At 38.9% G+C, this 260,142-nt stretch overlaps 2 protein-coding genes and 1 long non-coding RNA gene across 11 annotated transcripts; 2 read left to right on the top strand and 1 right to left on the bottom strand.

Annotated features, from left to right (window-relative positions):
• Nucleotides 1–19,952: 19,952 nt before the first annotated feature.
• DCBLD2 (discoidin, CUB and LCCL domain containing 2) lies at nucleotides 19,953–126,298 on the top strand. Of its 3 annotated transcripts, XR_004299779.1 has the most exons (17): nucleotides 19,953–20,534; nucleotides 36,540–36,767; nucleotides 66,932–67,069; nucleotides 85,741–85,792; nucleotides 88,264–88,336; nucleotides 88,651–88,784; nucleotides 90,442–90,482; nucleotides 91,321–91,536; nucleotides 92,523–92,647; nucleotides 97,230–97,380; nucleotides 98,149–98,235; nucleotides 98,384–98,509; nucleotides 101,925–102,018; nucleotides 103,935–103,984; nucleotides 107,279–107,416; nucleotides 108,052–108,942; nucleotides 123,122–126,298. XR_004299779.1 is itself a non-coding variant. In XM_032406396.1 (16 exons), exons 1-16 carry the CDS (start codon nucleotides 20,327–20,329, stop codon nucleotides 108,519–108,521), a joined length of 2,331 nt encoding a protein of 776 aa, XP_032262287.1. In that variant the 5' UTR covers nucleotides 19,953–20,326; the 3' UTR covers nucleotides 108,522–111,355. The 3 variants fall into 3 exon arrangements, 2 of the variants coding, with proteins under 2 accessions (XP_032262287.1, XP_032262288.1); XM_032406396.1 differs by lacking the exon at nucleotides 123,122–126,298 and having other exon boundaries at nucleotides 108,052–111,355; XM_032406397.1 differs by lacking the exons at nucleotides 19,953–20,534; nucleotides 36,540–36,767; nucleotides 123,122–126,298 and adding an exon at nucleotides 60,052–60,771 and having other exon boundaries at nucleotides 108,052–111,355.
• On the bottom strand, nucleotides 110,127–173,297 carry ST3GAL6 (ST3 beta-galactoside alpha-2,3-sialyltransferase 6). 7 transcript variants are annotated; one of them, XM_032406401.1, is made up of 12 exons: nucleotides 170,240–173,297; nucleotides 151,134–151,294; nucleotides 150,494–150,544; nucleotides 138,938–139,037; nucleotides 136,349–136,426; nucleotides 134,138–134,241; nucleotides 133,034–133,097; nucleotides 121,465–121,560; nucleotides 118,362–118,548; nucleotides 118,088–118,225; nucleotides 114,720–114,872; nucleotides 110,127–113,336 (listed from the first exon to the last, which is right to left on the bottom strand). In XM_032406401.1, exons 4-12 carry the CDS (start codon nucleotides 139,024–139,026, stop codon nucleotides 113,250–113,252), a joined length of 996 nt encoding a protein of 331 aa, XP_032262292.1. In that variant the 5' UTR covers nucleotides 139,027–139,037; nucleotides 150,494–150,544; nucleotides 151,134–151,294; nucleotides 170,240–173,297; the 3' UTR covers nucleotides 110,127–113,249. The 7 variants fall into 7 exon arrangements, with proteins under 7 accessions (XP_032262292.1, XP_032262290.1, XP_032262289.1 ...); XM_032406399.1 differs by lacking the exon at nucleotides 150,494–150,544 and having other exon boundaries at nucleotides 170,196–173,296; XM_032406398.1 differs by lacking the exon at nucleotides 150,494–150,544 and having other exon boundaries at nucleotides 170,240–173,296.
• Nucleotides 173,298–227,828: 54,531 nt separating this feature from the next.
• Nucleotides 227,829–240,448, top strand: LOC116633768. The gene is made up of 4 exons (XR_004299780.1): nucleotides 227,829–227,917; nucleotides 231,423–231,514; nucleotides 236,952–237,261; nucleotides 240,352–240,448. It is a non-coding gene; the product is annotated as an uncharacterized LOC116633768 (long non-coding RNA).
• The last annotated feature ends 19,694 nt before the right edge of the window (nucleotides 240,449–260,142 follow it).

The raw sequence follows: 260,142 nt of genomic DNA, 5'->3' as shown, positions 1-260,142 counted from the left end.
GAAGGAAGGAAGGAAGGAAGGAAGGAAGGAAGGAAGGAAGGAAGGAAGGAAGGAAGGTGAAGCTTTGACTAATTCAAATTTTCTAGAGTGTCCAGGAGGTCAGGATATCAGAATGAGCAAGAAGACCATGCCAAAGATGAGGCCTTATGTAAAGGCTAGTGTTAAGTTGGTTTTTTGTTTTGTTTTAACTTTGTCTGGAAAGCAGGAATAATAATGCCTAACTTGTTAGAGATCTAACTAGATAACATATGTTGAAAGCCTGGCATAAATTAGAAGCCCAGGATATTAGTTCCCTTCTTCCTCAGTCTCTAAGGAATTCACAGCTCTGAAAAACCCTAGTGTTAAATGAGTGGTAAATGTCACTGGTTCAAGGATGGACTTTGGAACCACAAAACCTGTATTCAGATATCATTAGCTACATGACCATTGGCAAGTTACATAACCTCTCCATGCTTCATTTTTCTTTCTACAAAAGGGTATAACAATACTGCATACCTCCTAGAATTGTTGAAAGGATTAAATGAGCCAATAAATGTAATGTGCTTAGAACACTTCCCGGTACATGGCAGGCACTATAGAACTGCTATTTTATTAGTAGTATGAGAAGACTGATTGGGATTGATGAAAATTTAATTTTTTTAGGGAAACATGAGTTCCAGAGGTAAGGGAGAAGGAAGAGGAGGAGATAGGAGAAAGAAAGGATGGGAAAGGGAGGGAAAAGGGAGAGAGACAGGAAGAGGAGAAGATAAAAATATATTTAGAACATTCTCTTTCTTTTTCTAAGAAGTTGGGAGAGAGAGGAGCAATACTGTATCAGACAGGATGCTTGAAACATGAAATGTCTCTGGTAATAAAATCTTAGAGTATTTTTGTTATTGTTGTTGTTTGGAAGGAAAAAAGCAGGTAATGAGGAAGATCCAGAGGAAAAGGTTTTCACAAGGAGTGAGAATATAGGTAAAATGGACAGCAAATGGAGAGGGATAAGCTGTTATACAGCTGTCATAGGCGTTGTGGATTCTGTTTCAGAGAAGAGAAATCATGAATGATAGATAAACACTTCATTTACTTCTTAGTTCTCTGGAGATAGCCCTTGCTGCAAGAGTATCTTTCAGGGGCTCCTTAGTGACTTTTCCCCTGAATGGATTGATGTCTTTACAGTACAGATTATGAAAATTGGTCTTGCTTGGTCTCCTTAATGCATAACCTTTGGTTTCTTTTTTAATAATTGTTGGCAACTAACTCTGCATGACAGCACTGAACACAAATACCACTGATGATGATAAATGGATGGAGGAATGTGGGATGCACTGTACTGAAAGAGTAAGACATTATGTCTATGTAATTGCTTCATCTCCCTTAGGATAGACACAGTTCAGAGAAATGTGAACATGGATGACTCACAAGACATGTTCTTTGGGGTTACCCAGAATTCATTTCTCTAATTACATGAACCTTTTCTGCCTTCCTCACTCATCACCTGTGCAGTTGGGGGGTACAGGGCATCTTGGCAGGGCAATCAACCACTTCACGTGCATACTTCTATTTATTGCAGCATCTTCCCAAAGCCAGAGCACTTAAAAACATTAAAGTTGCAGGAAAATATCCATTTGAAATTGGGCTTTCAACATTTTTTGCAAAACATACGTAAGTAAATAGTTTAGAAATTTCATCTTAAGTTTCATTCTTTCAAGTTTAATGGCAGTGTTGCCCATTATGATGTGCTAATATGAGTTTAGGGAAGCCTATACTAATTTTATGTCTTTAAATTCACAATTGTTTGAGAAATTTTTTTTTTTTTTTTTTTTTTGGATAAAAACTACCTTTGAAAAGCCAAATTCCTAAAACAACTTTGTTGGAATGGCATTTCAATTAATATCATTTCCCATCAGATGAGATGTTCAACAAAGAGTCATCCAGACACTTCCTCAAACTTCTGTTGCCTGGGAGCTCATTGCATAATAAGGCAGCTCTGACCACTGTGGAAGACTTTGAATATTTCGCTGGTTTCTTCTCAGTCTTAAGCTGAAATATTAACTTCATGACCTCACAGACCATACCTCTTCCTTCTGATGATTCTTGGAATATCTGAAAACTGTTATTACCTGGGCTCTTTGACAAGTTTCTGTCCCATTTCATATGAAGTGGTCACTGGACTGAACATCATTTGACTTATATACTAGACATCTTGAGTCTGATAGTTTATTTGTAAACTCTGGCACTAGACTTAGATGAAAAATTCCAGTGTAATCTATTGGTTAGAGTAATCAGAATACAGTGGAACATTTACCTCCTTTTTGTTCCTCACCTATGAAATAAGAATTAAATGAGCTAATACACATAGAAGAATGGATATAGTAACTACTAGACAAGTATTTGCAGCTATGATTTTATGTTCATCTATTTTTCCCAGCATTGTGTCATCTGTGGACTGATTTCTATTCATTAACCCAAGTGATTGATAAAAATGGAAAGAGGATAGCAGCAAGGACACACCTATAGAATTCCCTCTCAGAATTCATTTTAAGTTTGAGTTCCAAGAGTAAAGTGGACATTTGCCTAGCTTTCTGCCTGGAATATTGGAAAAAACAGCCTCACACAATCATGGGAAGGGCTATAGAGAGAGAGCAGCATGGCAGATCTAGGCAATAGAGGGCCATAAGTTTCCATCTTCATCCTCCCAAGTTGTCCAAGACCTAAAGTGATATAGAGAGCATTTGAAAGTTAATGTGGGCTCTGAGTGGAATGTAGGTTTAGATGAGAGTGCTCTAGAAAGAAAGAAAGATAATGTGCCTAACCAAGGTTCTGCAGTCTAGAGAAGGGGGTGCATATCAGAAAGATGCAGGGTGACTAGTCTACCACTAAAGTTTGGATTAGGACTTAGCTGTGTCTGCAGATTGCAAAGGCAGGGGCAGAGCACAAGCTGGGTTGGTGCCTACAGATCATTCATTTACCAATGAAGTAAGAGTACTTAATCACTCCTGCCAAGTACCAAACCGAAAGAGTTACCTCTGGAGCAAAAGACTAGCAAGAGGTTGATCAAGATCTAAAAGCAGACACCTCCCTCCCCAGTGATGCCTTGAGGCAGTTGTATTATATACCATCCCAATTGCACTTCTTGTGTACCTGAGTTTTTCTGAACTATTGTGATTACATAAAATGTATATACACTATGCAATTAAAGACCTCCCTACACACACTCCCTAAGTTTCCCACCGCCACCTCTTTTTGTATGATAGTGCTCTTTCATCCTTTTACCACTTTAAAGGGTTCAAGGGCACTCCAACAATTGTATTGGAGTGAAAAGCACCTATTGTTTAAGCACTGTGGATGAGGTAGAACACACAAATACATCATGTTGTCCAGTTATACTGAAATGGCTTTACACATTAAACAATTCACTTAAGCATTCCCTATGATTGTTCTCCATTTAATGTAGTATAAACTACTGGCTCTCACACTTTGAGGGTCACTACAGATACAATTGGTTGAAGGTAAGAGAAAACCTCATTTAAGCTCATTTAGATAATAACATTTATTAGTTACAGGAGAGGAAGTTCAGATGTAGGTCAGGCTTCAGGACATTGTTGAACCATTGGCTCAAGAATGTCTTGAGGATTCCAGTTTTCTTCATCTCTCTATTCCTCTACACACAGTGTCAGATTCATCCTGTCATGGCTGTAGGCTGGTTTCCAGGCTGGGCCATGTGCTTCATCAGACATGTGCATTTAGAGGAAGAGCCGCTTTTCTCTCTCAAGAGTCAGAGAAAAAGCTGAGTGATGGCCATATCAGGTTTGTTTCTCAATTCTTTCTAGTATCAAACCAGTTATTGCAAAGGGGCATGGGATTATTCTTAGATCCAGCACACCTCCCTAGAGGAGATATTAATTCCCCAAATTACACCGTTGCTACACAATGAGGGAGCCACAGACTGAATGTTGGGGACTTAACATCCACCACCATTCTTGTTCAATCTGAAGAGAGGAATGGAGTCTGTTCCCAGAAAACACAAATATACACCAAGTTGTTCACACAATTTCAGGGGCCTCACAGGGCCTCCCGAAGCACACTGATAGCTCCTCTAGGAGTCCATGGACATCGGAGCTATGAACTTCTCATCTAAACACTGATATATGGAGTGCAGTCATTGTAACAGTATGCCTTCTTTTTTTATTCTGGGGCCGGAAATTACCACTCTTCTCCCTTTGATCTCCAGAGAAGCAAGGGAATTGTGTATATGCCAGGATTGCCTTTGGTCTCAACCTGACATGGAGTCAATTCCTCCAGGAGTGCCAGCTTCATTCTTTCTCCTTCCTTCATTTTATACTTTTCTTCCAACTCTCCACACACTCCGCAGACCCCCATCTAGTATTCAGGTCACACTGATCCTTCCTTTCTCTTTGCCTTAGGCTCTTCCTTAAAAAATTATCTCCTTGGTTCCTACACTCTGCATCTAACTACCCCAGTGTTTAATATACAAATCTATCAAGCTCTTACTGTGGAGTAGGCATGCTAATCTTTTTATCTACATTAAATTGTAAAATCTTCACAATAACCTCATAGGGAAAGTAATATTTGCCTTGCTCTAAGATGAGGAAGTTGCTGCACAGAGAGATTGGTTAGGAAGGGACAGAGTTGGATTTGAACCCAGATTTTCATTTCATTATAGGTCATATGCTCTTTCTGCAGCCCCATCACATCCCTAGACCTTTTATGTTCCCCTTATGCCTTTCTCAATCTCAGTTCTGGGCATGACAAAAAAGACACTAAATCCCCAAAGAAGTTCTTATTAAAGACCTCTTAGCATTTTAAATATTTCAGATCTCACATTTATATGAAGTCATGAAAATACTGGCTCTTAATCCAGAGCTCACCCTTCAATTCAGAGTTGCTATATGGGAGGGGAAACTTCATCCTGGTTTTTTATTTGGTGCTCTCAAAAAAGGGAGAATTTGTTTCACCAATCACAAAATTAAAATTTTTTTTTCTACTGCTTCTTGAAATGTCTTTTTTTAAATTTTTTATTGTTATGTTAATCACCATACATTACATCATTAGTTTTTGATGTAGTGTTCCATGATTCATTGTTTGTGCATAATACCCAGTGCTCCATGCAGAACGTGCCCTCTTTAATACCCATCACCAGGCTAACCCATCCTCCCACCCCCCTCCTCTCTAGAACCCTCAGTTTGTTTTTCAGAGTCCATCGTCTCTCATGGTTCGTCTCCGCTTCTTGAAATGTCTTAATTTGACCCAGTAATCTGAAATACTTGGCTTGTGATTTTTAAGCAAAAGACACAACTATTTTCTACCCCCTTTTTAAGTCATAATGCTCTTTGACACTCTTCTTTAGTTTTTCTAATCTTACTCATGGAGACCAGTCATCTTCTGCACATTCCAGTCAGAGGAGGCAGTTCACAGAGAGAAGCAATCTTTCTATAATGCTGTTATTATGATGAGAGACAGAGCTCTTCTTTCAAAGCCGTTTGCTTAAAGTAACCATAATCACAATGCGGTTCTATGAAGCTGATAACAAAATCAAATATCTTTCTCTCCTTGAGTCGGAAAAAATATCTTGCTATTTTTGACATGTATATAACTAACGTCCGCAAAACTGAATGTAACACACCTCTATGTAGGGATGAAACGGAAAACTGAAGCTTGGGTATCTTCACAGTATTGGGACTGCACTCTGATGGAATGACAGAGTAAGTAAAAGAAAGAGGGACTTTGTAGATGGATAGGGGAAAGGCTGGGGTAATATTAAGAAGCATTGAGCAAGTGATATGGCACAGCTCCTATTACAGCAGATGCCAACCTTAGGCCTGGGAGAGGGTAGAGGCCTCCAGCCACACCGAGGGTTAGCAGTTTAGATGCTAGAGGGTAGGCAGGTCTGGAGAGTCTTGAGAGAAGTGCCATGAAGTGAGGTGCATTCAGGGACATTAGGACAATGGCTACTTATTTACTGATGTAAATATTCCAAACATATCTTCTCCCTTAAAGGTGTGAGCCTATTGCATATCAACTTAGAGAAAGAGAAGGATAGGTGATCTGACACCCCAGGGTGCCCAGCACAGTCCCAGTTTATACATGTTATTCCAGTTTCATTATCAATATCATCCTTGTATTAGGATGACCATATAATATATCTTAAAGTATCCCTGATTGGACAATATGTGATATAGCCACTCTAATAAGGACACAAAGACAAAATGTGATTCTCTTTAAAGCAAAAAGTCATAAGCAGGGAAAAACTTTGGGATCTGGAAGAAGCAAACAAACAAAAGGTAACAAAGGAAAAAACATCCCCACTAATCATCCGACAAAGACTGTGGATACATGAATGTTAGTTTTTGGGGTAATATAGTGAGTCAAGGACACAGCCAAAGACAGCGCAGGATAACACAGCTGCCAATCAATCCCATTGCCAACGTTCCAGGAAAAGTAAGAGCTGGAGGAAAGGCCAAAAACACGGGCAAACTTGGCAAAGAAACCTCTGCAGTCAGAATAAGCAAAACAAAAAACAACTCAAAGAATGGCCTGGGCTGCCTTGTATGGCCATGGAAGTTGTGCACCACTCAGCAACAAGAGTGCCATCCCGCAGACTGTGATGTGAATGCCACTTTCTAGAATTGACCAGCTCACAGTCTCCATGTGGCCCTCTCAAAGGTAGCATTATTCTGGTTCTTGGTGTCCACACGTTGACCTCATTGACCTAATTTTTTATATATACACTTTTTATTATTTAGATTTCTTTTTTGAAACCCTCACAATCTCTTCAACCATTTGGATGATTTGTTCAGGTTATATGCAAACAATTCCATGGTATTAATTATTTGGGAGCCTTGAAGAAGGGTAATCTCTCCATCCTACCATCAAGAAAGAATGTCATAGACTGCATTTTAAAAATAAGGGAGAGATGGGCTCCTGGGTGGCTCAGATTTTTAAGCGTCTGCCTTCGGCTCAGGTCATGATCCCAGGATCCTGGGATCGAGTCCCGCATTGGGCTCCCTGCTCAGCGGGGAGCCTGCTTCTCCCTCTGCCTCTCTCTCTCTCTCTGTCTCTTATGAATAAATAAATAAAATCTTTAAAAAATAAAAATAAAAATAAAGGAGAGAAAGTGATGATCAAAGATTCATTAGGGATTCTCCCACACTCCAGAACAATTTACAGAGTGCATAGTCTTATCTGTTCACAGGCTGTATCACTTCCTTTGTATAATTTCCTTTTGCTTGACAAGGAGTGCAATTAAAGAGCATCACACATTATACAGTGGGCAAGGATAGTCAAGGAGATTGCATTTATTATAATCCTGATATCATTAAAATAGGCATCTTTCAAATCATCATGGAAAATAAAGATGTATTAGTATATTCCAAGCTCTCTCACAGACAGTGGGTACAAATAAGGGATTCATTTACATTAATACCCTCAAATTGTAATATCTTCAAGTCCCTACTTTCATTGCTAGAACCAAATGGAGAAATAAATTATCAAAGGTGGCTAAATTAAAATGTAAGTGGGGGATCTCAATGATCTAAAATGATATTTTGACAGTTGTCAGGAGCTGAAAAAAATAGCATAGTTTATATGGGGGCTAATAGCTCTTTAGATCACAGCCAACTTCATGCATTTGTACCATTTTATTCTTGATAGTGTCCTAACCTTTCAACCTGATGAGATCCTGTCCATTCTCAAAGGCCTTCGATATGAAGTTTTCCAAATCCCTTCAACAAAATGCAATGTCTCTCTCCATTACATCTACATCTGTTTCATGGTATGCACTGGACTGCACTTTGTATCATATGTATTTGTGCTTATCCAGTCATCTCTAATAAGCTCTAATAGAAGCTTATTAGAGAGCCATTCCTCACTCATATTTATATCTTGCTATAGTATTATGGACAATATCTTAGACATGTTAGAAATGACTTAATATTTATTTAATCAGATTAGGGACTAGGGAATAGCAGGCTCATATAACTCTATACTCAGCATTTATGAAACGACTGTTATATCAATTTAAAACAAAGTCTTTTTCAGTACAAATTCCTCTTAGAAAATGTCCAGTGTGGACCTGCTTTATTTTTGTTTCAGCAGGACAACTTCCCTCCTCCCATACACATGTATCAGTTAGAATCACATTTTGTTGTAAATAACAGAAACCTGAACACATAGACTTAAGTAAATAGAGGTTTATTTTTTATTTTTGTCCTATAACATGGGCCTTAGGACAGAAGCTAGTGGTAAATCCTGGAAAGAAGGGTGATACCTGGCATCTAAACAATAAGAGAATTTTTGAGTCCAAAAGAGTCACAGTCCTTTCATCTATATGTTATTCATTCATCGAACCTTTATCACAAAACTACTGTGGTGCTATCTATTGTCAAGAGACACTAAAATTATGTAAAATCATCCATGCTCTCTAGCAGCAAATAATTCAGTATAAGCATGTATGTAGGATGATTCACAGTTAAGGTAAGCTTGGATTTTAAGAACCCCATGATCTTAAAGGAATGGTCTATGGATTCCTTCACAACAAGATTTACAAAAACAAAAATCCAGTTCCTGGAAGGGATTCTCTAAAACCTTAAGCATATGCTAAGAGAATCCGAAAGTGTAAAGAGAGATTTGTGATTTCCAGCTAACTCTTGGTAGTTTATAGCATGCCATTTGCTCACACTATGGAGAAGTGTGGGTGGACTTCATGCAGTTGTCATAGCAAACAGTGCATAAAGCATGGAGGAGGAAGGGTGGGGGGCAAAGTAGAGATACAAGCATGATTTTTGACACAGGAATTGTCTCTTTTGGAGTTATGGTGTTAAAGGGTTATTCTAAGGTCTGCTGGTGGTTGAAAAGAAATACTATCAGGACTCAGTTAATTTTGTCACAAAATTCCTGTATGTTTCATTAGAAAATTTCATGTTTTCATCTTGCCAAACTGGCTCAGTAGAAATTAGCTTGCCACTTCTCAGGTCAGCTTGGCACCAAGTCAATACATGCTCTTGCCCACTTAGTAAGTAGATGTTAAAATGCAAACAGGGCCCTGAGACACCAGGAATATGGGATGAAAATAACCACTGACCAAGCCTACCATACTGCAACCCATAGCAGGCCTAAGACAAAATTTAAGCAGCATAGACAGTAATGGTATGGAAGAATGTTCCAGAACCTCCATGAAGTTTCAGTACATTCCATTTAATGTTTAGATAACATTGTGGCCTGGTCTTTTGAACTGTGAAAGCCAGATGGTGAAAGAGCACTACAGCCCTTTAGTTCAGTATGAAGACATGTATGTATGTGCTCCCCCAACTCCATTTTCGGCTCTGGTTCTTAAATTCCAGTCCTCTGCCTGATGTTCCCTTGATCTATAAAACTCTAGACTTTGTCCTTATTGATATACCTTCTTAATTCTCCTAATGTCATTTTAACGTCATTTTCAGAGTGGGAGGAGAGAATAAATGTTTGTGGTCAATCCATAATTTTTAACTTGAAATTAATCTCCCAGATTCTCCAAGCCTTTGTGGGACTACACTATGCAAAGACGAGGCATGCCAGTATATTCTCTGAACACTGAATTCAACCAAACAACTCCAGAATCTAAGCTTGCGCACCTCCCAAAATATTCAAGGTTTGAATTTTTTGACAAAATTTCAGAAAACTCAAGAGATAAAATGGACATTTACTAACAGTTTCCACAATAGGCATTTGTATCAGATAACCATTTTGTGACCCAAAAAATAGTGTGCTTTTATTAGGTGTTTTGTTGCCTGCTGGTAGAAGGCTTTGGAAAGAATTTAGGTCACTGAGTGATATAAGCAAAATTCCCAGAATAACTATGGAGGCCGTGTGGTCAAGTGGAAAAAACACAAGCACTCACATTAGACAGGCCTGGAGTCTCAACCCAGCTGAGTCCCAGGCTAATCACTGAATCAGTGTTCCCATGTGTTAATAATTATACTTACTTCACTGAAATGCCACAAGACATCAATAATATCACATGGGTAAAATGCCAAGCAGAGGTAGAGGCTCACTAAACATGAATCCCCTCCCCTTCCTCTTCTGGCCACAGTCCCTGAGCATGGGAGGTGGCCAGCATTAGCGCACATGATTCTTCAGTTGCTACAGCAGAGTACCTCATTCTGGTCACAAACAGCCTTCTGAGGAATCCTGGTGACAGGAAACTGTGTACAACTAATTCCCACCATGAGAAATTATAACCACTGTGACAGGCGACCTGCTTACTCAAGACAGAGGGGCCCATTAAGCAAGCACCACATTTGACCTGTTGCTGAGATTTAGACACTGTCTGCATCTGGGCTTGCTGCCCATTGCTCCTTGTGGCTGTGAATCAACATTGTGACAGAGAGGGCACTGGGTCAACTACATTCCATTAATGGTTCAAAGTGTTTCATTTAGACTCTTACAGCAAAGGAGAAGGAATATGGAAGATATACAGCTTAGGATGGACACAAGCTTGGCGGAAATAGACACATAGGATTTTTAAATGTAAAACTGAAAAAGCCAAAAACCCTAATGAACTCACACAGCCTCGTTGTCAGAATTAAATCTTCTAACCCAGTGGTTCTCATGTTTTTCCTACCATTATTGAAAGGAGGCCATAAGTTTCCAAAAGGGGCTCTCAGAACTTGGAAAGCCCCATCAGGTGATTCTGTTGGTGCTCATCTCAGCAGAGTAGCTCATTTTATTCCATAGTGCATAAAATTATATCATAATTTTTATGCAGCTTGTTTTTAAATCAATTTGGAAACCTGATGGGGAAAAATTAACATTCTTTGGGTAGGGTGTAGAATTCTGAGCTTTGAATTTTTTGAAAGGACATTTTACATTCTCAAAATATCTTCAGATTCTCTTCGAAATATAGTTTTTGTATTGTCTTCCCTGACACACAGTTTTCTTATTGTTTATTAGCTCTATTAAGTCCATAGGAGCAACTTTTTTTAAAAGACTTTATTTACTTATTTGAGAGAGAGAGACAGTGAGAGAACACCAGCAGGCGGGGAAGGGCAGAGGGAGAGGGAGAAGCAAACTCCCCACTGAGCAGGGAGCCCAATGTATTTATTTGTTAGAGGGAGAGAGAGCACAAGCAGGGCGAGTGGCAGGCAGAGGGAGAAGCAGGCTCTCCCTGCTGAGCAAGAAGCCCGATGCAGGACTCTATCCCAGAATCCTGGGATCATGACCTGAGCCAAAGGCAGATGCTTAACTGACTGAGCCACCCAGGTACCCTCATAGGAGCAACTTTTAAAGAAAAATATTTAGAGGCTACTCACTCTACTTTTCATGAATGTTGACTACCTCTTGTATTCATTTAGTTTGGGAAAATTAAAGTGAGGGTTATTTCATATGATAGAATGGAATAAGACATACACTTATGAAAATGATTCTAGGACCAGGAAAACTTGGGTAAAGAAAACAAATTCTCTACATGCCAAATATATAGACATAAATGTTGGGAAGTACCTTTCAGGAGAGAATATATGATTACAGATGGGATTTGAGTATAATATTTTAACCTATCTTCAAACATGGCCCATTTGTTTCATTTTGTTTTCCATTAGGGCACAGATGGTGTTTAAAAATTCATTCTGGGCCATGTCTAACTATAATTTCTTTAAATGGATGGCTGCCATAAGTATGCATGAATGACTGAGTTTGGAGAGAATTTCAATTTAATTATACACACTGTTGTAGTTATTATTAAAACAAAATCTGGGTGCTGATTCAGCATGGCTTTCTGGTGGGGACATTATTTTGTAGGTGATTTGATTAATTCCATACATATGTGGCTGTCTAATGGCATCTAGAGTGGATATATTTCAGTTGTGATAATGAAATACTTTCTCAATATTAGTTATTTATCAATATGAGAATAATAGCAAATGACAAAAATGCTAAAGTGAATCCTGAGTTACCACTTTTACAGTTTCAAATCAAACAGCTAAACAAATAGTTAAATTGTGTCATGAGATGGAGCTGTTACTATCTGAGGGTCTTCCAAATGAGTGCTAAGTAAATAGGAAATCCATGAATTTTTGTTACTACATGACTACTTGTGACTCAGTAATATATGTCTCTTACCAAGGCCTGCCCTCACCCTCCATCAAGTCAGTAATATCAAATACACTGATTACATGCACCAAAAATGAATGCACATTCTTCAGATCTACAAATGGGAACCAAGCATTGATTTAAAGGGATAACCAGTGCTAGATATGTGGTGAGAAAAGTCTTATTCAAAATTCTATGAGCACTAGGCATATACAGTCCTTCAAGGTTTGTTTTGTTTTTAATTAGCTAGGTCAGGGAAATTATATTCTCCTTCATTTCCCTCCAAGGAGTTATCTTGGTCTGCAATGAATCCTTTAGTAAAATCTCTGACATTTTTACTCTTGTGCAATATGTTAACTATGAAGAAATGATCTTATAGATCAGTCAAATGTAAAGTATTGCTTATATTGGCATTAAAGCCTGATTATTAATGCAGAAGCTCATGGAAGGTAAGGTTAATCTGAACAACATATTATTTCCTTTTAGTCCATAATCTGCCATTTTAAAATCATGGTTAATAGAATGCCCACAATAAAAAGATCTGTTTAAAGGAAAATGTAGAATATATTCTGCATCTCATTTATACCTTATTGTGTTGAAAAGCAGGCCAACAACTAGTCTGTGAACGTGATATAAAGAAGATGATATACTTCTTTGTTTCAAAAACCTGAGGTATTCCTTTTAAACACTGCATTTCCAAAGCCTTGCTATTATTTAAAATATTAGTCCCTATTTTATCAACTTATTAAATTTAAAGGATCTAAATTAAAATTTAATTAAAGGATTCAAAGGAAGAGTTGCCTGCATTTAAAAAAAATCCCAATTTCTATTTCCATTCTCTTGGTTCTTAGAAAATAAAAAGTAGAATTATTGTACTATGATTTGCTTATCCTAGTGTAATAAATGTCCGCTGTCTGGATGATTTCAAATCCTCTAGCTTGCTATGGTCACTGTATCCTTTTATATTTAAACAAAATTGTTCAAGGGATATGGGTGGGGGGATGGGTGAAATAGGTGATAGGGATTAAGGAGAGCACTGTGATGAGCACCAGGTGATGTATGGAAGCGTTGAATCACTATATTGTGCACCTGAAACTAATATTACACTGTATTACACTGATTGGAAATAAAAAAAACCAACAAACAGGAAAACCACAAAATTGTTCAAATATCCCTACTTACCTAGGGATGAAAGCCTCTTGTTAAGAGGATGGTGAGCAGCACGAAGGTTTAAGCGTCTCAGAACCTCTGGTTCTAGGAATCTCCTGCTATTTCTGATCTTTTTATCTCTGCTTTCATTTCACCTCCTGAGGACACTGCCCTCTTCCATGAAGAATCAATAAGTTGGACACCAACCTGATTGTCCCCCCTTCACTTGTAAGACCTCCTTCCCCAGAGTTTCATCCAATCAAGCCTTTTAAAAAAATTAAATTAGCCAACATATATAGTACATCATTAGTTTCAGATGTAGTGTTCAATAATTCATCAGTTGCGTATAACACCCAGTGCTCATCACCTCACGTGTTCTCCTTAATGACAATCAAGGCTTAAACTGTAGTAACTTTAAGGGAGAGTTTGGGAGAAAGGCTGGGGGGGGATGTTACAATATAGCACATATAGCAAACAACTAACAATTTTTTATTGGATATCTCTATCTTTCAAACCATCTTTGCATTCTAACCACTGGGGAATATTTACTGTTTTTCACTTCCCTTGAGCTCCAGCTTCCGGCCACATCATGACCAGCGTTATGTCCTCTGACCTCGCTCATCTCCTTCCTGATAAGGTTACCTTCCCCACTCCAAGGTCCTGTTTGCTTCTTTCACTGAACAGAACTGGGGCTCTTTATCCAGCCCCAGTTCATAAAAGCATCATTGGGCCAGGGCTAGGGGGCATGAGGGTTATTTTCCAAACTAAGCTCGCCCTTGCCCTCCTGGTCAGCACAGACAACACTTTCCTAGGGATGAATTCTCCAGTCATTAGCTGGCGTTTCCTATCCCTCCTACATTAGGTAGCTATTTCAGCATTGAGGACTTAGAATTTGGCTGCAAGATGAAAGCAAGCAGGGGGGTGCCTGGGTGGCTCAGTCGTTAAGCGTCTGCCTTCGGCTCAGGTCATGATCCCAGTGTCCTGGGATCGAGCCCCGCATCGGGCTCCCTGCTCAGCGGGAAGCCTGCTTCTCCCTCTCCCACTCCCCCTGCTTGTGTTCCCTCTCTCACTGTGTCTCTCTCTGTCAAATAAATAAATAAAATCTTTTAAAAAAAAGAAAGCAAGCAGGGATGCCTGGGTGGCTCAGTCAGTTAAGCATCTGCCTTCTGCTCAAGTCATGATCCCAGGGTCCTGGAATCAAGTCCCACATCCGGCTCCCTGCTCAGCAGGGAGTCTGCTTCTCCCTCTCCCTCTGCCCCTCCCCCTTGCTCGTACTCTCTCTCTCAAATAAATAAATAAAATCTTTATTAAAAAAAAGATGAAAGCAAGCAGTGGATAATGAGAATTTGGAAGAATTGTCAAACTTTGAACCTATCATAAGGTCCATAAATAAGGCAATTGAGGCCTGGAGAGGTTAGGAGCCTTGCTGGAGGTCATAGAGCACTTTCAAATGGAAGGTGGATACAAGGGTCTGGTCCAGAGCTGTTTCCATGATCTCATGAAACAACTCAATTTTTCAGAAGTCAAATAACATTTCAGCTCTGTGTATTTAATTTTTGACTGTGTTGCCAGCAAAGAGCCCGCAGGAAAGAATCCAGGCATATACCAGGGGAGGCAGGCAGCTACTGCACACCTAAATCATATTATCTCAGATACTCTGGTATGTTCCCTATTCATTTTTTAGTTTTCTGTTGCCATTTACGAATATTCTTTCATTTCTAGGCATGATGTTGATGTTATGGAGGGCAGTTTTCACATGATTTTACTAAAATCTTTGGCTGCCTCTATTAGAGATAAAATACCAAGCTGAAGCCTTCTTGTTCTGATCCACAAGAGAGGATCAGAGTTGGTTAAATTTTTATGTTACTGGTAAAACAAGGGGGTGTTGGTGGGGGTAGAAAGATAAAGAGAGGGATGGTTGTAGTGGAGAAAAAGGGAAAGGGCAAATTATCAAAGTCAGTCATGTTGCTGAAATATGCCAAGAAAAAATATTTAACCATTATCTACTAGCAGAAATTAAATATCTTCTATAATAAATTAGGTTCCTAACAATTCTGTCTTAAATTTGCTGTACTACCTAAATAGTTTACAAATGTTAAGAAAACATGAATAATAAACCTGAGAGTTAGATTTGAATGAAATGATTAACTGAAAGAAGCTACAAGATAAAGAAAAAAAATGTATCCAAACCACTTCTGTTGAGGAAAAGGAAGAATGTCTCCTCAGCAGAATTCAAACATTTAGCAACAACCTTGGTTGCAAACATTTGTCCAAACAGTCAACAGGACAAAGAAAATGCTCCTGTGAGAACAGTAACCAGATCTGAGGGCTCTCGTCTTTGAAGTTTAAAATATTTCCCCAGAACTGCCACATTCTTCTCTCTCTCCTATCCCACTGGAAGATCACAAAAGTAAATTCTCATTTGTTCCCTCTTTCTGTTATCCTGCCAAAAATACACACTCACTGATAAAGCCCACCAGTGATTCATTTCATACCATCATCCCAAGGTTTCCAGTATAAATGTCATATTAAATGAGTCTCTTCTGTTTTATTAATGCCTAACAGACATTTAATAGCAATGATGGTGCCAATGATTCTTACTGGATCATACCATTAAAACCCAGATGTTTCTGTATGAACAGAAGCAAAGGCACCAGCCCCTGGGTTCTTTCTTTCCATTCTCATTTCCTTAGCAGTGGCTGAGCTGGGATTCATTTGGAAGCAGAAATAGCAGGCTGTAAACATTCTTTCCATATTTTCATTTACTCTATAGGTCAATTCATTTTCTGTATTCCTCCACTCATTATTGATTAAGAGAAGAAAAAGAAAGAAAGAAAGAAAAAGAAAAGAACAAGAAAGAGAAGACAAAAAGGGGGGGAAAGTCTGGTTAATTAAAATTTAGGTTAAGACTATCTATATTTAGGGACACCTGGGTGGCTCAGTCTGCTAGGCGTCTGCCTTCAGCTCAGGTCATGATCCCAGGGTCCTGGGGTCCAGTCCCGTGGGCTCCTTGCTCAGCAGGAAGCCTGCTTCTCTCTCTGCTGCTTCCCCTGCTTGTGTGCTCTCTCTCTGACAAATAAATAAATAAGAATGTTTAAAAAAAAAAGACTATATTTATTTTTAAATTTCTTAACATGGAGTAAACAAACATAAATACATCCAAACAATACACATTTTAATTTCCTGGTATTTCATATATAACTGTCCCATGTGTTCCTTTCCTGAAGCCCTAGTCTTCCCCAGAGACTTCATCCAAAGCATTAATTTATTTACCAATGAGTGCAGATGACCATGGCTGCTACTAGTCCTAGCATATGTCAGTAAACTGTTGTGCAATGAAGACACTGCTCAATTTGTGTTTTCTCTGTTGGGCTTGTCCCCAAGGGAAGCTCTAAAACCCATATCTGTTTGAAACTCTGTAGGAAGGAGCTGGGACCTGGGCTTGCCTTGTGGAAGCACTTGAGCTTCTGGGAGCCTCTAACTGTTATGATGATGGCCTCCTCCAGACCTAACCATTTTGGGTCCTGATTAGAATTCCCAGTTCCTACCTAGCCCAGCCATCTGAGCCATGTGGGTAAAATGATTCTGGATAAGTATTGCTCCTATTGCCTCTGCAGATGTTAACCCCCAAACACACCCAAGTCCCAGAGGTAAGGAAGATGACTAAATTGGCTAAAGCAACATGCAGGGAGTGAGTAAGGTAAACCATAATTCTGCGTGATCCAGGCATTGTCCTAGAAATGAATGCCTGTGGTCCCACAAGGAGATTTTCATCATCACAGAGCAATCTTGTCATTGTTTTTGCAACTCAGTAAAGTGACAATGCTCAGGAGTGGGGAGGGAATAGGGACAGAAATAGCATCAACCACCTCCCACATCTGTGTTATACCTATAATTCCCCTAGACATATAGCACTAGGATCTCCAGAGATGTTCTCTAGCCAGACTTCCATACTCTATAGCACCAAAGCAAAACCCAGGAAGCTGAAGCATAGAAATATGGCAATTGTCATAGAGTATCAGTCACCAAGAACTTTTGATTTCACCTCTTTCAATATAACTCCAATTTGCCCCTTCCTCCTTCATCCCTTTCCTGCCACTGACCTCATTCAGGAGCTCTTCACTACTCTATATCCACTTTTAATCACCCTTTAAAATACCAGACAGTCAGTAAAACAGGGATGAAAAAATGTGAGTACTCCTACCTCTTACTTTAGGTATTTATAGTTGGCATCTTTTCATCCTGTGTTATCAAGGAGTAGAGGGGAGTATAGGCCAGGTTTTGCCTGTTCCAACAAGGCTTCTATCGCGCTGAGAGTTCACAGGTGAATCCTCTGGTCTGATGCAGTTCCATGTAGTCAGCAGAATGCCAGCCTGAGATTCACAAGACCTGGCTCTGTCTCCATTTCTGTGGCCTTAAAGTCATCATTCAGTGCCCTACGAAAGGAGTTGTCCAAAAAACAAGATGGGTTGTCTCAGAGAGACTATTACTACAAGTCTTAGTATGTGACTGACCGCTTGCCATGTTAGCACCTCATGTTTGACATGTCCAATACTGAGCTCATGAACTTATCTTCTACTTCCATATCCAACCAGACCAGTTCCCCTTATCATGTTCCCTTGCTGTGTGAAAGGCAATGCTTCTGCCTAGAAACCTGAGCATCTTCCTTGACTCTTCCTTATTCCCCACATCTAATCAGTCACTACATTCATAAATATCCTTCATGTCAGTTTCCCCTGTCTAAGCCCACTGCCCCTGCAGTTCAGGTTCACTGTCACTGCCTTTACAAGTCACTGAACCAGTCTCCAGATGAGCTCTTCCTGGCTTCCAGTTTTGCTCTCTCTCCAATCTATTCCCCACCCTCCTGCCTGGTTATAAAATTTGCCTGAAATAAAAATTTGATAATGTCACTCTTTCTTAGAACCCTTTAGCTGTTTCTCAGTGTTATAAAAATAAAATCCTGACTCCTTAGCCTGTCTTAGATCTTGCCCCTATCAACTTTTCCAGACTAGTTTTCAGCTCCTCCTATCAAACCAGCAGTAGTTAACCCCATCGAGTTCCCTCAACAGGACTGACCCTGGTGCCTGTGAGCTAGCCTACTTTGCCTGTAGCTTCAGACCACTTTGTCTTTTTATTCGAGAGGAAGATCACTTTCCTCACTTTGTCTTTTTATTCAAGACTCAGCTGGAGTTTCATACTCACCATAAAGGGTTCCTTGAACTCCTTCCACTGTGGTACTAGTCTATACCTCCAAAATGGCACTGACAGCAATGATCTTGTTCGCCTCCCCCACAGAATGTAGGCTCCTCCTGTTGAACTTCTTATGTCCATTGCCTACATTAGTCCTATAGCACAGTAGGGTCTAACAGACATCCAATAAATGCTTATTGAATAAATTTGTTAGAAGAGTTTAATGCATGAGGGGTTTATAGTGGAGTTGAACAAGATGACCTTCAGAGTCCTTTCCAACTCTTAGCTTTTCATTTGAAGATACCAGTCCCTTCCATGGTTTTGAATAGCACATCCATTTATTACTCTTACCCATAACTTCAAGGCACTCCTCAACCTGAGCTTTAGACCAAAATGTCCACCTGCCTGTTATAGAACTTCGAATACTGGCTGCTGAGTGAGCATCTCAAATTCACTATGTCCAAAATTAATTCACTTGCCTATACAACCTGATTCACCTTTCCAGTTTTCTGTATTTGTTAACGACACCATCCTCTTCTTGGGGGCCCATATGAAAAACATCCAGGATGGCACCTTTTTCCTAAACCAGTCACTGCCTACTCCTGTGGATTCCCCTTTCCCAAATACCAGTTGTTTTTGTCACTGCATTTACTTACAGTCTCCATCGAATTGCTCGTGACTCTAATTAGCATTTGTTGCACTCTTTCATGATGTATTTCCATCTCTGTACCAACACTAGATCCTGGAAAGATTTCTGTATTATGGCTGTAAATCCCCCAAGTCTCAGCATAACGTTTGCAAACAGATAGCAGGTGGTCAACAAATCGTGGTAGAATGGCTGAATGAACGTTAGGATGTTAGGTTTAAACTGCTTTGGGGCATGGATCTTGTTACATGCTTTTTTTTTTTTTTTTTTGGTCCCGCCCCCAATATAGTAGATATAGTAAAAGGCATAGGAAACAAGAAATACGTATTTTTATTTTTAAAAATTGAACACTGTATTTTTTTATTTTAACTCGGAGTTGCTGCAACAACTGGCTGTAGTTTTAATTAAAAAAAAAAATACGCTCTATTTTTTTGTAAAAGGTTTCTTAGCCTCAGCTCCCAGCTAAAACCATCCAGGATCCTGGCTTCCCACCCTTTCCAGTGGCCTGATGTGAGGCAGGGGAGGAGTAATGAACAAGCTGGGCCTGAGAAGCAAGGAGAGCGGGATGGGGGAAGTCCCGGAAGTCACTGACCAGAGCAAGCGGCTGCCGAAGCGACATCAGCTTCGGCTGCGGTCCCAACAATAACAGGCGCGCGGGCGGGGCGGGGCTGCCGGGGGCCCGAGCTTGGGGGCGGAACCCGGATTGGGGGAGGCGGGTGGGACGCTTTGCTAAGGCTGCAGGGGATTGGAGGAGAGAGATGAGGGGCGGTTGAGCTCAAGGAGTGGGCAGGGGAGCTAACGGGCCGACCGAGGAGAGAGCGTGTTGATTGGGAGGCGCGGAGGGAGAAGGACCGGAGCCAACTGGGGATTGGCCGTGGCGGGCCGAAGAGGCGTGGTCAATGCGCGCCAGAGGGAGCGCGAGGGAGCGGGCGGCTGGTCTGCCTGCCAGCTAACCGGAGTCCCGGGCGTGTGCTGCGAGCCGGGGTCGGGTTGAGGAACGCGGTGCGGGAGGCGCGTCCCCCTAGCTCCTCCGCAGCCGCCCTTCGCGGCTCGAGTACCCCACTTCCTTCCCTCTCTTCTCCTGCGTTCTGGTCTGGGGGTCTCGGGGCAGGGAGCTGAGGGAAGGAACTAAAGAGGAGGAGGCGAAAGCGGAGCGAGGGGCAGAGAGGGTCCCGGCGCGGGGCATAGCGCGCGCTGCCTCTCGCTCTCCCGCCGGAACCGCCACCTCCTCGCCCGGGGCGCCCGCACTATGCAGGCGGACTGCCGGCCACCGCGATGGGGAGCCGGGCGGTGGTGAGAGCCGGGCGCAGCCCTCACCGTCTCCGAGTCCGGGCCGCGGCCGCCGCCCCCGCCCGGGCCGCGCTACCCCTCTCCCGCCCTCTCCCTCCCCGCTCCAACTCCTCCTCCTCCTTCCCCATGCCTCTGTTCCTCCTGCTCCTACTTATCCTGGTCCTGCTGCTCGAGGACGCCGGAGCCCAGCAAGGTGAGTGGTCCCCGGGGAATGCGCGGCGCGCGGAGCCCCAGGGACGGTGGGGGCGCAGGGGGAACCTCTGGGATGTCGGGTCTCCGGGACGTGAGCCGAATCTGCAGATGCGCGGGGGAGGTGCGGTGCGCTTCGGTGCCTGGCCAGACCTGGCCCAGCACTCGCTCGCTGGGTTGAGTTGCAAAGGTGGGCTCCGCCTGTTGTCCCCCGAGTTGGCGCGGCTTTACTTTTTGACAAGGCCTTTGGTTTTTCTGAAAAGAGAGAAGCGAGACCCTGCTATGAAGGCCTCCGTTTTGGTATTGGATTCTTCTGGGGAAAATCTTTGGGAGGAAAAAGAGAAGTTTTGGAGGTGCGACCCCTAAAGTTAGGCTACACTGATGGACAGAGTAGAGAGGCAAGATAATTACATAGCATCTTAAACCAATTAAAGGCAAGTGGCGATAATTGCCTTTTGTGAAAAGTGCTCAAGTTCAAAAACGAATGACATTGATTCTGGTTAGCTTTGAGTCTTGGATTCTGGACATGCCCTTTATGATACCTTACTGTTATTCCTGTTGGTGGTCTGGATTGCCTGGGTCAGACAGTCTGACCTAAGGCAGCGTGCTGTGTTCCCAGATGGAGCATTCCGAGTTGAAAGGGTAAGCCCTTCCAGAAAGTGACAAAACTTTTTTTCCATCCACAGCCCTTGAAATACCTATTTCAGAATTGAGCAAAACTGTTTATTGAATAATCATCATAATGGAAAGAGAATGCAAGGCTGATTCCTCCTCCGCCCTTTAGTACTATTTTCAGGCAGCGAACCGCAATTTTTGAATCAGTTTGGCATCAGTTATTGAACACATTTTTCCATTGCATTTCCTTCTTTATTGCAGTGAGAAGGATATGGGTTGGATTGTTTCTTATTGCTGGGAAGATTTTTATTTTAAGTTGATCTCCATGTTTAAGTCCAGCTGAAATGTTGCTCTCATATGGTTTTCAGTAAAGTGTGGAATCATGGCCATAAGCCTGTCATTATGAAGACGCTGAAACTTTGACAGGCATGTGGAAGTACAATCTAACAATAAAAAATATATATATTTGGCAGACTAATCTCTTTTAGCTCTAGGCACATTTCTACATAGTGTAACTTAAAATTTAGATGCTTGGCATTCAGGTTTTTAGTTAGATCATCATCTTAAATAAATTCTTAAATTTATTTTTAAAGTGTGAAATCCTTCCCCCCATTGAAGTTTTAGACTGTATGCTTGTATTTTCCTTCTAGTAGAGAAACAAAAAATAACAAGAAGGCTTACATACGGCCAGCACTAATTGGGACTGACTTTGTGGCAGGCACATTTCTAAGTGATGTATGTGTATTAAGTCAGTTAATCCTCACCACACCCATCTGAGATAGTGTTATTCCATTTCAAACATAGAGAACTGAGACACAAAACATATAAGGTATCTTGATATGAAAGGAATGTAACTTCATAAGCAGAATACTGTTTTGCTTATTTCTAGACTGAGAGTTTTTGTATCATGTTTTTAAAAAAATCTTTGAACAGTATGGAATCAGTTATATGTCTCCCCACATGAGGCAGTTGCCTTAATTTTCAGAATTTCTCGAACCTGGCCTAATTAACATGCAATATTATCTTATTTTCTTTCAAGGTGTAATTTCAGTTTTTAGCACAGCATTAACAAATATATGGTCTCTTTCACAGTTACATCTTATATAAACAGTGTAGATTAAAACAAATAGAAATGATGGTAATTTAAAAGACCTCTGATTTCTCGTTCATTTAAGTTGATTGGGTAAGTTTTGTTAAGTCATTTAATTTCTTTGTACCTCAGTTTTCTACATCAGTGATATGAGAATACATACCTATTTCGTAGCCTAACAAAAATGAAATGATAGTACATAGGAGTTTTGTAAATGGAAAAGCGTAATATAGCTATAAGTGATTATCATTATTAATTTTTAGTTTATGAGGTTGATAAATAAGAACCAGTTAGGTATATATCACTGGAAACTCAGGAATTGTGTGCGATTTCAATTCCCTAATTTTTAAAAATTACATTTTTTACCCAAAGGACCTTGATGCAGTCTGTAGTGGAATTGCTTTTCAACCAGTCTTAACTGATCTAACAGACATATGCTTCGGGTTCCATTGGTATTCCCTCACCTAAGCTGGAAAGAAGTCTCATTTCAAAATGAGAACCAGTGTTTTAAAACACCTGTAGAATTTTTAATAATGGGAGTGTCTACATATTGTAGTGTTAAGTGACAAACTGGAGTTTTTACTTTATAAGAAGTCTTAGGAAGAAGACTGAAAAGAAATAATAAAATAGTTGTTGTCTTTTGGTGGTAGAGTTATGGGTAATTTCTGTATGCTCTTCCAAATTTTCTGCAGTTAACATATAGTCAAAATATAAGCTGTGAAAAATTTTTTTGTGATATTTAGGTTTTTCTTTCTTTAGCCAGTCTAGGTAGAAATGCATTTAATGTATATGCTAAAGGAGAACTGTGCTTCAGGCATTTTAAAAAATCTTTCAGACATCATTGTGAAGTAGCAGAAGATGTTACTCTCATTCCAGTTACAGTTGACCCTTGAACAACACAGATTTGAACTGTGCTGATCCAGTTGTATGTGCCGATTTTTTTTTCCAATAAATATAATAGAAAATTTTTCGGAGATTTACAACAATTTGAAAAAACTCGCAGAAGAACTGCATAGCCTAGAAATACTTTTATGATATTGAAAAAGTTAGGTATTATTATAAGAATATAGTATATAATACCAGTAACATACAGAATACGTGTTAACTGACTGTTACCTGTAAAGCTGGTCAGTTTTCTGGTCAGCAGTAAGCTACCAGGAAAGTTTTGGGAGAGTCAAATGTTATAGATGGATTATTGACTATGCACGCGGAGTCAGCTCCCTTAACCCGTGCATTGTTCAAGGGTCAGCTATAATGCTATATACATAGCTATTCCTGAGCAGATTTTCTGCTGACAGAGTGATTTTTCTTTTCATTTGGCTCAGAATAAAATTTATCATTGGTCTGAAAATTTGTCAGCCTTTCATAACAGAGATGTATTTTAACCAATATTGTTTCATTTACTTATAAATAGATTGTATTTCCTCACATTTAATTGTACTATGATGGTGTTTTAGATACAGCTTACATTTTTATATTTTTAAGTTCTAAGTTTGATGTTGAGTTCATCTTCAAAATCTTTTTATTGTTGAAAGCATTTTTTTTTCTGTAACACGTCTGAAAAACTTAAGTTGGTCAAATTTATCATGCTGATTGTATGTTTGCTACTGTAATAAATGTATTTAATAGGAAGTTGAGAGTCTACTACGAACGATTCTGTGTCCCCGATTTACATGTTGACTAGAAATTTGTGTCCCTTCATCTCAGGAGCTCAGCTTCCTAGTTCATGTCCTGGAGGGCTTGGCTGCCTTCTGGGTTACATTATTATGTGAATGTGGTAAAATATCGGGGAATTAATTTTTACAATTTATTTTTTAAGATTTTATTTATTTGTTTGACAGAGTGAGAGAGAGAGCACAAGCAGGGGGAGTGGAAGAGGGAGAAACAAGCTCCCTGCTGAGCAGGGATTCTGATGTGGGGTTCAATCCCAGGACGCTGGGATCATGACCTTAGCCAAAGGCAGTCACTTAACCAACTGAGCCACCCAGGCACCCCAATTTTTACAGTTTATTAAGACTGACTTGTTTATGCCTATTAATATGAAATACTTGTGAAGGTATTGATTTTTATTTGCTAATAAATCTATGAAACCAGTCAAGTTCATTCTTAATCATTCAATTTCACAATGGTGTCAGAACTGATGTGTGGGGAAAACTTGTTTTCTGTCAAATAATGCCTTTATTTGGTTGTGATGCAGGTAAATAGTTTTTCAATAATATTTGTGAATTGTCAGAAATGGACACATCTCCCTTATGAACATTTGTAATTATTTTTAATATCAACATTAGGTTAATTTAGAATTTTCAGTTGTTTTTTCTTGGTCCGATAAAACATTAGGCCTCTTACATGTAGTTTTGTTCAGAGGCAAAAATCAAAGCATCCTTTTTCTGCTATATTTCTGATTAATTTTTCCCAGTGAAAATTAGAAATACAACATAAATTCCACATGTGCTAATGATTAGGTTTAAAATCCACATTTTTAAAACTTGTAAATGAAAAGTTAATTGTAAAATTATAGGTCATTGATTTTAGGTATATTTCCGCGAAGCGAAGAGGAAATATTATTTCCCACTGGAGATGGTTAATAATTCTGTCTGAACATCTCAGCTTCATTCTAGAAGACCAACATAAAAACAAAACAAAACAAAAAAAAAACCTTAAGATCGTGAAATTGGTATAAGTGAAAGTACCAGTGCTGCCATGAAAATGACAAATGAATTAATTTCCAAAAAGAAATTATGAGATTATAGTATGATGAGGAAAGGCTACATGTATATAGAGACGGTTTTAAGTTTAGGATTATACTTTACAAAATGAACCTAGGATGTGAAAGCTCAGATGGTAATATTGCGCGTTAATTGAATGCATGCAGATAGTTTCCATTTGAAGTTCTTGATTAGTTGGAAGGATGTAGAATGATGACATAAAATTATTGGGATTAGGAAAAGCTTCATAGAGATAGTGAAATGTGATTGTTGAAATAAGAAGTGAGACAACTTGGCAGTTTTTCTTGTGTGGCTCATGGATTCAGTTTACAACCTTACCACGGCCTTGCCACTTTATTTTTTAAATATTGTACAGATAATTATAGTTGTTCAAAACCAAAAACTTAATTGATAATTACCCACAGTTCTACCCCCTAGTCTATCAACTTACGATTTTTATGTTTCTTCCTATTCCATATTCACACACCTACATAAAAATCTTAACATGGTTATAATTTTAGTCGTTTGTGTTTCTGTAGACATACTGTGTTGAAATTAATTGTGTAGGCTAATTTAAGACACACAGCATACTTAAAAATACAGCAAAAAAATTCAAAATGTAAAAATTCATCATAAGACATTATTTATGAAGTAATTATTGTTTGGAATTGCTATTACAGTATTTTCTTTAGTCCATTTGATTAAATTCTTCATTTAGGGTGGGATCTTTAAGAAGGTATTTCAGTTCAAAATAATAGCTTAGAAACCTACATAATGTTAATTTCCCAGATCATTATGTGGATTAAATCAATATAATCCACGAGGACAGAAAATACAGATATCAAATAAACTAGTATTTAATGGATGCCAGTTTCCACTGAAGCAAATGGGATAGTGGGGTGATCTTAAAAGTTTGCTAAAATATTACCTACTCGATTAGCCTGCACTCTGAAGGATATGTAGTTGGAAGAAAAATGTTGATTAGCTAATTGAATTATGGGGAAGACCGCCAAAGTGCAGCCTCCCTCAGCTGCTTTCTCAGAGTGGGCCAAGTTTCTTGCGAGGCTTTTGTTGAGCTGGTTGCATGCAAGTGTGCAGTCAAAACTGAATTGCTTGGTTGATCAAAGAAAAGATGCTGGTACTGTTTATCATCCTCTCGTTAAGAACTTGCAGCATAAAGTACCAGCTCTGAGCTGCCAGGCATGTGTGCGCATGTCAGTACAGTCCTGAGACATCTAGAGTAAAACATTGTAATTGTTTATAGAGAACCTACAGTCTAGTTGGGGAAATAATTATCTTCAAGTTGAATTATAGATAAAAATAAGCAAGGGAGGTTGCTTATTGCTGTGGGTTTGAAGGGAAGAAGAGCCCACAGGAAGTAGGAGAAGCCTTGCTGATAAAGTGATTTTGACTGAGTGAGCTTTAAAGGATTGATAGGTTTGTAGTCCACAGGGAAGACAGACATTTGAGAAGTGAAGATCACAGCATCAGAACAGCAAGGAGTCAGGAAAGCATGGGAGTGTAAAAGCCTGTCCTGGTGCAATGAGTAGCAAGACTCCAAGCCCCTGGTCTTGGCTTCCTGCTTCCTTCTTGAGCCCCATGCCTTGCTCCTGCCTAATAATTGGGAGCAGATATTGGCTGGTTGGTTACTGCTGGCCATGGTTCTTAAGTACTGGGGTCCTGCCTTCCTGGACCCGTGTGGCTGGCAGCCTCTTGATCACCTGTACGATACAATCCTAATTCCTTTGCATATTATACATGTGATTTTTTTCACAGTCTGGTCTCTCCCTTCCTCTCAATCTCATACCAGCATCCCTCAACTTTTATCTGTAGTTCATGTGTAAGACTGAGCTACTTTTTATTGCTCTAAAGTATAATTTCATGTGGGTTTGTGTGTGTGTGTGTGTGTGTGTGTGTGTGTGTGGTTTGTTGTTGTTTTTTTTTTTTTTCCTTGTTCCCTATACTGACTTCTTTACATATGCTATTTTCTCTACTTAAAGAGAAAGGGCTCTTTCTTTCTTTGCATGGTAAATTCCTAATCTTCCTTCAAAACCCATCTTGGGTATTATCCCTGAGAAGAGTTCTTTAACCATCATCACACACTCATCTCCAGACGGGACTTTTCAGTTACTTCTTTTCATTCATTAATCACACTGAATATAAGATATTTATTTGTCTTGGCAGAGAGTTTACTCATTTTCTTATTTCTAATACTTAGCATGATGTCGGTCATTCAAAAAATGTGAATCAAGAACCCATTTCTGGAGGGAAGGTGCTGCTCCAGCTACATGATTTGATGTTAGTCTCTGGGCATCTGCACACGCTTCGTGCTGTTGTCGGTTGTCTCCTCCTCACAGTGAGCAGTCCAGGCTGGGCTTCTCAGTGTCATGGGAGTAGAGCCCCCTCTTGAACCTTACTACCTACTTGCTCAGGGCCTAACATCCTGCCCAGTGTTTCCCAGCTGCCCTCTGGGAGGTAGACTGCTTTGCTCCCTCAGTGAGAGGAGTCCTTCCACTAGAACTCTGCACATGGCCATGGTTTCTTCTTAGAAAACACTGCTGTGCCCTTCTTGTCAGATAGGTCATCTTTAAGAACAGTAACAGCTTAAATCAGTGTCAGCAAGTTGGGTGTGCTCCTTTGCTCTTTTAAACTCTGATTTAGATGGCCACCTCTGGTATTACCAGAGTTCCCCCAGTTGTGGTTCTGGTAGTTGCCTGCCTCCTTTTTCTTTGACAGCTCCAATTCCTGGAGAATGATCAGGTAGTTTCAGTCATCTGGTGTCAGAGGAAGCTAATGGGAAATGAAGGCTGGAAAGATCATTGGGAACGCGATTCTGGAGGACTTTCTGTTGGGGGGCAGACAGAAGTTTGTACCTGAAGTATTAGCAAGACATCATCTTAGGTTCCTCTGCCTTCACCCAGTGCATTTGTCTACCTCTGGACACTTTCTCATCCCAGCCTCCCAGGTCCCTCATCTCTTTGATGCTCTTCCCCTTGCCCTTGACAGATCCCAAATGTGGCTCATGTGCCAGTCCCCCCTGTCTTCTCTGATTCTGGATAGCTCAAGGTTACTGGAGACAGTCATGTGGCCATTGTGCCTAAATCTACACAAATGAGGTCTACTAATCAGATCTCCAGTGGGGCTTACCACTCAGCAGGAGCACTGTGACTGCCCCACTTTGTAGAGCTGAACGCCTGCCCTGCTTTGCATCCCTGCACAGTGGAGCTGCCGCCTGCCTCCTTTCCTTCTTCCTAAAACCAGCTCTTCCACTTGTCCAGAACTCTGCTTCATCAGGGAATGTAAGTTAGGTTTAGTATAATTTAAATTTGAGTGGTGTTTTTGGCTCCGTACCTGGAGTCATGCTCAAAATACCACTGGCTCCTGTGCATCGTTCTTCTCAGCTGTCTGCTTTCTAGTACCTTATATCTCTGCTTTTTTCAGTGATGAACTTTACAACAAGTCGACTACATCTGTGCTGTTCCTTTTCTTGGTGTCTGGCACACAGCGAATACTTGTTAAATGCTGATTTCCTTGCAGCCTGGTCTCTGCTCCAGTGAAAGTATCATTTAAACTGTCAGATTTTTTTCCTTTTTGGTTTTGGCTTGTGTTTACTCTGAAAAACTGGAGCGCTTTCTTTGTCTTCACTATTTTATACTTTGGTGGACTATGCAAGTACGGAGACTTTGGAGTCTGACACACCTAGATTTAAATATTAGGCAAGGATATCTCCTAATAGAACTCACCTCTCTTTCTAGAATGTGTGAGGGCTGGGATCAAATCTGTTTGGGTAGTCAGTAAATTTTTGGTGAGTGAATCAGTATGAACAGAGGTGGTTAATATATAAGTAGATGACAGGTTTGAGGATTAGGAGAAAGGTTGGAGACTTTGTGGTAACTAAAGTCGGAGTAGGGAGATATCCCTGGTAGAATACACAGGATGGGGGAAGACCTGAACAGCAGCATCAGCAGTCAGTATTAAGAAGGTAAGTCCATGAAGATGCAGGAGAAGTTGCAATTAGTTCAAAGAACTGAGCCAGGGAAGAAGAATTTTAAGGAGGGAGGGAAGATACAAAGAAAGGAAGGAAGGAAGATGGGAGGGAAGGAAGGGTCAGCAAAGCCAGATAATATGGAAAGATCACAAATGATAAGGGTGGAAAAGTATCCATGGACTTTTGGCAGCTTGGAAACTGGCTGCCCTAGTGAATAGTTTCATTGGTGAGGTAGGTCTGCGTTTCCTAGGGCTGCCATAACAAATTGCCACAAATCTAGGTGGCTTAAAGCGATAGAACTTTACTGTCATATAGTTCTGGAGGCTAGAATTCTGAAATTGGGGTATCAGCAGGGCCATGCTCTCCATCTGAAGATGCTGGGGGAGGATCTTTCCTTGTCTCTTCCTAGCTTCTGGCAATTTTAATCTTCAGAGTTCCTTTGCATCATTCCAACCTCTGCCTCTGTAACATAGTGTCCTTCCTGTGTCTGTGTTCAGATTTTCCTCTTTTTATAAGGACATCAGTCATTGGATTAGGGTGCACCTTAATTCAGTATGACCTCATTTTAACTTGATGACATGTGCTAAGACCTTGTTTCCAAATAAGGTTATATTCATTGGTACCAGAAATTAGGACTTAAACATAACTCTTTGGAAGGGACACAATCCAACCCATAGCAGTTTGGAAGCTGAATTGCAGTGCATTGAAACTTGTGAGCACTGGCTGTTATACGCAACTAATGAATCATTGAACACTACATCAAAAACTAATGATATACTACACAGTGGCTAACTGAACATAATAAAAAAAGAAACTTAGAACAGGAGGCAAAGAAGTAAGACATCAATTACGGAGGCTAGAAGAAATTTCTCTTAAAAGAAAGGAAAAGTGAGCAAGAAGATGGTAGTTACTGGGGGACACTGGTGGAAAGAGTTTTTTGTGGTATTTTGTGATTGCTGTTATTGTTAGCGTTTTATGATTTGTTAAAGAGCAAAACCTAGGCAGCACTATAGAGCTGTTTTACTGGTTATAATTTGCAAAAGAGGCAAAATTACACCTGCCTTGCAAATATAAAATGAACACATGTCAAAGATTTTATTCATTCATTAATGAGGGAACCAGTAAGATGTTAAATCCTGTCCAGAGAATATTTGAGAAACTAGGTTTTTATAATCTTAGGATATGATTGCTAGATTAGATGGCTAAATCTCGTTAATGGGCCAATAGGGTCATAAACAGTAACCTTTGGAATTATCTTTTCAACTGTACAGAAGTGATCTACATTTCTACCAGACAACAATCTATACATTAACATGTAACCGAAACTGGGACTGTTCAACAGTGATAAATAGCAAGTCCAACTAACTACCTTGCTCTATAATCCTTTGGCAGCTTTTGGCTTCTGTGACATTTAAAAGATGTGCTGCTCACCTTTTCTTTTTTTTAACCGATTTCCAAATATAAGATGGTTTTTCTGACATATTTATCAGAATCTGTGGAGATAGAGAGGGGGACCTGAGAACCTTTAATTAGCCCTTAGGTGATTCTAATGTTGACAAAATCTGAGAACCACCGAGTAAAAGAATACTGAGTGGCTTTGGGTGCCCATCTGAGACTGGCACCTATCCCCCTGGACTTTGTGATTTTTTTTTTTTTCCTCAGTAGTGCTCAGCTCTTTGGCAAAGAGAGATCATATGATCCAGGATTGAGGGTTTGGCAGGCAGATACTCAGGAAGGGCACAGTGGCTAGGAAGTAAGGTATCCGGAAGAGATAGTTAATACTGGACATGAGGTCCAGGCTGGGTAGGGAAAAACATAAGGCCAGGACAAGATTAGCAGATGGGGAGAAAAGAAAGAAGTCAAGTTCACAGAAAGTATGTGGGTATAAGAGCACTGAAAGGTCAGGAGACTGACCAGCAGAATGAGACTTTAAAGTTTTTGAGTTTTCACAGGTGGATGGGAGTGTTTCTAACAATGGCAAAAAATAAAGTCCAGGTTGTGCTCCTGAGAGAGTTACTGAAAGTAGAGGTCATCAGGGAGAAGATGAATGACAATTACTTTCTCATAGATTTATACTTTTCACAAGACACTGCGCTTGAAACTTTAAAGCTGATGTAAATTTCCACTGGACCATTGTTCTGTTACTTTAGGTTGTGGCCAAATGCCCTGTGTCTACATGTGATGGGCAAAAGCCTTTCTGGTCTTTTAGGACTGTACTAGTACCCTCAAACAAAGCGTCTTTATTGAGCGCATTATTCTAGGTTAGGCCCTCAATACTAGGTGTTTTCATACAATATCTCATTTAATTTTTACCCTATGTGTTTGAATTGTTAGTATCCCCATTGTACAGAGCTGCGGTTTAGCAGCAATAAATAACTTCTTGAAGGTCACAGTGAATGGTGGATAGGGCATTTAAATTCATTCTCTTAACTCCAGAGCTCATTTGCTTAACCACTATGTTCTAAGTAGGGTGTGTGCTTGGTGGGGGTTAAAGAGGATTTATACATCTCACATTCCTTCATGTAATTCAATTTTGTAAATTACCACACATGCAGAGAATAGTTTGAGCTTAAAAAAGAATGAAGCTGGGAGCTATTTCTTTTTCTAAAAATTGCCACAGTGACCTTCTTTAGGCTTGCAGAGCATATCCATCTTATGTAGTATTTAAAATAAAAAATGAGTGAAATTAAAGTAGTCTGAATTATTTATTTGAGATTTGTAGTGATGCAACTTTAAAAATCTTATAAGACTGATAATGGTACTTCAGTCCAAAAATTCACAGTGCTAAACATGGCATTAAAAATCTTCATTGTAGGGGCGCCTGGGTGGCTCAGCCGTTAAGCGTCTGCCTTCGGCTCAGGTCATGGTCCCAGGGTCCTGGGATCGAGCCCCGCATCGGGCTCCCTGCTCCGCGGGAAGCCTGCTTCTCCCTCTCCCACTCCCCCTACTTGTGTTCCCTCTCTCGCTATGTCTCTCTCTGTCAAATAAATAAAAAAAAAATCTTTAAAAAAAAAAAATCTTCATTGTAGCCAGATGAAATAGGATGTATTAATTCTTGCAAGTTATTCCTTTGAGTGCCTTTCTACTCTAAAATACTTTTTTTTTCAGTTGATTTATTATAAGATCTCACAGATGCAGTATAAGATGTGACAGAAATGACACTTATTTAGAGGAAGTATAGTCAGACTCACCTGTTGACAGTGATAAAAAAAAAAATCCTTGAAAGCTCACTGGAAAAATATAAACTGTTCAGAGTTTATAATGATTGTAATGAAAGTTACATTGCTCTGCATTTGTGGCATATTTGTGCATTCGTGTTTGGTATTGTTAAAGTATTTTTAGAAGTCACGCAGTGTTTAGAGTAATACAATTCAATCATTAAGATAATTTATATTACATATTAGTAATGTGACTAAAATATGGGGGTGGCTGCGGGGTCACATGTAATCAATATCACGAGCATGTATTTATTTAAAAAAAAAAAAAAAAACAATTGAAGTTTAGAGCAGCCTAAAATAAGAATGTGTTCTTTGTTGTATTAATTCATTGTTATTTAAATGTTTAATGTTCTGTTTTCTCTAGGGTTAAGTAGTTTAAAAAAATATTGTTATTTTCCTGGAAAAATACCAAAATTTGTATCTGGCTTAACATATCTGACCTTAGCCTCTTCAGAGGAAGTGAACACATGTTCTATGAGTAATCCCCTAGATAAATCAGCAGCCAAACAAAGGAGCAGTAAGATCAAATTCCAGTGTTTCTTCGCCACTGAAATAAAACTGAAATTCAAAAATTACATTAACAGGCTTCTGTCTTTTATGGTCAGTTATACTTTGGTGGAGACCATCTAGAGGAGGAGGAGGAGGAGGAGGAGGAGAAGCTGACAGTGATGATGGTGTTGATGGTGTTGGAGAAGGAGAAAGATTTGGTGATGTTGGAGTTACTGGTGAGGGCGCATGGATTGGTCCTAGGATAACCATTGTGAAAGTTATTTTTCCTGTCATAGTTATGCTGTCTTTGTCAATTCTGCCTTGTGAAAATGAATAATGGTAGGTGGTGTTGCCTGGTCACAGGTCATTATTTTTTCCAAAGCATACAAAGATAAGCAGAAAATTTGGAGACTTAACTCCTGACTTTATTAGCACCCTTTTTCAAACCCTAATTTTAAGAGCTGTTGACCCAGAAAAAAAATTACTCCAGGGCTGTAGACTAATAAAAAGGACCTTTTCTTTCCTTTAACTTCCATTTACTTGTTTTAAAAATTGGGAAGTGAGACTCAAACTCTTTAGTATAACTGCTGACCGTGGGAGGAAAGTATTCCTTAGGCTGTACCCTAAGTGGACAGAACAGCATTATTCTTCAGGCCAAAGGAAACCCGGCCAAGAACTCACTCAGGTCTTCTGTCTGAGATGTCCTGGCCTTTACTGTAGGTCAGCCTTCTCAACCTCAGTACTACTGACGTTTAAGATCGATCATTCTTTATTCTGGGGGTGCTGTCCTGTGCACAATGTAGGATGTTTAGTAGCATTCCTGGCTTCCATCCACCAGATGCCAGTAGTAGCCCACCCCCTCAATTGTGACAACCAACCAAATCTATCTCCAGACATTGCCAAATGGGACGTAAAATTGCTCCCATGGGAGCTTCCGCATCTCCCACATTTGAGTACCACTGTCTAAGTGTATTAGGTGATTAGCTGATAAAGAATTTTCTCCAGATTTTAGTTTTACTTTTAGATACTTTGTCATTTTAAGCATTGGTACAGACAGGATTTGCTTTTAAGAACTGAAAAACTGGAAGCACATTTTCTAATTTAAGGGTAAAAGTGAGGACAAGGTCTTCTTTGAGAGTTCAACATTATGACCTTTGGATGCCTAGTACAGTGTTTTCCAGAGTGCTGGTGGGGACCCTTTAGTGGGTCGGGATTATACATGCAGCAGTGTATGGGATCACAGTGTAAAATGTATTTCTTACTTTGGAATAACTGAGAAAAACATTTGAAAACTGCTGGCCTAGTGATGATGTATAAGCCCAGCCTCCCCTTTCAAACTGTAATATTCTAAACATATTCTTCATAGCAGTAGGTGTTTATCCAGGCCAGCTAATCTATTTATCTTGTCAGGTTAAGCTTATCAAATAGTCTTGGAAGTATGAAACATTCAAACTTGTTCATTGTAGTAGTAGATTTGAGACTTTCTTTTAACTTCGGTTTCTGGTGCATACCATCTTTTTTGCTAGGGGGAGGAAGCTCTGAGCTCCATCACATATTTTAGAACATTCTTGGCACGTTACTTGTGGACTGTTCATGCCCTCCCCCTACACAAGATGCTGAAAAAAGACAGCTCCATTTTAATTGTTTTCTTCATCAGCATGCATGCAAAGGTCCTGTTTTTCATCAGTTAGTATTTATTTTGTTAACTTGTAGAAATTATGCTTTATGGAGGAAAGGGCAAGAAACATTTGTGTATTTATTGACAGTCAAATATGAGCATAAAGACGTCTAAAAATTACTCCTAACACTGCTTGTACTCTTTTTGTAAAATTCATTTTAAAATGGCAACCTTAAGTTAAGTAGTGGCCCGTGGGGACTATATTAGATGGGACAGTCTGCCATTACTAAGTCATGAATTCAGCTGTTAATGGGAAATTCTTGGCTTCCTAAAATCTATCAGCACTTCCAGCCACTTAAAAAGCTGCTTTAGTTTCTATTCACTAAAGAAAATACATTTATATTTTGAGTTATTTTATTTCTTCAGTGGCTACTTTTCAAAGACTTAAACATTCCAGAAAGCACATTTTCATCTTTTTAATAGTAAGAGAACATTTCAGACTAGTTTCATAATGTTAGAAGTTTTGTCTTAGGGGATAGTATTTTTCTCTAAGGAAAAATTTTAATGATTATTCAAAAGTTATTTTTATTACAATTCATTTGTGTTCACAGTGAAGGCTTTTATATCCCTGTGTTTCTAATTTAGATGATATTCAGTAGAGATATTCAAGGTATTTTCATCATAGTTTCAGGGAAAATTTGAGTGTTTTTTTTTTTTTCTTCTGAGTTGTATAACACTTAAGTTTTATATTTGCAGATCAGTGGGTGTATCACAAAAACTCACATGTTTATTTCATGGTGCCTTTATATATTATTGAGTGACTATGCCTAATTTCTATGTGTAGAATGAAAGCAGGTGTAGAGATAGCAATGTTGCTCAAAAGCTGAACTTTATAGATGTTTGTTTAGGAAGCTAGATTGCTAGTATTGACCTTTAAAAGTGGGCCAACAATACTAGTAGGGATTTGAGAATAAAATTTCTTGATCAGAAAAGGATATGAAGTATTGTCATCATAAGGTAGGTAAGTAGTTTTTCCTTTATTAAAGTGAGTTTTGAGACTGGTTTGAAATTACTTTTTCATTGGTTCATGTACAGTTCCTTATACATCCAATTAGTAACTATTTTGCAAATACTTTCTAGATTATTAACTTCTTATTCACAGGCTTTTAAAGCTTTCATTCATCTGTTCTAGTAAATGGTATCAGCACTGAACTGTTCTTAAAAATAATAATATAATAGAAAATCCTTTTACAGCTGTCTGTATCCATATTGACTTTAAAACTCAGCACTGTCACTTTTGATAGTTTTTTTGTGTAAGTACTGAACTATTCCAGAGGTGATTATAAATGGCTGTCTTGAAGGAAAAAAATACTATCATTTTAGTACAGTGTCGTCTTCCTTTTAGAAAGAGATTCATTTGAATCCCATCATTAAGGAATGTTACATGGTACGGTTGGAGCAGCAGCTGAAACTTCTCAACACTGCATCCTCTTCTAGGTGCTCAAACACCAGATTTAATGATAAAAGGAGGATGCAAACAATACTATGTTAAGTTCCCTGAGTTCCCACAGTGAAAGAATTCTGGAACAGATAATGCTGCTACCAAGATATGAAAGTTATTTTTCCTAATCTTTACCAAGTCATTAAACTGTTATTTTTTTTCCTCGTCATTCTGTAGGGAAAAAATGAGGTTTTTGGAGAAGGACTACTAAAAAGTCAAATTTCAATAGAATGTAAAATTAGTAAAATTAAATTTCATTAAATATGGCTTTAATGCCTTCAAGAATGAATGCCTTGAAATACTGTAATATGGTCAGTAATCTGTGCAACGTGTAAAGTGTTTTTAGATATCCTCCTACTTCTCACAGATTTTAGAAGGGTTTGTGATAAATGGATGAAGCTGATCACATACTTTTATTTTTATAGTTTACATTTACTTTGAACAATTACTATGAACTGACACTCTTTTAAAGATTGGATTTATTATGCTATGTATATAAATTTATTGCTAAGCTATGTTTACCTCTGTTTATTGAGGTGGAAAGCTCTTTGAACTCATAAGGGCAATCATTGATTATTTTGAGCGTACCTGGTTTCTTTTGGTTCCTATGAGCAGATATACTAAGAACTCTGCCTTCCTTTCTATCTTGTGTAAGGAAAGTGTTGGTGGTATAAAACATCTGTCATACATATTTTAAAATTTTCACCAAAAAAATCCTGATTATTTATAATGTTAAAGATGTAATAATAATTTATCATTCTTTTAACTTTTTTTTTTTTTTTAAGGTGACGGATGTGGACATACTGTACTAGGCCCTGAAAGTGGAACCCTCACGTCCATAAACTACCCACAGACCTATCCCAACAGCACCGTTTGCGAATGGGAGATCCGTGTAAAGATGGGGGAGAGAGTGCGCATCAAATTTGGTGACTTTGACATTGAAGATTCTGACTCTTGTCACTTTAATTACTTGAGAATTTATAATGGCATTGGAGTTAGCAGAACTGAAATAGGTAGGAAATTTTCTTGTAAATGTACATGTAATACATCACTGCCCTGAGTTTTAAAACTAAAACAATTTTTGATACTTACATTAAATAACTAGGCTATATAGGATGATAGGTAGGAAATTATTTTGTGGATTATGTGTGGAAATCTCAAATTTGAATCTTTTGGGAAGAGAAGATTCTTATCTGTCCAAAGAAGCTTGTTGGTACTTTTGCAACAAGATGCCACTCTACTGCTTCTAAGAAGGAGGATGTTAAGTATCTCATTTTTTTTGTTTTTTTATAATCATTTTATTTGCAATTAAAGAATATAATTCATACTCAGGAGGCAGTATATCATGGTGATTAAAAGCATAGGTTTTGGATACAAAGTGCCTGGTATCAAATCCTCACTCCGCTCTTAGCTTATGTGTGATTTTGGGCAAGTTACCCGACCTGTTTTTTCACTTGTAAGATAGGGAATGAACTAATAACATGTAAAGTGCTTAGAACAGTCCATAACACATAATATGTGCTTACTAATACTGGCTGCTATTGTTGTTATTCTTAGCTAAGATTAGTGGTTCTCAGTTATGGCTGCATATTAGAGTCACCTGGAAAGATTTTTAATAATACTATATACTAAATAATACTGTATCCCCATCCTAGACCAGTTGAATCAGAATTGATTGGGTGGGACCCACGCCTCTGGAATTTAAAGGCTTCCCAGGGGAATCTGCTTTGTAGTCATGTTGAGAATCTTTGGCTTAGAGATCAGTCCCTTAGGCTTAAAGGTGGAAAATGTCTAAGACTGTTTGGGTGAACTAACATCATACAGTAAATCTTGAATTCTCCATGAGTTAATTTGGAAACATTTATTGGTACTAGTGTATAAAATATCTTTTAGAACTATAAGTGGAACCCAGTATCTTTTCTGTAAGCATGATGTTCATCCTCTGGCGGCCTCCTCTCCATATCAAGTCAAATGCTTCATCTTGTCTCTACGTTTTGGCCTCTTACCTATGAGAGAAAGAATTCCTGGCCAGCTTCTCTTACTGCCGATTGATAACCTCTGTTGTCTCTCAGTCAACTCTTAATTAACCTGGTAGCTTGATCACTGTGTGTATATTGCCATGAATATATGGCCTCAGATAAGCTTTTAGGAACTCAGATTGCCTGAGGATCTAGAAACCACTATAACACTAATAGAGGGCAACTGTATTAAACGGGTGATGCAGTAGGGAGTAAACAGTACCACCTAAGCAGTCTTGTAACAGCAGTGAAAAAAGGTGAGCCACAGTCCCATCAAGCCCTTAGCAGTTTACAGGAAATAAAGGAGCTAGAGAAACACGTTTTATCAACCATAAAGACCATCTGTCAATAGCATTTTTTAAAAAAGGAGAGAAGTAGAGGGAATTGTCATACTTTTAGGAGTTACATCTTCCAAAAATAATGTGTGGACCTTGTTTTGATCTTGATTCAAGCTGCAGGAAGACATGTTAAGATAATCCAGAGAAATTTTAAGAGGAATCGGGCGTTCAGTGCTAGCAAGAGTGATTGTTTTTGGTGTGTGAATGTTATAATTATTTTTCTTTAAAAATTTTATTTATTTGTCAGAGAGAGATCACAAGTAGGCAGGGAGGCAGGCAGAGGGAGAGGGAGAAGCAGGCTCCCTGCTGAGCAGGGAGCCCGATGCGGGGCTCGATCCCAGGACCCTGAGATCATGACCTGAGGCGAAGGCAGACGCTTAACTGACTGAGCCACCCAGGTGCCCCTATAATTATTTTTTTTTAAGATCTGGTTTGTTAGAGACATTCTGAAGTTCAAATCTAATATACTGTTGATATTCTTTTGTACTTTGCTTTTCCCTTACCTAAGAAGGAAGTCATTCCAACAACAGTGCATAGACATAGCCCTTAATTCTTTTTACAGCTGCAGAGAACTCCACAGTATGGAGGTACTGCAGTTTATTTAACCACTCTTTTGTGTACAGGTACTTCCAGTATCGTGCAGTTACAAACGGTGCTGCAACAAATAACTTTATGCAGATGTATTTTTGTATTCTTGGAGGTGTAGCTTCAGAACAAATTCCTGAAATGCAACTATTGGTTCAAAAGATAAATGTATATATAGCTTTGTTAGATATTACCAGATTCCCCTCTACAAGGGTTATGCCAACTTGCATTTCCATTCAGCAGTGCATAAAAATGCCTGTTTCCCCACAGCGTTACCAGGGTGTGCATCATCATGCTTTTTAAGTTTTGCCAACTGATAGGTGAGAAATGGTATCGCAGTATACCTGTAATTTGCATTTCTCTTAGTATGAGTGATGTTGAACATATTTTTTTGTATGTCAAAGGTTCATTTTTTTTTAAACAACTTTTTGTGTCATTTGCTCATTTTTCTGTCATGTTTTTTTGGTCTTTGTTTTTCTCCGGTCCTAGGAATACTGTTACTATCTTTTAGTGATAGTAGCCTCTATGTGATACATACTGCAGACAGTTTCTCCTTGTTTGACTTTGTTTATGGAACTTTTTTTTTTTAAGATTTTATTTATTTGAGAGAGAGCGAGAGAGAGGGAGGGAGCATGAGCAGGGTGAGGGGCAGAGGGAGGAGCAGACTCCCCACTGAGCAGGGCTCGATCCCAAACCCCAGGACTCCGGATCATGACCTGAGCCAAAGGCAGACGCTCAACCACCCAGGTGCGCCCCTATGGAACTTGTTTATCTGGTTTTGTTGCCATGCAGGTTTTTTTCAATGCAGCAAATTTATCACTTGTTTGCATCTGGATTCTGAATCCTAATTGGAAAGCCTCTCCTTACATCCCAGTTAAATATAAATTTACCCATGTTTTCTTCTAGTACATGTATGTGGTTTCATTTATTTTATATTTAGATTCCTGGTCCATTTGGGGATATTCTTTTGTATGATACAAAGTGTAGATCTAATTGTATCTTTTCCAGATGACTAGTCACTTGTCCTAACACTATGCATTTAAAGGTCTGCCTTTGCCTCAGTGATTTGAGATACTGACTTTATCATATACTACTCAAGTTCTCTACACACTTGGGTTTATTTCTGGGTTTTCTGTTGTGTTCCACTGGTCAATACTCACATAACCAAAACGTCAGTTTTAATGATAGAGGCTATATAATGTGTTTTAATGCCTAGTCTCTCTTTAAGGATGTTTATTTTTAGTGTTTTCTTGGCTATTCTTGCCTGTTTATTGATCCATATGAAGTTTAGTTATCAATGTGTCCAACTTCATAAAAATGTTTGTTGGTATTTTTTATTGTGATTCATAATTTGTCTTTGTTATGTTGAGTCATCCTATTCAAGAACAAGAGCTGCTTTTTTTCTATTCAAATCTAATTTTGTTGTTTTCAAGGGTGTTTTGAACTTTCTCATGTAAATTTTACACATTTTTTTTGTTGAAGTTGTTCCTAAATATCTTCCCTGTTGCTATTGTAAGTGGAAATGTTTTGGTTTTGTTTGTTTTGCCATTGTATCCTCTTACTGGTCACTAATTTTATCAAGACTATTGATTTCTATATGATGATTTTATATCCTATTTTACTGGGTTTTTTTTTTTTTTTAAAGATTTTATTTATTTATTTGAGAGAGGGAGAATGAGAGACAGAGAGCATGAGAGGGAGGAGGATCAGAGGGAGAAGCAGACTCCCTGCTGAGCAGGGAGCCCGATGTGGGACTCGATCCCGGGACTCCAGGATCACGACCTGAGCCGAAGGCAGTCGCTTAACCAACTGAGCCACCCAGGCGCCCTTTACTGGGTTTTTTTAATTCAGTTTTATCATTCACTTTCTAGGGATTTCTAGGTACACAGTCACATCTGCAAATAGAGATAGTTTTACTTCTTTTCCAGTTCTTGTGCCTGTGATTGATTTATCTAATTGCATTGGCTAATATTACCAGTCATTGCTATGTTAATCCATAGTGTAGATGGTGGGCATCTCTTTCTTGTTCCTGATCTTATGGAGGTGTTAGCTCAGGCTGCAATACCATATACTGGATAGCTTAAACAACAGAAACTTATTTTCTCACAGCTTAGAGTCTGGAAGTCTGAAATCAGGGTGTCAGATTCAGTTGCTGCTGAGAATTCTCTTCCTGGCTTTATAGACAGCTACTTTATTTCTGTGTCCACACATAGCAGAGAGAGAGAAGGGGTGAGTTCTCTGGTCTATTCTTACAAGGACACTAATCCTCTTGGATTAGGAGTTTATCATTATGACTTAATTTAACCTTAATTACCTACATTAAGGCCATATCCCTAAATATGTTCACATGGAGTGGAAGGGGTTTCAACAAATTAATTTTGGGGGATACATAACAGGAAGTATTCCTTGATTTCTATTTTCTTGAGTGTTTTTCATTAGGAAAGAATTGGATTATGATAGAAAGCTTCTTTAGCATCTGTGGAGATGATTATATGTTTTTCTTCTGAAATCTATTTGTATGGTGGATTATATTAATGGATTCCCTAACAGTGAACCAACTTTACATTCCTGGAATGAATATCCCTTTGTTGCATCATTCTATTAATGTGGCATTGGATTCTGTTTCCTAATAATCTATTTAGTATTTTTATATAAATATTGATAAGCAAAAATTAGTGTATAATTTATTTTGCATTGTCCTTATAAGGTTTAGGTATTGATGTTACATATATAAGTGCAAAGATTTCAGAAGTTTTCCTTCATTGCTCTGGAAAAATGTAAGAGAGTTTTTGAACAAGTTGGTATTTGAAGGTTTCACTCTGTGAAAAACCATCCAGACCTGATGCTTTTTTTGGTAGGATAGGTCCTATTATTTTCTTTTTCTTTTTTTTTTTTTTTTAAAGATTTTATTTATTTGACAGAGAGAGACACAGCAAGAGAGGGAACACAAGCAGGGGGAGTGGGAGAGGGAGAAGCAGGCTCCCTGCGGAGCAGGGAGCCCGATGCAGGGCTCGATCCCAAGACCCTGGGATCACGACCTGAGCCGAAGGCAGACGCTTAACAGACTGAGCCACCCAGGCGCCCCTCTTTATTTTTTCTTAGGAGATTGATCTCGTTCAGATTTTATCTTTAAGTAGTTCAGTTTTAGTAAGCTCTTTGCCTAATAAATTACCCAGTTCACCTGGGTCTTCAAGTTTATTTGTAGTGATGTCTGAAAAATAGAATTGTATGGTTTTTTTTCCTAACGGTTATTTCAGTGGTTTTTTCAATGGTTATTTCCTTCATATCATTTTTGTTTTGTTTTGTTCATTTGTGCTTTCCCCTTTTTTCCCTTGATTGTCAGCAAGTGGTTTGCCTATTTTGTTAATTTTTTTCAAAAAATAAATCAGAAATGATTTATTATATTTAGATCTATTCTATTTTCTCTACCCTATTAATTTCTGTTTCTAGTTCTGTTATTTCATTTTCTTCATTATGCTTGCTTTGGGCTTATTTTGTTATTTGTTTCCTAGCTTTTAGCAAAGAATTTTAATTCATTTGTATTTATTCTATCATTGTTATTGATAAATGTGTCTAATGCTTTGAGGTTTACTTTGAGTACATCTTTAAGACTGATATACCACAGATTGATTTATTGTATCGGTGTTTTTTTTGGAAGTCTAATTTTGTTTTGTATTTCCCTTTTACTCGGTACATGTTTATTATTGGGTATATAGTACATAAATAGATTTGCAGTTGGAATACCTTTCTTTGCTAGTGTTAATAATTTTTACTTTTATTGCGTTGTGGTCATAAATATCTCTATGGAGCTTTCTAATATTTTCTGCATAACCTAACACAACCTTTATTATGAATGTCCCATGTATGCTTGAGAAGGTTTGTTCTCTAATATCAAGATGTTCTCTAATATCAAGATGTAAAGTTTGATAGTCATTCAGATCTTATTTACTGATTAGATTTGCTATATCTTTATTCTTAACTACTTGATCTCTTATTGGTATGTCTCTTTTTTTTCCCCCTTGTTTTTCTTTAGGTTTTTGCTTTTATAAAGGTGTTCTTAGCTGTAATATCTTTATTTTAAATTGTGACTTCCAGGGGCGCCTGGGTGGCTCAGTCGGTTAAGCGTCTGCCTTCGGCTCAGGTCATGATCCCAGGGTCCTGGGATCGAGCCCCGCATCAGGCTCCCTGCTCGACTGGGAGCCTGCTTCTCCCTCTCCCTCTGCCCACCGCACCCCCCCCCCCCTGTAATCCCCCTCTCTCTCCCAAAAAAATAAATCTTTTAAAAAAAAAAAAAAAAAAATTGTGACTTCCAGCATTAAAAAGTTCCTCCTTTGTCATGTCTAATACTTTGAGTTTGAATTCTCTTTTTGTCTGACAGTATCATCTGCACATCCTCCTCCATATCTCTTATTGTCTTCATTTGCCTGGTATACCTGCCTTTGCTCCCCCTTTATTTTCAGCTTTTGTAGATCATTTTGTTTTGGGTGTGTTTTTTGTATGTAGCACATTTTTGGGTCTTACTCTGTGAACCCAGTTGAAAATCTTTTTTATTTTAAATAGCTGAGTTAAGCCCATTTGTACTTATTTATAAAACTGAAATGTTTTGTCTCAACTCTGTGTATTTTAAGTTACAATTATATGTATTTGTTGTGCTTATTTCTTTACATTGTTTTCTTTCCTTCTATTTTTAAATTTATTTAAAATTAAATTTATTTAAGCTTTTGGAGCTTAATAAGTCTTATAATTTTGTTCTAAGTGTTATCTTTCAATTTTTACTTTTTTAAATGCCTGTGATCCCCTGTTGTCTTAATCTTTACTGTCTGATTTGTCTATTTTTAATGGTGTTAAATCCCACCAATTGTCTGTAACTCCTACCTATTATATAACATTCAACGAACTGTTTTACTTTCCTCTTTTCTTCTCCCTTCTCTCCCTATTTTTACTGTTAGAACATAAATTCATAACATGTAGCCTACATCATATAACATCTTATTCTTCAGCCCATCCCTAACTTTCCTAGATCTGTATTTAAAAATATTAAATGTTCACACTCTGTCTTTTTGCCCAAGTTCTCCAGTCATAATGTGAGTGGATGAAGTTCATCTTGGAATAGACTGATTCCTTAAGCAGGACTTATGGGTACAGAATTTCTTGCATGCTTAAAACTGCTTATTTTAAAAGTTTTATTATGTGGAGACTTGAGGGACAGCTTGATTATATATAAATATGTCCTTTTTGATTGACCTATTCTTTCTTTGAGTTTTTGTTTTTAAATACTCTTCCATTATTGCCTGGCTTTTTATATTGTTTTTCGAGAAGTTTATTTACCTTTAAAGTCTTAATAGTGTTATAAGGATATGTGTTGAAGGTGATCATTTTGGATTGGTTTTCACTGGTATCCAATAAGCTCTTTCAATACATAGATTCAGATCTTTTATTTCTGGAAAGTTTTGTGGGATGATACTTTTAATATTATTTCTGTTCCATTCTCTTGTGCATCTTTTTTAGATACATTTTTAAGTCTAAGAAACTTGGGTCTTCCTTGCCATTTAAACCACATTCTCACCAGTGCTTTTAGTTTTTTATTTCCTTTTCATTCTATTTCGTTCTTTTTTTCTTTTTTTTTTAACATTCATTATCATGTTTCATTAGAATCCATTATTCCTTGTGCACCTTGTAATATGGTCTTCATTTTTTATATAATTTTGTCATTTTTTTTTTTACATTTTGTGAAATCAACTCTTAGTTCTTTCTGGATATTGTCCATTTCTATTTTTAGCTTTTGAGTTTCTGTTTCAAGGGGTTTTATCATGTCCCCAGTTGCTTGAGGACATTTAATTAAGTCTGGAGTGTTCCAGTTTCCTTCTGTTTTATCATTGTTTTTTAGCGGGGGGGAGGGGGTTTCCATAAACTGAGTTGTTGGGATTCTTATTTTTTGTTTTATTTTATATATATATATGTATATATATATACACACATATATATATAAAATTGTTTTTTGTTTTATACTATATAATGTGTATAATATATAATCTCTATAACATATTATATAGTATATATAAGTTTTATATATTACTAATAAATAAAGATTTATTTGAGAGAGCGAGAGAGAGTGAGAGAGAGTGAGAGCAAGAGAGCTGGGTGGGGGGAGTGTAGAGGGAGAGAGAGAATCCCAAGCAGACTCCCTGGTGAGCACAGAGCCTGATGCAGGGCTCCATCCCATGATCCTGAGATCATGACCTGAGCTGAAATCAAGAGTCAGACGCTTAACCAGCTGAGCCACCCAAGTTCACCCCCTCCTTTTTTTTTTTAAAGTAGGCTCCACGCCCAGCATGGAGCCCAGTGCAGGGCATGAACTCATAACCCTGAGATCAAGACCTGAGCTGAGATCAAGAGTCGTACACCTAAATGACTGAGCTACCCAGGGTCCCCTTACACTATATATTTTTTAAGTAGTTAAAGACTGTGTCTAGGTATTTGTGGGTATAGAGGTGTGGTTTGCAGTGGTTTACTTTATAGTTTGTGACAGGTTCATGATAGTCCTCTTCTGTCAGTGTAGTAGATATTTTCTTTTTTGGAGAAGAGGTGGTAGTGGGGGAGGAATTGTATCTTTTTTTTATTTTTTATTTGTCTTGCAGGACCCTAAATTTCCCCCTCTTGCTTTGTTTCTTCTCCCCTTTACAGTGCAGTGTCCAAAGTATTCCTCTCTATTACTTTTTTTTTTTTATTTGACAGAGAGAACGCACAAACAGGGGTAGAAGCAAAGGGAGAAGCGGGCTCCCTACTGAGCAGGGAGTCCAATGTGGGGCTCCATCCCAGGACCCTGGAATCATGACCTGAGCCGAAGGCAGATGCTTAACTGACTGAGCCACCCAGGTGCCCCTCTCTCTATTACTTTTAACCTACTTCTCCCCCTGAAGTGTTTTCTTTCCAAAATTGCGCTCTTAAGTTCCCTCCCTGAAGTCAGTACTCTCATCTGCCAATGGACTTTTTTTTTTTCTTGTATTTTATGTCTGTGCATGGGATACCTTGATCATCTTTGTCTCCCCCAATGAGTCTTTCATTAACTTTTACCACTTAGGTTATTCGTAGACTCTATGAGATCTGTTGCTATGCTTTAGGGGTCCATGATCTTAATAAAAGTAGAATACTTCTTCTTTGAGTTTCTTCCTGTTTCTTTTCTTTTTTTTTTTTTTTTAAAGATTTTATTTATTTATTTGAGACAGAATGAGAGAGAGAGAGAGAGAGAGCACATGAGAGGGGGGAGGGTCAGAGGGAGAAGCAGACTCCCTGCCGAGTAGGGAGCCCGATGCGGGACTCGATCCAGGGACTCCAGGATCATGACCTGAGCCGAAGGCAGTCGCTTAACCAACTGAGCCACCCAGGCGCCCCTCTTCCTGTTTCTTTTAAAGCTGTCTTTGTAAAAAATAATTATTTTATATCAAATTAAAGTGATAAGTACTGTTTCATTTGAAAGAATTAAAGGTATTATAATACTATCATCTTCGTTAACATTTTTCATTTAGAATAGTTTTCCATAGCCAAGAATTGAAGAAGTGATACATAATCTTAATGATTATAGGTTTCTTGAATGATAGATATAAGAGCCACAGAGTTTTATGTGTGATAAAGTCCTAGCCTACAAAAACATGTAGTCAAGGCTAAAGGCACCTTATCTGTTCATCATGAAAATACATTGTTCGACTGTGGATGGTTTTCGTGAGAAGGCTTGATGGGAACTTAAATTTAACTTGGATTTGTCCCTATGAGAAAGTATCATATGAGGTTGTTTGTTGCATTGCAAAGTACAGAAGTCCTATACAATTCAAAAGACTTTAGTGAATCTTTGTACCCAGGAATGGTCAAGCTGCTTTGTGGCCTAGAACAGAAAATAAATACTGAAGCTTTGTCTCTATAAATGATGTCATCACTTCAAACTATTTCCTCTAATGTTTTGAGGCAGGTCAATGAGGAATTGACAACTGTCTCATTTTTCAACAGCATTCAGCTGGATAAAACTTAATCTCTGCAGTCCTACCCAAGAATTCCTATTTGTGGGCCTTTACAGGAAATATTAATAAGCATTGACATTTCCTAAGTGGTGAAAGTTTATTTTTCTAAAAAAGCTTTGAAAGAAATTTCATGGTATGCTGTGTATGTCTCACCTGTGATGCTTGACAGTACATCTGGTTTTATTGACATTTAAACATTGTTGTGACTCACTGCTTTTTACATTCGTATACTTGGTATGAGAAATTCTGCCAGCTATCAAGAAAGAAGCTGTCAATTTAATAGAAGCCAAAGCCTTGAGTCACTTCCTTTTCAAAAGTTTTTATTAAGAAATAAAAGCAGAATAATGACGTTCTCTTCTGTCCAGAAGTTTGCTGGTGTTCCAGAAGATAAGTCTTAAAACCCTAGAAGCATAAGTTTCATAAGAGAGAAGGGAGGCCCACTAAGAAAAATTTGATGGGGAAGATTGGTATTGCTCTGTGGATATTTTGGTCCACATGAATACTATAAAATTTTCCATCAAGGCCCTTTGGCTACCATCATGGATACTAATAAAAAGTTGTGTGCTCTTTTGTCCAACCTGCCATTCTGGAAGAGATTATTGGAGGAGGCAGCTGTGCTTATAATCAAAGAAATGCAAATTTTTAATTTTTTAATTTTTATTTTTTTTAAAGACTTTATTTATTTTGACAGAGAGAGAGAGACAGCGAGAGAGGGAACACAAGCAGGGGGAGTGGGAGAAGCAGGCTTCCCTCGGAGCAGGGAGCCCGATGTGGGGCTCAATTTCAGGACCCTGAGATCATCACCCGAGCCGAAGGCAGACGCTTAATGACTGAGCCACCCAGGCGCCCCAGAAATGCAGATTTTTTAAAACTAAGTATATTCCCTCCTTGAATTTTGAATTAGTAAAAAAAAATATGTTGACATGGGTGTAGTGAAATTGGTACTTTTTTTTATTGAGGCTCTCTTAGTTGATATAGCTTACTTACCTAGCAGTCTGGAAGTATATATTAAGAATCATTCTTAAGGAAATATTTCAAAAATAAAAGTTGTGTTAGGAAGATGTCTATTCCTACATTATTCACTATTAGAAAAATTGGAAGCAATCTAAATTTCTAACAGTAAGGAAATTAAGGTATATCTACCATATAACCAGTTCTTAGCTATCACTGTTTGCTGTGAGCATTTTCTCACCTGTCTTTTGGTGAATGCAGATGTACAATTCTACATCTAGAAGAGGAGTTGCTGGGTGTGCATGTGTTCAGCTTTAGTAGATACTGACAAATGCATTCGTGGCTGTACCAGTTTATACCCACCACAAGGGTATGAGAGTTTCAGTTACTTGTCTCTACTTTTGCCATTTTAACCATTCGTGTGTGTGTGTGTGTGTGTGTGTGTGTGTGTGTGTGTGTGTGTACTGATACCACACTGTAGCTCTGCTTTGCATTTCCCTGATGCCTAATGATATTGTTCTCTTTTCCTATGTTAGCCATTTGAATATCTTTTATGAGAAGTGTTGAATTTTTTTATGCATTTGGGTGATCATTTTCTTATTTGTAGGAATTCTTTCTATGTTCTGGTATGGGTTCTTTGGGGTATATGTATTAAAATATATATTCTCCCTTTCTTTGGCTTTTCTTTCTACCTCCCTTATTGGTACCTTTTGATAGACATTAATTTTAACTTAATTTTAATGTTCACAATTATTAATTTTTTTTCCAATTAGGATTACCATTTTTTGTGTCCTTTTAAAATCTTTGCCAACTCATAGGTCATGAAGTTGTTCCCAAGGTTTTCCTCTAAAAGCTTTATTGTTTTCCTTTCCACACATATTTTCAGTCAATCCATAATTAATTTTTGTGTATGAGGTGGGAAGTAGGAGTAAAAGTGTCAAAAGTACATTTCCCACATGAACTTTATTTTTAAATGTACAAATACTGCATGTGTCATTTATTCATGAAAATAAAACAACAGTGAAGTAGCCATATTCCCCTGAAATCAAAATCCATAATGACTTTATGAAGTAGAAAAATACACTTTTTAAAGTAGTCACCACTGTCTTTCAGAAGGAAAGACAAATCCATTATTGGTGATACTGCTATTCCTTTTATTTATTTATTTTATTTTTTAATTTGAAAAAAATTTTTTAAAGATTTTAGTTGAGAGAGAGTGTGTGCACATGCACGAGCTGGGGGGAAAGGGCAGAGGCAGGGGGGAAAGCAGACTCCTCGCTGAGCAGAGCCCTTCATCCCAGGACCTTGAGATCATGACCTGAGCCGAAGGTGGATGCTTAACCATCTGAGCCACCCAGGTGCCCCACTGCTACTCCTTTTAAAGATGGTAAATATTTGTTATTTGTTCTTTTAAGTATATACTCAGTTGCCTAATTGTTTATTTATTTTTTTTTTTAAAGATTTTTATTTATTTATTTGACAGAGAGAGAGAGAGACAGCGAGAGAGGGAACACAAGCAGGGGGAGTGGGAGAGGGAGAAGCAGGCTTCCCGCCGAGCAGGGAGCCCGATGCGGGGCTCGATCCCAGGACCCTGAGATCATGACCTGAGCTGAAGGCAGTCGCTTAACCGACTGAGCCACCCAGGCGCCCTTAATTGTTTATTTTTATTTTTTATTTTTTATTTATGATGGGTACCTTTTTTTTTTTGGTATAATCATAATTATTTTTATTTTTAATTTAAATTTTAGGTAGTTAGCATACAGGGCAATATTGGTTTCTGGAGTAGAATTCAGTGATTGATCACTTACATACAACACCCAGTGCTCATCATAGCAAGTGCCCTGCTTTATAGCCTAATTGTTTAAAAGGAAATTATATCTGTACCCTCCATGATTATCCTATGCAGGTAAGTTTTTGTTGAAGCAGTTAAAAGTAATGCTAAATTCAGCCAAAAACAATGTATTGTTAGTCACAATATAAGCAAGATCATTATGGGAGGGTATCTTAGTCATTCAAAAAGAGAATGTGAAATCACTGTAAGACAGAGGGCTGATTTTACAACTCCATCTCACTCTTGAAGCCTGACTCTTAAAGAAACTGTATTGATGGACATTACTTAATGATGGTATCTTCTCTAAACATTTTCTGGGTGTTAAAATGGCCTCTTCTGTATTTTAGGGGCTTCAACTGTGTGTTTGCCCTGTCCTGCTACACTAAGCTTTCCAAGGGCAACAGTGTGCCAGTCTAGTTTCATCACTGAATTCCTGCTGCATACCTCTTTCAGTGCCTGGATATTCAGGGGCTCACTTTATTGATTAATTACTTTGAAGGTTCCAAATTTGGAATTTTGTTTTTGCAATTAGAAGTGCTTCTGTACATAGGCACTAAAAAGCCATACCTAAATCTGTTTGTTTGTAAATTAAGAGTGATCTTCCCTAAGCAAACTCCATTTCCATCTGTTGTATCTATTGGAGGTGGACACAGTTGATGTGCTTTTTGCTCTAGCAAATAACTCCCCACCCCCATCTTCTCTTTTTAAGTTGTGAGTTTGTAAGAGGAGTGTTGTTCGGTGGCAGATCTCTCCATAGGCTAAATGATCTTCCATTTAGTTGAGAACATAAATCAGATTCCTTAAGTTTTGTGGCGGTATTAACACCACCTCTAATCTATTTCAAATCAGAGGGATTTCTTCTCTCTTCTGAATACAAAATATTTTCATTTAACAACTTCCAGGGTTTGTTGCTGTTCATCTACCAAAAGTATGGTTAATATAGACTTTGAAAAACACATGATAACCTTAATACCTCTAAGCTCTAGGCAAGAGGATACAAACTCACTGCCAGCAGATGATACACACACAAAATAAATGAGTGAAATGGACTGAGTATAGTAACAGCATTGCCCTGACAAATGATAACTGAGCTTCAGGATCAGAGACTTTAGGGAGTGGTGGAGACTAGCAAACTGGAGTATGACTCTCTTTTTAAAGGGGACAGCCATTACTTAGGTACAACCATTTGGAGAACTGGCCCAGGTTTCCCTACTTTTTTTACTTGTGATTTTTCAAGAAAAGACAGAAATTCAGAATTCATGCAAAGTTTAAAGATTTTTAAATCTTGGCAAATAATTGAATCATTTTTGAAATAGTGTAGACCCCAAGTCATATAGGCCAAGAGGCCAAGTAAAATACATGTGATTCAGGCTCAAGCCATAGGTAGATTCTACCTTGTGTACTTTACTTCCCCGGATTTGATCATCTGAGAGTAGGAGGGTGTTACTGTACAGCATACCTCAGAGGTATGGTGGGTTCAGTTCTGTACTGCTGCCGGAAAGCAGGTATTGGAATAAACTGAGTCAAATGAATTTTTTGGTTTCCCAGTGCATATAAAAGTTACATTTACACTATACTATAGTCTAAAGTGTGCAGTAGTGTTACATCTAAAAAAAAATGTACATGCCTTAATTTAAAAATATTGATTGCTAAAAAATGCTAACCATCATCTGCGCTTTCAATCTTTCGAGTTAGTTTTTTTGCTGGTGGAGGATCTTGTGTCAGTGTTGATGGCTGCTGACTGACCAGGGTGGGGGTTGCTGAAGGCTGGCGTGGCTGTGGCAATTTCTTAAAATAAGGCAACAGTGAAATTTGCTGAGATTGACTCTTCCTCTCATAAAAGATTTCTCTATAGCCTGACGCTATTTGATAGCATTTTACCCACAGCAGAACTTATTTCAAAGTTGGAGTTAATCCTCTCAAACCCTGCCACTGCTTTGTCAACTAAGTTTATAAACTTTTCTAAATCCTTTGTTGTCATTTCAATAATCTTCACGGCATCTTCACCAGGAGTAGTTTCCATCTCAAGAAACCACTTTCTTTGCTCATCCATAAGAAGCAAATCCCCATACATTCAAGTTTCATCATGAGATTGCGTCAGTTCAGTCCCATCTTTAGGCCCCACTTCTCATTCTAGTTCTCTTGCCATTTCCACCACATCTGCAACTACTTCCTCCATGGAAGTCTTGAACCCCTCCAAGTCCCCTAGGAGGGTTGGAATCAACTCCTTCCAAACTCATTAATATTGATAATTTGACCTTATCCCATGAATCATGAATGTTCTTAATGGCATCTAGAATGGTAGATCCTTTCCAGAAGGTTTTCAGTTTACTTTGCCCAGATGCATCAGAGAATCACTGTCTATGGCACCTGTAGCTTTATGAAATGTATTTCTTAAATAATAAGACTTGAAAGTCAAAACACTTCTTGATCCATGGGCTGCAGAATCAGTGTTCTGTTAGCAGACATGAAAACAACATTCATCTCATTGTACATCTCCATCAGGGCTCTTGAGTGACCAAGTGCAGTGTCAGTGAACAGTCATATTTTGAAAGGAATCTTTTTTTCTGAGCAGTAGGTCTTAACAGTGGACTTAAAATGTTCAACAAACCATGTCGCATACAGATGTTCTATCATCCAAGCTTTGTTGTTCCATTTCTAGCGAACAGGCAGGATAGACTTAGCATCCTTCTTTTTTTTTTTTAATTTTGTTTTATTATGTTATGTTAATCACCATACATTACATCATTAGTTTTTGATGTAGTGTTCCATGATTCATTGTTTGCGTGTAACAACCAGTGCTCCATTCAGTACGTGCCCTCTTTAATACCCATCACCAGGCTAACCCATCCCCCCCCACCCTCCCCTCTAGAACCCTCAGTTTGTTTCTCAGAGTCCGTAGTCTCACATAGTTCATCTCCCCCTCCGATTTCCCCCTCTTCATTTTTCCCTTCTTACTTTTTTTTTTTTTTTTAAACATATAATGTATTATTTGTTTCAGAGGTACAGGTCTATAATTTCAGAGGTACAGGTCTGAAACTTAGCATCCTTCTCAAGGGCCCTAGGATTTTGGGAATGATGAAATGAGCAATGGCGTCAGCTTAAAGTCACCAGCTGCCTTAGCCCCTAATTAGGAGAGGTAGTGTATTCTTTGAAGCTTGAAGCCAGGCATTTTTTCTCCTCTCTAACTATGAAAGTCCTAGATGGCATCTTCTTCTTCTTCTTTTTTTTTTTTTTAATTTTTTTATTGTTATGTTAATCCCCATACATTACATCATTGGTTTTAGATATAGTGTTCCATGATTCATTGTTTGTGCCTAGATGGCATCTTCTTCTAATAGGAGGCTGTTTTGTCTACACTGAAAATCTGTTGTTTAGTGTAGCCACCTTCTTAAGTGATCTGAGCTAGATCTTCTGCACAACTTGCTGCAGCTTCTACGTCAGCATTTGCTGCTTCACCTGGCACTTTTTTGGTCTAGAGATGGTTTCTTAAAACTTATCACCAGTTTCTGCTAGCTTCCCACTTTTCTTGTGCGGCCTCCTCACCTCTCTCTGCCTTCACAGGTTTAAAGAGAGTTAAGCTCTGGCTTAAGGGGATGTTGTGGCTGGTTTGATCTTTTCTTCAGAACACTGAAACTTTCTCCACATCCATAAGAAGGCTGTTCCACTTTCTTATCATTTACATGTTCACTGGAATAACACTTTTAATTTCCTTCAGGAACTTTTCCTTTGTGTTCACAGTTTGGCTATTTGGCGTAAGAGGCCTTTCAACGTATCTCCGCTTTTGACATGCATTCTTACTAAGCTTAGTCATTTCTAGCTGTTGATTTAAAGTGAGAGAGATGTGACTTTTTCACTTGAATGCTTAGAGGCCATTGAAGGGTTATTAATGGGACTAATTTCAATATTGTTGTATCTCAGGGTAAAGGGAGGCCTGAGGAGAAGGAGAGAGATGGGCAATGGCTGGTTAGTGGAGCAGCCAGAATGCACAAAGCATGTATTAAGTCTGCCAGTCACGTGGGTTTCATGGCACCTCAGAATAATTATGATAGTGACGTCAGATCACAGATTACCATAACAAATGTTAACAATAATGAGAAAGCTTGAAAAATTGCAAGAATTACTAAGACGTGACACAGAGACACAACGTGAGTAGTGGTTGTTGAAAAAATGGTGCCGACAGACTTGCTAGATGCAGGATTGTCACAAACCTTCAGCCGGTGAGAAAAAAGGCAGTATCTGCAAAGCACAATAAAATGACATGTGCTGGTACACCAAAGTAAATTTCTGGCCGTATTAGCTTTCTATTGTTTTATAATATTACCACAAAGCCAGCAGCTTAAAATAGCATAATTTATTATCTCAGTTTCTGTAGACTAGAGGTCTGGATTTGGCATGACTGGATTGTCTGTTCTTGCCTGCCCGGCCGGAATCAAGGTAGTCAGCTGGGGATGTGGTTCCTATCTGACACCGCGGGTTCTCTTCAAGCTCACTGACTGTTGACAGAATCTACTACTACTGTCTTATACTTGTAAAACTGGTGTCCCCATTTTCTTGCTGCCTATTGCCCAGAGACTGTTTTCAGTTTCTAGAGGCCACGTGGAGTGTTCACCATTCTCTCTTAATTTCCAGTTATGTGACTAACCTGAGAAAGCACTCTGCTTTTAAAGCGCCTAACTGATTAGGTCAGGCCAACCCAGGAAAATCTCCCTCTTACCATATACTGCAATATACAGATAGTTAAAAAAATTTTTAAAGGCAGGGATTCTGGTAAGAAAATATTCTAGAAGCATAAGAGTATCACATACCAGAGGAAATTTTAAACTAAGCACACATTGGAAAAGTTCACCTTCACTAATGAAGAAAACAACAGATTACAGTTTCTTTTATCTCTAATACTGCTGGGCAGGGTGGGGAGAATAAATTGATACAGCCTTTCTGAAAAGCGGTTTAGTATGAATAGTTCATGTTAAAGTCACAGAGAAACAGTGCATGAATGGATGAATGAAGAGCTAGGTAATACAATGCTTGTGCATATGTGTATGCACCCTATATACACATTTATGTTCATTTAATGGTGACTATATCCCTAGAAGATAAACACTATTGTTTTTATTTAACAGATGGAGAGACCTGGGCAGAGAGGTATCCTCCCAAGTGGTATTAGCTATTATCTTGGTATAATAGGATTATGTGAGAATGACTATTGTTTTTTATTGTTTTCTTTTTACATTATTCTAAATTTTTGTAAAGTTTACAGATTGTTTAAAAGCACTTATAAACTGGAAAAAAGTGATATAAGGGCTGCCTTGAAATAAACACCCTATATCGATGGTAGGAGTATAAGTTAGTTTAACTTTTGGAAAGCAACATGATCCTGTAATTTCATTTCAAAAAATCTGGCCTTGGTAATTATTTTAAGTATGGAACAAGTTGTACCTGTAAACAAATCTGTTACATCATTATCTAAAATATGGAAAAATTGGAAACCTAAATTTCCATGGTAGAGGAAATAGTCACATATCCTATGGCTTATCCACTTGGAAAGAATTATTTCAGAGATCATTGGTTCTAGCCCCTACCACGTTTTCCTGAGGCCCTTACCTCCATTTCCTGTGGAGCACACTTGGAGTGCTTAGCCACTTTCTGCTCCAAGGCTTCCTTACACCCTGCTGTGGTTTACATTTCCCAGGGGGTTGACAACCCTGCACCCAAACCCTCTCCAGCACCCAGGACTCCACACAGATGACCCACTTATATCTTGTACTTCTTCCCATTAAGTTACATCCTTTCCTTCTCCCAAAAGACAAGAGACACTTCTCTTTTTCAGCAGACTCCAAATAGATCTCAATTCTCAAAATTCCTTCTGTTTCCAAAAGGTTACGTTGTTCTTTCTTTCAGATTTATCACCGCCTCTCTTGTTTGTAATTTTTAGCTACTATGAATAATGCTGCTCTGAACTATCATTTAGAAGTTTTTTTATGGACCTATGTTGCATTTCTCTTGCGTATATGCCTGGGAGTACAGTTGCTAGGTCACATGGTAACTCCATGTGTAACCGTTTGAAGGACTGCCAGACTATTCCAAAGCAACTGCACTGCACCATTTACTAGCAGTGTAGTAGGATTTCAGTTTTTCCAGATCCTTGTTCTTTCTTCACATTGTAGTGGGTATGAAGTGGTATTTCATTGGGGTTTGATTTGCATTCTTTGATGGCTAATGGTGTGTGTGTCTGTGTGGGTGTTACGCATTCTTTAAGTTTGAAAAATGTGTGACTTATATCCATCATTGTGGTATTTTCACTACTCTAAAGCCCTCTGTGCTCTACCTTTTCATCCGTCTTCCTCCAATGCCTGACAACCACTGATCTTTTTATTGTCTTCTGTAAATAGATCTTTTTATTGTTTTGTTTTTCCAGAAGGTGATATAATTGCAATTAAACAATATGCAGTCTTTTCAGACTCTCTTCTTTCAATTAGTAATGTGCATTTAAAGTTCCTTTATGTCTGTTCATGGCTTGATAGCTCATTTCTTTTTAGTATCAAATAACATTTCATCGTCTGGATATATCCATTCACCTACTAAAGGACATCCTGGTTACTTCCAGACTTTACCAGTTTATGAATAAAGTTGCTATAGACATCTGTGTATAGGTTTCTCCATGGACATAAATTTTCAATTCCTTCGAGTAGGTATCCAAGAATGTGATTGCTGGATTGTATGGTGGGACTTTTTAGTTTTGTAAGAAATCCCAAAAAGAATCCCCCATTTTGTTTTCCCAACAAAGAATGAGAGTTTCTCTTTCTCTACATTTTCATCAGCATTTAGTGTTGTCAGTGTTCTGGATTTTGACCATTCTAAATTCCAGTAGGTATGTAGTGATATTTCATTGTTTTAATTACATTTCCCTGATAACATATAATGTAGTGAATCTTTTTAGATGCTTTTTATCTGTATATTTTTGGTGAGGTGTCTGTCAGGGTCTTTGACCTATTTTTATTTCAGGTTGTTTTCTTATTATTGAGTGTTAAGAGTTTTTTGTATATTTTAGATAAGAGTCCTTTATCAGATGTGTCCTTTATCACCTGTGTATTTTGTAAGTATTTTCTCCCAGTTTGTGGCTTGTCTTCTCATTCTTTTTACATTGTCTTTCCAGAGCAGAAGTTTTTAATTTTAATGAAGTCTACCTTATCAGTTATTTCTTTCATGGATTGTGCCTTTTGGAGTACTATCTAAAAAGTCATCATCCTACTCAAGGTCATCCAGATTTTTTCCTCTGTTATCTTCTAGGAGTTTTACAGTTTTGCAGTTTACTATTAGGTTTGTAATCCTTTTTGAGTTAATTTTTGTGAGGGGTATAAGGTCTGTGTCTAGATTCATTTTTTTGCATATGGCTGTCCAGTTGTGCCAGCACCATTTGTTGAAAATACTATCTTTGCTCCATTGTATTGCCTTTAGTCCTTGTCAGAGATCAGTTGGCCATATTTATGTGGATTTATTTCTGGACTCTCTTCTTTTTCACTGATCTATTTATCTATGCTTTCACCAATATCACACTGTCTTGATTACTGTAGCATTATAGTAAGTATTGAAGATGGGTAGTGTCATTCCTCCAACTTTGTTTTTCTTCAATATTATATTTGCTATTCTGGGTCTTTTGTCCCTCCATAAATTCTTTAGAATCATTTTGTTGATAGCCAAAAAATAACTCACTGGGATTTGTTTTCCATTTTTATTGAGAAATAATTCACATACATCACTATATAAATTTAAGCTATATAGGATGACAGTTTCATTTACATATATTGTAAAATGATTACTACAATAGGTTCAGCTAACATCCATCATTTCCTATTCCCCCTACCCCCACCCAGAGGTGCATCTGCCTCTGGTACCCATAAGCTTGATATTGTTTTCTGTCAGTTTGGTGGGGGGTTTTTAGATTACACATATGAGTGAGATCATACAGTATTTGTCTTTCTCTGACTTACTTCATGTAGCATAATGCCTTTAAGGTTCATCATTGTTGTCGCAAATGGTAAGATTTCCTCATATTTTATGGCCAAATGATACTTTGTTGTATAATATTTGTTGCATGTATATGTATCCATTCATCCATGGATGGACACTTAAGTGGTTTCCATATCTTGGCTATTATAAATAATGCTGCTATGAATGTGGGAGTGCAGATACCTTTTTGAGTTAGTGTTTTTATTTGCTTTGGATAAATTACCAAAAATAGAATCCTGGATCATATGGTAGTTCTAATTTTTTTTTTTTTTTTTTTTTTGAGTATCCTCCATACTGTTTTCTGTAGTGACTGTTCTAGTTTACAATCCCACAAACAGTGTACAGGGTTCTCTTTTCTCCAGATCCACACCAGCATTTGTTGTCTCTTACCTTTTTGATGATGACCATTCTAACAGACATGAGGTGATATCTTATTGTGTTTTTCATTTACGTTTCCCTAATGACTAGTGACGTTGGGCATCTTTTCAGGTACCCGTTGGCCTTTCATATATTATCTTTGGAGAAATGTGCCTGTTCAGGTCTTTTGCCCATTTTTTAATTGGGTTTTGTTGTTGTTGCAGTTGTTGTTTGCTTTGAGTCATATAAGTTCTTTATATATTTTGGATATTAACCCTTTAACAAATAAATGGTTAGCCAATATTTTTGTCTCCATTCCATAGATTGTCTTTGCACTTTGTTGATGGTTTCTTTTCCTGTACAGCTTTTTAGTTTGATATAGTCCCTCTTACTTACTTTTTATTTTGTTGCTTGTGCTTTAGGTGTCATATTTAAAAAATCATTACCAAGACCCATGTCAAGGAACTTTATTCCTATATTTTCTTCTAGAAGTTTCGTGGTTTCAGATTTTACATTTAAGTCTTTAATCCATTTTGAGTTAATTTTTGTGAGTGGTATGAGATAGGAGTCCAATTTCATTCTTTTACATGCAAATATCCAATTATCCCAACTTGTTAGGATTTTGATTTGGATTGCTTTCAATCTATAAAGTTGGCAAGAACTGACATCTTGACAATATTTAGTCTTCCTCTCCATGAACATGGAACATCTCTCCATTTATTTCACTCTTGGAATTTTGAAGTTTTCCTCACATAGTTCTTGCACATATTTTATTAGACTTACCCCTGTTTCATTTTGGGGGTGCTAATATAAATGGTATTGTGTTTTTAATTTCAAATTCCAGTTTTTTATTGTTGGTATATAGGAAAGCAATTGACTTTTATCCATTAATCTTGTATTCTGTCTGCAACCTTGTATAATTGCTAAATAGAGGAGTTTTTTGTTCAATTCTTTGGATTTTCTACACAGATAATCCTATCATTTGTGAACAGTTTTATTTCTTCCTTTACAATCTGGTACTTTTTCCCCCCTTGTCTTACTGTGTTAACTAATACTTCTAGTACGATGTAAAAGAGGAGTGGTAAGAGGGGACATTCTTGCCTTGTTTCTGATCTTACTGGAAAAGCTCTGAATTTCTCACTATATTAAGTATGATATTAGCTTAGGTTTTTTGTAAATACCTCTTTATTAAACTAAGGAAGTTCCCCTCTATTCCTAGTTCACTGAGAGTTTATATCATGAATGGATGTTGGGTTTTGTCAAATGCTTTTTCTGCATCTATTGATTTGATCACAATACTTTTCTTTTTTGCATGTTGATGTGATGGATTTCATTATTTTAAAATGTTGAACCTAGCTTGCAAACTTGGGATAAATCACACTTGATCATGGTATGTAATTCTTTTTAATACATTGTTGGATTTGATTTCTTAATATTTTTAAAAGATTTTTATTTTTAAGTCATCTCTACACCCACTGTGGGGCTCGAACTCACAACCCCGAGATTAAGAGTTTCATACTCTTCCGACTGAGCCAACCAGGCACCCCTGATTTCTTAGTATTTCGTTATGAATTTTTATGTCTTATTCCATGAGAAATAATGACCTGTAGTTTTCATTTTACGTAGTATGTTTGATTTTGGTTTTATGGTAGGGCTAGCCTTATAGAATGAGTTAGGAAGTATTCCCCTGCTTCTGCCCTCTGAAAGAGATTGTAGAGAATTGGTATAACCTTTCCTTAAATGTTTGGTAAAAATCATCTCTGAACCCATTTGTGCCCGGTTCTTTCTCTTTTGAAAGATTATTAATTATTGATTAAATTTCTTAAATAGAAATTAAATAAAAACTCAGATTGTCTATTTCTTCTTATTTGAGTTTTGGCAAATTGTGTGTTTCAAGGAACATGTTCCTTTCATCTAGGTTAACAAATTGTGGACATAGATTTGTTCATAGTATTCCTTTATTATCTTTTCATGACCGTTGGGTCTGTAGTGGTGTCTACACTTGCATTTCTGATGTTAGTGATTTGTGTCCTCTTTTTTTCTTAATTAGCCTTATTAGAAGCTTATTGACTTTTGTTTCAAAGAACCAGCTTTTGGCTTTATTAATTTTCTCTGTTGATTTCCTGTTTTCAATTTCACTGGTTTCTGCTCTAATCCTTATCTTTTCTTCTTACTCTGGATTTAATTTGTTTATCTAGTTTCCTAAGGGTAATGATTTTTTAAACATTTTTATTTGCCTGGATCTTGGATTCTTTTAGACTAAAACCAGTGTTTCATAGGTCTTATGGTGATTAAAATACTTGATTAACTTTTTTATTTATAATTTTGTGTATATATCCATATACTATTTTTTGAAATTCTTATTTTGTCCATGAGAAACTTCTAGAGATGTTGGCGGGGTTTGAGAGCCATCAGTAGAACCTATAATTGTTAACAATTAAATGATTTATGTTGATTTAGGAGTACCTTTGAATGGCCAAACTAGGAAAATGGAATTGAAGAAATAACTAGTACATTGCCCAGATTAAGATATATTGCCCGGATTAGGAATGAATTTTCTTCTTCCTTTCCCAGAGTATTTTGCTAAGTGCTTGCATTACTTGTATAATGGGTAAAACCTTTGATCAAAGGACAACCAAGTGAGGAGAGAGACATTCATTTTGGCTGGGAATAAGATGTGAAGGAGATGTTTATCTGGTATATATTGAATTCACTTAAGCACCTACAAAGTCAGCCACTGCATTCTTCTTTTTTTCTTTTTTTTTTTTTAAATTGAGATTGTCTGTTCTTTAGCACTTACTGCCTTTTGAGTTTCACTGAAGGGTAGTTTTTTAAAAAGTTTTATTTCTACCACAGATTGAATATATTCACATTTCAGAGGACAAGGTAACTCCAAATGACTGAAGAAACAGGAGGTAAAGCTGTAGTGCTAATAGGAAATACCTTTATTATTCTGTCCATATTGAAAGGGTTGGAAAAACTTTTTTAAACATTGTTTTATTTCAAGGATATATTTTTGTCAGTTTTTTAAATTTTTTAGAGCACTTCCAAGTTCAATCTAATAATTTGGGATTTCCTAGTATTAGTATACATGATAAATTTTTTATAAAGACACCTTTGCATGGCATGATAATATTCTTTAAGTAGAAACTTTTTCATTTGTACCTAAGAGTATCTGAAAAGTCATTATTTGTACCTCATGAGGTCCTTAATCAGCCTTGTAATAAAATCACACATATACATAGATCCTTAAGTGACAAAGAACAGCTAGTGCTGCCCAGATGAAACTTCTTCATGTTTACAAGTGTTAACTGACTTACATAGAGATTCTAGTTCTCTTACCTTTACCAATTCCCATTTGGCCTTTAAGATTTAATGTGATGGGCACTGGCTCGCACACATTTGGCTTTGCTAACAAATTATATAGCTTCAGATATTTTTAATATTTAAGATAAGATGTAGAATAACATCAATTTTATATTATTGTTTTTAATGTTAGGTCATTATTTGAAAATATTTAGTATTTAAAAATAATACAGTATTTAATATTTATTCTATTTACCAGTCTATTTTTGAGTTATTTAGTATTGAAAAAGTCTGAAGATTTAATCTTCTTTTGGTAGATGCAGATAGTAACTGTTATAGGACTTTTTGAATGTTATTTTGCTTAAATGTTAAAATTTTTGATATTTTTATTTATAAAGTTAATATTTTTATTTAAATTGCATGTCATATTTAGGACTAGAAAGCCTTTTCTTTTCCACAGTAGGTGTTTTTATTTATTTATTTAATTAATTTATTTATTTTTTCCACAGTAGGTGTTTTTAAAGAAATAAAGGATGAGCAAAAACATATATTGAACACCCTGTTACCTAAGACAAAGTGTGTGTGCTCATGCACATGCCTTGATGTTTGGTATTTATTTATTAAATGCTAAGTGAGTCAAGAAGTTATAGACTGAATGTTCTTGGCTTTCAATTAAGTGGGTTTTTTTAAATTTTATAAATGTAGCATATTCCTTGTTATTTTTAGATTAGTTCTTTTGGTGGTGGTTTTTTGTTTGCAACCTTTTTCTAAAAGTTCTATATAATGACGGAAGAGCCATACTGTCACTTTAAAACCATTTATGCTGGGGGGCACCGGAGTGGCTCCAGCGGTTAAGCGTCGACACTTGGTCTGCTCAGGTCATGATCTCAGAGTTGGGGCTCTGGCTCAACGTGGAGTCTGCTTGAGATTCTGTCTCTCCCTCTCCCACTGCCCCTCTCCCCTCTCAAGAGTGTGTGTGCACGCACTCCCCCCTCCTCTAAAATAAATAAATAAATCTTTCAAAAAAAATACAGATGCTAAGGTTATGGATGTAGTTCACTGTAACACTAAGATTATGGCTGTAGTTCACTGTAAGACATAATAGCATGTTTTCTGTGCCTCAAGGGGAGAAAATTTGTTTGAGGGCCTTTTTTTTTTTTGAGGGCCTTTTCTTTGTCAGTTTATGTCTGGCAAATCTGACTGCAGGACAGAAAAATTGAACTTACCTTTCCAAGTTGAGGGGAAAAAATAATCTAAAACACAATGATACATAGAATGAAATATGATTTCTATGTCTTATATGTTATTCTATTCACATGTGGGCTGAAATTATTCTTAGAACAAACTAATTTCTCTGCTCATCCTTAAAGTTTTTATACAATTATAACATACATAAGCTAATTTTCTTAATTCAGAAATTGTAAAGCTTTGGAGAATTATGTCTTGAAAGAAAAGTTCTATGTATAAAATCTATAGACAGTGCTAGATGTTTTAGAATTTGGGGTTTTTAACTGACGACTGTCAATATGGCTTTAGGGTTAAATCATTTCCATTTTCTGGAAAAAAAGAATTACCTGGTTTTAGATCTAACACATAAAATACAAAATTATGAAATGTATTTAAAACAATTATAGTACTTTTTCATTGGCAGGGGAAAAAACAGTTGTAAAGAATAACTCATTTGGGGGCACCTGGGTGGCTCAGTTGATTGGGTGTCTGACTTCGACTCAGGTCATGATCTCAGGGTCCTGGGATCGAGCCCTGCACGTTGGCCTCCATACTCAGCAAGGAGTCTGTGTCTCCCTTTTCCTCTGCTCTTCCCCTCACTTACTCTCTCTCTCTCAAATAAATAAATATAATCTTTAAAAAAAAAAAAGAATTCATTTTTAAGAATACGACTGAATGTCACAATTCTGCTTGTATATGATCTTTTGGAAACATTGATTCAATAAAAAATGGTTTTAGAGTAAAATGGAAAGAGTAGTCTCTTTCTCAGCAATTTTCTCAAAATGAAGGTGGCATAGATTTAAATAATTCAGTTAAGGGCAAAAGTATTATGAGATGATAGTTTATACAAAAAGACAAGCTGAAGCATTTACTAATTTAGTTAAGGAATGAGACTGTTGCTGGATGATGAGGGAAAAGAACACAAGGGTGTTGTTGCTGTGGGTGGAAAGGAGACAGCAGCTAGACCACTGCAGACACTGTGGAGGTCCGCAAGTGTACCCCAAATCACTTACCAGGGAGGTCATGCTGTTGTTAAAGGCTTCTCCTTGCAGCCCTAGGGAAAGTGTCAACCCCGTTACTGGGAAGTAGTGTGTGGAAGAACAAAGCATCAGAAAAAATGGAGGACCCAGATTCTGTACCGATTTCACCTCTAACAAGTAGTGTTATTTTGGACAATCCACCCATGTATTTGATTTTCAGTTTTTTCAGCTGTCAGCAGCTTGGAATAGATCTCTGAAGGCCTTTTTCTGCTGTGTCTGACTCTGAACTTTTTTTTTTTTTTTTTTTGCATGAAACACTTGATGGTTTCTGACAATACACATTGTTTCAATGTTTCTTATGAAATTTCTTTTGAAATCCTTATTATTGAGCTGTAATTCCATACCATAAAATTTTGTATTTCTTTTGAAATCCTTATTATTGAGCTATAATTTCATACCATAAAATTCACCTATTTTAAATGCATAGTTTGATGAGTTGCAACATCACTAAAATCCAGATTAAGAAATTTCTGTCACACCAAAAAGTTCCCTTGTGCCTATGTGTAGTCAGTTCCCACTTTACCCCCAGTCCCAGGTAGCCACTTCTGTTATTTCTAATTTTTTTTTTGTCTTTTCTAGAAATATCATAAATTGTTTCTTCTATTTAGCATAATGTTTTTGAGGTTCATCCATGTTGCTGCATGTATCATTAGTTCGTTTCTGTCTTTTGGTGAGTAATAGTTCTTTGTATGAATATATACCACATTTTTTTTTTCCATTAGTTAGTTGATGAACAATTAAGTTGTTTTCGTTTGGGGCAAATGTGAGAAATGATGCTGTGACCATTTGAATAGCCCTTCTGTGGACATGTGGTTTCTTTCCTCTTGGGTAGATAATAGAAATGGAATTGCTGAATTGTGTGAGATATATATACATATCTATATTTATATTTAACATTTTAAGAAACTGCCAAATTGCTTCCTGAAAATGGCTATGTCATTTTACAGTTCTACCATCAATGTTTGAAGGTATCAGTTTCTCCACATCCTCACCAATATTTGGTATTGTCAGTCTTTTTTGATTATAGCCATTTTAGTGAGAGTGTCATGATATCTCGTAGTTTTAATAGTCATTTCCGTAATGGCTAATGCTCTTGAGCTTCTTCTCATGTGCCTATTTGCCATTTGGTAGGTCTTCTTTATAGATGTGGCTATTTGGGGCACCTGGGTGGCTTAGTCAGTTAAGCATCTGCCTTCAGTTCATGCCATGATCCCAGGGTCCTGGACTCGAGCCCTGCATTGAGCTCCCTGCTCAGTGGGGAGTCTGGTTCTCCCTCTCCTTCTGCCTCTGCCCGTGGTCATGCTTTCTCTCTCTCTCTCAAAATAAATAAATAAAATCTTACAGATGTGGCTATTGAAATCTTTTGCCCATTTTACAGGATGAGATTGAGTTGTAAAAATTCTTTACACATTTCAGATATGAGTTCTTTATCAGATTAATGTTGCGTAAATATTTTCTCCCAGTCTGTGTTTTGTCTTTTCATTTTCTTAATGGTGTCTTTTGAAGAGGAAACATTTTAAATTTTGATTAAGTGCAAATTACTCATTTTTTTTCTTTAATGGACTTTCCTTTTGGTGTTGGATTTAAGAAATCTTTGCCTAGCCCAAAGTCATAAAGATTTCTCCTGTGTTTTCTTATAAGAGTTCTAGAAGTTTAGCTCTTATAATTAGGTCTGTGATCCATTTTGACTTGAAGTAAAGTTCTAACTTCATTTGTTTTTGCATATTGATATCTACTTGGTTTAGTATATTTGTTGAAAGAGTTATCCTTTCTCTATTGAATTACCTTCATTTCATGCCTTTGTCAGAAACAAGTTGACCACATATGTGGGTTTATTTCTGAACTCTGTTCTGCTCCACTGAAATATCTATAGATATAGGTGTAGACATAGATATAAAGATTTAGATATATCTATATTTGCCGTTACAGTGTATCACACTGTCTTGATTACTGTAGTATTATAGTAAGTTTAAAATCAGGTTATAGTAGTCTTTCAACTGTCTTTTTCACTACATTGTCCTGGCTATTCTGTGTCCTTTGCATTTCCATATACATTTTAGCCTCAACTTGTTCATTTCTAAAAAAGAAAAAAAAAGCAACAACACTAGGATTTTGATAGGGATTGCATTGAATCAATAGATGAGTGTTGGGAGAATGGACATCTTAACAATATTGAGTCTTCCAGTTCATGAACTTGGTCTGTCTCCCATTTTATTTAGTTTTCCTTTAATTTTTCTCAGCAGTGTTTTCTATTTTTTAGTATACTGGTTTGGTTTTTTTTGTTGTTGTTGAGTGCCAGGAGCATGGAGGTTGGGGCAGAGAGAAAGAATCTTAAGCAGGTTCTACACCCAATGCAGAGCCCAATAAGGGGCTTGATCCTACAACCCTGAGATCATGACCTTGAGCCAAAATCAAGAGTCAGATACTTAACTGACTGAGCCACCCAGGAACCCTTTGAATTTTCTTTTTTAAATATTTATCCCTAAATATTTCAATATTTTTGATGCTGTTATGAAGTTTTAAAAATTTCACTTCAGATTATTTGTGACTAGTATGTGGAAATATAATTGATTTTTGTATATTGATCCTGTGACATTGTTAAACTCCCTTACCAGTTCTGTTGGGGTTTTCTTGATTCCTTAAGATAGTTTACTCAAAAAATCATAAGTAGTCCGTAAAAATGGTGTTTGTGGAAGTACCCATTACTCTTATTCTAGAATGATGTTGCCACAACCTAAAACATTTTTGGAATGTTATTCTTTATTTAGAATTTGTTAGGTTACCAAGCACATAAGAAAATGCATTTTTGTTAGTTATTGGTGGATATTTTGCTCTAATTTTTTTCTTTTTCCCTTTTATTAATCTGTATTGAGGGTATGTTATTTTTATATGTCTATTAGACATTAAAGGATAAAAGTTGGCAGTTGGATATATACACCTAAACTTCAAGAGAAAAGGTCTGGGTAGAGGTGTATGTGAATTGTCAGAGCATAGTTAAAGCTGTAGGACTGGGCGTGATTACCTAAGGGATTGACTAAAAGTTCAACAATCCTTGGAAGAAAAATTGAGGGGAGTTTGAAAAAGGTTTAAGGGGTGCCCTAAGCCCAGGAATCTAGGGGCACCTTGTGGGGAGTATGTTAAGAATATTACTGATTAACTATACATTTGTTTATGAGCCACCTGCATGCATGAAATGCTTTAAGATATTTTTTTTAATTCCTCACAACTATTATAAAGAGTATACAAGAAATGTCTTTCACAAGAAACTGAATCTTTGTAAGATCACTGATGCCTATACCATTTTTTTCCCTTTAAATTATTTAGTTATTACTTGGCATTTTTTTTCTTCAGAGTAATGTGATTTTTAATCACTAAACATTCTAGTCCTCATTTTCTCTTTAATGTCCAGTTTAGTATATTATTCTGATGCTCTTACCTACATTGTAAATATTACTGACTTTATGAGAGTCTTAACAAATACCTTTTTTTTCCTCATTCCTAGGCAAATACTGTGGTCTGGGATTGCAGATGAATCATTCAATTGAATCAAAAAGCAATGAAATTACAGTGCTGTTCATGAGTGGAATCCATGTTTCTGGACGAGGATTTTTGGCCTCATACTCAGTTATAGAAAAACAAGGTAATTTTCAACTTTATACTACAACTTCCACATTTTACAGTTTCTAAATATAAAAATGAAGTGTTTCTTCTAGTATTTGTTATCTGAGATTAGAATAGAGTAGAAAGACTGAACAGTTAATAACACATATATAAATTTTACAAATAAAATTAGTTCAGTTTCAGAATTCTAAAAATTAGAATATATTAAATTTATATAAATTCCATATACTAACATTTATATAAATTCCATACACTTCCCTTTCCATGGTAGAGGAAATAACTGATTTTTCACTTTTATAAGATTGGAACACAAATGACAATAACTTTTTAAAAATCTATCAGTTACTGAAATGTGTCATACAAATTTAAAGCTTTGTTATCCACAGCTTACCATTTCATAGTACTCTCTTAAAGACCACATTACCATTCTTCTCAAAAGAATAGATTCTCTATCCACCAGGAGTATGCTTGGGAGTGCTGAGACGCTACAAAATAAACCTGAGATATTTGCTAGATTGTTAGTGTGGATAGTCTCAAGGGGGGAAATTAAAAGCAAGGCTATTGAGTGGAATAGAATGCAAAATTTACTTGAATTTCTAAAATAAATGCAGGACTTGAACAAAATCTCTCGTGAGTTTTGGCTACTGTGGCATGGATTTGTTTCCTCTGCTCTTAGGAGCACTGTGGTAGGAAAGTTTTAAGAAGTGCTACTAATGGAAGGATATGTCAAACAAAGCAATCATTTAAATTAGAAAATAGATTATTATTTTGATACTGAACAATGATTTAACTAAGAACGTCCTAGGTGTGCAAATGTTGGGCACTGAGAATGACTGAGGGCAATGCAAGCTGCTCCTTCTCAGCTCTGGTGGGCTTGGGGTAAACACCATAGGTCTCATTAACAGTTCCATTTAGAATGTGGTAGAGAAGCAGCTGTTGTGTGGGAAGAAAGATTTACTTTTTCCTGATTTCTGAGCTATGGAACAAAGTGGGAAGCTTAATAAAATTGCTCTGAGAGAGTGAGAAAGAAGACTCATCTGGATGGAATAATGGAAAGGAAAAAAACTGGAAACATTACACTAAATGACCAATATTTCCCACGGAACCAGGGCAAGTAGGGCAGCGTGGTGGTGTGGGAGGAGCACCCCTGCCCCTGCCACATGCTCACCAGGTGATTGCTGGCCAGTCATTTCACTTCTGTAATCTCCATGGGTTGGTTACGAAGATGGACTCTAACACATGTGTAGCATCTGTAAGCACGTGACACAGGCATGAAACAGATGTCAGTTTCCTCCTTTCACCACTGTATACACACACACACACACACACACACACACACACACACACACACTCATTCCCCACCATCAGAAGAGTAAGGTAAAAAACACTGAGGGAGATGATGGTAGATTCTCATCCTTTCAGTTTTATTTCTTGGAAGTCTTGAGTTGATAGATAAGAGGATAGAAAATATACAATTCATGTGCTTCTTATTCTCCTTGAGTTTCCTCCTCTTGGTATCAGCTTAAATTGTTAATTTTTTTCTTCTTCATATTTTCCCCTTACTCTCTTCATTATTTATTGAGTTGAAGGTTTCTTTTTTTAAAGATTTATTTATTTTAGAGAGAGAGAGTGCACGTGCACACACGTACACACACAAGTAGGGGGAGGGTCAGAGGGAGAGAGAGAATCCTCAGGCAGACTCCCCACTTAGGGTGGAGCCCGACATGGAGCTGGATCCCAGGACCCCGAGACCATGAGCTGAGCCGAAATCAAGAGTCAGCTGCTTAACCAACTGAGCCACCCAGGTGCCCCTTGTTAAGGTTTCTTGAAAATAAATATCCCTTCATTTAAAAAAAATTTTTTTACATTAGGTATTTAAATTATGGAGCTTTTTATTCTACAGAAACCTAAATGTCCTCTATTAAAGTTTAAGAGTTGACAGTGATCTCAGATAACAGAATCAGTAGGTTGTAGACTTACATATGTCTGCCAGATTTCAAATGGTTATATCACTAATTTAGATGAATCTTAGATGCCACAGTTTTTTGAAATATCTACCATCATCAGGAACTTCTTTATAGTAAGGGCATAATCATGGGAAATCCTTATTTCACAGGTCTCTCCTGAGTTTTTACTTACGTTTCTGCATATCCTTGCCTCTATGAAGCATATTTGAAGTTGTAAGTGAATTAGCTAAATCCAAGAGAACCCTGGTTGAATTTCTTACCATTTCTTCTTGGGTGGCCTTTCAGACACAATTTCTTTTAATGACTCATTCATTTGAATGCTGATTGGCTTTGGTTGAGAGCCTCAGTTTGTTTCCATCCAGGAAACTTTGCTGTCACACTGAATTCTGTGAATATTTTCAAGGAACATCACTACATGTTCCCAACTTAGCAGCCTAATTGGAAATTTAGAGTATTTGGGAATGAAAAGATTGCGAAAAATTTTGGTTCAACAGCTTCTTCGTTAAACTCTCACAAACACTTGTTAATGTTATACTATGTATTGTTGATAGAGTCATGATTTTTTGTGAAGTAGACTAATTTTCATGCCTTTATGCAAGAGCACATAGCAAAATTATATTTCCTTCAGTGCCTTATTTCCTGCAATATGCCCGGCACTGGGAAAACAGCAGTAAATAAGACACAATTATTCCTTCATGGGGCTTACAGTACAGGGTTGGGAAAAGACATTAAATACATGGTAGCTCAATTGCAGTTATGACAAGTATGATGAAGGTAAAGTTCCAACAATAGGAGGCCAGAAGGATGGGAGGAGTGGGAGATTATAAAGAGCCTAATTCTTACAGGAAGTCACTTTTAAGCAGAGAACCGAAGGATCAATTGGGAGGTTCTAGACAGACAAAGAAGAAAAAGAAAAACATTCTAGGGAAGAGAACAAAAGATGCAAAGGCCCTGTGGTGGGAAGGAGCTTTGGAGGAGCCAGAAAAGAAGCTGGCACAGCTAAGGTGGAATTGACTGTGTGGTGAGTACGTCACGTTATTCAGGGACTTGTAGAAAGTGTCAGGGTTGGAGCTTATTCCAAAGAGTGTGTGGAAGCTGTTAGAGCTGAGTAGTGATATGACTGGATTTGTGTTTTTGTTTATTCTTACGATCTTCCCTGCTCTGTGAAGAGTCGGTTGAAGACAGTGAGGATTAATAGTAGGGAGTCCAGTGAAGAGGCTATTAGAGGACACTGGGTCAGAAATGATTGAATTAAGAGGTCTTATTTTAAATACAACTCTAGAATTAAGCCAGATTCTAATCTGTCTAAAGACTTGAGAAACAGACATATCTTCTACAAGAAAACATTTTAAAGAATTAGGATTCTTCCTATATGAGTTTCAGTTGTAGTAAGAGGCTTTGGACACAAAGAAGCCCTTTTGTATGAATCGGAACTCCTTTAATACCCAGGTTGTGTCTAGGGCACTTTACTTGGTGTCCTCTTCGCTTTTGTGTCCAGTTTTCATAAATTTCATGGTTCTATTCCTTTCAGTTAGGTTTAATGATCTTTGAACAGTAGTATACAGTCTTTTCCATTACCAGTTATCTCTTTTAATTTTTACCTGTAAACCTCAATTTTGAAAGATTATATCTACCAGTGAAAAGAAGTTTTTCTGTTTCCCCATTGGATAGCAAGGAAAGACAAATTAAAACAACTATTAGCACATGCAGTAATTATTAGAGGACTGGTATTTCTACTCTGAGTTGGTATAATTACATCAGATTCCAACTAGACTTTCTGAAATTGAAATTTTGTTTAAAGATTTATTCATTTATTTTTTAATATATTTTTTTATTTAAATTCAATTCATTAACATATAGTATATTATTAGTTTCAGAGGTAGAGGTCAGTGATTCATAAGTCTTATATAACACCCAGTACTCATTACATCACATGCCCTCCTTGATGTCCAGCACCAGTTACCCCATCTCCTACCCCCCTCCTCTCAGTTTGTTTCCTATGATTAAGAGTCTCTTATGGATTGTCTCCCTTTCTGATTTCATCTGGTTTTATTTTTCCCTTCCTTCCCCTGTGGTCCTCTGTTTCGTTTCTTAGATTCCACATGAATCAGATCATATAATTGTCTTTCTCTGATTGACTTATTGCACTTAGCATAATACCCTCTATTTCCATTCACATTGTTTCAAATGGCAAGATTTCATTTTTTTGATGGCTGAGTAACATTCTATTGTACATATATACTACATCTTCTTTATCCATTCATGTGTTGATGGACTTCTGGGCTCTTAACATAGTTTGGCTATTGTGGACATTGCTGCTATAAACATTGGGGTGCACGTGCCCTTTCGGATCACTACATTTGTATCTTTGGGGTAGATACCTAGTAGTGCAATTGCTGGGTCATAGGGTAGCTCTATTTTCAACTTTTTGAGGAACCTCCATACTGTTTTCCAGAGTGCTTGCACCAGCTTGCATTCCCACCAACCGTGTAAGAGGGTTCCCCTGTCTCCCCATCCTTGACAACATCTGTCATTTCCTGACTTGTTAATTTTAGTCATTCTGACTGGTGTGATGTGGTATCTCATTGAGGTTTTGATTTGTATTTCCCTGATGCCAAGTGATGTGGAGCATTTTTTCATGTGTCTGTTGGCCATCTGTATCTCTTCTTTGGAGAATGTCTTCTGCCCATTTCTTGATTAGATTATTCTTTGGGTGTTAAGTTTGATAAGTTCTTTATAGATTTTGGATAGTAGCCTTTTATTTGATAAGACATTTGTAGATATTTTCTCCCATTCTGTCGATTGTCTTTTGGTTTTGTTGACTGTTTCCTTTGCTGTGCAAAAGTTTTTTATTTTGATAAAGTCCCAATAGATCATTTTTGCCTTTGTCTAACAAGAAGTTGCTGTGGCCAAATTCATAGAGGTTGCTGCCTGTGCTTTCCTCAAGGATTTTGATGGATTCCTGTCTCACATTTAGGTCTTTCATCCATTTTGAGTCTATTTTTGTGTATAGTGTCAGAAAATGGTCCAGTTTCATTCTTCTGCATGTGGCTGTCCAATTTTCCCAACACCATTTGTTGAAGAGACTGTCTTCTTTTCCATTGGATATTCTTTCCTGCTTTGTCAAAGATTAGTTGACCATGGAGTTGAGGGTCCATTTCTGGATTCTCTATTCTGTTCCATTGATCTATGTGTCTGTTTTTGTGCCAGTACCATACTGTCTTGATGATTACAACTTTGTAATAGAACTTAAAGTCTGGGACTGTGATGCCACCAGCTTTGGTTTTCTTTCTCAACATTCCTTTGGCTATTCGAGGTCTTTTCTGGTTCCATACAAATTTTAGGATTATTTGTTCCAGCTCTGTGAAAAAAGTCAATGGTATTTTGATAGGGATTGCATTGAATGTATAGATTGCTCTATGTAGCATTGACATATTAGCAGTATTTGTTCTTCCAATCCATGAGCATGGATTGTTTTTCCATTTCTTTGTGTCTTCCTCAATTTCTTTCATGAGTGTTCTGTAGTTTTCTGAGTACAAATCCTTTGTCTCTTTGGTTAGGTTTATTGCTAGGTATTTTATTGTTTCTGGTGTAATTGTAAATGGGATCAACTCCTTAATTTCTCTTTCTTTTCTCTCATTATTAGTGTATAGAAATGCATCTGATTTCTGTGCATTGATTTTATATCCTGCCACTTTGCTGAATTCCTGTATGAGTTCTAGCAATTTTGAGATGGAGTCTTTCGGATTATCCACATAGAGTATCATGAACTGGAGTTCAGAATAACAATTATAAAGATACTAGCTGGACTTGGAAAAAAAGCATAGAAGACACTAGAGAATCCCTTTCTGGAGAAATAAAAGAACTAAAATCTAATCAAGTTGAAATAAAGGCTATTAATGAAGTATAATAAAAAATGGAGGCTCTTAACTCCTAGGATAAATGAGGCAGAAGAGAGAATTAGTGATACAGAAGACAAAATGATGGAGAATAAGGAAGCTGAGAAAAAGATAAACAACTACTGGATCATGAGGGTAGAATTCAAGAGATAAGTGATACCATAAGAGAAAAACAATATTAGAATAATTGGGATCCCAGGAAAAAGAGGAAAGGGGGGGCAGAAGGTCTATTGGAGCAAATTATAGCTTAGAACTTCCATAATCTGAGGAAGGAAACAGGCATTCAAGTCCAGGGGCACAGAGAACCCCCCCTCAAAATCCATAAAAAGAGATCAACACCCCAACATATAATAGTGAAGCTTGCAAATTTCAGAGACAAAAAGAAAATCCTGAATCAACTAGGGACAAAAGGTCCCTAACCTACAAGGATAGAAGCATTAGATTGGCAGCAGACCTATCCACAGAGACCTGGCAGGCCAGAAAGGACTGGCATGATATATTCAAGATGCTAAATGAGAAAAATAGGCAGCCAAGAATACCTTATCCATCAAGTCTGTCATTCAGAATAGAAGTAGAGTTAAAAAGCTTCCAGGACAAACAGAAACTGAAAGAATTTGTGATCATTAAACCAGCCCTACAAGAAATATTAAAGGGGATCCCTTCAGCGAAGAGAGAGCCTAAAAGTTAACATAGGCCAGAAAGGAACAGAGACTTTACAGATAATATAATGGCACTAAGTTCATTTCTTTCAGTAGTTATTCTGAATGTAAATGGGCTAAATGCCCCAATCAAAAGACACAGGGTATCAAATTGGATAAAAAAGCAAGACCCGTTGAGAAGCTGTCTGCAAGAGACTCATTTTAGACCCAAAGACACCTCCAGATTGAAAGTGAGGGGTGGAAAACCATTTATCATGCTAATGGACAATCAAAAGAAAGCTGGAGTAGCAATCCTTATTTCAGACAAATTAGATTTTAAACCAAAGAATGTAATAATAGATGAGGAAGGACACTATATCATAATTAAAGTGTCTATCTAACAAGAAGATCTAACAATTGTAAACTTACACCATACACAAAGATAAACTCAAAATGGGTAAAAGACCTCAATGTGAGACTGGAATCCATCAAAATCCTAGAGGAGAACATAGGCAGTAACCTCTTCACATCAGCCACAGCAACTTCTTTCAAGATACATCTCCAAAGGCAAGTGAAACAAAAAGGAAAATGAACTTTTGGGACTTCATCAAGATAAAAAGCTTCTGCCCAGCAAAGGAGACAGTCAACAAAACAAAGAGGCAACCCACAGAAAGGAAGAAGATATTTGCAAATGACACTACAGACAAAGGGCTGGTATCCAAGATCTATAAAGAACTTCTCAAACTCAACACCCAAAAAACAAATAAGTCAAAAAATGGGCAGAAAACATGAAAAGACACTTCTCTGAAGAAGATATACAAATGGCTAACAGACACATGAAAAAATGTTCATCATCATTAGCCATCAGGGAAATCCAAATCAAAACCACATTGAGATACCACCTTACACCAGTTAGAATGGCAAAAATGGACAGGGAAAGAAACAACAAATGTTGGAGAGGTTGTGGAGAAAGTGGAACCCTTTTACACTGTTGGTGGGAATGCAAGTTGGTACAGCCACTTTGGAAAACAGTGTGGAGGTGCCTCAGAAAATTAAAAATAGAGCTACCTTATGACCCAGCAATTGCACTCCTGGGTATTTACCCCAAAGACAAAAATGTAGTGAAAAGAAGGGCCATATGCACCCCAATGTTCATAGCAGCAGTGTCTGCAATAGCCAAACTGTGGAAAGAGCCAAGATGCCCTTCAACAGATGAATGGATAAAGAAGATGTGGTCCATATATACAATGGAATATTACTCAGCCATCAGAAAGGATGAATACTTTTACATCAACATGGATGGGACTGGAGGAGATTATGGTAAGTGAAATAAGTCAAGTAGAGAAAGTCAGTTATCATATGGTTTCACTTATTTGTGGAACATAAGGAATAGCATGGAGGACATTAGGAGAAGGAAGGGAAAAATGAAGAGGGGGAAATCGGTGGGAGAAATGGACCATGAGAGACTACGGACTCTGAGAAACAAACTGAGGGTGTTAGAGGGGAGCGGGGTGGGAGGATGGGTTATCCTGGTGATGGGTATTAAGGAGGGCAGGTACTGCCTGGAGCACTGGGTGTTATACGAAAACAATGAAGCATGGATCACTACATCAAAAGCTAATGATGTATGGTAACTAACATAACATAATAAAATTAAAAAATATATATTTATGCCCCTAGCCAGGGGGCAGCCTATTAGATAAACCAATTAACAACAAAATGAAAGAAACACATTGATAATAATATAATAATAGTAGGGGTCTTTAACACCCACTCACTGCAATGGACAGATCATCGAAGCAGATCACAGCAGGGAAACAAGGGCTTTGAATGACACACTGACCAGATGGACCTCACAGGTATATTCAGAACATTCCATCCTAAAGCAACAGAATACACTTTATTCTCAAGTGCGCGTGGAACATTCTCCAGAATAGATCACATAGTGGGTCACAAACCAGGTCTCAACTGGTACCAAAAGATTGGCATCATTTTCTGCATATTTTCAGACTGCAGTGCTTCGATATTTGAACTTAATCACAAGAGGAAATTTGGAAAGATCTCAAATACATGAAGGTTAAAGAGCATCCTACTAAAAATGAATGGGTCAACCAGGAAATTAAAGAAGAATTTAAAAATTCATGAAAATGAGAACACAACTGTTCAAACTCTTTGAGATGCACCAAAGATGGTCCTAAGAGGGAAGTATATAGCAATACAAGCCTTTCTCAAGAAACAAGAAAGTTCTCAAATGCACAACCTAGCCTTACACCTAAAGGAGCTGGAGAAAGAACAGCAAATAAAGCCTATACCTAGCTGGAGAAGAGAATTAATAAAGATTAGAGCAGAAATCAATGAAATAGAAACCAAAGGAACAGAAGAACAAATCAACAAAACTAGGAGCGGGTTCTTTGAAAGAATTAATGAGATCGATAAGCCTCTAGCCAGATTTATCAGAAAGAATATAAAATCATGAGTGGAAGAGAGATCACAACCAACACTGAAGAAATACAAACCATCATAAGAACATATTAGAAGCAACTATATGCCAACAAATTAGGCAATCTGGAAGAAATGAATTCATTCCTAGAAACGTACAAACTACCAAAACTGAAACAGGAAGAAATAGGAAATCTTAACAGACTCATAACCAGCAAGGAAATTGAAGCAGTAATCAAAAACCTCCCAATCAATAAGAGTCCAGGGCCAGGAATTCAGGGAATTCTCCCAAACAATTGAAGAATTAATACCTATTCTTCTCAAGCAGTTTCAAAAAATAGAAATGGAAGAAAAACTTCGAAACTCTTTCTATGAGGCCAGCATTACCTTGATCCTAAAACCAGACAAAGACCCTACCAAAAAGGAGAATTACAGACCAATATCCCTGATCAACATGGATGCAAAAATTCTCACCAAGACACTAGCCAATAGGATCCAACAGTATATCAAAAGGATTATTCACCACGACCCAGTGAGATTTATTCCTGGGCTGCAGGGTGGTTCAACATCTGCAAATCAATCCATGTGATACACTACATAAGTAAAAGAAAAGACAAGAACCATATGATCCTCTCAAAAGATGCAGAAAAAGCATCCTTGAAATTGAAATTTTTATTTGAGAATTGAATGTAGACCCTAGAGACATCCTAGACATCATATTACAACCACTGGTGAGAAGGTCTATTGAGAGAAACTCCTAAGTTACTGCTGGTCTTACTTAGAGAAGCAAAACCAGTTACTCAGAGGTCCAGAGTCAGTAAGTCAGATATTTTTATCTAGTATAGTAATAAAGTAGACTGACATTTTCATTCTAAAATGTTAAATTAAAAACAACATTTACCACTGGACTTGAAAAATAAATTTTATAGGTGTGATCCAAATACCTGGTTTTGAATCTGTTCACCATTAGCCAGTTTCTAGGGAAAACACAACATTTGTAGGATGACTCTGGGAATAATGTTTAAGTTATTTTAGTTATAGAACAATGAGCTCAGAAGACCTATCTGTATTTGCATTGAAAGCTTCAAATCCTTTAAGGCAGCCTCTATTTGTTATGTGCCATAAATTGGTGGGAGCGGATGTACGTGTCTGAGTGTACACATGCAGCTGAGAAGTGATAGTCAATACTTCTTTTGTAGAACATGACATCATCACTTAAAAATTAATGTTAAACCTCTTTATTTCCGATTTTACCAGTCCAGAATCTTGTAGGGGTCATGCTTTTGTATGTTTGTGCTTTTTTAGTCAGAAAAATAGTAAATAGTTTAAAATTTCATATGAAATAAAATGAGCCAGGTAAAAATTAATGAGCTTTCTAATTGGAATTCACAGACACTTGTTTATTCATTGCCTGCTGACCCCTTAGAATCTGAGAACCATCTGCTTACAAATTACGAACAGCTGAGCCTGGGAACTATTCCTATTTGACAGGATTGTTTTTGATGTATATTAAGTTATTTATTATTATTATTATTATGTTCAATTAGCCAACATATAGTACATCATTAGTTTTTGATGTAGAAAGGAAACAGCAAAACTAAGAGGCAACCCATGGAATGGGAGAAGATATTTGCAAATGACATTACAGATAAAGGGCTGGTATCCAAGATCTATAAAGAACTTATCAAACTCAACACCCAAAAAACAAATAATCAAGTCAAAAAATGGGCAGAAGACATGAACAGACACTTCTCCAAAGAAGACATACAGATGGCTAACAGATGAAAAAATGTTCAATATCACTAGCTATCAGGGAAATATAAATCAAAGCCACAATGAGATACCACCTTACACCAGTTAGAATGACTAAAATTAACAAGTCAGGAAACAACAGTTGTTGATGAGGATGCAGAGAAAGGGGGACCCTCTTACACTGTTGGTGGGAATGCAAGCTGGTACAGCCACTCCAGAAAACAGTATGGAGGTTCCTCAGGACGTTAAAAATAGAGCTACCGTACGACCCAGTAATTGCACTACTAGGTATTTACCCCAAAGATACAGATGTAGTGAAAAGAAGGGGCACATGCACCCCAATGTTCATAGAAGCAATGTCCACAATAGCCAAACTGTGTTAGGTTATTTTTAGAATTAACACCAGTAGTTTAAAAGTGTTCTGATTGCTACCTTCTTTAACAACATTTTTTTGCCAAATACTTTCCATTTTTAACATCTTACATTAGATTAAATCAACTTGTAAATGAAACGGCAGAATATAGAACTACTTTCTAATAGAGTCCAGATTTCTGTAACTGGTTGTTTTGATTTTTTGTTTTGTTTTGTTGGTTGTTTTTTTTTCATGGGATGCTTTTGGTTTTAAAAATAGAGCATGAGTTACTTAAGATTGTTTGCTACCTTTATACAGTAATTTTATAGAAATCTTTTTGTTTTGAGTACTACATTTAGCTAGGTTTCTATTTTTAGTGTTTCTATTGTGTCCCTAATTTTTCTTGTTGTTATTGTCAAACATTTTAAACTCTTAAACTATTAAGTAAGATTTTATTAATGAAGTCTCAGCTTACATGCATATTTTTAGATTTGTTTTTATTTACACACAAATGAGTATGTATTATGTTTGTGTAATATACATACAGAAAAATATGGTTTTTGGTGTCAATTTGTAGAAGAAAGGTGCTGACCAATGAAGTATTAACAATTTTGCAGAAAAAGAGCACTTAAAAACAATCTGTTAAGAGAGTGTTAACCCAAAGAGGTGATTCAGTTTGTGGTTTAGAATTTATTGCAAGTGACAGATAACCTGAAGGGCTTTAACAATTTTAGTGTTTTGTATGTGTTTCATTTTTTAGTGAGTTAAGAATGCTGTGAGGGGACTGAGTTCGCATTTGTGTAGTGTTTTATGTTATCCAGTGACCTGTTCTTTCACTGCTGCTCTTACTAATGTATTCATTAGTGCCCTAGATACTATGTAGGTCACAGAAGAATATTAATGTTTTATAATCTTTTAATATTCTTAATATCTTATATATTTTATATAAAATCTTAGATTTTAATGTCTTATACTGACTTTTAATATTCTTGTATTTGTTTTTTAATGTACATATACAGGAACTTAGGTATGAAGAGGGTTTGATTCATCATATGTCCCTTATAGCCTGACTACATTGTTAGGCAACTGAGTCATGCCTGCATCATCCATAAGAAAGCATTGACTGTTTTCATCTGAGATCCTCCTGTAGACTCAACTTCCATAGATGGCATTGTAATATTTCTAAGAGAAACTTAAAATTTAATCTCTACTCTCAGTATGTAAAAGGAGAGAAGATATAAAATGCCTCTTATGGTATCTGTCACTGAGTAAATGTTACTTAACTCTGAATCACAATAAATTATGTTCTATTACATATGTAAATTTCCTTCACTAAATGGCAGATGGTACAAATAAATACCAGGTTCCTATTATGGAAACAAGGAATTATGCCCAAGGTCACATGGTAATACTGGCTGGAGCAACAAGATGAATCTTGTCCTGCATCCTCTAGCACTTGAACAAAGTAGCTATCACACATTTTCAGTGCAAGGTTGCTGACAAAGTGTGAATTAGGAAGGCATGACTTCATATTCCTTCAGGCTCTGGGAAATTTGTTAAAGAATATTAGAGTAAATAAAGGAGAAGAATATGCATCGTCTTCATTTATTTTCTTCTTGGGTTAAATAAATATAGTAACTTATTGTACTTCATGCTTTCTTGAATTAGAATAAATATAGGCACTCGGGCTTCCTCCTTTAGAAGTAAATGGCTTCAACTGGATAAAAATTATATCCAGCAGCTAATATAGTCAGTGCTAACATTGCTGAGAGTTTTTTTTAATTCATTCAGTAACACAAAACAGAGTATTGGGGGAAAATCAAAATCTATTTCAAAATTCTGTAGTCTCAGAAATAGCCAGTGCTATCAATCAAAAATTTCTGAGATAGTAACCAATATGCTATTTTTTAATTGATTTGTGAACTTATAAAATATTTATCATACTTCTGTGATGTTATGATGGGTTAACATTAGATGTCATGTTTAAATAAATATTTCATGGGGCAATTATAAAGTTTCCCAGCCTATGCAGTTATTATGTATTAGAAAAATGTTTACTTGTACTTAAATTAAAAAAAAACTTGTGCATAGGATACCAATTATGGCTGATAGTAATATTACTAAGTTGGGAGCTATCTTAGAATATCTGATGTTGGTGTTTTCATTAAGAAAACCTTGAAATCTTTCATCCTGTTGTTGACTATTGGTTTGCCTTTGTTTTTGTATTTTCTCATATTCGTTGTCACAATTACGTTATTCTGCCTTCACAACCCCACCTGAAGCCTGCCTCATCTAGAAAGCTTTGTAGGGTTAAGGAAGGCAGCAGATATTAGGGAGGCTCTTAGAGAAATTATAATTACACTCACTTTGGGTTAGACTGTACTGCTAAGACTCGTCTAGAATCTACACTATAGATGCCAGTTCTCCTTCGTGCTGCACAAGGAAAAGAATAGAACGCCAGTCAGCTTCAGCAGAACCCCTGAGGGCATTCTGCATCCTACTGCTGCTACTCTCTATGGCCCAGAGCACCCCAATGAAGTACACTGTATATTTAGTGTTTTGTGTAGTAATATATTTGTTATAAATACTCTTTTTTTATGTATAATATTTGATTAAGAAAATTTTTTAAATCCCATACAGACGCTCTTAGTTGAGAAGGGAGTAAATTATATACTGCCTTGCACTTTGAACATATCACTGATTTTCTGGCGTTACAGGACATCTTACAGTGGGTCCAGCGTGACAATTCACTTGACAATGAGTACTTTATCATTACTTACTATTATAATCACTGCCTAAGCACTTTACATAAAATAAGTTCATCTTTTAATTTGCTGTGGCCAGAAACCTTAGCATTGTCTTTGAGTCTCTCCAACTTTATATCCATTAGCCACTTCTCAGAGTCTGTATGTACATATATCAGCTTCTGACCACATCTCAACACCTCCGCTACTGCCACTCCCATTCGCGTTACCATCTACTCCTACCTCAGTTATGGCAAGAGATTTTTTTGCTGACCTTTCTTTCTGTCCTTTCTCCCCTTCAACCTACTCTCAACCCAGTGGTGAGTATGATCCTATTAAAATGAAGGTCTCATCTCACTTTGTTCAATGTCCTTACCTCCAGGATCCTATAGGAGATGGCTTCTCATTCCTCGTCTGACTTCTCTTAATTGTCTTTCCCTTGTTTCCTGTGGCAGCAAACATGCTAAGTGTGCTTCCTCTGCCTATTCTGTGTTATCCTCACACATACCTCACTCCCTCACCTATTTTAGAGTTTTATTTACCCGCCACCTTCTCAGTAAGGTCTGTCCTGACCATGTTACTTAAAATTGCAACCCCTGAACTTTTCCTACCTGTCTTTCCTTATTTTTTCTAATGTATTTATCACCTGCTAACAATATGTCTGTTTCTTATTCATACTGTTTTCTCTTATCCCTCACATAGGGTACACTTCCTATATGCAGAGATTTTTGTCTGAGTGTTCTTTGCTTTATCTCTAGTACCTAGAACAACACCTGGTCATAATACATACTAAGTATTTGTTGAGTGAATGAATGAACAAATGAATAAACAAGCAAACTGCCAATCCCAGCCCTTTTTCTAGGCTTTATTTTTCCCTCAATGCACATGTGCTCTCTATAAAGGAAGGGTGTTACTACTTTTATGATAGCTTCTTTTTCTTCATTTTTAAAGTTTTTATTACAGTTTTATTATACCGTACATTTCACCTACTTAAAATATACAGTTCATTGATTTTCAGTATGTTCGCAGTTGTGCAGTCATCACCATAGTCAATTTTAGAACATTTTCATCACCCCAAAAGAAGCTCCGTAGTCACTAGTGGTCATTCCCCATTCCCTACCCCTTAAATCTCTCCCTCTCCAGTCCTAGGTAACCACTAATCTACTTTATTCTCTATAGATTTACCTATTTTGGATATTACATATAAATGGAGTCATACAATGTGTGGTCTTTCGTGGCTGGCTTCTTTTTACTTAGCATGTTTTCAGAGGTCATGTTGTAGCATGTATGAGTACTTCATTCTTTTTTGTGGCTGAGTAATATTCCATTGTATGGATATACCACATTGATCCATTCATTAATTGATAAACATTTGTGTACAGGTGTTTGTATGGATATATATTTTCATTTTTCTTGGGTATATTCTAGTAGTGGAATTGCTAGGTCATATGGTATCTCTGTGTTTACCCTTTTTTAATTAATTAATTATTTATTTATTTTTAAAGATTTTTATTTGAGAGAGAGAGAGAGTAGAGCGAGAGACAGAGATTGAAAGCATGAGTGGGAGTGAGGGGCAGAGGAAGAAGGAGAAGCAGACTCTCTGCTGAGCAGGGAGTCCAACGTGGAGCTCGATCCCAGGACCCTGAGATCATGACTTAAGCTGAAGGCAGACACTTTGACTGAGCCACCCAGGCATGCTTACCCTTTTTTAAGAAACTACTAAACTGTTTTCTAAAGCAGCTACACCATTTAAAAATCCCTCAAAAAGTGCATGTGGGTTCCAATTTCTTTTCTCCACGTCCTTTTGATTCTGGACATCCCAGTGCGTATAACGTGTTATCTCATTGTGACTTTGATTTGCATTTCCCTGATACTTAGTTATGTTGAGAATCTTTTCATGTGCTTATTGGCCATTTGTATATCTCCTTTGGAGTAGTCTATTCAGATCCTTTGCTCATTTTTAAGTTGGGTTGTCTTTTTAAAATCAAGTTGGAATAATTCTTTATTGGGTACTAGATCCTTATCAGATTATATGACTTGCAAATATTTTCTCCCATTGTGCAGATTATCTTTCTCTTTCATGATAGCATTCTTTGAAGCACAAAAGTTTTTAATTTTGATGAGATTCAATTTATGTATTTTTATGTGGCTACTTACGTTTTTTTGGTATCATAGCTAAGAAAACTGCTTAATCCAAGGTCAAGATTTATACCTACAGTTTCTTCTAAGAGTGTTATAGTTTTGGCTCTTAAATTTAGATCCCCTTTAATTTTTGTATGGGATCACAGGTAGGGGTCCAGTTTTATTCTTTTGCATGTGGATATCCTCTTGTCCCAGCACCATTTGTTAAAAAGACTTATTCTTCCTTCCCACTGAATTGTTTTGGCATCCTTACCAAAATCAGTTGGCTTTAAATTTAGAATTTATTTCTGGACTCTCACTTCTGTTCCATTCATTTTAACTTTTTATACATTGCTATCAGAAGGCTCTGAGGCAGATGGTTTCTTTTGAGCTGTATTCATCCTGCCTAAGCTGTGTTATTAGCTGGGAGCCTTGTAGTAATAATGGTTTTCTGGAAGGCTGTTTACTTGGGAAAAGCTTTCAGGAAAGACATGTTTTAAAGCATCTTAATTGCAGGCTTGAGGTTTTCCTTGCCTCTGTGGAATTATAAAGCTCAGTATTTGTAATCATGATTTTCTCTTTAGTCTTCTTGGCTTTCCTCATAGCTGTCCATTTTGAATTCCTATTTTTCTCCTAGGGACCTCTTTTGAGCCCCCATGGAATTTGAAAGCAGTGGTCAAGTGAGTTGCATACATTTGCATGGACTTAGAATAAAACACTGTCCTGATCAAGTATATCTGTAGTTGACCAGCATTCCGGCATGTGGCCTGAAAATAATGGGGCCAGCTGGCAGTCGTCTTGTGGTTTTGAGGCCACGTTGGACCACACAGGTACCTTTGCATCCCAGGCTATTAGATTGCCAGGAATAACCAGGGTATAGGTAATTTAGTGTGTCTGCTTTTCTCAGTCATTCAGCCAGGCAGTCATGAACCCCTATCCAGGCATGTATTCTCTTAAACTCCTAAAACACAGATTTAATCATCATTCAAGGGCCTATGGTGTATTAATCCATTAATCATGTAATTGCTCTCAAAATATCACTTTCCTGTTGGTCTAACAGTTGTGCTGAGTTCTTCCAAGATACATTTCATTTGGGTGATAATCATGTAATTTCTTCAGAATTATAGAATAATCCATTATCTATGCTTGCTGTGGTGGCCATTAATTTAATGAATATTTGCAAGGTGCCTGGGTGACTCAGTCGGTTAAGCATCTGCCTTCAGCTCAGGTCATGATCCCAGGGTCCTGGGATCAAGTCCTGCATCGGGCTCCTTGCTCAGCAGGGAGCCTGTTTCTCCTTCCGCCTGCCATTCCACCTGCTTGTGCTCTCTCTCTCTTTCTGACCAAAAGAAAAAAAAAATTAACGACTATTTGCATGCCATCAGTGTGCTAGGATCCTGTGGGGTATTATCTCCTCAGTGTATTGTCACCCTCAGCACACTTGTTCGGCCAGGCATTTATATGTGAAATCACTTACCTTTGGGATTGCCTTATTAGGGCCTTCTAGGTTTACCTCCATACAAGTTAGTCCATGATTGTACTTAGCCAAACATGCTAACAGTCACAAACTGTTATTCATCCATTTATTCAATAAATGTTGAATGAAAGCCTCCTGTTATGCCAAATGCTGTGATTGCTGCTGACCAAACAAAGGTGAGGACTGACAGCCTTCTCTGTCCCTAGACCAGGCATCATAAAATGATGTTGTTTAGAATCCTACAACTGCATTAGTGGATTTTTCTTACATAACACTTGGTACTTTGAGAACACATAATAGTCACCTACTCATTAAAACAACCAAAAAAATCTTAGGTGCCTACTATGTGCTAAAGGTGTTTGACTTGTGAAGATGAGGAACAGCTTCTGTGAGGAAGCGACAGTTAAGCCAGCAAGGCTAAGGGACAGTGGAAAATCATTCCATAATCGAGAGGGCAGCATGTGCCAGAGGGACCAAAGAAGGCTAGTATGGCAGGAAACCAGCACAGGTACGAAACAAGACTTAGACAGGACCAGGCCGCCACTGTTACCCAGCTTACGAACTAAGTCTTAATGAAACAGGTTAGCTCTTATTCAGATTTGATTTCTAGATAGAAATGTTAAATTTTAAAGTTCCTTCTTATTTAGATCATTGTTTCTTCAACTTTACTGTGCTTAAGAATTACCTAAAGGACTTGTTAAAGCAGATTTTTGGGTCTCCACTCCCAGAGATTCTGTAAGTCTGGATGGTGTTGAAGAATTTGAATTTCTATTAAGTTTACAGAAGTTACTGGTGCTGCTGGTCCTGGCCTTCCCATTTTTACTTAGAAATATATTCCTAGATTTTCAGTATCCTTTCAGTTCCTTAGAGTAACAAAATTAATTCATCTGTCTTGTCATTGTTTTCCTTATGTATAACTAGTAAAGGATCATTTTTTAGTTATATAATTATTTTTCTTTTTTCAGGAGCTGTATTTTATAGAAGTTATTTTAAGTCTATACATTTATACTTATCTGTGTACCTTATGTATGTGTATATATGTATATATGTACACACAGGACTCTATGAGGTGATGTGGTAACAAACTGTATTGGAGAGGCATAGCCCCAGAAATCAAGATACTTAAAATCAAAAAGAAATCGTGACTAACAAAAACTTGTAAGAAGTTACTAGTCCTACCTTGACAGCTGTTGAGATTTAAAATTTAGAACAGTATCATTTGGGATTTGGAAAGAGTTGGTGTTTCAGTAAGAGTAAACCTATGTATTACTGAATCCGTTTTTTTATTTTTGTTTTTCTAGATCTAATTACTTGTTTAGACACTGCATCCAGTTTTTTGGAACCTGAGTTCAGGTATGACCATATTTGTGACTTTTTTTCCCCTTAAATGTTACTCTTCACTATTCCATCATTATTCTTATACACTTAGGTTTAATGTACATTAATATATGTGTCACAGGTGTGACAGATAATCATTGTTTTAAGACGTCAATAAATTAGAGATTATTTAAAGCCATTGAGTTACCATATTTAAATTTTGCTTTAATTGTAGCATTTGGATCTTCTCTGTAACGAAAGTATAATTTCAGTATACTTCAAAAGTAGAACTAGTTGCTTTTCAAAATCTGGCAAAACTGCTAATGAAGTTAGAGGAGCTAACTTTTTTTTTTCCTCAAAAAAGGGAAAAGAACGATTTAGGCTATGACAGAATTCTTCGGTGTTCTTGCCCAAGCAGCATTTCTACTACTATTTGCCTGCTTTATGTCCTTGTCTCTTGTCTGGACTGGGATTCCCTTCTATTTGATTTTCCATTTCTAACCTTTGCTGGCTTTTATTCTGCCACTCACATTGCTGCCAAGTTTCATTCTAAAATAAATGACTGATCATTCCCCTACTTTAAAATCTTCAGGAGCTCCTTATTATTAAGACAAAATGCCATCCAGATTTCTTAGCCTAGGTTTCAGGATCCTTCCCAGGTAGTCCTTGGACCATTTTTCCAGTCTCATCTTATGTACTTATGGATTTTTTTTTTTAAGATTTATTTATTTATTTATTTATTTATTTGAGAGAGAGAGGGAGAGAGTGAGCCTAAGACGGGGGGAGGGTCAGAGGGAGAAGCAGACTCCCCACTGAGCAGGGAGCCCAATGCGGGACTCAATCCCAGGACTCCAGGATCATGACCTGAGCCAAAGGCAGATGCTTAACCAACTGAGCCACCCAGGTGCCCCTGTACTTATGGATTCTTGACACTGCTCTGAGCTCTCAGAACTTTTACCCGGAATTGCTTTACTCCTCTCTGCTTGGCAGCTTTATTCTCATCTTCTAAGACTGGTCTCACTAACCTCCCCCCAACTTGCTACCATTCCTCGAAGAGCAACCTTTATTTTGTCTTCAAGGATAGTTCTCTGTCTGTGGGATGGGTGTGCTCGTCAGCACTTACGGAGGATCCCGGTGAGCAGAGGTGACTCTGGCATCAGTGTCTGGCACACAGCCCTGCCACCGGGTCTTGGAGCCTCTGCTCTCAGCTCCAGCATCCCCACCCCCAGGCAAGCTGCCATTTGCTCTTGCCTGGACCGCTGCACCGCCAGCCCACTGAGGTCTCAGCTTCTCCTCAGGGTTCCTTCCAGTCTCTTTCTTCTCAGGAGCCAGAATAATCTTTTTCAGAAATGTGTGTATAAGCCTTACAATCCTTTATTGACTTCCCATTTTTACTTAGAAATATATTCCAGACTCTTCGCCCTAGCTCACAAGGCTTCTGCACGATCTGACTCCTGCCCACCTCTTCAACCATCTCTCAAACTACTGTTACCTTTTAATTTTACAGTATCACTGTACTCTGCCTGCACTGGTCATCCCAGTTGAAGACACACACAGGCCACCTCACCTCATGGGCACACTGTTCTGTCCATTAGGGTGCATTTCCCTCCCTTCACTGAGGCTTTGCTTCCTCAGAGCCCCATTTCCTGACTTTGGCAGTGCAGAGCCCTGTGTAAGAGCATCGACGCTGGAGCCCATATGCCACTTACCAGTTATGGGACCTGGGCACGCTGTTTCTCAGTTCCCTCATCTGTAAAATGAAGATAATACTAATACCTACCATTAGGGTTCTTGTGTGGGTTCCTGAGGTACTCAGAAGGCCGCCTGGCGCATAGTAAATTTGCTGAATGTTTGTGTTACTTTTATTAAGCTTGCTTCCTCTGGGTTATTTCATGGAGTGTCTTTTCTTCATAGCAGAATCATAATCTGATTAATGACTCATTTAAGTATTAGTTTAATGTCTTCCCCCTGACCTCTGGAGTGTAAACCCAGGGAAGACTGGGCCATATTTATTTGGTTGATGTTTGTAAACCCAATACCTAGCACAGCCCAGCACTCAACAGACAACATACTAGACATTTGGGTAAATGTGTTGAGTGGGTGGGTGGGTGAGTGAGTGAATAAATGAATGAATGCCAAACATTTTTAAGTCACATTTGATCAGTAGTGGGTTGGTGAAATAAATTGTGGTTTATCAAAATAGAATAGCAGGTAGCTGTTAAATATGAATAGGTCTTATAGTAAAAATATGTCTGCCATTCATTATGAAGTAAAATAAAGCAGTATGTAGAATATGACACAATATTTTAAATATGTGGGTGAAGATGTTTTATATGGATGGATGGAATAAAGTGTGAAAGGGCTTTTTAGAAGTAGTGCTTCTCAGGGTAGTGAGATTATAGTATTTGAATGAACTGAAAAATGAGTATGTGATTTTTTTTTTTTGTTCTTTTCCCCCAGTAAGTACAGAACTATTTTATACCCTTTAACTTGTTTTTATTTCACAGTAAGTACTGCCCAGCTGGTTGTCTGCTTCCTTTTGCTGAGATATCTGGAACAATCCCTCATGGATATAGAGATGTAAGTCTAAGCAACATAGACTTGTGTTCAAGTTGTGATAGAACTTTTTTTTTTAACTCCAGAATATGTTGATGTACCTTGTGTATATCTTTAATCTTGATTTATTTTCTAGGAATTATTTCTTTTTATTATGGATGTGATGTTTTATTCTTTTTCTTGTGCTACAAGTCTGTACTGTGTTACCACATCGGTAATCCTGTGTTTATTGAGAAAACTGCCCCAGTCAACTCATTTCTTGAGGAAGCCTAAGTGTCTTGTTCATAAATTATCAAAAGAAAATTAAATACTAATCTTTTGTTTTTCCTTTCCTCAAGTCCTCGCCCTTGTGCATGGCTGGTGTGCACGCAGGAGTAGTGTCAAACGTTTTGGGTGGCCAGATCAGTGTTGTAATTAGTAAAGGTATCCCATACTATGAGAGTTCTTTGGCCAACAACGTCACGTCTGTGGTGTAAGTATATACGTTATTGGTCATATAAGGAAGGGTGTGGGGCAGGGGTGGGACAGCAGCTAGTTAGACCTCAGCAACATCACTGTTAACAGTGTTCATGAAATAACATTTGTGTGATGAGCCCTCCCATTTTTGTGTGCTCCTTGTCCGCATGTACTGAAGAGGACAGGCAGGGTCGCACCAGGAGTCATTTAGAAGGATGATTTGTTCTTTTCTGAGTGTTGAAAATGTCTAGAGTAACGGTCTAAAAGTCTGTGGCCAAATTTTTACTTCATTTTAAAGATTAGAAGGCATAACTACTCTGTTTCTTACAGCCAGTGTGACCTAGGATGGATTGAGGATAACTGAAATACTCTTGAATATAAATTAAATTTTGACGTAAATCAGAGGTAGTCGTATTATGAATCCTCCTCTCCTCCAAAGAGAATATTTGAAGAGTGTATTTTTATAGTCACTACAGTGATCTGTTTTATGAAACATAGACTAGGCATCCAAAGCAGGAAAAGTTGAAACATTAAATAGAAATGTAATACTTGGAATCTGTTTTAGTAAATCTTGCCTGTCACATGGGCTCAGTCCTGTAGACAATACTAAGCCTAACTGAAACCAGCTTCTCTTCAGAGGTTCTAGGCCAGTTTTCATTCAGAAGATGAGAGCATGATCCATATCCATGACTGTGATAAAACAGGAGTCACCGAACTTTTCCTGTAAAGGACCAGCTAACAAATATGTTAGGCTTTACGGGCCACCCGTCCCTGTCACTTATTCTCTCTTGGTTTATATAAGACTCTTTAAATGTGTAGAAACCATTCTGCGCTCACTGGCCATACAAAACAGGCCATCCATGAGCGAGCTATCATTTGCCCATCCCTGGTATAGAGTTAGCAACCTTTCCTTCTCTTGGTTTCTTCTAGATGATTTTATGCAGACCTTATCATTCCTTTCCCCTCTTCTGCCTTTAGAAATAATTTTTTTTGTCAGTTCTTTCTTTCATACTTTAAGAAAAAAATAAGGACAGGTTGCATCCACTTATAATAATGCTTTGAATGTTGTGGGGAAGCAGGAGCAGACACTGATGATTTTATCCCCCCAGGTTCTTTAGAGTCCTTGGTAAACTGGTCATGTGTCCCACGGCTCCATTCTCCCCAACTGCATTTACTTGCCTGTTACTTTGAAATCCAGATGCATGCTGCATTGTAACACTGAAACTTGTTCTTAGCTGTTTATATCCTATAACAGATGCAGTCTCTCCTGTGTTTGTAGCCAGCTTTTTTTCCCTTTACCCCCAGGAAACTTAAGCCTCATTCTCTGGGAATTACAGTGTACTTGCAACAAAAGCAAATGATGCAAAAGAGTTTGAGGAATGAAAGATAAATAAGTACATATTAAAGGTTACGTGGGCATACTTGCACACTTCATGTATGAAACAGGCACTAGATACTTGTAGAGAAAATTGTTTCTGCTGATTTCAGAAGTTGTTCTGCTTTGAAATGAGACTTTTTTTAGCTAAGAACAGCATCAGTTGTCAAATATGTGGCTATAGAATATCCTTAGTTCTTTATACAGTAAAACAAAAACAGAAGAAAAAGTTTTACTAAGACAAATATGGGGAAGTCAATATATGAGTGTCACCAAGAACAACTTTTCTGTCTTTCAGGGGACACTTATCTACAAGTCTTTTTACATTTAAGACAAGTGGTAAGCCTCTCATGGACTTTATAACTTATTATAATTTGTGTAATAGTTAATATTTTATAAACTATCATGCAATATGCCAATTGCTGTTTTGTTTTGTTTTGTTTTTTTGCACCTTCCTATATGTCACAATAATATAATGGGTGGAATAACTGGAGGTTTTATATTAATAGGGAAATGATCATGTAAGCAAGGAAAGTTACTTAGGAAAGTTGATTTTTTAATATGTCTGAAGAAGTAATTAATTCAACAGAAAATACTTATTGAGTGCCTTTGATTTGTCAGGCACAGTGCTGGTGCTAGTGAAACAAAAGTGAGCAGAAATAAACAAAATCCTCCTTTCTTGGAGCTTAAATACTGGTATTGAGAGATTGACAGTAAACAGTGGATAAATAAATTACTACATATGATATACTCTTTATAATATTATAGAAGATGTAGAAAAATAAGGAAAGAGGATAGGCAATGCAGGAGGGACTGGTCTGGAGTTTTAAGTGGGGTCACAGTAGGCCTCATGGAGAATGTGACATCTGAGCAAACACCTAATGGCAATAGGGAGTGAGTCATTCACTGGTCTGGAGATAATGTCCCAGGGAGAGGATAATGTATTGCCATTAAATTGATGGTTATTGCTTGTGAATAAATATGTATGTACATTGCCTGATGAGACACAAAGACATGGACCCAAGAAACATTTGCCTACTTTTGAAATTCCTCTATTACAGTATATTATTCGCATAGTGTATGTTAATTGCATGTACAATAGAAAGTTTCCATTGAGCAAATAATACAGATTGTGAATTTTTATCTGGAAACCAAATTACTGTCTTTTTTCTTCCAGGTTGTTACGGAACACTGGGGATGGAATCTGGCGTGATTGCCGATCCTCAGATAACAGCATCATCTGTGCTGGAGTGGACTGACCACACAGGCCAAGAGAACAGCTGGAAACCCGAAAAGGCCAGGCTGAAGAGACCTGGGCCTCCTTGGGCTGCTTTTGCCACTGATGAGTATCAGTGGTTACAAATAGATCTGAATAAAGAAAAGAAGATAACAGGTTAAGAGACATAATTTTCTAGAATGATTTATAGTTCTGATTTTGTTTGGAAACCTGATGACATCTAAGATTTTCATAGAAAATTAGGTCACCACAGATTTAATTGTATGGTTTTAAGTTCTCTTTACTGGTGTTAAATATTCCTGAAGGTGGCTTTATAAAACGTGGCCGAGGAAAGAAGTTGGTATTTGATTTTTATTAGCTTTTCTTTTTCATTGTAATAAGATTCTTTAAAGGTAGTGTTTCAATTAAGTGATCTTGACATTTGAAATAACCATCTCTTAGAGTCATTAAAAGAAATTTATATTCAAGGAGTTCATTTTAAGTGCTATAAATAATATTCTTCATGTGCTGAATACAAATTTATTTGGAGCAGTTTATCAAATGGTCAGAATAATTTATTAGAATTGGGTTAGGTAATTTTGTTAAAGATTTATTTTGATATGGTACTGGAAAAAATAATTGTTTTAATCCATTCATTCCCAGGGAGTCATTGTTACTTGGTAGGTGAGATATATTTTACAGTGATATGAACACAAGCTGTCAAAATAGAATAGTCCTTTCCTTATGTGCACCCATCCATAATTTTTGGCATTTTTTTTTTTTTTAAATATTTTATTTTTTGAGAGAGAGAACGAACAGTGGGAAGGGACGGGGTGGGGGGGAGAGAGAGAGAGAGAAGCAGGCTCCCCGCTGAGCAGGGAGCCCAGTGTGGGACTCGATCCCAGGACCTTGGGATCATGACCTGAGCCAAAGGCAGACGCTTAACTGACTGAGCCACCCAGGCGCCCTAATTCTTGCATCTTTACAAGGGAAGAAAATCAAGGATTTAGTTGCTGTTATAATGAAACCTTGCACTTAGAGATGGTAACATGCTTTTGGCAAAAATGTTTTAACAGTGTACTTTAGGTGTTTGTGCTTCAATGCTGAACAGACTTTAAGGATCAGACCATGTGCACTAATGAAGGCAACTTTCCATTCCCCAGGCATTGTAACCACTGGCTCCACCATGGTGGAACACAATTACTATGTGTCAGCTTACAAAATTCTATACAGTGATGATGGACAGAGATGGACTGTCTACAGAGAACCTGGTGTGGAGCAGGATAAGGTAAAATGATTGCCAGGGTATTATAAAAAATGGGCCTTTGCCAAGAATCACAGAAGCTCTCCTGTGTGATGTTCAAGTTAGCTATCATTTGGTCTTTGTGCTCTTCTGGTTATTTTAGGCTGTGTTGGTTATTAGCCTTACTCGTCTAACTATAGTTAGGAAATTCTCAGTGGTTCTAGGTCCCTTTTGATAATTGTTAACATTTTTAACTCAATTGTTTAGGTACTTTATTAAAAAATTCTAAAAAGGAGGGGTACCTTGCTGGCTCAGCTGGTATAGCATGGGACTCTTGATCATGAGTAATGATCAGGGTCATGAGTTCAAACCCCACGTTGAGTGTAGAGTCTACATGAATGAATGAATGAATGAATGAATGACTAATTTTCAGTAAGTGGTGATAACTTACTAAAAAAAAAAATTCTAGAAAGGAACTTGTAATTTCTTGTCTTAAGTTTTTCTTGTTAATCCACAGAATGATGGAGAGCCTAATTTGTTCCCAGATTTCTTCTATGTAGACAAGGGGGACAAAAGACAAAAGCTAAAGGCAAAAGTGCATTATAGTGTTGGATATAGACTTGAAAGGTCATTTCAAGATCACCTTACCAAATTTTGTCTTAGAAAACTTCTGTTTTTTCCTACCTGAAGAATTTCCTTAACTTCTGTGTTAATTATCAAATTGTTGTTTTAGTTAGGAGACAGTGATAATGCAGGAATGCTCCAGAGCAGATGATAAGGGGTGGGGAGTAGGGAGAAGTGGCTGTCCTCTAAATATCACTTTCACCCAGGCTCCTGGCCCATGATCCACTGCAAGACCTTATAACTGGGGGAGTCCTTGTCCTCGAGGAAGGTAGATTTCTTCTTATCTAGAATTGAAATTATAAGCACAAATTTTTTTAATGAAACTTCCCTGAGTTTTGTTTCAATTATATGATACTATCTGTTCTCTATCATATATACGATTTGCTAATATATCTTCAATTACCACTTTTCTTATCTCTCTATTCAGAAAACTCCAGGGGCTCCTTATAATCTGTCATATGGATCTAAACTCTTCCGTTGTTATTCAAGGCCTTCTTCCCTCTCTTCTGCCTGATATCACATGACCTTCATCTGTGGTGAGGCTCTACCCATTGAAGTAAATAACAGTATTGTCTTTATACCTATCTTCCTTCTGCTTAATAACCCCAAACTTGGCTGCTTTTTACTCTGGGCACATCCATACTTATTTATAGAATATTTATTATACTTGTGGAATATAGTTAATTTTTTAAAATTATAAGAATTATTCATGCTTATATTATAAAAACACCTAGCACCATTGAATTATGTTTCTGAAAAAGACTTTCTCTTTTGCTTCATTTTTTGAAAGATAATTTCGTAAGGTATAAAATTCTAGGTTGATGTTTTTCCCTCCACACTTTAAATATGCTGTTCCACTGTTTTCTGGTTTGCATTTTTCCAGTGAGAATTCTATCTTTCATACCTTTGTTCTTCAATATGTAATGTGTCTTTTTATTCCTTAGCTGTTGTTAAGATTTTCTTTTTATCATCTGTTTTAAGCAGTTTGATTATGATGTGCTTTTGTGTAGTTGTCTTCGTGTTTCTTCTGCTTGGGTTTCTTTGAGCTTCTTGGATCTGTTGGTTACAATTTGCTTCAAATTTGGAAAATTGTAGGCTATGTTTTCTCAAATTTGTTGCCTCCCTAATTCTAATTACATGAATATTATGACTCTTAAAGATGTCTCACAGTTTACTGATGCCCTGTTCATTTTTTTTTTTTTTTTAAATCTCTCTCCATGTTCTAGTTTGGAAAATTTTATTGTTTTGCCTTCAAGTTCACTAATCTGTTCTGTAACATCTAATCTATTAATTCTATCCAGTGTACTTTTATCTTCAGTGTTGTACTTTTACTTCTAGATTTTCAGTTTTGGGCTTTTAAAATTTTTTCCAAGTTTCTACTGATCATGTTTATGCTTTTTTCTGCCCCTAAAACATATGGAATATATAGTACCTCTTTTGATGCCTTTATCTGCTGATTCTGTCTACTTATGTGTGACATGTGGGTCTTTTCATGTTGATGGATAATATGGGTCATATTTTACATACCTGGTAATTTTTTATTGGTTGCCAAACATTATGAACTTTTACATTGTTTGGTGCTAGGTTTTCTATTATTATTTATCTAATTTTGAGTTTTATTCTGGGACACGGGTTACCTGGAATAATTGGAATTATTTGATCTTTTTAAGGTCTGCATTTTAGCTTTCTTAGGCAGGACCTGAGCAACTTTTAGTTCTAATTTTTTTTCTACTGTTAGTACTGTTCCAAGTACTCAACCCAAAGTCTCATGTATTATGAGTTTTCTCCACGATATCTGTCGGTAATGTGAACTGTTCCCAACCCTACCTAGCTCTGAGAATTGTTCTGCTGGCTCCTTTCCAGCAGTTCTTTTCCCATCCACAGATTGTTTCTTTACATGCAACTGAAGATTTAAGGGGAAACCCCCCTACAGATCCCAGAAGTCTCTTTTTCTCTCTCTGTGCAGCTGTCTTCTCTCCTATACTCTATCTTACAAATTCTAGCTATCTTGGCCTCTCCATCTCTGAGCTCAGTGTCCTCATTTTGGTGAGACCACCAAGGCTCTCTCCGGACAATATTGGGAAAATAGAAAGGCTCACCTCATGTGTTTCTCTTCTCTCGGGGATTAAAGCCCTATGCTGCCTATTGTCCAGTGTTGAAAAACCCTTGTTTCATATATTATATCTGATTTTCAGATGTTTAAGGCAAAGGGTAAACTTAGTCCCTATTAGTCTGTCCTTGATAGAAGTGGAAGTCCTTACACTGAATTATACAGAATACCAGTCTCTTGCCTCACATTAGCCCATCTGCTCCCTCATCTGCCTCCAACTCAAGAGTAATTGGTGTATTCATTTTCACACCCTTTCTAAGCATGCACACATGCATAAGCACATAGACTGAGACAGCTTTTGGGTTTGTTTTCAGAAGATAGGAATGAATATACAACTTGCTTCATAATATATTGCTTTTTAATAGCGTGCCATATCTGTGTGTGGTAATATCCTGTAAAATTTAAGTTCCTTGAGAATGGGAACTTGGACTTCCATTTCCATCTTTATCCTCATGACTCCTTGCAGACCTTGCTACACACAGGGGCTTATAATAAATGCTCATAGATTATAGCAGATCTTTTTTACTTAGTTTATATAAAATCCTTTTCTTTTAAGGTTTTTTTATAAAAATGAAACTGCGGTGTGGAGTAAGACCTCAGGGATAGTTTTCATGTCCTAAAGTGATTATTGTTCCTGTACCACTAATGTAATAGACTGCAAATATTTGCCTTCATTTTATTTCAGAGTAATAGCTGAGGAAATAATGGGAGTTTACTAGTTTGGAAATTATTATAACTTCAAAACAAACCTTGTAGAAAATGAAGGCTATTAACACATCTTAGAAGTTTACAATCTAATGCTTTGTGAATCAGCCAAAAGAAAATAGCTACATTTGGACATGACTTAATGGAAGAGTTAAACATTTACTTGCTCTCACATTAACTGATAAAATACAAACCACTTTGATTTTAGGCAGGTATCTATTTATTAGTAGCCTTTAGAAACTAGCCGGTGATTTGGCCTAAAGGAACAAGGAGGACTTTTCACTTAGTGGAGCCCTAGAGTTAAGTCAGGAGACTCAGACTCAAGTCACTGCTCGGTCATTGACTGGTTATGCAGTCCGTTTACATTCTGGAGCTGCACTTTTCTGGGTTCTGCCTACTTCATGGGGTTGTCATGGAGAACAGCTGAGTTACTTATATGAAAATGCTTTTGTAAATAAGAGCTCTTGCAGTGTTACATACTATCATTATTTGCTTGAAATGGTTGAGGGGATGAGGTAGTCACTTGAAATCGTATTCGTATAATACATATATATAATGCATCCGTTGCTGTTTACTTAGGATCATTAAAATTAGGCAGGCAACAGTGTTTCAGAATCGCTTGTGTAGTTTAGATAGCAGCAGAGATTGAAAATGGATAATACAGGAACTGTCTTTATGTAGTTTCTCCAGTAGGTGGAGGTATATTGCTGTTATGCATTCCTTAGTGTATGTTCACTTTCTGTCTCTTTTCTGAGAGAAAAAGTATGAGAAGTACACAGTAAAGCATTTCCTCTAAGACCTTGTATGTTCAATTATGCTTTACTTTGAAAATTAATATTTTTAAATAGCTGGTAGTGCCGCAGGACTAGAATTACTCATTTACTACAAGAATTACACTGTCTCACTGCAGCTGAAACATTCTTCTCAAATTGCCAAATTAGCATTTTTGGTATGTTTCAATCATTTTAAAATCATTTTTGTATTCAGTACTCTTAGTTTTTGATGAAGAATGTGCAGCTGCTTAATAGTCCAAATTATGATTAATTTATTTTCTGAGAAATTAATTCTTACTGTCATACTTTACAGATCTCATTTAAGGCCCAAAGCAAAAACCAAAAATATGTTTCAGTGAAACAGTTTAGCCCTGACCTCTGTTGACATAAAGTACCAATTTTTTGTTTTTTAAAGATATTTCAAGGAAACAAAGATTATCACCAGGATGTGCGTAATAACTTTTTGCCACCAATTATTGCACGTTTTATTAGAGTGAATCCTACGCAATGGCAGCAGAAAATTGCCATGAAAATGGAACTGCTTGGATGTCAGTTTATTCCTAAAGGTAAAGCAACAGTATGTAATTTAATTTAAAATGGCTTTGCTATTCTCAGAGAAAATAAGTAGTGATAATATGAGTGTTCGGCTTTTAAGTACAATATCTTCTTAAAGAGGATTTTTAAAAGAAATAGTTATCCTATTAAAAAGTCAGTTACCAGAGTGTTTTCCAAGGTTACAAGTGGAAGAAGAGAGCATCGTCAATGAGATAATGAAATGAGATTGCTTTTCAGATGTAGTCTCAATCTTAATTTTTAATCAGGTCCCATGAAGCATAATATTGTACCATTAACACCGATGATTATAACAGTAACCCTAGTCTAAGTGCCTTTTCCTTTGAAAAAATTAAAAGTGGAAGTAACTTCCCTCAGTATTCTAGAATATTTTAATACTTTATTTACTGTTTTATCTCCAGAACCTTCCACAATGCCCCCCACGTAGTGGGCCCTCCACAAACAGTTATTAAATGATTGAATGAGTAGTATGTCAAGCTGTGATGATACTTCTGTAGCTTTAGAGTTTAATGTCATCCACCTCCTCCGTGTTCTACGAAAATTATTTTAAAACAATTTAATTTTATAAAAAGTGAGAAATCCCAGTAAGTTTGTATGTTTAATGCATAGTATATTTATCCTTCTGGCATATTGTTGTCCAAGATTTAAAATTACTGGGCAGAAATAAGTCCTCTAGGATATGTTGAAGATATTTAAATTACTGTTTTTAGCTATAACTCTTATAAGCAAAATGTATAAACTTTTCTAAACCATTTTTCAAGGTCGTCCACCAAAACTTACTCAACCTCCACCTCCTCGGAACAGCAATGACCTCAAAAACACTACAGCCCCTCCAAAAATAGCCAAAGGTATGCCTCCTTTAAGTGTGAGAATTTGGTATTCCCTGGATTTGTGGTATAATTTTCCATAAATGTATTAAAAGCATCATAAAATAACTTTGTTTTAATCAAATTGATGTAGATAAAAGAATAAAGAGTTATTAAAACTTTTTCCAAGGTCGAGCCCCAAAATTTACTCAACCACTACAACCTCGCAGTAACAATGAGTTTCCTGCACAGACGGAGCAAACAACAGCCACTCCTGATATCAAAAATACTACCGTGACTCCAAGTGTCACCAAAGGTATGCAAATCCAGAAATTAACACCTGTTACATAGTAGCATTTTATATTGTTTGTAACTTAATTTTCAGGAGCATTTCCAGCTTTTAAACCCTCAGTTTCTTTTCCTCTTAACTGTATTTCTTAAGAACAGAAAAAACTTGGGCACCTGGGTGGCTCAGTTGGTTAAGTGACTGCCTTCGGCTCAGGTCATGATCCTGGAGTCCTGGGATCGAGTCCCGCATCGGGCTCCCTGCTCAGCAGGGAGTCTGCTTCTCCCTCTGACCCTCCCCCCCTCTCATGTGCTCTCTCTTACTCTCTCTCATCTCTCTCTCTTTCAAATAAATAAATAAATAAATCTTTAAAAAAAAAAAAGAACAAAAAACTTTTATTATTCTCCTTGGAAAAGAAACTGATTACATTGCTCTGATTTCTCTTCTCTGGTGTCATTGTAGAATTGTTCTTTAAATATTTAGAGATGGCTGCTGTATTCTGGGTCTCCTCTTGTGATCTTTTTTTTCCCACCACAGCTAAACACAAGGAGTCTATTTCTAGAAATAACTAAAACCATACCAGGAAACAAACTTTTTTTTTCCCCCTCTGGTTATATATTAATTTGTTGGATAGGAAATTTGGTGGCAAAAAGGGAAGAAGGGGGAAAAAAACCAGTTTGGGTGAAAACTGACACTTTTTAAAAAATACTGTGAGTTAATATATTCATTAAAAAACTTCAGTCTCTATTTTGAAAATGTTTACGATCGTAATTTTTTCATATTATAAATGTGGTAGAATTTACTTTCAAATTTTATTACCGATAAATAAGGTATTAACACATACGGAACATAATACTTTGATTGTACTAGTTGTTGAAAAACAAAATTCCAGGGGCGCCTGGGTGGCTCAGTCGTTAAGCGTCTGCCTTCAGCTCAGGTCATGATCCCAGGGTCCTGGGATCGAGCCCCGCATCCGGCTCCCTGCTCCGAGGGAAGCCTGCTTCTCCCTCTCCCACTCCTCCTGCTTGTGTTCCCTCTCTCACTGTGTCTCTCTCTGTCAAATAAATAAAATCTTTAAAAAAAAAAAAAAAAAAAAGAAAAACAAAATTCCAGTTGAATTCGGAAGAAACCATCAGTGTCATAGAGGAATTAATTTCAGTGTTGGCAGATAAAGCATTTTCAGGACAGTGCAGAGAAGAGAAAGCAATTCATTCCGAGTAACTTGTGCCACACAGAACTTTATTCATTCTCATTTTCTGAAAATTTGCCTGATTTCAGGTAACTCTCTCCAACTTTCCATATATCACTTTTTTTCCCATCTTCTAAGGTATTTTCTAAACAGACCACTTTCTCATGCTGCTGGAAAAGCTAAAGAGAAGCAAGACTTCCTAGAGACAAGAGATCTCAGTGTCCCACAGAACTTCTTACCATTTTGCAGAAGACGTCTGTTTGGGCAGAATCCCAGACCTCATGTCTGGATGGAAGAACAGTCATTTGAAAGTATTGCTCATCTTAAAGTCTGATTATAGAATCTTAAAATCTCAAGGCTAAAACTGTCCTTAAATTGTTTTCTTCCAGAGCTAGCATTCCTGTAAGCTTCAGAAGAATAACAAAGAATGTACAGGTCTTTTCAGTTAAAGACCTCTTGTCTCCTTTTCTCTGGGATGGTGGTATATAGACTTTTTATTCTTTTTTGAACCTAAGCAGATTTTTTGAAACCTCTGATTAAATTGAACTGTATCTACCTGAACCTGATTATTCTCTCTCCAGTTTCACAAATTTTAGGGATAAAGCACATTTACCCTTCTGACTTCTTAGTGCTTTCTAGCCCTGAGTCATGATCTCTGTTTTATGCACTTCTCCTTTTCCGTTTTTACATCCAGGCTGAGAGCGATGCTAGAGAAAATCATATCATGGTCACATTTGTGCCACTGTAGCTTCCTGAATCCTCTCCAGATGGGGCCCTCAGCACCAGCCAGGGGTCTTTCTCTTTCTCCAGTTAGCTCTTCTGTCTCTTCTCAGCAGTCACTTCTCCATGTTTTTCAAACCCTTGACTCAGAGATTCTTTACTCACTCTCAGTTACCACTTCAACTTTTCAAAGAAAGTAAAAGCAAGTAGAAGGACACTCCCTGTTTGTGGGGCCTGTAAACTCACCTGTACCCTCTGTCCACTGCGTGGAAGGAGGGAGTTCCTTGTACTGTCCAAGGCTGATCCACCTGTGCCCTTGTTGCCATCCATCCACCTTCTCAGAGGCCTCAGGTTATTGATTATCCTCTCCCTCTCCCGCATCGGCAGCCTCTTTCTCTCTCTTGGATACAATCATAAGGGTACCTAAGACGCTGTGGGTGAGGCCCCACAGTGTCTGGCGCTTAGCCCCCAGCAGGGATCAGCGGTGGCTGTGGCTGTCCTCATTGCCAGGATGGGGGGGTGGGGGGGGGGCAAACTAGGGAAGAAGCTGATGTCTCAAGCGACCTTAGGCAGACCATTTGCTGTATCTGGGCCTGGGCTTCCTTATCTGTGGAGGGAGATAAGAGGATTAAATGATCTCCTAATCCCTGCAGGCTCAAGCATTGTCCTTTTCTGCCCTGTTGATACAATTGGCTTTTTCACACTTAACACTGTGTTGTTATCTTCCCATATCTATAAATATTTCCCCCATCCCCCTAATACACACATTTCCAATTGCTGGATATTTTACTACGAGAAAGATATTATGATATATTTATTCCCTTTCGTTTTTGGGCATTTGGATTATTTCCAGTTTTTCACTCTTGAAGATACAGAAGCCACTTTAAAGATGCATCTTTGAATGCTATCTTAATTTTTTTCTAAGAATAAATTCTAGACATGGAATTGCCAAGTAATCAATTTTTATACATATTGCCCCAAAATGATACAGAAAGTATCCATTTAAAGTCCCATAAAAATAACTGTTTCTTGATATCCTTTCTAACAATTATTCTTTTAAATACTTGCCAATTCGATGAGCAGAAATAGCATCTTATTCTTGTTTTAACTTCTGTTTCTGTGATTACTAGTGAAGCTAACATGTTGAATACTCACATTTTTTAATTGTATTGCTCATTCATCTCTGCTGATTTTTCTATTGATTGGTTTTGACGTGTAAATTCTGTCATATATAGATGACAGTAACCCTTTATCAGATACTCAGAAATATATTTTCCAAGTTTTTCATTGATCTTTCAGTTTGTCTTGGTGATTTTAAAAAGCTACTATGAAAAGTTTTAAGTGTATACAAAGCTGAAGCAAGTAGTATGACAGACTTCCACGTTATCTGTGAAAGCTTCTGCCATTACTCACACACGCCCATTCTCGTTTCATGAACAATGTGTGTGGCAGTTTTTGAGATAGAAAAGCTTTGAAGGATGATATGGGTAACCTTCCCACCTTATCTTCATGACTCTGCCTTTGGTGTGTTTTCAGATGTAGCCTTGGCTGCAGTCCTAGTCCCGGTGCTCGTCATGGTGCTCACCACCCTCATCCTCGTAGTAGTGTGTGCTTGGCATTGGAGAAACAGGTGAGTCCCTAACCAGCTCACCTGCTTGGTCCTAGAAGGGGTGTTTCCAAGTGTGAAATAAAAACTAAATATACAAGGTGAAGTACCATTCACCTTTTTGAGAAGGGGAGAGTTAAGGTAGTTATTAAAGTCAAAATACATTAGTTTCTCCTTTCCATAAAAAATGAGTATGTTCAATAGCATAGTCAGTCACTGAGTGCCTTTACTGTATCAAAATCTGCTTTACGTGCTGGAATATACACATTAATAAGAACGACAGTCTGACACATAATAGTTGCTTAGTAATATTTCCTGAAAGAACGAGACACAACTCCTATCTCCCAGGTGTTTGGCAGGGTTGATTGACAAGACACGGAACTGTAATATGGCTGGAGGAGTTCTTTTTGAAGTGCCAGGGAGCACAGATGTGAGAACCATGAGAGTTATCTGAAACCTTTTCTGCAGGAAAGAGTAATCCTCAACTTTGTTTCTCCTTAACGAGAACGTTGGATTTGCCTAGATGGAGGAAGGTAGAGAACAGCCCAGACTCTGTGCTTGAGCGAAGGCACAGAGACGTGGAGTGCAGGCAGGGCAGTGAGTGCTCACGCGCGGGCAGGGAACGGGAGAGCGCAGAGGAAGGACTATGCAGGCGCAGCCTGGGCCTGGGTCCGGGAGGGCTTCGGGGACAGAGGGATTCAGGTTTCATTCGGTAGGTGGGGGTCTCCCTGAGGGCGGTGAGGCAGACGGGTGAGATTATGAGATGAGGCGCAACTGGCTGTCTGCTAAGGAAGGAGGAGGGGTCCCAGATGATCGGAAGTTTCTGGCTTGTGCACTTAGACCAGGAGAGATGTCCTGAGTGGAGATGACAAAGCAGGAGGGACAGGTTTGGTGGACGAGAGAGTGACTTCATTCGTTCCCTCAGCTCTTTGAGCTCCTGCCTTGTGCTGAGTACCGAGCATGTGCTGGGAGTCCAGTGTGAGCCCCAGAGTTCACAGGCTGGGAGAGGAGAGACTGCAGAAGACGGGCAGCGGTGGTAGCGCCATACACCGCGTGCCGCCAGAGGACACTGAAGCAGCAGCTGGCTCCTGGATTCATGGCTGTAGGAAGGCCGTCTGGGCAGAGACCCAGCAAGTCACTCTGAGGGCAGGGAAAGTCCAGGGTGCTCTCGGGGAACTGGGTAGAAGCAATAGGAACAGTGAGGACAGCAGCAACAGCTCGTTTTTATACAGAATGAAAGCCGATTTTAGGCATTAGTGTAAGTTCTTCACATGGTTCAATTCATTTAATCCTCAAAACAACCTACAAAGCAGGTACTGTTTTATAGAGGAAGAAGAGACAGCACATACATGACTTGTCTGAGGTCACCCGGTCCACACGCAGCAGAGCGGAGTGGTCAGTCGGGCAGTCAAGTCTCATCCGCTACGGTCAAAGCCCAGAGGGCGAGGATGGGGAGGCGGGAGGCAAGTCCTGAGATCCGTTTTGGCTGGTGCTTAAAGGACCCTATGGATGTTCAGATTCTCATGACACAGGTGGAAATCAATGGATTTGCATAGTTTGTATTTGAAACTGAAACAGACCTAATAATAACTTTCCCATAAGAACCCACACATCACCTGTGGGTCTTTGATGAGATTCTTTTTATCTACAGTCTTAGCCTTTCTTATTCCTTTATCCCTTGAGCGGGAAGTACCTTGGGTAACAGAATAACTATCTCAGGAGATGGTTGTGTAAAATTTATTGAGAGTTCAAAATTTATGAGTTTCAGCAGTGGCGACTTTGAAAGGCAAATGAAATAGAGGACACTGCCGGGTAGGTCAACAAATGGAAATGTGTACTCCTGACTAACTATTAACTTGAGTGTTTATCCTGCACTTTCAGAGCTGTCTTACTCGTGAATTCACTCTGTTTGCTAACATGTTTTTTCTCTATTTTTCCAGAAAGAAAAAAACCGAAGGCACCTACGACTTACCTTACTGGGACCGGGCAGGTAAGCCAGGACTTTGCACCCCCTCCTATCAGAGGGAAGTCCCACCCCTCCAGGTGGCAGCAGTGAAAGAGGAGAGTTGTTTTCAGGCCCACATAAACTCCCCAGCACTTGGGAGAAAAATGATCTTCCTCTAACCTTCTGATCATTTTTACTCTTCTATAAAATCTCTTGTAGCCAATAAGTAATGCAATGAAAAGTAAGGATTTCTCGTAATGCGCCCTCTGTTCCTTTTTCCTGGAAAACCTGTGCGGTTTGTGCCACTATCTGTTTTTCTTGAGGAGACCAGGTTTCTTTGTGGACTATGAAAGCACTGTGGGCTTGATAACACAGTGTGTGTGTGTCACTGTGCTGTGGGTACTTCCCAAGTAGAGCCTAGCAGTTTGAGAATCGGGAGGTCGGCCGTCTCTGCCGTGATGAGTTGTCGTCTTCTGAACTCTACTCTGTGGGGCAGAGGGCAGCAGGCGACACCAGAGGCCCCCTGCAGGTCTCCTACTTTCCGGTCTCGCTACTGGAACAGTTAAAAGGCAGAAGAGTTCACCGCTGTGACTAACGTAGAAAAAAAGCAGTGGTGGGGGCAGATTCTGTGCTGCTAACACCCCAAGGTAGATCTTGGGAAGTATTTTTTCAGAAAAACTTATCAAAAACCATCCTACAAGAAACAAACTGTATTTGCCTGCACTTTTATAGGAGTGATTTGCTTCTGTATATGCTTTTGATAGAAATTTCTACCATGTTCTGCATTGCACTAGATATCCCATCAAAGAAAAAAAAATGAGCTTGACCAACTTAAGGAATTAGAACAAGAACAAACTAAACCCAAAGTTAACAGAAGGAAAGAAATAATAAAGATAAGAGAGAGAAACAAAATGGAGAATGGGAAAATAGAGGAAATCGGTGAAATCAAATGTTAGTTCTTCAAAAAGATCGACAAAATTGACAAACTTTTAGATGGAATAAGAAAAAAGATTGAAACTACTAAAATCAGAAAAGAAAGTGCAGGCATCACTGCTGATTCTACAGAAATGAAAAGGATTATGAGAGTATTATGAACAATCGTATGCCAAAAAATTGAATGAACTAGGTGAAATTGACAAATTACCATAAATATAAAATCTACCAAGACTAAATCACAAAGAAATAGAAAATCTGAATTGACTTGTATATAACTACTAAAGAGATTGAGTCAATAATCAAAAATCTCTCAGAAAAATCCTACCAAACATTTAAAGGAGAATTAAGCCTTAAAGATTCCACCAAAAAAAAAAAAGCTGTTAGCACCAATAACTGAGCCAACTATCAGGATACAAAGTCAACACACCTTTTACCTCCTTGGTTCAGTGAACTCCTAAGTATTAATATCAGTTGCATTTCTGTACACAAGCTGAACAATCTGAAAAGGAAATTATAAAAAGTTTCACTTACATTTGCATCAAAAAGAATAAAATACTTAGTTCATTTAACCAAGGAGGTAAAAGACTTGTACAATGGAAACTAGAAACATTGCTAAAGAAATTTTAAAAAGACATAAATGAAAACATACCCTGTGTTCGTGGATTGAAAACTTAATATTGTTAACATGCCAGTACTACCCAAAGTAATCTACAGATTCAATATCAATCCCTATCAAAACTCCTGTGACATTTTTTGTACAAACAGAAAAATCCATTCTAAAATTCATATAGAATTTTAAGGGACTCCAAATAGCCAAGACAGTCTTGGAAAAGAAGAATAAAACTAGAAGATTTCACACATCCTGATTTCAGAATTTACTGCAAAGTTAATCAAAGCAGTGTGGTATTGGCATAAATACACACCAGTGGAATGGAGAGCCCAGAAATAAATGCTCCTAAATATGGACAAATGATTTTTGGCAAGGGTGCCAAGACCCATTGGGGAAATGACAGTCTTTTCAACAAATGGTGCTAGGAACATTGGATATCCACATGTAAAAGAATGAAGTAGGACTCCTACTTAACACCCATTTGTAAAAATAAACTCAAAAGTGGATGAAAGACCAAAATGTAGTATCTTAAACAATAAAACTTGTAGAAAAAAAACACAGGACAAAAACTTGATGACAGTGGACGTGGCAATGGCTTCTTAGCTATGACAGCAAATGCACAATTAACAAAAGAAGAAATAAAATAGACTTCATGGAAATTTAAAAATTTTGTGTGTCAGAATACACTATCCGGAGAGTAAAAAGGCAACCCACAGAATGGTAGAAACCATTTGCAAATCATGTATCTGCTAAAGGATTCATACCCAGAATATTTAGAGAACTTCTAAAACACAGCAAAAAAACAATTCACAAATGGACAAAGGACTTGAGTAGACTTTTCTCCAAAGAATATATACAAATGGCCAATAAGCACACGAAAAGATGCTCAATATCGCTAATCTTTAGGGAAATGAAAACTGTGAGATAACACCTCACACCCATGAGGTGTCTCCTATCAAAAAAACAGAACAGTAAGAGTTGATGAGGATGTGGAGAAATTAGAATGTTTGTGTACTGTTGGTGGGACTGTAAAATGGTTCGGTGCTGCGGAAAACACTATGGCTGTTCCTGATAAATGAAAAATAATGACCATATGATCCAGCAGTTCCACCCAACAGAATTAAAAGCAGGGTCTCAGAGAGCTATTTGTACGTCAGTTTTCATTGCAAAGTTATTCACAACAGTTAAAATGTGGAAGCCACCCAAGTGACCATCAGCTGATGAATGGAAAAGCAAAATGTGTTGTATAAGTGCGATGGAATATTATTGAGCCTTAAAAAGGAAAGATTTTCCGTAATATGCTACAAGATGGATGAACCTTGAGGACATTATGCTAGGCGAAATAAGCCAGTCACAAAAAGACAAATACCGTATGATTCCACTTAGATGAAGTACTTAGAGTAGTCAAAATCATAAAGACAGTGAAGACAGTAAGGTGGTGGTTGCCATTGGTGAGGGGAATGAAGAATGGGGAGTCACTGTTTCATGGGGATGGAATTTTAGTTTTACAAGACGAAAAGTTACAGAGATAGGTGGTAGTGATAGTTGCACAGCAGTGTGCACGACTTTTAAGCCACCTGACCTACACTTAAAAATGCTTAAGATGGTAAATTTTATGTAATGTGTATTTTACTACAAAAAATAGAGAGAGATTGAACATAGAGGCTAGTTTGTACTAGTGTGTTACAGAAATGGCTTAAATGCAACAGGATTTCTCCCGTAAACAATGTCATCATTTCAGGCCTAGGGTTTTATTTAATGGTCTGTCTTTCTTGCTTACAATCACCATGAAGGTTGGTGGAAAGGAATGAAGCAGTTTCTCCCTGCCAAATCAGTGGAACACGAGGAAACCCCCGTTCGCTACAGCAGCAGTGAAGTTAATCACTTGAGTCCAAGAGAAGTCACCACAGTGCTGCAGACGGACTCTGCAGGTAACCGCGTGCGGCCTTCGCCACAGAGTGAAGGAAGAAACTGCCACACTAGGCTGGAAATTTGGGATTTATAGTGTCTTTTCTCTTTTTCATATGTAAGAGATGAACGGTTTTCTTGAGGTAGAACTGCTTTTTAAAAGGATGACCTTGAGAGAGTCATTTCTGCACCTTAGATGCATACTCCTCTTTTTTGGAGAACATTTCAAAAAGCTCTGGGCATTTTTATCTGTTTACCTGGAGTTTTATTTGAGTGTGAAGAGTAGGAAAGCCATAGGAGCCTTACAGTATTTATCCTATTAATCTAGTACATACTTATTTTAAACACTGTCCTATTTGAGAATATTCTAATAATGGAATGGGTTTTTTTTTTCCAGTAATACACTGTTTATAAATCTGAAGAGCATATACATTCTTTGTAAAATTTCATGCATGAGGCTCTATGGCATATTAACTTCTTAGGAGATACAAGATAACATGTTTAATTTTTTTAAGTTGGTTCAGGTAGAGAAATCCATAGGTCTGTATTGATAGGAACAAAAGTGCCGTAAAGAAGTGTGTGTTTTGGGTGTCGGGCTACGGCTGATCCCTGTGTGAATGAGGTGACCTTTCTGTCGTTGGTTCTGTGATATCCACAGAGTATGCACAACCACTTGTGGGAGGAATTGTTGGCACCCTTCATCAGAGATCCACCTTTAAACCAGAAGAAGGGAAAGAAGCAAGTTATGCTGACCTAGATCCTTACAACTCCCCGGTCCAAGAAGTCTACCATGCTTATGCCGAACCACTGCCGATTACCGGGCCCGAATATGCAACCCCAATCATCATGGATATGTCCGGGCACCCCCCAGCCTCAGTTGGTCTTCCCTCAACGTCCACTTTCAAAGCTACAGGGAACCAGCCTCCCCCTGTGGTGGGAGCCTACAACACTCTTCTCTCCAGGACCGACAGCTGCTCGTCCGCCCGCGCCCAGTATGACACCCCAAAAGGTGGGAAACCAGGTGCCAGTGCCCCAGGCGAACTGGTGTACCAGGTGCCACACAGCACACAGGAGGCTTCGGGGGCCGGGGGGGATGGTGAATGTGATGGTTTTCAAGAAACTCTTTGAAGGGGATGCTGCTTGTTATAAAGCATGGTTGTAAAGCACATGGCCTTTCTTGTGTGTTAGTGGTAGTAATGTAGAGAATGTATTACCTGTCTGTCACAGCTGTGGTTGGGGAAGATGTGAGGACCGAGGTACAGGGAACTGCTAATCTTGCCATCTTGCTTTAAGAGCGTCACTGTGGCAGTGACGGCTTGCCTGTTAAATTTCAAACATCCTGTTTGTTACTACTGTAAAACACGATTTTTTAATACAGAAAAAAGCTCCCTACTATGCACTTCAAAGAAATTAAAAATCACTGAGTATTTATTACCGATGCTGCAGGTACATTGATGAACTCGAGGTGGCTCTGTACGCCTGACTGGCAATAACGCGTGGTACTGTTCTTGAAATGTCTGATGGCTTGAAATGTTGCTCTTTGTGAAAGGTGGGTACTATCATGAGTTCTTTCTCTTCTATTCCTATATTCCTTATGGATTTTTTTCAAAAATTAGTGATAGAATCATCGTTTTGGTTGTAGTCATACACTTATCTGTCTTTCCTTAGGAAGGTCTATAGTGGGAAACTGACTTGTGAAGGGTGGGGTCATTGATTTTTCACTTTTTGACACTCTGAAGAGCTTTCACACTTCATGGTACATGACCTGGTTTCATCCCTGCTTGTTCTGTCTGGGGCCAGCCCCGTTCTTGTGTTTATAAACTGTTTTGAATTTTTTTTTAGTGAGTGATGCTTGCTTCATCAGCCTCATGAATCCTGTAATTGTAAAAAGCTCTAACAGAGATTCTCTCCCTGCCCCCAAATTTATTTGCAACGGGATTGGTCCTAGGCGAGTTGGAGGGCATCTGAGTGAACACTGTAGACAGGAGTCCTTATGTTTACCACAGCAAAAGGCTTAGAATCATTCCTCAGAAGTCATATAAATTACCCTAAAAAAAACACAAGAAAACAAAAAACGGATTTGCCCTCTTTCATTTAATATATAGAGATGTTTCTCTGAATCTGAAGTTATTTTTGGTCAAAAAGTATTTCTAATTATCCACAGTAAAATACTGAAAGAAGTAGAAGCCAGCATGAATTCCTCAGCTCTGTGTGAGTGTGCCCGCTCTGTGTCGTAGGAGTTGTGACAGTCCTTTACCGCATGCCTGTGGAACAGATGTTCTAGCATCCTAGCAGGTGAATATTGACGTCTGTTTTTGATACTTCCAGGCAACTTCTTTGTCACCATTTGCCCAGAACTAGTTTTAGATGGGTGAAATAAAAATCATCTAATTTATTAGCCCATAGTGTAAGAATCTTTAAAAATCTTTGGCAAGATGAGAAGCTGGCCCTATGTTTAAAACATATAATCTCCCATCAGGTTCTAGCCATTTCTTGATTGTTTCCAGAATTTGCTAGATGTGAGAAAAGACAGTGTTCATTTTGCTCGCTTCCAGGTATATCAGTATTTTAAAGTATTGCTTCAAAAACAGAATTATTTCTGCAGCCTCTCTGCCGTATAGTATTATTTTTGTTGGTGTTACCTTCATTTGCTTTTGCTTTTCCAGACAAACTTTAAGGCATAATTTTATTCATTGAAAAAATATATTGTTTCCAAACATTTGAAACAAAAAGCACAGATGTTGAACTTTATTAAGACATGAATGTGTAAAGCACATTTATTAATGCAGTCATCCCCTTTCAGGTGGGAAGAGAGTAAACCAATTTATTTTTTTATTTATCGTCAGTACACAGTGAATATACTTCTCCAATCACATGCCTGTTTGAGAAGCTTTAAGAGAAATGATCCCATTTTCCCAAAGATGCTTGTTTTTATTTAATTTTGTGCACCTGATTTTCCCATGGAACTTTTTTTGAGAGGCAAATGTTTTCTTCGTAAATGATGCATGATTTTGCCACTGTGCGGTCCTTGAACTACCAGTGATTTTTACAAAATAGTTTTTATTGCTTTTGTATATTTTACTTTCCAAATGAAGAGCTGAGCCTGATACAAAGGGTTATTCTGGTTTTGTACTTTTAGTTCATTTGTTTTCATATTAGAGTTTTGTTTTGGGTTTTAACTACATTTATATGTCTGATGCAGCTGTGGAGACAATCAACTGAAAATGTGAAAGTAACTTTTTTTTTTCGTTACTAAATTCCCTTGAATTTTTATTCTTTGCTTGAAACATGTTAAAGACTTAAGTCACTCTGGTTTATTGGATTTTTTTTCCTGTTAACACAATGATAAAAATCGAATCAGACAGTGGTACAGCAAGTGTGGCCCCTGCAGGTTTTCATAAAGTCACACCAACTTCACTGTTACATGATCTTAGGAACCAGCACAGTTAAAGATATTGTGAATGCTGATTTATATTTTATTAAAAGCTATAACACTAAATAGATCCTATTGTATGTGCAGGGTCTAGCCCAGTTATTTAAATTCATGTTTCACTATTTGCACTTTGCATTGAACAATGGGTTTATCCGCTGATGAAATGGTTTGTGTAGAGAATTTATACAGCAGTTGAAACTATGGTGTCATGTGCACTCTTGTCCTCCCCTGCCCCAGTAGAAAATGCACTCATCTAAAATTCTGTGGAAGGTGAGAAAGCTTGAACTTCTTTGCCTTGGCCCCACATTGACACCTGGAGAGCGTAAGGGCTATGGAAACACCAGGTCAGAGGACAGAACTAAGATTGTGGGACAGAAACTTTTCAAACCCTTTTAAGAGAAATCTGTTAAGCTCTACCTTTAAAAAAAAAAACTGCCTTTTAGCTCTGCTTTTCTGTTCTGAACTTGAAGTCCCTAAACTGCAAAATCTAGTAAGTGTTGGATGGTTATTAAAATACTTTTTAGTTCAACTGTGGCACCAATTATTTACTCCAATTTGTGACTAGTTTTTTTGTTTGTTTTTGTTTTTTTGGCACTGGGAAAGGTGGAAACAAAACATTGAAATACATATTGGAAATAAAAATGGTTTGAGGGTCAGTGATATTCTCCCAGAATGTACTTTTCTTACCTCGGCATGTACTGTAGTCACTCAATATTTGTATATGTTGCTAGAATTTAGATTGTATAAATAGTGAGATCTTAATATGTTCGTGTGTTTTTAATAAATTGTACATATGTGTCTTGCTGAGAATTTCCTTTGGCTTATATGAAACCACGTTGAAGTTTGTAGCCTTTTCTCATACTACACAAAATGCCAGATTCCTCAGTTTTAGCATCGCTCAGAAATTATACTGCCATTATTCTAGACCTTACAGTAACATTTGAAAATGCTACCAGTGGTTTTTTACTTTTACTCCAGCCCGGACCATCCGTTTTTGAAGCCTAAATTAGTTCACAAACTGCATTTTGTGTGGTAAACTCTGGCTGTGTGGTAGGAGGGAAAGGTCACGCGAACACCCATCTTTTCCACCTCAGAGTTATTAGAGGAATCCAGTGAAACCATGGTACTGTGCAAGCATGCTCGTGCTAACAGAACACAGTCCGTATTTAATGTCCAGATCTGGCTTAAATCAACCCGGAGTTTCCTCCCCCCTTATACTGCGTTTGACATACTCTTTAGAGAGGCAGGTTGGTTTCCGGTAATACCAGCCATGTCTCCCAATGATAATTATTGTTCAAAAGATTAACAATTCTTTCAACTCTTACCTCTTCTGAGAACTTTTAATTCCATCCCTCTTGTAATTCTCTTCTCTTCCTTTTTCCCCTCCCCGTAGCCCTTGGCTGTATTAAATGAGAAGGGTCACTAGCTCACATTTGTTCGAAAGGTTGGTTTTGACTTGTTTGCATCCAGTAGGACTCTTCTCTGATGCACCCTAGGCAGCCAGGTAAGCCTTCCCTTTGAAGAATTGACATTGTTCATGAAATTCCCATTTAAATCCAAAAAACAGCTTGTTTAGTCTCAAGGATTTATCTTCATTTTTCCTAATTCAAATAAATAGTAAACTTTCAAATTTTAATATATTAAGCCAGGCAGAAAATTTAAGAATGGTCTCCTTGAGCTTGCCTAGCTCAGCTACTTTGTATGACCTTTAAAATAATGCAGTCACCAGGCTTTAGTAATTGCATTCTTAGATTATTTACTTGTCCAGAATTTCATGTTTAGCCTATTTCCTTCACCTTAAAAACACCACCTTCCTTCTACCCGATTACTCATTATAATCATGGTTCACTTAATTGCAAGACAAAAAAAGCTTAATGAAAACAGTATGATCTTAGATTTCCATAACCATACCTACTGTTATGTTCAGGGCTGCTTTAAGATTCAAATCTGTTTCCTCAGCTACAACAAAAAGGAACAATCATCTAGCTACATGCCTAAAGTGGTTCCAGTTTGCCACATCAAGGCACAAACACATGGCCATTCCCCACCAATTTACAGTAGCCAAATGTTGTGTTCAAAACTTGTGGTCAACTAAAGCCCCTTATTAGGAAGTCACATCCTCTCAAAAGTCTAAGATGAACTAATTATAAAAAGATGTTTAAAAACACTTCGGAAAACTAACTTGTTTTAAAAACAATGCAATCAAAACTTCTTTCCCTGATATCTTAACTAAGCATATCTTGGTTTTTATAAATTAAATATATTCACAAAAATTAAGCTGGTGGTTATGAATCACCAGGCAGTAAAAGACTTAATATACACAATTTTTTGACAAGTGCATCCAACATATTTAAAAATAAACTAAAAATTGCCGTATAAAAATAAAACTAATACTGTTAGCATCGTCTTCTGAGTCTGTAGAGTCAATCTTCAGTCAAGTTGATTACAAAGTTTTTTTCTATAATGTCCTTCAAAAAGAGCTGCTCCGCTGTCACATTGTGATACGCATTCTAGAGAAGAAAAGGAAAAAATCATCTATCCCAGTCTCAAAACATTAACAGCAACAATGGGATACACTGTATCTAAAAAGCTTCTGAATAAAAAACTCAAGTCACAAGTATACAGGTAGACTTTAAACTTCTGTTACCTTTTTCTTTGCTCATTCTTTTGCCAGTGTTCCCTAAATTTAGCCTGCTGTTTCCCCTTAAATCCTCACATAAGAGCACCCCTTCGTATCATTCCCCCCATCTCCTAAATCAGGATATAAAACTAGAGACCAAAATTTTAAGTCAAAATGGGTTGATCACTTTAATAAAAACAGCACCTGAAATTCATAATAGAAATCAGCCTAAAGAAGCAATTGTAAAGCATGGCAAAGATCAGATTTTTTAAAAATAATTCTGTTCTATTGATGGATATCCTAATTTTCCTCAGGAAATTGTTTCAATGTTCTGTTATTTAGATGGCGAGAAATCCCACAAGTGCTAAAAGATTAGGGCTGAGGAGAAATGATCCTGAAGTCTGTCGCAAGCACCCAACACTTGAACTACTCAAGTGTTTGTCTCACAAGGGGTAGGAGATGAAGTAATATATGAAGGTCTGACCTGAATAATACCACTTCTTTGGCTTATGGTAGTGTTTGGGGATGATGACCTAAGGGGACTGATTACATAGGATATATCCCTACTTTACAGCAAATCATTCATATTTCCATATTAAAAATGTACAGATAACATTTTAGTCCTATCATTTGTGATATACCACTAACCTCAGACAACTCCTTCCCATTCAGTTAAGTCTTAAAGATCCTATCGACCACCACTGATCTCTAATTCAAGAGAAGCATGATCTACTATAAACGTTTGCAACCTTTTTGACCATGAATATTCCCTCATGGAGTGAAAATGTTACAGACCTCCCCCTCTGCTTAACTAAAAAAAATCCGTTGAAAAGCACAGCAAAAAGTTATATCATCTTCCCAACTCCAAATTTACCTTCATCTTTACCGTGTTTTCAGTGCTCAATCCTCTTACGTGGATGAGTGTCCCTGTTCCATGGCAATGCTTTTAAGTGAGTTTGAGATTGTTATCAACAGCAAGTTGCCTACATGCATATCTAAATAGTGCAAACATGATCTAAGATAAGGCTTGGTGTCTAGAGGGGTTTGATGCTACTTGATAATAACTATGTCCTATTCCCAAGGGTCTGAGGCCCACAAATTGGAACTGCCTGGATTTGAGTCCCAGTTTCAGTCTTTGGTAGCTCTTGGGTAGGGTTAAGCAGCTCTCAAACTCTCAAAACCTGTTCCTTCAGTAAAAACGATAGAAAAGAAGAGAGAGGCTTTGCAACTGTAAAGATCAGAGATTATACCCAAGTGTGTATGTATATATTACCTTATTCATCAAAGACATGGTGGCATTCCCATAATAGTGCAAAGGACTCTTGAGGTCAGAAAAGTTGTATTTAAAACCAGCAAGGTGAACTTCATGACATATGTGAAAGGCCAGCGTGATGGCAATAATTCCTGTTGTTGGGTGTTTGGGTTTCTGGGGAAGGAAATGAAAGCTTTTTTAAAACTCAAACAAGATACTGGTTTCTAAAGCATAATTGGGTGACCTCATCTTATAAAACCGGGACTTCTGAACAGGTCATCAGGTGAGAAATACCTAAGTTAAAACCTCATCATGTCTAAGGCCCAAGCCCCGGTTAATTTCCTAACTCTGAAAAGCATATAAATGTGACTGAAATCTTAGAAAATCTTTCAAATAAAACTTAACTGCCGCATTAGCCCAGAGGACAAATATCAAACGAAGAAACACTGAGGCGCAGGGAAAAGGATGCTGCTGCCTCATTTTATAATAAAACATGCTGAGTCAGGCTTCCCGTGCAAACAGCAGAGCCTGCAAATTTTGAATCCGTACACGAAACGTAAAGACAGGTTAATTCACTAATGGATGGTAAGAGGCTTCACAAAGGCCTTAAAATAGATCTCTTTTACCATCCTAATAACTTAACCAGCTCTAGGGAAAGACTAATCAATTAACTTCAGTGGCAAATAGTAAGATTCTGACTTCTATAGAAAATAAAAATTCCAGATGTATACAGAGTAATGTCACAGTCTCCACTGGATCATTATCAATTTAAAAACCAAAAAGGAAAGAAACCAAGCATCCCTTTCACATATACATATCTCCTGAAAATGCAGTAACAGATGATTGACAGGAGGATCTTCATTCAGTTTTAATTCTCACCGGGATGGCCTCCAAAGGCAAAAACAAAATACATCTTAAACTTTTTAACACAGCCATCTAAGGAGATTTCCTTTCATTAAGGTAAGACTTACAGATTCCATGGAAATAACACAATATGATTTTGAGAAGGAGAATAAAAATCCAAGCAGCACAATAATATCAAATAAACTTCAGGAGGCAAGCTCATCTGAAAACTGCCTTTTGCATAAGCTTTTCTTTACCCCATGCCCTACTGTGAATACCATAAGCCTTCACCATCTGCCAGAAAGGGAAATTAGTGGTTGGGTTAAAAACCTGGGAGTCATTCAACCTCATTGATCCCATCACTTTTTCCCTCTTCTGTCCCTCCCCTTCATGTCCTCCACTTCCTTTCTTCATTCCTTAAAGGACTTCATCCATCAGTATAATCCTTCCATTTTCTGCACCTCTCACCCACAGAAATAGATCATCACCTGACAGAATCTTAACCCTGGCTCAACCCACACCCAAGCAGCAGAACAAGCCAAGAGAAGACAACATACGTGCCCGGGTACACATTCATGGCCAAAGTCTCAAGTGGGTGTTCAGTATTCCCCTAGTAAATTTCCATTCCTACTCTCCAAGAGGACAGTTTTATACCTTTATATCCAACAGCCTCAGCCTCCGTCCCACTTCAAACTGCCCATTTAATCCTTATTTCACTAACAGAAACCGAGAAGAGCTATACCAGCTTCCCAACTCCCGATCTACCTTCATCTTGACCTGTACTTCCAGCGCTCACTCTTACATGGATGCCATGTCCCTGTCCCTACCTATGGCCAACCTCTCCCCTCAGGCACTCTTTCCATCTCTTCTCTCTCACCAGATCGGATTCTGACAATGACCCACTGCTCTCCTCATCATTTTCTTCTGTCGAATCGTTCTCTTCGTCATATAAACGTGGCATCTGTCTTTAAAACACAACCACGCAAGCAACCTTCCTTGATCCCATGTCTTTCAACCATTTCTCTGCCCTCTTTTCTAACAAAACTCCATTAAAAATTTGCCTCCACTTGCTCATGTCCCATGTTCTTTTTAACCTAATTCAAGCAGGCTTTTTTTTGTTTGTTTCCTTATCCACATCATCAATATGACTTCACATTTCCAGAACCAGGCTTTATTCTTTGTGCGCAAAATTTGGATAGCATCCCACATAACAGACCTCTCTGAAATACTGCTGTGTCCTCAATTTGGCTTCTGGGATGCCATGTTCTACTGGAATTTTAATCTAGCTACAACTAGTTTTAGCATCATCTCTAAGATCAGGGTCTTCCTATTCTTTTGGAGATACTACCTAAAGCAAAAAACAAAGGTTGTATCTGATCTTACCTAACTTAGGAAATAAATTCAACATTCAGAAGCTGTTTTTTCCCCTCAAAATTACTAAGAAATTACTAAGAAGTTGGCCTTTCCTCTCAAAATTACTAAGAAATAAGGCTTAAATTTAAAACATTTATGCTTTTTGACTTGGGAATTCCTCTTCTAGGAGTCTATCCTACAGAAATCATACAAGTGGGCTGAAAAGCCCTATAATCAATCACATGCATTTCTAGGTAATTTAGAGAGGAAAAAAGCTGGATACAAACAGAAAGGTCTATAAATAGGGGAATAGCTAAATGGAGAGGGGAAATGGCAGAAAATATGTATATATATAAATACACTTGATGTATATATATTCTAAGTTGTTTCATTATAAGCATTAGAATCTAATTATTCTAAAGTTTAGAACTTTTTTATCATACCAAAAAAAAAGACCAAAAAAAAAAAAAAGATACATGATGTGTGTTTATTTCGTTGGATTTTCCCTGATTACTAAAAAGGGAAACCTCATTTCAGCTGAGCTCTTAATGTCACACAGTTTCTCAAGCTTCAAATGAAAAACCTATCCGTGCCACTGGGTCCAGAGGATACTGTCTTCTAGGGAATGTAAACAAAAGGGCTACAAGAGTCAAAGTCGGTGAGACTCCTTTTAATTAAAAAATTTGGAGTTTCAGCAATATCTCCTCTATGACCTTAGAAATATTTCTGAACTACCCTGCCTTTCCTCACCTTTCCTCCGGCTTTCCTGTGATATTTTTATCAGAGTGCTTGAGACAGTTCTTATTAGCCTCAGTAGCCATGCGCTTGTCCAGAAGCCATCTGGCTGCTCTGAGCAGAGACTGCCCAGCCGCGCCCCCACCCCGCCGCCCCCTCCTCATTGCAGAACACTGAAGACGAGGTTATGAGAAATGAGTCTCTGGGGCATGCAGGAGGAGACCCCAGAAGGGCTCCACAAGGGCAGAAAAAAATACTCCACCTAAGGTTCTTTCCTTCCTTGCAATCTGAAAAACATAAACATAATACCCACAGATACCTGATTTCACTACCTCGGATGTGGCCTTCAGAAGCCACCTTGTGAGTCATGGTTCTCATCCTTTCTGAGAAACCTAGGATCTCTCCACCCTACCCTAGCCAGATCTTTAGTTTGGAACTGTGCGAAGAAAAATACGTACCTGATTTTTGGGAAATACTTTTGGGAAGTGAAGCAGTTCATAAGCTGCCATTCTGATAATGAAAGGATCTAATATTCTGATTTGATAAGGTTTGTAGACCAAGTTTAAGGCTGGTTTCTTCCAAAAACCATTAGTGTTCTGAAATAAAAAAAAAAAAAACAAACACAGAAAATAGAACATTGTGGTTGTCTTTTTTTAACGAAAAAAATGAAAATTTTTTTAATAAAAAAAAAACTGAAGGTAGTCAGAAGGCAGATCAATGTTGCCAACTTACTATTTTGCCACCCGTCAGCAGTTCCCACAGCCACTTTAAATCAAGCGGCTTAAAAGCAGTGAGAACCGCCGTAGTATTAGGATCATTGTGATTGGGATCTGAAAAAACAGATTCTGGATAAAAAAGTCGGAAGGTTGTCCTTCTCCCAACTTCCTCTTCATGTCCTAAAACAGGACCATTATTCATTCTGTGGGGAGTAAAACACACAAAATATGTAGACCAAGTGTAGTATGAGCCAATTCCATCCCAAGTTTCAGAGCTTTCAGAGCAGGACAGACAGCTGCGGCCACAGGCCCAGTGCGTAAAGCTACAGGGCAATGGATTTTTTTTTTTTTTAATGCATAACAGCCAAGGAAATAATTTCCTTTCATGAAACGGCTGCTTGATCAAAGGCAGGAATGTTCATCTGGATTTGAACATTAATTGTGGGGCCACTGATAATTCAGTCCTACCTCCAGGAAAATCGAAGACTCAATAAAACAAAATTAGAACATAGTACCAAAGACTACTAGAGTTAAGAGAGACCTTGGAGGACATCCAGAGAAAACCCCTTGGATAAAGGCCCTGCAGTCCAGAGAGAGAAAGTTACTTGCCCAAGTTTACACAGTCATGTAGCACATGGACTGACAAACAAGAATCACTCTGAAGGTGATCTGAAGACCCATCAAAATTGTTGAGCTCTGTAATAAAGTGATAATATAAAATTGCCGTATACCCATGCACAACCAAATAAATGTTATTGCTAGAGTGAACTAAAGAACCACAAAGGATCTACCATTGGGTTCGCGTATGCTCAGTGCCAAAGTTAGATATGCACTATTTACACATACATTATGAAGGCATGCTATTAAAAGGAATGCTTTGTTTCCAAAACAGTGTCCCCCTGGGAGGATAAATACTGTTTCACCCTTTGCTACTGACTCCATGTAACCTGAGACAGTCTTAACACTTTCAATGACTTTCATAAATGTTGTACCCGTGGCATTCTCCCACAAGGGTTTGCTGTGGTGCTGGATGATCAAATGTTTAGACAACTATAGGTAAGGAAATTCGTGTTTCAAAAATTGTCATGTGGATAAAATTTCACAGCTTCCTCAAAGTGGATAGTGAACAGAAAATAAGGTGACCTCACTATGCAGAAGCTCTTGGCAGCTTGTAACCCAGCAAAACCCCCAAGGACTGCCAGGTCATCCTAACGCACTGCCCCACTCTTGAAAAGACTATTCATAGCCATTCCCAACACACACAACACAGGATGACCTTACTTCAACCTTTCAATGAGAAAATAGAGCTAGAAATGTCCTCATTTTCCCTCCACTCCATCTGTGGGACTCTTGGTAGCCATAACTACAATCCCAGTTTTCCTTTCCATTACAGAGGACCAACCACACTTGCACTCTGGAAGCCCATCCCATCTTGCTACCACACCAATCTCTTTGTTCATTTCCATCAGTTTACCAACATGCTCTAGAATCTCCTCTCTTTATAAAAGGAACAAAACAAAAAACAAGCCTCCTTTGGTTCCATAACTATCTCCAGCTACCATCTCATTTCTCAACTTCACAGCAGAACTTCTCAAGAGAATTGCCTACACTGGTTTCTCATTTTCCCACCTGTCATTCTCTCCTCAAACCACTCTGGTTGGGCCACTCCCCATATCATGTCTCCAAGTCTGCTTTTGTCAAGAGTGTGAGTGAGCTTCAGGTTGCCAGTCCAGTGGTGAACTCTGTCCTTATCTTGCATGACCTCTCACTAGCTGGTCATGGGTGACCCATTCTCCTCTCCTTTAAAACACTTCCTACCTCACTGGTGGATCCTCTTCCATCTCTTTTACTCTTTTTTTTTCTTTTTTGCTCAACCTCCAAGTATAGAGTATCTAAAGACTCAGTCCTAAGCCCTCTTCTGTGTTTCTCCCTGGGAAATCTTGCCCAGACCATGGTTTAAACATAGCTTACAGGTTGTTTACCATCAAGCCTTTAACCTGTTTAACCAAATGCCTACTTGACTTCCATTGCAAATCTAGTAAGCATCTCAAATCTAACATGTTCCCACAGAAATCTTGATTCTCCTCTAAACATCTTCCTACCCTAAGTCTTCCCCCAGCTCAATATTGGTACCTCTATCCAGGCAATCTCTCAAGCTGAAAACCCAGGAGGAGGTATGTGGTTCCTTTATTCCCATCTCTCCTCACACCTAACACATCAACAAATCCTGATAACCCTACCTCTAAAACATGTCTCAGTCTATCCACTTACGTCCTTCTCTGTCATGACAATCCTGTTCCAAGCCACCACCATCTGCCTGAATATAGCCACCTGACTGGCCTCTTTATTTCTACCCTTGTCCCTCATATCCCACTGTCCATGCCACAGCCAAGGTATTTTAAAAACATAGCCAGATCAGATTGCTCTCTCGCTTAAAAATCTTCAGAAGTTTCCTGTTGTACTTAAAGTAAAATCCCAGTTCTAATCTCAGTTTACACAGTCCTATACAATCTGCCCCTTGCTTTCCTCTTTGGCTTCCGACTGTACCACTCTCCCTGAGCCTGCTGCCCGACTCCCTCACTGGTTTTCTTGCTACTCTTCTCAAACCCAGGATCATGTCCTCCCCAGGACCTGCACTAAACATTCTTTCTGCCTGGATTGCTCTTCCCTAGTCTTCACATGGCCGGTACTATAATGGTCACGTAGGTCTGTCTTAGAAGTCTTCTCCTCAAAGTGGTCATCCATTCTAAAGTAGCTATTCAATCACTGGCTGTCACATATGTTTTAACTGTTTGTATGGCATTTATTATTGTATTTCCTTATTTATTTAATTACTGTTTTCTTCCCTTCATCACAATGTAAGCTCCACGGGGAGCTTATTCTCATTCACTGCTATATGCCCTGGAGCTGGAACTGTATTAAGGAGACTTCACAAATCTTTGCTAAGTGAATGACCTGAAAATTTAGGCCTACTCTAGTCGACGACTGAGAGCCCGGCTGTGTTAATGTACTTAAATATATCTAAGCAACTCATCTTCCTTTTAAACACAGTCATACTAAAATAGAAAATCATATTCCTTTGAAACAATTCCAGGTTAGCAAATAGGAAATATATTTACCTTATTATTACATCATAGGAGTCAATTTTTTCTCCTAATGTCTTATTCTTCAAAACTCCTCCATTACCAACCACCACGCACTTTTTACATGGCACACTGTTGGGCAAACAGACAAGTGAGAGGTTGAGACATCTTTCACATAACTGGGTGATTCCAAGAATTTGTTCATACTTTCCAGAACCCAGTGCCAAATTTCACTTGTTGCACAAGTAGAAAAAGAACCAACAGTTGACTTACGGGTCTAGGGATATATTAGAAAGATACAGGATTCAAGAAATAGCATTCCATAGGAAGTATATGATTGTTAGCAACTAACAGGTGCTTATGAGTCCATACACATTCCCTCATTTGATTCTCATAACCATCTGCTGAGATAGGTAAGCCTGATATTTCCATTTTACAAATGAAGAAGGCGTTCACATTTCAAAGTCATACTCCCAAGAAGCAGAATCAGGATTTGCATCCAGACCCTTGAAGGACAAAAACACCACTTGGCCTACAATTCTGCATGTTAATATTGATACAAGTGTGTTTACATGACATAGCTATACATTTTTTCCCCAGCGTTTCTCACTCCCTGAGAATCCTGATTCTAGCTCTGGGTCATTGCTGCATCTTATTGATGTGGAGACAGTTTGGAATCTGGTAGGGAAGGTGTATCTTTCCTGGACCTGCCCACGAGCACTTCAATTCCCCCAACATGTACTGTTTCTTGGAGCTTAACCAATATAAACTAAAAGTTCATGCTGTGTTCCTAGCAGAGAGCTTTCAAGTAGATGATGAAGTGGGACTTCCTGTTGCTGGCTGGGATCAGCCTAGAATCATGCACTGTGTACCATCAGCTCTCAGCAAACCCAACCTGGCCTATCTATCTCCAGGCTCTCACCGCCTCCCAGGCAGGCCTTGACAAATGACAATACAGATCACATCCTTCTCCTTTAGGAGACAAGACTACAGAGGGGAAGCCTGTTGAGACTGTCCTTCCAAGGCCTTCATGACATGAAAGTATAAAGAAAAAAACCGTTTCTCTAAAAACCATGAAATAAAGCAGACCAGATGAACTCTAGACCTTAAGGCTCTTAGGAAATTAATGAGTAGCAAAATCACACAAATACTGTAGAACATGTAAACTTAGAGGGGCGCCTGGTTGGCCCAATTGGAAGAGCATGTGGCTCTTGACTTTAGGCCATGAGTTCAAGCCCCACATTGGGTGTAGAGATTACTTAAATAAATAAACAAATAATCGTAGGGAATGCAAGAATACAGGAATAATTAAAAAGAGCCAAGCATTGGCCCTGTCAGGTTAAGAAGAGACAATATACACATTGTATGCATAGAAGCATAAGTTGACCTTTCCTCATTAGAATTTGTTTAGCTCACCTATTTGGTAAGTTTTTAATACTGGAAAACACTTTTTTACACATTTTAATTTGGGGCTTTTAGCTCCCCACTTAACAAGTCATGTCAAAATCAGTGTCTACTTTGTTACAAAAACAAGAAGATCCAGAGTGTCACAGGTGTCAGAGACTGGGTTGGGGGGACACTGTCCAGTATTGATGGATGATGTACCATCCTTGATGATGTACCCCCCAAAACTTGATGATGTACCCCCCAAAACTCCTATCATGGACAGATCACAATATGCTCTAAATTCCAGGAAGGCAACTTTCTCAGTGGTGCTCTGCTCTGTGACCTCTGTGACCAGGTGGCACGGAAAAGATGGGAACACTGGCGAACACATTCCAAACCCTTCCCTCTCTGGGTATGTTGTCACCAGACACATCTTATGAATACTCTCTAACAAGGGCAGTTCTCATCCACATAGCTTGTATGACTCTTCCTTCCAGAACCTTGGGGTCAGTTTAATGCAAATCAGAGGCTCAACCTCCTGAAGCTGGCTCCATCTCCCCGCGGAGCAAGGCTGTGGGCACTGGGGAGGGAGTGGCTGGGAATGGAGGATCAGAATAACAGCTCTGTTCCTACTGAACCTGCATGGAGCTGGGGGAGAAATAACCATCATTATGGCACCAGACTAACCTCCTCCCTTGTGACTGGAGGCCACTTCCTGTTCCCAGGGGCCCCAGGGGCTACAGCGTCTGTCCTGGCCTGGGATATCCAGCCTGACACCAGGCTGCCTGACCAACATCATCAAACATACCAGGCTAGATAGGAACTCACACCACCACTGTGTCTCCAGAGTTTCTAACCTGGAGCCCCAGCAAAGGACCCCATACCCACAAGCCTCATCTCTGAAGATGACCCAGAAAGAGGTAACTCAGCTCACTCCCAGACACAACCAGTTCCATAATCACTGCTCAGCAATAAACCCATAGGCTGAACCTTCATGCTTGCAGAAGCTTCCCCTCAGTGTTATTTTTATCAGACTAGATTACAGCTGGTCATCAAGCCCCAGATCACATGTGGCCGAGAGAGTATTGTGATAAGAGAAGCAATCATCTGTCATACGAATAGGTCACACTCCTGGTCCCCACTCAGGCTCAAGGTCCTGGGCCTCCCTCTCACAGATCCTACCAAGCCTTCCGGTCAAGGGCAAAGGGAGTTGAGGTTTAGAGGCAGATCTTTCCTATAAGAGCCCCGAGGATCAGCCACAGAGAGAAGGTCGTTCCTTGTATGTATGCAAGTTCTCCAGCCTCTTCCTGTTCATCGTCCCAGGAGGTTCAAGAACTTGGGGAAAATGGAAAGAAATCTTAGCTACTGCCTCACTCAAGGGGACTCCAATTCTAAAGACACTTTACAGCTGAAGGGTCACCACATTTTTAGAAATTTCACTATTTTCTTCTCTGTGAGCTTTGTAGGGGGCAGCTGGAGGGCAGGACCTTTGTCATAGAAAAAGTTCACCAATACCTCTGAAGAGAAATCTTGTCAGTGAATTTCACTTCTCCTCCTGGTAAGGGATATTGCAAAGACCCACACATTTTTCTGAGGATCATATATAATACTAGAAACTCTTTTAGGGGCATTGCTAGGACTACTCTTTGGCAATAGTATCTCATCTAGCGCTAGTACTCACAATGCCCCCATGAGTCCGGGAAACACACACTGGTACAGCTTTGCAGTCTGAACCACACACCTCACAACGCTCTCCCCAGCAGGGACCCACATATTACCAGAAATCTGAGTCATTATCTCCTTGGCTTCGTCCACCTTGTCTGGGCTCCTGGCTTCCCTTGCACCCTGAGGTGTGAAACAGTAACTTCCAGGGTCCTTTGGGTGACTGTATAACTTCACCATATTTAATTAATGCCACTTGCATGCACGAATAGTTACAGACAACTGTGAGTCCCTAGAGGGCAAGAGGAGTCTCATTTATATTACTGTACTCTCCAATCTAAAACCTCCTGATTCACAGGCTGTACACTTTAGAAATCGGTTTGATTGTTACATTAAGGGTGGTGATTGTTTTCTCTCCTACTGTGTCTGGAAAAGGAGGTATCTGTTCTTCCTTCCCCCACCCCAGAAACAGGTAGGGAAATGCACATGCCCCAAACTGCTCACCCAGAAAACAAAATCATTACAGAGTGCCTGAACCTGTTAATGGAAAATCTGGAAAAGTGCTGAAACAGTCATGGTGAGAGATTACATTTCCCCCACGTGAAAGGCAGGCTTCTAAGCCAGGAAAACCCAGAAGACTGACTACCTTATGCAGAGGTAAACATCAACACCATCAATGCGGAGAAAGTAAACACGAATCGCCCATTTCAAAGGACCTGTGACCTGTCTTCTGAATGCTTTCTGACATTCATTTTTCCCTTCAGCAGTATCACACACATTAAACTATATCACTCCATCTTCAGTGTAACAATCCATGCAGATCCCACTAGCCCTTTTCCCAACACGCATTACCCTGTGTGCCTGCTCGCAGAGCCCTGCTTTCATAAGCCTAATAGTTGGTCTGGAGGTGGCCCCATGACCCCACCTTGGGCAGAAAGATATCAGAGAAGTCTATTAGATGCTCCAGAAAGGATTTCACCCCCAGCAAGAACATGGTTCGAAAGTTCTCCTCCTGGCCAAAAATAGCGGGATGCCCGAGCTAGTGATGCAGACAGAGATCCTTTTAGAGCCTGGACTCTTTTTCATAAACAACTACTGAAGTCCAAATCTTTTTATTTTTAGGTTGTCTAAGGCCATGCTCCCGCCCTGGCTGGTTGCCAGTCTGACCCAGCTCTGCTGATATAATGGATCCTGCCTGGGTGAACAACGAGGCAGTTGTCACAAATCCCTGTCCATTTAGCAGGCAATGGACTTAGCACAGGGGTTTCAATTCGGTAAGATATTTATGTATGGTTACTCTATAACCCTCGATGCAGGACTCAAGCATTCTTCACAGAACCTGGCAGGCTTTCAGAAGGCAATGGTGGCAGGTGGGGGTGGAGAGCTGGTTCATGCATTTGAGTGGGAGCTGAGAGTTTGTGATTCAGGGATTCTGCTGCTCTGGTCAAGGGAGAATGTGTTCCCACTAAGGAGATGGCAGCATTCTGGGGACCTGGGTGCAGACCGGTACTCAGGAGCTACATGGACACCCAGAAAGGGCCTCGTAACATGGCACATATGAGTATCGCTTTTCTGTGATGCAATTTCCTTAAATATCCTCAGTCGTTAGTGAAGTGTGTCAAACATGGCCACCTCATGTGAACTGTGCTTTGGAGAATAAAGAGAGGAACCGGAGTCCTAAGAAATCCACAGCAGCAACACACAGAAAAGAAGACAAGAGAACCGGAGTTGCCACTCCGAACCATTGGTTTTAGGCACGGTTTCATGGTGCCTTCCAAACAAAGTGCCACAGAGGCTAAAAAGGAACCTAGAGGTCACCTCAAACACCCCACCTCTTTTTTTTTTTTTTTTAGATTTTATTTATTTGACAGAGAGAGAGATAGCGAGAGCAGGAACACAAGCAGGGGGAGTGGGAGAGGGAGAAGCAGGCTTCCCGCCGAGCAGGGAGCCCGATGTGGGACTCGATCCCGGGACGCCGGGATCATGACCTGAGCTGAAGGCAGACGCTTAACAACTGAGCCACCCAGGCGCCCCCCACCTCTTTTTTAAAAAGCATTTTATTTTTGGGGGTGCCTGGGTGGCTCAGTCGGTTAAGTGTCCGACTCTTGATTTCAGCTCAGGTCATGATCTCAGGGTTTTGAGATCGAGCCCCACATCTGTGGGCACACATGCTGGGCTTGGAAGCTGCTAAAGATTCTCTCTCCCTCTCCCTCTCTCCCCCCACCTCTCTCTAGTAAAAATAAAATAAAATAAAGAAGCATTTTATTTTTTTAATTGCAATATAATTCACAAGTCTTAAAATTCACCCTTTTAAATAAAATTCAGTAGGCTTTTGCATATTCACAAAGCTGTGCAGCAATCCCCACTACATAATTCTGACCCCACAACCAACAGCACTCTCTCTCCTTTTCCCTTCCCCACCCCCGCAACCACAAATCTACCTTCTGTCTCTATAGCTCTATCGATTCTGGCCCTTTCATACAGAAGGCATCATGCAGTAGTCGTACACAGTAAGGTGTTCTCTCGTATATAATAATATTTGTCTGTGGGATTTCATGACTGGCTTCTTTTGTTGAACATAGCGTTTTCAAGGTTCATCCACATTGTGGCATGAATCAGTACCCCATTCCTTTTTATGACTGAATAATATTCCTTTGTGTGGATACACATTTAATTTATCCATTCGGCAGCTGGACATTTGGGTTGTTTCCACTTCAGGGCTTTTCGGAATAATGCTCCTAGGAACATTCACATAGAAGAAGTTCGGTGGTCGTAGGTTTCAGTGTGGGCTTTCTACTTCAAAATAATTCTAGAGTCACATGAAGTTGCAAAACCAGTACTAAGAAGTCCTGGGTACTCTTTACCCCGTTCCCCTCGACCAGGCTTACACTGACTTAACAACTGTGCACTGGTTACACCAACTTAATGATTAACAATTAAAACCACCCTCGGCCTCATGTGCATATGTAGGTCCTTCGGTTCCTCTCTTTCCCGTGACACTAAGGTTCAGAAGCCTGGGAACTTTCCCAAGAACACAAAGCAGTTAATGCCTTTTTTCACAAGGGCTGACCCATCTATTTAAATGTTGCCTGACTACTTCCTTACCCCTCTCTCCACCTCCCTCCCCCACCGCCACCCCCAAAACCCTGTCTCTCAAGCTCTCCTTCCCTGGCCGGTTTACCATCACTCCTCTGCTGCCGAAGTCCTGACCTGAGAGCCCGTCTGAGTATTTCCATAAAAGGAGGAACATGAAAAAAAACATGGAAAGGGTTGCTCTAATTGCTTTAAAAAAAAAAAATGGTTTGCCTTTTTGAAACTAGCTAGAAGTGGTGGTTGCATAACTTTGTGAATGTACTAAATGCCACTGAATTGTTCACTTTAAAATGGTTCGTTTTTATGTAAATTTCACCTCAATTGAAAAAAGTGATTTGTCAACATTTGAGATTTTTTCTCTTTGCCACACTTGGGATCTGCTGGCTCAGAGCCAGAATCAGAGGCACTTTTACTATGCTTGATCTTCGGGTGAGAGACAGCAAAGAAAAATGTGTTTTCCTATAGTATCTATTCAGAGAAGATTCTTCAGAGATCATGTATCTTTAAGAGAAAAAAAGCCCTATTTAATATATATGTGTTTTCAATGAACTTACACATGTACCCTGGAGATGTTTTGGTTTAACCCTGCTAGAGTATTAAAGTTCATCTGGCTAAAAATGGTTTGAGGTTAAGGATAAAGGCATAAGCTATATTAAATAATGCACGAGATGGCCTGGAAATCCTAAAGAACATGTCCAAAAGAATTCACAATTCCAGAATTCTCTTGCCCCTATCTTCAGATGATGCTCAGTTCAAGACATTCAGTTGTGGGGTCTTGCTTGTCTTCTCTTTGCTTGTTCAAATGTGGAAGGAGGTACTGAGAACAGAAGTCTGCAGACCTCCATATCACCTTCCATATAACTTCTCCGGACGTCGGTTCTCTCACCTTTTAAATGAGGGAATTGGACTAGATCTCCACCCTTCCCGCCTCTGATCATCTCTCGGATTCACCACTTTGCTTCAGAGTCTGGCTCTCAGGCCACACAACACAGCAAGAGGAGGTAAGCTTAGGTAATCGGGACTCTTTACAAAACAGCACAGCACCCCAGGGTTTACCCCACTCCCACCTGCTGGGCCACTGCTCGGGAGAGAAACTCAAACAATACAAAGGAAAAAGTCCAAGATTTACACTAAAAATAAAAAGAGAAATTAAAAAAAAATAGAGTAATACACATGTCCCATTGCATGGTATCCTCTTTTCACAGAGAACAGAGAATCTCTGTCACAAAATTAGGGGGAAAGGCAATTTTCTATAATGCAAATATTTTTCTAACAGATATGAGTATACAAAGGGAAGCAAATTATTATAATTACTAGGTGACCAAAAACTTAGAAAAAGAACAGGTGAGTCTGTTTGTTTGTTTTGTGTTTTGGTGGCGAGGGGGGAGTGGTTAGCGATGGGGGGAGGCAGAGCAGAGAGCCAGCCTGGAATGGTTTAGCTCAAGGGCTCTTGCACACAAGCGTCATGGCCAAACACACACACTCCTGTTCCCTTCCTTGTTTATTTCCCGCCCAACTACTTCATGGTATTAGCTTTAGGAAAAGGTTCCCTCTGCCTCAGAGTTACTTTACTAACATTACCCACCGATATGGCATATATAACAAGTCCTTCGTAAGAAATGTCTCTTCATGGGGCACCTGGGTGGCTCGGTCAGTTAAGCAGCTGACTCTTGATTTCAGCTCAGGTCATGATCTTAGGGTCATGGAATCAAGCCCCACGTCGGGCTCCACACTCAGCATGGAGTCTGCTTGAGATTCTCTCTCTCCCTCTCCCTCTGCCCCTCCCCCCACTTGCACATGCTCTAAAATAAATAAAATCTTTTTTTTTTTTTTAAGATTTTATTTATTTATTTGACAGAGAGAGACACAGCGAGAGAGGGAACACAAGCAGGGGGAGTGGGAGAGGGAGAAGCAGGCTTCCCGCTGAGGAGGGAGCCCGATGTGGGGCCCTATCCCAGGACCCTGGGATCATGACCTGAGCCGAAGGCAGATGCTTAACGACTGAGCCACCCAGGCGCCCCACAAATAAAATCTTAAAAAAAATGTCGCTTCATAAAAAAAATAAAATTTAAAAATTAAAAAAAAAAGAAATGCCACTTCGAAATGATCTACAACACAATATGTTTCAGCAGCTTTCACGGTGATCAATTCTCCAAGAGACAAACCACAGTTGACTTCCTCAAGCACTCAGCTAAGTTGGTATAGTTATATAACTGACTTCAGAATCCTAAATATTTACCAGGCACAGAGACCAGTTGCCCCGCAATAAAGTCCCTTAAAATAGGACTTTTTTAGTGTGGGCACACAGCCACTTTTAATAAAGACTACTTTTTTTTTTTTTTAAGGCTACATTTCTAGCCCACCTTCCAGCTAGGTGTGGCCTTGTAATTATATCCCTGGCCAATGGGATACAATCAGTGGTTGCTAGCAAATGTTAACCACCTGTTCTCTCTGGGAGAAAAAGAGGTGATAAGAGAAGCCCTGGTTTGCAGTGTTGCCAATTTCCATGGCATAAATACTCCCCAAATGGCTAATTTCAAGTTTCTACCTTGATGGCCCTGAACATGGAACTGGAAAGAACTACAGCTCTCAAGTTGGTGCCAACTGGCTCCAGCACATCCCTGGGTGTAATAGAGTATTATATGTGATTTCTGGGCAACGTCCTTAAAGCAGGAGGCAAGTCTTAATGGATACGGACATGGCCTTCCCTTTGCTCCTCCTTACTGGCCAGAATACAGCCGAGATTGGTGGAAGTCCAGCCATCACACTGGATATTAAGGAGGAAGCTATGTATATAGAAATGGCAGACTCACAATAGAACAGCCCAGGTCCCTGCTGATCATTGCTAGCAGACTGGCCCTGGAATGTTACCCTGCAGACTTCATTTATGTAACACCTGTGAGAAAGAGGAAGCTTTCTATCTTGTAAATGCATCTGATAGTTAGAGCTTTCCCATTCATAGTGGAATCTGTCCCAACAGAGGGCATCACACAAGCTAAGGAATGAAACTGAACAAAACTAGGACTTGCATCTGTAGAACTGTAAAGGATTCGGATTTGAAACAATGACAAAATGTCTGAACCTTTCTGGAAGGGACAAAGAGGATAGAGAGAGAATAAAATCAGTGAAGAGAGCAGTCCACAGGGGAAGGGACTGGAAAGGCTGAGCTACCCGCTCTCCTGCTCAGCTCCCTGCTCCCCCAACCTACAGACCCATGACAAAGAGTGAGCAGCCAGTGCCCATGAGGCTTCCTCCTGGGGCCAGCTCCTGAAACCACGGCGGGGCTGGTCCATCCCCTCTGCGCTAGAGAGAGACTGTTCTCAGACCTGTTTCTTCTAGAGCATTTTTCCCAGGTGGAGAGGAGAAATGGGAGATGTTTAAGGTCACGTAGGGGCCAAAGTGAGTTGACTCAGAGGCAACAATAAGGTCAGCATATTCTGCCCTTCTGGAGTTTATTTAAAATACACTTTTCAGGCACAGACTGGTCTGATACTGTCTTTGTGTTGTACAGTGGCTTCCAGACAAATGTAGAATGACTTACTTAAAATATAGGTATAATTTATTATTACATGTGAACCCACCCCAAAAGTTAATATGCAAATGGAACGTAATAGTGTCATAAATATATTCTTACCTACTTTTGAAATACTCTTTCTCAAGTCCCTAGGAAACAGGTTTGCACCATCAAACCAGCAATTCAGCAATGCTGACTGAGTATCTGAGCGCATCCCTGTGCGTACTCTGTGGGGATCCTACAAGGACATTTTCCATTCACTCTGTACCTGAGAAGTCTCTGACTGTATATTTTATTCTACTTCAGTCTCTTGACAACTTCAGACTCAAGGACTCCTGTGTAATCAGCAAGATCTTTAATCCCTCCTCACCACCCACACCAACCTCCCCTCTAATACGGGTGATACTCACTCAGAGCCTGACACGGGTTGAGGGTGGGAGTGGGGGGCATGCTCAGTGACAAAGGAGGAAAGGGTGGGGAGCAGCAAGACCAAGTCAGCAGGAACAGAGGGAAGAGCCTGGCTGAGGCACACACAGATGATGAACACCTGGGGGAGAAGGGCTTCTGAAAGCAACTCTATACAGTACAATCTAGTTCTAAGATAAAAACCAGGAAAGAATGAAACTTCCAGTCACACCCCCCCACCCACCCGAGAATCCTAACAGTAGCTCCCATTTACAGGGACAGGGATCTTGTAGATAATTACTCTTAAGGCAAACATCCAGGCACTGGATGGAACTCTCTAGGTTCACATCCTGGCTCTAGCATTTGCTGACTGCAGCAAACTACATATGTGTGCCTAGTTCCAGTTCCTCCATTAAAAAAAAAAAAAAAGGATTATCAGGGATATTTTGCAGGGTGGTGGTAAAAATTAGAAAGCATGATATAATGCTCATATGCCAAAGGTCTGCACAAAACAATATTCTACCAATTAGAGCTATAAAACTTTAGGTTAGAAAAGAATATATGTGGTTACTGTTGATATGCAATCAAAAACTGAAATTAAGTTGATGGCATAGTTTTAAATTGTAACAAGTAAGTACCAGCTGAAATGAGCAACATTTATTAAATAATCCACCCTCTGATAATCTGGGCTCCCAGAGAAAAAGGAGATAAATTCAGATAAAATCTAGCACTGTTCTGCCAGCTCTGTTCTGTAAATCCTATCTCCATTTTCATACCTCTACTACCCTCACTTATGTTTCCGCTTAATAGCACCCCTATTCTCTTGAGCAAGAGGGAAAATTCTGTCATTTTCGTTTTTCATGGAAGCCTGACATCTGCAGACTACCTGTGCTATTCCACTGGACCACTGGCCAAATCCTAAAATGTAGCTTAAACATTTGTGAAGAAAGTCTACCTCTGTAAAAGTAAGTATACCTGCTAAGAAGTCTATCTTTAGCAATTTCATGCCTACGGGGCTAACTTGACACCAGAATATCCTACAAACTAAATGACCTTTTGTAGTCAGAAAACATATTATCTAAACAAGCTGTTTGCTTCCCTCCAGTATAATTCTGAATAAGAGGAAGAGAGCTCCTTCTGAAATCCAAATTCAAGTGAAACAGAAAGGATCCTCATGTTAAAAAGGTACATGGGAGGTACAGGAAACAGCCCATGGAGGGGGCTGTGAGCTGATTAACAGAAGCTATGAATTAATTCTTCAGTACCAACAACTTAGAAAAGAGGAATGTGGATTACAGTGTCTTGACCCGGAACTAGCATTGCTCATCATAAGGCTCTCTGCAGACTTTTAAGGCAACCAGTTACGCAGCTTCTGAATTAATTCTGTAGTTTATTTGAAGTATCATAGAAATAACTACTAGAGGTTTTAGTTATACACAAATACTAAGGAATTTTCTTGAATGAAGACATTTTAAATTGGGGTGCACATTTTGAACCCCATTAGCTCAAACTCAAAGTCAAACAAAAGCAAGGAAATAAACTCACTTGTCAAACTCGTCAAAGAGATCACAACTCTGCAGTTTTGAAAGAGCAAGTCGAAAATATTCCGCTAGAAAACAAATGGAATATTATAAATAAAAGGAATCATGGCTTCTTAGGTACATCGTAAGCCATCTGCCCCCTTCCCTCCCCCAAACCCATTTCAAACTGGTACAGCCCCATGGATTTATTCCGTGGTGAAAATTAATGATACAACTGCAATTAGCCAGCACCACTCAATAGGCACACTCCAAGGACACTTTACAAAAACTCCAGAAAAGAGAAAAAAAAAAGATGCTTAATCTGAAAACAATCATAAAAAAGTAACCCCCAAAATATCAACATCAGATGACATTAGTAGAGAATATAGCCTTTCAAACTGACATTAGTCTAAAAACCAGTTTTCAGTAAATTTAGATGTATTATCAAATTCTCTGCAATATAAAACATATACACACACATACATACAATACACAAGCACAAAACAGGATCAGTTGAATATGCAAAATCTAACTCAGAAAACTGTAAGCTTATCACCTCCTGGGCTTTCAGGGTCTCTCCCAAAACTACAACGTAAAGCTACATAAAGCCAGTTCATGTGTCAATAAGCAAAGAGAAGACTATTCTGTCATTAGTAGATAGAGTGATTCTCTCTCAATTTGGCAATAGTGAAATACCTGCTGGTTAAAAGGTTGATCAAGGAGCTAGGTCTTAAATTGATGAAATAAAATAAAACTCAGAGGTAAAGAGGCGAAAAGGGGAGCTGGGGAGGACGTTAACCCAACCCACAGGGTATCCTGCTAATTCTACATTGGAATAAACTAAGGCATCAGAACGCATGAATAATACCATGGCTAAACCAAAGTAAAAAAGCAGTTTCTCAATAAAAACAACAAATCTACCATTTTATTCTTAAATTCTACACTGCCTCAAAAAGGAGTAGGGATTTCTGTATTGAAATTTAATTTCCTTCATCCCATCTCCAAATCATTTTCTTTAGGAATCATTATGACACATAAAGATTAAAAGGCCCTAAAATTATATAAACATGTGGTTCACATCAAACACCATTCACATTAATAGGGTTAGGTAAAGGATAATATTACTGACCTGACGTTCTTATCCCATAGGGCAAATCAAACTTATCGCTACCATACAAGGAAGCAATCTTTTTAAAATCAGCTGCACACAGAAAAGGGTGAAACTGATGAAACCTGTGGGAAAAGGATGAAGAGTGATTTCCCCAAATGCCTACCATGTCTGCAGCCTTCTAAAATCACAGCTGAAATTAACTGCAGTAGAGTACACATCTTGATATACTGACTATATGAACGTGTAATTGTTTTTTTAATTCTTTAAAAATCACTACATGAACGTGTAATTGTTTTTTTAATTCTTTAAAAATCACCTGAAACAGTATTTAAGTATTATATAGAATGGAATATGCAATGCAACTACACAACCAGAACGTAAACACTTTCCAGGTTGTGGAACCAAAATTACGTCACAGCTTCAGGGGCTAACGAGGGGGGATCAAAATTTAAAACAAACCAACACCAAGTGATAACATGTTAGCCATCTGCAGGAAGAGACGAAGGAGGCAGTAAGGGAAAATAAAAGCACGAATGCTAAGCCACTCTCAAATTTAAAAGTACCGTGTGTACAAAGTTGTGTCAGCTGTGAAAATAAAAATATAACAAAAATTCGACACGCCGAGGATTAAACTCTTTTCTGATATCATTAAGACTTTCTCAAGAACAAGAACTGAGGGCACTGTCTTCCTATCATCTGCTCTGTCCTGCCCTGCTAACCCCACTCAGGTACCTCACAGACAAGAGAGCCAGTTTGAGGAGGGTGGGATGTGCTTCCATTCCCCACCTCTCCTCACTTTTAGCACCCAGCATGGAGTAAGCAGGCTACAGATGGTTAATAAATGATTGAATTTCAACTCCATGTTACTTCTTCACGGAACCAGTATGACGTAGAAAACAAAGTTTTTTTAATTAAAAAGAAGGAACAAGTCAAACTAGTCCATACTTCATCCCCCACACTTCGCTCCACTTTTCCAGTCCTAGCAGCGCTGCCCTTAGTCTAAAATCTACAGGTGCAGATCCCAGTGCCCTGGGGCTTCAGGGGCTGCATGACAAAAAGGAAATAAACAGCCGTGGGATAGGGGTGACATAGCTTCAGTTTCCTTCTGGCTTTGCCACTCAGGAGCCACTAACCTGGGACAAGTCCCATGAGCTTAACGTTTTCAGAGCGGAGTTAGAACTCACACCATATTCAGACTAAGGAACAGGTGAGGATGAGCCCTTCCTGCTTCACACAGGATCTGCGCCCCAGACTTAGTTGTGACAGTGACAGCAGTCTCGAGGCTCCAGCCTTATTTATACATGCTGGGTTCCAAGGGAAAACGTATTTATCCCCGGGGTAGACTGGGTTCCAGAGTAAAGTGTATTTCTTACTATGGGTCATGGTCAAAAAAGTTTAAAACCACTAGTTTTGCAGTGGTCCTAACTGGACACACCCCTGTTGAAAGACTACAAGTAGCCATGCATACCTGTGATCATACGCAGAAATGTTTTATGTACCTGCAGTTTCCTAGAGAGTTGATTTTAAAGGAATCTACAGCCCCAAGAGGTTAAGAACCAGTAATGAAAAGATACAGTAACATAATTAAAAGAAAACAGACATTTTTGATCCCGAATGGGTAAAATATTGAAAAGCCTGTACCTGTTTTACACAATTAAAATGACCAGACTGTCATTTATTTCTATTTCTCTAGAAGCACTTTGACCAGCAATCTGTCAAAGGTGAGGTGACGGAGGAAAAGAATATTTGTGGCTATTCTACAAGTCCTGACAACCCTGTAAAGATAATTATTTACATTCCAAGTATTTCACCGAAAGTCCCTCAAAGTCAGGAAAAAGGTCTCATCATAAAGTTTAACCTAGAGGCAAGGGACAAACAGCCACAAAATAGTAAGGGTGAAAAATAACATGGAAACGACAAAGGGGGGGTAGTAAAACCCTGAAGAATAGTTCACTTTTTTATAATCAAACACAACTCGGCCTCTCTAATCTCACCTGTGTAAAAAGAATACTGGTCTGATGGAATTCTTCAATGCCTTTGCTAAAAATATATGCAGAACTCTGACTAAAAGCACAAAAAGAGACAGGATATTCAAGCTCTTCCTTAAATACAGAGTGTCTACTCTCTACTGCTAAAATTCATATGGGAAAAAAAACTAAACAGGTGTGAGATATGATTACAAACACATTTTGAACATTTTGTATGTCACAATTTCTTTTAGATTTTTACCTCAGGAGAGAGGCAAAAGCTGGCTTCGATAAACAAGGCTGGATCTTATTTCTCCGCTTCATTTCCACAGGTGGTACCCTATGAGACAAAAATAGGGTCAGTCAGAAACCAGAACCAGGCAGCCCGCCCAAAGGAAAGCAAATGCCCTGGGAATCGGCTCAGTGCCACCACCCAGAGGCTTCCCAGGCATGGAATTAACAGCTCTCACAGAAGCTCTTGAGGGAGGACAGGACCTTGCATAGGTTTGAGGATGCATGGATACAAGGCAAGAGAGTGAGAAAGGCTGAGGTGACAAGCAACCCAGAAGTAATTCAACAAGCAGTGAACAAAGAGCCTTCAAGAAGGGCTAGGATTACGACACTGTGGAGGCCCCAAGCAGGCTGACTTTTTAGAAGTCCCCCCCGCCGCCCCCGCCCACCCAGAGCCTGAGGAACCCAACACACGCCCGTGCACATGGCTATCTCGGTCCTCCATGCCACATCTGGGGACACCTACCACAGAAACACAGACCTGCAGATGCAGCCTTGTGATCTGGCCTCCACAGATCACACTATTCAGAGTCCTATGGAACTCTCCTCTATTCTTGGCACAGCTTAGGCCCTTCTGGGTCTCCTGAATGGAGTGCTTGTCTCCACAATTTAAAAGGGTATTGTGAAACAAGACAAAGCACGAAAACAAGAATAAGCGAAGGGGACAGGGTGACAGGATCCAGATTTAACCAGCTTCATAACTGCTTAACAGAAGAACATGTTAATGATCAATGATATGAGGAACTCATCTTAAAAAAACTAATCCATTTTCTTATATAATCACAGGACTCAAACTAAAAGTATTGGTCTCAATTTTCAATGTTTTTGTTAAAAAATCCCCATAGTTGGAACTGCTAGGTTTCTAAACGACAAAGCTAGTGAAGTCCTTCTCAGAGAAACACCTTCTGTGAGTACCACAAATGGCAAGAATCCCTTGATTTATATGTATGGAAGGTACATAAATGTGGTGGACCAGCATATTAGACCATAAAAACCAAATTATATTCAGAGGACAAAATGAAGGGTAAGATACACTTCTTGGTTTCTAAGGTTATTCAAACAGAAAACCTTTTAGGATATTGAGAAGACAAGCTTTGAGTGGCTTTAAAAAGTTATCTGTCTTAAATAATTCTTAAGGAATTAAGTTCACAGCACAAAACCCACCTGAGGTAATTTTCCACAGTACTCTATATGACTGGAGTGATGTGTTAGCTTAGGAGTGTCATAAACATTCATCAAAGCCTGATGACAAAAGACTGTATAGAATTCAGATTCTTTACATTGTCTTCCTTATCATTTCCCTTGTGACACACAACAGGATTTGTAGGGAAGTAGCAATCTAGTAAACTCCTTGCTTTCTCTTCTGTTCTTGTCTTCCGTTACTAAGTGTGGTACAGAGATAGGACGCAGCAAAGACAGAAGGAGAGATCCCCATGGTATAACCCTCGTGTAGTGTGTAATCAAACTTCTAAGTCCTCTAGCTCATTATTTAAGTCCAAAGCCTAGAAACTTAGGTCCAAACCTACCCACCTGGCATTGGGTTTTCCCAGTGACCATTTGCCTAACTTCCTTCCATGAAGAGTATTACAATAATTTTTCAATCAACCAGTGGTGAAATAAATTCAGAAGCATCAATATTTTTTATCTAGTCGGATAAAAAAAACCAAAACAAAACCCAGAGACGTGATCTAGGATCTCCTATTGAAAAACTGGCAAAGAGTACTGATAGTTTAAGACAGGAAATTATCATGTGATTTATTTTGGTATCATATACTACCATCTACTCAGGATTTAAGGGTCATCAAAACTTTATTCCTAGCCAAAGGACTGGCAATAGGGAAAAGGATAAAAAGCTTATAAGTTTTCTCTGCAATAAAACTACCTGTGCCTCTTCAAAGTTTTATATGTGACATTTTAAGTCAACATGGTTTCATAATGTACATCTATCATCATTCACCAAATATTTTTAAACAAAGAGAGTCTATATTTTAATCAGCAATCTCTTATCCAAGCATTTTAGGCTCAACAGTCAAGTACAACTGAGTCCAAGAATGACGCCATCAATTCAAGGAAAGGAAATATTATATGATTGTCCCAAAGACAATCAACATCACTGCTTCACTGAAAAGTCAATAAAAAGAAGGTGCTATTTTATCAGTTTTAAACTGTTAGAGTACAATATAGAAGCTATCAGAATGGTAAAACCCCAATCGATAATGGAAAGCTAGAAAAGGCTCAAAATGTTAAAGAGGTGGTTTTTTGTTTGTTTTATAGGTCTCTCTAGGATCATTTGTGTGTCTCTGTGAAAGACTAGTTTGGGAATTATTTTTAAAGAGCAAAAATGATAGGGTGCCTGGGTGGCTCAGTCAGTTAAGCGTCTGACTCTTGGTTTCAACTCAGGTCATGATCTCAGGGCTGTGAGATTGAGCCCTGCGTCACGCTCAGTGCTGAGCGCAGAGTCTGCTTGAGGTTCTCTCCCTCTGTCCCTCCTCCCATCCCGCTCTTTCTCAAATAAATAAATTCCTTAAAAAAAATAATAAAGAGCAAAAATGAAACTTACCAATAGATGTTTGTTCCCCATAATATACAATGCAGCACATAATAGAGAAAGACAGCACTCAGGAATATGGCCACAAGGTACCCTCTCATGGCTGGCCCACCTGAAACACAGGAATGAAGTCCAAAGAAAAGGCAATATTATCTGTTCTATAGATGGGTTCACACAAAGACTCAAATACAAGATTAGTGAACAAACATATAGAGAGGGAAAGAGAAGTAAAATGATGTAGGCCTATTATTTTTGGAAATATCCACTAAATTTGCAGGAAAAGAGTATTTTTTTTTCTATCTCTCCTCAGCCTCTTTAGTCAATATAACATGGTAGGTAGACCAATAAACAGTACCATTGTTTCAAAGCTGGTGGCTTCCATACTACTTTTTCATGTTAGAGAAGTACCCATTTGATTTTTCAGTATCATAGCACAGGTAAATTTAGCTAATTTCTTACTTATTTTTGCACTACATAGACAGTTTGGTCCATTATACATTGTAGATAGATAAAAACCTGGACACAATCCTCTTTAGAATATAAATTTAAAAATCCTTCATAGGATATATATTTTTAAAAAACCTAACCATATTTAGTTCTCACTTTTGCTTCCTAGAAATAAGTTCTCACTTCCACATGCAATTCAATGCAAAAGACAAATTTAATATATTATATGGTTCTTATAAGAGATTTCAGTGCTTGTGATTTGAAACAAGTAAGCTATCTCTTTTCCTCTCTTATCAAGTTTCTGATTCATCTAGACAGTTGCACATACCACTCCTCCCACTCCTGTTCATATCTATTAACCTCAGTCGGGGCAACGCAGTGTAGACACTGTGAGTCTGAGGAGATACATTTCCAAATAATATCATGCTGTCTCCCTTTTAACAGTAAAATAAGGCCAAATGGAACTCTTAAAATAAGGCACTCCTTTGCCTTCATAAGTAGAATATAATAAATATAATTTAAGCTTTCCTTGATAATGTGGGGTCATAATTGTGCTGGGCTCCTCTGGAACCAAGAAGGGTGTGGGACTGTTTGCTAAGCAAAAGTCCTTATGCAGTGGAGATCGCTGGTTTCCCTTCCCTTGCTCTCAGCCGCTGCTTCTCACTGCTAGGCAGGTAGCCACCGCGCCCACATGCCGTTATTGTAAGGTAGTCAGAAATGCTTGTGTAAGGAGAAAGCAAATAGAGGAGGTAAATGAGCTAAACTGACACATCTACCTTAGTATACATAGTTCCTGTGAAAAGTCAACACTGCTTGGCAATCAGAAGACAGGAATCATGGCCCAGCTCCACATAATTCCTGGCTTGGGGCGGGGGGTAGTGCCTTAGATAAATCAGTTTACCTCTTCCAACTCGAGTATCCTTACATGTTTACAAGTGAGAGCACACAACCTACCTCTTTGAGCTATTAGGCAGATGACCCCAAATGATGGGTGTCTCAGACAACCTAGGACACAAAATATGTGAATAACTGTTGTTGGTTTTCTGAAATTGAAGTCAGCTGTGCTCTTTTTCTAAGTTGCAATATGCATGGGTTTTGAGAAAGCCAAAGTGAACCTTGGTCTACTCTGACTCAGCCTACACTGCATTCTTACTGGCCTAACAGAAAAAGGTAGTTGCATGTGGTTTTGGCAGAAAGCCCACATCCTCTGATGGCAAAGGGAGTAAAGCATGTAAAGAACATCTAGATCTGCTGCTTCCATCCCCTCAGGCCTGTGCATCTCTTTCCACTTTGTTTCGTCTTCCTCATCCATTTGTAATGTATGCTATCTTGATGTATTGTGGGTTATTTTAAAAAATTGCCTTAAATTCATGGTAAAAAGCAGGAAATGCATGATTATAGGTAGGTTAAAAAAAAAGGTATGGCTCTATGTTTCTTAAGGAATACTTGGTAAAATCCAAGTGATGGAGAGAATTAAGATTTGGGATTATCAGTAAAAATCTAAGACAGTGAGGTGTTTGGGATGTTAGATGCATCACCGAAATGGCTAATTAAAGAATGAAAGAGAATTTAGCTAGCCCAGAGCCTGGCCCTTATACTTGTTCAACAAATGTTAGCTTTCCTTCCTCCCCTCGTACTGGATGCATTGAGAAAGGTCAAGGAACTGGGGTCCAGCTGGGTGCTAAAAGGCAATCTGTCATACAGGGGAGACGTGACCACATTAAGCGCTGACCAAAGGCCATGAGCAATGTTTCATGATGACAAGATACAGGCCTATCAGTGTTCACCGGAGGACTGATGTGGACTTGGCTTGTCTCATCCCTTTGACTGATGTGACCTCAGCAAAATGCTTACCCCTCTCCTCATGCAGGTATTATCCAAACACGGATAGAGGATATATATAAAAGACTCCAAAGAACACAATGGGATTATTTATATATCCTGTGACTCCCTTAAAAATACACTGTAATTAACCCCCTTTTGTTGTACATGCTGATGGTCGCAGACATCAGGGGTGTTTGGCAACTCTGGGAGTTCTGGAATCCACCAGTTAGACTTGAACTGAAACGGTTTTACAAATTACTTAAGGCTGTCCTGAAAGGTATTTTACCATGGACCAATGTAGTCACAAAACAATCTGCCCAAATGCTCAAATATTTAAGACTCCACCTAGAAAAACATCATTTATGCAAACATCCAACATGAATGCCACTTACCAGTATCAGCAATCTTTTAAAATCCTATTTACATGTGAGATAAAACAGTATATGGAGGCTTAGAGAAAGAACTCAGTATTTACAATTCGATTTGCTCATCTGTCCCCCAAAAATGCATTCTTCGGGAAATTTATATATTATTTTACAAAGCACAGAAGTATAAGTAAGCGAGATTTTGTTTTTCATTCACTAATGAGTGTTTTAGCTGAAAACGCAGAAGTATGAGAGAACATTCTTTTTTCCTTTAAAAATTAAAATGAACCTACTCTTGAAGAGCCATTGCATACACCAGCTGAGAAAAATTTAGGAAGCTTAGCCACACTCTTGTATTTCATGGGCAATTCAAAGCATATTCAAGTTGCAAAGCAGACTGGGCCAGCCAGGATATCCTTGTAATAAACATGTATAGTTCCTCTGCTCGCTCGTAGGAAAAAAACTTCCACTAATAAACAAATTCTCTAATTATAATTCTATAAATGGAATGACCATTTTGCTTTGAACAAGTATTTCAAAAGAAAACCAGAATTTAACATAGAATGCTTGCTTTAAGGGAAAGAAAAAAAAAAAAAAGCAAGCCCTCAGTAGAGCTTCGGTTACCAAAACAAATAAGTTTGAAGATCTTGATATGAAACATGACAGACACAGCTTCTTGGCTGCAGTTGTTCCCAAGACCAGGGTCCTGATAACATTCTTTACACAATTTAAGTCATAATCTCGGGTGTGGGCAGAGGCCATCACGCAAGAGCAGGAATCATTGGCAAAGATCAACTATTTCTTCTCAAATTATTAATATCAATCTATTAATAATCTCTATATGTCAAAGTCCACTCAGTCGTGGGCAACAGTTTTCCCTTCTCTTTAATAATAAAAGTGTGTCTTATTTACGAACCATGAGAGACTATGGACTATGAAAAACAAACTGAGGGTTCTAGAGGGGAGGGGGTGGGGGGATGGGTTAGCCTGGTGATGGGTATTAAAGAGGGTATGTACTGAATGGAGCACTGGGTGTTATACGCAAACAATGAATCATGGAACACTACATCAAAAACTAATGATGTAGGGCGCCTGGGTGGCTCAGTCATTAAGCGTCTGCCTTCGGCTCAGGTCATGATCCCAGGGTCCTGGGATCGAGCCCCGCATCGGGCTCCCTGCTCCACGGGAAGCCTTTCTCCCTCTCCCACTCCCCCTGCTTGTGTTCCTTCTCTCGCTGTGTCTCTCTCTGTCAAATAAATAAATAAAATCTTTAAAAAAAAAAAAAAAAAACTAATGATGTAATGTATGGTGATTTTTTTTTAAAATATTTTAAAGATTTTTATTTATTTATTTATTTAACAGGGCTAGAGAGAGAGAGAGTAAGTAGGCAGAGCAGCAGACAGAGGGAGAGGGAGAAGCAGGCTCTCTGCCGAGCAGGGAGCCCGAGGCGGGGCTCGATCCCAGAACCCTGCGATCATGACCTGAGCCGAAGGCAGCTGCTTAACCAACTGAGCCACCCAGGCGCCCCTAATGTATGGTGATTAATATAACATAATAAAATTTTTTAAAAATGCAAAAAAAAAAAAGTGTGTCTTATTTGTGTGGAGCTTTAAAGTTCATAGACTGCTCTTACGTCTCTCACTTCACTTAAGGCTCAAAACGAGCCTGATAAACGGCAGGTAGGTATGATCTTCCTGATGAATGAGGAAACTGAAAGTCTCTGATGTTGATTTGCCCTAGGTCACACAGTTTGAGAGACAGAAATAGACTGAAGGTCTGACCATTTCTTCCTCACAGTTCTATTCCTGGTGTCATCCTGTCTCTCAAGACAAAAGGCATGAGGGGAACCCAAAAGAGAGTTCTAATCTATAACTTCCTGACAACACTTGTTTGGCAGCTAGAGTTCCTAAAGGGTAAATTCAGATATCTGTGAAAGGGAAATGGCTCTAGGGCAGCGTGCCCTCAAGTGACGTGACAGGTCCAAGGGGTCAGCACCAGATGGGGGCTTGGTAACACGCACATTCCTGAGCTCCTACTGGATCAGAATCTCTGGAGCTCAGGAATGTGCACTGAAACAAGCACCCACCAAAATAATTTTTACGCATACCAAAGTTTGAGAATCACTGCCATCGTATACTCAAGAGAACCACGGAGGGAAAAAAAATAATGGGTTTACTGAAATCAAGAGACCATCACAGATGTTATAATAATTATCCTGACTAGACTATGAGCTGCCTAAGAGCAAGACAGTAGGTCTTGTCTATCATTTTATTTCCAGCATTTCTAATACCTGTCACACAGAAGATGTTAAGTAGATAGCTGCTGAATGTAGTTACACATCCCATAATTAGATGCTTATGCCCCTCTTGTCCGTAGGCTCAGGGCCACCCAGGCTCTGAGACTGATCCCGGCCCAAGGAAAGGGAGCCTGAGGAACCCTGGCGTAGCAGCTCAACGTTCAGTCAGGTTCTGGCTGACTCCACGCTGACCTTGGCCATCTCCTTCACAAGGCCTGAATTCTGTTGCCGGCTCACTGGATGACATCCTTGTTTCCCAAAGTTTGCAGTCTTCTCTCTCTCAGCCACCCCAGCAGCTCTGCAACCAAACTGCCAATTTTTTAGTCACTTGGATCCCCATGTCCCCATCTACTCTGTTCTCCATGCCCCCTGCTGCCTCAGTGACTGAGGGTGACTGCTTTTCCACTCCTTGGTCTCACTTCACATGCCACGCACTGCGCTCAACAGTCTTACCCAACAGCTGCATCTCTGTGCATATTAGAAAAGAACAGCCCCTCCTGCTCTCCCGGCCATGTGGGCACAGATGCGGCATGGCCAGGCTTTCAGCCACAACTCTTCCCTTAGCCAGGCGCTCCTGTTCCTGGCTCACCTCCACAGCCTTACCAGGTGGCCCGACCTGCAGCCTGTGCCCATTCAGCCCTCAGAGAGTTCCTTCTCCACACAGGTCTCCACCAGTCCTCGGCTCACACTGACACACCCCAAGACGGTGTGAACTTGGTCAGCCCCTCATACATCCTGCCTGCCTTCCTCTTTGTATTTATTGCTCAGTTTATGACTGTTCTGTCATCACATGCCCATGTGAGCATTAGCTCCAGTTCTAGCTATGTAGTAATGTCTAGATTTTTTGGTCCAGCCCCATAGGTCCCCTAAGCCTCCTAGACCTAGCCATCTCCATACAGCCCAAGCCTCAACCGAGACACATAGGATCCCGCAGTAATCTATGTAAAGGGCTCAGTCTTCTTTAACTCATTTACCACCTCTTTTTAAAATATCATCCTTAGGGCGCCTGGGTGGCTCAGTCGTTAAGCATCTGCCTTCGGCTCAGGTCATGATCCCAGGGTCCTGGGATCGAGTCCCACATCGGGCTCCCTGCTCGGCGGGAAGCCTGCTTCTCCCTCTCCCACTCCCCCTGCTTGTGTTCCTGCTCTCGTTATCTCTCACTCTGTCAAATAAATAAATAAAATCTTTAAAATAAAATAAAATATCATCCTTATTACTAATTGGATGATCCTAATGTGTCTGGTAGCCTCATTAACATACAAAGGACCTACACCCTCTGGTGCTGATGATCACGTAAATAACAGCACAGTTTATTAAATTACTCACTAAATGCCCAACAGTACACTAAGCCCTTTTACACAAGATGACAAAAACAAGTATATTATCATCCCCATGCCAGAGATGCTTAATTACCAGAGCAGTGGCCAGAATTCAAACTCAGATCTGAGTTTAATTGTACATTATGGAAAACTTTTAAATTGTACATATGGGAAACTATAATCACCGTTGTTTTTTTTTTTTTTTTAACTATTACATCATGAACTTTATATTTACTTAAAACCTTTTTTAAAGTAAAACAAGGGAATGATATTTAATGATACACATTAAATATATGCATTTATTAAAATACACTTAGAAACATTAAAATATGAAAAAAATGTTTACTTTATAATTTAAAAAAATAAATCTTAAGGACTCAGTACTCTGATGAGATTTCTGCTAGAAGGACCTGAAAATTCTCAATAGGCCATAATTAAAGAATAAAGAGTAGCACATACAAAATTAATATGCCCTATTATACCTGAAAAAGTGAAGTTTAAATCTGAAATGTTGAGTTACTGGTATCTGATACAAATTAAGGGGAAAAAAATCTGACATTACTGAGAAAATAGAAAATTTGATTTAGGCATCATCCCCCTCCCCCAAATAACTGTCTAGTTTCAACAAATCGGACCAACTGTATACATTCTGGCTGATTTCTAAATACATAGTTTTTTCTTTCTGCATGGCAAAAGGAGAATATGTATAATTAACTCTCTCCTCCTCCCCCAGTTCTTTGGCTAATACAATGATAGGCAGCTAGGTCTACACATATATACACACACTCTTCTTTCAGTCTTTCAAGAAAAGCCAGTGCTTTTGCCAGATTTCATCGTTAGCATATGTAGACAGATCTTTTTACCTAATTAAAGCTAAGCTTTCACTGCCAAAGCAGATGACTGAATCCCCTCCTGAAAACTGGGTGTGCTTACTGCAAAGAATATAAAAAGGACAGAAATGACTTTTCAGCAGAATTTTGTTTTTTAATAGCACAGTGGGACACACTAAAATCATTCAGCTAATAGCATACTATACTGGATGCTAAAAATAAATGAACTAAAGTTCCTGTTTTCCAAGATCTCTCTCTTCAGACTCAGTTACATTGAAAATACACAAAGAAGCTTTTAAAGGAACTTCTTACGTTCCTACTGTTTATTCATATTTTCTCCCAGAGACCCATTTCTTCTCCCAGAGTGGAAATTTTCTCTATTTCCTTATATTAATACCCCACTGGTAAGATAACCTCTAAGGAATATTAGATGTTAACATGTTAATGACTGTGGCTGATTTTTTAAATTAACTTTATTGAGATAAAATTTTTATATAATAAAATGCACTTTTAGGTGTACAATTTGATGAGTTTTGACAAATGTATACAGTCATGTAACAACTACTAAAATCATACTAAACATTTCCATCAGCGCCCCCCTCCAAGTTCCCATGTTCCCCTTTACGGCCAACTCCCTTTCCCCCACTTCCTGGCCCCTGATCTGTTTATCGCTATACTTTTGCTTTTTCTAAAGGTTCATTTAAATAGAAGCATATGATAAGTATCTTATATCTAGCTTATTTCAGTTGGTAAAAATGCTTTTGAAAAAACTGTCCATGTTGTTGCTTATATCAGGAATTCACTTTTTTTTTTACAGTTAAGTAGTATTCCATTGTATGCCTATACCGCAACTATTTATCAATTTACCAGCTAATAGACATTTGAGTCTCTTCAGTTTTTGTTGTTGTTGTTGTTACTGTTAGCAACACTACATTAAACATTCAAGTACAAGTCTTTGTATAAGCATATGTTCTCATGGGTCATATAGTAAATGTATGTTTAACTTTATGTAAAAACTTTATATTGTATTCTGGTGCCTATTCCTGAACAGATTTGCTTCAATTCCTCAGTTAAAAGAAAAAAAAAAAAAACCCTCCACCCACAACAATTCAAGTTATTGATGCCACTGAATACAAATCACTGACAGAAGTAAGAATTGATACATCTGTTAATATCAAGCGCTCAGCATGGGTGTGTACTCCTGGAGATGAGAAACAGAGCTGGCAGTCTGAGGAGGGAACTGTTACACTGTTTCTAAATAAGTAGGACTATCTGTTGGGAGACCTAAAGTTCAATATTTTGGACTCCTGCTGTTCAAAGTGGGATCCATGGACCAGCAGTGTTGGTACCACCTGGGAACTTGGTAGAAATGCAGACCCGCAGCTCCACACCCTTGATCCACTGCATCACATGGACACTTTAACGAGACCCCCAGGTGATGTGTGTTTGAGAAGTACTGATGGAGATGGTCAAGGAAAGAGAAATTACATCCCAGAGGGTCGGGCCTCGTTTTTGAGAGGAACCGGAAGCTCACCCTAAGTTCCTCGCTATCTCTTTTAAAAGTCTTTTGGACTTGACCTTTTCAATTTTCCAATCAACAGAATTTTCTCTGAAGAAACCAGTCAGATTCTCTCTGAAATAACTGACTTTAAGGCAAATTTCCCTCACATTCTAGGGAATATTTGTGGTTGCCTTGTAAATTCCCTAAACATTTTCATTCCTATATCGTTTTCAGTCTTATCCTTCCACTTGCTACCACTATCACCACGATACTCCTGGTATTTTGAGAGGAAATTCCTCTCATTATATCTACAGGACACACATTTCATTCTGCATTGCCTAAAATGGTCAAGTGCATCACCAGCCAAACCTTTACAACAGCATTCCCAATTGCTGTTGTTCACAGCTTGAACCCCGGAATTACAGACCTCAGAGCTGGGAAGAGTCCACGGCATGTTGACAGAGAAAGGGCTTATGTCACCATATTATAGAAGAGACAGCCAGGATTTAGAAAAATTTAAAAACTTGCCAAAGGGGATGTCACTCACAAGTAGCAGAGTCCATGGCGTAAAAGGACATTTTTATGTGGACTTTCCTCCAGCACAATTCCAGTCTCATAGTGGGGGCACAGTAATAACCCACTAGTCTTGGTTTTGTTCTAGTCCTCTCCAACCTCCACGGTTTTCAATTCCCGAACCACCTCCTTCGGGTGGCACTTCACTGACCTGGGTCTCACTCCTCTAACTTCTCTGCCTACGTTTCTAGGTCTCTTCCTCCTGGGCACACGTAAATGTGGGCCTTCTCCAGCTCTTATCTTAATTAATGCTGGTTCCTAAACCCACGTGCCCATTTCTTCTCAGCTTCTAGCAATGATCTCTAATCTCTCTTTAAACCAGCCCACGTGCTGCACCTGGCGCCAAATCCTCAAAGCCCAGCTCTCATTCTGTCACCCACTCCACAGGGAAACCATCAGTGGCTTCCCACTGGCTGCCAAATAGATATAAAATCGCTTAGCCTGGCATGTAGGACTTCTATAATTTGGTCCTTCCACCTTCTCCTCTTCCACTCCATGCAATTTATTCTTTGCAGGTAGCAGCATAATTCGGTGTTAAGGTTGCCTGCGAGGCAAACAGACCCTGGGGGTTTGAGTCTCAGCTCTACAAATCTGACCAGTTCTAGGACCCTGGGAAGTTGCTTAACCTCTTTATAACTCAGTGTCCTAGGCTGTAAGATGGAATAATACCACCCAAAAGAGCTATTGTAAGTAGTAAATATAAAGCACTTAGGTAAAAGTCTGGCACGCAGTAAGGGTTCTCCTAATCTTGTTCTCATTCTTCTTTTAAAACTAATGAAATATTAACTGCCCATATACCAAGCCCTTACTAAAAAATGAACTTTGTAACAGCCTGGCAAAGACCCTAAAGAACTAATGACATTGTACTAATAATAGCCTCAGAAAATTAAGCTTCCATTACGATGCTAGCTATTTCTGCACATTCATTTCAACATTTCAAAGTATCCGTGGTAGGAAGACTTATTCATCTGCTTCTGAATAAGAAATGAAAGGTTTGATTGATCAAGGTAATAGTAATCCGTCAGCAAAACTCATGTTAGAATTAGACCCTATTTCTGGCTATAGAAGCAACATCTTTTTATGCTTTTCATAATACAACTGCTCTGGAGTTCTAGTAAAAAAACAAACAATCCAGACTTGTAATCAGCATATCAAATTTATGTCTTGAAGCAAGAAATAAAATCAAGAACTCTGCAAATAATTTGAGTGGACAAATGGTTTCATCTTACACTGTTATACTGTTGAGAAGGATTCAACTACTGCGTTCTAGATTCAGAAAGAAATAGCAGGGTCAATCAGCAATGTCTAACAAGGTAAGGATGAGGAGCTGAGTGTCTCAGCCCTAGAGAATGGGAGCAGAAAATGAAACACTGCAACAGATGGCAATAAAAATAGTTTTAATGTTCTGAACACTTACATAATAGAACTGTTCTAAATATTCTACACATGTAATTCTTTTAATCCTCAAAACCACCCCTTAAGAAAGGTACTATTGTCATCCCTATCACACAGATGATGACACTAAAGCACAGAGAACATATAACGTACTCAAGAATCCCCAGGTAGTAAGTGGCAGAGCTGGAATCAGAGAGCAGGCACACACCAGAATCCATGCTCTTCACCATTATGCTATAGAGACTCAAAATATTTCCATCTGATGCCAGGAGATGTAAAGACTGGCAGGAAAGACAGTTCTACAAATCACCAAGATGATGACAGCTCAGATTCCATTAAATTAGGATATGTCTGTCAGTAAGAAACCTGCAGATCCAGCCCTACGTCCAGCCCAAGTTGGTGGTGTTCAAGAGTTTTGCAAGCCCAGTGGCTCAGGACCCTGGGGAAGGGCTTTGAAACCACTCATGAATAATCTCGGTGTGAACAATGAAGAGCTCAAAAGATTCCCAAGGACCAAATCCCAAAACCATTGTAAATGTCCAAATCTGCCAGTACCACTAAAGAAAGCATTATGTTCTCAATGGGCGTCCTTCACAAAAATTATTTTCAAACAAAACAGTAATGTAACAAATTTGCCAGGAGAATAACTGCTTTCTGATGAGCCTTCACAAATCAGGACTGTATGGACACACGGGTAAAACGTGGAGCTAATTCCTGATGGACATTTGAGCTCCAGAGCTTTCTCAGAATACATTTATGAAGTGGGGTTTTAAATTTGTACATGGGTTCCAGGAATGGTAAGGAGAATATGCCTAAAAATCATAGTAAGGTACTTTAATAAAATTATTATTAATTGTAGCATTTAAGGATGGAGAGGGAACTCGAGTTCATTCTATTGAGAAAACAAGGACCAGGGAGGGCAAGCATCTTGCCCAAGGTTACACAGCTTATTAACAGCAGTTTCTAAAATAGCTGTGATGCATGTAATGATCTAGTTTTAACTTCAGTGTTTTCTTACTCTTTTACTTCCATACTGGCTTGGAGTAGTCCCAAAGAAGATCTATTCACGCTGAGAATAAAAAAAAACATTTAAGGGGCATTCAGCTGGGTTGGTCAGAAGAGCATGCAACTCCTGATCTTGGGGTCATGAGTTCTAGCCCCAGATTGGGTGTAGCGATTACTTAAATGAATAAACTTTAAAATAATAATAAAAGTATTTATAAGTTCCATAGCTCAACTTTGGGATATGCTGATGAGTCACTGGTTACATTAAAAGTCTCATGGGCCCTCTGGCCACATGTTGAACTAGTAAGAGATAAATTAATAGGCATTTTAGGGGCACCTGGGTGGCTCAGTCCTCAAGCATCTGCCTTCGGCTCAGGTCATGACCCCAGGGTCCTGGGATTGAGCCCCGCATCAGGCTCCCTGCTCGGTGGGGAGCCTGCTTCTCCCCCTCCCACTCCCCCTGCTTGTGTTCCTGCTCTCTCTCTCTCTCTCTCTGTCAAATAAATAAATAAAATCTTTAAAAAAAATAAAAAATAAACTAATAGGCATTTTAAAGTCATTTGGAAGAGGTGGCAACATTGTATAAGAACATTTCAACTGTTCAAACTCACATCTAAGAAGTCTGAGACAGTGGTAGTGTTGCCTTGACTTACCTGCACTTTTAGGAATCTGTTTCCCAAAGGCACTCTGCTCCTGAAGGTGAAGGATGTGGTAGGGTCCCAGAGGCCCGGGAGCCTGTCTGCTAAATTGTCGGAGCCTGTCCACTAGAAATAAGCCAAGACAAAGGGTTGGGCTGCTTCTTCACTTGCAAGTGCTGCAAGAAAACACAAAGATAGCATGCTCATTAAGAATGGGCTTCACTGCCCAAGAAAAACTTTAAGCCATTAAAAAATGTTTACTGAATACATCGTCTTAGTAAACTCACTCCTGACCCCTCCCAAAATGTTTGACAGGGTGATGAAATTACCAAAAACAAAACAAAAATCCAAGAACAAAACCAGCAGCGTATATTACATTACTAGAGCTCATGACTGGTTATCCACCGGATCCCGCTCAGGCTCCTTGGGGAAAAAAAAAAACCCCAGCTCAATTAATCCAAAACAACCTGGTCATGAAAGAACCATCTGTCTTATTTTTCAGCTTCTCTCAACACACATACACACAGCGTTATTGTTAAATGCAGAGGTGAGAAAGGAAACTGTCGCTCCGAAAACCCTCCAAGGAGGAAGGGAAAGGAGACAGGAGAATGAGGAGGAGGTCAAGAAGAATGAAAATATCTAGGAGAAAGTGAGGGGAAAGAAAGCATGGAGAAATTACAAGAACAACTAGTTTAAGAATGTGCTGTGGGCTACTTTCTCAAAATAATAAATAAACAAATAAATAAAAATTAAAAAAAAAATCCCAAACTGCTCTTGCTACAGCTCTTCTTACACAAGACTAACCCTGCTACAAAAACAAACAAAACAAAAACTGCACACTCTGCACTTGTGCTAGTAGAAAATGTTATTTTTAAAAAATTCTTGGGGCGCCTGGGTGGCTCAGCTGGTTAAGCGGCTGTTTTCAGCTCAGGTCATGATCCCAGGGTCCTGGGATCGAGCCCCGCATCGGGCTCCCTGCTCCGTGGGGAGCCTGCTTCTCCCTCTCCCTCTGGCTGCCTCTCTGCCTACTTGGTCTCTCTCTCTCTGTCAAATAAATAAATAAAATCTTAAAAAAAATAAATAAAAAAAATTCTTGGGAAATATCAAAAAACCAAACCAACAAAAATATGGCAAATACTTTAAGAAGTCACTATGAACTCTGATGTCCTATGATAAGGAAATACTTGTGCTTAACTATTATGAAAATCATTTAATAACATGAAAAAATATTTAGAATCTACCAAGAAGGAAAAATTTTAAAAGCTGAGAACACGAAAATTATTTCTACGTATAAGATGGATGTGTGTGTGACACATTACCAAAAGACACTAGAAAAAAACGAAATCCACTGATGTGCTAAGTTGTGGATTACAGGGAATTTTTTTCTTTGAAATTGAAAATTTATAGAGACACCAAAAAATTCTTATTTCCACTTTTGAAATGCCAAGTAGTTGATGCATTTAGAAATTAGAAGAAAGGCAAAGTGGTGCTCTCTAGTAGCTATTATTATAATGGAAGTCTCCATTGTGAAGCAGAATTTTGAGCCTAAGGACCTTATGGGTAATTATACATTTGTGCCTTAGAATCATTCTCCCTAAATGCAAAGAAAGTGCAACTCCTGGGTTTCTATCATCTTCTGCCCACTAGTACTTATTACCAGCTGAAAGTAAAGGAGAAATCACAATTTTGAAGTTGGAAGGGTCCTTTAAAATTATCCGAATACTTGGTAAAAAAAAAAAACCCAAACAGTATCATATCATATCAGGAACAGCTGGGGGATGGGAACTTAGTTACACCTGGAGAAACTTAAATCAAGACAGGAAACAAGATCGCCCATTCTCATGTTTGAACGACTGTCATGAAGCGGCATTAGCCTGGTTCTGAAGGCTTAGTGGGCTAAGGGGAAAAGGAGGGGGGTTAAGCCAAAACCAGTAAACACAATATTCAAGGAGTTAGGTTTGAGTCAGTAAGAGAGAACTTGCTAATATTTGGGTTGCCTAAAGATAATACAGGAAAGATAATACAGGTTGCATTATTGGATGAGTCACTTGTTACTAAAGACACTCTGTTCTAAAAACCACTTGGGAGGCTTTGGACAGTAGTGCTTAACAAACTTAAATGTCCATTGGCATCACCCGAGCATCTTGTTCAACTGTAGATTCTGATTCAGTAGGTCTGGGGTGGGGCCTGAGAATCTGCATTTCTAGCAAGCTGCCTGGTAATGCCAAGGCTGTGAGTCAAGAGTGCCAAGGATGTAACACGACTATAAGCCTTAGAATGTGATTTAAACCAGTGTTTCCCCAAAGTGCATAGTCTTCCAACCATATGACTTCAAAAGTTCTCTCCCACCTGGATTTGGGGGCAGATGACTAATAAATTGGGTAAGTGGTAATTAGCAGGATTTCGTGAGTCCACACATTCAAAATTCAAAGAAAGTTTGTATCCTGGTATCTTGCAGTACCTGCCCCCATCATACTTTTGAACAATAATTTATTTTGCACAATTCTAAAGAAGAGATGTTTTACTTCCATTAAAAAAATGATGCTCATACTCCAAGCTTGGCAAATATTTAAAAACAAGTAACTACATTGTAAATATGCACTCAGCATTAAAAAATGCAGTTACTTATGATTTCAGTATACAACAGTTAACAGAGATGTAGAATGAAAGAAAATATGGCTATAATTTTTTCCCAGTGATCTGTGGCATAAAATCGTGTGTCTCCAAAGGTGGGGAGGGGTAAGTCTCCCAAGGCTACAATTTGTGGTCTTCTTTTTCAATGGAGGGCTTTGCATTATTTACCTAGCCCTGAAATTTCACCTCCCTACCATCCAACAGAGTCATAAAAATTCCTTCAATGTTTTAAAAGTCCCTGTTTCTGGCTCTGCTCCCCTATCTAAAAAACCTGGACTTTAATCAGTTCAAAATCCTATGTGATGTCTTTCCTGGAGATATGTGCCAATATCTGAACACTTATCTTCACACTTTAAGGTATATCTTCCTTAAATTTAAAAGCCTTTTTATGTTTCTCTCCCAGAGTAAATAAGCCAACAACTAAGAGGGAACCAGTTTCCTGCCTTTCTTCTGACTCTGAAAGTCAGAGTTTGCTGTTTCAGTTTGCTTAAGAGTTTGCTGTTTCAGTTTGCTTAAGAGTTTGCTGTTTCAGTTTGCCTAAAAGTTGTAAGTAGCATTCCATCCGATTGACAAAAGCCCTTTTTCTTCAAACTGCTTATTTACTTGTCAGTTAATTCTGAATGAACCTAGCTTATTCTGCTCCTTGGGAAGTATCACCTGTTAATTCCTCTTTTGCTATTTTTAAAAGAAAAATGTGAGTTAACGTGAGGGTAAGCCATCAGATGAACCTACATAAAATCTTAAGGTTAAAGTATTGGAAATTTTTCTGCTTTCCACAGCACATGAAAATATGTGATGATACTTTTATTACTATCCATCAGATGATTCTCTAAAGCCAAATTACAAATATGATGCAAATCTTAATTTGGGGTACTTTATAATACTATTACAAGTAAACCAATACATGTGATAAGTATTTTTTTATGAAATCATATAATCCTAGATTTACTTTCTAATACTAGTAGGTTAATCCTTTTGGCAAAGTGAGTCAAATTTATTTCCTGATAAAATTAATTCTGAAAGTTTCCACCATCCACAATAACTGTTGATTTAATCAGTAAATAATTTCTCACTGCCAACTCTATACCAGACATTGTTCTAGGCACTAAAGATCGTGAAAGAAAAAAAACAGATTACCAACCAGGAGAGAGGCAGATATTAGCAAGCAGTTCACAAGTAATTATTTATTTATTTAATTATTTTTTTATTATTATGTTCAGTTAGCCACTGTGTAGTACATAATTAGTCCTTGATGTAGTGTTCAACGATTCATTAGTTAAGTATAACACCCAGTGCTCATCACAGCACGTGCCCTCCTCAATACCCATCACCCTGTTACCCCCTCCCCCCACCCCACAGGTAATTATTTAAATTACAACTGAGGTATGGCTAGATACTGACCCAGGTCCAGAAGGACAGGGAGCTTCTCTGAAGAATCTGGGAGAATTCTCAGAGAACTCCACTGAAGTGTTAACCAGATGAGAGAGGGTGAAAATGAGAGACATTCTGGGCAGAGGAAAGAGCATTTGCAAAGATTCTGAGGTGAGAATGGAAATTATACACAGAAGAACTGAGGTTGCTGATAGGAGTAAAGCTGGAAACAGTAATAGCTCATCTCGGCAGCATGCCTACTGTACGCATGAACTCACAGTCCTCCCCAGCACTGGACCCAGGCAGTGTTACTTGAATTCTACAGCTAAGGACACAAAAAAGCTTAGGGAGGTCAACTTGTCCAAGGTCTCAAAGCTGGAAGGTGGCAAGCCAGGGTTTGGTCTAGGCAGTCTGCTGCCCGGGTCCTTATTCTGGACTGTAAGCCATAAGAACTTCCCAGGAGCAGGTGAACGTGGAGCTTTCCTCACGTTCAAGATTCATTCCGTCAACTTTCATTTTCCACAGAATGGCATCAGGAAATAGAGATGTATTAGAATAGCTTCAGTCTCATTCCCAGAGTCTTGATAAATATACGGTTCCTGGTTGGAACCTATTTCGTTAGGAAATATTACACGGAATTTTTTTTTTTTTAAGATTTTATTTATTTATTTGACAGAGAGAGACACAGTGAGAGAGGGAACACAAGCAGGGGGAGTGGGAGAGGGAGAAGCAGGCTTCCAGCGGAGCAGGGAGCCCGATGCGGGACTCGATCCCAGGACCCTGGGATCATGACCTGAGCCGAAGGCAGACGCTTAACGACTGAGCCACCCAGGTGCCCCCAGAACTTTTTTATTACAAAAATGTTCATAGAAGTCCATATGTTAATATAACAAATGCCTGTGAGCCCATTAACCAAGATAACCATATCTTCTCAGGGATTTTTTTTTAAAATACACATTTATGTTCCCCTCCCTATCCCTATTCCTCTTCTCCCAGGGTCAACCACTATCATGAATTTGATAGAGAGCCAGTCCACTTTTTATTCACAGGCATACGTATGCATGCACACACATTCATAAACATTATATGGTATATGATATTGTTCTAAGTAATGTTTAACATTTACATAACAAATATATAATATTCTGAAATTTGTGTTTTTCACTCTACACTTCAGGTTTTGAGTTCCATCCATATTGCTTCGATGCAGAAAGGTCTGGCTCATTCTTTTCAAGTTCTGTAGAATAGTCTATTGACCAAATATATCACAAAGTTACCCATTCCCTACTAGCAGACATTTAGGTTGCTTTCAGAGGATTGCTTATCTAAATGCCATTTTGGAGCCAAATCTCTTCTTTTTTTTTTTTTTTTCAGATAAAATACTTTACTGAGACAGTGAATCTTACACATTGCTAGAAATACTTTAAAATTGAAATTTCTGGGGCGCCTGCGTGGCTCAGTTGGTTAAGCGTCTACCCTCGGCTCAGGTCATGATCTCAGGGTCCTGGGATGGAGCCCTGCATTGGGCTTCCTGCTCAGCAGGGAGCCTGCTTCTCTCTCTCTCTCTCTCTGCCCTGCCCCACTGCTCATTCTCTCTCTCTCAAATAAATAAATAAAACCTTAAAAAAATACAATAACATTGAAATTTCCATTTTAAATAGGGTTTTTCTCTAAAGAAATAAATCTTTGATAATTCAAATCATAGAGAAATACCTAGATAATTAAAATACTATGACTCTGAAAAGGGGAAGTTAACAGTATTTTAAATGAGAAAGTAAATTTCTAGTTAAGTTGAATCTATACTAATCCTGTTGAAAACAAAACATACTGAAGAGAAAGTAGGTGCAGAAAATAGTCTGTATCTTACAACCACTTTCTCTTTCTGGGCACACCATACTCCACACTTGGCAGAAAAATCAGAGCATTTGAGCAAGCAGATAAACAAAACAAACATTTCTCTGGAATGCTTTGTTCTGTGCTTTGGTCAGAAGATAATCCAAGACACAACCACACAGAAAGATAACCAAATTTTTCTTTAGAATGTCAAGTGCCTACTACGTGGCAGAGTCAATGTTTGATAAAGCAGACAATTAAAAAAAGCAATAAAATTATCCTGAAGTTGTTAGACCTATATAAACAGTGTGACTAAGAACAATCATCAATTTATATTAATGGAACTTTTTAACTCAAGGACACTGTAGCAAGTTTTATTACAACGTGTAGACTTGAGAAATCAACTCTACAAATCCGTGAAGACCCATCTATGGGATTCCTATACTTTTAACACTGTTTTCTATAAAGAAGATTTCTGGGAAAGCCTCAAAAGGCAGATGTTTTAAAATATGGATAACTGTTTACTAATGGCTGCATTCTTCACACTATAACATAACTTTGTCCAGAAAATGCAAAAGGGAATATGAAGAAGGGCATTTGTCTTCAGAAGGAAAGGGAAGTAAAGTCTCCTAGCAGATTTCCAAAGAAGTGTACACCATCCCCACATAGGTAAATAGAAAAAGAAATCTGGGTTTCCAATGAAAGAAGTAACTCTATCACATTGGGGGTCCCAATGGAGTCAGACTGTGTGGCCCCATTTTCACACAACAAGCCAAATGTTTTAGCATGTTCCATAGGCAAGCCAAGGAGATATCACTTCTAGATCCCTGGACTCCAGCCCAAGAAATCCTCCTGAGCTTAGGAAAACCCTTCCAGGCTTCCGCGGTAGCCCTGACCCAACTGAAATTTATCCTACCAGCAGTTCAATAACATAACCAGCCAAGAGGGAGCAGCTTCATCATCCACTCATCCATCTGTCCATCCATCACAGATATTTATTACCCAGATATCCCATGGCACGAGATCTCAGAGTGTAAGGGGTATCTGAGCCAAGAAAGCAAGTCCATACATTCACACATTTAAACACAGACAAACATACCAAACATAACCTTCTGCCTCATTCTAACCTCTTACCTACAAAGTGCATTTTATTAGTTTTCAATGCATAATGTGTATTGTACAGAATACACGATTAGCTCCAAATTTATGACTTTTTTTTTTGTATTCCACCTCAAAGTGCAAAACAGAAATAGAAACAAATAGTATAAACAGTAGGAACAAGAAGTTGAGACTCAGCGTGAGAATAAGGCACCACAAATAGACCAGAAACCAAAAGTAGGATCACTTGGACTTTTGAAACTTCCCCCCACCACGTCTGGTGAAGACTCCCCAGAGTTGGCAGCAGTAAGTACTGACTTCTGGACAGAACGGAAGGCGTATATGCTACAGACATATGAGGCTAAGGGGAAGAGTCTGTGCTAGCAGCATTTATGTCAAAAGCCACCAGCGACTCCCTGGGCCCCAAAGCAAGGGCACAAAAGAGGAACACAGGAAGTGGCCCAAGTCCGTGGAGTCACCCTGGGAACCTTACAACAGTACGGTCCTTGTGGTTCCCTAACACCAGAAACTCAGCCCGGAACAAAAAATAGATAAGTTGTAAGGCAAACTAAAACTAATCCTTTGCTAAAGAAAGTACTCTGTCATCCAATATGTTCTGCATACTTCCTTACTACTTACTAAAGCCTAACTGTTGGACAGCTTTTTGATCTGAGGCCTTTTTTATTTTCTCAAATGAGAACTGGTCTTTGATATACCTAAGGTCAGCAAAATGAAACCTTTATTTATAGCATGGCATACTGTTTGAAAATAGAGATTTCACTTAAAGAATAAAGCTTGGGTTTTTTTTTTTCCTATCAAAGATGATTTGGACCAGAAGAACTGGGGAAAACTGGATGGAGGATGTGGCCCCAGTCTGGGTGCGGTAGGATGGGTAAGAACAACTCAGCAAAGACCCAATAGGCAATGATGGGAAGGCACAGAGGGCTGATGTGCAGGGCTTTGGTCTGGGGTATGTCAGGAAACCAAATTGACTCCGTTTGAAAGCACTAGTGAAGAAATAAAGAAAAAGCCATATAATGGTAATGAAACCTCTGTCCTTCTATGGGGCACATCACGGATGCGGAGCAACCAGGAGCAAGACAGAGCACTCCGTGAGCCAGTTCACACAAGAGCAGCTTGGACGGGATGTAGCTAGGGTAATTCCTGTACCAAGGGCCAGGTGCACTCCGGGAGGAGGGGTCAGGGCACCAGGCCCACTGCAGACCCTCTATATTCGTTTCCCAGGGCTGCAAGCACAAAGTGCCACAAATAGGGTGGCTTCTGACAACAGAAGTTTATTGTCTCATAGTTCTGGAGGCTAGAAGTCCAACATCAAGGTGTCAGCAGGGCCGTGCTCCCTCTAAAACCTGTAGGGGAGAATCCTTCCTTGCTTCTTTCTAGCTTCTGGGGGTTGCTCACACTCCTTGGCACTCCTCAGGTTATAGATGTATCACTCCAATCCACCATCTTCACGTGGTGTTATCCCTGTGTCTCTGTCTTCACATGGATGCTTCTTACAAGGACACCAGTCATACTGGACGAGTTGCCTATCCTTCTCCAGCATGACCTCATCTTAACTAACTGCATCTGAAATGACCCTTTTTCCAAATAAGGTCACAAACCTCAGGTACTGGGATTTAGGACTTCAACATGTCTTTTTTGAGGGCCACAATTCAACCTAGAACACTCTTCCTGAAATGCCCAGTCCTCACCCTCAACCAGAAGGACTCTGATGCTCTAGAGCTATTTAGAATACCTGGATGTTAATTCAAATTAAAGAGAAACAGAAAAAAAATTACCATATGGCGGTGACAGTCAGAACAGTGGTTACGTGTAAGGAGGGAAGCGGTGACAGGGGGAGCCCACGGGGCACTCCTGGAGACCAGGCAATGCGCTAGCTCTTCATCTAGAGGCAGGTTACATAGGTGGGCTCACTGGGAAGAAATGTAGCAAACTACACTTGTATGGTTTTGTACTCCTCTGCATGTCCAATATATTTCCATGGAAACTTTACTTAAAAAAAACTAGAGAAATTGGAGCTGTCCAAGAAATAGAGGTCTGAGCAACCTAAGGAGAACCTCAGAGAGGGGCATTGTCTGGGAGAAGCCACAACCCAAGCGTGAGCCGCTTGAGTGGCCAGTTTACCTGAGATGTTCAATTCCTAGGAGCAGGTATGTAACAAGAAATGCTCAAATAATTTACTTAAGATGAGAAAAATGTGAAGGCCAAGGAATACATATATTTGAACTGGCAGATTGGCAACTTCTATATATGGGTGACAATTAAAAATTATGTTTGATAAGCAGAAACCCATTGTAAGTCATAAGGATACATTCTCCCCTCAACAGTGCTGCAAACATGCTAGGGCACTTTGTGCTTGGCCCTCTGTTTTCCTACCCTCCTTGCAGACCTCTCCCACACATTCCATTTTCAGGCTAATTACAGTTCAAGTAAGTTCCAGTGTTTTTTCTTCCACATCTCATTCTTCTCTGGGAATTTTAAACTCTTGTGGTTAGGGTGTTCTGGGTCCAATTGCTTAATCTCCAAGCAAGAGAAATCAACACCAAAGGACAGAGTTAAAATACTGGACACCACTCAGACTTAGCAGAAAACCTATTTTTGGGGTAAAAACATAGCATATAATTATAGAAAATGAAGCTATGAACAGAAGCACTTGGCTTTCTATTGTGTAAAATGTATTAAGGAGATACCAAAAGTTTCAAGGCTATGAATTTGTAGGGATCCTGCTGACTGTTCTTCCTGGATGTCTCTGTCCCACTGAAGCCCATCCCTATTCTCAAATTGCAAATAGAATCCCATGTTTCAGAAGTCTCGAATGACATTTAATATTTCTATGTTTGAAATACTTGGGTTATTAAAAATGAGAGCTCTAACATCAATCATACATCACCATTACTAATGTTTTCATCATTTTCTCATGAAAGCAGCAAATGGAAGAGATGTATTCCATGCCACATGTAAAATTCAAGTCCAATGTTAGAAGCAATGTGAAGAATTTGCCTATTATAAATTGTCCATATAGACCTTCATTCCCCAAGTACATAACCCCTTAGGGAGATGTAACCATCATAGGCCATATGTCTCTGAGTCTGACTGAGCTGCCTATTATGTTCTCTCCCGTGGCATCTCCTAAGATACTTGACTCTGAACATTATAGTCTAAAAGCACTAACCTTTGCACAGTTCTTAGTCATTCTCAACACTGTTTCATGCTTCAGCACCTTTGACCATGCTGTTTGCGCTTTCTGGAATGTTCTCCTCACCTTCCAGACCTTCCTCCCCCCCACCCCCCCCCAGCCCCGCCATAGCTCAGAATCATCTTCTGTATTCTGCTCTTCAAGGAGGACTTCACTTTCTACCTTCACTCTGCATTTGGATGAGGATAGAGGAGAGTCTAAGAAAGAAATAATATGTAAAGCTGTTTCAAGAATAAGGCCAACTATACTTTTTAAATCATCTAAAAAAAATTCAGGCTAAAAGATGTTAAGATTTTTAGTGGGCATCCAAATAGAGCAGTTTTTACTTCTTAACCCTAGTTTATTGTGAAAAACTCCTAGTGCTATTCAACCAACAGACTTTCATCCCCAATTCCACGCAAAGCCCATATGCCTGCATGTGCGTGCACGCGGGGGCACGTGCGTGTGCGCACACACACACACACACACTGCATTTCTCCATATGACCCAGATCCCTATATAATAAATAGCACAGCACCTGGCACATCATAGGTGCCCAAACATTTGTTCCTGTTCACCGAAGAATAAAGAAATACAACAACACGAGCACATTAATAAAGTCCAAAGTGAAGCCCGGTGCTAAGATGAAACAGACTTAAGGGAAAATTAGAGCTTCATGATGTCAAGCAGGAAGTTTTTCTGGAGAAAGTTAATTTTTAATGATTTGAGGGAGGATAGAGTTATAACAATAGCTATCATCATAGAGTTATAACCATAATAATGGCAAGTAATACAGATTAAATGATATTTGGCAGAAACTACACTGACCCATTTATATGTTTTCTTTTATTGCAATAATGTGATGTGGCCATTATGCTGAGTTTATAAATAAGGAAAGTGATGCTCAGAGTCATTAGGCAACTTATGCAGAGTCATGCAGTTATAAGCCATGAAGCTAGAAAATGAACACAGGTTATCATCTGGTCTGGATGGGGAAGGGTGGAGTGGGGAGGGGGAAGGCATGATGTATCAACAGAACATCTCAAGTTAAAGCACTGAAAGGCTTTCAGTAACTACGGATTCAAATGGGAGAGTAAAATGAAAGGTAGCATCATGAGATAACAGAAAACTTCAAAGACCAGTTGGAGAAATTCTCTGGATTTTTGAGTAGAAAAAAATTTCCATAATGAAAACCATGCTTAGAGGATGTTACCATAAAAGTACATGGACAGGAATATTGGTGGTCATAGGTAGAGAGCTTAGGTAGAAGATTTTGTATAAGAATATGATTGTATAGTGGTGCCTGGGTGGCTCAGTCACTTGAGCATCTCTGCCTTCGACTCAGGTCATGATCCCAGGGTCCTGGGATCGAGCCCCGCATCGGGCTCCCTGCTCAGTAGAGAGCCTGCTTCTCCCTCTGCCTCTCTGCCTACTTGTGCTTTCTATCTCTCTGTCAAATAAATAAATAAAATTGTAAAAAAAAAAAAAAAGGAATATGATTGCATCATTTTATAGTTAGAGCAGAAGACCCCCTACCCACCAAAGCTGTAAAAACATTTTTTTTTTTTTTTTTTGCAATAGGTGGACCAGATTTGTCCTCCAAACAATTCAGTGCCTGGAAAACATTTATAGGTACTTCATGATCAGAAAGCATACCTCTCTCTTAATATCCTGCTTATCAAAATATCCAATTATTTCTAATTTATTTGTAGCAGAGCTGGAATCAAAGTAATTAGCTAAACTACTTTGACATTTACCTAAAATATTGGCTCCAAATAGCAAAAGTAATTTGAAAGAAGTGTCCTTTATCTCACAAACATCATTTACAACAGAAAGTTCTTTTAACTTTCAGAGTCTATCAGTTAAATAAAATTATAAATTAATTTCTGTTGCTAAAAAGCAATTGAAGATCCTTTCATACCCTAGATGAAGGCCTGGATTATCATCTCATTGCTCTTGTCTAAATGCAACTGGATAACCCATTTTCAACTTGTAAATACAGCTATAAATTATCCATTAAAATATCAGGGAATTTTTTTTTTAAATCTCTACCTTTTTATTCTTTGGTTCCATGCTAAACATAGAAAATGTACACATTCCCTCATCTTTGCCTCCTCTACCCTTTAATACATAAACAACTCTTATATACTAAAAGGTCGCACAATATTTTAATAAAAGCGTTTAATTTTGTTTCATATATCTTTATCTTATTTATTAGTTTATCTTTTTAAACATATTTAATTTTAATAAAAGCAGCACCTTCTGTGGTGCTGACCTAAATATCTGCAAGAGAATATTTTCTTTTTTTTTTTTTTTAAGATTTTATTTATTTATCCGACAGAGAGAGACATAGCGAGAGCAGGATCACAAGCAGGGGGAGAGGGAGAGGGAGAAGCAGGCTTCCCACTGAGCAGGGAGCCCGACGCGGGGCTCGATCCCAGGATCCTGGGATCACGACCTGAGCCGAAGACAGACGCCCAACGACTGAGCCACCTAGGCGCCCCTAGAATATTTTCTAAGAAGAAAATTCCACCAACTGTCAGGCACAAAGGACTAATAACCTCTCTGAGGACCAAAATCTGATGGGGTGGGAGGAGCAGACTCCACAGAAACAGCTCAAAAACAAGAAGGCTGCGTTTATATAGCATTATGTGTTTGTGGGACAGAAAATCTAAAAGGTAGAACCTCTAAATATTTAGAATTTTTAAAATATGAATACAGAATATCTGTATTAACCAAAACGGTGCTCTCAAAGACGACATTCTTCAGGAGAAACTTTGTCACTATGAGTCTCAGCAGGAACCCCCAGCTGGCCCCTCTCATGCACCACAGACTCTCAGTTCTTGCTACCCAGGCTCTTCTTCTCATTCTTCCCAGCTGTGGCAATCTTGATGAAGAGAACTTTTGACCCCCCAGGGCATTTATATGTATCTCATTTAACTAGGTTAAATGATACCTAATAGGAATCTAAGAAAGTTCATAACAAGTGTTGACACTTGAGCAATGCACGTCTTTGCCTACTAAAGTGCCTGAAACTGCGGACTTAAAAAGGTACTAATAAAGAGGGAAATGACTTTGTTATTCACATCTTTGGCACACACACTTATTTCCTCAGTAATATAATCACAGACCTGACTAACCCAACTCAAAGCATCATAAATTATGAATTATGAAGTTCTGAAAGTTTACTGGGGCGCCTGGCTGGCTCAGTTGATTGAACATGCGACTCTTGCTCTTAGGGTCATGAGTTCAAGCCCATGTTTGGCTTAGAGCTTACAAAAGAAAGGAAAGAAAGGAAAGAAAGAAAGAAAGAGAAAAAGAAAGAAAAAAGAGGAAAGTTTACTGTACATGGAAACAAATTTAAGACTATCCATCTGATGACATTTACATACTGGTCTCTTTCTCGTCAACACAAGTACACTATAATATTTTCAAAAAGAAAAAACTTTTCAAAGCCCAAAGAGTTTTAATTAATATATACAAATCCACAGGGATGAATTCATCTTTCACCTGCTTTCTCCAATGGGTAAAGTTTTTGAGATAACAAGTTGATAATCTTAATAGTTACAAAAATGAATCATAATAGTTATAAAGATGTTACAACGGAGCTAATATGTTAACATTGTGAGTCAATCCATGGACAAGGATTAAGTCATTTGGCAAATGTTTGTTCTATCTGTAATGTTCTGGACACTGCACCAGGTACAGAAGACCAGGGCTGAACAGGACAAGATGTAATCGTTGCCTTATCAGATAGAAAGGTATTCCAGATTTGATGCCATCAACCAGAAAAAAAAAGATACAAAAAGCTGAAAGTGAGTTGTTCAAGTTATGTGTATTAGTGACATTAAGTATGTAAGTTAATAAACAGGGCATCTGGATAAAGAATTTCAATAACAATTTTCTCTCTAAGGAGTGTACCAAGCTCCCCCAGAGGGTAATATACTAGTGACGATGAGCTATCCTGGAGTCAAAGGATAATGGCTAAAATGCTGCGGACTTGTTCATTTCTGATAAACCAGTGCTACTATGAGATATCAGCTTGGACATAAGCCTTCATGATTTAAGTATTACTCTAAGATCATCTACAAAGACCAATAGAAATGAAATTTCTCAGGCATAGGATATTCCCAAGACAAATATTACAAGAATCTTGCACATTTCCACTGAAACTGTACTCTAAAAAGGACATAAACCTCCCATAACAGACCATGTAGACATCAGCCTGGGAGAGAAGGAGCAGGTATTCAGGAAAAGGCAAGGCCTTTGGATTACTTAAATTTTCGCCTCTTGTGACAATCATTGTCTTAAAAAAGATATCAATTGCAGTTGAGTTGCCTAATTAACATAATTTTTAGTATCTAGTTTTAGATATCACTAGCCAACCCAGAGACTTCTTAGAGATATCTGGAAGTTCAATCTGGAGAGAGGTTGAGAAATCAGAGCTAGTGATGCAGAGTCTTATGCATGAAGATCAAACTAAGTGAGTATATAGATTTATTTCAGAGGATAAGAGGCCCAGGGTCCAGGGTCCTTTGAGCCCTGCTTCTCTGCATGGATGCCTGTGCCCTGGCCTGGGGTGAGGAAGGAGAAATCATTGATGGTCAATTAACAGAGAGAAGTAAAGCTGACTGAGGGTGAGTGAGTGTGTGTGTGTGAAAGAGAGAGAAAGAGAGAGAGAGACAGGGAGAGGAAGTGAGAGACACAAACAGGAAAGCCCGTGCCCATTGGGTGAAGACTGACTTAATCTCTAATTAGAAATCTCTGGTGGCATCCCATTCTAATGAAAACACAATTCAAGCTCCCTTCCAAGACTTGAAGGCTTCACTTATATAAACTGTCCCCCACTTCCCTCACGGACTGCATCTCCTCCAAACTCCCCTTTTGCACTCCTCTCCATCTACAAGCTCTCCAAACACCCCCAATTCATTCATGCCTCAGGGCCTTTGCAGTTGCTGTCCCCTCTTCCTAGAAAGCCTTTCCTTCTGCTCTTCACTTGACAGTTGCTTCTCATCATTCACATATCAGTGCAAATATCACTTCCTCAGAGAAGCTCTCTGATTGCTCTAAAGAAGCTCCCTCTCTAGCACACCCCGAGGTGTATTGCCTTGTATCTGAAAGATATTTTTTCATTTATTTGTTCCTTGTTTATTGACTCCATTTCTCACAAAACATAAGGTCTGTAAGAGCAGGGGCTCTGTCTATCTTGTTCAACACTGCATGCCCTACCCCCCTACATCGCCCATTATGTAGCAGATACTCAGTAAACATCAGTTGAAACTCAATTCCCACCTTAAGGATGACTATGCAGAAAGTCACCCAGCATTTACCACAAAACCACTCTCTGCTCCCTTGCCGCCCCTACCTTCCACCACAGTGACTGCGACCCACAACCATATCAACTCCGGACCCGCTTCTACATACAACTTGTGGCAGGTCGCTTCCCTTGCAAGAATCTCCAGCTTCCGTGCCACATTTTCATCTGGAGACTTCATTCTCCTCATCTACAGATTTTTCCATTCCCAACCAGATAAAAGTAGGTCTAGGTTTAAAGAATCCTTCAAAGACCAGCATTACATGCTACTAAGCACACTGTGTCTTAGGTATAAGGGCAAAAAGAGAGAATGGGGAAGAGCATCTTTTTACCCAGCTTTTCAGTGTTTGTGATTAAAAAAAAAAAAAAAATTCCCAAGGGCTGGGTGCTTTCCTTCCTCTCTTTCCCAGTGGTCCCAGAAAAGGAAAGCCCCTCCCTGGTCGATGCAGAAGGCTGACAGTAAATGGTAAGCTGGCCACCACCCCCACCCCCAGATGACAAAAAGTCTCCAAGAAGAGGAAGTATGAGCATGGAACAGAGACTCAGGTCCTCCTGCTCCTTACTTTCTTTTACCCTCAAACTCATCCCCAGCATTTTACCCCTTCTTAGCCTGACTGTATCACAGCCAAGTTCCTGATCAAGTCTAAGACCCTACTGCTTATTCAGTGCTGGGAGTCACCATCAGGGGAAAGAACTCCTGCTACCTCACCAGATGAGGGAACAGTGCTTCTGACATCCTAATACAGAACCAGAAACACAGTTTCCTACTGACACGCTGTAGTGTCCAATGCATCCGTTGTATGCTATACATCAAGCTTGCTCCAAATCAAATAATTTTTTATTGAAGCATAATTAACATACAGTCTAATAACAAATGTATTTTTATTTTTAACCCATAAAGGGTTCACCTGGAAATTCTGATGTGTGCTATTTTATCCATTGTAGTTAGAATAAATAGGAGAGGTTCATTTAAACTGTGAGCGTAGGGATGTACCCCTGGGAAGACTTCTTCCAGGCAAGAAGGTTGAATAGGAACTTCAGTAAAAATACATTCAGAATGAAAAGAATTTTTGGAACACAATCCCTTGGAGATAACATATCCTCCTGAATTTGGCCAGACACAGCACACCAAAGTGGCACATCAAAGACACAGAGAAGACAGAACATACCTAACTGACGAAAGTCGGAAGCTATCAGAAGGAAAGGCAAAGCATACAGACCCCCTGTTCAAGACGCCCAGACTGAGGGGCAATTAAGAAAGTATATTCAGATCAGAGGATATATAACTTGAGTGTGTGCAAGACAAAGGTGAAGCATATGCACAAAGAATGGAAGAATCTGTGAGGAATGTGTGCTATGGAGGTTTCCTGGGATGGTGTAAGGCAGAGGTTAAGCAGACTTTCATGTGATCCATTCTAAGTCACTTACGCTGGGACCATCTTAGTTTTTTTTTAACTATAAAATGGAGCTAATTATTCCTGTCTCATACAGTTGGTGGGAAGATTTAATAAAATAACACATGTGAACACACTGGAGATCATAATGGGTGCCACAGGAGTTTTGTGTTTTCCTTACCACCTTGATATGCATCACCTGGAATGTATATTAAATAGCCATCCGGCCCCCAACCCTGGATGGAAGCCAAGTGGTAATCTGCATGGCTAGCAAAGGATGTTTGTCAGAGACATATGGGAAATGTGGCATATTTCACCTGTCTCCTATAGTATTCCACATGATGTGGAACACAGAAGTATCTCCAACAGAAGACAACAGCTGGACACTTACGTTTTGGGTTTGTTTGTTTAACAGTATGTCTTTTAATGGTATTCTTCTGCCAATTACTATCTATTCCTTTCTGATCCTCAAAGATTTTTATGGATTTGGGGCATAAGAACAAATTGAATATTTCCAACAAATCTACTGAAATGTGGTCTCATTTTATTGCATCTTTATAAGGAGACATACAATCTGGGACTGGGACATTCAGGGACTATGGTAAAAGTATCGCTCCAGGAAAGAAGCCCCACTGAGCAAGGAATGAAGATCTCCTCCTCCACATGAACAATTAAGGAAGGCTCAGGAAGCCAGATCAGGGTAATACAATCAGTTTCTGAAAAAGTTTTCTCCTTATAAACCAAAGTTGCCATTATCTAAAGTGTCTCTGAGTCAGGGTGCCTGGGTGGCTCAGTTGCTTAGGCGTCCCACTCTTGATTTCAGCTCAGGTCATGATCTCAGGGTCCAGAGATGGAGCCTGGTGTTGGGCTCTGTGCTCAGCAGGGGGTCTGCTTGAAGATTTTTCTCCCTTTGCCTGTCCCCTCCTTCCCCCATTTTCTCTCTCTAAAATGAACAAATTTAAAAAATAATAATAATAAAGTGTCTCTGAGGCAGCTGGCCTTACTCAGCGGCAACAGATTACAAAACAATCTGTCTCTTTTGCATATCTGGGTGTGAAAAGCAATCCTTCCTGAGAAGAAAAGAAGCTACACAAACCAATTTACAAATGTCAAATCAGCTTGCTTTCAAAAGGAAAATAACCTGGCAGCCTGAGCAGATCTTCCCAAATACTTAACATCTCCGTGTAAATAAAAAGATAGTGTCACCGTCTGCAGTTGGGAGAGGAAGTTTGAAGACCGGAAAGTCAAACATCCAGGCCAGCAGAGCATAGGCAGCCGTCAGAAACCTAAACCTCAGTGTGAAAATGGGGAGAAGAGCCAACGAGGGCAAGGAGTTTCTGGCCTTCCTGCAGTTCCCTTAACTATCCACCTAAGCATAGTACTCGGATGCATGTGACTTGTTTGAGCTTAGAATCTGCGGTTTATGTGGTTTCTGATGGCATCCACGGATGTTATTCTCATCCCTCTCCCACATACAGTTTTTAAATATTACCTTTTAGTAGCGAGCACCTCCCCCCCTACCTCTCTCCCTACCCCTTCTACTGAAGATCCTATAAGAAGGTGTTTGGGGTTTCAGTTTCTAGAAATCGTCTATAGATTTTCTTTTAAGCCAAAATAACAGCACAGAAGAAAGAGGCTGAGCTCTCCAGAGAACCCTAGAGCAAGGGCCTCAAAATGACAAGTTGCTCCTTTGTTATCTTGAAAACTAAAGGCAGCCCAAACCCTGCGAGTTTCTCACCACCGCTCTTCCCTCCCCACCCCCCCCCCCCCAAACTGCCTCGGTGCTTGTTGTGTTAGGTCTAGCTCTACTGTGGCGGGAAGGAGGGTTTGTTGGAAATTTTTCTACGATAAAAGACGAGAACCTTCCAGACCTCTAGCCCCCGTTCGCGAATAGACCCTTTTACAAAACAACGGTGAGCAAGGAGCCCCCACCCTTGCCGGCACGCGAGTGCCCAAGCTCCCCCGAGATTAGAGAAAAGCGGGTCCCAAAGCAGGTCCTCTCGACTCGCAGCGCCCCTCCTCCCGCCCTGGGGATCCGGGCGCCCCGCAGCTCCTCTCCGCGGCGGGTGCCCCGCAGCCCCTAAACCGGGGGGCGGGCTCACGCGAGGGTGCGCGGAGGGGGCTGTCGGTTCAGCGTGCCCCCCACCCGCGACGCTCAGCCTCAGAGGCTGCACAGACCCCAGGCCGCCCCAACCAGGGTGGGGAATTCGGTCTCCCCGATCCCCAGTCTCCCTCACCCGGGCAATGCCAACCCGCAGGGAAGCCGGCGGGAGTGAGTTACCGGCCAAGGCCCAGGAGCGCAGGCTGCAGAAGCGTGCGGGGCTCGGTGGCTGGGGGCCCGCTGCTCTCCGCCCACCGCCGCTCGCTCCAGCCGGCTGCTGCGGCGCCTGCCGCATCGGGCCGCCGAATCCCGAGGCCGGCGGAAACCGGAGGAAGGTGGCCCGGGTCAGGGGCGGCGCGGGCACGATTCCTTCTCCACGGACCAGGCGGGGAAGCCGCGGGAGTCCAAGGCGCCCGCCGGGCCGTGCGCTGCCCTCCACGCCCGGGTCCCGATCCCAGGCGACTGCGCCGAGCGCCTCCGGAGCCGCGGGGAAGCTCCTCCTGCTCGGCTGCTGGCGCCAGACGCGCGGTGACCACGGCCGCCCCCAAGTTCACGAAGGAAGGTGCAATGCAGAGGGAGACTAGGGGTTCCGCGTCCCCGGAGCAGGGAGGCGGGAAAGCAGCCGAGCCCGTACCTTTCGGGCTGGGCGGACACCGGCCGCGCGCCCTTCCCGGGCGTCCCGGACAGGAAAATCACCACGAAGGGAGGGCCGGGGAAAAGCAGCGGGTGGCTTCAGGACAAGGTAGGAGGATCGAGTTCCACAGCCAAGAAGACACTCCCATCCCTCCTCGGTTTGTTTGGAAAGCTGCAGGGGCGAAAGTGTGGCGCGGCCAGGGTACTCCCCTTCCCCGCCGGGCTGGCGGGCAGCAGAAGTAAACACATTTGCTTGGCGCACCGGGGACTCCTGTGACACCAAGTGAGGCAGGAGTTTTGGTCCCTCGCAAAAAGGGAGCGGGTGTTCAGAGCTCCAGAATTCCTGGGCTCCGCCTTTCAAGGACAAACGTGTTGGTCCTTTTTGTCTTTTGGAGGAGGTATTACTTTAGGGAGAAGGAACGAAGGTGGGACGTGCATTTTCTTTCTTGTTAAAGTAGCTCTCTTGAGAAAAGCATAAATGAATAATGTCCTCATACTTGGATGGCTCTGAATACTTTTTATATTTTAGTGTTTGTGAAATAATTCATTGTCTAGCAACATTCAGTTAATAGCTCCAGCCTTTGGACACTGAGCATCGCAATCACGTGCTGTCAAGTGACCCCAGAGGAGCCACAGACTTGGATATAATTCAAAGCGGCAATGTGTCCTGGCTCTGAAACAAAGTCCTTCATCTGTGAGGGACCTGCTGGTATTTGTGTTAATTTTAACAACAGGCCTAGGAGACAGCACTTGTTATTTTCCCGGTTTTACTAATCCAAACACTGAGAGCGTTCAGAAAATGCCTATCTCCTTTCTTTTCTACAAATTGCCTTTGAGGTAACGTACACAAGTTTTGAAATTTTCAAGGTGGCTCCTGAGACATCAGAGTAGTGAACGATGTTTAGGAAATTTGCCCATCTAGGTCAATTTTCCTTGAGATGGTTTTGCTCTTTTTAGTGTCTCCTGAGTTCCTTATTATCCTTCTCTTGTTCATGATCTTCAGAATTAAACCAGTATTATACCTCATCCACTCGGTCCTTCTTAGGATTTTTGGATCTGCAAAGTCATGTGCTAAGGGGAGAGGTCATCTGCTATTCTTAGGTGGCATTTGTGCTGCTTTATAGAAGTGACCAGGAAGGCACTGTTCACCCTAACCTAGTTCAGATTCCACTGGCATGCCTCGTGACCTTGAGCAAGTGCCTTAACCTCGTGTACTTCCTTCGTGTCACCTGTAAAAGTGATATAATACAACCTATCTGCAGGGGTTGTTAGGATTTAAATAGATGATGAGCTAAAGAATTCTTGGCACAGTGCTTGGCCAAAAACCATCAGCTGAGGAAATAAGAATACTACCTCCCAGTCATTGCCCACTGTGAGTCAGTTGCTGCCTATGCATCATATCTGTTCCTCCCATCCATCCTGCAAGCGAGAAGAATCTCATCCTAGAAATGAAGACATAGAGTCAGAAGGTTAAGAAATGTGCCCAAGGTCATACTGCCTACATTGGAGCTGTGATTCAAATGAAAGTGCCTGAGACCAAGATCAGTTTTTCCAGGATAGCTCATGTCTATGTAGTTATGTGGAGCAGGGACTTTTGAGCTGTGTAACATTTTATTTATTTTTTTTCAAATGCAGGATACATTATTGTATGGGCACATGATCACAACTGTGCAAAAATTTTGAATTCCTGTTGAAGGTGATAAAGAATTAAGCAGGGGTTTGTTGACTTCAGGGGACGCGGTAGCAGCCGATGTCTGGGGTGTCGCTATGGGGGCCCGGGGAGGGGGGGCTTCCGCAGCCCGCGTCGGGACTGAGGCGCTGCCATAGGCCCCACCGGATCGCCCCTGCCACCTTTCCGGTTCAGGCACAGGCTCCCCGCACCGCCCTCGGCATGGGGGACCCCGAGGAGGTGGTGCCCGGTTCGGGTGCTGTGTTTACATTTGGAAAAAGTAAATTTGCTGAAAATATTCCCAGCAAATTTTGGTTTAAAAATGATATACCTACATTTCTTTCATGTGGAGATGAACATACTGCTATTGTTACAGGAAATAATAAACTTTACATGTTTGGCAGTAACAACTGGGGCCAGTTAGGATTAGGATCAAAGTACACGCAGCTGGAGGAGATAATGAAGGACAGCTGGGACTTGGTGACACTGACGAGAGAAACTCTTTTCATCTAATTAGTTTTTTTACTTCCCAGCGTAAGATTAAGCAGCTCTCTGCTGGATCCAATACTTCAGCTGCACTAACTGATGACACTTTGTTCCACTTCAGGCTGGGAACCATCCCTTTCCTTTAGACCAGGATATACCAACTGAGTCACCTGACCCCAGCATTGCTGTTTCGTTTTCCTTCATTAACTATGTGTTTATGAAGACATAAAAATTGAAATTTGACTCATGACACAGAGTCCAGTTTTGTGCTTATTTAGAGTTAGATGTAAACACACACGTAGCTGCCATGCTTGCATCTACTCCTGTAGATGTTAAATCGTCATCGTGTGATCTGAACATTATATTTACAGCAGTAATAAAGTTGCTATCAGAAACAGAAATCTACTAGATATGTGTTATCAGAATATGGTCTGGCGGCACCTGGCAGGCTCAGTCGGAAGAGCACGTGACTCTTGATCTTGGAGGGTTGTGAGTTTGAGCCCCACCTTGGGTATAGAGATTACTTAAATAAATAAACTTTAAAAAAAAAAAGAAGAATTAAGCAGGGTGATGGGATTATAGGGTTTTAGCTCTCTCTGGGATAGTGTTTTTGGCAATTGTTTTGGGGAAAATGTTTTCACTCTGTAAATATATGTAATTTATCCTTTGTATAAAAGGTTTATTCTAATAAGGTAGGAGGGGAAGGACCAGGAAGTAGGAGAGGACTCTTGGAAGTTGCAAATTCTTTTAATGGCCCCTGAAATCATAAAATTTAGGCAGTGTACATATAAGGTTGGCCATTTGCTGGGTTTCTTTTGTGCTTATGGATGATGCAGTCTCTTTGTTAAAATCACATTGTTTCTTAGGATATGGCCTCTGTGTCCCTAGGGACAAGTAAAAGCCAGGTTCTCCACTCCACCCTGGGGTGCCATTCAGTACAGTGTAGAGAGTAAGGTTAAAGAAAATAGTACTTCTTCCTCAATCCCAATGTAGGACCTGCCAAAAGAACCCCTGAAGATAGGTTATATTATATCACTTTTACAGGTGACGTGCCTGTCCCGAGGACAAGCTTTTTTGGCATGATCGATGTAGGACTGTCTACTTCATATAGAGGAGACCTACTCAAAGCAATATGCTCTCCGCAGGACGGTCACCTCTGGTGAACCCCGGGACCAGAGAGAGACCCGTTAAGTGACAAGAGACCACTTCCTTACAATACCCCCTTATAACTTAATAACAAAGAGAAATTTTCTTTTTTCTAACATTTCTCAAGGCTTGGGTTCTCCAGTTTTAGATAGTATCTGGCTCAAGACTGAGTTTGACCAAGCTCATCATTTTTGCATACCATTGTCTGTCCACCTCCAGGTGAAGATCCTGCCAGCCTGGTTTTCTGGGTGTCTTGGGGTTTTATTTACTGAAAGCAGTTATTTAAAGAACATGTACATCTCAAAAAGAGTAAGTCACAGGGAGGAGGCAGTGTCTCTCCTCACTTAGAACTCTGCCTCTGCCTACAGTGTGGGAAAACTGTTTCTTTCGCAAAAGGCAGCTTAGTTCTGTTAAGCAAGGCCCTAACTTCTCTAACATCTCCATTGCAGAGCAGGGCCTCAGTCCCGTGTTTGCGTATGAAAATAACCATTGTGTTGATTTCCCCACAACTGCCAGTGCTAGAAAAAGGAATGCGAGTCTATCTGGAAGCTTCTTTGCAACGTTCATCAGCAATAGTGTCTCCTTATTCTACTAGTCCTGTCAAGGTTTCACAGCTCTTAGTAGCCCAGTCTCAGGAACTGCATTTGCTCTCCTTCCTGTCATAAGCTGGAGGATGAGGGGTGGACCTGGGATGGACCCAGGGTTCAGCGTGTTCTAAGCACAGGAACATATAAAATATCTGTATGGTGGAAGCCATAAAATTAAGACACCTGCACTGTATTATTAAAAGGGTTAATATTCAGAACGTGTCAAGAATTCCTACGGATCTGTAAGAAAAAGATACCCCATTTAAAAATAGGACGTGGGTCATAAGCAAGCAATTTATGGGAGAAATACAAATAGTCTACAAATGGGTGCAGAGATTTTCGTGTCTTTTTATATGAGCATTGTTCAAGAAAATGTGGATAAGAATGAGAAATCAGATTGGCAAAAATGAAGGTTAATGAGCTTAATGAGTTTCATCAAGGTGTCAAGGAAACTATTCAAGGAAGTATGAAGTAGAACTTCTTCCTCTTCGAGGGCAATTTGGTGATTGCTATCAAATGTACAAGGTTGTTATGAGTTTGAATTTCAAAACCCTAATTAAAGTTCCTTAACTTTCCTCCTTAGAAGATAGTTTGGCCTCAAGCCAAGCAAAGCAGGAAAGAGGAGAGGGAAAGAGGAGAGGGTGGGAAAAGACAGAGGATCTCTTAGCTGACTCCTGGTTACCCTGGTCCAGAAGAGGGCCGGCCCTTCTGGTTACTGAGCACTCCCTGAACAAACCCCGCGATGGTAGGGCATCTCCTGCGGTTAGATAGGGGCGGTCTGCAAACCTCCGCATCTTGGAGCAGCTTGCTCAGAGAACTTACGTGATTAGAAGTGTTAGAAGCCTGAACCACTGTCCTAGCTGATGGGCCCACCCCCGGAGAGGAGGGAGATGTCCCACCCTCCCCCATCTGTCTGTGGAGATGCTCTCCTAAGTTCTACTCCAGTCCCGTAACTGATAATTCTATCCATTACAAGTACCTTCCCCAAGTACCTTGGGGCGCTCAGCCCACTAATTCACATTGTTAGCTAACCCCCTTGTCTCTCATCTTAGCTGGATTACAGAGCTGAACTTACACTGTTTCACTTCACGAGAGTGTTTTTGTAGGATGGATCCTGAAAAGTGGAAATCCTGGGCAAAGCACACGAGAGCCCACACTCAGATGATTTTCTACTTGATATTTTCATGTTCAGAAGTTCACACTCTAAACAAATGAACAAAAAAACCTATTTTCAATAGAACCCTGAGGCAGTGTGCAAGGTGGAGTCATTACAGTGAGCTGGGAATGGTACAGAGGCTTCTCTACGTTTCCCCAACTCCACTCTGCTATGAATGCATGTCACCTTCAAACCAGCAGCTCCATTTTTTAGGACTTCATCTGTAGAAATAATCACATATAAATACAAAAACATGAATAGGGGTGGGCATAGCAGCATTGCTCACAGTGTTTAAAAACAGGAAAATAATGCCCAGGAATAGAGTGACTAATTAGATTGTGGTATATCCTAATAATGAAGGCAGCCATTGCAAAGCTATTACAAACGTGTATATACATTCAATTTACTAATGTGATATCAGCTGTAGTACACTGGCTTTAGAAGGGCTACATTCAGAAAATATGTACTGAATGTACATACAGGATGTCAGATATTAGGATTCATTAATATCAAGCAGAAAAAAATAAAGGACCACTAATACGTGCGTATATATTTGTGAATCCACAGGGAGTGTTGACAGAGATTTCTTCTAGAGAGTGGAATTATAGAGGCAAAGAGAGGAAGGGGAGGAAGATTTTTGCTTTTTATTCTAAATATTTCTGGTAAGTTGAACTTTTTACAATGTACACGAATAACTTTTGTAATTAAAAACGATGCTAACAAAGTTATTTTTACGTGTTTGGGAAAAGAGATTAGAAATCCAGAATGAAAATGGGTCAGTGTTGAGGCACAAATCTAAGCTCTCTACCTTGGTGATTCCCTACCTGTGTACTCTTCATTCTATATAATGCATTTTTTCCCCAATCAATAGAGACCAAAATAGAAATATCAGGTCAAAACAAAACAAAACAAAACCCTTAAGGCCACATTGAAAGAACAAGAAGAAAACTTACCTGAATCTTATTTTTATTTTGCTGGGAAAAAAACTAAACATAAAAGAAGCATGAAGAAAAAGGTTAATACATTTGATTTCATGAAAATGTAGACTTTCTAAATGGCAAAATACACAGAAATACAAAGACAAGCTGGGTAAAAGTATTTGCAACACATGGAAAATGGTTAATTTTCTTATTTTACCAGGAACTCTTAGGAAAAAAAAAAAAACCCAAGAATTTAATAGAAAAATAGGTAAACTACATGGACAAGCAGCTCTCTGAAGAGAAAAATAAAACCTACATTACTTAATTAAGCAAATATGCGTGTCTGCTATGTGCCAGGCACTAATCTAAGCAGTGAAGGAAACATCATAATTCTTGCTCCCAAGCAGCTTACATTCTAGTAAATTTGAGGAGTCTTGACTGCACTGATTGAATTTAGATAGTCTAATACAGAAATCCCACCAACGGAAACTTCTGTTACAGATATCCTTGCACAGTTATATAAAGTTGTAGATAAGAATTGCCTTTTAAATGTTTCTTATAATGGAGACCCTGGAATGACTCAAATAGCCTTTAGTAAGGATTGGAATTCGAGGATACACATATACTACAGAAATCTGTGTAGTCACTAAAACCATGAGCTAGTCTTCTATCTAATGACTTGGAATAATGTCCAAGATATTATTAAATTTAAGTATCACACTACAAGACAGGTTGCCTAGTAGGATTCTGATCTTAATTTTTTTTTTTTTTAAGATTTTATTTATTTATTTGACAGAGAGAGACACAGCTTGAGAGGGAACACAAGCAGGGGGAGTGGGAGAGGGAGAAGCAGGCTTCCCGCGGAGCAGGGAGCCCGATGCGGGGCTCGATTCCAGGACCCTGGGATCATGACCTGAGCCGAAGGCAGATGCCCAACGACTGAGCCACCCAGGCGCCCCTCAATACGTTTTTTTAAACATAAAAATGATAGTTATAATACAGCTGATGTTAGTGCACAAGATATCCGAAGGAATCCACATAAGCTAATGAACATTAGCTGTCACTGGAGGACTTTTCTTTCTAAATTATACAATTCTGAATGGTTGATTTTCACTATTTATTTTTAACTGAAAAAAGGGAGAATTTTCAAACCATTTTACGTTTTGGGAATTTTTACATGCGGTTGCTTAGAGACACATATCAAATTGAGCTTTACTTCTTGGGGAGTCTGGGGAGTGGTCAGTGGTTTTTCTGAGAGGTAATGACAAAAGCTTTGATATAAATGGGTGATTGTGTACCATTTTCATCAGAACCTTGATTGTGACAGGGTTTTGGGTTTCTATTATTCTCAACCTCAGAATTAAAGGAACTTGTCTACTCCCAAACTCGCAAGAGATTGCCACATCACCAAAGGACATTATAAGAGAGTGACTTGTCAAGTGGAGAGATACCGCTGGGATACAGAGTTTCAGGAAAACACTTACAACCATGGTTAATTGAGTGGGAATCCTGTGAAACCTCTGTTAGCTTTTTGTGTGTGGGTATCAAGATGTCAGCTGACACGGTATGGCGGTCATTTCTAGTTCCCATTGTTTTAGTGCCCCCAAACCAGAATGTCTTCTCCAAGGATACATAGACTATAGATTACTGAAACCTTTCTTCAAGACCCTAGTCACCATTCCTCCTGCCTGAGTCTGCTCTCTCACACCTGAACTCACTTTGGGGAATAGATCTCATTTTTAAGGTAATTACAGTAGCAGAAGCAGTAACTATAATGCATCAGGGTTATCACAAGGAAAGCATATTCGGCAGCTTCCCAGGAGCCTGCAAATCCAGTACTTCAGTTCTTCATTTCGATTCCACACCAGGAGCTGTCTATCACACTATAGGACATTATGAATACAAGAGCATCAGTATCAGTAATAAAGAGCTCTAGATATAGGAACCACCATGACCATCTGAAGTAGAAGTGAAATGAAGGATTCAAACTGATGATTGTTTCTGAGGGGTTTAAACTAGTAATCAATTTTTGTTTTACAATTTTTACAATATTTGTCTTTACTGTATCTTCTGGTAAGCTTCCAAATTTATTTTTTTGCCCTCGGGGGCCATATTGGCAGCAGTTTTTCCAAATCCTGTACATGACTGTTAATTATTACAAGTATATTAGCCACATGGTGAGACACTGACCATGCAAGCAGCTATCCACAGTGCTTCAAAAATGGTAAATGCAAATAACCTTAATCTTTATCATCATTTAGTAGTATTGCATAAAATCGAGGGTTTCTGCATCTGCCAAAGGGACTAAAGAGGAGCACATAATTTTGTTTTTGCTTAAAGAGAGAGATGGGAGTAGGCAGGACTTAACTGTCTGTCTCTGTGCTTATCACGTGATAAATAATGCATTTTAACCAAGTCAATTAGGTCATAGACTTTGGATCCATCAAATTTTGTATAATTGATAAAAGTCTTACCGGCTATAGATTAAAAAGCTGAAAACCATTGAATCTTCCTAGACCCTTTAGAGTTAAGAGTCCTGCCACAGAGAACCTGTCAGACAAAATGTTAATCCACAGGCTGGAAAACAATAAATTTCCAATACTAAATATTTGGAAGTTGTCCCTAAATTTTATTTAAATGAGGTGATTCATAAATTATTTTGTACATGACTTCAGAAAATGTGCATACCCCTTGCTGTTCAGGGGAACACACTTATTCTATATCTGAGATCTCTCAAGAATTCACTCACCATTTCCAGAGAGGGACTTGGGAGTCCTCTATTACTAGCTCCGACTACTTTCTTAATTCTCAGTCTTATACCTCCAACTGCTTGCTAAGCACTCAGTTCAACATGTATTTTTCAGCACCTGCTATATGCAAAGTATTTCACAAAAAGCAGGGTCAACAAATCCAAAGCCAAATCTTTAGTTTTCCACCCTGACCAGCTTTTTCTCTTCACTTACTCATTTTTATTACTGATAATGTTTTTCTCCCACCTTCCCACTTTTAAAACCATAGAGTTATCCTTAATCTTCTTCTTTTTCTCCATCTTCCCTGAACTTCCATCCTTCATGTTCTTAACACACTCCACATTCAGTCATTAAATACATACTTGCTTGCTATCTGCCAGGCACTGTTCTAGGTGCTAGGAATAGTTTGCCAGGGGGGGAAACAGGCAAACATTTCTGCATTCCTGGAGCTTATATTTTACTAACAGTGTCCTGCAAAAATCTTCAAACGTCATCTTGTCGAGCCCTTCATCTCAATTTCAGTTGAAATGCTTCCCTCTTCTTCTCCCTGCTTCCCCAGGGAGGCAGGGAGGAGCCTGCCTCCCTAACCCTTTACCCCACTAGAACGAAAGACAACATTGGACTCCACCCTCTCTGCCTCTTGTCAGTTTTCTGCAATCTAAACCAGCAGAAGTTGAGATGTCTTCTAGGGATCTGTTAACTTATTTCTAACCCTGTAACAGAAAAGTCATTGAGCCAACAGAATGCCAAGGTTTGGTTACCTTCTTGAGATGAAGGAGGGATATTTACAGCAGGGATGGGGAGATGTAAGAGGTTTAAGGGGGGCTCACAGGGGTCCATGGGGGGATGTAAGAGGTTTAAGACACATTCTTACTAACGGTTCTCTAACAACACAAGGCAGAGTAAGGCAGCCCCAAGTGAATAAAGCCCTAGACAGATGTGAGAGGGCTGGTGAAACAGTAACATTTGTTGAGCACTAAGGGGGGGCTTTGTGTTCATTATCACATTTCATTGTAACAAACCTGGGAGTTCAATATTATTGAGACAGTATGAAGAAAACCAAAACAGGAACAAAACCACATTCATACCTAGGTCTGAGTGAGTCCAGAGCCCTGGCATATACATTCACTTGGCAGAGGGAAAGGGATCTTAATGCTTTTGCTTAGAAATCTCTCAACTAACTCTGACACACAGGAAAAAAAAAAAAAAATTTAAAGAGAACGGATATAACTCAATCCCCAAGGTTCTGGATTTTGATTAAGTAGTGATCTATTTATGTCTTTTTTTTTTTAATTTTCAAACTAAACTTTTCCATTACGTTAACATTTCTATTTTTCCATAGTAGAAACTATGCTCTTCTTACTGTCCTTAAAAATAAAAATAAAGACCCATCTAGGAGTGGCCTAACAAGTAAAAACAGAGTCCGATGCAGTGTCTGGTGGGCCTTCCTAGTTCCTCTTTTTATGAATATTATTTCACGATGGATTAAATACTTGCTTTTGGAATTTAGTGGCCTTTCCCAAACTGTGTTCTTTTGGGAGACACTAATCCGAATTTAAAGAACAAAGGATTCCTAAACAAGTAAGATTGAGTTATAATCCCACCTGAAGTCACACACAATACATATTAGCATATTCAAAACAACAAGTGTTTAACTTTGGTTAATGGTTAAACAAACAAGCTTGTTTTTGTGGGGGAAAGACTCTTTTCCTTCAGTATTCTATTGTAATGTACTTTTTCTCCATCTCCCAAAGCCAGTTACAACAAGAAACAAAATTGCTGTATATTTGATTCTCTGCATATCTGGTTAGAAAACCAAGGGCTGGGATCCTTTCATGAAATCAACCATGAATATAAAAGCTTGGACATGAATGTCACTTAGTTCATGAGAAATATACCTAGAAAAAAATTACATGGCAAATTTGCAGTGACAGATTTATTATAAAATCACCACCGTATTGCTCTTGGAACCATACAGTTATCAGCATTACTTAATATTTTATTATGTAAGTAATTAATATGATTCATCATCATTATAAACTGTGTTTTGGTTCAGATGTAATAAAATGGATTGTGGTCAAAATTCAGGTTAATTTGAAATAATTGTGTATCTTTTTGCTAGCTGGCTTTTCTTCAACTCTACAGAAAGCTTGCACAATCTAAATGCTCTCATGTCAAGTATTTTGCAATCAAAATCATAGTACAATGGAAATACCTTGAGCACCGACCCACGTCTACTTATTTCCAGCAAAATTTTATGATCATGTTAGTAGTGGAAGTGGAATTTGATAAGTACATCATAATTTAACATTGATTCATTCATTTAGTGTTTATCGAGAACCCACCAAAGGCCCAACACTAGCATTTGAGGCATCAGACATGCAGAATTCTAAACATCTGAGTTCCGGCCTGGAGAAGTGATACGAGGGAAATAGGCATTCAGACTACAGACGCTTACTGAGATTCTCTGTGTGTCCTGCATTGGCTAGGTTCAAAGAAAAGAGTGGTGAACTGACAGATCCCCCTCTGTGATGATGATGCTTGCAGACTAGCAGACTTGTAGACAGATACTATTTATCACCCTATTGTAACTTAGAGTGGTAGAAACTAGAGGACACAACTAATGGGAGCATCTTGAAAGGTGACATTTGTGATTTTCTTTATGCAGAAAACAATCTTCCTTGCTTATTTTTTTCCTTAGGGATTCTCCTTTCTTAGGGTTACCTTTGCTTAAAATGGAGGAAACATGTACTCAGAATTTGCCAGAAGACAATTTCTATCTAAGGATTCTTAGCCACTGAGATGTGAGTGACTTTTCCGAAAAGGTCTTTAGATATCTGACACTCTGATCCTGATTACCCGATATAGCTCCAAGCCCTAAAGCAGATTATTGGGCACCATCCAAGGGCTTCTGATTCTGTAGAACTAGCATGTGGCTCAAGAATTTTTATTTCTAACAGGCTCCCAGAAGTCACAGATGTTGCCAGTCCAGGGCCCACACCCTTTAAGAAGCATGGTGTAGGGAATTAAATATACCAACTTCCCAAGCAAAACTCATTATTAAAGGACTGTGAGGCAGATAATGTCTCTGTTTCACAGGAGGAAGAACAAGGCATAAGTTATTTATAAAATGCAAATTTAAGTAGGTAGGCAAAACTAAGTGAAATAATAAATATTTCATATCCTAAATGCAACGATTCTCTTGAAGTTAGAAACTTCCTTCTATCACAGATTTTCCAGATTTGAAATACTTTGAAATTGGGATACTTTATGATTTGACTTGAAATAACTCTTCTTTTCCTCTCCCATAGACAGAGGTTTTAGAAATTTAGAATTAAAAAAAATCTGACTCCAAATAAGTAGCGTAGTGTTAGACTTTGTGATTAGAAGGCAGCCCCAATGACGTGGGGACTGTGTTATTTCCTGTGAACGAGCCTCTTGGGAGACAAACCTCTGAGGGAGCCTCATCAACAGCAAACGGCACTAGGATGGTGGTGACAGTCCAGAGCTGGTGGCATGAGAAGACAGGCGTTAAGATGCTTTAAAGAAGAACGTGAAAATGGAGAGAATCTATATTTTAATCTACTTGCCATCTGAAAATCCATGTGTCCAGTATCAAGAGGATTACATCGACATGCTGAATTATTAGTAGAAACATAATAACCACATCAAGAAAAGTATCTATGCTCAATTATTGACACCCCCCCCCCATGTCTGTTACAGTAAAGTATACTTTATTGGCTTGACACAACACAAATTAATTTTCCTACAGTTCTGGAGGCCAGAAGTCTGAAACCAACTTGTCAGCAAGGCTGGATTCCTTCCAGAGGCTGGAGGGGAGGTTCATTTCCTTGCCTTTTCCAGAATCTAGAGGCCGCTCATATTCCCTGGCTTATGGCCCTTCCAGCATTTTCAAGGCCGGCATAGTAGCATCTTCAGATTTTCTGACTGTGATGCCTGCTTCTCTCAACACACGCGCTTTCTGCCTCTGACACCCCTGTCTCCCTCTTTTAGGGACCTTGTGACCTTGGGTCCACCTGGATAGTCTCCCCATCTCAAGATCCTTAACTTCATCATGTCCGTAAAGTTTCTTTTGCTATTTAAAGGAGCATATTCACAGTTTCAGGGGATTCGTATGTATACATCTTTGGGGGGAGGGCATTATTTGACTTCCCACATATGTCATTTATTTTTTCTGGTCAAAAAACACTTGCAGTAGTGTTTTCAATATGGGGTGTTACATTTTTCAGGAAGAAATCAATAAATGGTGTTATGTAGAAGAAAATGACCACGATCATTCATTCACTCAGCAAATATTTGTGTTCACGATGTGCCAGGCACGGGGCAAGGAGCGCTCTGCAGATACAGGTAAGACCATATGAGGCTGTCGAGTGTGGTGCATATGAGCCGGGACTCCGAAGCCTAATCATCTGGTTTTGAATCCTGGCCTCACCATTTATACACTGTGTGACCTGAGCAAATTACTTAATTTCTCCGTGCCTCAATTTTGTCACTTCTGAAATTGAGATAAAATTAGAACTGTTCCATAGGGCTCGTATGACGATTCAGTGAGATTCTCCATAACTCCTCTGGCACACTGGCCGGCGTGTGGAGTTCCATAAATATTGGTGTTGAGGCAGAGAGCGAGAGGACAGTGACTAAAGAGCATAGAGTATATGATGGCCACAGAGAACTTGGAAGGGTTGTCCAGAGCTAGGTCTTAAAAGATCAGTTTCTTGTAGTTAGCTGGGGAGAAATAAGGGACATGTGGTGAGAAGACCAGTGAAGGATTGGAGACCACGAGGAGTGGCTGAGGAGCCTGGGAGATGTTAGCCGGGACTCACGTGAGAACTGTATTTAAGTACTGTGCTTGGGCAGTTGGCACAACAAAAGAAATTAGACTTATTTTACTTCTATCCAGAAAAAAATATCCAAGCCCAAGTGGAAATGGCAAAAACATTTCATCTTGATACTTGAAAAAAACTTGTGAATAATCAGTCCCCCCCCGACCGCCCACACCCGAGGGTGATATAATCCTTTCTCTGTGCACCACTGACTGTCAAAATACAGTCTTCCTTTTTTTTTAAAAAAGATTTTTATTTATTTATTTGAGAGAGAGCAGGGGGAGGGGCAGAAGGAGAGGGAGAGAGAGCATTTTAAGCAGACTCCCCACTGAGCATGGAGCCCAGCGCTGGACTCGATTTCATGACACTGAGATCATGACCTGAGCTGAGAGCAAGAGTCAGACACTTAACTGCCTACGTCACCCAGGCACCCCTACACTGCCTTCTTTATGGGGTGGTCTGTCCTACACCCATTTTCTTCTTTACCCTTGTCAGTAGAAACCCAAGTACTTTCAGGAATCAGTGGGCCATAAACTTTAAGGGAGGCTGGGCTTCTCCCCAGCCCCAGGGGTGTAAGCCAGGATTGGTCTGAGCCAAGCATGGTAACCACTGCCTTTGTTGTTATTTAGGTCAGGAATGGGCATTTGCGACCCAATTCTTGCCAATGAGATAGGAGAGGAAGGCCTTTGGAAAAGTCTTGATCTCTTCAAAAGATGAATGAGGGAAGTGAGTGCTCTCTTTCTCTGCTCCAACGGTGAGACATCTTTGTGTGAAGATGTGATGCCTGGAGGTGTGGCATCCATCCTGAAGTGGGAGAGGACACATCTGAGGACAAAGCTAACCTCTGAGGAAGGCAGAGCAAGAAGACAGAAAGGGTCTGGATCCTTGATGAGCTGGATGAGCTACTAAATTATCCAGCCCTGGAATCATCATGTAGTATGTCATTTATTGTGCTAATATGTAATATAGGAAAAAAAACACATTTTTCCTTCTTACAGCCCAGAAAGCATCCTGCACATCAAACTAGCAGCACAAACCCCTTGACAATTCAGGCTCTCAGCAGAAAATAACCACGGACTCTCTGTTGGTCTTATCAAAATGCTGGCTTTGAGAATGAATTTTGAGTGAAGATTACTGACCTGATTTTCTGGCAGGAGATTCTGTTAGGTACATTTTTGCGTTCATTTTTATTCTCTGTTTATCCTCAATTTTATCTTTTGGATCAAGTCATATCATTAAAGTGCTATTATCCAGCCAATTATAGTTCACACTACAGGGTGTCTAATAATGGAATAGGTTCCCTGCATTAACTAAATTCCATCCAGAATTAATTTCTACGTAGGTAAAAGAGTTAATTTCCTAATTTCTAAAATATCTACCATCCTATGATATCAAAATGTGTAAGCATTGCACTAAACTCACTATATATTGATAAACTGATTCATCTGCTATTGCAAAAATTCAACCAAGAGATAGTCAGGAAACTATGTCAACAGCAGCAACAAATTAATGGAGGTTGCAGCAAAAGATTATTTAATAAATGTTCTTCTCTTGTGTGGGAGAACTGTCCCTGATTTCTGCTAAATGTCCTTTTGGGACCATATATCCCTAATCTCCTTACAGTCTTAGGCTTCTCACTTCATTTCCTCTTTTACCCCCTCCATCTGATCTTCATTTTGAATCAGGATGAGTTGAAATACTTTGCTGGCCCAGTTTAGGTTCTGGAAAGGGATAGCTCCTCAGAGATAACAGTGACATGCCTTTCTCTTCTCACACTGCTTCTCTTTATAGATTTTACAGGACCCCTGCCTGCGTTTACAGGTGAAAATAAAAGTAGTTTCATTCTGAGGCACATCCTTGCCAAAGTTTGTTGAGAATATTGATAAAGGACAACACATTTGTAAGAATCCTCTCTTTAAAAGCTGGACAGAGCGAGAAAATCTGATCTGTCATCGCCGAGTCTAGGGAAGAATGTCAGTCCAGTCAAACTTTAATCACAATGTCTGATTCAATGAAAAGACCAAGTGTTTCCACTTCTCGCTGACCCTTTTCTAGTTAGAAGGCGATGGTTTCCACAAGTCTGCTGCTATGTTTCAATCGCTTTTATAGAGTCCATAACCCAGGGACACCCGGGTGGCTCAGTCGGCTAAGCACCTGCGTTCGGTCCAGGTCATGATCCCGGGGTCCTGGAATTGAGTCCCACATCAGGCTTCTTGCTCAGTGGGAAGTCTGCTTCTCCCTCCGCCTGCAGCTCCCCCTGCTTGTGCTTTCTCTCTCTCTCTCTGACAAATAAATAAATAATATCTTTTTAAAAAAATAAGGTGCATAGCCCACATTTTCTTATTTTCTATATTTGTAGATGCTCTGGCATTTGGGTCCTCCCTGACTGGTTTAATATTGTAATTTATAATAAGAAACACAGGTTTCCCCCACTATCTGAAAGTAGAGCACTCCCATGAAAGGTTTTGTAAACTGCAATTTATATGAAAATATTTTGTGACCATTCCCAAACCCCCAAAATAACCTCTCTTCGGCTTTTCCAATACCTTAGGACACATCTTGCTAGCAGTTGCACAAAATAGAGACAAAACACAGACGCTCACAGACACAGTTCAAAGCTGTGGCAGTCTGATGCTGAGTGTGATTCCCGGGGAAGCAGCCCCTCTCACTGCTCGGTACACGCTGCCTCTGCAAAGGCTCCATGCACAACAAACACTGAGCGCTATTTCCACTAAGTGAGAATCCTCTTCAGATGGTGTTTGGTTATCGAAAACAGGTGCTGAGGTACGTCGCTCTTTTTTTAAAAGTGTTCTAATTCAAACTTTTGAAAAGTGGGAATACTTGTATGTATCAGTTCTGAGTCCCATTTCTGGAACAGAGCTCCTAAAAACCCTTGGAATTTCCTAAGTGTTGAGAGTGACAAAGGTGTCTTTTGTTATATTAGTAAGATAACTTTAGGACTGAACCTAAGGAGGGGGCCGGTTGCCAAGGGAACCAACCATGTGATTAGACTGCTGGAATTTTCAGTCCTACACCCAGACCTCTGAGGAGGGGTGAGGGGCTCGAGATTGAGTTCAGTCACCAATGGCCAATGATTTAATCAATCATGCCTATGTGAGGAAGTTTCCATAAATCCCTAAAGGATGGGGTTGGGAGGGAGCTTCCAGGCTGGTGAACACTGTGGAGATTTGGGGAGAGTGGTGCCCTTAGACTTAGAAGCTCCATACCCTTTCCCCATACCTTGCCCTATGCAACTCTTCCATCTGTCTGTTCCTGAACTATATCCTTTTATAATAAGCTGGCAATCTGGTAAGTAAAATTTTTCTCTGAGTTCCGTGAGTTGCTCTAGCTAATTAATCAAACCCAAGGAGGGGGTCGTTGGAACCTTCAGTATATAGCTGGTAGGTCAGAAGCACAGGTGACAAAACTGGACTTGGGATTGGCATGTGAAGTGGGGACTGGGGGGGGGCAGTCTTGTAGGACTCAGCCCTTAACCTGTGAAATCTGATGCTATCTCCTCTTTTTTTGTGCTGCTTTTTTTTTTAAAACTACTTCAAGATAGAACTAGGTAACAATACCTGCCCAATTTATTTTCAAAACGTTTTTAGAGAGCAAAGATATTAACAGTTGTATACTAGTGCCTGATTAAAATCTTTAGAGACTCAAGGCCCCCAAAGGTTATAAAGCCAATTCTCAATATATGGTTCTAATGCGGGCACATGGGTGGTTCAGTTGGTTAAGCATCCAAGTCTTTGATTTCAGCTCAGGTCATGATCTCAGGGTGGTGAGACTGAGCCCCGCCTCAGGCTCTGTGCTCAGTGCAGAGTCTGCTTGGAGTCTCTCTCTCTCTCTCTCTCTCTGCCCCTCACCCCACTTGCACTCTCTCTTTCTCTCTCTAAAATAAATAAAATCTTTATATATATATGTACATATATATAATTCTATATAAAAATAATACTAGGCTATAATGTAAGTGGAATGGAGGCCAGCAAGAGCCTAATTTTATTTTCACATGACTTCTATAGTCTAAAAATATAACTATATGTCAACATCTTTAAAAAAAATATTTGGTACCTCTTTTCCTGGTGCCCTAAAAATATGCTTAATCTGCCTTTGGATAATCAAGTTCTAATTGAGCACCTACTGTGGGAAGCTCTGTGCTTTATGCTAGATGATGAAATTGGGTAATATGACAGTGAATGAGTGATGGCCTTCTTGATTACTTCTTGAGGTCATCAGAAAAGGTTTCTCTGAGGAGGGAACTTTTGAGTGGAGGCCAATCTGTGCTCCTGAGTAAGGAGAACCAAGCTATGGAAAGATCAATGGAAGAAGCAATCCAAGAGGAGGAAGTGAAAGAGAAACAGGATCCTGGAAATCAAGTAATTTCCCAACTAGGCAGGGAGACAGACATGGCTAATTTTAACACAGTGTGTTTGTTTCCTGCCGTACTAGCAATGAGAACAGAGTGCTCTGAGAACCCCGAGGAAGGAACGATTAATCAGAGCTGAGCAATGAGCAAGGGCTGTGCCAAGCAGGGTATATAAAGATGTAGAGCAGCTCTTGAAGATTGAAATCCTGCCTTCACCAGAGAGACAGCTTGCAGAAACAGAGTGGGGCTGCTCTCCACATTTGCCCAATCTGGGTCTCTGCCTGGAAATCTGTTTTTAACCAGCACACAACTGATCGGAAGACATTTTGGAAGTTTGGAGATCAGGCCTTGGAGTCAGCCAGATGACTTGGCCACTCGGCTTACGTGTCACCCTCCCCATCTGTGATGTGAGGATAATAATACAGTCTTCCGCACTGGGTAACCCTGTGGACAAAGCGAGGTGGTATTTGTACAACATCCTCTATTCTGGCTTTTTGTAAGAAAAGTACAGGTTTGGCTATGACTGAGTCAGGAACTGACTGAGTGGTGCCAGAGGTCACGTAGCATAATCTCAGAATCTTACCTGGTAAGAGAAATGACAGAGGCAAGGTTACAGCCGTCAGCCTAGGCAAGGGAGATCAGAAGAGCAGCGTCCGGGCTACGGGTTTCCCCCGGGGCCAGAGCCCGGTGAACAGCTGCGAGGTTGTCAAAGCTTTGTAGGAAACCGCTGGCTCGGCCTTGCCCTGTTTTTCTTTTTTCTACTTCCTCTTTTCAAATGCAAATTGTTTAAAGTCTTTCCCATCGTAAGATCCAAGCCTCGCCCTTGGCTTAATCAACAGAAAAAAAAGGAAAACCCCTGGAAAAGTGAGGGAGTTAGTTGGGCAGAGGGAGGTCAGGACTGGGAAATAATGGGTTGACCCAAACCGCTTCTAGAGTCCATTTAGCCTGAAAAGCGCTGCCAGCAACCAACGAGCTCATCCCTCGCAACTGGTCTGAGGAGCCCAAGGAGGGAGGCAGGCAGTGCTGTCCACCCCCGGCCCCCTTAACTCTAACATTGTTCATCTCATCCTACACTAACTACCCAGAAACCAACGCTCTGACCACACAAAACCACTCACTTTGGGATGGGCGTCAGAAGAACCGTTTTTAGGAAATGGTTTACCAGGGTCAATTTATTTGTAGGTAGGTATATGAGAAACCAACCTGCCTTCCTAAGCTCCAGTTAGCTCCAAATATGTATGAGATGATGGAAATTCCTTCTGGGGGATGATTTCTTTTAAGCCCTACTACCTTCTTTCCGTAGTTGTGGTAGAGTAACAAATTCGGCTCCCATTGCTGCAGTGAGAAGGGGGTTTCAGATTTTGTACTTTGTGGAAGGAGGAAGGGCAGCAGGACGCCTTGTAGGAAGGAGCCACTCACACACCACGGCCTCCTGCCTTCCAGAGACAGTGAGGAGCAAGAGTAAGAGGATCATGGCTTTGGGCTCAGCCAGGCCTGGGTCCAGATTCCTGAAGTGCTCGGTACTAGCTGGCTCCTGGAACAAGAGGCTTTTGCCCTTAGACTTTTCTTAATCTGTTACATGCCAGACACTCTTCTCTGAGCTGGTAGCTACAATAGTCATTCCCTTGCCATCCAGTTTCAGCCTGAGTGACCAGTTATCTGATCATCTAGCCTACTGGGGGCCCAGAGAGTCTTCGTATTGTGAAAGCAGGTAATGTTTATCAACAACCAAAGCTTTTTAACTACCTTATCTCAGTTCAAAGCAAAGAAACCACTTTTTATAACTGGGATGTATGTGTATGTGTCTTTCTGTCTATATAGATTTTATATATAAATTTATTTATAAGTATATAAGTATATATATCTACGTATATATAAAATGTGTGCTACCGTATTTTCTTAAGGCTAAGAACATTTAAGTTTTTGCATTTAGTCAGTGCTCAAGGGCTGGTTCTGAAAAGACAGTATTACCTATATTTTGCAGTTTGATTCTTTCATACATGTATAAAATAACTTATAAAATAGCAAGCAAGTCTGAACAAAAATTCTGGACCAAGAAAGAAAAATAAAGAGTAGTTGTAATGTGGAATCTAAAATGATCACCTGAGTCCATATGTGTTATAACTCATATTTTAGGGTCTTTCTGTCCCCATCTCGTATTTTAATAACCCCCCGTGTACGTATATGCATATATACATATGTACCACGTAAATGTCATACACACACCCAGACACACACACATATGTAGCAGGCACCGTCCTAAGCTCTTTGAAGGTATTATCCGATGTAATTCTCATAGCAGCCCTGAGGCTCAGAAAAATGAAGTCTCCTCTCAGAGTTTGACAACGTCAAATTTTGGTGTAGTGGCTGAAAATAATATCCTCGATTATTTGAAAAGATATTAAAATGCCTCTTTCATTTTCAATTACTCGTCTTGTGTGAGGCTGGAGTTTCTTCGTTTATTTCAACCAAAACAATATACAGAAACAGATTGAAGGAATGGACAGATGAGAATCCAGTTGCCTGTTAAGCTAAATATTAAAGAGATTTGCAAACATATAAAACAATGTCGCTCGTATTGCAGCCTTTTTTGTTTGTTTTGGAAAGGATAATTATTTTTCATAGTTTTACATTATGATAACATGTAGTGGGCTTATTTTTGTTATTTTAAATGAGTTAATAAAGAAATACATGTAAATATTTAATTTTTTTATCAATAAATAAATATATAAAAAATAAAGCAAGAATGATGCTACATTATGTCCAAGAGTCAGGGAATGAGACAAAATGATCCTGTGAGACTCCCTCCAGCTTGAAGTTTTCATGATTCTAAAATTTTTGTCTGTTGATAACTCTCGTTAAACCTATTGGAGGCTTAGCCATCAACAAAAAGCCCAAGTGAAGTCCAATATATTGGCTCATGTTTTTCTCAAAGAGGGCCGAACCCCACATCCCAACCCCGTCCACTACAGAGCTTCCATAGAACGCAGTACTGTGTCAGCCGGGGTGAACGCCATCTGCCTATCTCACAAAAGAATGCAGTTCTGTACGAACATGGTCATACCTTTCGGGACATGTGAGTGAGGGTGTCTCAGGGCAATTGATTGTTTCTTTTCTGCATTGAAAGCAGAAGCACAGGGATAGAATGCTGACGTAAAGAGTGACCTGGATCATTAGAAGAAATCTAACCATTAACATCAACTCAATTTCGAACATCTTATTTGACATTTTATTTATTAGACAAATATTTATTGAGTGTCCAAGATATGCCATGTATCAAATACATAATATTTACTAGTCACAGGTCTAGAAGAATGCTTTCTTTTTCCCCCTGAAAAATAACCTTTAACCAGAGCACTATATTAAATGTTTCATACTTAAGTGTCCTCTTCATTTTGGTCCACATCCAACAGTATTTTATTTTAATAATATGAATTCACCAACATTTATTCTGTACATATGCTTGCTGATGACTGTGGGTAATCTAATCCTTGGGGGAACCAAGCCATATGGATTTGGTCCATCTCTTAGAAAGTTCACAACATAGATGGGCAATTATAAGATGTATGCTCAGGAAATGCAGTACTAGAACAAAGGAGTAAATGAGTATTAGATGGTATGAACTGTGCATAGCGCAGGGACAGAAACATCTCTTTGGCCTGAGGGGTGCATAGAGGGACCTTTGAAGAAGAGCATTTTAGTGACAAAGAGGGAGGACATGTGGGCTGACTCTGAGGGGAGAGGACAATCGTGGGTGTGGGGACAATGTATATGCTGTTTGACTTGAGAGAATGGTTTGTAGGCATCCTGGTAATCTTTTCCTTAACTTCTGATACACATCTCTTCTTTCTTTTTTTCCATGAAGTCCATTTGCTGCAAAGATGAGTGTTCAAAGACCTAGGTCCACATCTCTTGAAGGCCCCCATGATTTGCGCTTAGTGTTGTCTTCATCTGGATTGTCCTTCCCTTGCCTTCTCTGGTGGATTAATTACTTCCATTTACTACTCATTTTTCAACGCCCGGATAAAATTTTACCTACTCTGACATACCTTCTTCAAGCAGAACCCTCCTTTTTTCTGTTCCCATGGCATAATGCTCATCTTAAATAATTATTTATTTTGTATTCTCAGCATGTCATGTTCATCTTTGCATCTCCAGTTTCCTCAAGAATCCTGGCATGAAAGAATATTATGCTTGTTGAGGGAATGAATGAGCTGGTTCTAACACTCATGAGATCAATCATGTTCATCTTTGCATCTCCAGTTTCCTCAAGAATCCTGGCAAGAAAGAATATTATGCTTGTTGAGGGAATGAATGAGCTGGTTCTAACACTCATGAGATCAATTTCACCTCTTCTAATGACCGATTTAATACCAATTTGACACTATCTTTCATAGATTCTGAGCAAAGTGAGATACTCCCTCTTTTCCTAATGTCCGAAAATCTTGGAGAAAAGTATTGACTGTTATTTGCATGGTCAAATGTTTTATCCTAGACCTGGGCATCTGAATAAAAGAAATTGACACCTGTTTCTTGCTTTTTACTCATACTCTTCTAGCACTCTATTTCTGTGCTAGCACTTCCATTTTAGACACTTGAAAACAAGACAGGAAGCCTGCACCCCCAACCCTCCTCCTATATGCTTTTCTGATCACTACTGACATTTGGGGCTGGATCATTCTTTGTTGTGGAGGGCTGTCCTATGTAGGATGTTTAGCAGCACTCTTGCCTCCACTCACTAGATTCCAGTAGATATCAATTGTGCAACCAAAACTCTCTCCAGACGTTGCCAAATAACCCCTGCAGGATAGAATCGCTCCTGGTTAAAAACTACTGCTTTAGGTCCTCCCTTTAAAGCCCCCCCACACACACACACACACAGACACACAAGTACAAACACACACACACACACACACTCTCTCTCTCTCTTCCTTTCAGCCTTCTTTCTTTTCCTCTTCCCCTTCTTCTTTCTTCCTCATCGTTTTCTTGGCAAATGTCATCATAATTTTCCCTTCATCCTCAGCAACTAATTCTCAGGAAAAACAAGTTAACATTCTCTCAGGAAACAGAACATGTGAAGTCATTATTGGTCACTAATGACTTAGGGTAACCGAACATCCCAGTTTGACAAGGACTGAAGAAGTTTCCAGGATATGAAAATTTTAGTGCTAAGATTGGAGACATCCTGGGCAAACCCCCAGAATGAGTTGGTGTCCAATCCTTTTAACCTCTGACCCCTAAGGTCCAGTCTGTGTATAAAGTTTCATTCATAGAAGCCCAGATCAAATATCTATTAGTTATAAAAATGGAATTACATTCTATTTTTTGTGCTTTTATAAATGTGCTAAAGCTGATTCTTTAACACCCTCCCACCAGCAACATCTCTTACCTTTTTCCCCCCTTCCCCGATTGCCTTATACACACACTACACCAGCACCTTTCATTTGTCCTAAATTTCCAAAATCTCTTCTCTCTTTCTTTTGAGGATTAACTTAACCTCTTTCCTTCCTCCTCTCACCTCTCAGGTTCTCCCTCCATTGCCACCTTTCAATATAAATTCCAGGAACTGACTTGGCAGTGACAGAGAAGACGCTCCCTGGGTGGGTGGATGGGTATTGGAGGAGAGAAACAGTGGTCTGAGTCATCACTGGCTTGTAGGGAGGAAGAACAACACTGGAATCATTTACATGTAATATCACGTATGTATTAGTTTATGAGCTGCTCCCCAATAAGAATAGCTAGAAGTGGGAGCAGAGGAATGAGAAAATCCTAACAGCTGAGCTTTGATGGGATGTGAGGATGGAAAATAGAAGATACAGCCAGGCAGGGTTCTGTCCTCAGTAGCTGTGGGGAGGGTATAAGGCTGCCAGTGCTCAGTACTAGTTCCTGAGTATGTAGCAAGGGGCAGAGGTCAAGGGTAAGGGCATTAAAGGGGAATACAATTTGCTGTTTCACATCGCTGGATAAAGCCAATGATATGTTCTTCTGGCTAGACCCTTATCTTCAGCTCCTTTCTCCCCAACATCGAGTCCTTTTAACCCTGGTTACCATTCAGCCAACTAATTTGTCTTTCCTTCAAATGTTTTGAGGTCACTACACCACCACCGCAAAATCTTTTCTTTAGCAAAAGTTCTAAAACACAAGAGTAAGCTCTGAGAGGAAAATATTAAACTATGAGGTTACTGCTGTAATATCAAAGGCCACTTAAAAGAAGATGGAAACACTTCTCACGTATGGAAGCACTAACACTTTTGAGAAAGAGACAGAAGGATTACTGGGCTCTTAGTCTGTGCACTTAAGATTCTGTTGCATTTCCTACACGTAAAAGGTTTCCCAAATAGCCCTCATGATTCATATTTTAAATGTCATGAAATTTGAATTATTTGCTTCACTTACAAATACCACTTTTTTCCATTTGGGGCAAAAGATCAAAGCATCTGAAAGGAGGTGGAAGGAGCCGATTGCAGACAAGGGCATTTATTTCTATTTATGGTATTTGAATTCTGTAGAACGACTGAAATCATTTTTATGTTTCAGGCTCATAATGACTCAGCTCTTCCTTTGCCAGTAAATGTAATTATTAATGAACCTTGCCCTGCCTTTCCCAGAGGCAGATAATGCTTTTTATTTCATTAAGTCCAATTCAATCAGCAAGAGCTTCTGTTTGCTGAATTCTGAGTGGGTTGAGCGTGCTGTGTGTGTTTCATTTTTAACATTCATTTAACGTTTATTATAAAAATTGTTATATTATCTCTATAGCCATAGTCTTCCCTAACAATCCTGTATCGAAATCATTCTGGAAATATATTATCCCTTTGGGGTCTGTATTACTTTTCTATTGCTGTTGTGACAAATTACCCCTGACTTTGTGGCTAGAAATAACACAGATGTTTGTCTTCTAGTTCTGGATGTGACCAGCCTGAAATGAGTTTGCCGGGGCTAAAATTAGTGTCAGCAGGTGGCGTTGCCCCTGGAGCCTGGAGGGGAGAATCTGTTTTCTTGCCGTTTCCAGCATTTAGAGGCCACTGGTCTTTTCCTTGGCTTCTGGTCTTTTCCTCCATCTTCAAAATCAGCAGCATAGAATCTTCAAATCTTTCTGTGACTATGACCATCTTCCTCCTTATTCCACATTTAAAAGGCCATTGTGATTACACCGTAACCACTGGATATTCCAAGATGACCCACATACTTTACACTCAGCAGATTGGCAACTCTCATTCCATCTGCAACCTTAGTTCCCCTTTGCCGTGTAACAGCACACTTGCAGGTTCAGGGAATTAAGATGAGGACATTCTTGGAGGGCCATTATTTGCCTACCAGGGTTCCAGCTATGGCAGGGGTAGTCCTTCTAGACTCCCATCCTTGGTGGTGTCTGAGCCTTATCTTCTTTCACCAGAATTGGTCAGTCATGAAAACAGAAATGCAAAGCCACCAGGGATCTGGAGATGCATTCAGGCAAAGTTTGGCTTTGATTCTTGCTTACCTCTTAGGTTTCCCATTTTACTTATTCATTTTAATTTTAACTCCAGTGAGTTACTGGTTTCAGGTGTGTAATATAGTGGTTCAACAATTCTATACATTACTCAGTGCTCATCATGGTAAGTGTTCTCTTAATCCTCCTCACCTATTTCACTCCTCGCCCTACTCACCTCCCCTCTGGTGACCTTCTGTTCTCTATAGTTCAGAGTCTGTTTTTGGTTTGCCTCTTTTTTCTTTGTTCATTTGCTTTGTTTCTTAAATTCCGCAGGAGTGAAATCATACATTATTTGTCTTTCTCTGACTTATTTCACTTAGAATTATACTCTCTAGATCCATCCATGTTGCAAATGGCAAGATTTCATTCTTTTTTATGACTGAGTAATATCCCATATGCCATATATATATATATATATATATATATATATATATATATATATACATACCACCTCTTCTTTATCCATTCCTCTATCAATGAGCACTTGGGTTGTTTCCATAATTTGGCTATTGTAAATAATGCTGCAATAAACATTGGGGTGTATATATGTTTCTGAATTAGTGTTTTTGTATTCTTTGGGTAAATACCCGGTAATGGAATTACTGGATCATATGGTAATTCTATTTTTAATTTTTTGAGGAACTTCCATGTTGTTTTCACTTCCTGCTTTTCTTCCAGGGTACCTTAGTTTCCTTGCCCTCTCAGAGAAGCATTAAATGGATGTCACACTTTTTTCCTTCATAAAGCTTAAATTGCTTTTATAGATTGAGACGTTGAAGAGAACAAATGTTCTGCTGGGCCAGAGATCTTGCAGTTGCTCTTAGGAAATACAAGTTTGGTCTGGTCTAATAATAATTTACCTCCATTCCTGCAAGTGTAATGTCAAAACTACAAACTCTTATCCAAGTAGCTACTCCTTTCCCCTCTCTCAGTTTGCTTCAAGCTTGCAACCTTTAGTGGAAGAATGGGGCATTTTTGGCTTTGTTTCTTTTTCTTCTCTCTGTTCTTATATATATGTAGCTGTTGCTTTGAACTCATCCCAGCATAAGGGGTAGAGAGAGAGCTGTTTTGTCTAGATTATTGTCTAAATAAAAAATATTTAAATATACACAAACTATTATAACTAATGAGTCATTTACACTTTGATGCAGTCAGTTGGGAAAATTTTTAAAAATCTAATTTATATTTATTTATTAAGATTATCTTAATAAGATTAAGATTATTGGGGTGCCTGGGTGGCTCAGTCAGTTAAGCTTCTGACTTCAGCTCAGGTCATGATCTCAGGGTCCTGTGATTGAGCCCTGCATCGGGTCTCCCTGTTTCTTGCTGGGAGCCTACTTCTCCCTCCCCCTGTTCTTGTGCTCTCACTTGTTCTCTCTCCCCCTCTCTCCCTCTCAAATAAGTAAATAAATAAATAAATCTTTAAAAAAAAGATTAAGGTTATTTATAAATCTAATTTATATTCATTTACTTTATATTATTTTCTATTAACAGTAAGAATATAAAGTACTTATGAATAAATCTGAAAAAGATGTAACCAATATTTATGTAGGTAATTATAAAAATATATGAAAAGAAACCAAGGAACACTTAAATAATGGGGAGATGTTTATGGGTAGGAAGGGCCAATTAAAAAAATGTGTCCATTCTTCCCAATTTGTCTATAGATTTAATAAAATTTCAATAAAAATGCCACAGGGGTGTTTTTTTTTTTTTCTATTGTACTTGATCAACCCATTCAAAATTTACAGAGTTGAACAAAAGGCCAAGAATAGCCAAGACTCTCCTGAAGAAGCAAAAGGTACACTGGGGGTGACTGACCTCATCAGATATCAAGCTACAGCAAATAACATAGCGTTGAACTGATGTGGACACAGGCAAATAGACTATTGGGACACACTGCAACGCCCCAGACAGACCCACTGCTACATAGATGCTTTATTTATTTATTTATTTATTTGTTTATTTATTTATTTATTTAAGGTTTTATTTATTTATTTGACAAAGAGACACAGCGAGAGAGGGAACACAAGCAGGGGGAGTGGCAGAGGGAGAAGCAGGCTTCCCGAGGAGCAAGGAGCCCGATGCGGGGCTCGATCCCAGGACCCTGGGATCATGACCTGAGCCGAAGGCAGACACCTGACGACTGAGCCCCCCAGGCGCCCCCAGACGCTTGATTTATGTCAGAGAAAGAATTGAAGACTGGAGGAGAAAGGAGGGGATAGCACTAAGTTGTTCTGTGACATTTGGGTGTTTGTGTCACTTACTTATGGCTACATGATAACCTCCCCTGCCTCCCATTTATGTGCTTAAAATATTAACCGTGTGTTTATTTCATAATTCTTAAGGCAGAAATTTAGGCTGGGATCAATTGGAAGCTCTTCTCAACTGGTTCATTTAGCTCACTCAGGTGTCTCTGAGCAGATAAAAAATCAGGCCGCTCTGCTCCTGCTTCTGTTGGCTGTCGGCTGGAGTGACAAGGGTGACTGAGCCACAGACCTCTCATCAGGCAGCAGGTAGCCCCTGTATGTTCACGTGGTGGCGGCTGACCTGAACAGAGAGAGCAAAGACATTCTAGGCCTGCATTGGCACGACATCACTTTTGGCGCATACTAATGGTGAATTAAGTCACAGGACTAGTTTAGATTCAAAGAGAAATACACATATCTTGATGAAAGAAGCTACCAAGTATTATAGCCATTTTTGCAATCTAGCACAGTCTATCCTTTGGACAAAATAATTATTATTCCTTCCGCATGTTAGATCCCCCCTGAATCTCATTGAATCATGGCCTCATGCTAGTATGGGGTCTTGTGATCTAAATCAGATCAGGTGAGAATCTTCAGATGGGCTCCTCTTGTTCTAGAGACCTATAAACTAAAAAAGAGACTATCTGTCCCCAACATACCCAATAACATACAATGATGAAGCAGAGACAGGGTCATTACAGTTCACACTGACATCGATAAAGGGAAGGATGTGAAACACATAGCAGCTACTGGTCTGTAATGATTCTGAAATCCAATTAGACATCTGTTACCAGGTCTCTCCATTCTGGGAGCAAGAACTATTTCTTGATTAGGTCAGTTTTATCTCCCTGCTCCATTGTCCTCCAAGGCTCTTAGCTCCTACTTTCTGAGCTCTTGGTTCTGTCTTCTGGGACAGAACCTGGTCCTTTTCTATAAGGAAAACCCCAAGTTTATAGCTAAATAGCTTTCTTTGATTGCTTCTGACTGGTAAAAAGTGAGGGTTCCAGAGGCTATTTTGTAATCTGAGCAATCTCGAATTTTTCATCCCAAGTGTGTGGTGTTTTTCATCAATACCATTCTCAAAACTTTGTGGTTTTGCTATGAATCTGACTTGAGACTACTTGGTTCAAGAAAAGCCACACCCACAATTTTTTGGAGATAGAATTTTGTGGGTGTGTCTGTTGTGTGATAAAATTCTTAAAATTCTTAGACCCAGGCCCCTTCTTTTTTTGTTGAGAGGGTCTACTAGAGATCATCTTAATTCTTTGAAGTATCTTAATGAAGGTTTAATAGCCACATCTTTGATATGATCTTTGGCCGCAGATTTCTTTCACTTAAAGGATTTTTACTGGCTAAAGTGATTAGAGATGAGAAGCAGTTTTATTTTCTATAAATTCCCTTCAAATTCTTTCTTTAGCTCGCCTCTTCCTTCCTAGGCAGCTAAATGAAACCACTCAACACTTTCAACATTTTGCTGGGAAGTCATCTTGCAAGGTCCATAAATTCATTAGAAGAAAAAATATATTTAATCTTTTAAGTTACTGCAAGCCAATTGCTTTTAACTACACGATACATGTTGCCATTTTTCTGGCTGGCTATAGCAAGTTCTCACCTTTTTTTCCCAGCAACCACCAATAGTTTATTCACCTCTTTTTTAGTTTTTGCTGCTGGATTCTTAAAGTTTTTTCTGTTTCTGCCCAATTCAGAGACCTAAGGCCACATGTTTTAGGGTTTTGTTTTTGTTTTGTTTTGTTTTTAACAACAACCACCCACTTTTAGGCATTAATTTCTGTATCAGTTTTTACTGTGTAAACTAGCCACTCCTCATCTTAGTTGTTTAAAACAATAATCATTTATTTATTAGCTCCTGATCCTTTGGGTTGACATTTTGGACTGGTTCTTCTGTTTGTCTTAGTTAGACTTTCTCCTGTTTCCTGGTCCGCTGGCAGTCAGTGGCCTCACATATCTGGGGGTGGGCTGGCTTTCATCTGGGTACTGAGCCACAGATAATCATCCAGCAGGCTAACACAGGCTAATTTATATGTCAGTGGCTGATGGGTTCCCAAGAGCCCCGATATACAACCACTTTTTAAGTCTCTGCTTGTGTAATTTTTTCCCACTGTCTCTTGGTCCACATGGTCAAGTCCAGATTCAAGGACAGAAGAATAGACTTTACTTCTTCATGGGAGTGGCTGCCGTAATCACATTGCAAAGGGACATGCATACAGGGATTGAATAGAATTTGTGGCCATTTCTGCAATCTTGTAATAAAATGAAATAAAAATTAAACTAAATAAATAGTAGTGTTTATTTTTTATATTAGCCATACATCATAATAATGCATATAAATTATTTATCGCAGCATTATTTATGATAGCCAAATTATGGAAGCAGCCCAAGTCCATGGACAGATGAATATATAAAGAAGTTGTGAGACACACACACACAGAGACACACTGGAATATTACTCATCCATAAAAAGGAAGGAAATCTTGCCATTTGCAATAACATGGACGAAGCTAAGGAGTATAATTCTAAGTGAAATAAGTCAGTCAGAGAAAGAGAATGCCATATGATTTCACTCATATGTGGAATTTAAGAAACAAAACGTATGAACAAAGTGGGAAGAAGATAGAGACAAACCGAAAAATAAATTTTTAACTATTGAGAACAAAAGATGGTTACCAGAGGGGAGGTGGATGAAGGGATGGGTGAAATAGGTGATGAGATTAAGGAGGACACTTATCAAGATGAGCACTGAGTAATGTATGGCATTGTTTAATCACTATATTGTACATCTGAAACTAATATAACAGCATATGTTAACTATACTGGAATTAAAATAAAAAAACAATAGAAGTGAAAAAAATTTAAATTTTTAAAATATAAAAATAAATAAAACTCACAAAATAAATAAATTGGTATTTCAATAATATTCTTGTTAATTTGTAATATGTCTGACAAGAGCTTGTGGTAGGAACAGAAGGGAAGCTCTGCAGTTTTCTTATTGTTCATTTGTGCATTATTAGCATCTTCAATTAGTTGCCAGAATATGTTTTTTCATCACCTATTCATTTTGTGAGGGTTAGTTAGGTTGAAAATAGAACTCGAAAACGTAAATCCACTTCACTAGACACATGTGGTCTGCAGTATGTAGCAAACCCTGGGGAAGGGTGCCGCTGTCAAATTACTTACCTTCCACCCATCCCTTAGGCTCTCTTTCTTGGTGTATGTGGCAAGTGATTGGTAGATAATCACCAGGGCAAGTGTCAACATGAATATTTAATTTTGTATTTTATTTTAAACAGAAACTACATATAAAGAGAATGAATATATTCCCTTATTTTCTACTTGCATCCCAATGGGTTGTTTGGTGTACCTTCTGGAGAGTATTTGCAACAGTGCTTTGGATAATTTCTCATCACCAAGGCCAGCAACAACATTCTGGGAAATATCACACCACTTTAATTAAATCATTTGTAGGTAATTTTGTAAGGGGAGGTCTGTCATCCTCCTTTTGAAAAGCAAAAGTATCTGCATGTTTTGTCTAGTCTGCCCTATTCCCAGCTCTGGCTTAGGTAGAATATGGACCTACTTCTTCTTCTTCTTTTTTTTTTTTAAGGTAAAATTGGTATATAACATTATGTAAATTTCAGGTGTACAACATTATAATCTGTATACACTACGAAGAGATCACTACCATTACCATCCATCACCATACAGTTGAGTCCCATCACCCATTCTACCTACTCCCTAATCCCCTACCTCTCTGGTAGTTATAGAGAACTACCAATCTGTTCTCTCAAAGTTTCATTTCGTTTGTTTGTTTTGTTTTTTAGATTCCATATATAAGTGAAATCAAATGGTGTTTTTCTTTCTCCATCCAACTTATTTCATTTAGCATAATGCCCCGTAAGTCCATCCATGTTGCTGCAAATGGTAAATTTTCCTTTTTTTTTTTTTTTTTTTTGTATGGCTGAGTAGATAGATAGATGGATAGATGATAGATAGATAGATAGATGATAGATAGATATCACATGTTCTTTACCATTCATCCATCAATGGACACAGGTTGTTTCCGTATCTTGGCTACAGAAAATAATGCTGCAATGAACATAGGAGTACATGTATATTTTTGAGTTAGTGTTTTCATATTCTTCAAATAAATATCCAGAAGTGGAATTCCCGAGAGTGGGTAGATATAGTAGTTTTATTTTTACTTTTTTGAGGAAACTCATATTGTTTTCCACAGTGGTTGCACCAATTTACATTCCCATCAACAGTGCACGAGGGTTCCCTTTTATCCACATCCTTGCCAACACTTGTTATTTCTTGTCTTTTTGATAATAATCATTCTAACAGGTGTGAGGTGATATCTCATTGTGGTTTTGATTTCATTTCCCTGATAATTAATGATATTGAACATCTTTTCAATGTGCCTTTTAGACATCTGTATGTCTTCTTTGGAAAAATGACTTCAGATCCTCTGCCCATTTTTTAATTAGAGTATTTAGGGATTTTTTGTTGTTGAGTTGTATAAGCTCTTTATATATTTTGGATTTTTTTTTAAAGATTTTTAAAATTTATTTATTTATGAGAGAGAGAGAGAGAGCATGAGCAGGGGGAAGGGCAGAGGGAGAGGGAGAAGCAGACTCCCCACTGAGCAGGGAGGCCAATATGGGGCTTGATCCCAGAACCCCAGGATCATGACCTGAGCCAAAGGCAGCTGCTTAACAGACTAAGCCATCCAGGGACCCCAATATATTTTGGATATTAACCCCTTATTGGATATATAATTTGCAAATATCTTCTCCCATTCAGTAGACTGCCTTTTCATTTTGTTGATGGTTTCCTTTACTGTACCGAAGCTTTTTAGTTTGGTATAATTCCATTTGTTTATTTTTCTTTTGTTTCCCTTGCCTGTAGAGTCAGGTCCAAAAAATATCGCTAGGACCAATGTCAAGCAGCTTACTGCCTATGTTTTCTGCTAGGAGTCTTATGGTTTCAAGTCTTGCATTCAAGTCTTCAGTCTGTTTTGAGTTAATTTTTGTGTATGGTATAAGATAGTGGTCTAGTTTCATTCTTTTGCATGTTGCTGTCCAGTTTTCCCAACACCATTTATTGAAGAGACTGTCCTTTCCCCATTGTATATTCTTAGCTCCTTTGTCATAAATTAATTGACCATATATATGTGGGTTTATTTCTGGGCTCTCTATTTTGTTCCATTGATCTATTTGTTTGTTTTTATGCCAACATCATACTGTTTTTGAATACTATAGCCTGGTAGTAGACTTTGAAATCTGGGATTGTGATATTCCAGGTTTGTTCTTCTTTCTCAAGATTGCTTCGGCTATTCAAAGTCTTTTGTGGTTCCATACAGATTTTAGAATTATTTGTTCTAGTTCTGTTAAAAATGCCATTGAGGGGCGCCTGGGTGGGGCAGTCGTTAAGTGTCTGCCTTCGGCTCAGGTCATGATCCCAGGGTCCTGGGATCGAGTCCCACATCGGGCTCCCTGCTCCGCGGGAAGCCTGCTTCTCCCTCTCCCACTCCCCCTGCTTGTGTTCCCTCTCTCGCTATCTCTCTCTCTGTCAAATAAATAAAATCTTTAAAAAAAAAATGCCATTGAAATTTTGATAGGGATTGCGTTGAAACTGTAGATTTTGGGGAGTAGTAGGACATTTTAACAATGTTAATTCTTCCAGTTCATGAGCACAGAATATTTTTCCATTTATTTGTGCCGTCTTCAATTTCTTTTATCAGTGTCTTACAGTCTTCAGTGTACAGGTCTTTCAACTCCTCTGTTACATTTATTTGTAGCTATTTTATTGTTTTGGTAGTAATTGTGAATGGGATTGTCTTCCCTTAATTTCTCTTTCTGATGGTTTATTAGTGTATAGAAATGCAGTAGATTTCTGTATATTGATTTTGTATTCTACAATTTTACTTGAATTCATTGATCAGTTCTAACAGTTTTTTTATAGTATTCGGGGTTCTATATATAATATCTTGTCATCTGCAAATAGAGACAGATTTACTTCTTCTCTTCCAATTTGGATGCCTTATTTTTTTTTCCCTCACCTAATTGCTGTGGCTAGGACTTCCACAATAGGCACATCTTGTTTTATTGTGCTTCACTTCATTGCACTTTGCAGATATTATGTTTTATACAAGTTGAATGTTTGTGGCAACCCTATGTTGAACAAGTCTATCAGAGCCATTTTTTTCCAACAGCATTTGCTCACTTTATGTCTCTGCATCACATTTGGTAATTCTCATAATCTTTCAAACTCAGATAATGGTTAGCATTTTTAGCAATAAAGTATTTTTAATTAGGGTTTGTACATTGTTTTTTAGATATCATGCTATTGCACACTTAATAGATTACAGTGTAAACATAAATTTTATAGGCACTGGGAAACCAAAAAATTTACTTGACTCCCTTTTTTGTGATATTTGTTTTATTGTGGTGGTCTGGAACCAACACTGCAATGTCTATGAGGTAGGCCTGTACTTTGTTGAATATAGCCGGAGACAGTGGGCGTCCGTGTGTTGTTTTTGATCTTACGGTCAGAGGCTTTCAGCTTTTCACTGATGAGTATGCTGTTAGTTGTGGGTTTGTCATAGATGGCCTTTATCATATTGAGGAATTTTCCCTTTATACTCCTTTTGGTGAGAGTTTTTATCATAAATTGATGTTGAATTTTGTCAAATGCTTATTCTGCATCTATTGAAATGATAATATGATTTTCATCCTTAATTTTGTTAATGTGTTGTATCATTGATTGATTTGCATATGCTGACCCATCCTTGCATCCCTGGAACAAATTCCACTTGATTATGGTGTATGATCTTTTTAAGGTATTTGATTAGCTAATATTTTCTTGAGAATTTTTGCATTTGTGTTCACTATGTCCATTAGCCTGATATTTCCTTTTTTGTGTGGTGTCCTTGTCTGGTTTTCGTATCAGGATAATGTGGGCCTCATAAAATGACTTTGAAAGCATGTCCAAGGGGCGTCTGTGTGGCTCAGTCGGTTAAGCGTCTGCCTTCGGCTCAGGTCATGATCCGAGGGTCCTGGAATCGAGCCCCGCATCGGGCTTCCTGCTCCGCGGGAAGTCTGTCTGTTTCTCCTTCTCCCTCTGCCTGCCGTTCTGCCTACTGTGCTCTCTCTCAATCTCTCTGTTAAACAAATAAATAAAATCTTCTAAAAAAAATGACTTTTAAAGCATGTCCTGCTCTTCAATTTTTTGGCACACCTACTTCTTAGTCTCAGATAGGTAGATAAATGGATACAGTATTTATATGAAGAGATACTCATTTTACTTGAACATCTTGATTAATTTGATTTTTGTTTTGTTTGCTCTCAGGCTTTAAGAGAAAGAGATAGGTCACAAATAAAGCTAATATTCAGGATTTACTTATGAAACCAAATTCCAAGTTCTGTCCAGTGGTCAGTACATAATTTGGCCCAATGTTCTATATCTTTAGTCCTTAAACAGTAATTTGAAATGTTCCTATTCATGATCCTCAAGGCACTACAAGAATATCTTCCATCCTTTATGAAAAAAATATATACGATGGACACATATATGATGGTTAATCTTGTGCCATGGTGCCCAAATACATGATCAGACATTTTTCTGGATATTTCTCTGAGGGTGTTTTTAATGAGATTAATATTTATATCAGTGAACTTTGAGAAAGGCAGATTGCCCTACATAATGTGAGTGGGCCTCCTAGAATCCACTGAAGGCCTGATAGAACAAAAGACAGACTGACCTCCCCAGGGCAGGAGGGAATTCTGCCAGCCGATGGCGTTTAGACTTGAATTGCATCAGCTCTTCTCTGGGTCTCCAGCCTGCTAGCCCCACCCTACAGATTTTGGACTTGCTAGCCGTCATAATCATGTAAGCCAACTCCTTAAAATAAACCACATATATATGATTTATTATAGTATAATATATAAACATATATAGACATATAACATAAGAAAAGGAAGTAGATTAATTTATTTTAAAGGGAGGTTTAAAACAATATGTAGACATTTAAGGAATTTCTGGCTTAACAGAATACTTCATTTTTTAATTATCCTAGCTAAAGATTCTGCAATGCTCACTCAAAATTTACTGGTCCTTCTAAAACTCCCATTTAGGAACATTTAGTCTGTTTGAATGCTGACTTACTAGTTCTCTGACCTTGAGTAAGTGACTGTCTCTCACCCCACTTTTCTCGTTTAAAAAATGGGGACAGTTATATTTGCTGCATAGGACTGTTAGGACGGTTAAATGAAATATAAAATGTGGGTTTTCTTTAAAGATTTGTTTATTTATTTGAGGGGGGGAGAAGAAGTAGAGGGAGAGGGAGAGAGAATCTTAAGCAGACTCTGCGCTGAGTGCAGAGCTCTATCCCATGACGCTGAGATCACACCCTGAGCCCAAACCGAGAGTCAGACCCATAACCGACTGTGCCACCCAGGGGCCCCGATTATAAAATGTTTTGAACAGTGTCTGGCACATAGTAGGCAGAATATGTGTAAGTTACTTTATTTTTTTCTTTAATTTTGACTGAGCTTATTGGGTTTTTATCCAGATGATACTTTTTGTCTTTCTGCCACACTTAAGATTTTGTCTGATTCTTGAGAGTAAAAGCATCCTAATTCCTTGGTAGGTGGCCAAAGATTTGGCCAGAGACACATGGAAGAGTAGTTTCTATAGACATGGTAAATAACATCCTGGGTGTGTGTTTAGATGGCCAAGAAGGAACATGATTCATGAATCATATGAAAATACTTTTACAAATGCAAATGTTTTTTATCAATTGCTTTAAAGGTAAAAGGCAAAGATGGAAAGTCTAACAGGTTTGTATTTTTGAGTTTTGATCCCAGGAATAGTTCCAAAGGGGGATTTGCATATTTTTATTATTTTTGGTATTTGATAGAATATCTGCTTCTTTGGTGAATGGGAGTAGAGGGGAGCTTGGGGATTCTTACTATTTCATACATACATTTTGATGAATTCTTTTATCAAATGCAAATAAGCATGGGACAATTTATATAAAATGCTTTTGTAATCATCATGATAGGCACAAAGTGGCAGCAAAGCATTAGAGGATTATAAGAGGGTCAGAAGGAGAGGTTGATTTTTTTTTTTTTTAAGATTTTATTTATTTGACAGAGAGAGACACAGCAAGAGAGGGAACACAAGCAGGGGGAGTGGGAGAGGGAGAAGCAGGCTTCCCACAGAGCAGGGAGCCTGATGCGGGGCTCGATCCCAGGACCCTGGGATCATGACCTGAGCCGAAGGCAGACGCTTAACGACTGAGCCACCCAGGTGCCCGGAGAGGTTGATTTTAACATGGACTCTTAAGAGGATTTTTCTGTTTTTGAAAGAGATTTTGGACTAGTCCTCAGAGGATTAGTAGAACTTTGTCTGGAGCACCCCTAAAAATGTCATCAAGTATATCTGTCAGTCTATTTTTATATAGAAAAATATATATTAATATTTTTATATAATTATCTTTACCTCAGACTTATTTCTTGCTCCACAGAATACCCAGAAGATTGTAGAAGAGGGAAGGACTACATGACAGAAAACTTTAGTCCATTTTTATTTCATTTTTTTCTCGACAATTATAATTCATTAACTGGAACCACACATTGCACAACTGATTGATTAAATTGTGAACTTCTATTGTTCTCTTATTGTTCCATGTGACTTAACATTACATCCCCAACTAGACTGTAAACTATTTGAGAGTCATAATATTTTAATACTTCAATGCATTTGCTGACTGATTGAAAAGCTTTAAAAAAAATCTGTGTTCTCTTGGGCTGATGGGTTAGGAAGGAAAGGAAACTAATATTTCATTTCAATCACTCTACACCTTACACTCAATAGACATCCTCTCTCATAATTCTTAACACCCATCACCTTCATTTCAGTGATGAAAAAAACGGATTGATACCTGAAAAGTTAGTCAGCTTGTCCTTTGTTGCTGTGCTTAGAATGAAAACCAGATCTGTATTTATCCAAAACCTATTTTTTTCTTTTTATAAACTTGTAAGATTTGCTTATTAATCTTATATAATATATAATTATAAAATGTAGTCATAATATATAATATATCCCAATAAGATTTTTCATATATGTAATTATATAGTATGTATCATAAATCATATATCATATAATATATATAGTTGTATAATGTAATATAATCTTGATATATATATATATATAGAATATCCCAATAAGATTTATTTCTCACATCATCTTTGTTTACACATCATTTTGCTCCTGTCTCAAATAAAACCCAGACTTGTAGCATCAGATTATTAATGAGGTACCAAGTGGGAATATTAGCCACCTAGAATGGAGAAAAAGTAGGAACAACATTTTTTTCCTGGTTAGTCACAATGATTAAACTGAAGCAAACTTATGAATTCCTTTCTCCCTTCCAGAGGCTTGTAACAGGATGGGACAAAGAACCACGATGAAGCCAAACCCCACAAATTATCTTGCTCTGGCCAGACAGACTGAGAACTTTCTGGTTTATTGATCCTAGTGCAGCGCGAGTAACTAGGGCAGAGGGCAAAGTGGCTGTGAGGCCCTGGGAGCGTTCCCTGCTCTCCAAGGGATCGATTCCCCATCTGCCATACCGTCAACATGTCGTAGTGAATGTCTGGCCTCAGCAGGAAAGCCGCCAGCCTAGTTTCCTCTTTGGCTCGGCTGTGTCAAGTCCAGAGGAAGCCTGCTTATGTCACCCTTCTCCTGGAACCACCCACACCATTACACAGGAACGGCAGCAAGAAGTGAGGACTTGTCATTGAAAAGAGGTGGTATTTGGGAAAGCCTGTTGGGGCAACATTTGGTCCTGGAACGGGATAGGAAAACAAAGTAGATAGGCCCAAGGCGCCTGAAACCAAACAGGGCGGGAGGCGGGTGGGGGGAGGAGAAGTCTTCAGAGAAGGTAACCTGAAGCGATTTAGTCAGCTACAGCAGTTCCGTTTGGCTTGGTCTCTGCTGGTCCTGTTGGCTGGCCAGAAACATTTGCCCTGTGCTGGTTTCCAGACTGGCCTAGAATTACTTCTATCACAACAGAATTGACAGTAACTTTGGCACACTTCACTTTGCCCTCCTCTTGCTCTGTATGCTCATTTCTTTATTCCTTCTTTCCTTGCTTTCCTTCCCCCTTTTATTTTTCTTTTTTTTAAAGATTTTATTTATTCATTTGACAGAGAGAGAGAGAGAGAGAGTGAGCACAAGCAGGGCGAGCGGCAGGCAGAGGGAAAAGCAGACTCCCCGCTGAGCAGGGAGCCCAGGACCCTGGAACCATGACCTGAGCCGAAGGCAGAGCTTAACCAACTGAGCCACACAGGTGCCCCTGTTTTTCATTTTTTATTCATGTACTCCGTTTAACTGCTGACACCCATAGATACTATATGGCCTTCCTGATATCTTCAGAACAAAAAGACTGCCACTTGTTTGAGGATATGGACAAAGTGTATTGTAGGACATACTATAAAAAATATATGGTTTATAGAATGTTCTGTTGGCTAATGGAATTTATTTTGGAACACAAGATTTAAATCAGGAACTTTTTGTTATTGGTGCTTTGAGGAGCTGAACTTAATGTAACCTTACCGAGGAATGTTGAAGAATGTGACTAATTAATTGTATGTGGTAGTTTAACACTGTCAGGGGCAACGGTAGGAAGTAGTGATGAACAATTATGAAGAAGAAAGCATGGAAATAAGCCTGATCAAGATTTATGAAAAACAGGATGTCAGAATCGGCTTGATGTAACTACTGATGCAAATCGAGTAACGACTGATGCTTTCCTTAAAGTGAGATGATGAATTGTAGCTTCACGTGCATGTTAATAGAGCTACATTTCCATTATAGCTTTGTAGGCACTTGCTGGCTGCCTGCCTGAATTCAGGTTTTTGTTTGGTGTGCTTTGGTTGGTTTTGCTCAATAGTAAACTTACCTAATTTATATTTATGAAGTGGCCCACTCATTTGGGCTTTAATTTCTCCCCCCTCCAACAGTGTTGAATAAATATCATTGTGTTAGCTGGTTGGGGAATCAGATGGGCCTGAGCTCAAGTTCCCTGTTCTGCAGTTGACCAACAGGAATATCAGTAAGCTTTACCTTGTCTGAGTTCCAGTGTCCTCATTTGTAAATGTGGAATGATAATAACTACCTCGCTGGAATGTTGTAGAGACTAGAGACACTGGGGTAAAGCCTCTGGTGTATAGTACTTACTACCCACTAAGTATTGTGTAAATGAGAGGAATGCTGCTTAGAACAAGTTAAGTAAATCAAGATAGGTTTCTTGGCATGGAATGTTATGTCACCATTTAAAATAAAATTTCCAAAGACTATTACTGTGGGACCAATGTGTATGGTAAAATAGGAAGTATAAAAGCAGGTTACAAAACCTGATATATAGGATGATTTAAACAGTACAGATAAAACCCTGCAAGGAAGAAATGTTTGGAAGGACATAGACCAACATGTAAAAGTGGGTACGTTGGCTGCATACCCCCTTGTCCATGTTGGCAAAGCATGGCTCTTATGAGATGGAAATGGCGGGCACTGCTTTGCTGGAGCTCGTGATGCCCTTTGTGGCAAGGGCGCCAGGTGTGGGCAGTGGAAAATAAGGAGTCTGGGAAAGGGTTTCCTCTCTAACAAAAAGGGACACATGGGGCTCCATGTTGGGGCCCCAAATATTGTCATAGTGACACGTGGCACCTGGAACAGGGGACGCATCTTGCAAGCATGAGGGTCACTCGTCAATGTACCATGTCTGGCAGATAGGGAGTCCTGCCACCTGCTGAAACCGTGGAGCTGCTCACAAGCCTGGAAATAGTTTCTTCCAGATTTCTGGGTGGTAAAGTAACAAAACCCTATTTTTTAAGCCACTTTCAGCAGTGTCTTCTGTTACGTGAAGCTGAATACTCACTCACTGATTTGAGAAATATAGCTATTTAAAAACTTAATTAAAATGTTCTTTTTCCTGGGTAGCTCAGTTGGTTAAGTGGCTGCTTTCGGCTCAGGTAGTGATCTCAGGGTCCTGGGATCGAGCCCCACTTCAGGCTCTCTGCTCAGCAGGGAGTCTGCTTCTCCCTCTTCCTCTCCCTCTCCCTCTGTGTGCTCTCTCTCTCTCAAATAAATAAATAATTATTTTTCTCAAAAAATTTTTCCTCAAGTTTTCCACTTTTCATGATTTCCAAATCTTTTTTTAAAAAGATTTATTTATTTATTTGTGTGTGACAGAGAGAGAGCACATGAGTGGGGGAGGAACACAAGGAAAGGAAGAGAAGCAGATTCCCCGCTGAGCAGGGAGCCCAAAGCAAGGCTCGATCCCATGACCCTGAGCTCATGACCCTGAGATCATGATCTGAGCCAAAACCAAGAGCCCAGTGGTCAGCCGACTGAGCCATCCAGGTGCCCCAAGATTTCCAAATCTTTAAATTGGGAAAAAGTATCTAAGTAGCAAGTTATTGGATCTTAACATAGTAATGTATTGGTGCTATTTGACTTAACTGAAGGATGGTTTCTAAGAGCTATTGAGTAATTATTTCCTCTCTTTCCGCCACACCCTCCTGACCCCCCAAAATACTTTAACTGTGTGTCACCTCAGTGATTGCTACCATGCAAATCAGTAAAATGCATGAAACTCTCTTTGGATTATTTCAATTTTGACCAAGCTGTTGGCTGTTGCATATCTTATACAAAATATTACAAAATAATGAAGATGAATAGCATTTACTAACTCTACGAACTGAACCAGTCAGGCGTCCCTATTTTGTTTCTTTTGTTCAGTATAATCACCTACCATTACTATGTCTCCTATCACTTATGGCATCAAGTAAAAGTCAACAATCATCATTTAACATGTGATTTTTTTTCCAGCAAAGTGTTACTAGAAACCTTAAAATATTTGTTTTAAAGTTCCTTATGACCTAATTCTCATCACAGAACACACTCCCTTGTTTTTTTATAGGCTATACAGTCCTAGGATCTTTGCCAACATATTGTGTAAACTTTCATTTCACAGATCGAGAAACTAAGACTCAGAGAAGTTAGGGGCTGGGGCAAAGATGGCACAGGTGACAGGGCAGGAGCTATTTAACAACCCAGACCCTGTGACTACCAACCCAGAACTCTTTTAACCAAAGATTGTAAAAAGTATAAAACCTCACAGCAGCTATTTTTTCCATTTAGCTCTTTTTTTAAAAAAATAAAATAAAAAATAAATAAAAAATAAAAAAATAAACAAAACAAAACAAATTTTCTTACTAAATGAAGGTGACACAGATGTCAGGTATTATGGTAACAATATTAAAATTCTGGGGCTGGACAAATTTTATTTAATTTGATGCTTTTCAAAAAAGTGTTTTGTGATTTTCTCTTTACACCTTACTAAAATTTCATATACAATAAATTTGCAAATATAATGTCTTAAAATTAATGATTTAATTTTTAATTTAGAAAATATGGACATGGTATTAAAGTTAGGCCTCACATTTCTCTTCATATTAAGTTGTTCTGAACCTTAATAAACTTGCTTGCTTCACAAGATGATAGAAAATAATGACCAGATAGAGGACATCAGGCAAGGGGAAGATATTTTGTTTTTTTTATTTTATAATCTGGAAAGATCTGACATCATACCCCCAAAAAGACAAATCAGAGCAAAGGAGGCTTAAAGAGAATTGGGTTTTTTGGACACAATCTTATTAAAGAGATGCAATCCATGATCTGGGGAAAAATCACTTAAATCTTGAAAACCTTAGTTTTCTCTTCTGTTAAATAGGGATGATAAAATTCTAATTTCAGAAGATTGTTCTAATAATTAAATCAGTCATCTCTTATAAAACACTTAGCAGAACACCTGGCAAATGTAAGTAACATTGATTGGTCTTTGTAGATGCCCCTCTTCCATTTGTCACGTTCATTTTATCTTCCCCTTTTCTCTTTCTCCAATTAGTTTTTACATTCTTTCCAACTTTTCCTTTCCTTTGCATTTCTGCCACCTCTTCCCTCTTCCACTCTTCCTTCACTCATCACTTTCCTCTCCAGATATTTTTTCATTCTTTTCTGCCCAGATTATAACCTTAGCTAACCAGTGACAGCATTCACAGAGTTGCTGACTTCCAACCTTTATATTTCTTTGCCTACTGGTTATCATAGATCTTTTTTTCCCTGTTTCAATTATACTTCACATAAAAAAAGGAGGCAACATCCTTAGTAGATCATTTGGTGCCTTTGTAGATCTGTATGTTCTTTAAGACCCTATATATAGATACTTAAAATTTGCAATTTGTGAAAAGGAAAATTAAGGTGAGCTTAATTTCCTGTACAATAAACACAATAGCTAATATTTATTTAAAACAGACTATGTGCCAGGTCCTGTTCTATGCATTTCATGCTTATTACCTGATCTAATTACCTAGAGAAGCATAATATCTGACAAGATTTTAAAAAGTTTTTTTTAAAAAAAAACTATATGCCCATTAAGTAAAATGATGACAGTATTAATCAGTGCATAGAAACTAGATTGCTCCCATAATTTCATGTTCCTGATATAATATTTAACATTTTAGTATCACCCTCATACATGCTTGTAAGTTTTATAGACATACATATCAAATAAATGAGATCGTACTGCACACATAGTTTTTAAACTCCATACACAATTTTGTGATAAAGTATTTCTTAGTGTTGAGATGGGGGCTATAGATTAGTTTTGAGCAGAAACCACAGCCATACATATTCCCTTTACTGAAGAAAGGTCCTCTTCCCTTTGGAAAGGTCAACATTTCCCACTGACCACACATTCAAATTACAGTAGCGAGGGTGACCCGTGGCGGTGACGAATGACAGATTGGGAGGAAGTAAAGAAAGGTTACTACCCTAAAATCTCTGTAGTGAACTTATTGTTATTTTGGAGAAAGCTAGTGAAACCTCTCTGGATTTCCATGATCTTTATCAATAAGCATGCATCTATTAATTCTCTAAAGGGTGATCTTTATATTAAGAGAAGCATCACAGGCGCTCTGAGAAGGTAGCAAGTAGAAGAGAAGACTCTTATTTAGACCTCCCAATAGAGTTCCTTCCATTGATACATTCTGTTTCATAGTACATAAAAATACACAACTGATACCATAGTAAACTTCTATAAGGTGGTTTCATTAAGAACTAATATCTTTGGCCTAACACTGCAGGCTTCATATAGTCAGTAATGTTTTAGAACAACAGATGGGGAGATTCTGAACTTCTAAGACTATGGCACAAGGAGTTGATTCACAGGCTAGGTTAGATCAGAAGTATGTTTATAGCTGGGAAGAAGAAGGAGAGGTACTCATCAGTCTCAACTGAATTTTTGAAGCAATCAGGATTAAACCAGTTGTGAATCTTCTGCCTCGAGGATGATGTAATTGGTAAATTTTGTGCCTTTCTTTTATGGCACCACCCATGATTAGTGCTTAAGTCACGATGGGAATTTCCATTAGATGAGTAATAAAATCAGTGGCTTAATCTGAGAAAATCAAGGGCAGCTTGACATTGACTGAAAAATATTATCTGAGGAGTCAATATATAAGTCAAGGGAGATTTATATCTATAAATGAGAACCTGACATCTTGATGTTCCACTAATTTTACCGTAAGTCTAATGTCAACTAGTTTTTAACTATGTTTGGGTGTCAGTGGTACATGGGGTAAACATTTTATATTACTGTAATAAGATCTTGAAAAGATCTTTTTTTTTTTTCCTTTTCCAGTAACAGGGAGTAGTTGGTTGTAGACCAAACCTTCCTTTGAGAATTTGCAATGCTGGAAAATATATAAAACCATCAATCTGAAGACATTGGAGAATTCTGAAGCCACAAGGTCAAGATTCCTGGGAGAAAGCACATTGGACAAACTGAGGAAACTGCTCAAATCTTCTCCTATCTGTCTCCCAGGTCCTCAAACTTACTATGGACCTGAGGTCACCACTACTTCATCAAGAGCTCCACAGCCTGCCTCAGCCTCCCCCAAGGGGAGGGCCAGTCTCCAGCATGGACTCCTTTGTGTCTGAAGCAGATGGAGCTGCAGCAGCCTTGGCAGCAGGCCCTACCATACCCAGTGAGTCTCTGGTTTCTCTCACTAGTTCTGGAGTTGGCTGAAGCGACTTGCTACAGGGTATAGAATTTTGTTTCCCCAGTGGGTCTGAAGAGGCCAGCTGAAAAACCTGGAAATGCATAGAAGATGCCTTGTGGGGTAAATATTGACCAGTGAAAGATAAGTCATTCAATGGAGGAAGCCACTGAATAAATTCCTCTCCCTTTCTCCTTCTGACAGACTGTTCCAAGACAGGCTGTCCCTAGGCAGTGAGCTATGTCTCTTCATGAAGCTGTGGTCATCTGCAATAAGACACTAGTTTGTATTCACTTTTCCTTCCTTTCTGCCCAAGTTTCTTTTCCCTTTACTTTCATTGTCTCAGGGTTATACCTCCCAGTAAACAATTCTTTTCTAGGGAACTGAGGCCAAGACAGAATGAAAGTACAGAGAAGTGAGCCAGTTTGGCTCTTTAGATTTGTCTATTTGTAAGCAGAAGGCAATAGGCTGAGGAGCTGAGCAGAGTTTCCAACAGTCTTACGGTATTGGTGGGCAAAAATTGGACTTGAGGCCCATCAAGGAGGAGAGGCCCAGGCGAACACTCCAGTTTTAGCTTGGAACTCCAGAAGGGCTAGATGTGCCCTCAAATATAATGAAGGATGGCATCCAATCAATTAAATCCTTGACGGAATTACAATTAATCTTTCTCTTATCCAATTGCCAAACGAAAATAGATTCTCTCTGGAAGACAGTATTATCTAGAGTCTTAAATTATCTCTATAATTTCTCATATATATTGTCTGGCTACCAATCAAAATTTACTATGGGTACCAGGAGATGAGACCACATGACAGAAAAATAAGAGAAAAACATATTACAAGACTCACTGGAAATCCAAATATTGGAATTCTTATACATGACCCTTATATAATGTATTAATATGTTCAAGAAATCAGATGATAAAATAAAATCTCAGCATAAATCTGGAAAATATAAAAATTCTTCAAAAGTAAATTATAGAACTGAAAAAATATAATAACTAAAATTTGAAAGTTAATTAAGGCAGATGAGGAGCAATTAAAGAGAGCATTAGTAAATTGGAACATAGATTGAGAGAAAATATCCACTGCAAAGAACAGAGAGAAAAGAGAATGGAAAAATACCAAAAAAAAAAAAAAAAAAAAAGAGGAAGCATAAGAGATATATGGGAAATGGTGAACTATTTAACATATATGTAATTGAAATCTACCAAAAAAGAAAAAAGAAAAAAAACAGATGAGACAAATGAAGCAGAGACAAAATTTGAAAATCAAAATGACAGACTTTTACAAAATGTCAAGCCACGAATTCAGGAGGTTATAAACCCCATTCAAATTAAATACGATAAAATGAACATAGTGTATCATAGTAAAACTGGTAAAAAAAAACAAAGACAAAGAAAATATTAATACAATCTGGAAGAGAAAGATATATCATTTTCAAAAGAGCAGCAATAAGACAGATTTGAAATTCTTAACAAAAGAAGGTAGGCCACAAACATAAAATGACATCTAACATCAGAGCTAGAGGAAAAGACCTGTACTGGAATTCTACACCCACTGAAAATGTCTTCTTAAAGTGAGAGCAATATAAATATATTTTCAAATAAAAAAAAAAACTGAGAGAATTATTCACCAATTTATACTAAAGAAATACTAGTGGGAGTTCTTCAGTCAGAAGGTAGATTGTCCCAGGGGTACCAGTGTGGCTCCCTTGGTTAAGCATTGAACTTTTGATTTCCACTCAGGACATGATCTTGGTTATGAAAATTGAGCCCTAAGATGGGCTCTGTGCTGGGTGTGGAATCTGCTTAGGAATCTCTCCCTCTTCCTCTGCCCCTCCCCCCCCAACTCATGCTCCCACATGCTCTTGCTCTCTCTCTCTCTCTTTCTCCAAAAAAACAAAAGAAAGAAAGAAAAGAAAAGAGGAAAGTAAACTGTCCCAGATAGAAAGCACAATGAAACAGGAAGAAATAACAATAGAAAAGATAAATACATGGGTAAATCTAAATGAATGTGTATGTATAAAATAACAATAATATCTGGAAGAAGTAAAATCCATGACAACAATAGCACAAAAAGTGGGAAAAGGGTAAATGGTGTCAAACTATTCTATGAGCCTTTCATTGTTTGGAAAATAATTAAAATACTACTTTTTATCAGACTTCAACAAGTGAAGGGTTCATGGTGCAGTTTCTAGAGTAAAAACTAAAAGAATAGTGAAAATGTATAATTAGGAAGCTAATACAGGTGAAATATAGAATAATAAAAAGCCTAATTCAAAACATTGCAGAACAGAGGGAGAGAGAGGTTGGAAGGAGGGAGGGAAGGAGTGGCAGAGGGACAGTAAGAAAATCAAACATTAAATTTAAACTTCTAAGTGTAAGTTATTGTGTTAAATGTAAACAGACTAAATACTCTAATTAAAAGACAATACTTGCCAGACTTGATAATAAAAATATTATGTGCTGCTTGCAAGAGATACATCTTAAATATAAGAACACACAGAGATTAAAATAAAAAGGACAGAAACGTGTAAACCATGCAGATGCTGAACAATGCAGGGCTGATAGACTAATATCAGATAATGTAGATAAAAAAGTTTACTGAGAGATAAAAAGGACATTTCAAATGATAAAAAGTTTAATTCATCAGGAAGATATAATATTCTAAAATCACATGACTTAACAAGAAGCTTTTGAAATACCTAAAGTAAAACCACAAAAGAAGAAATAGGCATATCCACAATCATGGTGGGAAATTTTAACACAGATCTCTCAAATAACTGATGGAGCAAGCCAAAAGAGGAAGGAGGAAGAGAAAGAAGGTGAGGGAAAAGATCAGTAGACCTTCAGAAGAGCTGAATAGCACAATTAACAAAATTTACCTAATTGACATATATGTAAATCACTGTAATCAGCAACTGTTGGATACACATTCTTCCAACATAGATCATTTGCCAAAATTGATTATATCATGAGCTACAAATGAAGTTTCAATAAATTTCAAAACACTGACATTGTGTCATTCTCTGATGACAATTCAATTAATCAAGAAATCAATAACCAAAAGATAATTAGGGTTAAAAAAAAAAAGCCTCAAAACTTACCTCACTCCACAGACAAAAATTAGCTCAGAATGCACTATACACCTAAATATAAAGGAAAAAAAATCTATAAATCTTCCATAAAAGGTATACATCCTTTGTGACCACTGATAGGCAACATCACCTAAAATGGGACACAAAAAGCTAAAATGCCCTAGCACTAAATAAATAAAAATTAGACTTCATCAAAATTAAAAACTGCTGCTCTTTAAAAGATCCCATTAAGAAAGTAAGACAACATAAAAAGTATATTTACAATTGAATAGTAAGAGAGGGCAAAAGACGCAATTTTAAAATATAAGCACAAAATTTGAATAAACACTTCACAAAAAAAGATATAGAAATGACAAACAAATACCTGCAAAGTGCTCACTGTCATTAGTCATCAGAAGAAATACACATTAAAAACATAATGAGATACCACTGTACAAACCTACCATAATGACTAAAATTAAAAGAGTCAACAATACCAAGGTTGGTGAGGATGTGAAGCAACCACCACTCATAAAGTGGGACTATAAAATGATACAACCCATTTGGAAAATGGTTTGGTAATTACTTATCAAGTACCATTTTCTCCAGCAATTTCACATTGGGAAAGACAGGAAGACATGTATACATATGTATTGACAAATACTTGTATCAGCTTTATTCAAAATAACGCCAAACCAGAAAAATGTAAATACCATCAACAGATCAATGGATTAATAAACTGTGGTATATTCATACAATGAAATATTTCTCAGCAGTAAGTGGGAACAAACCACTGATGCATGCCACAAAAATAGATGAATCTCAAAAACACTATGTTGACAAAATAAGTCAGACGATAAAAGATTACATTCTGTATAGGATTCCATTTATATGAAGTTCTGCAATAGGAAAATCTTGATCTATAGTGATAGAAAGCAAAGAGTGGTTTCCTAGGTCAGGGATGTGGGAAAATTGATGATTGAAGAGCATGAGGGCAGTTTCTGAGAGGGGATGGCAGTGTATAATATCTTGAATTTGTTGGAGGTTACACAGGTGCATACATTGGTCAAAATTTATTGAACTATTCACTTAAAATAAGTATAATTTAATAGTACTTACATTATAATTCAATAATGTTAATTTAGAAACAAGAGACTTAAAAGACATATAAATAGGGCGCCTGGGTGGCTCAGTTGGTTAAGCGACTGCCTTCGGCTCAGGTCATGATCCTGGAGTCCCGGGATCGAGTCCCCCATTGGGCTCCCTGCTCTGCAGGGAGTCTGCTCCTCCCTCTGACCCTCCCCCCTCTCATGTGCTCTCTGTCTCATTCTCTCTCTCTCAAATAAATAAATAAAATCTTAAAAAAAAAAAAAGTTAAAAAAAAAAAAGACATATAAATAAAGTAGAAAATTTCCAAATATTTGGAAGTTGAGGAACATAGTTCTAAATGAAGCATGTGTTGAAAAAAAAAATCACAGTAAAAATTAGCAAATATTTAAACTGAATTGATAGTGAATATACGGAATATCGAAACTTGTTAACTGGACAAAAGTATGCTCAAGAGGAAATTTATAGCCTTAAGTGTACATACTAAAAATGTCTATAAATTAATTATTTAAATACCCAAATAACTAAATTTTTAATCTCAAGGGGTTACAAAAAGAACTGCAAATTCAGTCCACTGAAACTAGAAGGAAGAAAATAAAGATAAAAGCAAAATTTTATGAAATATAAAGAAAATTTATAATAGAGGGAATCAATTAACTCAAAGTTTGATTCTTTGAAAGGAATTAATAACATTGATAAAATCCTGGTAAGATTGATCTGGAAAAAAAGAAAAAAGTCATAGATAATATCAGCAATGAAAAGGAAGGTATCACTACAGTTTCTGAGTACTATAAATTTGAAAATCTGAATAAAAGAGATTAATTTCTAGAAAATCAAAACTGATTGCAATGGATACAATAAGATATAGAGAATACAAATATTCCTGAGAAGCTTAAACCTCCATGCTGCTCACCATCCTCTTAACAAGAGGCTTTCATCCCTAGGTAAGTCGGGATATTTGAACAATTTTGTGGTTTTCCTGTTTGTTTTTAAGTTTTTATTTCCAGTCAGTGTAATAGTGTAATATTAGTTTCAGGTGTACAATTTAGTGATTCAACACTTTCATACAACACCAGGTGCTCATCACAAGTGTACTCTTAACCCCCATCACCTATTTAACCCATCCCCCCACCCACCTCCCTTCTGGTAACCATTAGTTTGTTCTCTATAGTTAAGAGTCTGTTTCTTGACTTGCCTCTCTTTTTTTTCCCCTGTGATCATTGGTTTTGTTTCTTAATTTCCATATATGAGTGAAATCATATGGTATTTGTCTTTCTCTGACTGACTTATTTTGCTTAGCATGATACTCTCTAGTTCCATCAATGTTGCAAATGGCAAGATTTCATTCTTTTTGATGGCTGAATAATATTCCATTACACACACACACACACACACACACACACACACACACCACATCTTCTTTATCCATTCATAAATCAATGGAAATTTGGGTTCTTTCCATAATTTAGCTATTGTTGATAATGCTGTTATAAACATCGAGGTGCATGTGTCCCTTCAAATCAGTATTTTTGTATCCTTTGGGTAAATACCTAGTCATGCAAATACTGGATCATAGGGTAGTTCTATTTTTAACTTTTTGAGGAAAAAGTCTGTACTCTTCCAGAGTGGCTGCACCAGTTTGCATTCCCACCAACAGTGCAGAAGCATTTCCCTTTCTCCACATCTTCATCAACACCTGTTGTTTTCTGTGTTGTTAATTTTAGCCATTCTGACTGGTGTGAGGTAATGTCTCATTGTAGTTTTGATTTGTATTTCCCTGATGATGAGTGGTGTTGAGCATCTTTTCATGTGTCTGTTAGCCATCTGGAGGTCTTCTTTGAAAAAATATCTGTTCATGTTTTCTGTCCATTTTTAAACTGGATTATTTGTATTTGGGGTGTTGAGTTTTATAAGTTTTGTTATTGTTGTTTTTGTTTGGTTGGTTGGTTTTGTTGTTGTTTTAGGCAGAAGAGCAGAAGAGGAAGAGGAAGAGAGAATCTTAAGCAGGCTCCATGCCCAGTGCGGAGCCCAACACAGAGCCCAACTCAGCGCTGGAGATCACAACCCTGAGATCATGACCTGAGCCAAAATTAAGAGTCAGACACTTAAACAACAGAGTCACCCAGGTGCCCCATGTTTTATAAGTTCTTTATAGATTTTGTGTACTAACCATTTATTGTTCTAAGATTTTAAAACCATTTATTGTTAGGAACTAGTTAGGTAGTCAGGGCTAGGGTCCTCAACAAGAAAATATGGAGTCAGGACAGCTAAAATAAAACAGCACTGACATCCTGTTTTGCAGCTTATATAGGACTGCACTAACATTCTGCTTTGCAGCCTTTGCAGAAATGACCTCTGCAAAACGTGCTAAAATAAGATAATTAACCACAGAAGCATTTGTCAATATCATGGGCAAATGGCAGTTAAGACATAAGCCCCCAGATGTCAGCAAAAAAAGACCATCAGCACATGGACATTAACCCAGTAGGTAGACAGATACGTGACCAAAGCCCTGATTGGCATGACTCAGCACACCCTGATTGCTTAAAATAGTTCCACAAAAGAGCTCATAAAACCCCTAAACTTAGAAACTCTGGAGGCAACCCACTTGGGCCCCCCTCCCTCTCCAGGAGCTTTATACTCTTACTCAATAAATTTTGCTTTGCTGCTCACCACTCTTTGTCTGATCTACCTCTTCATTCTTCAAAGCGGCATGACCAAAAACTGTGGGCACTAAGGGGACACGAATCCTGTAACATTATCAGATATGTCCTTTGAAAATATCTTCTCCCATTCCATAGGTCGCCTTTTAGTTTTGTTGATTGTTTCCTTTGCTGTGCAGAAGCTTTTTACTTGGTTTATTTTTGCTTTTGTTTCCCTTGTCTCAGGAGGTGTATCTAGTAAGAAGTTCCTACAGCCAATGTCAAAGAGGTTACTGCCTATGTTTTCCTCTAGGATTTTAATGGCATCCTGTCTCACATTTAGGTCTTTCATCCATTTTGAATTTCTTTTTGTGTACGGTGTAAGGAAGTGGTCCAGTTTCATTCTTTTGCATGTGGCTGTCCAGTTTTCCTAACACCATTTGTTGAAGAGACTGTCTTATTTCCATTGTATGTTCTTTCCTGCTTTGTCAAAGATTAATTGACCAAGAGTTATAGATTCATTTCTGGATGTTCTATTCAGTTCTATTGATCTGTGTCTGTTTGTGTGCCAGTATCATACTGTCTTGATCATTCGACTTTGTAATATAACTTGAAGTTTGGAATTGTGATGCCTCCAGCTTTGCTTTTCTTTTTCAAGGTTGCTTTGGCTATTCACAGTCTTTTGTGGTTCCATACAAATTTTAGGACTGTTTGTTCTAGCTCTGTGAAAAATGCTGTTGGTATTTTGATAGACAACCCAATACAAAAATGTTCAAAAAACTTTTGAACAAGCACTTCACAAAAGAGGATAACCAAACGTTGAGCCAATGCGGGAAAAGGTGTTCAACCTCCGTAGTTGTCAGGGAAGTGTCAACATCGAGATAACAATCTATCCCGCACAGAATGGCTAAATTAAAAAAGAAGAAACTGTCAATACCAAGTGCAGAGATGCAGAACAACAGGAACTCTCCTGCCACTTGCGAGATAGAAAATTGGCACAGCCTCTTTGGAAAATTGTTGGGCAGGATCTTCTGAAGCTGTTCATATACATACCCTACAGCCCAGCAAATTGGCCCTTATGCGTATTCTCAACAGAAAAGCATACACGTGAGTACAAATTATCACAACACTATTCACAATGACCCCAACCTGGAAACAACACAAATGCTCACCAAAGTAAGAATGGACAAATATAAAATGGTATACTCAAACAATGGAAAAACTCTCTAGCAATGAACATGAACAAACTTCTATTTAATGCAAAATATGAATGAATTTCATTAATGTAAGCGAAAGAATACTGATATGTCCTCTATGGTTCAATATCTATGATGTTTAAAATCAGACCAAGCTAAATGATGGTTTAATCAACAGGCAGAAAATATCAGTTAAGCAAGATGAATAAGCTCTAGAGGTCGGCTACAGCATTGTGTCTGTAGCCAAAAATGTCCAATTAAAATTTCAGAAGATGTATCTGATGGTGTGTCCTTATCACAATAAAATCCAAGACAAACAAACAAAAAACTAAACTAAATAATGGTATTAAAGGTAGGATAGTGGTTACGTTGCCGGAGGAGGGAGAGGAGTAACAAGTGGGATTGGACACGAGAGGCTTCCCTGACCCTCATTATGTTCTATTTCCTAATCTCATGGTGATTATAAGTGTGTGTTCCTGTTGTGATAATTCATCAAGCTCTATGCTTCTGATGCACTTTTCTGTATGTTATATATCAGTAAACTTTAGGAGATCATAAAGCAGCCAATTGTGGTTACAATACAGGTTAAATGAGCGTTTATTGAAGGCCTTGTGCTTTTTAAGTATTATTCATTTTCTTCTTCATCATAACCCGATGGAAAATATCCTCAAAATCTTTATTTTATAGATGGAAATCCTGAGCCTGAGGGGAAGTAAGCAAATTGTCCAAGATCTCACAGCTTGTTTTTCTGTCTTCAAAGGTTTTGTTTTCTGAACTGTATTTATGTTTCCTCTTGTAGTTTTCTTCAGCATTCACAAATTGCCTTGCAGAAATATTTTACTTAAGTAATCCAGATAGTTGAATTTAATCATGTAAATTCCAAAGAAAGACAATCCAAAGACTGGAACCATTAACAATAAAAAAAAAAAAAAAAAGATAATCCATTGTATATAACCCTGTCTTTGCTTTCCAGATCATTCCTTGAGAATGTAACTTTCAAGGTAACAGAGAAGTTAACAGAACCTCTCAATAATGAGCCTAGGATACTTGCTAGAGCCCTGCAAGTTAAATGTAGCTGAAATAGGAAAGTAACCATGATTTACTTCATTCACTCAAAGTGAAAGAAATGTAACTTTTAAACATTTTTCTAAATTAAATCAATCTGTTCTCCCACACATTCACCAAGGTTGGAAGAAAATCCAATTTTTAACTGACAGAAAATCTAATTTTATTCATGGAGTGAGTAGGTGAGACCCGTTTTCTATCTCAGAATTCTATGGGGAATCCCAGGGTCTACTGGAAATTTGAGATGGGACTTTGACCTTGACCTCACTGTCAAATGTTCTCCGTCCAAGCTGAACAATGTATTCCACACCAAACTTCACAGCTAGGAATCTCACTGTTGCTTGATCATGCAGGCGTCCCCCATGTGAGAACTGGGCAGCCCCTCCCACTTATAAATTCGTTTCTGCCACCTACTTCCCTCAAATACAGGGCACCCTACTCTCAACTCTTAGAGCTCTGACCTTTTTAGATAATTCAGCTCCTGGACTGCATTCTAGGAAAACTATTGGAAGAACCTAAGGGACTTATAACCAAAATGTCCTGGGCAGCACGTTGGAAACATCTAGAAAATGTTTGGCACACAGTTTAAGCAGATGTGTATGTATGGAAATTCCCAGAAAATAGATTGATAGGGCTCCAGCCAAAGCAGTCAAAGTTTAACTTGATTCTATAGTCGCAGACTGGGTGTGCCTGGGTATTCCCCCCAAGGAATAAGACCAGCCTTTAGAATTTCCCAAAAGCTATGGTTTGGGAAAAGCAGAACAACGTGTTGGGATGAGGACGGCACTTTTTTGGGCAGGTCATCAGTGATAGAGGAAGATCAGTAGTGGAGACTCTATAGATGTAGAATAGCTCCCTGGATGTGCATGGGTACATGCATGTGCAGAAAGAAGAAGTGGTAGGGCTCCCCTCCTTTCTAGAATGTCATGCAGCCTGAGTGGTGTTGCAAGGAAGTTCCTAGGAAAATGGGGGAGGGGGGCATTGAAATAAAATTTCCTTAAGAGTAACTCACACTCTTAACTGGTTTTCTCAGGGTTGGTGTGGTCTGAGAAACAAAGCTTATGTGTATTTTGGTCTATGTTAATATAGTAGGATTAATAATTACAATAATTACACCAGTCAGTGAGCCTCACCTATATTCCAGCTACTGTGCTAAGTGCTTTAGATTCATCATGCTGGTTACCACTCTGAAAGTAAATACCCATTAGCCCTATTTCACAGGGCCAAGTAAACCTCAGAGTAGTTAATACATAACAGATCCAGGATTCAAGTCCAAGTCCAAATCCAAAGGCTGTGTGTTTACCATTATTCCACATTTTTTTCTTGAGAATAAAGCCAATGTATACGATGTTATTCCCTTCTTACCAAAGCTCTGGGTCCCAAAGTTGACAATAGACATGCTGGATTTGAACTGTTAGGACCAGTTGGGAGAGAATATGAACCTTATGCAAGCTGGAAAATAAAGAAATAATTTACTAGCAGCAATGAATTTGAATTTTGTTTTTTTAGGTTAGTAGTGTTTTTTTTTTCCTTTTTTTTCCAATCAAAGTATATTTGACACATAATGTTACATTAGTTTCAGGTGTACAACGTACAACAAATTTCTATGTTGTTCTATTCTCACAAGCGTAGCTACCATCTGTCACCATACAACACTATTACAGTATCACTGACTGTATTCCCTATGATGCACCTTTTATTCCATAACTGGAAGCCTGTATCTCCCACTCCCCTTCATCCATTTTCCCATCCCCCACCCCCTTTTCATTGCATGGGTGGAATGGCAACAATATTTCAATAGTTCTGAAACAAATTAGAATGTGACTCCTTTTTGTTTGTTTGTTTGTTTTTGTTTTTTGTCCCAGGCAATTAGATCTACTGATCTCTTGCCTCATCTTAAAAGAAAAAATTGGAAAAGTTTTAGTAATTATAAAAAAAAATTAGAAAATAAGCACTCTATGAATCGTACACTTTAAGCAGATGAGTTTTTTTAAGTGGGTTAAAAATGTTTTAATTGTTAAAATACATTGGTAAATTGAGTAATCTACATTGCAGTACTAGGTGGCTACACGGTCAAATTAAGAACTTTTCAAATACCCTACTAACCATCAGTTAGAAGTCCTTGAAAATAGTATAGGATTAATGATGAGAAGCTGCAATCACGCAAAGGAGAATGGAAGTATCAATGGCTATGAAGGATTGGTGGTGACATATGCCTTCGACTAAAGAATACAGAAAGTTAGTCAAAACGCGCATTGTATCAAAAACTAATGATATACTATACATTGGCTAATTGAATCTAAATTTAAAAAAACGTGCATGGGGCATGCAAATTTCAGTGGCTTATTTTTAAATACTGCAATGCAATACATTGTTCCTAACAAAAGAAATTCTCTGACACTTAAATAAAGCTGAAAACCAAATAGTAAGAAAAGGGAAAGAGATAATAGTAAGAATCAATTTAACCATTTTACAACTAAAAATGTGAAGTAGAAATAGTGAAAGGTAACACACAAATATGTTACTTTAGGTAATTCATTTATAGTGCCTTATCTTAAGTTATAAATAGAATAAGGATTTTGTTATATAAAAACTATCAAAAAATTATCAGTGAAAAGACACGATCTTCATGAGCTGTGTTGAAGCCAGTGTGAAAATGCTGCAGCAGTGTGTCAGCCTGTCTTTCACAGGAGGACCCCAGAAAGTTCCTTATACCCGTGTATTGTTCACCCAGTTCCTTTCTAGTACCACAACATTCAGCGTGTACCCACGGTTTCAACTATGGGAGGGAAGGCGGAGCAGTCAAGTGTTTATAATTTCCTAGGAAATTTCTGTGCACGTTACGACGTCCCACGGAATGAAACTCCTTCCAAATCTTAATGAGCAAGCTCTTGATTATTGAGTCATGATAGTTTCTTCTAGTTTTTTCGTACAGTGTTTGATTGGATACCGTATTGACAGCTTCAGATGGTAGACCTGCATATCCCCCTTCCATAGTTCCTCCTCTTGTCATCTACCCTTGCTGATTCTTCCCGTACATCCTCAGCTGTTCTTGCAGCTCCTGGGCCGGGCGGTGCTCGTGGGGGTGGAGTTCCCGCAGCCCGTAGAGCCGCGGGCCTGGCCTGGGAAGGTGACTTCGGGAGCTGGCCGCCGCGGGTCCTGGGGGCGGAGGCGGAGGCGGAGGGCGGCGTCCAGAGCTGGAGGCTCGCGGGGGGGGGGGGGGGGGGGCGGGGGGGGGGGGGGGGGGGTGCGGACGCCCCCTTTCGCCGCGGAGGGACTAGAGCCAGGGCACTGCGGTCAGGCGAGGGCCAGGGCAGAAAACACTGAACGGATTTTTATGGTAAGTAAATTATATTTCCCTAAACTGCTAAAAATAAAAGTATACTTTCATATTAAACAGTTTTTTGTGTGAGTGGTTGCACAGATTCCCTCCTATCATTTGTCATTCTACAATCAGCCACTGTGTGCGGCTGCACAGTTGGACGTTTCCAGGGCGTTGCCGTTATAAATGCCACTGTTTTACAAAGCTATGTATAAATAGCTTTTATTATTTTAAGATAAATTTCTAATAGTGGATTCAATAGATCAAAAGCTATGACTCTTTTAGGGTTCTTGTTCTCTGTTGATCTAAATAGTGCACCAATTTTAATGCCACCGCCAACTTGGAGTTCACACGTATCTTGCTGGTCTTTCCAGCCTCTTCTTGATTTGATGTAGTTGAGTGGCTAATATCAGATGTACTTTATAATTTCGGAAAAGTTCAACTAGTTTTCCTTATTTCTTCCCTGTATGCTAAGAATTTTTCTGCAAGTGTTTTAAGGATGAGGTATTGCTAGCTCTCGATTAAACCAAAATGAAATACATTTTTATAACCTTTCTAGTATTTAAAAAAGAATAAAAATAGTAAAGTTTTTTTTTTACTTTTCTTACTTTTCTTCCTTGTTTTCCCTGTGTGTGGTACAGTTCACTCTTTCCTTGTTGTTATAAAGATGTTGATAACATCTGCAAACAAGACAATACCGAAGACTTTAAAAGTTATAAGCATCCCTCCCCCAAAAAATAAAAAATGAAAGTATGAGCATCCCATTTCCTAGATGAGGTTACAAATTGTATAGACTGTAAATGCCCATCTCTGTTTGTTATTTAGCTGTTACCTTCATCTTATGTATTTAAAAAAGAATTGGCTTTAAAAAAGTGGGGGGTGGTATTAATGTGACTTTTGGTTTAGGCACTGAGGAGTGTAAGACTCCAGAGTAAATTGTGGCAATCAGATTATGAGAATCTTGAAGCCTAAAACAATGTCTTAATTCCTATCTTGAATCTTTCAAAGTATACAGTAAGTGCTTAATAGGATCTCATTAAATAACATTAAATTTTCACTTCTGAGCAATTTCCCACGATTCCAGTCCGTAGGAAGAAATTTCAGGTGTGGCCTCAAGGTTGGTTCTGTCTAACAGGAAAACATCTTAATAGCATTTATCATCCAGTAACAATATATTTATCGTTAAGAAGTTGCTGTGTGAATTGAAAAAAGCTGAAGGCATTTAGCTTTGCATTATAGTTTGCTAAACAGAGAATCTAAACAAATTTTCAGAGGGAAATGTTTAACCAATTTAAGAGAACTATTTTCAAGTATTACAATAGTTTCCATTTGCATAAAAATAAATGCTGACTAAAAATGAACCTTCTTTATTTTTTTATTTTATTTTTTTAAAGATTTTATTTATTTGACAGAGAGACACAGCGAGAGAGGGAACACAGCAGGGGGAGTGGGAGAGGGAGAAGCAGGCTTCCCGCGGAGCAGGGAGCCCGATGCGGGGCTCAATCCCAGGAACCTGGGATCATGACCTGAGCTGAAGGCAGACGCTTAACGACTGAGCCACCCAGACGCCCCTGAACCTTCTTTATTGATTAAATCAAGGATGCATTGTTAGAATTAAAAATTACTATTACTGTATTTCTGTAAGGTAATAAAATGATATTTCTTTAAAAAAAAGTCACTAGCTTTTTTTGTTTTCACTGTATTTCTGAGAGGTGCAGCTGATTGCTTGTGATTATCATAAAATGAAACCACAACTTCAGAGGTCAGGTGATTTGCCTGAGGGCACACAGTGAGCTGCAGCATTAGGACCAAACCCCAGGTCTCCAGCTCCAAATCTCAGATTCTCATCATCACACAAGCTTTTTTTAAACCACTGTCCCAGACAACACTGCTTCAAGGAGAACATGCTCTTTGCACTATTACCTTTTAGAAAGTCATCTCAGAAGATTAAATATGCAAAGGCATAAAGAAATCAGTTCAGTTTAGTTTACCTTGGAGTAGAGGGCTTAAAAATATCAATGTTTATTTTTTCAAAGAAAAGTTTAAGAATTATTTCTATTTTTCCTTGTGAGATAAATGGTGATTACCCCATAAGCTTATAAATACTTCTAGGAATGTCATGTCAAAAACAGGCAACGACGTGGATGGAACTGGAGGGTATTATGCTGAGCGAAATAAGTCAGTCAGAGAAAGACATGTATCATATGATCTCACTGATATGAGGAATTCTTAATCTCGGGAAACAAACTGAGGGTTGCTGGAGTGGTGGGGGGTGGGAGGGATGGGGTGGCTGGGTGATGGACATTGGGGAGGGTATGTGCTATGGTGAGCGCTGTGAATTGTGTAAGACTGATGAATCACAGACCTGTACCTCTGAAACAAATTATACATTATATGTTTAAAAAAAGAAGAAGATAGTAGGAAGGGAAAAATGAAGGGGGGGAAATTGGAGGGGAAGACGAACCATGAGAGACTATGGACTCTGAGAAACAAACTGAGGGTTCTAGAGGGGAGGGGTTGGGGGGGATGGGGTAGCCTGGTGATGGGTATTAAGGAGGGCACGTATTAAATGGAGCACTGGGTGTTATACGCAAACAATGAATCATGGAACACTACATCAAAAACTAATGATGTAATGTATGGTGATTAACATAACATAATAAAATAAAAAAATGCAAAAAAAACCAATAAAAAAACAGGACTCCCTTAACCATTATACAGTATTCCCCCCCTTACTCACAGAAGATATGTTCCGAGACTCCCAGTGGATATCTGAAACTGGGCATAGTACCAAACCCTATATATACTAGGTTTTTCCCTTTACATACACACCTGTGATGAAGTTTAATTTATAAATTAGGCACAGTAAAAAATTAACAATAATAAAATAGAATAATTAAAACAATATACTGTAATAAAACTTATGTGAATGTTCTCTCATTCTAAAAATATTTACTTACCCTTCTTCTTGTGATGATGTGAGATGATAAAATGGCTACGTGTTGAGACGAAGTGAGGAGAATGACGATGGTAGCCATTGTGACATGGCCTTAAGGTACCATTGACCTTCTGACCACTCCTCAGGAGGATCCTCTGCCTCAGGACCATGGTTGAGCATGGGTAATCGAAACTGGGGACAGCAAGACTGTGGATAAGGATAGACTTCTATATTGGTTACTCTACTAGATGGAAATAAAGTTCATTTGCTGACCTCTTATTTGACTCTCAGTGGACTATATTATAGCCCCTCATGTTATGTTAAAACAAAACCAACAACAAACAGATAAAAAATAAATAAACAAATCTGCTTGCCTTTTGCTGTATGTCTCCGAAAATGTTTTGGATTTTCCTCAGTTATTTTTCAAACATATAAAAAGCTTTGTTTATTTTTTTTAACAATAATAATACCCATTATATAGACATTCTTAAGAAGACCGTTCTCATATGTGGACATAGTTTTCAGGTGGATATGTTTGTGAGCTAAACCATTTCTTCTCTTTTTTTTTTTTTTTTTTTTATTCAGTGGGATCATGAGATGATCATCTGTTATGTGTGTCACAGCAGGAAAGGGGTAAGAAGAGAGCAGATGAACCAGATCCCCTCTTCATTTTATAGGTGAGAACTTTTGATCCTAGAAAGGTAACAGGACTTGCTAAAATCATTGACAGAGCTGGACTTCTCACTGGGACTTTTGTTCCATGTTGTCCTTTTCCATCCTTCTGTGGAGGCTTTCACCCACCCCAAGCTACGGCATCATTAACAAGCTTAAGTTCTTGGAGGAAGCAAGTATATGAGCACCTTTTAAGAAAATGTGCTGCTAAGAGACAAAGGCATACAAATTTTAGAATGGCCAGCCCTGAACTACAAATTTCTACTTCTCTTTTTTCCCCTTTCCAGCCAGAATTGACAGTTTGCTATCAAGGGCCTGAATATAATCAAGGGTAGGGAGACAGGGCAGCTAATGGCAAAAAGTGGAAGAGAATGCTTTCTTCTTCCACCATGGCTAATTTGAAAAAAAAACAAAAAACAAAAACAGTTATGTAATATCATGAACTCTTATATTTTATTTCTGCTGGGTTTCTAATTCAGTTAGTACTGTGGAGATAGGTTAAGATTTGACCTTTTTCTTGAAATCACTTTTTAAGTTTTAAATAAGAGAATTGGAAGTTGAAAAGTTCACAAGTAGGGTGCCTGGGTGGCTCAGTTGGTTAAGCAACTGCCTTCGGCTCAGGTCATGATCCCGGAGTCCCGGGATTGAGTCCCACATCAGGCTCCCTGCTCGGCGGGGAGTCTGCTTCTCCCTCTAACCCTACCCCCTCTTGCGCTCTCTCTCTCACTCTCTCTCTCTCTCAAATGAATAAATAAAATCTTAAGAAAAGAAAAGTTCACAAGTAAAATGTAATAAGAATCTATCAGGCTTAGGGGTGCCTGGGTGGCTCAGTTCGTTAAACGTCGGACTCTTGATTTTGGCTCAGGTGGTTGTCTCAGGGTCGTGAGATCAAGCCCTGCCTGGAGAGACCTGTGTGGGCTAGGTGTGGAGTCTGCTTAAGATTATTTTTCTTCCTCTCTCTCCACCCCTCCCCCCACTTGCGAGGACGCAGGCTTTCTCTCTCTTTCTCAAAAAAAAAAAAGATCTGTCAGGCTTAGGTCTCCTGATAGTTCTCAAAACTAAATTGCTCTACTTATATATATGGTAAGATAAATTATCCACCAACTAACCAATAACATCTTGGAACAAAAACCATGCCCCATTAGTAAAGGTCTAGGTTAATTCCAACAAAATGTGTCTTTTTTTTGTTTGTTTATTTTTTTAGAAAGGGAGAGGTGCGGGGAGGGGCAGAGGGAGAGAGAGAGAGAGAATCTTAAGCAGGCTCCACGCTCAGTGTGGAGCCCTACTTGGGGCTCAATCCCACAACCCTGAGATCATGACCTGAGCTGAAATCAAGAGTTGGACCCTTAACCGACTGAGCCACCCAGGCGCCCCAAAATGTGTCTTCTAAAGCCAAAGAAAATAATTGGAAATACTGCATAAATACATGATACCAAAATTATTTCCAAAAAGGTAGACTATATTTATTTAAAATGCTGTCAGTATGGTACACATGTGTCTATTCTAAGGTAACTTCCCTTGCTTTGGTATTATTTGAACAAAATTAGCCATTATGTTTTTCATTATTGTTATTGTTTTAACCCAAAAGGTAAGTAAAAATTTAGGTATGGACTGATTTTATTCCAATCTGGAGTTGTTAGAGTATGTCAATTTATATGACCAGATATTATATGAAGTATCTATATGGAATATTATTAAGTAGGAGAAAGGAAAAAAGGGATACTTTGTATTAGTCAGGGCTCTCCAGGAACACAAAACCAATGTATATTATAAGGTTTACTATGAGGGATTATCTCTTAGTTATGGAGGCTGAGATGTCCCACAACCTGCTATCTGAAAGCTGGAGACCAAGGAAAACCGGTGGGTAGTTCAGTTCAAGTCCAAAATCTGAATTCCAGGGAACTGATGGCATAAGTCTCTCTGAGGACAGATCAATGTCTAGCTCATGTGCTCAGGCAGAAGGGGCAAATTTTTACTTACCCCATGGCTTTTGTTTTATTCAGGCCTTCAGTGGATTGGATGATGCCCACCCACACTGGGGAGGGCAATCCGCCTTACTGAGTCCACCAATTCAAATGCTAAGCCAATCAACAAATGCTCTCACAGATACACTCAGAAAAAACGATAGCTAAATATGTGGGTACTGCATGACCCAGTCAAGTTGATACATGAAACTAGCCATCACAGATCCACCCCTTATGAACTTGGCACCCACACCCATCTCCTTAAATTATACTTAATCTCAAAATAAAGACAGTAACAATGTCATAATTCTGCCTAACAAGATACAAGCATACTGTATACAACCAAAACGACACTAAGCTTTTCCTCAGAAGAGGAGGCATAGTACTTGCATCATGTTTACTCTTTACCTTGATATCCTGCAACTTAAATACTATTATGTAAAATTAATATTTATATGCATCAATTAAAAATTTACTGTGATGTAAAGTTAATACGTCTTATATTACATGACACGAGAATAAGAGAGAAAACAAAGATACCCACACATATGTACAGTTTTATTCATGATAAACAATAAGGAAATGCTCCATATTAATATTCTTTAATAATAAGGAGTAAATACTCATGGCCATGGTATTCTTTGTTTCTGACTGGTCCTGCTGGTTGTAGCTGGTATTTATGACTCCTTTTTTTTTTTAATTTTTTTGTTTCTTTCTTTCTTTATTTTATTTTTTTAAAATTTTATTTTATTATGTTACGTTAGTCACCGTACAATACATTATTAGTTTTTGATGTGGTGATCCACGATTCATTGTTTTCATATAACACCCACTGAATTTATTTATTTTTTAAAGATATTTTTTATTTATTTTTTTTTTTATTATGTTGTTAGTCACCATATAGTACTTCATTAGTTTTTGATGTAGTGTTCCATGATTCATTAAATTCGTATAACACCCATTGCACATTGCAGTACGTGCCTTCCTTAATACCCATCGCCAGGCTAACCCATCCCCACACCCTCCCCTCCCCTCTGAAACCCTCAGTTTGTTTCCCAGAGTCCATAGTCTCTCATGGTTCATCTCCCTCTCTAATTCCCGCCCCCTTCAGTTTTCCCTCCCTTCCCTTGTGGTCCATCGTACTATTCCTTATGTTCCACATATGAGTGAAACTATATGATAATTGTCTTTCTCTGCTTGACTTACTTCACTTAGCATAATGCCCTTCAGTTCCATCCATGTCGATGCAAATTGTAGGCATTCATCCTTTCCGATGGCTGAGTAATATTCCATTGTATATATGAACCACATCTTCTTTATCCATTCGTTGTTGAAGGGCATCTCGGCTCCTTCCACAGTTTGGCTATTGTGGACATTGCTGCTATGAACATTGGGGTGCATGTGCCCCTTCTTTTCACTACATCTGTATCTTTGGGGTATGACTCCTACTACCCATTGTGTATTCCCTTTTCCTTCAGCAAACACCTAAACTGGTCATGATTTCTTACCTGGTAGGGTGACATGAACCTTCATTCCTGAAAGATGTAGGCCTCAGTAGGAGTCTTGCCTGCATTGGGTTGCGGCAGTTTTCCATTCCTTTGTGTTTGGAACAGAAGGCATCATAATTTATCCCAGCTTTCAGTTCTTCCCATTGTGGGTAACATTCTTACCATGTATAAGTCCTTGATTCTGTGACATGAATCATTTTTATTCATTCATTGTTCTATGAAATGTACCTTTGTCACCTGTTGGCAGTTAATCCTTCTGGCGGACCACAAGGCACTACACATTATGGAGTGCCTCCAGGATGGAGATTTCAGCTCACGCACGCTTCCTGAAGACGTAAACACACTGAAAACACAGCATTGCATCCCCAGGGCTAATAAAAATCAGTTCTAAGTAAACTGAGAGCTCCAATATTATGCCAACTCTTAGGTTGGTTATTCCGCTAAAAGGAAATAAAATTTCATTTGTTGGATTCGTATTTGGCTCCCAGCTTACTATGTTATAGATCCTCTTGGTATTTTAAAACAAAACAGACAAATACTAAAAAGTATTCGGTCCAGCTGAGCACCTCAGTGAAGAGTTGGCTCTCTGGGTCTGAGGGGAGGAGAGGAGACACAAGTGGCAATGAAGAAAAACCCGGTGGGGCACGTCGTCCAGACTGTCCCTGAAGTGCAGGGAACATCGCTGAACACTATGAACACTGCATGGCACGGCTTAGCTGTTCCTGCCTCCCGCCAGGGCTGCTCAGCTGTCTTCATTATTATCCCTCTCTTTCTTTCCTCAGGGACCTGTCCTGCTGCTTCTTTTCCGTGGAGATATTTACATAAAAAATCTTAAATCTCATCGGTCGGGTTCCTGAATCTCTTACTTCGCTTTCTCCAGGAGGTGATATTTTACTTTTAAGTGAGAGCCCACATGGACTGTCAGTGTCGGGCAGCTGCAGCTGGGTCTCCTGTGGGTCTTTATCAAAGTGACCACAGACAAAGCCCTGGGCCAGCTGCTGAGGGCAGGTGGTCAGCCTTTCACTCATGAGAGGGACCACCCAGGAGAAAAACAATACCAATTTATAACAACTATTAAATGAGCTATTATTTGTGATAGAACAGTGCCTGCCACATATTAAGTGTTTGGTAAAAGTAAAACAAATCAATTTGGAGGGGACGAGTGGGACTCCTGGGGTCTTAGTCACAGAGAGGCATTACGGATGTGGTAGTGGGTCGGACCATGTACGCCCAACATTCATGTCCACCCAGAACCTCAAAATGGAATCTCATTTGGAGTAAGAGTCTTTGCAGATGTAATTAGGGTAAAAGATTGAGATGAAATCATACTGGATTAGGGTGGACTCTAAATCCAGTGAAAATTATAAGAGATAGAAGAGAAATACAGGGAAGAAGGAATGTGAAGATGGGGGCAGAGATTGGAGTGATGCATTTACAAGCCAGGGAATGCCAAGAATTGCAAACAACCACCAGAAGTGGGGAAAGAGGCATAAAATGGTTTCTCCCTCAGAGCCTCCAGAGAGAACCAACCCTGCCAAGACCTTGATTTTGGATATTTGGCCTACAGAACTGTGAGAGGATAAATTTCTGTTGTTTTAAGATACCCAGTTTGTGGTAGTTTGCTGCAGTGACAGAAAACGAATGCAGATTTCTATCTTAAGTCTATACAAATTCTATATTTGTTAGGTCATGGAAGAATACAAAAAGGTTTTGTTCTGGAAGGGTAAGTTGCCTGCAAATATTCTTATAATCTTAACCCAAACGAACCTGTATATGCAAAGAATGTTAATACAGTGAACACACACACCAGTGTAATAATACAAGCATTTGGGAAGGAGGTTCTCCTTCCCATACACTTCTCTGAAAACTGGTTTCCATGAACCCTTGCCTTTCCTCCATAGCTGCAGTTGTTTGTCCCCAGGGGCAAGGGATCCTGGACTTCTCAGCCTAAATGAAGTCTTTTTTCCTAGAACTTTGGAGTCGGAATACAAAGCCATTGGTCAGTCTTTGCTGATTCTTCGATGAAGGACACATCAAGCTGAGAGGACTCAGTTGACCATGAATTAAGAAAGTGGAGACACTGCAAAGAGAGACAGAAAGAAGCAGACGTAGAAGGGACTGGATAAAAGACTACATAGCCCTAGAAAACAAAGGCCCAAGAGATTACCTGCTCTTATTTCTCATTCAGATCATTGAGGATCTTCATGCCTGACTGATTACCACTGAGGCAGTTAGGGGATGGTGATTAAGAGTGGAGGCTCTGGAGCCAGATGGCTTTGGGTGAGTTACTTGACCTTCTTGGTTTCCTCACTGTGGTTGAGACGAATAACAGAACCTCCATCAAATAGTTGTTCCTTGGATTAAATGTAAAAAGCACTTAGGATGAGTCAAAGTAAATTAAGTGCATTAATATGAAACACTTGGGTGTGTACATCAGTTGTACTCAGGAGATGTTGGCTGCTATTATTATTACCCTGTTGCCTCCAAATGGCTTTTAAACCATGTCACGCATCTACCATCATTTTATGCTTTTTGGTAAGCCGCACATTTAAGTGGTTTTTCCATCTATGTTTATACTTGTAGTTTCACAGTGGATTAACTTACTATAACAAAGACTAAAAATCAGTCACAGCACAGGAAGTTTATTTTTTCCCTTCCTGACAGTATTTTAAGTCAATAAACATAACACAAAGCAAATAGTAAAAAGCAACTTGGTTTCTGGAGATGTTTACTGTGGGTATGTTTGCTCATACCTACCTGTTCTCTATGTACAGAGTCAGCACAATCTCATTTTATTACACCAAAGTGTAAAGCAAGTCATAGTGCGTACTCGGGTTTAAGCAGAAATATTGTGTAAGGAAAAGAAAAAAAAAAGTTAGTTTAAATGCTTGTTATCCTGGGAGGTAAGCCAGAGTTTGAGTTTGTTAGACTAGGAGGGAGGCAGAATTCCTATTAGAAAGACAGTTGCACATCCATTTAGGAAAATATGTGAACAGATTTTGGTCCTCTAGGTTAGTTTCAGACAAAGAAGACTTTAGTAATTTGCATATTAAAGAAACAACAATTTTTGGTTTCTTCTTGAGTGAGTGCTGGAGATCCAGATACTCAGATGTTGGAGAAATCCTGGAACAGAGAAGCCTAGCCCCACCTAGAGATGGCTAGACAGCTCAGAGGCTCAGGGGCAGTGAGACAGCTGATATTCTATTGTAAATTGGTTACTTCTTTGTGTTTCACTGTAATTCCATTTCATTAGCCCCAAATCTTCAGTAAAGTCTGTTATGCACGAGTATTCAGGCACGAGACGGAGCTGGTTAGAGCCAAACAGGGAAAGCAGCAACACAGGAAGCCAGCTGACATGGCTGGTATGTGAGAGCCTCTCTGTTGGATGTCACCAAGCTGGAGACAGCAGCGACATCTGTGTTTGGGCTGCTTTTTGGCCTTCTCGAGAAACCTGCTTATCTTTGAGAAAAATTATACAGGAAAGAACTACTCCAGTAGTTAAATACTCCAGTAGCCCATTTGCTGGTGGCAATCTGACTGTGCTTTACTTAAGGGAAAGAGGAAACCAGACATCTTTGGGTCTGGTGATGAACTGTAGCAACTTGAGGGCTAATGACGAGTTCTCCAAACTCTGACACCTCTGTAAGCACAGTGGGGTGAACATTGGGGTGATGACTGTTACAATGAGCTTTGAGACAAAAACATGGAGACCTTGTCAAAAAATGCAGGGTGCCAATGTCAGTGTTTGGAGGTTATAGTAAATTGGCCTCTCCCAATCCAGATGTTAGGGAAATAAAATTGTCCTTTCAAAGCAATGATTTTTGGGCGCCTGGGTGGCTCAGTTGGTTAAGTGACTGCCTTCGGCTCAGGTCATGATCCTGGAGTCCCTGGATTGAGTCCCGCATCAGGCTCCCTGCTCAGCAGGGAGTCTGCTTCTCCCTCTGACCCTCCCCCCTCTCATGTGCTCTCTCTCATTCTCTCTCTCTCAAATAAATAAATAAAATCTTAAAAAAAAGTTGAACTTTAAAAATAAAAATAAAAAAATAAAAGCAATGATTTTTTAAAAGTTATTATTGAAACATATACAGAATAGTATGATAAACTCCCAAGGACCCTATCGCCCAGTGTCAGTAATAACCAAGCTAGTTTCATCTTTATCACATTCTCTTCCCCCTTTCTAATCTTATCATTTCATTCATAAATATTTCAGTTTGTCTCCAAAAGATAATGGTTCTTATTTTATACATGACCATAGTATAATGATCACACTGGCAAATAATTGATAATTTCATAATATCATCAAATATTCTGTCGGTGTTCAAGTTTCACATTTTAAACATTTCTTTCAGTCAGGATCAAAAAAGGCCACACTTCTTTTCCCTCCTTTTTTTTTCCAATGTTATTTATTTGTTGAAGAACCTGGGACATTTGTTCTGTCGTTTCCCACATTCTGGATTTTGTTGAGTGCATTCCTGTTGTGTTGTTCAATAGATTCTTCTCTTCTGTATTTCCTGTAGAAGGTAGTTAAGTTTTGAGGCTTGTTATGATACAGTCTAACCCCCCCTTTTTTTTCTTTTCAAAATTACTTCATGAGTAGTAGTGTGTAATTTCATCAGGAGGTACAAAATGCCTGAGTGGCTTTTTTTTTTTTTTTTTTAATAGCAGCCGTTGGTGATCATTGCCTACTTATTTTTAAGGTTTGGCAAAAACATGTTATGCATGCCGTATTATCCTGTAGAAAGAGAAATTTACCTTATTAACTATTTTGGGTACTATAGGTAGTTCATATAGGAAAGACAGGTTAAATCCTCATTTTTTTCCTTTACCAGTTTTCAGAGTTTGAGTATGAATTAGCTTTCTACTATCTTCTAAAGGTGACCACTGTTTTTTATTATTATTATTTATTATAATATATTATAGTTATTTAATAATTACTTATTATTAAGTACTTATTACTTATTATTTAATATTTGGTATGTTTCAGCCCATTGCAGTTACTTTTCTCATGAAAGTGGCATCCTTACTGAAAGGAAGCTTCTTCAAGTTGGTTCTGAGTTCTTTTTGACAACTTTTCTTTCTAATATGGTAATGTTTCTGGATTATTTAATAAATTTCCTGACTCAAACTACCAGAAGCCATTTCTCAAAGGAGGCTTTGTTCCTTTTAGTGGCAAGTGATATTTAGAGACCAAAATGAGGGTTCAAGGGTGATCATTCCTACTTGTTTCCAGGTCTTTTCATTGGACAGCTAGGACTTTTTTTAAAAAAGTAAATACATCATGAGCTCATTCTGATATTCATAATTAAGTATCTATAGGATTTTTACTTAACCTCATCGATCCTACATTTATTTTTCCTTTATTCCATACAGGAAATCCCAGTTCTCAAAAACACCAACATAATTACTTATTTGTTTTACCACATGATAGACACAGACAGCAGTGTCAAGAACAACATCATCAAGGGCACCTGGGTGGCTCAGTCAGGTAAGTGTCCAACTCTTGGTTTCAGCTCAGGTAGTGATCCCAGGGTCCTGGGATTGAGCCCCACATCAGGCTTTACACCCAGGGCAGATCCTGCTTGAGGTTCTCTCTCTCTCTCTCTCTCTCTCCCTTTGCCCCTCCTGCCCTGTGCTCTCTCTTTCTCTCTCAAATAAATAAAAAAATCTAAAAAAAAAAAAAAAAAAGAGCAACACCATCAGTGACTGTACTACAAGGTCGTTGTTCTAAATTGCAAATCTGATCATTTTACATCTTTGTCTAAACTCCTCATTGCTTCCCCATCCCCTGAATGACAAAACCCAAGCACGTTAACATGCCGTAACGGGCACTTTGTGATCCACCGTATACCATTGACTTGTCTGGAAACGCTCTGTTCCTCCTTCCCATTCTATTGAACTCTGAGTCCAGATCAGAAGCCATATCTCCTCTTTCCTAGCACAAATGGTTGCTCTTTCTCTGTGTTCTTCTCTGCCTCATACAGGCTTTTATTCATGCCTTTACCCAACTGAATTCTAATTATTTATATTATATGTGTGTTCTCTGCTAGATTGTGCATGTCTCAATGGCGAGTCCTACTTAATTTTGTATTCCCAGGATCTAAGTTAAGTCCATGATAAATAGAAGATGCTCAATAAATACTTGTTTAATTGATCTGATTTAATATGACCGAAGAGGTACAAAATCTAGCAGTCTTATTTTCTGATATTTAAGAACCTATTCACAGTGTTTTTAAGAAATTTATTTTAAGTAATATCACCTTGCTGGGAATTAAAAAGAAGCACAGGAAAATTGTTTGCAAAGGCATAATTGCTCTTGTATCTTTTAGGCTTAAGGTAAATACAATGATAATAGTAACAGTAGTATCTGCAAGCATCAGTGAACATCCATTCAGTGACCCTGTGGTCATATCTCTAACAGGCAGGATACTGGAGGGTCTTCAGTGTCTGTGTTTTGCACTTCTAACAGATTGCATTTGTGATATTTCTCCTAATCAGGCTCAGTTCTGCCCCTACAGAGAACCAAGGCAGAGAGTAAAGTCATTCTCTGATATTCTTTTCTAACAGTTTTAAGCATTAGCTTTTCAGAGTCATCAGGGAAATGCAAGTTAAAACTACAATAGGATGGAGGGGATGGAGAGGTATAAACTTCCAGTTGTGGAATAGATAAGTCACAGAGATGGGGGTACAGCATGGGGAATATAGCCAATAATATTGTGATAATGTTGTATGGTGACAGATGGTAATTACACTTACCATGGTGAACACTGAGTAATGTATAGAATTGTTGAATCAATGTGTCATACACCTGAAACTAATATAACATCATGTGTCAATTATACTTCAATAGTAATAAACTACAATAAGATGGTTGTACTTACCCACTAGAATAGCTAAAATTAAAAGTTTTTTTATTGGTTTTCAGCTGTTCCATGCTAAAGTATTCATATGTTAATAAATTATGTTTCATTTCCCCTTCTTTTTTTCTAATAGCATCTAATAGATGCCATGCCAATGCTCTCCCCCACCCTCTTTATTCTTTCATATTTTTCATTATTGTTTGAGCTGGAAATTTCTGGATCATCTATTTTCAAGAGTTTCCTGTAGGTGAGAAGGGGCTAGAATAGTAATCTAGGCTAAGTGATGTTGAATTTTTTCTAATGCACTATCTCTCTTTTCTGTAGTCACAAAATCAACTGCCTTCCTCCAACCTAGGTGGCCTTTGTGATTCCTTATAGAGCCTTGCCTTTTTCCATTTATGTACCTTATAGTTCCAGAAGGGCTTTCGCCAGCCCACTCCTATTCCTGAACCTACTTTAGCAGACAAAGGATATGGCTTTGCACTCAAGAGGTATTGCTCAGTTGAGAAGCAAACATATCAGTGTGTGTGTGTGCATTATGATATGTTATGTATCAGTACTGGATTCTCTGTCTCCACCGTCTCCTTTGATGTATCCTGAATGATAACTGGTTTTATCATCTGAAGTCAGCAGGCTTAGTTCAGGAAACCACACAGTGCCATGAGTGTTTCTGAGAACAGGGTGTGCAGAAGAATTCTAGGAGTGCCAGATGTTAGAAACCAACAGTAAATATTCACTCCCCAAAGGATGGGGCTGCTCATCAGTGATGGCTGCTGTGATCAAAGAGGGCAGGTGTGATGGGACAGTTGAAGACAGAAGGTTTAGAACATGTTTGGGTGAGGACTCACACAGAGGTGGCAGATTCTATAAAATAGCACTTCTACAAGAAAGGGGAGTTAGAAAGTGGCAATCAGAAGCAGGATTCTCCAGTGAAGGTGGCTTCTTCACCAGACGTGGTGAAGACACCGTAGAAGCTTGGAGCTGATGATAGGGACCTTTTTGAATCAAGTTAAGATCTCAAATTTAAGTGAGGCTTCGTCCCCAAAGTGGCTTTGATCGTAGTAATAGAGGTGGGAGCCCTTTAACTGAGAAACTGGCTACTCCTTCCTTCACTTCAAAAGATCTTCTAAGTGAGAAAATCCAACTCATCCAAATATGATTAGCAAAGTAATTATGTAACTAGAACTAGATCCAAAGAAAGCTACTCTAGGAAAACAAAAGAGCAAAAAAGAACTGAAAATTATACAAAACTTCCCTGCAGACTACAAATACTCATTAGAAAAATATTGCTCCAAAGCAGAGGAATATTCCAACACAACCTCCCAACATGAATAAAGGTGGATAAATCATAATCCCAGAAAAGAAAACAATAAAAAAACAAATACAAGAACTCAGGGAAGACAGAGCCAACAAAGGGAAGGTTATAGCCAGTCAGTGAAGTATGTGAAATGATTAACTAGCAAAATTTAGGAAAGAAATAGAAGACACAGGGGTGCCTGGGTGGCTCAGTCAGTTGGGCATCTGCCTTCAGCTCAGGTCATGATCCTGGGGTCCTGGGATCAAGCCCCTGGGATCGAGCCCCACTGAGCAGGGAGTCTGTTTCTCCCTCTCCTCCCTGCTCATGTTCTCTCTCACTATCTCTGTCTCTATCTCTCAAATAAATAAATAAAGTCTTTAAAAAAAGAAGAAATAGAAGACACAGACAAAATCATTTTGTAAATAAAGACTAAATTATAAGGAGCATAAGAGGAAATAGATACTCTAGGAAGTGTAACACAAAATAGAAAATATACACATACAGTAAAAGTGAAGAAAGTGAAAGAGAAATAAGCAAAAAGGTTTTTTAAAAGAGAAAGTGAAAGTTACAAAAGATAGGCAAAATTTTTCAAAATAAAATTAATTTGAGTTGTTCCATTGTAGGAGAACCAAAAGAATAGAGTAAAACATACATTATAAAATGTTCTGAAATGACTTGAATTTGTGTACTAAAAGGCACATTCGAGATATGAGAGAACTTTCCCAGAATGACCAACACCAAGACTTCCTACTAACACCAATCATACAAACATTAGACTTACCTTACTAATACTAGTAGCAAACTGGGCATCTGGGCAAAAATATTGTGTCATTTCTAAGTGAAAGAAAGCCAAGTTGGTACAGCTGCAGTCAGTGCTAACAAATGGAACAATACCTATCAGATACTTAAGGAAAGAAAATTTGAGCCAAAACTTTTAAATCCATTCAAGCTGTCTTTCAAGTGTCAAAGCTACAGGCAAAAATTTCTGCAACTTCAAGGACTCAGGGAATACTGTCCACATTAGGTCTTACTGAAGCATCTCCCAAAGAACAAAATTCATTCAACCAAAAGATGATCAGGCAAAACTTCATCAAAAAGACTGGGGGTGAACATTAGAGCTAGGACTAAAACAAGGGTTAACTTAAGGGGTACAAAATAAAATGTACATATGAATATTGTATTTATATACATTTTCAATGTGGAGGCTATTATTTTAAAAATTATAGTTCTAAATATATTTTTATTCTAGTGCCTGCCTTTATAATTAGACTTTTCTTAAAAGACTTATTTCTTTTATTTATTTTAGAGAGAGAGAGAGCACGCACAAGGGGGAGAGGCAGAGAGAGTGCCAAGCAAACTCCATGCTGAGCACAGAGCTGGACACAGGGCCGACCCCACGACCCCGAGACCACGACCTGAGCCAAAATCAAGTCAGGTGCCAACTGACTATGCTATGCAGCGCTCCATTTACAATTAGACTTTTGTATAATACCCTTAGAACCTTCTTTATTCAGACAATATCTACTGATTCCTATTATGAGCATCAAGTGAGTTAGCTTGTAACTTCTTCCTATTCTCTTTTCTCTATAGCTTTCTCTACACAATTTTAGTCAATAATATCATTTGCTATGGACTAAATTGTGTTCTCCCAAAATTCATGGGGTAGATATATGCTTAGTTTTACAAGAAAATGCCCTACCTTTTCCCAAAGTGGTTACACCACTTTACATTCTCACCAACAGTGTGTGAGACCTTCAGTTGTTTTATCACCTTGCCAGCATATGATATTGGTGGCTATTTTAGTTTTAGCCACTCTGATGAGTATGTAGTGAGTGTATCTCCTTGTGGTCTTGGTTTGTATTTCTCAATGATGTTAAACAAGTTTTATGTATGTTCCCATGTTTCTCCTCATGATGAAGCTTTTTCTTTAGTACTAAATTGTCCAAGCCCTCAAAATCCTGTTGGGATTATGACTCAAATTGGTTTAATCCCTGTACATTGATTTGGGAGGTGTCACAAACTTAGTCTTTCTCTCCTCTTTCCATTATCCAAATTCATTATTTTATCTCTTTCAGGAAGCATTTTTATTTCATATAGTTTTCAAATTGCTTTTGTTAGGATTATGCCTAGATATTTTATGTATTTGTGGATATTACAAATAAGAAATATATTTTTTAATGTTTTCTCTGTTTACTGATTATATATTGGAAAGGTTGTTTTGTAGATATTTATCCTGTATCCAGCAACATTATTAAACTTTCTTATAAGTTATAATACTTTTTCAGTTCTAGTTATAATCATTTGCATTAAGTAAGTCTTTTTAAACAGATATAGTTTCTTTTCCTTTAGTTTTTCTTTTGCGTTGTCTGGAATAGTGGTTCTCAAGTGGAGTGATTTTGCCCCTCAAAAGACATTTGGCCATGTCTGGAAACAGTTTTGATTGTCACAACTATCTGGTAAATAAAGGCCAGGGATGCTGCAAGACATCTCACAATGTATAGGACACCTCCCCACAACAAAGAGTCATTTGGCTCAAAATGTCCATAGTGCTGAGATTGAGAAACCCTGCTTGAGAACATCCAGTAATATATAAAGAAGTGTTGAGGTTAAAGCAATCTTGTCTTATTCCTGATTTTAATGTGAATATCTATTATTAATAGGCATAAAATTTGATATAAGTTAGTAATAATTATAAAAGTAGGAATTTATTCAAGAATGCTTTGTGAACTAGTAATTCTCTAGTAGTGACAAGCTAATCGTGGCAGTGGTTCTCTCTCTCTTTTTTTTAAAGATTTGATTCATTTATTTGACAGAGAGAGACACAGCGAGAGAGGGAACACAGGCAGGGGGAGTGGGAGAGGGAGAAGCAGTCTTCCTGTGGAGCAGGGAGCCCAACATGGGGCTCGATCCCAGGACTCTGGGATCATGACCTTAGCCTAAGGCAGACGCTTAAGGACTGAGCCATCCAGGCACCCCAGTGGTTCTCAAAAAGAGGAAGTTGTAGAAAAGGTGTGAAAAGGTAGGTAAAGAAGCCTATTATGTGGTTGATTATTGCCAGGGGACATGCCCTTCCTCACTGGAATTACTAAAGCATAAAGTACTATGCAAGATTAACTAATATCAGCTAGATTACACTGGACCTGTATCCCTTTCTTTTTTGCCATTAAAACAGTATCACTCACAGTGAAGGGCTTCTTTAGGTTAGAAGCTTCTGTGAACTCAATATTTTTATGTCTGAGTAGGTCCAACTCAGCCTGAATTCTTATTGTCCACATCAGCATTTTGAGGATTTTTTCAATTTTCTCTTTTCATCTAATATTGATGAGAAAGCTGTTATTAATATGTCAGTTATCATTCTTTGTAAGTGATATCCTTTATGGGGAGCTTTTTTATCCCTGATGCTCTAAAATTTCACTACCATGGATCTTTTTTCCTCAATTTCTCTTTCCTCCTGGAGCTCTAATTAGATCTTTTGTTGAAACTGCATGTCTTAACATCTTAAGTACTATTTCTTTATTCCTTTGGCTGAGAATTTCTTAGCTTACTTTTAAATCACTTGTTTGATTAGCTATGTTTGAATATTCACTCTATTTGTTAACTTGATTTCTTTTTACCCCATGGTATCTAATTGGTTCTTAGGACTACTTTTTCTTGCTTCAAAAAAGATACTCCTTTTTGTCTAAGATTAAATGTTTCAAGATTCTGTCGCAATCTCACTGTTTATTGTAATTGCTTCTATCATGTATTGGCTTTCCTCAAGTTTAAGAATTGGCACTATTTTACAAACTAATGGAATACATAGTAGGTATTTTTCTAGATATTTTACAATTTACTTAATCTTGTCAACTATGAACTAAATACTATTAACCCCACTTCATAGACAACTAAACTGAGTCAATGAGTGAGGTAAAAAATTTATTCAAGGCCATGAAAATAGTAAGTTTTGGAGCAAGTACACAATCCTATAGAGCCACCTTTCTTCCCAGGTCATACTATTGACATGAGGCCCTTGGGTCTGACCCAAGATTGCATGCTCATATTTACTCCTAAACCAGTTACCCTAGTATTTCCTAGTTGGCCCACAGTGGGGTGAGTAAGGGCATCCACCTACTTGTCTTCAGTGTCTTAATTGCCTATGTACCCTCCAATTCCCTAAGTCTACCTCCAGCTATGAAAGGACACTTGGGCTGCAGCTGCCTGTCCACTGTCCATTATCCACTTTTAGGTAGCAGCCACCATTTCTAGACCAAGAGCTCTTGTTTTCAAGTTTAGCTTTGTATTTAATTAGAAAACCCTACTATTTTGTAAACTTAAAATATGTATACAAGCTAAGGGGGAGGGGAGCTTTAATAAGACCTAAGGAAATTACTTAATTTCTACTGTATCCACTCGGACTGGTTGAATTTATCAAATCCTGACTGTGCATCTGGGTGTCTTGGGACAATGAGGGAAGGTTTTTTTGTTGTTTGTTTTCCTTCTTCAAGTCTAATGTGCCCCTCCCTCCCATCCCTGAGAAGCTTTCACCAAACTCTCAGTGATGGAAATAACCCTCTTGTACTCCAATAACAATCTCTTTAACACAAAACTGTAATGCAAAACCAAATTTATTTCCATGCATAACAGTGAAGATTGGGATACTAGATTAAAAGAAAAGCCATCTTCTGTCAAATAGAGATCAAGATTCTTAAGTAGCTGCCTTTGGGAACTACAACAATGGAGGACTTGCTGTCTTGCCTTCAGATGTTAAGCCTCTGCCTGATGCTTCCGCAGGCTCTTCAGATGTGCCTTCCTCTGCAGTCAGCCTTTCTAATTCCTTCTGATAGCTATGCTGGTATTCCAGATACTTTATGTTCCTCTTCTGTTTAACCAAGAACTTTTTCAGGAATTCTAAGAGCTACAATACAATACAAAAAAAAGACAGGGAAGGACTCAGTAAAGACCTTGTCTGCAATGGGATATGACCTTAGATCTTGCTACCAACTTCTAGTGAGTGCATGGACCAGCAGCCCTGGGAGCTTGTCAAAAATGCAGAATCTCAAGTCTCATCCAGACCTAAGAAATCAGATTTTAAGACAGCACTAGGCTATTCATATGCATATTGAAATTCAAAGAGCACTGATCTAAGACATTCAGGACCTCCAGGTGAATACAAATATCCACTTTTAATGACTATGAGTGTTGGGGCATCTCATCAAAAGTACAGATTAAGTAATGAGCTCCTAGTGCAATGGTTTTTCACCCTGTTTATTTGAATCACGTGGAGGTTTTGAGTAGGCACCCAGATCCCATTTTAGATTTAAGTGGTCTGGTGTAAGACTTAGTCACATGTAGCTCTTCAGAACTCCTCAGTGAGTCCAAGGGTTGATAACTTTTATTAGGACATTTTTTTTTCCACTGACTCAGAGAAGGCAGGGGATTGGTAAGAAAGTTACCACTATAAGGTAGAGTGTTCATCATTAACCAAGAAGACTTCAGAAAAGTTTATAGGATAAGAAGTCACCATTAATATTCAGTTTTGCAAGGGCACTCAAGGATAGTGGTTCTCAAAATGTGGCCCCTGGCCAGTAGCATCATCACCTGGGAACTTGTTAGAAATGCACATTTTTGGATACCACATAAAACCAATTGAATTAGGAACTCTGGGGATAGGGCCCAACAGTTTGTTTCAGTAAGTCCTCCAGGTGATTCTGTTATCCATTAAAATTTAGGCACTTTTGGTCTAGGAGATTTATAAGCCAGCAACAGAAGTTATTTTGTTTAATTATCCAGAGTGCATTATTCCTGGAAAGTCTTCTCCATCTTGTGTTGAGTTGCATTCCTCCAACACACCTACTCTTCCCACATCAACCAACTCCCAGAAATAAGTTCATATACTTCCTTGGGGAGAAACAAGCACAGATTGGGTGATCCACTGTTTTGGACCCATGTCTTAGAAGTAGGTCATAATTAGAAGTGAAAGATAACCCTGCTTTCAGAACCAATTAACTACTTACATTAGTTTCACTATTCTTAGAAGCCAAGCTCTTCAGCTCTTGCAGGTGCTTGTGTAACTCTTTTTCCATCTCCAGAGCAATCACTATAGCTTGCAGGTCAGTTCCCCAGTACTCTATGTCAGGCCTCTGCTGAAGAGAACAAGGGAATCACTTTCCTACCTCAGAAGCTTTGTTGTACCCTACACCCTGGGTTGGATTATGACTGGGTTTACATAGGCTAGTAGTTTCCAAACACTGTGGCACAATGGAATCAGCAGGGCATCTTAAATACTCATGTCTGTCTTTCAACTGCAGAAATTCTGGCCTAATTGATATGGAGTACAAACTTGATATCAAGATTTCCCAAAAGCTCACCAGGTACTTTTAATGTGTTACAAAGCTTGGTTACCACCAGCACAGTTACATGCACTATTACATTAGCTTTGGAATTCTGTGATGGTGGTTCAGTTCTGTTACTAGCAGGCATTTAGTTCTCTTTATAAAGCTGGAGTTAAAAGAACCCATCAGGTAACTAGGGATGTTTCTACATGTAATACCCCCCAATTAAGGTTTAGACTGTTTCTTTGGAGTGTATGTCCTAGTGAAAAAGAATTTGTTTTACTGCATTGGAGACTCAGACATATTAAATACCTGAAATGTATCTGAATTAGACTAAAGATCTAATATAAGATGCTAACACATTTAGGAAGAGGCCATTAGGAGAGAGCGTCTCCAACTACACAGAGCATTAGAATCACCTGACAAGCTTATTAAGCTACCACTCCTTGGGGCCCACCCCCTTGAGAATCTGAATCAGTTTGTCCCACTGGGTCCATGAATTTGCATTTCTATTAAGTTCCCAGGTGATCTGGTGCTGCTGGTCCATTAAAAAAAAACAAACAAGGGGCGCCTGCCTGGCTCAGTCTGAAGACCATGCCACTGTTGATCTTGGGGTCGTGAGTTTGAACCCCACATTGGGTGTAGAGATTACTGAAATAAATAAAAACTTAAAAAAGAAAGAAAACCCAAACAAACAAAATCAAACAAGCATTTAGTGGTTATGATTTACTCACAATAATATGAAGAAGTTACAAAGAAGATATATGCTTGCCCTCAAAGTCAGTGGCTATAATTCCATATAAGAAAACAAGTAACCAGGGGAGCTTGGGTGGCTCAGTCAGTTAAGCATCCAACTCCTGGTTTCAGCTCAGGTCATGATCTCAGGGTCCTGGGATTGAGCCTCACGTCAGGCTTCATGCTCAGCAGAGTCTGCTTCAGATTCTCTCTCCCTCCTCCTCTGCTTCTCTGCTTCTCCCCCTACTCATTATCTCTCTCTCTCTCTCCCCCACCTCTTTTCTCAAATAAATAATCTTAAAAAAGAAAAGAAAAGAAAAGAAAACAAGTAACCTTACAAGTTAGGTAGCAACTAATCATTGAGTTCTCTAGACCAAGCAAAAGCCCCGTGGAGATCATCATAGTTACACAGTCACCTTAGTCACCGGAAGGCAGATTTTACTCTGACGCTCTTTTAGGTATTTTATGAACTGCTTTGCATGTGCTCTCTTCACTTCTGCTTGGTCTTGGAAAAAGGGGACATAAACAGATGCATCAGACTCTTCATCATAGTAACACGTCTGGAACAGGGGGTGAGAATGGCAACAGAATGGAGGTGAGAGAAGCTGAATTTCAAGACTGGAAATTTTATACAAGCTCACTTCTTTATTTCTGTGGTTTTCCAAAAGAGGCCTTCTTTGTTCTTTCCCTAGTTTGTCCTTTGACTTCCAGGAGGCTCGGGCTGTCTCATTATGCTGGTGCCTAATTTTCGGCCATTATGGCCTTTTTAGTGGTCAGATTTGTGAACCTGACATGCTCATACTTATTTCCAGTAATCATGTGGACTCCTGGCAGAAGTCCAGTATAAATTGACATTTTAAATATCAATCTATTTCATCAATTTTAATACATCTACATTAACTCTAAAATACTATGGGTGAAAAATTGTTTATTCAGTCTCCCCACATAGTTGATGCCCATATAGCATTGGGAAACCACTGGAAAGAACTGTGATTCTCCTTATCATCTCCCATAGTTTGCCATCGCAGCTCTGAATCACTGGGTCACAACACAGCAAAACCCTAGCCACTATGTTACTGTCTCATCTAGTATCAAACCACAAAAACAGCCGTAACCACCATTACTAAGAATCGAGAAGATATGTCATCACCCAAATCAGAGTTGAAACCTCTCTCACAATGCCTCAAGAACTCATACTAACCATCGTAAAATAAGCATCACTGACGTTCAGCTCATAAGATGCTACATAATTAACAGCAACCCTACACGCCTCGCAGAGAGGTTTCTGAGCCTGGGATGCCATCTCAGCTTTAGGGAAAACCGGGCATAAAAAGCGCTCTCCATTAAGGTAGGAGACTTCTTAAATAGTAACAGGCAACATAGCCAGCCCACTTCTATCCAGCTGACAACTAGATGAAATTCCATTCAGCTGAGATTAATAGCTACTAATCTACCAATGAGGATGTTGTTTCTGTGTGAAAGAACCAATCTGACCAAAGGAAAATTGGGGGGAAGGTGCATAATCCTCCTAATTATCCCAGCAGTGTCAGCATTCTCCCTCATGTTCACTCTGACAGTGACTTGAGAAAGCTGACACACTTCCTGAATAGGGACACATTAATGGAGTAGCTGCACTACATCTAATTTTTTTCTTTCTTCAAAAAGAAAGATTTATGGCACATCATGCTAGGTCCTTTGGGGAATCCGAGAAGACTGACTACAATACATTCTTTGCCTACAAATGATACATCCCCCACCCCATAAGGCCTCAACACACATAATTTGTCTCAAGGCGGGATATGATGAGAGTTATAAAGTGTCAAAAGCATATTTAGCTGAGAGGATTGGGGCAGATTTTATTCATAAGTTGGCATTTGAACTTGGCCTTGGAGGGTGGGTAAGAATGTAGAGAAATGGAAATGGAAGCAGGGCATTTCACCTGGAGAACAGGCATGCAGAGGCTGTAGGGACAAGATATAACAGTGGCTTCTCCAAACTGCAGTAAGACTGCTTCATTTGGGAACCTTTCGGCTCTTTCCTCAAACTGTCCCCAAAAGTCCCTACTTGTCCCATCATACAGCTTATTTGCCTCCTTTGAGGGTAGAAACTTTTACTTACTTTGGTATTCCCACAGCCCATCATGGAATATTTTGTAAATGATAGGTACTAAATCAACATTGACTAAATAAAAATATATTTTACATGTGCAGCAGTGTAAAATTTCCTATAGTCTGGTGGATTCTTAGTACGAGGTTCAGCCATGTTTAGTTGAATTGAAAAAGAAGGGACAGGTCACCAAAAGTCTCTCTCTCCCCCTCTTATTTCCCCCCCTTCATTTTTCCCTTCCTACTATCTTTTTTTTTGTTTTATCATATAATGTATTATTTGTTTCAGAGGTACAGGTTTGTGATTCATCAGTCTTACACAATTCACAGTGCTCACCATAGCACATACCCTCCCCAATGTCCGGCACTCAGCCACCCCCCCCCCCCCCCCCCCAAAAAAAGGTCTATCTCTCTGAGGCAGTGAGGAGGGAGGGCATCTCCTAAGGGAGAGCTCTTCTAAGAGAAGTACACAAGCATTCCAAGTTTGGCCCAGTCACAAAGATAAGGTCATTAAAGGGAAGGCATCATTATCGAAAGTCCTATTATTTGTCACTTTTGTTCTCTGACCCAACATTGCCCTTTACCCCAGTTGAATTCATGCTTTAATCCCAGGGAGGTGCTTTAAGTACGTGCCTCTCAAACTGTTATTTGAATACGAATCACCTGGGGTTCTTGTTAAAATGCAGATTCTGATTTAGGGGCCTGAGGTTCTGCATTTCTGATAAGTCCACCAAATGCTGCCAGTCCATGAAACACATTTTGAGGAGCAAGGGTGCCAAGACATGGCCCACAAATGGCACTGCTGGGGAGCCCTCTACTGGGAGAGAGAAGGGGGCCTTCCAAGCTGCTTCTCCACACACCGCTTTGGCCTGTCAGCGCTTGCAGATCCTTCATGGCAGCCGCCTGGGAAGGCAGCAGGCCATCGGCAAGATGTGGCCTACCAAGGTTACAGCTGCGGAAGAGGAAAGAAATGAGAGCTGACTGGTTGTGCTCGGAGTCTATGTAAAACATTACCTGAACTCCCAAAAGAATTTGGGGAAACTTTTCTGACCTGTGCGACCAGGTGGGGAAAAGCGGCCACAGAATCTGAACTAGTAACTGTTAATATGACCCCATCTACAAAACAGTAAATTTGTAAGATAAAGATTTTTACTTCCTGGGAGATAAGATAAGAGTTTGGATACTTCTAGATGATCTGTAAGATCTTTTCATGTAAACATTCCATGACCTACCATTCCATCTAGGCCAGAACAAGGAACTGGATACATAGGAAGAAAACGTTCCTGTTCTTGTGGGTCAAATAAGATTAAGAAACATTACCATCTGATCACTTAAAAACAACCTCACCAATGTATAGGAAAAAAGAGAGAAAAGAAACACATCATCACCATTAGTAACAATTGTGTGAGTATGGGAGCTTTATAGGTGATTTTTTCTTTTTTCTAAATTTCATATTTTTTCAAACTTTTATAATCTCTCTTTATATTTTTCATTTTGAAAAAGAACCTAATAAAACCTTTCTAGGGAATTAACACAATGCTATTCTCTAATGGAAACTTCACATACATAGTTATGAATATATTGTTTGTTTTCTAATTATAAATGAAGTGTATGATCATCACAAAGTATTCCAAAATTTCAGTAATATATAATGTAGAAAGTGAAAGCCCAGGGGTAATGCCGTAGTTCTGATATGTACTTTTAAACCTAACTTGATACATAACACCACTATTAAATTTTGGTAATCAAATGAATTGACTTTTGAATTATGGAATATGATCAGACTAGTCCATGTACCCTCTGCCCTGGAATGTGCTGAAAATACAGAGACAATTTTTTTTTAATATAAATTATACAACTCCTCTTAAACTTTTTTTAACCTGATCCAAACTTTTTGTCCGTACGGTGTTATTTCATCTTACCATCTCCCTAATGATTAAGGAAGAAGCAAGGATCTCTCTTTTGGACTTAATTCCAATCAAGAAATTTTTATCTTTAAAAATAAAATGTCTTTAGTGGAGCATTTATTATTCTCTTTGTTGTGTTCTTTGTGCACGATTCCCCTGTTAGTTTATAAGCCTCATGAGGACAGAGCCTACATCTCAGTCACCTTCGTATCTCCCAGAGCACTGAATACAGTGCCTTGCCCATAGAAAGCACTCAGTGAAGTATATTGACTGAACAATTTGAAAGCAAAAAGGAACCTAAAAGTTTAAAGTTGTTGCTCGTCAGAAAGGAACAATCGGGAGAGCCAAATGAGTACTTTGCACTTTGGAAAAGCAGATTTCAAAAGTTCCCAAAAATCACGTGGGAGGGAGAAAACAGGGATTTCTATGTCATAAGTCTTTGAAAGAAAGGACAATATTTAACAGTCCCAGGCACTGAGTGGGTCTTTAAAAAATGTTTATGGGTGAAAGAGTAAACAAATGAGGTAATTTATCAAAATAGCTCAGTAGTAGGCCTTGAAAGCTAAGATTCACAAATGAGTCTGGTGAGAAGGAGAGAGATGGCATCTACAGAAATCCATGTGCCTGCACACATAGCCTGCAGCCGCCACTTCCAGACTTAGCACGATGGTTGTGTCCTCCAAAACATGTTTTCTGACTTTTACAATTTGGGTTGTAGCATCCCCACCTTTGTGTGCCTTGGTGATAGGAATTCTTTTCACACCTTTGTAACTGCTTACTTACCTATATGTCCTCTCTACTAGCGTATGAGCTCCTTGAAGGCAAACACTTGTGTCATGACTTGGTTTTGCCCTCATCTAGCAAAAACCAGGATACAGCAGGTTGTCAAAAGATGTCTATTCACTATGAAAGAGTAAGTAAATGGTCAAATGTTTGAAAGGCAAACACAAAAAGATGGAAGACAAATACTTGAGGGGAATGAAAATGTAAAAGAAATATGAAGAAATATAAACTTTCATGGGTTTTGGGGATTAGGAATATATATATATATTTTATTTAAATTCAATTAATTAACATATAATGTAGTTTCAGAGGTAGAGGTCAGTGATTCATCAGTCTTATATAATACCCAGTGCTCATTACATCATCCAGTTACCCCATCCTTTCACCCCCTCCCATCCAGCAACCCTCAGTTTGTTTCCTGTGATTAAGAGTCTCTTATGTTTTGTCTCCCTCTCTGATTCTCTGATTTCCTCTTGTTTTATTTTTTCCTCTCTTCCCCTGTGATCCTCTGTTTTGTTTCTTAAATTCCACATATGCGTAAGATCATATGATAATTGTCTTTCTCTGATTGACTTATTTACCTTAGCAGAATACCCTCTAGTTCCATCCACGTCATTGCAAATGGCAAGATTTCATTTTTTTTTTCATGGCTGAGTAGTATTCCATTGTACACGACATCTTCTTTATCCATTCATCTGTCACTGGACATCTGGGCTGTTTCTATAGTTTAGCTACTGTGGACATTGCTGCTATAAACATTGGGGTGCAAGTTGCCCTTCATATCACGATGTATGTATCCTTGGGGTAAACACCCAGTAGTGCAATTGCTGGATCATAAGGTAGTTCTATTTTCAACTTTTTGAGGAACCTCCATACTGTTTTCCAGAGTGGCTGCACCAGCTTGCATTTCCATCAACAGTGTAAGAGTCCCTCTTCCTCCACATCCTCTTCAACATCTGTCATTTCCTGACTTGTTAATTTTAGCCATTCTGACTGGTGTGCGGTGGTATCTCATTGTGGTTTTGATTTGGATTTCCCTGATGCTCAGGGATGTGGAGAATTTTTTCATGTGTCTGCTGGCTAGTTGGATGTCTTCTTTGGAGAAATGGCTATTCATGTCTTCTGCCCATTTCTTGATTGGATTACTTGTTCTTTGGGTGTTGAGTTTGGTAAGTTCTTTATAGATTTTGGATACGAGCCCTTCATCTGGTATGTCATTTGCAAATATCTTCTCCCATTCTGTCGGTTGTCTTCTGGTTTTCTCGACTGTTTCCTTTGCTGTGCAAAAGCTTTTTATCTTTTTTTTTTAAGATTTTATTTATTTTTTTTGACAGAGAGAGACACAGTGAGAGAGGGAACACAAGCAGGGGGAGTGGCAGAGGGAGAACACGCTGAGCAGGGAGCCCGATGTGGGGCTCGATCCCAGGACCCTGGGACCATGACCTGAACCGAAGGCAGACGCTTAACCAACAGAGCCACCCCGGCTCCCCTTTAAGCTTTTTATCTTGATGAATTCCCAATAGTTCATTTTTGCCTTTGTTTCCCTTGCTTTGGAAATGTTTCTAGCAAGAAGCTGCTGTGGCTGAGGGGTTGCTGCCTGTGTTCTCCTCTAGGATTTTGATGAATTCTTGTCTCACATTTAGGGCTTTCATCCATTTTGAGTCTATTTTTCATATGGTGTAGGGAAATGGTCCGGTTTCATTCTTTTGCATGTGGCTGTCCAACTTTCCCAACACCATTTGTTGAAGAGACTGTCTTTTTTCCATTGGATAGTCTTTCCTGCTTTGTCCAAGATTAGTTGACCATGGAGTTCAGGGTTCATTTCTGGGTTCTTTCTTCTGTTCCCTTGATCTATGTATCTGTTTTTGTGCCAGTACCATACTGTCTTGATGATTACAGCTTTGTAATAGAGCTTGAAGTCCAGAATTGTGATGCCACCAGCTCTGGTTTTCTTTTTCAACATTCCTTTGGCTATTTGAGGTCTTTTCTGGCTCCATACAAATTTTAGGATTATTTGTTCCAGCTCTGTGAAAAAAGTCAATGGTATTTTGATAGGGATTGCATTGAATGTATAGATTGCTCTAGGTAGCATAGACATTTTAACAATATTTGTTCTTCCAACCCATCAGCAGGGAATGTTTTTCAATTTCTTTGTGTCTTCAATTTCTTTCATAAGTGTTCTGTAGTTTCTAGAATACAGATCTTTTACCTCTTTGGTTAGATTTATTCCTAGGTATCTTATGATTTTTGGTGCAATTGTACATGGGATCGACTCCTCAATTTCTCTTTCTTCTGTCTCATTGTTATAGAAATGAAACTGATTTCTCTGCATTGATTTTATATCCTGCCACTTTGCTGAATTCCTGTATGAGTTCTAGCAATTTTGGGGTGGAGTCTTTTGGGTTATCCACATAGAGTATCATGTCATCTATGAAGAGTGAGAGTTTGATTTCTTCTTTGCCAATTTGGATGCCTTCTATTTCTTTTTGTTGTTTGATAGCTGAGACTAGGACTTCTAGTACTATGTTGAATAGCAGTAGTGATAGTGGACATCCCTGCCGTGTTCCTGACCTTAAGGGGAAAGCTCTCAGTTTTTCCACATTGATAGTGATATTCTCTGTGGGCTTTTCATATATGGCTTTGTGATATTGAGGTATGTTCCCCTATCCCTACACTGTGAAGAGTTTTAATCAAGAAAGGATGCTGTACTTTGTCAAATGCTTTTTCTGCATCTATTGAGAGGATCTGATGGTTCTTGTCCTTTCTTTTATTATGTAGTGTATCACACTGATTTATCTGCAGATGTTAAACCACCCTTGAAACCCAGGAGTAAATCCCACTGGGTCGTGGTGAATAATCCTTTAATGTATTGTTGGATCCTATTGGCTAGTATCTTGGTGAGAATTTTGGCATCCATGTTCATCAGGGATTTTGGTCTGTAATTCTCCTTTTTGGTGGGGTCTTTGTCTGGTTTTGGGATCAAAGTAATGCTGGCCTCATAGAAAGAGTTTGGAAGTTTTCCTTTCATTTTTATTTTTTGAAACCGCTTCAGAAAAATAGGTATTAATTCTTCTTTAAATGTTTGGTAGAATTCCCCTGGGAAGCCATCCAGCCCTGAACTCTTGTTTGTTGGGTGATTTTTGATTACCACTTCAATTTCCCTGCTGGTTATGGGTCTGTTCAGGTTTTCTATTTCTTCCTGTTTCAGTTTTGGTAGTTTATACATCTTTGGGAATGCATCCATTTCTTCCAGATTGCCTAATTTGTCAGCATACAGTTGCTTATAATATGTTCTTATAATTGTTTGTATTTCTGTGGTGTTGGTTGTGATCTCTCCTCTTTCATTCATGATTTTATTTATTTGGATCCTTTCTCTTTTCTTTGATAAGTCTGGCCAGGGGTTTGTCGATCTTATTAATTCTTTCAGAGAACCAGCTCCTAGTTTCATTCACCTGTTCTACTGTTCTTTTGGTTTCTATTTTATTGATTTCTGCTCTAATCTTTATTAATTTTCTTCTCCTGCTTAGTTTAGACTTTATTTGCTGTTTTTTCTCCAGCTCCTATAGGTATAAGGTTAGGTTATATATTTGAGACCTTTCTTGTTTCTTGGCAAAGGCTTGTATTGCTATATACTTCCCTCTTAGGACTGCCTTTGCAGCATCCCAAAGGTTTTGGACAGTTGTATGTTCATTTTAATCTGCTTCCCTGAATTTTTTTAATTCTTCTTTAATTTCCTGGTTGACCCATTCATTCTTTAGTAGGATACTCTTTAGCCTCCATGTATGTGCATTCTTACCAAATATCCTCTTGTGATTGACTTGCAGTTTCAAAGCATTGTGGTCTGAAAATATGCAGGGAATGACCCCAATCTTTTGGTACTGGTTGAGACCTGATTTGTGATCCAGGATGTGATCTATTCTGGAGAATGTTCCATGCACACTCAAGAAGAATGTGTAGTCCATTGCTTTAGGATGGAAGGCTCTGAATATATCTGTGAAATCCATCTGGTCCAGTGTGCCATTCAAAGCCCTTGTTTCCTTGTTGGTCTTCTGCTTAGATGATTTGTGCATTGCAGTGAGGGGGGTGTTAAAGTCTTCTACTATTATTGAATTATTATTGATGAGTTTCTTTAAATTTGTTAATTGGCTTATATAATTTGCTGCTCCCATGTTAGGGACATAAATATTTACAATTGTTAGATCTTATTGTTGGATAGACCCTTTAATTATGATATAGTGTCCTTCCTCATCTCTTATTACAGTGTTTGGTTTAAAATTTAATTTGTCTGATATAAGGTTTGCCACCCCAGCTTTCTTTTGATGTCCATTAGCATGATAAATGGTATTCCACCCCCTCACTTTCAGTCTGGAGGTGTCTTTGGGTCTAAAATGAGTCTCTTGCAGACAGTGTATCAATGGGTCTTGCTTTTTTATCCAATCTGATACCCTGTGTTTTTTGATTGTGGCATTTAACCAATTTACATTCAGAGTAACTATTAAAAGAGATTAATTTAGTGCCATTGCATTACCTGTACAGTCTCTGTTTCTGTATATTGTCTCTGTTCCTTTCTGGTCTAAGTTACTTTTGGGCTCTCTCTTTGCTTAAAGGATCCCTTTAATATTTTGTGTAGGGCTGCTTTAGTAATCACAAATTCTTTTAGTTTTTGTTTGTCCTGGAAGCTTTTTATCTCTCCTGTTTTGAATGACAGCCTTGCTGGATAAAGTATTCTTGGCTGCATATTTTTCTCGTTTAGCACCCTGACTATATCATGCCAGTCCTTTCTCTCTTGCCAAGTCTCTGTGGTTATGTCTGCTGCCAGTCTAATCTTTCTACCCTTGTAGATTACGGACCTCCTGTCCCAAGCTGCTTTTAGGATTTTCTCTTTGTCTCTGAGATTTGCAAGTGTCACTATTATATGTCTTGGTGTTGACCATTTTTATTGATTTTAAGGGGTTTCTCTGTGCCTTCTGGACTGGAATGCTTGTTTCCTTCCCCAGATTGGGGAAGTTCTCTGCTATAATTTGCTCCAATATACCTTCTGCCCCTCTCTTTCTCTCTCTCTTTCCTCTTCTGGGATCCCAATTATTCTAATATTGTTTCACTTTATGGTATCATTTATCTCTCGAATTCTCCCCTCATGATACAGTAGTTGTTTATCTCTTTCTC

Source organism: Phoca vitulina, unplaced genomic scaffold (assembly GCF_004348235.1).
Source record: "Phoca vitulina isolate PV1807 unplaced genomic scaffold, GSC_HSeal_1.0 scaffold8, whole genome shotgun sequence".
Taxonomy (NCBI): Eukaryota; Metazoa; Chordata; class Mammalia; order Carnivora; family Phocidae; genus Phoca; species Phoca vitulina.
This window is presented reverse-complemented; position numbering and strand designations above follow the sequence as displayed.

What these genes read in the sequence shown, in the direction of transcription:
- DCBLD2 (XM_032406396.1), top strand. Translation starts at nt 20,327, where the DNA reads ATGGGGAGCCGGGCGGTGGTGAGAGCCGGGCGCAGCCCTCACCGTCTC. An exon ending in AGTTAGCAGAACTGAAATAG is followed by an intron (nt 36,768 to 66,931) that starts GTAGGAAATTTT and finishes CCTCATTCCTAG; the next exon opens with GCAAATACTGTGGTCTGGGA. An exon ending in ATGTCAGTTTATTCCTAAAG is followed by an intron (nt 97,381 to 98,148) that starts GTAAAGCAACAG and finishes CCATTTTTCAAG; the next exon opens with GTCGTCCACCAAAACTTACT.
- ST3GAL6 (XM_032406401.1), bottom strand. Translation starts at nt 139,026, where the DNA reads ATGAGAGGGTACCTTGTGGCCATATTCCTGAGTGCTGTCTTTCTCTAT. An exon ending in GCTTTTGCCTCTCTCCTGAG is followed by an intron (nt 134,242 to 136,348) that starts GTAAAAATCTAA and finishes CTTTTCCCACAG; the next exon opens with GTTTCATCAGTTTCACCCTT. An exon ending in CCATGTCTTTGATGAATAAG is followed by an intron (nt 113,337 to 114,719) that starts GTAATATATACA and finishes TTTCTTCTCTAG; the next exon opens with AATGCGTATCACAATGTGAC.